Source organism: Doryrhamphus excisus, linkage group LG8 (genome assembly GCF_037039965.1).
Source record: "Doryrhamphus excisus strain RoL-2023G ecotype Guam linkage group LG8, RoL_Dexc_Guam_v1.1, whole genome shotgun sequence".
In the NCBI taxonomy this organism is placed as follows: Eukaryota; Metazoa; Chordata; class Actinopteri; order Syngnathiformes; family Syngnathidae; genus Doryrhamphus; species Doryrhamphus excisus.
The window spans coordinates 7,480,843-7,688,427 of record NC_136364.1 but is presented as its reverse complement, the minus strand read 5'-3'; the positions used below and the strand labels follow the sequence as shown (position 1 = coordinate 7,688,427).

Below are 207,585 nucleotides of genomic sequence, written 5' to 3'. Positions count from 1 at the left end.
CATCTGCCTCGGGGAAGTCCAGACGGAGATCAGCATCTCAAGACATTTGCTTGATCAAGGGAAATTAGCCATCAATGACTCCACTGAAAACAAGACGGCTCATAGCCAATAATGATCCTCGCATGCAAAGAAAAATTCATCTAACACAATATTAAGTCAGCCAAGCTAACTTAGTTCTTGTTGGGGGGGAGACAAAGTTGAGAGGGTGCCGACCATGCGCTAACATGCGGAACCTCACTCCATGCACTCTGTGTTGGACCTAACTCACTTTGTTTATGTCAGAACACCTTCCTCTGATCTCTACTGTGGCCCCAAAACAAGAAAAAAGTCAGAAATGACCAAAAAAAAAAATCTTTTACAGGAAATAGGCCCAAAAAAGTTTCATTCATTCATTTTCTGCCGCTTTTTCCTCACGAGGGTCGCGGGGGGTGCTGGAGCCTATTCCAGCTGTCTTCGGGCGAGAGGCGGGGTACACCCTGGACTGGTGGCCAGCCAATCACAGGGCACATATAGACAAACAACCATTCACACTCACATTCATACCTATGGACAATTTGAAGTCGCCAATTAACCTAGCATGTTTTTGAAATGTGGGAGGAAACCGGAGTACCCGGAGAAAACCCACGCATGCACGGGGAGAACATGCAAACTCCACAGAGATGGCCGAGGGTGAAGGGTGGAATTGAACCCTGGTCTCCTAGCTGTGAGGTCTGCGCGCTAACCAATCAACCGCCGTGCAGCCCTGTGAAATATTATATCTTGTAAAATATCTTTTACAAGAACAAAGTCAGAATTTTAAAAAAAAGTCTGAGAAACTTATCAAGGTATGAGAAAAACTTTGCTTCTTCCAAAATACTGCAGTTTCACAGGAAAAAGGTCAACAGTCATTTTACAAGGATAAAAAAAGTTAATAAAGAAAATTAATTGTACCATAATAAAGTTGTCATTTCACATGAAAAACTAATTGCAAGAAAAGAATGCACTATTACAAGAAGAATATGAATATGAATATGAAAAAAGCATACAATTTGAAGACAAAAACATCTTAAACTCCAGGAGAAAAACACATTAGCCCTTAATGATTATGAGAAAATACTGCAGCTTCACAAAAAAAGTGAGAAATGACCAAAAAAATTTACAAAAGATTATTATTTTACATTACATCGAAATTTTGAAAAATAAAATTTGTATGAAAATAAAGTTGTCATCATGAGAAAAAAAGTTACAGGACAAAAGTAAAATTTGCCAAGTAAATAGTATAGAACAAAGAATGGGGAAAGTTAGAAATTTGCACATTTTATAATTTATGAGAAAATAAAGAGAAAAAAAGTCGAAAATTACAAAAGAAATTTAACATTGTACAAGTCATAATATTACAGGGGGAAAAGTTGTCATTTTAGGTGAATAAAGTGCATGGTAAGTTGGTAAGCATGGTAAGCTGTTTTTTTTTAAATACAAACGAAGATATGAAGACAAGTAGAAATTTTTTACAATTTCTTGAAGAATTTTCTGCAGTTTTTGTTTCTTTTCATTCACAAAAATCAAAGCAGTTTGCTCTCTTGCATTATATTTCCTTACTGTACCCAAAATGAAGCCTTCAATGCTTGGTGCACGCACAACACCGTGGTGAAAATTTATTACCTGGTTTATTGCACGTTTATTGGATGGTTATTGCACGGTTCATTGCATTTTATTGCACAGTTCATTGTATGGTTAGTGCATGTTTCTTACATGGTTTATTGCATGTTTATTGCATGTTATTGCACAGTTTATTACATGTTATTGCATGGTTATTTCATTTTTATTGCATTTTATTGCACGGTTTATTGCATGGTGATGGCGCCTCCAGCGTCCACGGCACTGCGTACCTTTTTATGGCTTTATGACAATGACGCATATGAGCGCTGTTTCTCCCTGCACGGGGAAAGCATGGGTCTTTGGAGGTGAGTGCGCCTTTGGAGCTAATGGCTAATTCACCTGCGGGGTCTTTCAGCACAGAGCTCTCACGCTGTGAAGCTAATTTTAGACCAAGCAGTCCATTCCTCGTGCAGGTAACAGGGTGAAGCACAAAGACCTGCATCAAAATAGTATGCATAAAACACACACACACACACACACACACACACTGAAGCCTTGTTGAAACACGTTTTCCAATTTGTATTTTTGATCCAGCCAAGGGAAAAAAAAGCTGCCACTGCTGATTATTTCCCCGGAGTTTAACATATTTAACAGTGCAAGACAAACCATTAGTTCTCCTTTGACTTTCACGCCGTTCCGACATTTCTCATTTTGGACTTGTGATTGATTCCACCCTTTGATCAAACCTATTTCCCCACGTAGCATTTTGCAGAAATTGGGAAGGTACTGTATGTCCGCTGTGTGTTTTTGAGGAATAGGTTGATTATTCTGATGTACCGCTGCTGCTTGTGCGGGTGAACCTGAAACACGACCAGATGACAACTCGGGTTTCTAGCTCATCGGCCAGCACGGCTCAACAGTCCAAAAATGTGTAGACCAGTTTTAATTAGCAATGCCGGCTCCTTCCTCAGCACTCCGTTGCATCTACCTTTACGTAGTCCTCGACCAGCTACTTCGCCGTGAGCCTCTCTTTGTTTACCTCCTGTTCCTGTTTCCTTATTCTGCTCATGCTGCAGAACAATCTACAAGAATAGTAATACAGTCGTCACTTGTTGAGATAATTGGTTCCAGATCCAACCGCGATAAGTCCATTTCCGCAAAGTAGGAGTCAATATTAATAAAAGGAATATTTTTATATGGTTAGAGCATATAGAAAACTTTCTAAATATGGGTTTTAATATTATGAGAGCCCTGTAGACATGAAAGAACTGTTATGGTTAGCTAATAAAATACCTGAGTCAATCAGCAATCATTCATTCATTTTCTACCGCTTATCCTCACGAGGGTTGTAGGGGGTGCTGGAGCCTATCCCAGCTGTCTTTGTGCGAAAGGTGGGGTACACCCTGGACTGGTGGCCAGCCAATCACAGGGCACATATAGACAAACAACCATTCACACTCACATTCATACCTATGGACAATTTGGAGTCGCCAATTAACCTAGCATGTTTTTGGAATGTGGGAGGAAACCGGAGTACCCGGAGAAAACCCACGCATGCACGGGGAGAACATGGAAACTCCACACAGAGATGGCTGAGGGTGGGATTGAACTTGGGTCTCCTAGCTGTGAGGCCTGTGTGCTAACCACTCATCAACCATGCATTCATTCATTCATTTTCTACCGCTTAAGAGTCGCGGGGGTGCTGGAGCCTATCCCAGCTGTCTTTGGGCAAGAGGCGGGGTACACCCTGGACTGGTGGCCAGCCAATCACAGGGCACATATAGACAAACAACCATTCACACTCACATTCATACCTATGGACAATTTGGAGACAATTTGCGTGCTAACCACTCGTCCGCCGTGCAGCACCAATCATTTATTCACTAATAATTTTTTATTGTAGTATCCACACAAGCAGATACAGCAGCTACAAATAGTCAGGAACAAAGAAACCAGGCAGGCCAGCAAGATGCTGCTGAAAAGTTGCACTAACTAGGAAGTATGGGAGCTCTGAGTTAGTCATGAATACAGAGGAAGCAGCACTGAACCGAGAACTCAGGGGGAACCATGACGTCCTCCAACGTTCTAAGTCATCCAGGTCATTGTATTATCACCTTATTGATGTTGGATGTTGTGCAAAACAGCGTTTGGGCAGAATCACCATAATTTGCATTCCATTCAGTTGAGGGACAAATGGCATTCAGTGTTTTGTCATTCAGGGACAAAACATAGAATAAACATGCACACTCATAGTGATGGAAAAGGAAACAATATGCAAAATGACACATCATTGCCTGCATAGTTGCTTGTATGAACGTTTTAAAAAATCCCGCAGTTGCCAGGTGTCCTGCACTGTCCTGCACACAAACAAGAGCAGGGTGCTATTTTGACAAAATATTGGCTACACGGACATTTTATTGATAGCATCTGTGGCTTACATGGCCGTTGAAGCGCTCAGCTCCTCACACGGTCATCAATTAAATCTGTGTGGTCTATTCCTCCGCACACGTTTGTGCTTGTTTGCAATAATTACATCCAGCCACCCACGCAGGTGTGATGAACACCTCCCGATTTAGTCGTGTTTGTTTGCATCCGAGGACGCTGGCAAACAGACATATCATCAGCATCAAAGCCACCTGTGGCGACGAGCACGTGAAATCGCCATTGTTGCCACAAAACATCTGGCAACACTGAAGCTAGAGTACGTTTGAGCACAAGAGAAAGTCAAAGAGAAAGTGAAACTTTTAAGATGGATGTAAACATGCAATATGTTTATTTTTTTTAAAGGCAGAACACATGTTGAAATGCGGCACGGCGGTATAGTGGTTAGCGCACAGACCTCACAGCTAAGAGACCAGGGTTCAGTTCCACCCTCGGGCGTCTCTGTGTGGAGTTTGCATGTTCTCCCCATGCATGCGTGGGTTTTCTCCGAGTACTCCGGTTTCCTCCCACATTCCAAAAACATGCTAGGTTAATTGGCGACTCCAAATTGTCCATAGGTATGAATGTGAGTGTGAATGGTTGTTTGTCTATATGTGCCCTGTGATTGGCTGGCGACCAGTCCAGGGTGTACCCCGCCTCTCGCCCGAAGACAGCTGGGATAGGCTCCAGCACCCCTGCGACCCGTGTGAGGATAAATGGTAGTGAATGAATTAATGAACCAGGTGCGCCCCCAGGTGCTCATGGAGTGACAGTAGGGACGGCCAATCACACGCTAGCATATAAACCAACTGATGAGCTGGGTGAGGTCCGAAGAGAAACAAATTTCAGCTTGAGGGGCTGTTTTCTACTTGGTCCTAGTGCCTGATCATGGAGTGACAGCACAGGCTGCCAATCACACGCTAGCAAAAAATCGGTTTAGCCAACCAAAGAGCTTGTGAGCGGTCTCAAGCATAAAGCACAGCTCATTGTTTTCCGCATGGTCCTAATGCTTGATGTGGCTGGCGAACGGTCCGGGGTGTACACGGCCTCTTGCCCAAAGTCGGCTGGGATAGGCTCCAGCATACTCCGGTGACCCTGGTGAGAATAAGCGAAATAGAAAATGGATAGATGGATGACACTTTTTGGGCTATTAAACATATAGGGGGTCAAAACTGCCTTTTGAAAAAGTGCGGGGTACATGAAAAAAGTAACAACATGTGGAACAGGCTGCACGGCAGCACTGGAGTTAGAAGCTGAAGACTAAGAGCATAAAATAGGACTAAAAAGATAAAAACAAAACACTGGAGTTAGAAGCTGAAGACGAAGAGCAAAAAATAGGACTAAAAAGATAAAAACATAAGAAAAGTTTAAAAATATTAGTTAAAAGCCTGATTAAAAAGGTGTGTCTTTAATCTTTTTTTAAAAGGGCGTAACCCGCCTCTTGCCCGAAGACAGCTGGGATAGGCTCCAGCACCCCCGCGACCTTCGTGAGGAAAAGCGGTTGGAAATGAATAAATGAATGAACATGTGGAACATACAGTGGAACTGTACCACACAGACTAAATAAACGCTTACATGCAAATATATATGCAAAACAATACGATTCTAACTTCTTTATAGGCCACAAAGCATGCTGGCAAGTTGCCCAGCATACCTTGAGGGTTGTGTTGTGTTTGGTTGCACTGTGAGTGAGGAAGGTGTTTGGTTCAGTGGCCTCTTGTTGGTTTGTAGACATTTTTAATGAAGGGCATCCCATTATTCGGCATTGGCAGGTGGTCCTGGAACGCCGACGCAGGTGGCTGTGGATGAAGAGGTGTGATCCATGCGCTCATGTTGCCGGGGCTCGATCGTCCCTGGCAGGGTGGCCTGGAGGAAGAAGGTCTGATAATGACATCGCTGATACTGTGCATCCTCTGAATGTATCGCGTATCGTGCACGTCGGACACACTGCACGTCTGGCACGCTACTTCTGGTACAAGCCGTGGTGAAAAGGGCAGCTGTGACTTATCACCTCCAACATCTCATCTTCATGTCGGCGCAGTCAGCACACATGCCCTGCGTTCACACACTCCGCTTTCGCTTCCCATCCCCGCCGCCTCCCGCCTGCCTCTAATGTCTCTCATTTACGAGCCGCTGTCTGTCTCGCCTTCTTTTTGGAGATCCCAACTCCTCCATCCTTGAAATTGAAGACTGGAGTGAACTTATCACCTCTCATTAGCATCATCCGGCTTCTCCACGAATCCCTGGTGAATGGCGCTAACCTTTTCACTTAGTGGCGTTCGCGCGGAGGTGGCGGCCCTCTTTCACATGAATTAGGAGTTGTAATATTTCAGCACACTGATCCCTGACACCCAATCTGATCCCCCGAAGACGGAAGCTGTCTGCCTTGTGGCCCAACCCGACCGCCAGACATCATTTAATTAGCATACATTGGCATCAGACGGGAAGATAAGATGATTTTTCCAGGGAGTTGCAAAGCTGGCTGATAGATTATCCGTAGAACTTGTTGGGATTCAATGCCTCACTCTGATAGTTTACTTATGTACAGTAATGCCGCTCAAAATTAATAACCCTCTTACTTTCCAGTTATGGCAAATCTTGTGAATTACTATAACATTAAACCGCCATTCCGTTGTGTATTATGTGCTGATATCTATAATATTCACTACGTCTGTAATCCCTCGTCTATGCCGGTTAATCGGTTCCAGACCCAACTGCAATCAGTGAATATCCACAAAGTAGGATTCCTTATTTAGAAATGGAATCATTTAAACCTTTACCACATTCTAAATACAGTTTTTAACACTATTAGAGTCCTCTAAACATGCAATACAAAATTATTGCCCAAAATAGAAGACATTATAAGAAAAAATGTGACATATTTGACATGGAAAACCTGTTTACCACTTTCTAAATAAGTTTTATTTAACATTATTGGAGATCTCTAGACATGAAATAACACTCCTTTACACTCCTATAACCCAATCTAGTAGACATACTAATAACAAAAATTTGAAAAAAAAGATTAGGAAACCTGTTTACCACTGTCACAGTCGGTCTCGAGAGCTTTAAGGTTCGACCCCAGGATGCAGAGAGCAGGACCAATTGCAGTTAAATCATATTTATTGCGTGCAATAATTGCAGCAGCAGGAAAAAGCAACTCAGAGAGCAGACGTACAAACGATAATGATCCCACCTCGGGAGAAGCACACACCTGAACTAAATACCAACACAAATTACAGACAGGTGTGGATGATAGGCAACGAAGGAGGACAGGGCAAAACAGGAAGTTAAATACAAAATAAGAGTGTCCAGCACGGAAACCAAAGCCCAAGAAGATAACACAAACAAACTGTCACACGGGAACCCACACAGGGCGTGACAACCACCTTCTAAATACACATTTGAACATTATTAGAGCCCTCTAGACATGAAATAACACCCCTACAGTCACCTTTACACTCATATAACCCATTAAAGTAGACATAATCAAACAAAGTAAGAAATTGTAAATATACTGTTTAACATTATTAGAGCCCTCTACACATTAAATAACACCCCTACAGTCACCTTAATAAGAAAAAAAAAGACATAACTATGACTCATGCTTTTGTGTCACAGTATATGTTCTGGATATGTGCAGGACAGGAAGTGGCGTTGGGGGTCCAGAGTTTAGCTTGTGGTGGGGTTATGGCCGCAAAAGTAGCATGTGTTATTAGGATTATAATAACAATATAATAATTGTTATAATAGGATAATAGGATTTGCTAATGTTTTTATTATTGTGCCTGTGCCTGAGATAACTTAAAGCTGCAATAAAAGCCTGATGGTCCGGCGATCAAGTCTGGTGCTTGTCTCACCGAATAATTACTGACACCTAGTGGCCAAAGTAAAATTCCACATTCACAATTTGAATACTTCTGAATGCCTTGTATTTGTATTTTACTTCATTTAGCTGTTTTTACACTTGAAAATACGTACAATTTGCATATTTTTTACTAATAATAGACCATATTCGACCACAAAACTGTGTCATTTATTTATTCATACATTTTTGAAAAAACATAATACAGCAGCAAAATTGGAACCGCGACGTGGCGAAGGATGGCTGACTGTACTACCCAGGAGGCTAAACAGCTCGCAACGAGCGTTGTGACTGCTGACGCTCTGGAAAACACTGCCCCCTAGTGACTAGTGATTGCTTTTTTTTAGCCAACACTGCTTATGTGGAGTCGGATTTTTACCTCTCCACCCCCCTGTTATTCTTTCCTTTGCAACTATTTCATATGCACCTCCAGCTGTCAAATTGTCTTTGGCAAAGATATTTTCAAAAGCAATCACTCTTCAATTCATATGTAAATGTCTCATTTGTCTGTGAATCACAAACTTTCTCACAACAGGGTAAGCAATACTTGCTCTTCAAAAAAAAAAAAGCAAACATAAAAGAAAAAGTACTGCGCCTATCACACGTGAACTGTAAAACTAGCTACGCTAACTTTCATCACACATAAATGCGATCTTTATGGCTCCTATCTGCTAATAAGTATTGCTTTTTGCTTTTGCTAAATAGTGCTCACATTTCAGAGGATCAACTCAGGATATTTACACCCATCCATCCATACATCCATTTTCCTCCGCTTATCCGGGTCCGGGTCGCGGGGGCAGCAGTCTTAGTAGGGAAGCCCAGACTTCCTGATCCCCGGCCACCTCCTCCAGCTCCACCGGGAGGACACCAAGGCGTTCCCAGGCCAGCTGTGAGACATAATCCTCTCCGTGAATCACCACCTTATCGTGGTGGAGGGGTTTGAGTGCCCGAGTGATCCGAGGAGCTATGTTGTCTGGGGCTATATCCCCCTGGTAGGGTCTCCCGAGGCAAACAGGTCCGAGGTGACGGGACAGACCAAGAGTGATTCAGAAGACCCATATGAATAATAACAGGAGGAGGAACCGTACCTCGCCCGGATGTGGGATACCGGGGCCTCACCCTGGAGCCAGGCCCGGAGGAGGGGCTCGCAGGCGAGCGCCTGGTGGTCGGGTCTTCACCCGTGGAGCCCGGCCGGGCCCAGCCCAAAGAAGCCACACGGGATCCTCCCCTCGTAGACCCACCACCTACAGGGGCAAGCATAAGGGCCCGGTGCATTGTGTGTTGGGTGGCGGTCACGATATTTACACATTTATATAAAAAAAAACGTGACCAAAATAGTTGTCAATTAACTGGGTGATGGGTTAACCTTCGATTAATTTGCTGAATTGTTGCAGCTCTACATGTGATATATGGAAATAAGCGTCTTAACCGCTGCTCTTTTCACACGTGTAAGCTTTAGTATTCAGCGACTGGCTCGCTTAATCCGCTATCGCTTAACATCCATCACTTTTGCCTGGGAGGTGTTTTGTGAAGCTTGAACACACCAGGAAGCAAATCTCAGGCTGGATGCACTGAAGTGCTTTGATGAATAATTACAGGTATTGAACCAGTAATTGCGTTTTTTCATTAGGCGTGCCACGTGTGCGCGCCATGCTTGCATGCCCACATCAATTAAGAGTAAATGAGACGCGAGTTTGCCTCGACTTCTTTTAAAGTCGCGTGGTGACATTTCCATGGCGACGCCTATCTCATTTTGTGTTTTTCCCAAACAAAACAGGATTGTTGTTGTGTCGGGATGTGAAGTTTCCAAGCGACTTGGAATGTTTTCAGCTGAGGCTTCAGACGAGATGGAACTTCCTCAGAATGAATACATTATTGTAGCTGCGACGTCTACGGGGAATGGAAACACATTTTTCTCGGGGTGAAATGTGGGTGAACACGCAAGTAGGAGGGGAGAGGGTTTGATTCCAATGTTGTCATGCCAGCACGTCTGCTTTGAAGAGCCTTTTAGGAGGCATTATGCAACATCGCTTGGATTGGATTTGGATTCTACTCCAGCACGCCCTTCAAATTGGTCAACGTCTCATTCAGGCCACACAAAAAACAACAGAAAACGCCTTTGGGATCACATCATTAAGAATTTGAGCAATATTCATTGGGAAAAACACTGCTTGGAAATCCACTGATTTGGATGCCGTGTAAATATACCAAGTTTACTTCTGGCGTGTGTTTTTCCTTCATGCCCTTGTTCAGGTTTGTTCTTTCGCAGCGCACAACAGACTATTGACATAACCTTCACGGCTGGACGTTACCCGCGTCTCATCTATTCCAAACAGATGGTAACTTCCAATGACGTTCACTTTGTGACCTGCGTTGGTCAAACCTTCATTTAGTGACAAGGACGACACGTTTAAGAGACGCACCGATTCTTCATTCCATTTAATCAACTCCATTGCAAGGTTATGTTTTTGTCTTTTTTTCCCCCCTCCAGTCCATTAAGTTGGCTCTGTCTCTGATGTGAGGTAGTCTGGGGTAAAGCCTATCAAATTAGGGTGCAAAAACATCCACGGTGCAGGGGAAGAATGAAGAAAGAAATGTCTTTGTTTGCAGAAAAGTAAAGAAAAGAGTTGTGAGCATGCTGTTGCAACCTCACACATTTTAAAGATTTAGATAACAATTAAAGGTAAAGATGTGTACAAGGAAATTACCCAAAAGCAAAAGCAACACTACACATACTCCGTACAACAAATGCGATGGGAAAATGCGACAAATTCATGCAAGATGCAAGATCAAACACAAATAGAAAAGAAAAATACTGCAAATGCCAAAAAGACACATTTTTAATTTACATTACTTGTGGTGTTTGTAGTTTGGGATATTTTCTGCCTGGAGTATTTAATAATACAATTAATAATTGACCTGACCCGGTTCCTCTGTACTCAGGCAAACAAACATCATATGTGTGTGCGTGTGTATATCTTGTTTTTTTTTTTTATGTAAAGCACTTTGTGCCACATTTTATGTACAAAAAGTGCTGTACAAATAAAGTTTGATTGATTGATAATATTTCAAATTCATCAGTCATTCATTTTATTACTGGTAGTACTTCTTATAATAATGATTAGTGGATGTAAACTATCATTATAGTCGTCGTCCTCTGACCTCAGGCGTCACAGTCGCACTCGGCTATATTCGATTACGATCGGCTCGGCTCGGCCCACACAGTAAACACAGCCGCCTGATGAAATGGGGCGGACTTTGCACAAAAGTCACGTCCGATAAGAATCGTTCCACTCGGGACACTCCTGCTCTTTGTCCACGGCGGCGTGAGTCCTTAAAGGGAAGGAACGGCGCTCGGTGCTCGATTGCTTTCGTCTCGGGAAGGAAAACCATGGCGGACCAGGAGTATAATGTTACCATTCCTCATTTCAACACTCTCCTTCAAATGGACCCATACCTCAAGCCTTACGAGAAAGACTTCCAGAGGAGGTAAATGCTTCCCAGATTGAGATTTAAAGCAAAATTCATCGCCGAATGTTGTGCACGAAGGTGAACTTTGCTCTGACGTTCCGTTCCGTGATAGCAAACTGCACAACCACTTGACAAAAACAAAGTTAGCAGCACTCAAAAACTTCTCTGTGTTTACGTGTGACGTTTTGTTTGACATCATTGCTCCTTGGTCTCCACCTACCGCTTGCTTAAGCGATGAAGGTTTGTCCTTGTGTGATTAAACGGGAGAGAACGACCCCGAAATACACTCGCCAACGTGCTGTTTGACAGTTGGAGACAACGCTCATTTGTCAGAAGACGCAGTGACGTCAGTGCTACGTCATTTGACGTGCATACATGGTACGTGACACTCCACGTCAGTTTTATTCATCTAAATAGTTAAATAGTCCGTAACCTGTGTAATGTCAGTGCAATCACCTGACATACATTCACAGTTTTACCTCACCAAATGGCAACACAAGCAATATTTACACTAATCAAAGATCCTCTATTGACAGGAGCGTGCTACTGTTTTTCAAGGTCATATTCCTCATTGGCTCTAAATTACGCCTTTTCACCCAATAACATATATGTATATGTTACTGATAGATTGTACAACAAATATATGTATTCTTCACAATTATTGACTAAACTGAATGACATTTGTCGTTCTGCCTAATAACCATGACAGACAGCACCTTCACTGGGTCGGTAGCCAACCACAGGGCACATGTAGACAAACAACCATTCACACTCACATTCATACCTATGGACAATTTGGAGTCGCCAATTAACCTAGCATGTTTTTGGAATGTGGGAGGAAACCGGAGTACCAGGAGGGTAGTAGGGTAGTTTCCGAACACCTGTAAGTAAAAAGGACTGGAACAAATTGGGATTTGACCAAGTGTACCTATTGATTGGTCCTGATCAAATATAATGATATTACTACGACCACATCATTACCATCAGGAGAAACAGAGTACAGAGCAGAGGGAGCCACCCGCTGAGGACCAGCAAGGTGCACTGTATATGGGCACATACGCCGAGCAGCCCGTGTGCCGCCATGGAGGCACTTTTCAAATGCTGCAGCGATGCAGTTGGCTGATAAGGTTTTTTGTGTGCTCCATGTTTTGTTTTTGGTTTTTTTACCACTAATTGCGGAGCATTTGTTACAAGTGAGTTCAGCGGAAGTGACGGGCAGGAGGCAAAGGGGCGCTTGATTTGCCCACCCACACAGCACAGTAGTTTCACTTCATTGGAGCGTTTCTTTTTCATGATCAGTTATCAAAGCTATTTCTAATGTTCATTCATTCATTCATTTTCCTTATCCTCACGAGGGTGGTGGGGGGTGTTGGAGCCTATCCCAGCTGTCTTTGGGAGAGAGGCGGGATACACCCTAGACTGTCGCCAGCCAATCACAAGGCACATATAGACAAACAACCATTCACACTCACATTCATACCTATGGACAATTTGGAGTCGGCAATTACCCTAGCATGTGGGAGAACATGCAAACTCCACAGAGATGGCCGAGGGTGGAATTGAACTCAGGTCTCCTAGCTGTGAGGCCTGTGTGCTAACCACTCCTCCGCTGTGTAGCCCTATTTATAATGTTCATTCATTCATTCATTCATTCATTCATTTTCTACCGCTTTTCCTCACGAGAGTCGCGGGGGTGCTGGAGCCTATCCCAGCTGTCTTCGGGCGAGAGGCGGGGTACACCCTGGACTGGTGGCCAGCCAATCACAGGGCACATATAGACAAACAACCATTCACACTCACATTCATACCTATGGACAATTTGGAGTCACCAATTAACCTAGCATGTGGGAGAACATGCAAACTCCACAGAGATGGCCGAGGGTGGAATTGAACTCGGGTCTCCTAGCTGTGAGGCCTGCGTGCTAACCACTCCCCCGCCGTGTAGCCCTATTTATAATGTTATTGGATTTATTTGTATGGTGTCATAAGTCCCGGATATTGTCCAGATAACGATCTAGTTGTAATCACATCCACTGCTGTTAGAATAATGCTGGATGTCTTATCAGATGCACGTGGATGACATTAGATCACCCACAGACCGGAATAACCGTGACTATTTAAAGCAAATGACAGTCAACGTGTTGTTTCCAGCGCTACAGGATGACCTTTTAACTGCAAGGTACTCGCAGTGTTGCCAGATGTCCTCTCGTTTTCCCGTTTTTACGCGATGCCATCATATGACCACAAGAGAAGGAAGCTGCAGTGAAAAGTTATGGTGTCGTATTCTGTGCGTACTGTATTTTGATTACTAGCTGAGGTGAAAACAAAGCTGAACAGAGGAACGTTCAATGCCATAATTAGTCGGTGTTGATCACATTGTGCCCGTATAGCAGGTTTAATGGTGGAAAAGTTGCATTTCTTCCTACTAGTGCCTTGATGATCATTTGTTTTAAGAACTTTTTTTAGGGGTTACGGAGTTTGGAAATGGAATACATTGTGCTTTCAGTCTATGTTGTGTGAGCGTAGTGGTTTAAATAGGAGGAAGTGTCTTTTACGCAAGAAGGTAGAAGACTGTTGCCATAGTAAGTCTATGGGGCGTCACAGGGGTGTCCTAACTTTTTCCACTCAGGGCCGCATATTTGAAAAAACGTGTGATGTTGGGGGCCACTTTGACTTCTTTTAAATCACACATAAAAACACATTTTTTTTTAATATTTCAAGAAAAAAAACAGCCTGCATGTCAATGTTGTTAGCACTGACAGAGTGTATTATTAGCATATTTTATTTTTCTCCTTACATTGCATTTTTTGCTTTTTTTTTTTAAAAAAGAGCTTGTGCTATTATTTTTCTGACAAAAACATTACATTATTATTATACCCCAACGTTTAAGTCTGATTGCCTCAGTGAGCTCTGCACTTTGGAGTGTTTAGACCAGGGGTCTCAAACCCCATTTACTTGGGGGCCACTGGAGCTCGGGTCTGGGTGAGACTGGGCCGCATCAGGTTTTCCAAAAAAAAAAAACCAAAAAACGCATTTATTAAAAACAAAAACATTTAAAAACTTTGCTTTGGTTCCAATTTTCTACAATAAAAGCTCTGATAAAACATTCCACTGTTCTCAAATATCTTACTTTTTATTTTTCTACACAAAATAAGATGAAAAATAAATAAACAAATCAAGAATAAAGAAAATCAATCAATCAGTAATAAATAAATATAATAATAATAATAATAATAATAATAAAACAGCAAATAATAAAAATTTAAGAAACCACATATAGTTGGTGGGTAGACAAATGATTTTTTTCAGATTAAAATGAACAAAGCATTATTAGAGCCCTGTAGACATGACAAAACACGACTATAGTCACATTTATACTCTTTTTATTTACAACATATTGCGCAACTGCAGGGTCTTGAGACACATGCTAACTCGCAAACTAGAGAGCTAGCGACCTAAACGGTAGCCTTCAAGTTATTTCCTTTCAACTTAAATAGCCAAAAACGTACCACTTCCACACGGATAGGGAGGATAACTATTAACAGTTATTTAACCTTTAACATGAACATTAATCAAACGTAATAATTTTTTCTGGGTACATGATACCATACAGCATCCATATCAAACTTGTGCAGGCCGCACTAACATTAAACTTTCATATCAAGGCGGGGGCCTCAAACTAGTGTCCTGCGGGCCACATTTGGCCCGCGGGCCGTGCGTTTGAGACCCCTGGTTTAGACCAATCGCCACCAAATTTGGCACACACTTTTAGGGGACTGACAAGCACATGCATGTAAAAGTTGAGCGAGATTGGTTGAAAAACGTAGCCGCCATCATGTTGAGACACGGGGGAGGAATCGATAACTGGTCTGATGGTCATAAAACTTTAAGGATATCTCTATGCTAGCATGTCTTCCAAAACACTTTGACTGCAACCCATAGTGGGCGCCACTGATGTCATTTGCAGTCATGTAACATTTTGGTTTTAGTGGTTTGTTAGTTGCTGAGATGCAAAGACTATCTGTAGGACATGTACAACTGCTCCTTCCTGCTGTGTGTTAATTAAAAAACGAGTAATTACTGAGATGTCTGCGTAGTAATAACAAAACAACGCAGTCATGTCTGCTCAGTCTCAGGAACAAGACCTCAAATTAAAGGCCACATGCTTTTCATTAGTCTGTCATCTGTGAAAATGGCAGGTAAGCGACCGCCCGCTCGGCGTTTGCAGCATGGGTGCCAGGCTCCAGCCTTGCATTGAGATAAGAAGTGTCAGTTCCATCACAGACCCAGCTTGGGATTGCCAGGCTTCACCGAGCTCGAGACGTGCCTCAAACGCGTTTCCCCCCGCTGATGAAACTCAAATAATTGTATCCCACTGGGGCACGTTGAATTGATAGCCGTTTGCCCGCCGCCGCGGCAGTGATTTCTGTGTGCTGAACACAGGTCGCCATTTCACTTGGAGTGAGTTTACATTTGTAACAATTAGTGATGCTCCAATGAGGGCTTTATGCCCCCGCTTCCAATTATTTATTTACAAAGAAATCAGTTTACAGTTTACATTGTTTGGCCACCCCTGACAATCATTTTCATGAATAAATCAGTGGATATTTGGAGAATTATTTCATTTTGATTGTTGCCCCTCCACCACCTGGAGGGGTTGTATGACTTGAAAATCCTGTGGTACAGAAAAAGGAAGACAATCCACGATGACTTGACGTATATTCACCCATTATTCTTATTTATTCTTCCTCTCAAAAATAACAACATTTCAGATATCATAAGATGATTACATCAACAATTACAAATTTGTTTCCAGACACATTTCACATTTTTCAATTAGCTTGCTTCATGCTATTAACTGTACATTAAAGCTGGCTAGCATTAGCCATTTCGCTTATGTTCAAATGCTCTACAACACATCTTGTAACAAACATTTAGCAGACAGCTGTTTACTTTAGCAACTTTCTAAACTCTTTACAGCTGTTAAAATATAAATTATCTATACTTTGTACTAACCTGTGGTACAGAATAAGGAAGACAATCCACGATGACTTGACGTATATTCACCCTCTGGATTTATTCTTCCTCTGTCGTTTTGTCACCTACTCTATACCACCATCGCTGCTAGCACCCCCTAGTGGACGTTGCGGTATTACACCCAAACGCCAACAATGGAGATTTGGTTATTTTAGAAACAAACATATTAAAAAAATAGTAGGGTGTCTTTTTTTCTTTTACAACTGAATTTTATATGTATGATATGAACTATTACTACTCTTAAATGCTCTAACCATATTTATGCATTTTAAACAGTTTTTTTTAAACCATGTTCCCTTATCTTTTATGTACCTTACATGATCACTGATGGACACAGTGGTATTTCACAAGCAAAATGAGGCTTATTGGATGAAGACAAGATGTGCAATATGCATCACCTCAGCATTTTATTCCAAAATGAAGCTTGCTTGTCCAAATGTTCTTTTGCTTACTTGAGCCGACGGGCTCCAAGTTGATGTTGTAGTTCTTTGGTAGTAGTCTGTGGGTTGTCTTGGACAGTTTTAACCATCCTTTCGCCCTTGCCTCTGATATTTTTCTGGCCTTAGGAATAACTGTGTTTGTGCTCTTCCATTACCTCATTATGTTCCAGACAGTGGAAAATGACAGTTTTTTGTAGCCTTTGTGTAAACCGTGATGCTCATTTGACCCCATGTTGCCCGTCGTCACAAGAGTTTCACAGAGAGAACCAAGTTGCGATTGGCCACCTTAGATACCTTTGATGAGATGACTGAATGTGTCTGTCACTGAAAGGCCAGGCTTAATGAGCTCACAAAACCCACGCTGCGGTCCAGTTAACCAGCACAAGGGAGATAGAGGTGTTCAAATCAAGAAAACAACAGGGGTGGCCAAATTTCTGCACCTGTCCAATTTTGCTCTGATGCCTATTGCATGTCTTGTTTTAATTAATAAACCCCATGTCACCTTTGAAATACTGTGTCCATCAGTTATGTCAGGGGTCTCAAACTCAATTTACACTGGAGCTAGGGTCTGGGCAAGGCTGGGCCACATCAGGTTTTCCAAAAAAAAAAAAAAAAAAAACAGAAAAATATACAAACTTTTTCAGTGCTTTGGTTCCGAATTTCTACAATAAAAGCTTTGATAAAACATTCCACTGTTGTCAAATATCTTAATTTTTATTTTTCTGCACAAAATAACATGAAAAATAAATAAACAAATCAAGAATAAAGAAAATCAATCAATCAGTAATAAATAAATATTATAATAATAATCATAAAACAGCAAATAATAAAAACTAAAAAAAACACATATAGTTGGTGGGTAGACAAATTATTTTCTTCAGATTAAAATGAACAAAGCATTATTAGAGCCCTGTAGACATGACAAAACACGACTATAGTCACATTTATACTCTTTTTATTTACAACATATTGCGCAACTGCAGGGTCTTGAGACACATGCTAACTCGCAAACTAGAGAGCTAGCGACCTAAACGGTAGCCTTCAAGTTATTTCCTTTAAACTTAAATAGCCAAAAACTTACCACTTCCACACGGATAGGGAGGATAACTATTAACAGTTATTTAACCTTTAACATGAGCATTAATCAAATGTAATAATTTTTTCTGGGTACATGATACCATACAGCATCCATATCAAACTTGCGCGGGCCGCACTAACATTAAACTTTCATATCAAGGCGGGGGCCTCAAACTAGTGTCCGCATGTTTGAGACCACTGAGTTATGTGATATATCAAAATCAAATAATAGATCCAAATATCGGTTGATTTAGTCATGAAAATGATGGAAATTGTCAGGGGTGCCCAAACCTTTGGCATACGACCATGTTCCTGTTTCATGGTGTTGTATGGTTTAATGAGTTGTTCTATGAGTAGTTACTAGTCTGCATTGTGTGGCACTCTGCAGTGTTCTGCAGCCTGAGCTCCAGACACTCTTACATAGGATGTGTTATCTCAGGCTGTGGCGTCACGCCGAGTATTCTCGCCCGGCGGCAGCGTGCCAAGAATCGAGCTGGTTTATCAGAAAACGACCTATGACCGCACAGACGGACTCTTCAGATCTCAGCTCCGTGTCACGGCTGAGGGCTACGCACGTCTGTTGAACTTTGGCCCCCTCACCAGCTCAAGCCGGCTGGCGCTAGCCTTCCCCCGGGGGGGCAGGGGGCGCATTTCACCAGACTGCGAGCATCGCATCGATTGTGAGAAGCGGTGCGAATGCTGCACGCAGGTTACAGCCCCGCCGTGCCCTGCTCTGTTGACACGCTTCATTATTTAGCCGTCTGCTGGTGTAAGGCTACAGAGAGTCTTGCAGCTCGCGGCGCCATGAAGCTCCCAAATTGCGCCCCAATGAAAGGCAGCACGGGGATGTTTTGGATGCTGCTTATTACAGCAGCGAGCTCTGTGCAGACCTTTTGAGGCGGTTATGAAATGATGTCGGTTATTCAGAGCAAAACTGACATTGATACAGTGACTCCCGATTGCTGAAATACTGGAAGTTAAAGGGTCCCTGACATGATTAATCGTCTTTGCTTAAATATGATAAATATTGTTTGTAATTATGTTCTACATTGTTCTATTTTTGAAAGCAAATGGAAAAATACAAAAATTACATTTATAGTCACCCATGACTAGTTAGCTCTTGCAGTTCTCCAGGTAGATGGTCCACTTGGTTTAGTATATTTTCATCCATATAGTACTCATGCCAAAATGTTGAGTTGCTGCTGGATGTTCATAATATCCCAGTCATATTGTAAGTTGATTTTTTTCCAAAAGAGGAAGGTTTAAGACGAAAATGGATGAAGCAAGTGCAGAGAAGGAGAGGCAGATGGACGCCCACCTTGACTTCTGTTCTTTCACTGATGACTGATAACCTTTACAAGAAGCATTTGGCTTAAAAGTACGCTATGAACTCAAAGATTGCTATTCCTCTGTTACACAGGAAAAAAAAAAGTTGCCAGAGAACAGAGTAGGTCATGTCTTGTTTACATAATGTCTTCTAAACACTATTCCATGATAGCGACAAGGCCGTGAAGCAATATACAGCTTATAGAAATATGCTTTCACAGCAATTTCTTGCTGTATGTGATGTTTTTACTGTGGGGGACAAAGGTGGCTGCAACGGTAGCAAATTATAAATAAATCAGCCTTCAAGACTCCTTCGCGCTCATTAAAATTAAGATATTGAAAACAATATTGAAGAATAAACAACTCCAGAGTCATTTACACTTACTATTCTGTGTTTTGAAGGCCTCTAATCTTTATCTACATGTCTTGAGGCTTAAGTCCATGTTGTAAAAGTTCTCTGTTTCATCTCCAATTGTTTCTTCCTCCTCAAAGTATTGACACCGAGCTGAAATCTTGGCTATAATGCCTGTCAACATCCTCCATCCCATGGAATCACTTCTGGAAATTAGACTGAACTGCGAAAGCTGGCACCATCAACTATAAATGTAATTTTTGCTAATTTACCATTTGCTTTCAGAAATCAAACATGAGGAACATAATTACCAACAACATATAACATATTTATGTCAAGTTGATCAATCATGTCAGGGACCCTTTAAGATTTAATATCATTAGCTGGAGGCTGCGGTTGGATTTTTGCTTTCATCAGTCAAGCTTTCTGCTGTTGTCCGGCTCTCCATTTAGCCTCATTAACGCAGTTAGCCATGAAACGACATTAACCATCACCTTGCCGCCGGCCTAGTGGAGGGCCTTCAGCTCGTCTGGGATGACGAGGCACCGCCGGTGTTTTCTCCGGACTGCTTGCAGGTATTATGTCCAGTCCGCTGAGCGTCAGCTGTCAACATCAGTCATGCGAAACACAACACACCTGAACACCATCTAAATTTGGATCTGTCCGCACGTGAACGGGTGCCTCATTACAGCAGCCCTGCTGGGGAAATTTAAAGACCGTTGCGTTACCTTGAGTCGGCGATAATTGGAGAGAGGCTGTTACTTCCAAAATGTGAAAACTCATCTGATAGTACATGGTAATGGTAATGGTAATGGTTTAATTTCATTTGAACATCAGATTACAATTAAGTGCATCACATAATCAGTTCACAGTTCCACATGTCGAAAAGGAGTAGGAAGAAGCAAAGCTTATTAAATCCTACCCCTCTATCTGGTACTTTTACAATCAGTAACCATTGCATTTGTTCACTTCCTGCTTTCCGTAATACAGTTGAAGGTACAGTTTAAGTGCTTTTTTTGTTTTTATTTTGTAATGTTTTGTCCTGTACCAAAGTACAAGGTGATATGACCATACAATGACATTATGAGTACCATAGTAAGTGTCAATATAGTGATATGTATAGCACATCATGACTGGTTCAAGACTCTTCATCCTTGTATTTAGCAAACATCAACTGCTTGTATTGTTTCTTGAATTGGCTCATCGTTGTGCATTGTTTGAGGGTCTTACTCAATCCATTCCATAGTTTGATTCCACATACTGAAATGCTATGTCTTTTTAACGTAGTCCTAGCATATAAGTGTTTCAAATGTACTTCTTCCCTGAGATCATATTTCTCCTTCTCTTTTAGAGAAGTATTGGATGACATTTTTAGCTAATTTGTTATTGTTAGCCTTATGCATTATTTTAGCTGTTTGAAGATGAACTATATCAGCAAGTTGAAGTATTTGTGATTTTAGAAATAAGGAGTTAATATGTTCTCTGTAGGCGGCATTATGAATTATCCTTACTGACCTTTTTTGCAGTACATTTAGCGAGTGAAGATTGCTTTTATAGTTATTACCCCATATTTCCACACAATAAGTACGATATGGTAGAACCAGACAGCAATAAAGAGTGTGGAGTGATTTCTGATTGGGAACACATTTCGTACATGAGTAGAACAAGCGTAACACGACTTTAACTCGGCATGACTTTTTAAAGCGCATGTCGAGCTAGATGAAGCGACTTTGAACCACTGCCACTGAAAGAAGTCCGGGTCAGAAATGTTAGTATACAAAATATGTGTAAAAAAATATTACTAAAAAGACTAAATACAGCAAATAAGAATTGGATGTGCATTATTACGTGCACATAAAATGATGTGGCAGGCCGAATGTGGCTCTTGGCCATGAGTTTCACACTAATGTCTTGTCTGAACAGCTGTGATAAGGTCCAAAAGGGTGTTTGATGATAGGTTATTATAGTTAGATATCTCCACATCTAATTCCTACACGTTCATTTCACAAGTTACCATGAAACGGGATGCTTTTAGGTCAAGAGAAAAGAGCAGAAGTAATTAACTTTTAAATTCTCACACTGACTCCCTTGCATTAGGAATTCACCACCGGTACTGGGGGGGGTGCGAGAGAGACAAGGGTGGAAAAAACCCCCAGCACTGCTATATTTGATTAAACAGTAATGCTCTATTCTTTGCATCTCGATGAGGAAATGCTTCAGTGTGGCCTTGTAACTACAGAATACTGAAATAAATGCAGGATTCATAATGCAGAAGAAGAAACGCATTGTTTGAATAGTAGTATTAGGAGAGATTAGTGGCCATTAGTACACCACTAAGGGCGCCATACTTGATGTCAGTGGGTTTTTTTTTTTGCCAGTAGTTTTGTGCTTTTCAGTCTTAAAAGGCATTTATTTTTTTATTTTCTTTGCGAGCAGCTGCTGAGAAATGGCATCTCCTTCAGCCCATCATCCGTAGCCCAGGGGCATTGGTGGGGGCCAGTGGAAAGCTTGGCATGGACGCTGCAGGGAAGAGAGTGCTGCACTTAACTCAGCTGGCTGGCGAGAGGAGGCTTTCTGTACCGGGAGGGGGGCAGCGGGGGTGGTGTATGGGGGCTGCTATGGACACCAGCTGGCTGCAGGAACCTAAGTGAGATAAATGGCGAAGTCGTCGGCCCTTCTTTCCCAGCTGAAAGGTGAAAAGACAGAGGGTCGTTTCTTTTGGATGCGATTGCACATTCAGGACGGAAGCAGACGAGGTTGCATCAAAGAGACGCTAAGGAGCTAACGGTGTCTCATTTTGCTGCTAAATTAAGGTGCTTGAAGGTGATATTGTGCAAGTAACATCTTCTCAGTAATGGAACGTCCCGAAAAAGGAACACACAGAGCTCCTTGAAAGGCTCCCTGACATGATTGATCAACTTGGCTTCTTCCATTTTTGAATACGAACAGTAAATTAGCAAAAATGACATTAATAGTTGATGGCACCAGCCATGATGAGCTAGCTCTGGCTGATCAGTCTCATTTCCGGAGGTGACGCCATGGGAGTACTATGACTCAGGTAAACAAACATTGCGCTGTACGAGACACGGGATGTTTACAGTTATTATAGCCAAGATGTCAGCCATGTGTCAATAGCTTTGGAGGAGGATGGAATAGAGAACTTTTAGAACATGGACTTAAGCCTTGAGACATGGGATGAAGGTTAGTGGCCTTCAAAACGCGGAATGGTAAGAGTAAAGGACTCCGTTGTTGATTATTCTTTCAGTATTGTTTTAAATTATTGACTTTATAAGCATAAAGGTGTCTTTATAGCTGGATTTATTTCATATTTTGTTGCTGTTGCAGTCCCCTTTCCCCACTTACTCTGTTCTGTGGCAACGTTGACGTCCTTCTGGTCTTTTTTTCCTTTTAATAGCATCCTTTTTCAAAATGCATTTATAGCATACTTTTAAGCTGAATGCTTCTTGTAAAGGTTATCACTGAAATGATCACTGCAAAGAACAGAACTGGAGGTGGGCGTCCATCTGTCTCTCTGTCTCTGCACTTGCTTCCTCCATTAAAAAAAAATCAACTTACAGTATGACTGGGATACTGTGAACATCCAGCAGCAACTCAACATTTTGGCATGACTACTGTTTGGATGAAAAATCTACTGAAGCAAGTCCACCATCTATCTGGAGAACACTTTGTTTCCTTAGTTTTTGTTTTCTTCAGGTTTTCTTTACTTACATACAGGGTCGGCTAACGTTTAAGCCGTTCCAAAACTCCCAGTTTGGTTATCATATGTTAACCATACCGAAGCCTCATTATTGATAGACCTATGATGCCTTTTCTTTCTGTCCTGTGATGGTGGTGCAGGTATGAGCTGTTCCAGAAGCAGCTTTTCCAGCTGGAAGAGGCAGAGGGAGGTTTTGACCAGTTCACGCGGAGCTACAGGACCTTTGGCGTGCAGCGGCGGCCCGACAACAGCCTGTTCTTTCAGGAGTGGGCTCCAGCTGCAGAGGCCCTCTTCCTCACCGGTGATTACAGTAAGTGGACTCCAAACGGAGGGGGGAGGCGGGACAACACGCAGATCTTCCATCACAAGTTCCACACACCTGGCAGGACACCTGCTCACACAAAGCAGGAGACTTGGTTTTTATTTTCTAGCAGGTTACATTCACTTGGATGTACTGTAGGTTACGTTTAAGTCCTCATTTTTCACTGTTTACATTCTTGCTGCCGGAAGAAGTTTGCACACCCCCGCTTTAAAGCAGCAACATGAAATGAGACTGAAGTTAAGAAGTTAGTTGTGCTGCTCGGCGCTGAGATTTCACTGCAAACACAAAGGTTGCATCTTGGCCGCCGTTCCCTAAGATATTTGACATTTCTGCATGGGCGAACACAAAGGGAGCAGAAACGAAGCTCAGGCGTAGCCGGCGGTGCAACGAGGCTATCGGCCCTTTTGATCGGCCGACCCGGGAGTCGGAAACACGGAAAATATTGATCACACTATACGCGCTGGAATACTAAAAGAGGGGTGGCGGGTAAGCGGGGGGGCACGGTCTGCTTTAGAGTGTGGGAGTGTGTGTTTAATATTTCAGTAGCCGCTTATTTCATCATCATCATCATCATCATCATGGTGGTCGGCAAAGTTGATGAGAGAGTGAGAAAAACCTTGGCGTGCACTCTCCAATCTCCTTCCTCTCCCGCTGCTCCAACTTTGAAAGTCAGAGCAAGTTAATGGTTTCTCTTCCACTCAAGATCATTTGTTTTCATCATCATTAGCCACGTTACGCCAAACTCACGCCTCCCGGCTGTCAAACAGATAAACAAGGTGAGGCCCCAGGCCTTGTTTTGCTTTTTATTTAGTTCTTTATATGAGACTTTTATTTTTTCTAAGCTACGGATGCATGCACTGACCCTCATTTTATCACAAACCTGAATTTGAATATCTGCTGATACCGATACTCTCCTGATACCAAAGCGTTACACGTCTGCCCCTTCCATTGAAAAAGAATGGCAAATTTCAATGTCGCCCTCTATTGGTGGCAATTAATTTTACACGTAACACGTTATACTGTATGTTCCGTTGTGCTTGTGTGGTCGTTTCCCAACTTGATGGTTGCTGGTGCGATCCTCAGTCAGTGAATGGATTTCAACGCATCTCTGGGATATTTCAACATTTATTGGACATTCATTCATTCATTCATTCATTTTTTACCGCTTATCCTCACAAGGGTCGCGGGGGTGCTGGAGCCTATCCCAGCTGTCTTCACGCGAGAGGGGGGTACACCCTGGACTGGTGGCCAGCCAATCACAGGGCACATATAGACAAACAACCATTCACACTCACATTCATACCTATGGACAATTTGGAGTCGCCAATTAACCTAGCATGTTTTTGGAATGTGGGAGGAAACACAGGGAGAACATGCAAACTCCACACAGAGATGGCCGAGGGTGGAATTGAACCCTGGTCTCATTCATTGGACACTTTAACTGAAATCCAACTTAAGCCGCGACCCGAATAACATCATGCCAGTATGCCCAAAATTAGTCAAGGAAGCCAAGTTCAAAGGTCAAAGTGCCGGGAGACGTAGAGGCAAAGCAGCCTGAGAAAAATAAAGAAAACCGTCTTTTTCAAACTCGCTAACCTTACAACATTCATTCATTCATTCATTCATTTTCTACCGCTTTTTCCTCACGAGGGTCACGGGGGTGCTGGAGCCTATCCCAGCTGTCTTTGGGCGAGAGGCCGGGTACACCCTGGACTGGTCGCCAGCCAATCACAGGGAACATATAGACAAACAACCATTCACACTCACATTCATACCTATGGACAATTTGGAGTCGCCAATTAACCTAGCATGTTTTTGGAATGTGGGAGGAAACCGGAGTACCCGGAGAAAACCCACGCATGCACAGGGAAGAACATGCAAACTCGACACAGAGATGGCCGAGGGTGGAATTGAACCCTGGTCTCATTCATTGGACACTTTAACTGAAATCCAACTTAAGCCGCGACCCGAATAACATCATGCCAGTATGCCCAAAATTAGTCAAGGAAGCCAAGTTCAAAGGTCAAAGTGCCGGGAAACGCAGAGGCAAAGCAGCCTGAGAAAAATAAAGAAAACCATCTTTTTCAAACCCGCTAACCTTACAACATATTGAAGGTAACGTGCATCAACACCGCACTTCCCACAAGATTGCTGGGAAATATTCCATACTCTGTGGTCTGAGTTCTAGCTTGCGAAAAACTTGTGTTTGTTGGTCAATCAATAAAGCTAATCTTTTTCTTTCTGTATTCCGTGCCAACCATCTCCCGACAGGACTGTCCTCTCTTGTGAGAGATTACGCTGTGACGCGGCGGCGTCATTCTATTTGATTCCTTTTTCTTTCATCATGGGTGCTTGTGCTGTAGCAGCAGCACTCGTGCACCTAGGTGATAAATCACACACGACTTCAAGTGTGTGGGGTCACTTTACATCCTGCTGTTGTTTTCAGCTCATCAAGGACAAGTAGTTATGAGTTATAGAGCGAGAGAATGAGAGAGGGTAGAAAAGGCATCCTAGGCTGAAATGCCGCCTCTGATGAATGTTGAGCGTCCTAAAATATTCCCTTCAGCCATTCAGCTCCCGCTAATGTGCTATCAGCAGGATCCTTGATTCACTGAGTGTTGAAGTGGCCATTTTGTGTGTTTATGAAGTAAGCACATTACGTAAGGCGCTGGAGGACCAATGGAAATAAAGAGGACCTGCGTGGGGAGACCCTTTGGCCAATCGCAAATTGGCAGGAAGTAACTCTTCATGATTTCATTAGCAATCCAAAATAATGAATACCCCCGTGGCTGAGGTACTAGCAATGTGGGGTCAGGAGCGGTGGAAGAGACAAAACCCTTGCTGACATTTTTCATTGTTAGGATGATGGAAAAGCATCATCACTGTCATACAAAGTGGACAGAATATGACAGGAAACTGTGGAGCTACGTCATCTTCTGGGAAGACATTCCACGCATTTCAAAGTGTGTTTGTGGCTTTTTCTGTCAATTTGTGATTGATTGGGAGCAAAGGGTTCAGCCCAGCCCCTGATTGATTAGGAATTGATTAGATGTGTCCCAAAGCTTGTATCCCACACCTTTCCCACAGGACTGCAATCTATTTTCTGGATTCGGGGGTGGCCGTGCGGCTCAATTACATTATCGTCAAATTTGCATTATTAATCTAATTGCATAATTGGCCATTTTTATGAGCGCCGTGGGAGACAAAGAGTCAGTAAAAAAAAATGTCAGAGTATATTTAGAAATACAACAGAACCTTCTTCTGTCGCGAAAAATTGAATCTCGAGTGGCCTGAATAGCTGGCGCTGTCTTCTTATCAGGTGCTATGACGTGTGTCCAGAAGCAACGGATGCTACTGTACGAGTTAGAACGACAGGCTACATTCATTCATTATATAGGGATATCCAAAGTGCGGCCCGGGGGCCATTGACATCTAACAGCTGTTTATTAATTGGCCTGCAGCACATTTGAAATATAGAATTTAAAAAAATTTAAAAATAAATAAAATAAATAAAATAAATATGGAATTTAACAAGAACATCTTGGCAAAAATCTAAATAGCAGTAGTTTAACAAGAATAAAGTCTAAATATTAAGAGGAAGAAGTTGTCATTTTAGTAGAGTAACATTGTATTATCAGGAAAAATAACATTTTAGTAGCATGGAGTTGAAATATGAATATATATAAGTCATAATCGGGAAGACCTGGGTTGGAATCTCCACTTGGGCATCTCTGTGTGGAGTTTGCATGTTCTGCCCATGCGTGTGTGGGTGGGTTTTCTCCAGGTACTCCGGTTTGTCCAAATTGTCCATGGTTATGAATGTGAGTGTGAATGGTTGTTTGTTGTGCCCTGCCATTGGCTAGCCACCAGTCACAAGGGTCGCGGCAGTGCTGGAGCCTATACCAGCTGACTTCAGGCGAGAGGCGGGGTTGGATGGATTATGTGAAATAAAAATAAGTTGTCGTTTTTTAGGGAAAGGTTGCATTTCCAAAAATTATTTAAAAATAAAGTTTAAATATTTTTAAAAATTCTAATAAAAAAAAAGCATCAAAAATGGGAAAAAGGGCAAAGACGAAGGTTGATACCAATAATAGGCTTTTCACAAAGCTGGGATGTCATTCTTTCTTTTGCTTTACAAAATATCAAAGTGGCAAAGTAGCATCCTTTCATTTCCCACAATGAGGTCCTCGCTGGAAAATATTTGGACACCCTTTCATTGTGCAATTATCCCTCCTTCATTGCGTTCATTGTGCCCCGCTCCGCTTTTAATAATTATTATTATTATAAAGAATGCCTAATATCAACTCACACAGGCTAGCATTGAGAGCTCCTTGTTCCTTTTTTTTATTACAGTTTCTGTTCTTCCTGCAGTGGCAATTGTCTCTTCATTACTTCATTGTAACATTACTGACACCTAGTGACCAGTGTAGATTACCACTACAACATCTTTGAATACATCCTCTGAATGCCTTATATTTGTATTTTACTTCATCCAGCCATTTTTATGCATGAAGATGCTTAAATTAGGCAAACAATACTTAAAACGTGCTTAAATATGCATATTTTTGGACTAATAAAAGGCCATATTTATGATTTATTAATGAATATATATTTTTTGAGTTATAATTGAGTGGGGCGGCACGGCGGTCAAGTGGTTAGCGCACAGACCTCGGCCATCTCTGTGTGGAGTTTGCATGTTCTCCTCGTGCATGCGTGGGTTTTGTCCGGGTATTCCGGTTTCCTCCCACATTCCAAAAACATGCTAGGTTAATTGGCGACTCCAAATTGTCCATAGGTATGAATGTGAGTGTGAATGGTTGTTTGTCTATATGTGCCCTGTGATTGGCTTGCCACCAGTTCGGGGTGGACCCCGCCTCTCGCCCGAAGACAGCTGGGATAGGCTCCAGCACCCCCGCGACCCTCATGAGGAAAAAGCGGTAGAAAATGAATGAATGAATGAATGAATGAATGATTGAGTGGAGCTGCAAAGTAGAGAGGAAGTACTGTAATGTGTTTCTGGGCGCGGGCAAATAGGTAGGGCCTGTTTGTGGGCCTTCAGCAATGGATGGTAATCCATGGAGGTGGTTCACCCCGTTCAAGCAGAATTTGTGTTTTCTGTGCTCGACTTGATCCACAGACGCTCACATTCGTGTTTAAATCTCCTTCTAGATGCCTGGGACAAATTCTCCCACCCGTACACCAAGAGAGATTACGGCAAGTGGGATCTGATTCTCCCGCCCAAGCGTGACGGCTCTCCCGCTGTGGATCACAACACCAAGCTCAAGGTAAGGAACTGCAGCATCTTCACGCCGACTTTCACGCCCTCAGCGGGGCGTCGTGTTACCGCCGTAGCGCCACGTGGGCTGGCAGCTGTGCTGCGAGTGCGTGTCTCCACCCCCCACCCGCCGAGTCCCGTAAGCCGGGCGAAAGGCTGGCACGGCGCCACGAGCGGCGAGCAGAAGGGAGATTACGGCATGTGCGGCCGCCGAGGCTTGTTTTCATTTCAGCTCCCGCAGGATGTCTGTTTGTTCTGCGCACAACACGACCCACCGTGGCTGGAGATGATTGGTTTTTAGCTCTTGTGAAAAATTCATCAAGGTTAAATGCAAAACACACACCTCCTGCTTTGCATTGTGAGGCGCGAGGATGACAAATAATCCTCAAAAGAGATGCCAGCCATGGTCGGAAGGCATCGTGGGGCCGCCCTTCTTGGGACCGGGTCACCGCCGCTTGCACCTCCCGGACTTTGCTCCCATTGTCAGCGGAGGTCAGTCTCAGGACGATAAGAGGCAGATGGAAGCGTTGGCGCGCGCTCCCACCCCGTCAGGACCCCCTGCTGCCCATCAATGGCCGCCTCGCCGCCAACTCTGCTTTAAAACAAATTCCCCTGCGCTCCCTCGTCAAAGCCTCGCGCCAATCTCTCTAATGTGGAGCCGCTCACCCTCCGTCCCCTTTGTTCCCCGGCCCAATTTGTCTCCATAAACAAGCATTGTGGTTGCAGCACTTGCTCTCGATGATGCCCGCCAAAGTATTATTGAAGTGATTAAACACCCACACCAAGAAAGTCGCACACCGCCTGCCTACGACTTTTTTTTATCCGACTCATGCCAGCCCCTCAGCGCCGTGATTTGTCTTTAATGTGCCTCTTGCCGGCCAATTTGAGTGAAGGTCTACCCGAAAGCCACTCCATTTACACAACTATCACTCCCTAATCCTGTATGTTTTGAACGACATCTAGCAGGGGGGGGCTTCCCCCAGGAGGCCTGGCGGTAATGAAAACAAGGCCAGAGGGGGGTCTGGCCCGCAGTTCTCAAGCAGGTGGCGCTGGTCATTACTGCACTGAAGTCGCCAGAATTAGCCCCGGTTCTGTGGGGGGGGGGAGTAAAACACATGCTGCGTGTAACACAATCGATTGCTTGCTTTTTACAGTTCCCATTTTCTCCTATTCCAAAAAAATATGTTAAATACAAGATTTTCGGTCATTCGGTCATCAAAAATAGGTATTTTTTTCTGGAGAACTCACATCTCATTCACCAAAAGTGGCTAATAATGGATAAATACGGGATGATACAGGTAAAATGTACAGCATACATGTACCGCTGTTAAAATTTGTTAAAATATTTATGTTTTTATGTTTCACTGATCATGCTTGTAAACAGCTAGCATGCTAACAACCTGTGTGGATACAATGTGATATGATTCCAACCTCTCGCTTGTGTAGGTGGTTGCTTAAGCTCAAAATGTCAATGTGATACGCAAAATGCTAAAGCTAGCACCTAGCAAAATATTGCTAAGCACCAAAAATGCATTTCTTTCATGATTTTGCATCATGTCATGTTAAGGTATGCAATTTTGTATGCAAATATATTGGCTCAAGCACTAAACTTGCTAACAGTTAGGATGTTAGCACTTAGCAGCACTAAGCACCAAATGCACTAAGGAAATTTTATATTGTGCCAACATCATGCCATCTATAAGTTAGCATTTTGACATGAATAAAATAGGTAAAGTGCTATCATGCTAACAGTTAGCATGTTAGCACTTAGCAGCACTAAGCACCGAATGCACTAAGGCATTTTTATATTGTGCTGACATCATGCCATCTACAACTTATCATTTTGACATCAATAAAATAGGTAAAGTCCTATCATGCTAACAGTCGCGAAAGTGACAAGGCAGTTTTATTTTACAGTGTGCGTACATCAGGCTATGCATGTATTTGCATTTAGACTAAAAAGCTCTCATGCTATAGTACGCATGCTAATTCGCAAAAGTGCCAAGGCCGTTCTATTGTCCGTACATTATACCATGCAAGTTTTTGCGTTTCAACATAAACTAGCTGAAATGTTAACATGCAAACAGTTAGCATGCTGTTTTGGGGTAAAAAACAAACTTTTGAGTGGGTACAAGATACCTCAATCGGATATTCCATCCCTGTGAATGCGATTATATGTTCATGCGGATTGGCACTTTTCTTTTGGAATGAGGTGTATACAAAGGTTAAATTATTTTCCGTTCGAGCAAATAAACCAAATGCAATTGTATACTGGCTAGTTAGCATGCAAGCACCTAGCAAGGAAGCACTAAGTACTTACTGTAAAGTGGAGCAGATCATTTCACACGTTGAAAGATGTCATCTTTATCCTCATGATGGTTGCAGCGTTTGACGGATGTTGATTTTGCCACTTTCTGTCTTTCTGAGCATTTTAGCTTGTCCGATTTCTTTTTCAACAGCGTACAACTTCAAGCGGTCTTGTCTCAGAGTAGCCCACGATGTGTCTTCTCCTTTTTCCCAGGTGGTGGTTCACACCAAGGCAGGAGAGCGTCTCTATAGGATTTCGCCGTGGGCAAAGTATGTGGCCAGGAAGGAAAAATGTGTCATCTACGACTGGATTCACTGGGACCCCCCGCACCCGTACATTGTAAGGTTTTGGGTTCTTACTGAGAACCAATCAAAATGTTCACTCTTTCGTGGTGGAAAGTTGTCTATGGTGCGGAACAATATATATAGACAAGGTTGCATATTTTGGAAGTAAGGGTGTAAGGGTAATCTGAGTTTTTCGGTTTGGAAACTCTGGTGCGGTGCAGTATTTCCAACACGGTACGCATTACATGCAGTGTATTCCAGCCTTTGTCAGAGCTCGAAAAGCCGCTTTTGTTTGGGAACACTTCACCTTCCTGGTGAAATAGGTAAAAGTTTCATAGTTTGGTAGAGATGGGGAACGGGACTACAAGCTGGAATTACTCATGAAAGTTTTTTTTTTAAATTAGCCCCTGTACCACCACTTTCACGGATTACCAACAAATTTGGTGGTGGCTATTTTGGGCCAAAACTACACACATTTTTTTGCCTTATGGTCCCTTACTGTAGTGAAGTGTGCCGTGAGAAATCGTCAGGTGTGCCTTGAGGAATTATTCAATATTACTTTTTTAATTAACATGTATTAATAAACTTCTGCAAATATTATGTCATTGTCGCGTGTCATTGGTGTAAAGACTGGCAGAGCAATGTAATATTCGTCCGTGTGGCAACACGTAGCTGATTGCCTCGTTCCTCTAATAGACTTATGAGAGGTAGTGGTGACATTTTGTAACATTGTTGGTTAAATTAGTATGCGGATCAAAAGGATCTCCTGTGGCGAGTCCGTAATCAGGAAAAAGCTGAAAGAAGCAAATAACGTTGGTTATTGGTGTGCCGCAAAATGTTTCCAACGTAACAAACGTGCCGTGGCTCAAAAAAGGTTGAAAAACACTGCCTGACTGTACCCAAAATGAACCCAACCGAGACCTCAAAAACATGGCATGTGCTGAACTGCCATTATGGCGTGCTGTTCAACATTTCTAAATTGCCTTGTTAAAAGACAAAGGTCATCAATGAGATTACAATAAATGTAAATGTATGTATAATCTCTGGAGATTATCTCTAATCTCTTGGAGCTAAGAGGGTAAATACAGTACATGTTTTTCGGGGGGGTCATAAGTGCATCATGTTGTTACAGAGCTGCTTGATACCATCCTACACAACATGGCATTTGTGTTCATGCCTCACATAAGGATGGATGGATGATGGGGAAAATTCCCAAAAAGATGCACTTTTTCTCCAAGTATTTAATAATCATAACAATAGTATAGAGATCTTTGAGTGGTTTGTGTGGTCAGTTGGAGTCACGTACCTCAAAAGGTGTCCAGTGGCCAGCCATGCTTGCGTTAGCCCCAAACAAATGTGTTGCACAACGACAGACAATGAGATTCACACACCAGCAGACTTTGTGGTTCCGCGAGGATGCTTTTGCTCACTTTTGGTCTCCTCTTCAGCAAATCCACCCGCGGCCTCTGAAACCTAAGCACCTGAGGATCTACGAGGCCCACGTGGGTATCGCTTCGCCGGAGAGGGAGATCGCATCATACGTCAACTTCACAAACAACGTGCTGCCGCGTATAAAAGACCTGGGTAAGATGAGCCTGGCACTTTCACGCTTCCATCACCGGCATGACTGCTTATTAATACCTTGGTACAATTTGTCTCTGTGGACTTTATTAAAAGTCTATAACGCGTTGCGTCATTCAATAAACAGAGGAACGCTTGCATTGATGGCAGCCTCCAGGACTAGCTGACAACCAGTTCAGAGTTTTGTATTCAAGTCTCGCTTCTGGTGAAAAGTTGCCCACAGTGACATCTGAACTAAAAAACTTATTCATCAGCAGTTTCCTCTCATGGCCGTCTGGAAGGACTCCATATTGTCACTCGCAGCTTTAATTAAACTACTAAAGAAAATGTGTTTTATTTGTCTGACTAAATGATAGGCTTGATTGTTTTCCACAACAATCTTTTTTTTTTTTTTTTTTTTAGCTATCATGCATTTGAATGCAATTTCATCCTTATGGAGCAGATTGAAAATTCAGCTCCTTGCAAATGATAACAGACGTGCTTTTATTTTGCCGCCCGCTGCAGAGACATTATTCGAATGCACAGATAGCACCAGGAGCCATCTGATAAATGCTTTCCCCCCCCGTTTCCGTCAGGCTGCTGTCAAACAATCTACAGTACCTGCTGCAGCCCCGGGAATTCCCAATCGGATGTGGCTAGAGGCTGAAAAAAACGACAAAAATAATAAAAAAAACACCGTCTGCCTTTGCTTGCCATTTTCATGTCCTCCCCAAAACGTGTATGTGTGTGTAAAATAAGCCCCTCACCCCGGTGCTGTCACACACTACCTCGAGAAAAACCTTGTTTTTGTTTTCTCTCACCAACATGAGACAAAGCTAAGCTGGGCGCCACATGACAATGGAAAATAACCGCAGGGCTTCCCTCTGGAGCGCTCAGTGGTGGCGGCTTAAAAGCCTCTTGTTGTCTTACTCGTGGCGGCGTTCTCCTAGGGCCGTGTCGAGATGTCATACGTGACCCCCTGACTCTCGTAGCTGTTGTCTCCCGTAGACACGCCTCGTCTTTAGCATGTGCGTGTCACAACAAGAGGAGCCAGAACCAGCGTGTCCAAATGCACGTCCAAATAGCTGCGGCGTGCTTCCAGATGATGTTGTCATTATGCGTGTGTCCCGTGAGCTCTGCTGACATCCTACAAATCACCAGGAAGAACAAGCCCTGCAGCTACTGTAGGAAATGAGGAGCAGTGGAACCTCGGTTTTGGTCATTCATTTCCCCTTGCTATACCGCCGTTCAACTATCGTTCATTACATGACCTTTCACACGGCATGGAGACTGGCCGCTGAACCAGCAGAGCCCAGCCAACATGCCATGGCTGAGGTCCCTTGGGGATGACAGCACTTCCGGAAATGTGGCCGAGCTACGAGAGCTACCTCATCATGGTTTGCGCCATCAACTATAGATGTCATTTTTGCAAATGTACCATTTTCTTTCAAAAATTGACCAGTGTAGAACATAATTACAAACAATATATAACATATTTACGCAAAGTTGATGAATCATACAGGGACCCTTTCAATTTGGAATAACTAATAACTAAATTGGCAAACTACTGTATAGACTAAGAACAAAAGCAGTATAAAGTGACTATAGGGTGTTATTTCATGTGTACGGGGCTCTAATAATGCCAAAACCTGTATTTTCAACGCTCTAACTGTGAAAATTTGCATTTCTGTTTATTAATATTGAATCCTACTTTGCAGAAATTCACTTATTGTGGTTGGGTTGGGAACTAATTAATTGCGAAAATAAGAGTAATAATTTGTTCCAAAATGTCAGACAAACCCCAAACTATGGTGGTTAATTGGTTTTCGACAAGTGAATTTTCATGATGTAGGATTTTTTATTTATAAGTCACATATTTTTGTTGGCTGCACGGCGTTCGAGTGGTAAGCACGCAGGCCACACAGCTGGGAGACTAGATTTCAATTCCACCCTCGGCCATCTCTGTGAGGAGTTTGCATGTTCTCCCCGTGCATCTCCGGGTACTCCGGTTTCCTCCCACATTCCAAAAACATGCTAGGTTAATTGGCGACTCCAAATTGTCCATAGGTATGAATGTGAGTGTGAATGGTTGTTTGTCTATATGTGCCCTGTGATTGGCTGGCCACCAGTCCAGGGTGTACCCCGCCTCTCGTCGAAGACAGCTGGGATAGGCTCCAGCACCCCTTGCGACCCTTGTGAGGAAAAGCGGTAGAAAATGAATGAATGAATATTTAACATTACGACCACCTAGTGGCCAGAATACTACATATTTAAATACTACATACATATACATATATTGCATTTCAATATGTTTTATAAATGATTAATAAAAGAACATAGTCTACCACAAAACAGCCATCGTTAATGTCACCACAATACAGTGAGGGAAGGATACACGAGTTATTGCTTGGGACAATTGTATTTACTGTAAACCATGATAGAGAAAAGCTGCAAAATTTGAAGCTGAAAGTGATGAGGGATTACTGCGTACAAAAACTGAAGCCAATTTTAAGTGAAAACCAAATCATACCAAAACCGAGGTGTAAAAAGCAAGGTTTTTGGTGAGAGCAAGTTAGCGCTATGGAACAGTGAAGATAACATAACTGGATAATGAATTAAGTTTAAACTGTGTGCTGTGTCCAGGATACAACTGCATTCAACTGATGGCCATCATGGAGCACGCCTATTATGCAAGCTTTGGCTATCAGGTTACCAGCTTCTTTGCAGCTTCCAGGTACGTGTTTGTGATTGGTTGAAAGATAGCATTGCTCTTTTAACAAGAATGGCTTCATGTTTGATTGTTTGCTTTACACCGGGGTTGTCCAAACGTCCAAATTTAAGGATGTGACCCCCCACAGAGCAGTTATGCGTCCATGAAACGCACAAGTGCGTCCTGTCCCTTTAAGAAAGTACTCTGAATCTCAATTCTCTCAATTCATAACACTGTCTTCCACTCAGACATCTCCACCACCATGGTGAAGACCACAGAGCTGACCTCTGCGACTAGATTTCATACCTGTACAAGGCTGGAATAGACTTACAATAAGCTAGAAATAACAAAAAATCCAAGATAATGGTCAGTCACCCTCGATGGTGGTGCAAGGGTCCTTGGGGGATCAAAGCAAGAAATTCATGGGGCCCCCACCCCATCCGTGGACACCAAAAAAATATTTTTTTTGGCACACAATTTCTGGTATATCTCCTCTTCATCGTGTCTCTCTCAAGTGGGGAACTCGATGGCCGATAAACAAACAAACCTTGCAGCTCACGCTGATTGATGCAGACAGCACTGAAGGCAAATAGGGCCGTGCGGGGGGGCCCCCCAAGGGAGTTTACTACGTCGTTGTTTCATAATTGCATCGTAAATGCCCGTTGTTGTCGTTTCTGTGCAGTACATGTAGTAGCACTTGGGGGCACCTGATATCTCAGTCTCTGCTGCTCGTGGGGGCCACCGAAGAAGCCAGGGCCCGAGTCAAATGCCTGGTTTGCTGTAGCACGCCCCGCCTCTAGTCACGCTCACTCTGGAGCGGTAAGGGAGCAGCTCACAACCACTGTTGGAGGTTTGACAATCATTCATTCATTTTCTACCGCTTTTTCCTCACGAGGGTCGCGGGGGGTGCTGGAGCCTATCCCAGCTGTCTTCGGGCGAGAGGTGGGGTAAACCCTGGACTGGTGGCCAGCCAATCACAGGGCACATATAGACATATAGACCCCCGCGACCCTCGTTAGGAAAAAGCGGTAGAAAATGAATGAATGAATAATTAACCTAACATGTTTTTGGAATGTGGGAGGAAACCGGAGTACCCGGAGAAAACCCACGCATGCACGGGGAGAACATGCAAACTCCACACAGAGATTGACGAGGGTGGAATTGAACCCTGGTCTCCTAGCTGTGAGGTCTGCACGCTAACCACTCGACCGCCGTGCCGGGTTTGACAATCAGCACAATAACAATAACTCACACAAGGTATGGGAGAATGTGACGTGGTCACATGACACCAAAATGGAGGTCTTTGGCATCAAGTAAATGATAAATGGACTTACTCTTGCATAGCGCTTGTCTAACTTCAGCGTTGTAACACAATGGTGACACAGCACCAGGAACAACTTACCAAATACTTCAATGTGGTCTTGGACAGGTTGGGAGACTACCACTCCATCACCTGAGCCATGCCTCCTGTGTGTGGAGGTTGTCTTAAATGGTGGTGGAAACCTTCTGCTTTGGGGATGTTTCTCGAAGGGGGGGCTTATAAACAGGCACATGTACCCTAGAATCTTGGATGAGAACCTAGTGCCCTCAGCCAGAAGACCAAAGAACAGTAACTCCTGTGAGTTTCAAGGTTGGATGAAAGTGGAGAATGAGTGGAGAGGTGGTTATGAACCTGTAATCATTTGATGGTGACCTCAGATACTGCGGACATCTTGATATAATAAAAAACCTAGTAGGCTCTCATACAGAGTGATATTCCATGAAGGCTCGGTGATCCTTGACAGGTGGAGAGATGACAATGGAGTCCTCCATCCGAGCCATGAATCGGCCAATCAAACATCATTTTCACACAACTGACTGATTTTTTTTTTCATTTGAGTCTCGGAGGGCGGGGTGACGACCATGAAGACACAACCCAGCCAGCAATTTCCTAGCGGCGTCCGATCAAGGTTAGCGCTTCTGACCCCGCCGGTAATCTCTCTGTAAACACATTTCCAGTTAATCCAGAGAGTGGCGGGACTCTCCGATAAAGGTGGACTAGTCGGAGTGTTTATCTTCTGTCAGAGATCCACCCCGCCCCCACCTCCTTCCCCTCAGAGTGCAGCCTAAGCCCCCGAGTGTAAGGTATATAGCGTAATTTCACCCATGATTGATCGCTCAGTGTCATTTAAAACCTCAACGCTTGAATACCGGGAAGCGGCTAATGCTGGTGTGCCGCTCGTGATGCTATGCGATGAGGCTGATGCGGCGATAGCGCGGGAGGACGGAAAATATGAGGAGTATGTTGAAAGATATGGAAGAATACATGCATGCATACATACATACAGTACTTTTCTCAGCAGTGAAGTATTTCTCATGCAAGCTCTGCTTCTTCCTTACATCCTTAACCAATCCAGTCCAGCAATTAATTTTGGTAAGTCTTTCTCCTCTCTAGGGAGCTTTTTATAAAGTTCATTTTCACTTCCATGGTGATGTTTTACGCTTGCGAGACATAACAGAGTGCAATAAGTAGACTAATAAGCGATGCTATCTTTACTCTGGGTAGCAGCCCTGAGGTGCACGCCGTATTTATTCGCAGTACCTGCTGGAAGTACCCAGATCTTCCAGATCTCCTGACTGTGTGGCCAACATCCTAACCACTCTTCCACCGTGCATCTCTCTGTTTTGAACAAGCTCAAATTCATTCATTTATTCATTTTCTACCGCTTTTCCTCACGAGGGTCGCGGGGGGTGCTGGAGCCTATCCCAGCTGTCTTCGGGCGAGAGGCGGGGTACACCCTGGACTGGTCGCCATATTTCGACAATCTCTAACAAATGGACGTTGGGCCACAGTTTCAACACCCCTGCCTTTATAGCTCTTTGTCAGGATTGAACATGTGACATAATATATAGAGCATAGAATGACCTTCCAAATACTCAATACATTATTAGAGATCCCTAGAAATGAAATAACACCCCTACAGTCACATTTTCACTCCTTTTCCACAACATTATATACATTCATTCATTCATTAATTTTCTACCGCTTTTTCCTCACGAGGGTCGCGGGGGTGCTGGAGCCTATCCCAGCTGTCTTCGGGCGAGAGGCGGGGTACACCCTGGACTGGTGGCCAGCCAATCACAGGGCACATATAGACAAACAACCATTCACACTCACATTCATACCTATGGACAATTTGGAGTCGCCAATTAACCTAGCATGTTTTTGGAATGTGGGAGGAAACCGGAGTACCCGGAGAAAACCCACGCATGCACGGGGAGAACATGCAAACTCCACACAGAGATGGCCGAGGGTGGAATTGAACCCTGGTCTCCTAGCTGTGAGGTCTGCGCGCTACAAGCTCAAATATGTTGCATTATTTAAAATATTCCATCGTCACAGATTCAACCTAAATTGTTGATCCGGTCTCCTGTCAATCCCCAAACCATAACCTTCCACTTTGAGTAGTTTCCTGTGAATTTCTCCTATTTAGTGCCGAGCATGTTAGACAGGAGATCAAGGGTTAAATTTTCTGTTTTGGGCATCTTGTGTGGAGCTGCCATGTTCTTCCCGTGCAGGCTTCCTCCCACATTCCAGAAACAAACATGCTAGGTTCAGTGGAGACCCATCTGCCCTATGATTGGTTGGTGTAGCCCGCCTATCACACCAATTCAGCTGGGATAAAATCCAGCTTACCCGTGACACTAAAGAAGATAGAATATGATAGATGACCTCACAGCTAGGAGACCAGGGTTCAATTCCACCCTCAGCCATCTCTGTGTGGAGTTTGCATGTTCTCCCCGTGCATGCGTGGGTTTTCTCCGGGTACTCCGGTTTCCTCCCACATTCCAAAAACATGCTAGGTTAATTGGCGACTCCAAATTGTCCATAGGTATGAATGTGAGTGTGAATGGTTGTTTGTCTATATGTGCCCTGTGATTGGCTGGCCACCAGTCCAGGGTGTACCCTGCCTCTCGTTGAAGACAGCTGAGATAGGCTCCAGCACCCCTGCGACCCGCGTGAGGATAAGCGGTAGAAAATGAATGAATGAATATTTTTGTAGTTAGAACATAGAAAACCTTCTAATTACTATTATTGGATATTAGAGCCACCTAGACATGAACTAACACCCCTATAGTCATCTTTACACTCCTATTATTCTTCATTTACACAGGAATGGTGAGCTAACCGTTTGCCTCAAAATTATTTCTTCTAAAATTAAAGGGAAAAAGACAGCTGGCATAGGCTCCAGCACCCCCGCGACTCTCATGAGGAAAAAGCGGTAGAAAATGAATGAATTAATGAATATGATAGATAGAAAATGGATGAATGACGCCAAATTTATGGCCAGTGGCGCTCCATCCAGACTAAACCATCAAAGACGATGAAAGCATTTCTCTCCATTTGTGTTCCCAGCCGCTACGGCACCCCGGACGAGTTAAAGCAACTGATCGATGTGGCGCATTCGTTGGGCATCGTGGTGCTGCTGGATGTCGTCCACAGCCACGCGTCCAAAAACACAGAGGACGGCCTCAACAGCTTTGACGGGTCCGACTCCTGCTACTTCCACTCGCCTCCGCGGGGGGAGCACAGCCTGTGGGACAGCCGCCTCTTCAATTACTCCAGGTACTTCCTTTCTGTTTTGGACTTCATCTCAATTTTAACATTTGCTTCTTATTCACCAATTGTGACGTCCAACAAGCTACTTCGTATTATTTCTTTTACTTCAATAATGATTTGGAGTGCATGAGAATGTGGAAAGAAAAACTTATCTTTGACCACATGGTTGGTTGTTTGTAAACAAATATACAAGCAACAGAACCAAGGGTCAAACTTGTATGGATCGAAGTGCTGAGTCAGCATTAATAATGCTGATGAACAGCCACTCAGGAAACGCCTTCTCATAGCATTCATAAAACTATATCACAGGGTTGCTTACAGCCACAGCTTGCTGTTTATTGTACTTCTGGTTCGATGCCAAACTGCATTTCATGTACTGTGTAATTGGCACGGTGAATGACAATAATGTTAAGGTTAATTGGAGACTCCAAATTGTCCATAGGTATGAATGTGAGTGTGAATGGTTGTTTGTCTATATGTGCCCTGTGATTGGCTGGCCACCAGTCCAGGGTGTATCCTGCCTCTTGCCCGAAGACAGCTGGGATAGGCTCCAGCACCCCCTCATGAGGATAAGTGGTAGAAAATGAATGAATGAATGAATCTTCATACTTACTGACATTGAAGAAATTTAAATGACTGCTGAACGACAACGTCCAAAAATTGAAAAGATGCACAGTGATATTTGTATTTATATATTTTTCCTTAAAAACCACAAATAATGTTTAATATACTGTGTGTGTGTATGTACAGTGGTATGAAAAAGTTTGGGCACCCTGATAATTTAAAAATGTTCCTTTTATAAATGTTGTTGGGATCAGTCATTCATTCATTTTCTACCGCTTTTTCCTCGCGAGGGCGCTGGAGTCTATCCCAGCTGTCTTCGGGCGAGACGCAGGGTACACCCTGGCCTGGTCGCCAGCCAATCACAGGGCACATATAGACAAACAACCATTCACACCTATGGACAATTTGGAGTGGCCAATTAACCTAGCATGTTTTTGGAATGTGGGAGGAAACCGGAGTACCCGGAGAAAACCCACGCATGCACGGGGAGAACATGCAAACTCCACACAGAGATGGCCGAGGGTGGAATTGAACCCTGGTCTCCTAGCTGTGAGGTCTGCACGCTAACCACTAGACCACCATGCCGCCTGTTGGGATCAGTCATTTCAGTTCAATATATCATATAGCAGACCAACACATTGATTGCCGACTCAAAACATTTGCTGTCTTTCTCCCATCAAAGTTCTACTTAGAACCCTGTTAAGAGTGCAACAGTGCAAAATGTAGGTCCATGCCATTTTCAACTGGTCTGTTTGCAGGTCTGCGTATGCTGTGTTTGCTTTTTTTTTTATTTGAATGAATTTGCTATCAACTGCAGCGACAACATGAGTGAAGGCAAAGCAAGTGAGAGTAAAGCAATAAAGAGAACACACTGTGTCATCATCAATACAACATAAGTTTTGTTGAACAAACTGATAAATGCGAACTGGAGTGGAGCTCACATTCCTGCATTTTTATTTGATCCTCTTTCATCTGATAGGCGGCGATGCGTTCAAGGTCACACGTGAGACAACTAGCTTGCTTTCTTTGCCATTTTCCATATTTTGCAGAGATGCAATGCATGATGATTTGGTGTTCCGGTCGTAATGCTGATATTTTCACCTGCTTGCCAGAGTTCTTTCTGTTAATAAGCGTCCTAAAGGAGTCCAAAAAGCCTTTTCCATGTCAGTGGCAGCAGTTTTCAATACATTCTGAAGTGCTTAGTGTCCGGCTTGGGGGCAATAAGAAGAGGGCAAGGTTGCACTTTCATCAGTTACAGGGATGTCCAATCAGCGGCGCTCATTAGACACAGTGGAGACATATGGCTCCACCGGGGGAGGGAGGAGGCACGCAAGGAGTCGTTTGTGAAAGCCCAGCGGAGCTTCACAGCGAGCTGGTTTGTCTGTTCGGACATCTTTGTTTGAGGAAATTCCACCTGGCGGGGTAGCGTCAAAGCTAGCGTGAAAGTGAAACGCAGGCTGTTTTTAATCGAGCACCGTCGCTATCAGCCATCACGGCACCACCGCCATCGTCTTATTAGTTTGACAGACGCCGGCTGATAGCGGCTATCCAACCCGGGATCTGCTTCACTTCCCCGCCGCATGGTCTTTGTCGCTTCTGTTGGCTTTTATCGTGCAACGCTTTTTGTTGCTTTGTCGTCTTTGGCCGCACGAGTTTCACTGGAGACCTCCGTGTTTGGATAGATCTCATTTGTTAAGTCCACGCAGCTCCGAGGCAAACACGACATCTGCTATCAGTATTCCAAGGGCCTGGCTTTGCAAACATCACTTCCAGGCTGGGAGTCTTTTCACAGCTGCTGAATAACAATTTGATGGGTTTTTTGGGTTTTTTTTTTTTTGACTGTGCGGTAAATAAAACATTTGTGGATGCATACCGCAGTGAAAAACTTAACAAATTCAGGTTGTGGAAGTTTCCCAACTCTGAAGGCTACCCGGTAGGGGTGAAACGCCCTCGCTGCTTTGCACCTCCAACGTCACGGCTTCATTTTATCACGGTTTTTCAGAAATACATTGGGTGGAATCGAACTTGGGTCTCCTAGCTGTGTGGCTTGCTCGCGAACAACTCGTCTATCGTGCAGCCGCGTTTGCAAGCATAAAAAGCTAAGCTAAGTAGTAGTAAAATACCAACATAAGACATTCAGAAGATGCATTCCATCATTGATGTAGTATTCTATAGTGGTCACTAGGTGTCAGTAATATTTCAGCTATAGCTGTGGCTATTGGTCAGACAATAGCCACAGCAGGAAGTGCAAGGATGGTGACATTTGAGCATATATTATGGCTTATTTTCTCCTATTACGTTTACTATAATGAGTAATGGAGTGCAACAGTGACTGTAGGAGTGTTATTTCATGTCTAGATGCCTCTAATAATGTAAAAAAAAGACATACACTCAAAAAATAAATGTTTAGTCTCAACAAAAAAAAATCAACGCAACAGTTTCCATTCGTCTTTCTTAGTTATGACAACTTAATTTGAAATTGCTTTGAACCAACAAACAATATTGCATTGCACGAATTAGCTTTTCCTCTTTACTCAAAGCTTATTTTAAGTAATGCTTACTGAATAATTGTTGTCATGGGGACAAGTTTTTAAGTTTGCAACTCAAAAAAATATGTTAAGTCAACTGACTTAATCATTTTATTCAAAGTAGTTTAATTTGTTGTCTACTTAATTATAATAGCAATGCACATAGCTTTTTAAGTAGCAGTAACTTATATATATATATAGGAGATGGAACTTATTATGTTACCAAGCTAATTTTATTAAGTCATGGCAACTTGAAATTGGTTTTAAGCTTACCAACAATAAAATTTGAGTGTATATGACAAAATTAAGTTCATGTAATAGCCAACATTATTATTTGAACATTCATTCATTTTCTACCGCTTTTTCCTCACGAGGGTCGCGGGGGTGCTGGAGCCTATCCCAGCTGTCTTTGGACTGGTGGCCAGCCAATCACAGGGCACATATAGACAAACAACCATTCACACTCACATTCATACCTATGGACAATTTGGAGTCTCCAATTAACCTAGCATGTTTTTGGAATGTGGGAGGTGGGGTAAACCCTGGACTGGTGGCCAGCCAATCACAGGGCACATATAGACATATAGACCCCCGCGTCCCTCGTTAGGAAAAAGCGGTAGAAAATGAATGAATGAATAATTAACCTAACATGTTTTTGGAATGTGGGAGGAAACCGGAGTACCCGGAGAAAACCCACGCATGCACGGGGAGAACATGCAAACTCCGCACAGAGATGGCCGAGGCTGGAATTGAACCCTGGTTTCCTAGCTGTGAGGTCTGCGCGCTAACCACTAGACCGCCATGCCGCCCCTTATTTGAACATAACTTAAAAAATAAAGTGAGCAACTTAGAAAGTTTATCGAAATCAATTAAATTTTTTACATTGCATTTATGTATTAATCAAGTGGTGTCAGCAGATACTCTGAATTACTTTTTAGAGTGTATTTGGAAGGTCATAAACAGCTTTTCTATGCTCCAACTACAAAATTAGGAGTCCTGCTTCTGGGAATTTCACCAAGGGTGCTTAGGTCTGGAACCAATTAACCACGTTTAGCATAGCTTTGTGTACTTGCTAAATATAGCTACTAAGTTGCCGTGTTGGCAACACTGATCCCTCCTGCTACGTGGTCTTCTTCTCTGGCAGGCCTAGTGTGTATGAGGTGTGTGAAGCCACGATGTTGGAACAAAAGGCTAGGTTAACAGTCCCGTTAAAATGCCTGACGGCTGACAGGTGGTTAGAAATGTATTGAATTGAAAAAAAAAAATCCCAAACAAAGGAATGTATGGGAACGGTACACCGTGCGGGAACTCTGTACATCATCAGATGTTCCATACGGAAAAATCTGATTGTGAATACATGTACAGCTGCTTGACTTTGTGAGGTTTTACTATCTCGCCCCAAAAAAAGCTTGGGCCGCCGCCTTCTAATAAATTGAACAAGATTAATTATTCATTTCAATTTTCCGGAGCATTTGCGTGGCGCTCAAACACCCTTGAAAATATTGAAGGACAATATGTTTTCCTAGCAGATAAATCCTTTTCCCAAACTCCTAAAGCCATCCGAATGTGCAACGTACGCGCTTGTACGAGTGCGTGCTGACAACATGGGGGGGATGTCAGCCTAATTCATTGGCCGCTGTTTCTTTCGAAGATGCCAAAGTCACCTTGAGACGCCGGCCAAGTCAGTGGAGGCGGTGGTCTGGCACGTCCGCGAGCTGGCAGCCCAAGAAACCAAACCTTCCATTGGGTCAGGGCGCTCCAGATGAGAGAGTTTCTAAGGAACTTGTAATCCGACCACCTCCCCGGAATGGTTTGACTTCAATCTACCGGTGGATTGGCGAGATACGGGAAGAAGGCCCACCGCCAGGCTTTTGAAATGTAAGCTTTTAACTCCTCACCGCGTTCCCATGCTGCGCCGCAGAACAAAGGAATAATTATTGTGCTGTACGTGTTTTTTTTTTTTTTTTACGCCTCTCAGACTTCTTAATGATCTGTACACGGGGTGATCGTCTTCTGCTGCTGTTACATGAAGCAACTGGCGTAATGGGTGTAACTCAAACACTTGCGCCGTAAACATCAGCTTGAAGCAGATGCTTTGATTACTCCAAAGGACTTTTTCCAAACTCCTTATTAGGAGTGTACACGGACACCCGGCGGATTTCTTAGTGCTTCCCATACGGTGTGCATTGAATGACGGGCCGGAAGTGTTTATGGCATCGCTCGTCTACTCGGTTAACATATCGAGTTTAGCCTTTGGTGAGCGATCGTGACAAGGAGAAGACAGAGCTTGAAAAGCCTCTTCCGTGGTTTGGGAACACTTACTTGGCCTTCCCACTGGAATAAGACAGGTGCATACGACGAAAGCAATGTGCAATTAATTTAGAAATATGGCATTTATTGGAGATTTACCTGTCTGTATGGCTGACATGCTAACCATGAGATCCCCTTGCATCCTGTTGGAGAATTACGTGGTAGCATTTAAATCATTAACGCTGTAGCAACAACTAAGCAGTTTTATGCTTTGCAGTTTGATCCTTACTGGACCTAAAATGGGCCCAAGCACCTTAATATTTACATTTTCTATATTCCAATCTGGGCGACACGGCGGTCAAGTGGTTAGCGCGCAGACCTCACAGCTAGGAGACCAGGGTTCAATTCCGTGCAATTCTCCCCGTGCATGTGTGGGTTTTCCGGGTTTCCTCCCACATTCCAAAAACATGCTAGGTTAATTGGCGACTCCAAATTGTCCATAGGTATGAATGTGAGTGTGAATGGTTGTTTGTCTATATGTGCCCTGTGATTGGCTGGCCACCAGTCCAGGGTGTACCCCGCCTCTCGCCCGATGACAGCTGGGATAGGCTCCAGCACCCCCGCGACCCTCGTGAGGAAAAAGCGGTAGAAAATCAATGAATATTCCAATCTTTAGATCTGCTACAGATCTCCAACAGAACCTTTAGCTATCCTGCCAAATAACGGAGTTAGATGGAGGAAAATGTTTTCCTAAAGTCAAACCTGAATGGAAAACAAAAACTGAACCCAGGGAAGAGTTCCGAACGTAAGTGTTCGTTTCTTCAGATGTTGGGTTAAAGCGAAGTGGATCTACATTATGTATTTCTAAGTGTTGGCTGCATGAACCTGAAAGGCTGCCACGTGCTCCCCGTAGGCGCTAGCAAAAGGGAAACCATCCTATCACATTTTGTCTCTTAAGCGACAAAAGATATTTTTCCCGGGATGCTTAGCGAGAGCCAGGCAGAACCAAATAGCAGCACCAAAGCCCACCAAGACAGGAGGGGATGGGGGGCTCCCAGCAGACTGCCTGCCTGTCTGTTTGACAATGTGGTGCAACATATGACCACGTAATTCTGTCAGCGGCCAGCAAACACAACTTTTTTTCTCTGCTTCAGTCGCACCACACTTTTTTTTTTAGCTATTGAGAAGGATTGATATGTTTTTTTTAAAAAAAAACAGCACAGAACATTGGAGAACTTTGCAAACAATTCTATTTGGATCAACGTCAGATTGTAACTTCATTCAGTATTCAGCCAGCCCTTTAAGTATGCACTAATCCCGCATTTATCACTGTTAATTCATTGGTTCCAGACCCCACAGCTGTTCAGATTCCTCATTTATAAATAGAATATGTTCATAGTTAGAGCTTGGAAACCCCATTTACAACCTTCTACATACAAGGTTTAACATTATTAGAGCCCTCTAGACACCAAATAAGACCCCTATAATCATCTTTGCACCCCTGTCACCCATTATAGTAGACATAATAAGAGAAAATAAGACATATTATTGCTTATAAAGCCTGTTTAAGACCTTCAAAATATGTTTTTAATATTATTAGAGCCCTCTAGACATAAAATAACACCCCTATGGTCATCTTTACACTCCGGTCACCTGATATAGTAGACATAATAAGAGAAAATAAGACATACCTTTGCATATAAAGCCTGTTGAGGACCTTCTAAATATGTTTTTAACATTATTAGAGCCCTCTCGACATGAAATGACACCCCTATAGTCACCTTTACACTCCTGTCACCCAGTATAGTAGACATAATAAGAGAAAATAAGACATATTATTGCTTATAAAGCCTGTTTAAGACCTTCGAAATATGTTTTTAATATTATTAGAGCCCTCTAGACATAAAATAACACCCCTATGGTCATCTTTACACTCCGGTCACCTGATATAGTAGACATAATAAGAGAAAATAAGACATAGCTTTGCATATAAAGCCTGTTGAGGACCTTCTAAATATGTTTTTAACATTATTAGAGCCCTCTAGACATGAAATAACACCCCTATGTTCATCTTTACACTCCTGTCACCCATTATAGTAGACATAATAAGAGAAAATAAGACATATTATTGCTTATAAAGCCTGTTTAGGACCTTTTAAATATGTTTTTAGCATTATTGAGACCTGTAGACATGAAATAACAGCCAGACAGTACCTGCTGTGGTCTGTTCGCCCTGCTTAGCAATAATGATGAAGGTAACAGCACATATCACCTTAAACAGTGAATAGGTTGATCCTTAAAATGCATGAAAAGACATCACTATTTGTCCTTTGCATCATTCATCATCATGCGCTCATCTGACCTGCAGCTTTCTCACAACCTTCCCTCTGCCTTGGTGACAGCTTGACCCCGTGGTGTAAAATCTTCCCCACCTCCTCCGTCCGCCCGCGACCTCGGGCACAGCGCATTAAACGGGGGTCGCAGTCATGTTTGTCTGCAGGGCGGAAATAAAACCTGATAAGGCGCAACCGAGCATGAAGATGAGCTGAAGGGAAGCGTGTTATTCCACTGGCGACTCCGCTTGCTAGCTCATAAATATGCCGTCTCCACAGTGGAAACCAAAATGAGCCCAAAAATCCACCTCCAAAGCTGCCTTAAGCTGTCTCTTCTAAACTAGGACAACTCAAGCGTCTAAGTGCTTTTTCTTTGGCTTTCTGTGTTTGTTTGTTTTTTTGTTACGCTACCACAGAAGGGGTAGGAAGTACTCAGGACAATACGGCTGGAATGCACATCATAACAGACTTCCTGTCCTTTCAAGTGACGAGGCTCACTGCCCGACTTGCAATCTCACACTTCATGACTCCTCAAGTGAAGCATAAAAACATCTACACGTACCCATTTGAACACCGGTGCACCCACAGCTACATGCTCTCCATTTCTCCTGCATTGTCACATCTGTAGAATTAGCACCCACTTGATGCTGAATCAGATGGCTTTCTACGGCAAAAGAGCCTATTCTCGGAGATAAATAAATTGGGGGGGTAGAAATATGCAAGTATGCAAATCTGTTCTAAATATGCGGGAATCTACAGTCATAAAGTGTTTGACAGCAAATGGCTTGACAGGAAAAACAAAACAATTCAATTAATTCAAAACTTCTTTTAAAGGAACTTAAAAAAATTGACCAAAAAGGGAAAAGAAAAATAATTTAAAAATAATAATAAACTATTATAAAGAAAAATTTTACAATTTACAAAGGGAAGCATTTTTTTTAATTGTTGGCTTCAGAGGTAAAAAAAAAAGACATTAAAAAAGAAATTTTTTTTTTAAAGGAAAAAAAGTTGTAAATCTTTTTTTAAACCAAAGATATGCTAATGTGGAGCCTATATAAATACGTACTCAATGCCATTCATAGCATGGCTTTAGAGAAAATGTACAAAAATATTTATTAAATGCATTTTTAATGAATTTTTTAAAGGAAAAAACTTTGGAATCATTATTTTTTGGACCAAAAATCTGCAAACTTGCAGGGTCATTCATTCATTCATTCATTCATTTTCTACCGCTTATCCTCCTAAGGGTCGCGGGGGTGCTGGAGCCTATCCCAGCTGTCTTCAGGCGAGAGGCGGGGCACACCCTGGACTGGTGGCCAGCCAATCACAGGGCACATATAGACAAACAACCATTCACACTCACATTCATACCTATGGACAATTTGGAGTGGCCAATTAACCTAGCATGTTTTTGGAATGTGGGAGGAAACCGGAGTACCCGGAGAAAACCCACGCATGCACAGGGAGGGGTCATTAATTCTGAAAGGTAAATGTGCGTCATACTATGGCTTTAGACAAAAATGTAGAAAAAAAAGAAAATGATTTTGAAAATAATTTCCTTCAGGAAAAAAAAAACAAGTAAATGATTTTTGGTTTTTTTTGTTGTTTTTTTTTACCCAAATTTTCCGACTCACAAATGTGTGAGCATCCACTTCTAATTTCTACTATTGGAGTGTGAAATGCCAATGCTGGAGGAGAAACAGCAGGATGAGTGACGCATATAGACAGACAAAGCGGTACATGAATGCTGCCATTTGACCTGACCGATCACATACTGACAAGTTATTGGTGACTCCCCGTGAAGGAATTCCAAGGAGCACATTTGTTGTAAGCACGCATTTTTCAAGTGGAATAAAGTCCCTGTTTCCTGTAGATTACAGTTTGATGTTGGGGGAGTAAAAGTGTATATCAAGGCCGCAGCGGGGCGAGTCAGCGCTGCTTTGTGCTGCTACGAATGTTCGAAAAGTAGCTTTGCTTACTTTCTCACTTGACCCTCCTCAACCTCTATTTAGGCGCAGATTTACTTTCCCGGGCCGTGACGCTGCAGCGGCGGCGAGGAAGCAGTTTGACATTTTGTATTCGATTAGGGCCTATTTCATCATGTCAAAAAAGCTGTTGCAGCAGCAGCAGCCAAGAGGCCCGGCATCAGACTCGGGCAGAACTCCAATAACGTCTCAAACTGCCACATCCATCCCCACACTTAACAGCTCTTGCTTTTAATAATCCCTCGCTCGCTCCTCAAATATACGACTGAGGGCAGGTTTTAACCAGTCCTGCTGCTTTTTTTTTATTTTTTTATGTGCAGCCTCATCCTCAGAGATGTCCAACCCCAGCGTGAGTTGACAGGTGTGAAGCCAAATGTTGCATCAGCGCTTCCTCCTTCCCTGGAGGAGGAGCACGAGGGGACTCGGCGTGATCCGACAGTGGCGGCGAGGCCGGGTGGTCGCATAGACCTTGTGATAAATAGATTACGTCCTCCACTCCGCTGCGCACGGCCAACAAAGACTCCGACATTGCATCCTCTGGGATGGAGATAATAGTCAGGCAGAGCTAGCAGGCCCCGCCATGGAAGCGTCCTGCCACATTAGGAGCCACGACGCCATTCATCATCAAGCCCAATTACAGGCTGCATAGTCGGATGTGGCGGTCCCGCAGCAGATACGCGCTCAATGAAGTCATCGCTCAGTCTGCGCTGTTTTAATGCACAAGCAAATTGTAAACAACACTGGCCTCTATTGCTAAAGCAGGCAGCGGTGACGGAAAAACATGCTTTTGGGGGGGGGGCACTTAATATCGCTGCTGGAAGTGCGTCCATTGTAAATACTGGCTTTCCATCCATTTCTTCACACTTGCACGCTGGATTCATTCTGCAACACCCACAAACGTTGTGGTCCAAAAATAGGCGGGATTCAACATTCACAATGTTTGGCTTCTAAAATTTTTTTTCCAAAAATTTTCCAAGATTTTTCCAAAATAGTGAAATATTTGGGAATTTTTTAAAGGCTGTAATTTAACAAGAATATTCTAAAAAAAATGTTGTAACTTAGCGTTAAGAAGTAAAATTTTTAAGTGTAAAAATAAAGTTGGAGGCGGCACGGCGGTTGAGTGGTTAGCGCCAGACCTCACAGCTAGGAGGACCAGGGTTCAATTCCACCCTTGGCCATTTCTGTGTGGAGTTTGCATGTTGTCCCCGTGGTTTTCCCCGGGTACTCCGGTTTCCTCCCACATTCCAAAAACATGCTAGGTTAATTGGCGACTCCAAATTGTCCATAGGTATGAATGTGAGTGTGAATGGTTGTTTGTCTATATGTGCCCTGTGATTGGCTGGCCACCAGTCCAGGGTGTACCCCGCCTCTTGCCCAAAAACAGCTAGGATAGGCTCCATCACCCCCGCGACACTCGTGAGGAAAAAGCGGTAGAAAATGAATGAATGAATGAATAAAGTTGGATTTTTTTTTTAATTTAGGTTGAAAAATCGATATGACAATCTTCAGCATATCTGCATCTGGTTGGGAGTGGGGGCAGCTTGTGTATCCCCCCCCACCAATCCACACGACTCTTGCTCAGGCAGCGCTCCTCCATTTGTGGTAGCGTGTCGGCGCTTCTTGTTGGCTCGTCAGGCGTTTAAGAACACGCGGCAAAGTAAATAGAATCCCCCCCTCCCCCCGCCTTCACCACCCCACACATGGTGTTTGTTTACCCGAGTGGGGCGCCCAATCCTCTCTGTTCGGCACCGTGCTCGACGCTGACCGGCGGTCACGCCGTCGCTCTGATGGACAAGCAAGGAAAAGCTGAACGTCGGTTGATGAAAACGCCATCCGCCGCCTCCCGCCTCCACGCTGCGTACGATATCAACACACTTTGGTCATCAATACCTGAATGTCCTGCAGCGCTGCAAATTCATTTCTACTGTTCAAAGTGCAATGATGAGCCGTGTGAATAATTCAGAGCTCCTGCTGCTGCTTCTGACCTTGGCTGTGTGTGTGTTCCTGTTAGCTGGGAAGTGATGCGCTTCCTGCTATCCAACCTGCGCTGGTGGATGGAGGAGTACAAGTTTGACGGCTTCCGATTCGACGGCGTCACGTCCATGCTGTACCATCATCACGGAATAGGTAGGATTCAAAACAGCTACCACTCGGGGGGGTTCAAAGTGTGGCCCACGGCCTATTTGGGGCCCGTGGCTGTTTATTTATTGGCCTGTGGCACATTCTAATAATATAATCAAATATAATCCAAAATGCAACAATGAGCTAGAATTTTACCAAAAAAAAGGCAAAATATTCAGGGTGAAAAAGGAGAATAACATCATAATATTATGAGTGAGAAAAAATAAAGTTTTAGTTGCATAAACTTGAAATTTATATACCTTTAGATATATAGATAGATGCCTTTATACCTTTATTCCTCCCTTAGTGGGGACATTTAATATGAGGAGAAACAAACAATACCACAAATTAAGTCAAATTAAATTTTTGGAAAATGAGGTTGGGTGAAAAGTTATGAGAATAAACTCATAAACATGGGAATAAAGATCAAAATTTACAAAAGTTGTAATACTTGAAAGTAATAAAAAGAAAGCCAACAGCAGAAATGTAAAAAAAAACTGTAATTTTGTCAGAATAAAGTAAGAATTTTAACAAGAAAAATTTTGCTATTTTCTGAGAATAAATTTGTAAAATTATGTGAGAAATCATTTTAGTAACATATAGTTGAAATGTTAAAGAAAAAATAGTTTATTGTTTTTAAGTCGTAATATTAGGAGAAACCTAGAAAATTAGGTTGGGGAAAAAGTTATAACATTATGGCAATAAAGTCAAAATATTACAAGAAAAACGTTGAAATAGCTGAAAAATATTTTCTTTCACAAATGACGGCAGAAATGGGGAAAATAACAGCTTCTGTTTCTTATGAATAAAGTCAAAATATCAAAAGTCATATTCCAATGAGATTAGAATAAACTCATACAATTAAATAAAAAAAACAAATGCCATTTTAATACCATAGAATTAAAATATTACAGAAAAAATATTTTTAAAAGTTGTAATTTTTGGAAAATTAGGTTGAGTAAAATTTATAACATTTTGGCCATAAAGTCAAAATATTACAAGAAAAACATTGAAATAGCTGAAAAATATTTTCTTTCACAAATGACGGCAGAAATGGGGAAAATACCAGCTGCTGTTTCTTATGAATGAAGTCAAAATATCAAAAGTCATATTCCAATGAGAATAGAATAAACTCATACAATTAAGTAAAAAAACAAATGCCATTTTAATACTATAGAATAAAAATATTACAGAAAAAATATTTTAAAAAGTTGTAATTTTTGGAAAATTAGGTTGAGTAAAATTTATAACATTTTGGCAATAAAGTAAAAATATTACAAGGATAAAGTTGAAATAGCTGAAAATATTTTCTTTCAAAAAACAGAAGAAATGAGAATAATCTCATAATATTAAGATTTTTAAAAAATCATTTTGGTACTGTAGAGTGCATAGTAGAATGTTCTCACATCCGCTGCTGATGAACGTTAGGGTTAGGCCCAGTTTGGGACCTTTTTTACTGGCTAAAAATGTTTTTTTCCTGGGAAGGAACCGGCTTCTCCGGGGACTACAGCGAGTACTTTGGCCTCCACGTGGATGAAGACTCTCTGGTGTACCTGATGTTGGCCAATCACATCCTGCACACCCTCTACCCCGACTGCATCACCATTGCGGAGGTAAAAGTCCTCCTTTGCAATGACACCGCCCGCAGCTGCTATTAGCCAAGGACGCTTCATCATTAGGCTTCATTGCTTCCTTAAGTATTCATCGGTGTCGTTAACACATCACGCTGTAGTCCATGGCATGTCATGCTTGTTAAGCACAGTCACATTACACACTAAGGCGGGAGTGTCCAATGTGTGGCCGGCTTTTATATTTTAAAAATAGTGGAACAAAAAAACAGCAGAAATTGTTTTTTTAACTTTTGAACCTTATGCTACTAAAATATTTCTGACTCAAAAAGATGACTCTGTACGCTTGATATTTTTTACTTTATTTCTGTAAAATTACTGCTTTTTACTGTTTTGTATTTAGTTGTAGTTTTCTTGTGAGCTGATATTTTTACAATGTGCCATAAAAAAAAGAAAACAGTGGGCCGCATTTTGAACAGCCCTGGCTTAGAAGAACAAAAAGAAAGAATACATCCACGTCAAAGGAAAAAGGTGATGTGCGTGATTGACACACGTTATTCCAAGGCTTCGGCAGGCCCCATAAAATTATGTGACGGGCCACATCTGGCCCCCGGGCCTTGGCTTTGACACCTGTGGGCTAGCATGTGACTGGATCTTGGTCGGAACGTAACCGCTGAACAAAGCGGGGATTTGCTGTATGACGTAACCACGTAATGACATATAAGAGTCTTCATGACTTTTTCCAAGCGGAAAAAGAAGTTAACCACAGTTTTCCACAGGACGTGTCAGGGATGCCCGCCCTCTGCAGGGGAGTGGAGGAGGGAGGGCTTGGCTTTGATTACCGCCTCGCCATGGCCATTCCTGACAAATGGATTCAGGTACGCTGATGCACTTCCTCCTGTAATTGCTCGTTTGGTTGTAGCCATTTTTGTCCTTCATGTCCATCATTATTCTTATCAAGCCTGCCTTTTGCAGATGCAAGCATGAATGTCTGAAACGTGAATGTTTTTTTTGTCAAATATTGTAGTACACATAACATAGTATGCTGCACAGTGGTATGTGTAGGTACACCGTGTCTTTTTCAATATTGCTCCTCCAGTCAACAATCCAACTCCAAATTCACCGTCTTTCAGCTTTTACCCCAGCATGATCTAATCTGAACTGTCTGTGTTTTGTATTGTTACATCCGCTATGCCGCTTTTGCTCTTTTTCCACTAATGATGAGGTGACGATCAAAGCGCTCACATGAGATTTGGTTAACACACAAAGACAAAAATATGCAAGAAATCAAAGGAGGATGCATTTTCCACAGCCTTTCTCAAAAATGATGTGCCTCATAAAAGGAACAGGGTGAGCAATGGTGATACAATGCAAAAGAACACCGGTAAGGAAGACATTTGCAATAAAGTAAGCCCTCGTTTATCACGGTTCATTGCTCCCAGACCCACCATGATAAGTCTTCGGTTAACTAGGATTTCTAATCTAGAAATTGAATTTTTTTCACAATTAGAACAAAGAAAAGCTCTTTAATACACTTAATACACTTTTGAGCACTATTGGAGGTCTCTGGACATGAAATAACACCCCTACAGTCACCTTTACACGCCTATTACCCAATATAATAGACATAATAGAAGTAAGACATATCAGAGCACAGAGAAAAGATGTTTACAACCTTCTAAATACGCTTTTGAACATGATTAGAGCCCTCTAGACATGAAATAACACCCCTATAGTCACCTTTACACTCCTATTACCCAAGATAGTAGACATAATAAAAGTAAGACATATCAGAGCACAGAGAAAAGATGTTTACAACCTTCTAAATATGCTTTTGAACATGATTAGAGCCCTCTAGACATGAAATAACACCCCTATAGTCACCTTTACACTCCTATTATCCAATATGGTAGACATAATAGGAGTAAATAACGCATATTAGAGACGATAAAACTGTTTACAACTATCTAAATAAGCTTATGAACATTATTAGAGACATGAAATAATACCCCTATAGTCACCTTTACACTCCTATTAGCCAATATAGTAGACATAATAGGTGTAAATAACGCATATTAGAGCAGATAAAAACTGTTTACAACCTTCTGATTAATGATTACTGTATATCAGGGGTGTCAAGGTGCCCGAGGGCCTTTTGTGACCCGCAACTTATTTTTTTATTGGCCTGTGACACAGTGAAGAAACAAAATTAAACCAAAAATCCATCAGAAACTGGAAAAATTGAGTAAAAACTCAAAATGTAAAGGAAAGACGCTCCAACTAATAATATAACAAAGCTTTGTCTTTCAATATAATGTTTGTTTTATTCAGCCTTTTTACAAAAAACATCCATAAAAATGTTAAATGATGATGATTTCCAGTGTGGACTTCCTTGGTAGAAAAGGTTTGTACACCTCTGCTGTACGTCTAAATGGCCACAGCACAGTGAAAATATGACTTAACTTAACTTCCGCCTCCATAGCAACCTGGAAATGTCCCTTCAGGAGCAATTTTTACCTTCAAGTATGTCATTGAAAAAGGGCTGTTGCTTTGTTTTAATTGAAGACGTGCACAGTTCCACGACAAAGACGATACAGTATGTCCATTCTGCCCACAGAGAGGGTCACACGGGTCACACATGTTCTTGTTTTCCTGCCTTGTTGTCGTACGAATGGATGAAAGTTGGAGCTGGCAACACGCTTTCATCCAAATCAACAAACCCTTTTGTTCTTTTTGTTCATATGAAGCCAGCACTCATTCTTTCCTTTTCCCCCCATCCTTAACCCGTCCTCTCGACAGAACAAGAAGGTCATTATTTATCCCCTCCAACAAAGACATATGAATAAATGGGGCGTTGTTATTGTGAAAATAAAAGCAACTGACCCGCTCATTCATGGTGACCTTTCTCTTCAATGGCTAATTGATGCTACTTCCTGTGTGGTGGACCAATGAATACATCTTTCAGAATACGTGCTGGGACCACAACGGTCTTAGGACATTTCGTAGAGCCAGGCCAGGCTTTCTTTGGCTGAACACTTGAATAGCCACTAACCCATTTAGTCCATTGTAGATGTATAATAATAATATCAGTCATAGAAAAATGAATAGTAATTTTAGAACGGTGGTACGTGTATCAACAAAGAAGTCCTGGTATGTTTGGTGAAAATCTGGACAAAGGTGCAGATACAGGAATTTATTTTGAGGCACCTTTTCAAAGAGAGCTTAGCACTTTTGAAGGACCTACTACTAAAGTACTAGTCAAAGATCCTCTACAAGTGACAGGAGGAATCTGCTGCTTTTAATGACCAAAACTGTAAAAAGCAAGACAAAGATCCTCTATAAGACAGGACGGTTCTGCTCCTTTCAAGGACATACTGCAACAATGGTAGCCAAAGATTCTCTATATGACAGGAACACTCTGCTATCTTTAAGGACCCACTACAAACATTTTTGTCAAAGATCCTTTACAAGTATGTCACAGGAGGAATCTGCTGGTTTCAAGGACCAAAACTTTAAAATGCAAGACAAAGACAGGAGGGCGTTGCTGTTTCAAGGACGGACTGCAAAAATACAAGTCAAAGATCCTCTAGTAAAGTATATGGCAAGAGGATTTTTACAGGATACAGTACAAAGATCCTCGAAAGGCAGGTGTACTCTGCTGGTTTTTACTGCAAAATGTGGTTTTAAGGCCCTATACTGCAAGAACGTGTCTAGAATCTGCTCGGTCCCCAAAAAATCAACAAGTGATATTATCCCTTCCAGTAGTGAAATGTAAAATTAATATTTACAGTGGTATGAAAAAGTTTGGGCACCCCTGATAATTTTCCTGATTTGTCTTTGTAAATTGGTTGGTTGGTTGTTGGGATCAGCCATTTCAGTTAAATATATCTTATAGCAGACTAATACAGTGATAGATGAGAAATGGAATGACGTTTATAGGATTTATAGAAAGTACAATAATTATTTAAACAAACGTAGGTCGGTGCCTAAATTGGAGCACCCTTGTTCTTTTATTGATTAGAACACCTTTAGCACTAATTATTGGAACACAACATTTGTTTGGTAAGCTCACTGACCCTTGGCCAATCATGAGAAAGTGTATTTAAGGTGGCCAATTGCAAGTTGTTGCATACTTTGCATCTTCTCAGAAGAGTAGCACCATGGTAGCCTCAAAACAATTGTCAAATGACCTAAAAGCAGAGATTGTTAGCTAGGTCAGAGATTTCAGCTGTCAGGTTCCACTCTGAGGAGCATAGTGGGGAAATGGAAGACCACAAGCACAGTCCTAGTTAAGGCCCGGAGTAGCAGGCCAAGAAAAATCTCATGCAAGCAGAGGCGAAGGATGGTGAGAACAGTCCAACTCAACCTACAGACCAGCTCCAAAGACCTACAACATGATCTTGGTGCAGATGGTGTCACTGTGCATCGTTCAACTATTCCGCTATTCTGGGAGAGTCATTCAGGAGACGCCTTTTCTGCACACATGCCAAAAACAGAGTGGCTTGAGGAATGCTAAAGCACATTTGGACAAGCCAGCTTCATTTTGGAATAAGGTGCTGTGGACTGATGAAACCAAAATGTTATTTGGACATAACAAGGGACAGTATGCACTGCGGATGACGAACACAGCATTCCAAAACAAACACTTGCTACCCAAAGTAACATTTGGTGGTGGTGCCATCATTCTGTGGTGCTGTGTGACCAGTGCAGGTACTGGTGATCTTCAAGTTCAAGTTGAAGGTGGCATGGATTTCAGTTAGTATCAGCAGATTCTTGCCAACAGTGTTCAAGAATCAGTGACAGTTGAAGTTGTGCCGGGGCTGGATAATTCCAACAAGACAATGACCCTAAACACTGCTCTAATTCTACTAGGATTCGAGAGGAACAAGTACAACATTCCGGAATGGCCATCTCCGTCCTCAGACCTAAATATTACTGAAAATCTGATTTAAAGCAGGCTGTCCATGTTTGGAAACCATCAAACCTGACTCAAGTGGAGATGTTTTGGAAAGAAGAATGGTCACAAATACCTTCAACCAGAATCTAGACCCTCATTGAAAGCTATAGGAAGCATTTATTCCTGCAAAAGGAGGATCTACAAATTTTTTTGTTGGGGTGCCCAAATTTAGGCACCTGTCTACTTTTGTTGAAATAATTATTTCTTTCTGTAGATCCTATAATCTATCATTGTCTTGGTCTGCTATATGATATATTTAACTGAAATGGCTGATCCCAACAACCAGTCATTTATAAAGTTGTCAAATAAAATTGTCAGGGGTGCCCATTCACCATCACAGAGCGCTCGTTCACCCTGGATGGCAAATTCTCGGCACCAAAACAACTTCAACAACAAGCATTGAAGCACCCTTTAGCTCACCTCTTCAGCCCTCAAGTGCTTAATGGCCCACCATGAAGGGAAAAACATTAGCAGATGATGAAGATGGTCACATGGCTTTTTTAGTTTGCTCCCAATGGTTTTTGACAAGATAGCGCTTCAGACCTTCTTCCTCTTTGTGTTCCTGCGACCAATCATAGAGGAGAGCGATGTCATATTGTGATGCGTTTTAGTTTGCTTTGATCAAAAATAGATCTGGTGTAGATCCGCCAGAGAAGATGTTTCCGACTTAGCCACGGTCGAGCAATCAGACCCCCCACTGTACTCTGCTTTTCAAGAAGAATGGGTTCAAACTTCACTAAAGTCAAAAAAAATAAGCCACATGTGACCTTGATAGCGCATGCTGCGGTTGATTGTGCTTCTCGGGTAGGGCACGGTTGTGCAAGTGTACGCATCGTTCATCAAGACGGTCGCTCACAGCGGTGGCTGTTACTCGGCATGCTGAAGATGGAGAGCGAGAGAGTCACATGCAGGCCTGACCTTCCTCGCTCCTTCTTTTACCGGTGCTCAAGAAACACCCGCGGGGTTAAACTTGGGAGTTCCCCGGGATCGTATGACTTGGAGAAATAATGCGGCTCTAGTGCACAACATTAAAATGCATCTTTTTTGTAAATATGACTTACATTTTTAATAGTTTAAAATGCAATTATGTGTATCTATTGTTTACATGCGCCTTTCTGAAAGGTCACCATGCAATGACAAAACTAAAGATGAGAGATGGGCGCAATGTTGTTTTGCAACCCCGCAGGCACGGCGGAGGTTAAGTGTACGTACTGTATGTATTACGTCCTGTTCTCTGATTGGCTTATCGCTGCCGGCGTACATATTACATCCCTGTGTCAGCAGGAAATCGTCCAATGGTCTTACCAAATTAGCACGACAACATTTTACAGGGAACACAATACACACATCAGGCGTACCGTTGATTCATTCATTTATTCATTCATTCATTTTCTACCGCTTATCCTCACGAGGGTCGCAAGGGTTGCTGGAGCCTATCCCAGCTGTCTTCGGACAAGAGGCGGGGTACACCCTTGACTGGTCGCCAGCCAATCACAGGGCACATATAGGCGTACCATAGATTTTTGGTAATGGTAATGGTTTAATTTCATTTGAACATGCATCAGATTACAATTGAATGCATCACATAATCAGTTCACAGTTTCACATGTCCAAAAGGAGTAGGAAGAAGCAAAGCTTATTAAATCCTACCCCTCTATCTGGTACTTTTACAATCAGTAACTGTTACATTTGTTTACTTCCTGCTTTCCATAATACAGTTTAAGGTTGTTGTTTTTTTAATAATGCACCTCGTACCGGGTGATATGAGCATCCAATGACATAATGGGTACCATAGTAAGTGTCAATATAGTGATATGTATAGCACATCATGACTGGTTCAAGACTCTTCATCCTTGTATTTAGCAAACATCAACTGCTTGTATTGTTTCTTGAATTGGCTCATCGTTGTGCATTGTTTGATGGTCTTACTCAATCCATTCCATAGTTTGATTCCACATACTGAAATGCTATGGCTTTTTAACGTAGTCCTAGCATAGAAGTGTTGCAAATTTAGTTCTTCCCTGAGATCATATTTCTCCTCTCTTGTAGAGAAGTATTGGATGACATTTTTAGCTAATTGGTTATTTTTAGCCTTATGCATTATTTTAGCTGTTTGACGATGAACTATATCAGCAAGTTGAAGTATTTGTGATTTTAGAAGTATGTTCTCTTAGTATGTTCTCTGTAGGCGGCATTATGAATTATCCTTACTGACCTTTTTTGCAGTACATTTAGCCAGTGAAGATTGCTTTCATAGTTATTAGCCCATATTTCCACACAATAAGTAAGATATGGTAGAACCAGAGAGCAATAAAGAGTGTGGAGTGATTTCTGATTGAGAACAGAAATTCAAATTAAAGCTTTTAAGTGAACCTTATAATGCGGAAAATACGGTAAATATAATATTTTTTTAAACTCAACCCAGGGACAATTTTTTCACAGATTTCAAAGCTCAGCTATCAGGCAAGACAGGTTGGATGAGAAGAAAAAAAAAGCCATGAAGAGCGGTTTATTTCTAGACACCACGTTGGGTGAATCTCTGCTTCCGCGAGCGCGGCCGCACGCTGCGTTCCGTCCTCGGCGTGACTCATTTGATGTGAGTCATTTAGCGGCTGTGTGAGGCCCAACAGGCTGTGGAAAATGAAGATATCCTCATAATAGGAGCTGATAAGACGCTTGCTTTTTTTGAGGGTGCGGGGGGGCGATCCAACGTGATTATGAGCGTAAGATGCTGTCGCTCCTAATGGCGACTGGAACGAGCGCCTTTCCCTGCAGCGACAGTGGATGGAGATGTACTCTTTACAATTACAGCCGCTTGCAGCTGGAATTAGAAACGGGAGCTCTGACCTCCGAGTCAATCGTCCCCGTTCTTCTTCTTTTCTTTCACCCCATTTATTATAATTGAATGAAAATATCAGTGGACACAGCTCTGTCTCTTTCTGCTGCATACTCTTTGCTGTGTCCATCACAGTGGAACGGCCTTTCAATTAGACGGACTCATCAGAATTCAGGCTGCGAGCGGCGAGGATGTGCTGCGTCTTGTTTATGCGGCGCCATGCTTTCTTTTGACCTCCTCTGCTGCTTCACCACCCTGGATTTATATGGGATAATGACCCTCCTGGGCCTCCGTCGTTTCATGCAGGAAGATGTCCATCCACTTTATACAATTGTTAAAAGTAAAACAAAACAGGAGGACTGGGGACCGATGAAAGAGGATGTTGCTATGGAAACCGAAGCAAAAAGAATTGCTTTGATGTTGTTTTGTTGGTTTGTTTGCTGGATTGCACAAATACCAAATGGAGGAATCCATTAGATTTTGGTGTAAATCAGAATACAAACACTCGCCAAATGTTTCATTTTCAGGAACAACGTGTTCTGTACTGGACAAAATTGTTAAAAAAAAATATAAAAATTTTGGTGGTTGTCTTAGCGTTCACACGAGCATGAACCAAAGGTTGTACAGTAAAGAACATGAAGATAAAGAGAGGACTTGATTGGAAAATTTTGGTGACATATAACACCACTTATTATATTATATGATTTAATTCAACTGCCATTAGCCCAAAGTCAGCTGGGATAGGCTCCAGCATATCCCCGTCAGGATAAGCGGCATAGAAAATGGACGGATGGATGAATATAACTCAAATATGGTAAACCATATTTGCTGGATTTGAATATGTTGTTTATTTTCCTATTCTGACATCTTCGATTTATAAAAAAAAAGACTTCTAAAGTATACTTTTAAAGACTTTTCATTAAATATTACATGAAGTAACTCAAATATCAAACCAAAATGTAATCTGCTGAATATGTGTTGTATAGAGTCAATATAGGGAAGTATAGAACACATATGTACTGTATGCTAGTTTTGTATTCTGACATATTTACCAGCTCAGATTTCAGCAAAAGCTTGTAAAGCATACTCTTAAAGAGCTTTGGTGTCATATTCTATGACCGCACTCCAATGATCTTAACCACAATGCCATCTGTCAGGTTGTGTATGTAGGTTTCTGATATTTTTGCCATCTTACATTTGACAAAAAGCTTTTAAAATATACTTTGAAAGAGCAAATTATATCAAATTATATAGATTCCAAACCAAAATGTTGCCATCCATTGGCCAATCAATGGTCAGATGGGAATAATGTTTTATTTAGTTAAAATAGCTAAATTTATGTTTTAAACTTCTGTTGGTACTGTATTCTTAGCTACATTTTGGGAGTTCAGTTGCTGTGTGATGATTATAGCTTTCTATCTAAGATGTGTAGGTTAATACTGTTTTATCAACTCTTCACATAATCAGCTGACTGATATGAAAAGTACTGGCCGTTAGGAGGTAAAAAATAGGTCAAATCTGAAAACATTGTTGCCAGGTGACCACAAAAGCACCCCTAAGATCAGCGGTGCAAGTGACTCTCACACAAACTCACAGTGGAATGTTGCAAACTATGATAGCTCACACCCCGCCCATCTGGGAGATACCACCATAAAGCTGTGAGCTCCAGACGCAAAATCCCTCTTTTTCTCGTCGGGAGGTTGCGGGAGGACATTAGAAGAGACATTTTTGCCCAGAATTCGGAGTTTGTGACTCTATTCTGTCTGACATGTTTACAATACATTTTATTCACCTTCTTCTGGTGTGTGAGTCTTATAGTCTCTAATAATTAGAGATGAACAAACACGTAATGGGAGGTGAAATTTATTGAACAGAGGGGTTCTTGAGGCCTTTATGAGGTAGCGGAGAATTTCCTGTCCAACAGATGACACTGTCAGTCAGACTGTTATATTGACTAATGACCTCCTGTGTCGTGAGTTCCTTATATAGCTCATGATTGGCTCCTGCCAAAGGAGGAGTTACCATTTTTTCCTCACAGACTCGCAAGTAGCACAGTATTTAAACGATTAGTAGAAGCTCTGAAGTAGTAGCAAGCTAGTAGTCCTGTTGTTACCTTGTTTCCTGTGTACTGTGTTGGCAGTGGGTATACCTTTGTACTGAACATACACATCTAATTCTGAGGATTGTCACCGTGTGTTGTTAAAAATATGTCTTTGTTACTAAAAATTCACTAAACCAGAAGCCTAATTCTGTTGGGCACGCCAAACAAATGAGACGCTGTGAGAAATAAAACACCAAACAACTAATTCCCGACCCTTGTTTGATGTTTATTAGCAAATGCATGTGAGGTTTGCGTTATTTCCCCCCACAGCTGCCATCAAACGAGTCCTCCTCCGCACCTGCTGATGGTCGCCCCCACTGAAGGTCGCTGTAATGACCCTTGAAGCTGCACTTGATTTCGCTCTCTTTTTTTTTTACATTTTATTTCCGGCTCTGCCTAATTAATCGGAGCGCTCTGGCTGGCTGGCTGCTGACAGCGGGCTTGTAAAGTAAGATTTGTTGCGCTGCTCATTACCGTTGATGAAGTGGAGTGTCGGCGGCGCCAGGAGGCTCGGGCCGGTCGAGGCCCGACGTGGTCGAGCCTGCGGTCGTCAGGCGGGTCGCTCTTGTCTGCGCTTGGACGGCGCCGCTCGCGGATTAATTGCTCCCACAGCATCAGTGCGGTTGCAGTGAGCGGGAATGATTTGGATGTAAAGAGTGAGAGTGGAAGCTTGTAAGAAGACAATAGAAACATCTTTACCTTGATTTTGTCACACTTCAAGTCATGCTGAATTGATCATGAATCCATATTTACCTTTTTCCGTTGTTGAAAAACTACATTTGACAAGGATTATCTGGTAACAGCCATATTTTCCTACTTTTCAGCACAGCAGGTGCCACAATAGCATCGCAACAGCGTTCATAACAATAATAATAACAATGTGCTTCACATGCAGCTCACAATATTATTTTTATATCTTTAGACCACACAGAAACGGTGAAAAGATTCATTCATTCTTTCATTTTCTACCGCTTTTTCCTCATGAGGGTCACGGGGGTGCTGGAGCCTATCCCAGCTGTCTTTGGGCGAGAGGCGGGGTACACCCTGGACTGGTCGCCAGCCAACCACAGGGCACATATAGGCGTACCATCGATTTTTGGTAATGGTTTAATTTCATTTGAACATGCATCAGATTACAATTGAGTGCATAATCAGTTCCCAGTTCCACATGTCCAAAAGGAGTAGGAAGAAGCAAAGCTTATGAAATCCTACCCCTCCATCTGGTACTTTTACAATCAGTAACTGTTACATTTGTTCACTTCCTGCTTTCCATAATACAGTTTAAGGTTTTTTTTGTTTGTTTTTTTAATAATTCATTCATTTTCTACCAATTATCCTCACAAGGGTTGCGGGGGTGCTGGAGCCTATCCCAGCTGTCTTCAGGGCGAGAGGCGGGGTACACCCTGGACTGGTGGCCAGCCAATCACAGGGCACATATAGACAAACAACCATTCACACTCACATTCATACCTATGGACAATTTGGAGTCACCAATTAACCTAGCATGTTTTTGGAATGTGGGAGGAAACCGGAGTACCCGGAGAAAACCCACGCATGCACGGGGAGAACATGCAAACTCCACACAGAGATGGCCTGGTCTCCTTGCTGTGAGGTCTGCGCACTAACTAGACCGTCGTGCCGCCGGTGAAAAGATGATGGGAACAATTCCAAAAGAGTCCACTTTTGGTTAAATTAAAGAGTTTTTCCGGGCCCAAGGCTACGGAAAGTCCATGCAGGTCGGAAGCTGGTCCGTATGTTGAGTACACAGGAAGTGTCTACAGAAGACAAAGTGTTCTGCTGAGGTGTCCTGCACGGGGTAATATGTGCCCAGAAGGCTGAGGTGAAGAAGTGTTATCTGTATTAACGGCAGAAGAGCCACTATTTAGTTGGAGCAGTCAGTTCATCGCCGACGTATCGATCGGCGCAATTTACTCCCTTTTGCTCCGAGGATTTACTTCTCTGTCTGTCGAGTAATATAAAGGTTTCCTCGCCTGCCACTCAGCTGTCACGGCCAATTCCACCCGGCACGCTTCTTCAGCCTTCGCCCACTGGCCCGTCCTGCCGTGTCCATCACCGAGGGTTCAGACCAGAAAGTGGCTTAAAGCGCACTCCTGTTCGCTGGTTGCTAACCGTGAAGGGTTATTAGCCGTGATGATCGCGGGGGCGGCATCGTGTGGGACCGGTGACCCCTGGGAAAATGACTCCCTGGCAGGAGCCTTATTGATTCCTCGCTGGGATTTATTGTCAGATCCCTCCGTTTGGATGAAAGGCATGTGACCTTGCCCATGTCTGCTGGGGAGATGCCGCCTGCCTCCCCACCCACCCGTGGGCTGCAGGGGAGTTATTAAAAAGTCCATTAAAGCCATTCATTGGGTGGACATAAGTCACAGGGCAGATATAGAGATGTCAAAACACAGATTGATCCAAGAAGGAAGTGTAACCCAGAGACAACAGCAGAAAGGTAGAAATACCGCCTGCAACCGAAATCGCCGGCTTTGGACATCAGTCAGAGCCCCCAAATGGACCTCTCAGGCTCATCTATCATTATGGGGGTTTTTTTTTTCCTTTCTTTTCCAATAAGCCATCTTTGTTGTGGTGCAGATCCTGAAGGAGCTGAAAGACGAAGACTGGAACATTGGCAACATCGTCCACACGCTGACCAACAGGCGTTATGGAGAGAAGAGCATCGCCTACGCTGAAAGTCACGACCAGGTTGGCATTATTTTTCCGCAGTGCATCAACTGAAGCTTTTCCAGTAAGGTATTTCATAAAGACAAAAAAAGCCAAATGAGAAGGGAAGTTGTGATTTGAAGGACACTTCAGGTGGCTGATGCCGATGCTTTCTCAGTTCTACAGCGTGTTCTTGTTGCTTGTTTGGCTGCATGCTTTTAACAGTATGTGCTCGGGAGTACCATTATATTCAAAAGTCAAAATCCTCATTGAACAAGAGGATATACAGTACAGTCAATGTTCTAACTTGGGGGGCGCCCAAACATTTTTCCACAACCTTACACAAAGCCTGGTTCGGGCAAAATCCTCAGAAACTCATTCATTCATTTTCTACCGCTTTTTACTCACGAGGGTTGCGGGGGGTGCTGGAGCCTATCCCGAATTGTTCATACAAGACAAGACAGACAATTTGGAGTCGCCAATTAACCTAGCATGTTTTTGGAATGTGGGAGGAAACCAAAGTACCCGGAGAAAACCCACGCATGCACAGGGAGAACATGCAAACTCCACACAGAGATGGCCGAGGGTGGAATTGAACCCTGGTCTCCTAGCTGTGAGGTCTGCGTGCTAACCACTAGACACCGTGCCACCCAAAGCACAAAATAACAATGATAATTTGTGACCAGTGCTATTTTTAGAAGATGCCTCGTGGGCGCCTTCAGTGGTCCACGTGGGCGCATGGGTGTTGGTGACCCCTGGTATACACCATGTCTATTTAGCCCATGAACACAATATTCCGTGTCAAAACAAACAAAAATGGCCGTTACTGAATGAGTTAATGTGGATATTCTTAGCATATCTATTAAAAAATATTTAAGTGTCAAAGTATCATTTATCACTGCGGCCCGTGCTGGACAACGTGTGGTGTAGGGGTTGGGTGGTCTCTCCAATGTAGAGGTTATTACACTACTGACTACTACTGAGAGGCGGGGTACACCCTGGACTGGTGGCCAGCCAATCACAGGACACATATAGACAAACAACCATTCACACTCACATTCATACCGATGGACAATTTGGAGTTGCCAATTAACCTAGCATGTTTTTGGAATGTGGGAGGAAACCGGAGTACCCAGAGAAAACCCACGCATACACGGGGAGAACATGCAAACTCCACACAGAGATGGCCGAGGGTGGAATTGAACCCTAGTCTCCTAGCTGTGAGGTCTGCGTGCTAACCACTAGACGGCCGTGCCTCAGAAACTAACATTGGCAATGTTGATTATGCAGGGCAGTGTAGTCAGTAGTGTAATAACCTCTACATTGGAGAGACCACCCAACCCCTACACCACACGTTGTCCAGCACGGGCCGCATAGTGATAAATGATACTTTGACACTTAAATATTTTGTAATAGATATGGTAAGAACATCACATTAACTCATTCAATCTCAGCCCTCTCGGTAACGGCCATTTTTTATTATTTTGATCTCTGTCTTGCCATCTTTGTGTGGAGTTTGCATGTTCTCTCCGTGCATGCGTGGGTTTTCTCCGGGTACTCCGGTTTCCTCCAACATTCCAAAACCATGCTAGGTTAATTGGTGACTCCAAATTGTCCATAGGTATGAATATGAGTGTGAATGGTTGTTTGTCTATATGTGCCCTGTGATTGGCTGGCCACCAGTCCAGGGTGTACCCCGCCTCTCGCCCAAAGACAGCTGGGATAGGCTCCAGCACCCCCACGACCCTCGTGAGGAAAAGCGGTAGAAAATTAATCAATGAACATTTTGCCTTTTTTCTTATAAAATGAAGACTTTTTTGTTATATTCAATCTTTGGTTTAATTATATTTTCATAATATTACATACACATATGTAATACTTAAAAATTTACTCTTGCTAATATTATACTATTGCAATATTAATTTTTGGTGTACCCCGCCTCTTACCCGAAGACAGCTGGGATAGGCTCCAGCACCCCCGCGACCCTCGTGAGGAAAAAGCGGTGGAAAATGAATGAATGAATAGTAATCAGCAGTAGAACAGTTTCAGCAAATATGAGACCAATATGAGCATTGGTCTTTTGATAATAAAACCTTGAGGATGTCAGTATTATATATATATATATATATATATGCTGGCATGTTTTCCAAAGCATTTTCAACACAAATGTAATGTATGTGTGCAAATAATACACATGGATTGAATTGGAATGGAATGACAGCTTTTTTCCAGTTACGTTTGCAGCTTTCTGTTTAGTGAAATACGATGTATTTTGATGATACCACTGCAACTAGATTCCCCCATCTTCATATTCATTTTCCATTTTCCAGGCTCTGGTTGGGGACAAAACGCTGGCGTTCTGGCTGATGGACAAGGAGATGTACACCAACATGAGCTCGCTGGCTCCCATGACGGCTGTCATCGATCGGGGCATGCAGCTGCACAAGATGATCCGCCTCCTCACTCACGGTCTGGGTGGGGAAGGATACCTCAACTTCATGGGTGAGTAGCTCACACCGTCTTTGCTTTATGTGCAAATGATGATGGCTTTTCTACCGTACATGAATTCTATACTTAACCTTTTTATCTCCTTGCTAGAAATATAGACTGGAAGTGCTTATGAACATATGTATTACTATGAAGCTATGAATGGGTACCATTGACAGTTACTATGGTACCCATTGTGTCATTGTATGGTCATATCAACATATACTTCGGTACGAGGTACATTATTTAAAAAAAAAAAACAACCTTAAACTGTATTATGGAAAGCAGGAAGTGAACAAATGTAACAATTACTGATTGTAAAAGTACCAGATGGAGGGGTAGGATTTAATAAGCTTTGCTTCTTCCTACTCCTTTTGGACATGTGGAACTGGGAACTGATTATGGGATGCACTCAATTGAAATCTGATGCATGTTCAAATGAAATAAAACCATTACCATTAACATTACCATTACCATGAAGCCACGGGAACATCATGATGATGTTCTGCAGCATTGTGATGATATAGGATGTTCTTGTAGTCCGAATGCTTTGGAAAGCATGCTAGCACGCATGTAAAACATTCATTCATTCATTCATTTTCTACCGCTTTTCCTCACGAGTGTCGCCGGGGTTGCTGGAGCCTATCCCAGCTGTCTTCGGGCGAGAGGCGGGGTACACCCTGGACTGGTGGCCAGCCAATCACAGGGTCTATCACATATAGACAAACAACCATTCACACTCACATTCATACCTATGGACAATTCGGAGTCGCCAATTAACCTAGCATGTTTTTGGAATGTGGGAGGAAACCGGAGTACCCGGAGAAAACCCACGCATGCACGGGGAGAACATGCAAACTCCACACAGAGATGGCCGAGGGTGGAATTGAACCCTGGTCTCCTAGCTGTGAGGTTTGCATGCTAACCACTGGGCCGCCGTGCCGCCCGCATGTAAAACAGATATGACTTATTTTCTCGCTGGCGGCCGTGTTTTTCAACCAGTCTCACTCAAATGTTGCACACGTGTGCTTGTCAGTCCCCTAAAGCAGCGTACCAAATTTGGTGATGATTCAGCAAAACACCCTAAGGCTACAGTGGGTGTGAGGATTTCATAGAACAGCGCCACCATGTGGTGAATATGTTTGAAAAGTAATAGCACAGGCAACTGGGTCTGGGTGCATGTTTTCACACATTTTCAGCCTTTTTTGTGCAGCGCTTCAGGAGTAGAGGCGTTACAGCTTGGGGTGTATAGTTAAATGTCACGGTAAATGGCATTAGTGGCGCCCCCTCTGGGTTGGGGTTTAAATGAATTTAAAAAAAGATAGCATACCTGTGATACAGGTATCCTCAAAGTGTTATTTGCATAAGACAAATGATCAATGACTTTTTGCCAGGTAAATAAGACATTTTTCTTGATGGAGGCCATGTTTTTCAACCATTTTTCAAACGGCGGTCGATTGTTTAGCGCGCAGACCTCACAGCTAGGAGATTTGAGTTCAATCCCACCCTCGGCTATCTCTGTGTGGAGTTTGCATGTTCTCCCCGTGCATGCGTGGGTTTTCTCCGGGTACTCCGGTTTCCTCCCACATTCCAAAAACATGCTAGGTTAATTGGCGACTCCAAATTGCCCATAGGTATGAATGTGAGTGTGAATGGTTGTTTGTCTATATGTGCCCTGTGATTGACTGGCGACCAGTCTAGGGTGTACCCCGCCTCTCGCCCAAAGGCAGCTGGGATAGGCTCCAGCACCCCCGCGACCCTTGTGAGGATAATTGTTAGAAAATGAACGAATTAATGAATATTAAAATATTTCTTAAAATAATTGGCTGGCCACCAGTCCAGGGTGTACCCCGCCTCTTGACCGAAGACAGCTGGGATAGGCTCCAGCATTCTCACGACCCTTGTGAGGATAAGCAGTAGAAAATGAATGAATGAATGAATGTGTGCCCCCTGTGGGTAGTGGTTAAAATGCTTTGTAATACATTCTAGCATACATTTAATACAGATATTCTGAAGGTTTTGTCATTATTAGCCCAATTATCAATGACTTATGAACAATTCATTTCCCAGTCCTGCCCTTGTCCCTGCAAAGTGTTTTTCCATGTTTTTCAACTAACCATGCTCAAATTTAACACACTTGTGCTTTTCAATACCTTAAAGGTGTATACCAAATATTGTGGCAAGTGAGGGAAACACCTTAATGTTACAGGGCGTGTTTTGTGTAGTTATGTGAGAAATTTCAAGTCAGACTGGGTGTAATAACAGCGCCACCATGAGGTGTGTTTGTCTTAAAAACAATAGCACAGGCAACACAGTAGGGGAACATGTTTTGACACATTTGCATCCCTTTGTGTGCATCGCTTCAGGAGTAGAAGAGTCACCACATGGGGTGTCATGTCTCGTTTTTTTTTTTACATGACTGTACATGACAATTGTGGATAGCGGTGAAAATGCTTTGTAACTCATGCTAGCATACATGAAATACATGCTTTCCCATTGTTAGATAAATTCTCATTGGCTTATGGACAAGTTTTGCATGACCGCGGCCATGTTTTTCCACCATTCATTCATTCAATCATTTTCTACCGCTTTTTCCTCACGAGGGTCGCGGGGGTGCTGGAGCCTATGCCAGCTGTCTTCGGGCGAGAGGCGGGGTACACCCTGGACTGGTGGCCAGCCAATCACAGGGCACATATAGACAAACAACCATTCACACTCACATTCATACCTATGGACAATTAACCTAGCATGTTTTTGGAATGTGGGAGGAAACCGGAGTACCCGGAGAAAACCCACGCATGCACAGGGAGAACATGCAAACTCCACACAGAGATAGCCGAGGGTGGAATTGAACCCTGGTCTCCTAGCTGTGAGGTCTGCGCGCTAACCACTAGACCACCGTGCCGCCCTGTTTTTCCACCAATCTTGTTTAAATTTGACACTAGTCAGTCCCTGAATGGTGTGTACCAACATTTTATGTTGTGGCTAAATTCCCTAAAGTTGGGTGTTTTGTAGACCTGGGTGGGAAATTTCAAGTCAGCGTGTGACTTCTGGCGTGTAATAACAGCGCCACCATGTGGTACATTCATCATAGAAATACAGCATATGTTGCACAGGGTGCATGTTTTGACACATTTTCAGCCTTTTGTGTGCGTCTCAGGAGTAGAAGTGTCCTCATTCTGAAGTTATATGACAACATAAGCCAGCGGAAGCTTGAATGTGCTTTATTTTGTCTTCGTATTGGACGTACGTTCACTTTCTTAATTTCAGAATAGAAGTAACTCAACGTGCAAGTCGTCAGTTCACAGACTGAGTCCTCTCAGATCCCTGCGATATCCACTAAGCCCTTGTTTTTCATCCATTCAGGTAGACACTTGCCATTATAAGGACACACTACTGAGATTTATCCCCCCCTCTCCATGCTAAAGCTCTGCAGACAGCAGGAGGCAACAGGCTGCAGTCTAAATATTTAATGGATCAGGGTGTCCCTACTGTGTTCTATCAGGAGGGATTTTAACGTCTTTATGATTCTTTTCTTCTGTGTCCCTTCAGGGCAAGAGCCAAACTTTAATCTCTGACAAATCCTCATTTATTATATAATATTGTGTGTGTGTGTTTAATTCTGTCAGGGTGGAAAGTGCATTGGCTTTCTTGGCTACGTCTCTGCACTAAGTCACTGGCAGTGAGTCATAGATAAGATCAGCTATGTAAGTAGCTATGGGAGGCTTTGTTAGCCATTTTTACAGCAATGCTCCAAGATTCCTGCCCGCTTTTACCCGAAAAACTGCACTTCCGTTCCTGCAAAAATAAAAACAATAAGCAGATTGATTAAAGATGTCAGTGGCTGACCTTGGTTGACTGCGGGCCCTCTAAGGCTGGCCCTCTAAGGCGGGCCCTCTAAGGCTGGCCCTCTAAGGCTGGCCCTTTAAGCTGGCCCTCTAAGGCTGGCCCTTTAAGGCTGGCCCTTTAAGCTGGCCCTCTAAGGCTGGCCCGTTAAGGCTGGCCCTCTAAGGCTGGCCCTTTAAGCTGTCCCTCTAAGGCTGGCCCTCTAAGGCTGGCCCTCTAAGGCTGGCCCTTTAAGGCTGGCCCTTTAAGGCTGGCCCTTTAAGGCTTGCCCTCTAAGGCTGGCCCTCTAAGGCTGGCCCTCTAAGGCTGGCCCTCTAATCATATCAGATATCATATCTGTTATCATATCAGATAACAGACTGCTTGCTGTTTTTTTGTCGTATTTTATAGCATGAAGTAAATAAAATTAATCTTCTTGTTCCCTGGGGGACCTAAGTCAGGCGGACAGGAAGTGACGTTACAGGTTCCGAGTTGAGTTTACCTTGTTATTTAGCTAGTTATGGCAACATCGCAAGGACAAGCGGGACGAAGTGGCTGAGAAAAGGGGAAGTCTCCTCTGCGACCTGACCTCGGATAAGAGGTCAAAGATGGATGGAAAGGTTATGGCCCATGTTATTATCATTATTATGTTATTATTATCGTGTGAGATCATTGAAACCTACAATCTCGGTGCCTGTGATGAAAGGAAAAAAGACTTTGTAACGTAGCGTTGTTGCCAAAGGTGGATGTGCTTCACACGCGTTGTTTATTGTAAATAATTATGCAACACATGGATGACTGCAACCTTTTCAGGGTCTTACATTCGGCCCGGTGCAATAATAAGTAGATATCAGCGGTAATGACTCCACTGGAGAGACACTCTTTCTATTCAGACCTGCTTCTCATTCTGTCAGAGAGCGTTTAAAGCGCAGATATGCAAAGGAATGGGAATTAAAGGACATCGTTCTCTTCACAGAGATGCTGTCAGGTCTATTCAAAGGAGAGTGATATCATCTTTTGATGGATGCAGGTTCAGACTTTTTGTGTGTGGAATTAGAAACTTATCATCAAACTCAACGACTAGATTTGGAAGAACCTTACAAAAATAATATATATTTATCAATATATTACTTTAAATATATTGTATTATAATATATTATTTTTCCAATATTTTCCAATATATTATATATTATAAATACATGGAACATGTGCATTTATTCATTCATACATTCATTTTCTACCGCTTTTTCCTCACGAGGGTCGCGGGGGTGCTGGAGCCTATCCCAGCTGTCTTTGGGCGAGAGGCGGGGTACACCCTGGACTGGTGGCCAGCCAATCACAGGGCACATATAGACAAACAACCATTCACACTCACATTCATACCTATGGACAATTTGGTGTCGCCAATTAACCTAGCATGTTTTTGGAATGTGGGAGGAAACCGACGCATGGGAATTGAACCCTGGTCTCCTAGCTGTGAGGTCTGCGCGCTAATCACTAGATCGCCGTGCCGCCTATTTTTGTACATATATTATACAATATATTATATATTCATGTAATATATGGCAATATATTGCAGAATATACATATGATTGCCGCCTTCAATATATTGAAATATATTAAATCCAAATATATAATATATGAGTATATATCCCAAATTATATGCAATTTTATATATGTAAAAATATAGTCCTTTTTTGGTCTTGATCGCAAGATATTTTGTATATGTATCAATATATACACATATATATGATCTATGCATATATTGCAATATATTGGAAAATATAAACATAAGATCCCATATATGGAAATATATTTCCTAATACATTGCATTATATTTGCCAATATACTGCAATATATATTTTTTTCCATAAGGGGAATGACATATACATATATCTGTATGCTACGTACAGCAAGCAGCTACAACATGAAAGCAGAAATATGTGTGCCCATCCAACAGTCTACTTCAGTCTTTCAGTCACTTATCATCATTGAATATTATTTTAGTCCAGCGCTTTCCACTTTTTGGAGCCCACAAACCGACTTTCTTCCGGTTTCGGATTACCATGTGACCATCACTTCAGAGTCTGGGGTTTCTTTTCTAAAGAGAAGATGATAATAGACATGGTTTGTGGGTTACTTTGTGGGGATTAGACATTCCTATTACCCCTTTAGCTGTGACTTTAGTCCGTTAGCTCAGTTCAGCTTCTCATAGAAGGCTTTATTTTCTTTATTAATAGAAGAAATTAGTATTTTCCTTTCTTGTAATATGATTTTAGTCTCATAATATTTAGCATATTTTCTGCTACATTTGTTTTCTGGTAATATTAAGCCTGTGGCCTCATAATATTTAGCCTTTTCTCTATTAAAACTATGAATTTATTCTTATAGTATTCAGACCTTTTTTCTAGCTTGTATTTTCTAAAGTAACCCGCCATGGGGCGTAAAGAATGTTGCAAGTGGCTGTAATTTGATCAAAGAAGGTGAGAAACATGATTGAATTGTATCTGACCGGGATGTACGGGAAGTCTGTATCATCAATAAGTTCCATTCATTCCTCTTTTTTTTTTTTTTTTTTTTTTTTTGCTAAATTATGACCTTCTCTTTGAAATTTTATAAAATATCATTCCTTTATTTTTGTGTCCATTTTTTATTTGTTTCTCTGTTGAATATTAGGTATTTAGCCTCATCATATTTGGCCTTTTCTCTGGTCAAGATATGCATATTTTCTGGTATTTTTATGATTTAAATGTCATAATATTTAGCCTTTTTTCTTTTTGAATATATATTTTTTCTTATTATATAAAAACTGTAGCCTTCTAATATTTTGCCTTTTTTCTTCTATTTTTTTTTATGACCCGTCATGGGGCCAAAGACAGTTGCAAGTGGCTGTTATTTGATAAAAGAAGGTGATAAAGACAATTGAATTGCATTTGGCCAGGATGTACAGAAAGTCTGCATCATCAATAAGTTCCAATGATTGCTTTTTTTCTGTAAATTTTTTCCTGTAAATTTCCGGTTTGTATAATATTGTTCCTTTATTCTTAAAGTCTGGTATTTTTCTGTAATATTAGGACTTCCTTCTTAAGTAATTTCACCTTTATACTTATAAAAGTATGCATTTCTTTGTTTGTAATATCATATAATATATAAATAGCCTTTTTTATTTTAAATATAAATATTGTCTTCCAGCCTGTAGCCTCATATTTAGCCTTTTCTCTGATGCAATTCTGACTTTTTTTCTTGTAATATTCAGACTTTAGCCTCATAATAAGCCTTTTTTCTTGTATTTTTGTCAATTGCAGTCAAGTGCAGCTGCTAAATAACCCGCCATGGGGCCACAGAAGGTTGCTTGTGGAAATGATTTCATAAAGCGGTTGAGAAATACGATGGAATTCCATCTGGTCAGGCTATACAGGAAGTAAGAATAAGCTCCATCCCTTCCTCATTTAGAATGGTTTTGCATTGTTCTCAGCATGGAAAACTATGCTGTATAAAATAGATTTTTCTTGCGATTTTTGGATGTCTGGACCAAATGAAATGGATTGACAAGAAATATTGTACGTTTCCTTAGAATAATGAATTAGGAAAGTACCATGGTGTATGAATAGAAATGCTGCTTCTTCCTGATCCTTTGTTGAGTTATGGAAGTATAAAGACGCAAGCTTCTGTGACGTCACTTCGTGAAGAACACGTAGACATGAAGCATGGGAGCCGTGAGGGAAGTTGCAGCCTGCCCGCCTGATGACGGAATTAGAGTGAATAGAAGCAAGCGGTAGGAAAGAAAGTTGGCTAAACAGGCGATGACGGGCGGCGGATCAATGATGGCAGAGTCACTTAGCCACTGCTGAGCTTCAGCAAATTATTTCAGCAAGCCAATCAATTGGAAATGTCGAGTCTGGAAGCCGCCGTTTATTTACTCGTGACCGACAGCCGCGAGACGGATACTGTAGCGTCCACGTGGCATTAAAGCTCCCGGCGGCCGCCTGGATGGTTTTATCACGACATCAGCGCGCTTTCAGCGGCGGCTGACTTTCACAGCTCGTCCAGCCTGACCAAAGATAACCTTGCGGATTCACGCTCGCAATTATCGACTGCGTCTCTCAGCCTGTTTGGAAGGAACCACACCGTGGAAAAGCTCACTTCTGGACTTCCTATGCTTCTTCTTTGCTTTTTGCTTTTTTTAACATTTGAAAAAAGGAGCAAAAACACTTCTGGTTAGTGGTGTTTTTGTCATGTGACCAAAAGCTGTACAGTAAAAGACAGAAAGGTATAAAGTAAGCAGCTCAGCGTTCAAAAATAGTTTTTCCATGCTATATCATAACTTTAGTCTCATCACAGTTAGCATTTATTCTTGTAAAATTATGATTTTTTTTGTCCTTGTGATAGTATGACTTTAGTCTCATAATAGCTAGGATAATTTTTTTTCTTTGTAATAATAGGTGTTTCTTAATCTCATAATATTTAGCCTTTTGTCTTTGAATTTTTTTGTAATATTCAGAATTTAGCCTTTTATATTTGCCTCTTTTCTTGTAAAACTATGACTTTCTTTTTGTAATATTAACATATAGTCTTATAATATTTTGCCTTTATTATTGTAAAATTCTGGCTTTTTTTACATTACAACTTTAGCCTCATCATTTTTGCCATTTTTCCTCGTAAAAGTATGAATTTATTTTATTGTAATGTATTTTTTATTCAAAATTTTAATAACATTATTGTTTTTCTTGTAATATAAAAACATCAGCCTTGTAATGTTTAGCCTTTTATCTCCTTTTTTAATATTCAGCCTTCTAATATTGGGCTGTTTTTCTGATACAACTAAGATTTTGTCTTTCAATATTTTGCCTTTATTTTTCTTTAGTTTCTTTACTTTATTCTTCTAAATTCTATCATTTTCTGTAATGTGAAGATCTTAACCTTGTAATATTTGGCCTTTTTTTTCTTATAAAATTCTGAGATTTCAGTCTCATAATATTTAGACTTAGTTATTCTAAAATTGTTTTTTATTAATATTTTGAATTTTGGTTTTTAATTGAGTAGCTTCAAAATATTTGGTCTTTTTTCATGTAAAATTCTGACATTCTTGTAATATGAGTATACTCATAATATTTTTGCCTTTTTTTCTTATAAAATTAAGACTTTTTTGTTATATTCAATCTTTGGTTCAATGATATTTTCATAATATTACATACACATATGTAATACAAAAAAATGTAGTCTTGATAATATTGTATATATATATAATATTGCAATATTCATTTTCTACTTTTGTTGTGGTATCTTTTGTAAAATGCTGACTCGGCACAACAGTTTTGGAATAATGGCGTTCACACTTGACCACCAAGCAGAGCAAACGCAGCAGAGTTCCTCCTGTTCATCGCAGCCTTGATGTGAGTTCTGGCCGGGGGGTTGGGGGGCAGCTCACATTAATCTCACAAAGTGCAACTTTTGTTACTTGTTGTTTTTGCTCCACATCTAAAATCTGCTCTCGCCTTGGCCGATCCCCTTCATTGATCTCCCTTTTCCAGAAATCCCTCCTCTGGTAAACACATTGATCGCGGCTGCTCCTCGGGCCGCTAATTACTGAGGGGACGGTGTCACTGTCAGGCCCTTCTTATCTGATGCACGTCTGTGTTGGCGGCTAATGAGATGTGCCACCTCGAAAGGCTGCCTGACGTAACCTCGTGTAAACACGGCCGCCTCACGTTCATCCAGACAACAAGGCCGGTATGAAAGTATCTGTCCTAGACGCAGTCTGTTGATTTTGACTGAAATATGACACACAATGTCAAACGTCTTATCAACACATGTGCCTTGTCAGCTCTCGACCAATCACAATTCAGCTGATTGTAGTCTCACTTTGAATAGCCGCAGTGTCTCCATTAGCGTGCGTGGTCTACATATAGCCACTACGATAAGTATAACTACTAACATATGTGGCTGTAGGCAAACTCCTGATATCAGTAGCTGCGTATGAAGTCTCATGAGTGGTCAGCACCCAAAACTTAATGCAGCTCTTTGATTTGACAAGTACAGTGGTTCATCGGTGAACGTCATTAATTCATTCCTGGAGGTCCGACTCAAACCAAAACCGACTCTAACCAAAGCAGATTTTCCCATCGACTGACAAGGCATGTGAGTCTGCCCTTCGCTGTCTCTGTCGCTCACAGGAGAAGAGATCGACCCTCCCCTCAAAATACTCCTTCACTTTATGAAAAGACATGCATCCATTTGTCAAATCTGCTGTGTTTTGGATGCAAGGAAGGGGATCATGGCTGTGATTAATGGAGGTGTTCGGGGGGGGGCTTCAATGATTACGTGGCAAATGTGTGTCCAATCATTTTCTCTAAAGCGAGGATTTAGAAGCTTCATGGGCCGATCAACCCAATCCGTCGGCTCCGCTAGCCTCCCACAAACAGTTGAAGCACATATGGAAGGAAGCAATACGGAACAAAGACGTGTGTGCAGAGTCATACTGCCGCCTAGTGGCTTTCTATAGGAATTACTCACATGAAGAAAAGTGAATGACATTAATCAATAAAGTAGGATTAGGATGATATCAGAAAGAATAGACACAGAGTTACATCATAAAGATGATGAATGGATTCCCTGGCAGGAATCTGTCCTTAATACTTTCCAAAAGGTCAAATTTTACTTTCTTAATCCGTCAGGTGTTGAGTGCAAATGTTAGCATAGTAGCCTTTTAGCCGCTTTAGAACTCATAGAAACATTAGTGTGATCATGCTGTTAGCATGCTGCAGGGTAACATTTTAGCTATATCCAGCTATATCTATAAGTCGTAACTTACAGAAACACTCAGTGCTATCGTGTTAGGTATTAGCATATTGTAGCATAGTAGCATTTTTTATTTTTTTATTTATATTTATTTATCTTTATTATAAGTATTAACATCCGTAGTTGCTTAGATGTTGCATGCTAATGATAGCATGCTAACATGAGCACAATAACATTGTTTTTACATTTTTCCAGTATTGAAATGTACAGACACTGATGTTGCATGTTAATGTTAGCATGCTAACATTAGCACAATAGGATTTTTTTATTTTTTATTTATTTTGTTAGGCATACGCAGACACTTAGAGCTACCATGCTAGAGGTTGCATGCTAAAAGCATTAGCATTAGCTAATGTTGGCATGTGAGTATGCTAGCATTAGTTTAGTAGCATTTGAGTCATGATTGCAGTATTCAGACTGACCTCAGATACAGGTCACATATGAGCAAAAAAAATTCAAATTCCGTGTGAATGTAGCTTTTGTTAGAAATTGTTTTTTACGGAAAACATAGGAAAAGCGATGTTCCGCTCCTGTATTTGATGTTAGCTTTGAGGGAAGTCCCTCCTGCATGCATCGGCCTTTGATTTCTTTGCTTTTATTCTCCGCCGCTGTAGTGAAGTGTTGACATGCATGCCTTATTGTTTGCTGCTTCTTTAACTGCCACATAATGAATTTCATTAGCGTCAGCTGTCAATCTGCTGTCTGTCCTGCTCCGTCCTATTACCTTGACCATTATTTCTCTTGGAGGTGGGGGGGAGGGGGGTATGGAGCAGATAAACAACTAGTCTTTATTCTCCTGTCATGCGACCGCATCCCGCACGTGCCTTTCCACCTCTGCCGGGAATTCAATTATAGTCGGCTGCTGTTTTATGATGTCGCCGTGACATCCGCTGATGGATTCATTAAGTCATCTCCCGCCGTGACGGGAGAGCGGCGTGCCGGCTGTTTTTGCGTCTCTCACACAGGGGGAGAAGTACCAATCTATACCTTGAAAACCTTTGCTCTCAAACTCTTGAAAAAAAGCCAAAAGTTATGTTCTAAATATACGATGTGCTTGTGGTGATTACACGATAGCACCAATTTGGATCGTCTGTTGGGTTTGTTGACTTTTTTTGTATTACAGTAATCCCTCTTTTATCATGATTAATTGGTTCCAGGCCAAAGTTGGATTCCTTTTTATATCTAAATGGAATCATTTTGTATTTGTTTACAACCTGCTAAATGTGCTTTTTTTTAATACTATTAGAGCCCTCTAGACATGAAATAACACCCCTATAGTCATCTTTACACTCCGATTACCCAATATAGTAGACATATGATAAAAAAGACTTATTAGAGCATGGAAAACCTGCTTACAATCTTTATAAATATGTTTTTTAATGTTATTAGAGCCCTCGATACATGAAATAACACCCCTATAGTCATCTTTACACTCCGATTACCCAATATAGTAGACATAAGAAAAAAAAGACTTATTAGAGCATGGAAAACCTGCTTACAATCTTTAGAAATATGTTTTTTTACGTTATTAGAGCCCTCCAGACATGAAATAACACCCCTATAGTCATCTTTACACTCTGATTACCCAATATAGTAGACATAAGAAAAAAAAGACTTATTGGAGCATGGAAAAACCTGCTTACAATCTTTATAAATATGTTTTTTAACGTTATTAGAGCCCTCCAGACATGAAATAACTCCCCTATAGTCATATTTACACTCCGATTACCCAATATAGTAGACATAAGAGAAAAAAGACTTATTAGAGCATGGAAAACCTGCTTACAATTTTTATAAGTATGTCTTTTAACGTTATTAGAGCCCTCCAGACATGAAATAACACCCCTATAGTCATCTTTACACTCCGATTACCCAATATAGTAGACATAAGAGAAAAAAGACTTATTAGAGCATGGAAAATCTGCTTACAATCTTTATAAATATGTTTTTTAACGTTATTAGAGCCCTCCAGACATGAAATAACACCCCTATAGTCATCTTTACACTCCGATTACCCAATATAGTAGACATAAGAAAAAAAAGACTTATTGGAGCATGGAAAAACCTGCTTACAATCTTTATAAATATGTTTTTTAACGTTATTAGAGCCCTCCAGACATGAAATAACACCCCTATAGTCATATTTACACTCCGATTACCCAATATAGTAGACATAAGAGAAAAAAGACTTATTAGAGCATGGAAAACCTGCTTACAATTTTTATAAATATGTTTTTTAACGTTATTAGAGCCCCCCAGACATGAAATAACACCCCTATAGTCATCTTGACACTCCTGCCAACCAATATAGTAGACATAATAAGAGAAAATAAAACATTAGCGCATAGAAAACCTGCTTACAATCTTTGAAATATGTTTGTAACACTATTAGAGCCCTCAAGACATGAGATAACACCCCTATAGTCACCTGTAGACTCCTATTACCCAATATAGTAGACATAATAAGAGAAAATAAGACATACCTTTGTATATAAAGCCAGTTGAGGACCTTCTAAATCTGTTATTTAAGATTATTAGAGCCCTCTATACATGAAATAACACCTCTATAATAGTCTTTACACTCCTATTACCCACAAAAGTAGACATAATAAGAGAAAATATAGAAAATATTTCTCCTGTCGAAGAAACAGGAAGCAGTCTGGGGCTGAAATAGAAGTTTTACGTCTCTGATTAAAATAAAAAAGGTTGTGGGCTCAGCTCAAGTAGCCATAGTATATGCTCGTCATTCCCGTTTTCTTTGTTGATGTGCCACAGGGAATGAGTTTGGTCACCCCGAGTGGTTGGACTTCCCGCGGGAAGGCAACAATGAGAGCTACCACTACGCCCGCCGGCAGTTCAACCTGGTGGACATGCCGCACCTGCGCTACCGGCAGCTCTACGCCTTTGACCGCGACATGAACCGCACCGAGGACAAGTACGGCTGGCTGGCCGCCCCGCCGGTAAGCACGCTCGCTTTAGCTAAAGCAGAACTGTTTTTTTTACACTGAAATATTCTTATCTCATGAGATGGTGTAACATTTCTCAGAACAAATTGATTGAGGTTGAGGCTGATGGAGATAAACGCTCCGTCCTTCATTCTGTTTCTGACAAGTTCACCTTGGAGAGGTTTGACTCGCTTATTGAACTCTCCTCCAACAGCCGCAATTATGACTGGCGCTTGGAAAAATGTCTCCTGCTGCCAGCAATAAGCAATAATAATGTCAATGAAGAGTCAATTGATTGGGATTAAGCGTCATTGTTTGGATTGATTCAAACGTTGCGTCACAGTGAAGCGGTCATCAGATTAGGAGACACTGTTTGCCTCCCTGACTGCCCTCCTCCAGGGCTGTCCAAACTGTGTTTTTATTGGCCCTACTACTACTGCTACTGCTTATCCTCACAAGGGTCACGGGGGTGCTGGAGCCTATCCCAGCTGTCTTCAGGCGAGAGGCGGGGTACACCCTGGACTGGTCGCTAGCCAATTATTTTAAGAAATATTTTAATATTCATTCATTCATTCGCTACCGCTTATCTTCACAAGGGTCATGGGGGGGCTGGAGGCTATCCCAGCTGTCTTCAGGCGAGAGGCGGGGTAGACCCTGGACTGGTCACTAGCCAATTATTTTAAGAAATATTTTAATATTCATTCATTCATTCATTTTCTACCGCTTATTTTCACAAGGGTCGTGGGGGGGCTGGAGCCTATCCCAGCTGTCTTTGGGCGAGAGGCGGGGTACACCCTGGACTGGTCGCCAGCCAATCACAGGGCACATTCATTCATTCATTCATTCATTTTCTACCGCTTTTTCCTCACAAAGGTCGCGGGGGTGCTGGAGCCTATCCCAGCTGTCTTCGGGCGAGAGGCGGGGTACACCCTGGACTGGTCGCCAGCCAATCACAGGGCACATATAGACAAAAAAATATTCACACTCACATTCATACCTATGGACAATTTGGAGTGGCCAATTAACCTAGCATGTTTTTGGAATGTGGGAGGAAACCGGAGTACCCGGAGAAAACCCACGCATGCACGGGGAGAACATGCAAACTCCACACAGAGATTGCCGAGAGTAGGATATTTTAATATAAATATTTATTTATTTTCATGTAAAATTATTTGTAAAATTATTTGTTTTGAATGTGGAGTGGACCAAAAAAAAACAAACCTGTGGGCTACAAATGGCCCCCAGGCCGCACTTTGGACACCATTGTACTATGTGGTACCTTCGGTTTAGTCCAGTCATGAACACTTCTTTTATTTCCATGGACAAAAGTTGCAATCACATTTTTTTTTTAAAAAAGTGTTTTGTCCACAGGCTTTGTTGGGCTACTGGCTGCCGTAGCAGACACATTCTCTCACTAAGAAAGTCAGGCAATGAATTCAAGTAATCGAGGTGTAAAAAAAAAAAGGCCGCATGAGGCGAGTTGAATCAGCCGGTAAATCAGTTTCAAGTGTTTCAGTGAGTCTGCGGCAGAAAGCAGCAAGACGACTCGGGCGATATCACCTTAAGACTCTGCAGAACATCCCTCAGCTTGTGTAATAAGCAGAATCCTGCGTGCAGCTTATCAGTGACAAGGTAATCACGCTCTCTGAGGCTTTTTTTCCTGAATATTTCACCCGGGTGGAAGGATCCAAGGGCGTTTTGTCGCTTATATGTTAATCAGTCCGAGGCCCCCGGGCCGCTGTCAACTTTGTAGCAAGTGACAGTGAAGTGAGTGGGAGTGGAAACTTTCCGCCGTCTGAAAAGGTCAACGTTTGAACGGGATGTTGTGGACTCGTTTCATTAAAAAAATACACAAGTCACGCTGCACTTTTGTCCAAGTCGAACATCAAGCTGACACGGATATGAATTTAAGATGAATGTCTCGCAATGTTTATAAGCAACAACAAAAGAACTCTGCATATTTCCAGAATCAATCTGCCAGCTGAGAACATTTATAGACAAGCAAGTCATGAATGGCTGCCTTACAACATTAACATTGTTTGCTCCACCGATTCCTGTGTGATCTTTTGGGAGAGATGATGCTTGCATGCCTCCATGATCTTCCATCTACCATCCGAACACCATGTCCATATTTTCTTCAAATGGAACACTTTCAGACCCTCTAGAGGCCGCACACTGCTCCCCGTGCTTCCATTTATATTCATTTATAAATCACAGCTCTTTTGTGGTTGAGTAAATAATAATAAAGGTGCGTATTTAAGCACCTATGTCATTTTGCCAAAATCAAGTCTTTTCAACTAAGATATAAATACGGTAATCCCTCGTTTATGGCGGCTAATTAGTTCCAAAACTGACTGTGATAAGTGAATTTCCACCAGGTAGGATTCCTTATTTCTAATGCATGTTGGTAGATAGAGCATAGAAAACCTGTTTATCACCTTCTGAAGTCCTCTAGACATGAAATAACACCCCTATAGTCACCTTTACGCACCTATTACCCAATATAATAGACATAATAAGACATATTAGACAAAAAACCTGTTTACCACTTTCTGAATATGATTTTTAACATTATTAGAGTGTCTACACCCCAACTAACACCCCTATAGTCGCCATTACACTCCTATTACCCAATATAGTAGATATAATAAAACAAAATAAGACATATAAGATATAAATAAAACATAATATGAGCTCCTTGTTGTTGCTCCCTGTGGTGGTTATTGTCTCAAAGATGGACCTGCCCAGCTCCCTGAGTACCGGAAACACATTTACAGCAATACACACAAGTCTGATTTATGTCTTATTTTTTCTTATTATGTATATAATGTGGGCGGCACGGTGGTCTAGTGGTTAGCGCGCAGACCTCACAGCTATTAGACCAGGGTTCAATTCCACCCTCGGCTATCTCTGTGTGGAGTTTGCATGTTCTCCTCGTGCATGCGTGGGTTTTCTCCGGGTACTCCGGTTTCCTCCCACATTCCAAAAACATGCTAGGTTAATTGGTGACTCCAAATTGTCCATAGGTATGAATGTGAGTGTGAATGGTTGTTTGTCTATATGTGCCCTGTGATTGGCTGGCGACCAGTCCAGGGTGTACCCCGCCTCTCGCCCGAAGACAGCTGGGATAGGCTCCAACACCCCCGCGACCCTCGTGAGGAAAAAGCCGTAGAAAATGAATGAATGAATGTATATAATGTTGTGGAAAAGGAGTGAAAATGTGACTGTAGGGGTGTTATTTCATTTCTAGGGATCTCTAATAATATTAAGGAGTATTTAGAAGGTCGTTCTATGCTCTATATATTATGTCACATGTTCAATCCTGACAAAGAGCTATAAAGGCAGGGGTGTTGAAACTGTGGCCCAGGGTCCATTTGTTAGAGATTGTCGAAATATTACCATCTATAATAGTAACAAGAATGTAAAGCATTGTCTGAAATTTGATGACATATATATTCGCCATATGCTCTCTGACTGGTTTGTCATGGACCCTCACCGATTTAGCCGTATTCCACCAGCATCTGGCTGACATTGATAATGTCTGCTAATGACGCGTCAGCATCAACCCAGTCGGCGGGAACGCGCCGAATCGCCTGCCGACCGCCACCTGGAAAGCCGCCGTGCGGGGGCAAGCGTGCGGTGCGCTGATATCACGTGGCTCATTGTAATCCTATGAATCCACGTGGAGGGCAGGTTCATGACTATTCATTGTGTGTCCCCGCAGGCCTTTGTGAGCGCCAAGCATGAGGAGGACAAGGTCATTGTGTTTGACAGGGCCAACGTGCTCTTCATCTTCAACTTCCACCCTAGCAAGAGCTTCCAGGACTACAAGGTGGCAGTGGAAGCGCCAGGAAAGTATCCTTTTTTTGCTCACGCCTGCCCTTCTCTTTCAGTTGACCCAAATACACTAGCTTACAAAAGACAGTGCTCACATCCCAGCAAGCATTTTCTCAAGAGACGAGACTATAGAAAGTCAAATTGGATTATTTTAGAGTAGTCACTGTGCAACTTACATAGCAGTATACGTTTACTATCTACTAGAAATGAGTCAACACATCATTAACGCAAGTGTCTCGCAAGATCTTGTGGCCTTCCTCCAGTCAAGCATTGCAGTGGTAGCATGTGGGGCTGCACGAGTGCTGCCGACACTGTTGAGCTGCGGTTCATTGAGTGAAATAGCTGGCACCACAAGTGCGCAGGGACATAATTGTGTCTTGCCTACAGTAACGAATGGTGGAGTTATCTGGGGCAAGCACGGCCGTTGTAGGCTGCACGAGTGCTGCTGGCACAGACAAGCTGCGGTTCATTGAAGGTGTCATGTCTTTGGGTCGAAGACATTAATAATTCATAAGTTTCATAAGTTAGTTAAAATGAAAGTAATAAATAGCTAAAAATTCTAATAAATATTGTTAAAAACGCTAAGGTTAAAAAGTTCACAGAGTGAGACATCTTCTCTAGAAAGTATAGTTTTGGGCCACTAGAGAGAGAGTGCCCTCGCATATAGACAAGCTTTGTCGTTTTCTCTCGGTGAAAAGCAGGTTGCCCTCACGGCAGAAACGAAACGGGAAAACCTCATAAACACGCTGAAAGTTGCTCTAAACGCTTGTTTCTTGGGAAATTATCGTCTTTGTAAGTATATTGGTGTATAAAGCACTTACATTGATGCATTTTATATTTCAAAAGTTGTACTAGTTTTGTCAAGTTTGCTAACTTCATGCTACTGCTAGCTTGCATTTGCAGTTGGTGTACACTACTTTAATGGCAGCACGGCGGCCGATTGGTTAGCACGCAGACCGTACAGGCTACCCATATTATACTACTATAAAACAGTCTGACTCTTAAAACGAACATTAAAGTCATCACACAGCAACTTAACATTCAAATGTTATACCAGAGGAATATACACAAATATTCTATCACAGGTTTAAAATGAAAATAGTTTTTTCCATTACAAAGTTTTCCCATTGGAGGACTAGCAGCGTAGAAAATGAATGGCTGGTGCTGCAATGGGAGGCTGACGTTATTGCAGCGCCCTAATGAATGTGTTGCTCAGATGCCATGCATGATGGGAAAACTTTAAATTTTTAAATTTGGAATAAAATTTAATGGCGGCACAGCAGTCGAGTGGTTAGCGCGCGCAGACCTGACAGCTAGGAGACCAGGGTTCAATTCCACCCTCAGCCATCTCTGTGTGGAGTTTGCCCCTTATAAATACAGTATGCATTAGTATGCACAGTATGCTAATGTGTGTTTAGCCTGCAACATGAGCAGTAGTGGAATTTAATTTTATTCTTTCTGTATGATTCAGTTACCACTTATTTTTACAAGAAAGCTTCATGAAGCAAGAAAAGCAAGCCTAGCATCACTGTCTGGGGCTGCATGAGCGCTGTCGGCATTGGTGAGCTGCGGTTCATTAAGGAAAAAGATGAGATTGTGAAGCAGAGAATGAACCTACTCACTTAGATGTGACTGTTTGTAGCTAGCTAGCTATGTAGCTTTACTGCTTGAGGTGCAGTGTGAGCGGGTTTTAGGGTAACGTCCAGATTTACCAGGTATAGTCTTTAAATTCATGTCAAACTGTGATATTTGCTGTGAGGGGAATTTTAAATTCAGAAATTCAGTTTTTTGCTAGACAGAGAGTCGCAGCGTATGAATCGACATCAGCTTCAAGATAGTGTAAAGCATTTTTCAGGTGCACATTATCGTAAATCCCAGCTTTTATCCCATAAATTGTTTGTCACTTATTAGAGGGATTGATGTTTCAGATCCATATTTAGTCTTGAGTGTTGTAAAAGCTTATTGTGGGAGATTAAAGGCGTGCCAAAGATAGAAATAAGGCAGGCAGTGTCGGCGTTTTAATTGACGATTCAAAGAACAGCAGCAGCTGCTAATCTCTTCAAATCGCGCGTTAAGTATGCGCTTGTTTTTGACGCGCGCGTGCTAATTACGCCCCTCGCCGCCTTGACGGGGTGAAGCCGTGGCACGCCGCTTTAATAGCCTCCCTGCGCGGTGTGTGTAACGCCATTTCTGGGGTTTATTTCCACTTTGGAACAGGCCGCGGCGTCTTTCCTCCCATCGCCGGCTCTTGTGATGTTTTAAGGAGAGGCCTCCGACGCGGGCTGGCATGAGAGGAAATGCAAATAAACGTGAGGGCAAAGCTCCGGCTGTCATTATACAGCCGAGCAGTAAACACATAAAGGAGCGTGTGTGTATGTGAAGGTAAAGGCGCCGCGCCAGGAGATGCAGATGCTCCGATGGGAGCGTGTGCAGAGCATCCAATTAGGGGAGAAGACAGATGAAAGTGCCACTCAAAGGCAGAGGAGGTAAACAAGACAAGCTCAAAGAGTCCAAAAGTGCTTTTTCATTACACTCAGCTGTCATACACTTAAACTTTCTTCTCCTGGCGCGAGGGTCAGGGGGGGTCGCGGCGTGCACGTGCGCGAGCTGAAAATAATAACCTGATGAGACTGACCGAGCTGCTAACCGTTGTTGTTTATGGGCTGATATCAGAGGATGTCCCTTTCCTCTGCATCTTTGTAGAGGGGGGGGGGGGGTCTTCTAAATTGTTAGAGCCTTCTAGACATGAAATAACACCCCTACAGTCACCCTTGCACCGCTATTACTCAATATAGTCGACATAATAAGGGAAAAGAAGACATATCACACATTAATAAATGTGTTTACAACCATCCAAATGCATTTCTAAACATTATAGACATAACATAACACCCCATAGTCATTTTTACACTCATGTTCCCTAATATAGTAGACGTCACAAGGGTAAATAAGACATATTAGACATGTTTTACCAGAACATGCCTACCACGTTCTAAATATTTTTAAAGAATATTAGAGTCCTCTCGACATGAAATAACACCCCTATAGTCACCTTTACTCATATTACCCAATATACTGGACATACCAAGAGAAAATAAGACATATTTAACATAGAAAGCCTGTTTACCACCATTTATAAATCCTTTTTTTTACATTGTTAGAGACCTCCAGACATGAAATAACACCCCTATAGTCACCTTTACTCATATTACCCAATACACTGGACATACCAAGAGAAAATAAGACATATTAAACATAGAAAGCCTGTTTACCACCTTTTTATAAATACTTTTTTTTACATTGTTAGAGACCTTTAGACATGAAATGGCACCCCTATAGTCACCTTTACACTCCTATTACCCAATATAGTAGACATACTATAGAAGACATAGCATACATAGCGAAAGACATAGCATACATAAAAAAATGTGTTTATGACCTTATAAATACATTTTTAACATTATGGACATGAAATAACCTTTACATTCCTATTGCACAATATAGTGGACATAACAGGAGAAAATAAAACATATTAGACATAGAAAACCTGTTTACCACCTTCTAAATATATATTTGTTAACATTTTAGAGCCCTCCAGACATGAAATAACACCCCTATAGTCAACTTTACACTCCTATTACCCAATATAGTAGACATAATTAGGGAAAAGAAGACATAGCATACATAAAAAAATTGTTTATGACCTTGTAAATACATTTTTAACATTATGGACATGAAATAACACCCCATAGTCACCTTTACATTCCTATTGCCCAATATAGTGGACATAACAAGAGAAAATAAAACATATTAGACATAGAAAACCTGTTTACCACTTTCTAAATAATTTGTTAACATTTATATTTATATAAATGTATATATATTTATTTGTTAACAACAACCCCTATAGTCACCTTTACATGCCTTTTACCTAACATAGTAGACATAATAAGAGACAATTAGACCTAGAAAACCTGAGTACCACCTTCTGAATATGTTTATTTTAAATATTGTGATTTTCTTCCCTTAATATGTAGATTTTGCTTGCTATATTATAACTTTTCCTCCAACCTAATTTTTCTAAAATTGCATGACATTTTTTGGTTTGTCCCATATTACAACTTTTACAACAACATTTTTTTCATTTACTGTTTCATGTCTATGCTACTAAAATGACATTATTTTAGTCATAATATTGCCATGTTTTTTATTGTGATTTCTTTTCTCATCTTCTCTCATCTCTCACTTTTTTCTCTCAAGATTTTGACTTTAATTTTGTAAAATTGGGGAAATATTATGGCCATAAAACCATAATGTTACAAGGTGAGAATTTATAAAGACAAAAGTTGTAATATTTGGAAAAATATGTTTATGAAAAAGTTATAATATTGTAAATAAAGTCAAAATATGATAATATTTATATTTATATTTAAATAATAATAATCAGAAAATTGCAAATATATATTTTTTAAGCTTTGGATATTTTTTTTCGGTGTTACTGAGCTCATGCAACCAAACGTAGGGGGGCGTTTAGTTCCTCCCAAAAAAAAAAAAAAAAGCCAAAAAGGAGGTTTTGGGAAAAACGTTGCACTGATGATGAAGCAATAGAATCCCGTTCTGCAATCACACTCTCAAGATTGTTTTCAAGTCATCAGGAGCTCCAATCACGCCGCCTTCCTCTGCTCTGCTCCCTTCCGCTTATTGGGCACAAATCGATGAGCGTTCCTCCATCTCGGCTTTTTTATTCACACTTTTATTGATTAGAATACTTGTGACCCCCCGCCCCTCTCTGTAGCCGCTAACAGAGACGTAATCCCTCAAAGCCCAACGAGTAATTTGGGCTGCCTTTTCATGGCCGACGTGGAGCTTATGGAATTATTGCAACACAGCCTCCGGCTCGCAGCGGCAGTTTTTGGGGCAGACTGAAAACGTCCGGGAAGTTGGCAGTTGGATGTTGGATGTGCATGGATGCATTGAGACGGGGTGTCCGAAGTGTAGGTCCGAGGGCCATTTGTGGCACACAGCTGTTTTTTTTTATTGGCCTGCCGCACATTCGAAAAATAGAAATGAACAAGATAACTGAAAGAAAACAACAAAAAATTTAAAAAATAATTTTACAATAAAAGTCAAAATATTAAGAGAAAAAGTTATCTAATGATAAAAATGATGTAATGTCATGTAATATGAGGAAAAATTATGTCATTTCCGTAGCATCAAGTTGAAGAAAATTTAGAATTTATGTTGTCATTTTGGGGGTAAATTTGCTTGGGTAAAAAGTTTTAATACTACAAGAATAAAGTCAAGATATTATGGGAATATTATGCAAAAGTTGAAATATTTACAGTAGAGATAGAAAAAAGAATAAAGTAAAAAAATGACAAGAAAAAGTTGCAATTTTACAAGACAAATTTGATCATATCAGAAGAAAGAATAATGTGTTAAAATATGTTTTTTTTAAGTCATAGCATGATGAGAAAGAGTAATACATTTTGGAAAGTTAAAGTGGGAAAAGGTTATAATTTTACCAGAATAAAGTCAAAATATTCCTTGAATAAAGTCGTAATATTACTGGGTGAAAATCTATAATAAAAAAATTAAAATAAAAAATAAGTAAATATAAATATGAGAATAAATTCACAATGTAAAAAGGAAAAAAAGTTGCAATCTAATGTGATTTTTTTTTTTTTTTTACATATTTCTTTTGGCTTGGCGTCACTTGATGGTTTTGATGCTAGTGGTCTGTATTTCAGGTTCAAGTCTCATTTTCTATACCGCTTATATGCACTGGGGTTGCGGGTGTATGCCGGAGCCTATTCAGGTACAAGGTGTTGGGGTGATTTGTATTTAAAGTACACACACACGTACTTGCTACAAGGTTGAGTCAAGAGCACTAGGCCGCGCTGGAGAGTCGCAGGCGTTGAAACCTGTGAAGAGCGCTTCTTATCCTCTCCATCTAACATGGTGAGTTGGTCCTCCACGCCGCCATATGTCAATAATAAAAAAAAAAGAGTCATTTTCAATGACATCCAGCCGAGTGAATGGCTTTTCAACAGCGTGCCTGTTTGAAGAGGCTGATAAGTGCCTGCTGGAAAACATCTCCATTCCTCTTTCCAAAGCAGCTGTCATCTTTATCCAACACGTGCGTCCTCGGGAGCGTGCCGTGTCCTTCACGTGGAGATAGACTCTCCGGTTCAACCGCCGGCCTTGATTGGTGGAGGTGTTTTTGCACCACACCACAAAAGGGCCAGCTTGTGTCCTCCCCAGGCCGGATGTGTGACGGGCTGAAGACCCTCACAGAGATTGTTCAGAGGCTCCAAGGTGCAAAGCGGCAGCTCAAGCCCCGGGGGGTGTCCAAAGCTTTCATTCCAGCAAGGACCACCTCAGGAAAAACAGACATGAACGATATGACATGAGACGCAGCAGAGATGACGATGCTGAGGTTCTCATTGGGAGTGACCAGGATGGATAGGATCAGGAATGAATCCATCAGAGACATTACATGTTAGAGGCCTTGGAGATAAAGTCAGAGAGGCCAGAGTGACATGGTTGGGACATGTCCAGAGGAGAGATAATGAATATATTGGTAGAAGGACACTCCGTTAATTATTCAACTTTTGATTATATTCCGCAACCTCCTTTTCCTCAAATGTGTTTGTTTTGTTTCTCATAATAATATGAGTAACATACTTTTTCTTTCATATTTTTTAACTTTATGGTCCTAAAATGATGCTATTTTATTTTACATTGGCACTTTTTGCCACGTTAGATTGTGACTTTTTTCTCAAAATATTTTCATTTTATTTTTGTAAAAAAAATGACAACTGTTTTATTTTCTTTTATTTTCCAACTCCTGGAACTTTCCTCTGATTAATTTTGTTCCCGTAATTTTGACTTAATTCTCATAATTTTATAACTTTTTCTCCCAACCTAATTTTCCGTAAATTACAACATATTTTTATTTTATTTTATTATTTTATTTATTTATCTCATGATATGGCTTTTTTATCACATAGTTTTTCTTTAAGATTCCATTTCTATGAAACTAAAATTATGTTAACCTTCCTCATACCAGTTCATTCTCATAAAATTGCAACTTTTTTCTAATTTTCTTCTCATAATTTGGCCTTTATTTGACTTTGATTTTGTTAATATTGTAAAAATTTTCCCAAAACAAACTATCCAAAAAATAGAACTTCATTTTCTCTTGCTTGTTTATCATATTACGACATTTAAAAAAAAAACATGTATTTTCTTTAATAGTTCAATATTACGGGTTTATTCCAGACTTAATAGAGTCAGCCTTTTTTTCCTTAATATTTTGACTTTATTAAAAAAAAAAAAAAAACTATTTTTTGTTGTAAACTATTCTAAGATTGTCCTTGTCAATTTTCTTTGAGTAATTAGGACTTTGATGGTGGACCGCACATTGGAGAGTGGTTAGCATGTATGCCACACAGTCAGGAGATCGGGAAGACCTGGGTTCGATTCTCCGCTTGGCATCTCTGTGTCGTGGGTTTCCTCCCACATTCCAAAAACATGCTAGGTTAATTAGTGACTCCAAATTGTCCATAGGTATGAATGTGAGTGTGAATGGTTGTTTGTCTATACATTGGCCGCCAGTCCGGGGTGTACCCTCCCTCTCACGCGAAGTCGGTTGGGATAGGCTCCAGTAGTAAACTACCTGAACAAAACATCAGTCAGTCAGTGTTGTGTCCACTAATACTGTATGTGATCAGTAATGGATGTTTTACAGTATAAACTGAGGGCCAGCTATGGGCTGCAAATGGCCCCCAAGGCCTTGGGCCCCCAGCTTCAGACGCTTGCTTCGCTGCCGTCACAAGAGATAATCTGGGCTTTGAAGTCGTGTCAGAAGAGGAAATGGATGAACGCAGACAAACTGCAAGAATAAGAAAGCCGTTTGGATCACTTCAGGCTCCTCGTTTACACAGTAAATGAGATCACTCAGTCACTTTTTGTCTCCATGTTCATTCCCGATGTTGTCTTTGTATCATGATCTGGCCTCGGCGCCATCACTTAGCGAGCATGAATGCCGACGGATGCGCAGGTTTGGCTTTGCAAGGAGCAGAAGCGCTTATTGAGCGCGGCTCTTGTTTCACACGCTATTCCATCGCTTTCACTGCGCCTTGACTCCCCCGCCTCTCAGATACAAAATCAAGCTGGACTCAGACGAGGTCCTGTACGGAGGCCACGGACGGCTGGACCACAACACAGAGTTCTTCACCGAGCCGCAACCCTTCAACGGCCGCGCCAATTCCATACAGGTACGCACTCCTTGAACTAAACATTCCACTCACTAATATCCCACGCTATGATGATGAGGTTCCTTCATGCTGCATTCATTCATTCATTTTCTACCGCTTTTTCCTCACGAGGGTCGCGGTGGGTGCTGGAGCCTATCCCAGCTGTCTTTGGGCGAGAGGCGGGGTACACCCTGGACTGGTCGCCAGCCAATCACAAGGCACATATAGACAAACAACCATTCACACTCACATTCATACCTATGGACAATTTGGAGTCGCCAATTTTTGGAATGTGGGAGGAAACCGGAGTACCCGGAGAAAACCCACGCATGCACGGGGAGAACATGCAAACTCCACACAGAGATGCCCGAGGGTGCAATTGAACCCTGGTCTCCTAGCTGTGAGGTCTGCGTGCTAACTACTAGACCGCCGTGCCGCCCCTTCATGCTGCAGCAATGAGGAAATGTAGCAGCCGACCCACAATGCAATGCACTATAGCCATGCTTTTCATAAAATCTCCAGCAGAAGGAAATCGTGGCCAAAACGCAATACTGTCACTCAATTAGCAACTGTACACACGTTGGCTATCTACCGAAAATTGCAAAACGCTACCGTGATATTTAATATCCGTTTTCACCCACATCACAAAGCTGTTAGAGGATATGAAACTGGCAAATTTGACCCTTTCGTTGTCAGCGTGTGGCCCCTGGACGGCCCTTATTTAGTAGCAGTGATGTCCAGCTATAGAAGGCATCATACCAAGGCTGCTCCTCATATCGCCAAGCTGCCATGTTGCCAAACAAGGGAACCAACGGCGCTGGGAAGCTAGTCTGTGACGCTCCTTTAGCCGTCCATTAGCCAACACGACCTCGTCTCTCTCTCCCTTTCCTCCTCTTCCTCCTCTTTCTCCTCCTCGCACCGTCTTTTTCGTTTGTTGTGACAGGCATAATCGTGAACGCCGCCCACGCCGTTCTGTCGAACAGCTGCTGCTTTCTAACTTGTCCTCCACGGCGCCACGTGTGCGTTTGAGAAGAAAGATCTCATTTTCATCTTCTTCATTTTCCTCCCGGTGACACACGGAAGCGAAGCGGTGCAGAGCGGCAAATCCGTACGCATCGCATCGGTGACCCTCGTGGATCTTTTAGCAGCGTCCCTTCAAGTGGTCGCACGCCACTCACGCCATTTTCTTCTTCCTGTTCCTCCTCTTTCTTCTTTTTGCATCGTCTTGCCTTTCCTTCTGCTTCCTCTTGTCTTTTTCTTTCTTCGTCTTCTTTTTTCCTTCTTATTCTTATCTTCCTTTTTCTTTTCTTCTTATTTCTTTCTCCTCTTCCCTGTCTTCCCTTTTACCTTCTCTGTCTTCTTATTGCCCTTTTTTATTCTCCTTTTCTTCCTCCTTCTTTTTGTCCCCCACACATCTTCTTCTTCTTCTTCTGCTTGTCCTCCTCCCAGTTTTCCCTTCTTGTTCTCTTACTTCTTTTTCCTTTTTGTTCTTGTTTTCTTTTTTCTTGCTCTTTCCTTCATGTTCTTCCCTTTCCCTTTCCCCTCTTTCTTCTCTTCATTTTCTCTTTCTCCTTCTTGATTCTTACTTTCCTTCTTCTTCTCCTTCTCTTCCTTCTTGTCCGCCACACGTCTCGTCTCGTTCCCATGGTGATTGTAACGCCTCCTGTCACATCCGTAGAAACATCCGAGCTCTAAGAAGTCCTGATTGTTTCCAATGGGAAAATTGTATTTTACGAAAACTGAAAAGTACCTGACCAAGAGGTTAGCGCGCAGGCCACACAACCAAGACACCCGAGTTCGATTCCACCCTCAGCCATCTCTGTGTAGAGTTTGTTGTTGTTTTCTCCTGGTACTCCTTTTTCCTCCCACCTTCCAAAAACATGCTAGGTTAATTGGTGACTCCAAATTGTCCATAGGTATGAATGTGAGTGTGAATGGTTGTTTGTCTGTATGTGCCCTGTGATTGGCTGGCGACCAGTCCAGGGTGTACCCCGCCTCTCGCCCGAAGACAGCTGGGATAGGCCCCAGCACCTCCACGACCCTCGTGAGGATAAGCGGTAGAAAATGAATGAATGAAAAGTACCTCTGAGAAATTGTATCCAAATTAAACTCAAACTTGTCATTTTTATGCAGGGTTGTAATGTCAAGTCAATTTGATCCAGATTAGGCGTGAGGCTGCAGAGTAAACCCAAAATTGATTTTAAAAATCCACCGTGTCAACCAATCAGATTAGGATTCCTGTTTATATCTGTTTACATGTTCTTAGACCAAAGTTCTGTGTAGATTTGGAGTCTTATTGAGCCTCGGCATGAGGCTGCTGTTTTTCTCATTGCTCTGTTATTTCGTCTTCATTTTCTACACGTTTGGGCCACCGGGGGCGCCACTGAGGCACATCCACCCCCAGAGGCCCAGTGGTGGCCCTAAAGAGCAGTGTGCGTGCAGATTGAATAGTTTGCGGGCTGGCATTGGTTGTTTCTTCGGAGGCGTCTCTGTGGGGAAATCTAACAGCGTTTTATGTCTGCTCGGCTGGCGAGAATGCGAGATGACTAATGGTGCTCGGTGTCCCTCGCCCACAAAGCATGCGGGGAATATCAAACAGATTGATCAAAGAGCTGATTAGCTGCACCGAGACGTCCTTGTTCTAAATATAAATACTGTAGATGCAAACGTATGCTACATGCATACTGTACAGTACACCTGACATTTACACTTCTTCTCGTCTGTCACCTCAGCAGTTTTTATTTGGTGCAGCAGATTCTGCCAGAAGCTCCACTGCATCTTATTCTAAGTTTTAAATCCATGCTTCTATATTCCTTCTGAAATGCTGAACGTACTCAGTCATGTCATCTACACCGATCCCTCGTTTATGGCAGTTAAAAGTGAATTTCCATGAAGTAGGATGACTTACTTAGAAATATTAATATTTTTATTATTTATTTATTATTATATTATAATATTTTTGTAGTTAGAGCCTAGAATACCTTCTATATCCAATTTTTAACATTATTAGAGCCCTCTAGACATGAAATAACACCCCTATAATCATCTTTACGCTACTATTACCCAACATGGTAGACATCATAAGAGAAAATAAAACATATTAGATATAGAAAACCTCTTTACCACCTTCTAAATACACATTTTGACATTATTAGAGCCCTCTAGACATGAAATAACATCCCTATAGTCACTTTTACACTCCTACTACCCAGCATAGTAGACATCATTAGAAAAATAAGACATATTAGATATCAAAAACCTGTTTACCACCTTCTAAATACACATTTTAACATTATTAGAGCCCTGTAGACATGAAATAACACCCCAACAGTCATCTTTACACTCCTATTAATCAACATAGTAGACATCATAAGAGAAAATAAGACATATTAGAGATAGAAAACCTGTTTACCACCTTCTAAATACACATTTTAACATTATTAGAGCCCTCTAGAGATTAAATAACATCCTTATAGTCACTTTTACACTACTATTATCCAGCATAGTAGACATCATTAGAAAAATAAGACATATTAGATATCAAAAACCTGTTTACCACCTTCTAAATACACATTTTAACATTATTAAAGCGCTCTAGAGATGAAATAACAACCCTATAGTCACTCTATTACCCAATATAGTGGTCTTGTTAAGAGAAAATCTCACAGCTCACAGCTAGGAGACCAGGGTTCAATTCCACCCTCGGCCATCTCTGTGTGGAGTTTGCATGTTCTCCCCGTGCATGCGTGGGTTTTCTCCGGGTACTCCGGTTTCCTCCCACATTCCAAAAACATGCTAGGTTAATTGGCGACTCCAAATTGTCCATAGGTATGAATGTGAGTGTGAATGGTTGTTTGTCTATATGTGCCCTGTGATTGGCTGGCGACCAGTCCAGGGTGTACCCCGCCTCTCGCCCGAAGACAACTGGGATAGGCTCCAACACCCCCCGCGACCCTCGTGAGGAAAAAGCGGTAGAAAATGAATGAATGAATGAATGAATGAATGAATGAATGAATAGACTCACACAAGTGAGCATTGGGAGTGTTTCTCCTTGTCGTTTTTTTCCCTTCCTGTTTCTGCATAGTACTTCCTGTACTTCCACATTACTGACAGCTAGTGACCAGTGTATACTGTATCATCACAATTCTTTGAATGCATCTTCTCATTTATTCCTCTTTTATCTATTTTTATGCTTGAAAATGCTTAATACGTATATATGCTGAAGTTTGCTCAAGTATGGATATTTTTTATACCATATTCAACAGCGATGATTGATGAATGCATGTAAAAGCAAAACTCAATGGCAAGGGAGTACTGTACTACAAGTCCTGTAGTGCTGCGATTGGCTGGCCACCAGTCCAGGGTGTACTACGACTCTCGCCCAAAGACACCTGAGTGAGGAATCAGACCCGAGTGAGGATAAGCGGCATAGAAAAAGGATGGCTGGAGTCCTGTAGTGCCCCCTAGCTGTCATCAAACAGCAACTATTTCACCTTGATGCTCTTTTCCAGGAAAGCCTGTCAGAGCATGTGTGTCCTCCACTGAGACGCAATAATCTCCTCCATTGTGTTTCCCCGCTGCCCATCTCTTATTTATCCTTCTCCAGTCCTCGTCCCCTCGTGGCGGCAGCCACAGAGCACGCTCACACGCTCCCGACAATCCCCACAATCAAGACGTTGGGTTTTAACGCCGCCATCTGACTTTTCTCTCCCCACGTTTCCTCTGTCTGCTCTCCTCTCGCTCTTTATCCCTCTGTCTCAGGTGTACATCCCCTGCAGGACCGCCATCGTTCTGGCCAATGAGGAGATGGATTACTGTTATTAGAGGACCATTGTCTCCGCGCACACGCGTCATCACAAATGGATTCCACCCTCAGACTGAGTGTTAACAATCACCTTTGTCTTTTAAAGTGTCAACCTCACCAAACTCACTTTGTTTCTGGATGGACCCCACACACACACACACACACACACACACACACACTGAGCTATTGTGCTTTCAGACACCATCAATGCAGCCTAGCTTGATTGGTCCATTTGGACCATACAGCAGCCTCCAAACGCTGCTTGAGCCCATTTCGCTCCAGCCTGCAGCCGTTTATTAGCGCCGTTAAATGTGCTTTGTCGTGTGAAACACAAGCGTGGTGCAGGGAAGCAACACACAACCACAATGTTTGCACTTTGGCATGATATGGTAGCGTAAGGAGGGTCTGCCATGCCCCGTTCACAGAAGCGTACCCTTAGTATGTTGTTTCTATCCTTTCTAGAAAAGGTTTATATGTGGTTAATGACATCTCTTGTGGCTTATAAATGCGTCTTTACTACAAATTGGATGTTCAGGACTTCATAAACTGGCGTCATCAGACTCTACAGTAGGGGTGTCCAAACTTTTTCCAGGGCCGCTATTTTACATTTTGGATACCAAGCCATGTATTTAAAGAAATAATTGTCAATTACGTGACAAAGCGTCTGATTAAAATTAATTTGTTCTCCTTACATAACTATTTTTTTGCATTGAATTACTATTTTTTCTTTACAAATATTACATCTGGCGGCACAGCTGTCGAGTGGTTAGCACGCAGACCTCATAGCTAGGAGGACCAGGGTTCGATTCCACCCTCGTCCACATCTCTGTGTGGAGTTTGCATGTTCTCCCCGTGCATGCGTGGGTTATCTCCGGGTACTCCGGTTTCCTCCCACATTCCAAAAACATGCTAGGTTAATTGGCGACTCCAAATTGTCCATAGGTATGAATGTGAGTGTGAATGGTTGTTTGTCTATATGTGCCCTGTGATTGGCTGGCCACCAGTCCAGGGTGTACCCCGCCCGAAGACAGCTGGGATAGGCTCCAGCACCCCCGCGACCCTCGTGAGGAAAAAAGCGGTAGAAAATGAATGAATGAATATTACATCTATATTGTGAATATTTTTGTTTGACTTTATCCCAAAATATTTTGATTTCATTCTTGTAATATAACTTTTTCCAACCTATTTTTATTTGTTTTGCTTCTTATATTATGACTTTTTTAATCATCTTTTTTTTTCTTTAATATTTCAACTTTATGCTTCTAAAATATCCCCCCCCCACTAATATTCTGGCATTGTTGTAAAGTAATCCCTTTTCACTTTTTTCATCCAAATGAAGTGTCTTTGGTTTTATTGTGTTTTATGTGGGTACCCGCTGCTCGTTGAGAAGAGCGCCACGTGCTTCCATGTTAGTCTCCAAAGGCGTCCGTTTTGAAAAACAGAATCCACTGTGTTCTACTTGTGGTAACTTGCCACAAATAAATAAAACACTGCAGCACAGGTCATTATAGACTGATGGTTCTGCCAAATAGTGATCCCACTACCAAACACTGTGAAGACTCAATGATACATGTCTTATTTTTCACCCTGCAAATGGCAGGTGTGTTTTACCATCAAAGAAAATGGAGGATATATGACGGTTGCTTGCCAAATAGTGAGAATAGTTATAATAGCAACATAGTGGTTGTTTTAAGGGTACCTTCATGTAGCGTGGTGCACTGTCAGTATTACCAGCACTTAACCAAAGGATTAGTGGGACATTGCTATGATCAAGATAAAAGCTGTCATTTGCACGGTAACTTGTAGCAACTACAAAAGGTTGGGATGTTTTCTTTTCTTGTGTTTGTCATGTGAGTCCAGCGATGACTTACAACTTCAGAGCCAGTAATTTCATGCCAATGAAGGTGAAGGTTTTTGTGCACTGTACCATCTCAAATAAAAATGTCTACTGGAGAGGGTGGATGGTTTTTACACGCTTGCAGCAGACGTGTCAAAGCAGTCAAATGGGTAGGATACACAAAATTAACCACTACTCATTAGTTCCTTATTGGTTCCTTCATAACTAACTCATTCTTCAGTAACTACTCTAAATGTATGTGCCTTAGTTCCCTAATTAACTACTCATTGGTTCCTCAGCAACGAGTCTAAATGATGTACCGTGGTTCTTCAGTGACTACTCTACTCATTAGTTCCCCAGTAACTACTCTAAATGTATGTGCCTTAATTCCTCAGTGAATACTCAAAATCTATGTACCTTAGTTACTCAGCAACTACTCATTAGTTCAATCAGTAACTGCTCAAAATTTGTGTGCCTTAGTTCCTCAGTAACTACTCATTTGTTCCTCAGTAACTACTCTAAATGTATGTGCTTAGTTCCTCAGTAACTACTCAGTAGTTCCTCACCAACTGCTCCAAATCTATATGCCTTAGTTCCTCAATAACTACTCATCGGTTCCTCCTCACTATTTTAAATGTATGTGCCTTAGTTCCACAGTAACTACTCAATAGATCCAACAGTAACAACTCTAAATGTGTGTACCTTGGTTCCTCAATAACTACTCTAAATGTATGTGCCTTAGCTCATCGGTAACTAATCAATGGTTTCCCAATAACTGCTCCAAATCTATATGCCATAGTTCCTCAATAACGACTCATTGGTTCATCAGTAACTACTCTAAATACATGTGCCTCAGTTTCTCAATAACTACTCTCCTCATTAGTTCCTCATTAACTACTCCAAATGTATGTGCCTTAGTTCCCCAGTGACTACGCTACTTTCCTCAGTAACTACTCTTAATGTATGTGCCTTAGTTCCTCTGTAACCACTCTACTCATTAGTTTCTTAGTAACTACTCTAAATGTATGTGCCTTAGTTCCTCAGTGACTACTCATTAGTTCCTCAGTAACTACTCTAAATGTATGTGCTTTAGTTCCTCAGTGACTACTCATTACTTCCTCAGTAACTACTCTAAATGTATGTTCCTTAGTTCCTCAGAGATTACTCTACTCATTAGTTCCTCAGTAACTACTCTAAAGGCATGTGCCTTAGTTCCTCAGTGACTACTACACTCGTTAGTTCCTCAGTAACTACTCTAAATGTATGTGCCCTAGTTCCTCTGTAACTACTCCACTCATTAGTTCCTCAGTAACTACTCTAAATGTATGTACCTTAGTTCCTTAGTGACTACTCTGCTAATTAGCACAGATGGCACAAAATGCAAATTAGCAGGGCAGAGGATGCTGAATGGTGACGGGGATACATCGTAAATTATTTTCCATGGATTATGTTTCCCACAAAACATGGAATTCACTCCAAAGAAAACAACAAAGCAGATCGTCTCCTTGTGTCTTTGCATCAAAGCTGGCTCACATGAAGAACTGATCTGGAGCCACCTTCATGCTCAGCATGTGTGATATACATCTACCGCAATATTATTATTACTTTTATTATTATTGTCACACCTGTCTCACGTATCAGTGCACGCGCTCCACTGCCAACGTATGGCAGCTTGTGGTGCAGAGGAATAAAGCACATTTACATGCACGGCCCATCCTCCAGCACTCAGCTGTGCTGGAAGAATCACAGCGATTTCTAGACTTTTTTTCTCTTTTTTGGCTGACAAGCATGAAAAATAAACTTTTTTTGAGGATCACTTTGAATACATTTCAGCCTCTCAAGTGTAGTGCTTAACCATCTGACCCAACATCATAATGGCTTCAACATACCGGGAGACTGATGTTTTTCTCAAACACGATAATGAATCTTTATTTGGAGGACAAATGAGTATAAACTGCTACTATCCGAATATTCCTCAACATCAGACAGCGGTAATAGGCTCACTTCATATAGTGGATTGAGATTGAGGTATTATTTTAAAAGTGTATTGTTGTGGTTGTGCACTGCATGCTAATGACTTGTTTCTAATGTTGGTTCATGCATCACTAACGAATCTTACACGTTACACACTAATGTTAATATTTATTGTATACTGTGGAAGTAAAAGATATCATGCAGGTCCACTGGTGCACCAATAGCAGGCAGCACGTGTTGTGCATGTGCATGTTTTTGGTTTGGTTCTTTCAGCTTTTTCTGTTTGTCATGCATAATAATTGATGGATTTAAAAAAATGTCCTTGTCTCCAAATAGCGGAAAATCGGGTGGAAATGCATGATTTAATTTAAACGTCCGCATTCCTTACTGCACAACTGTAGAGGTGTAAAGTGAATTTAGTGATGGATATTCTGCTCTACAAATATAATGCTAACATCCGGTCCTAGCTAGTGTTGCCGCATCTCTTTTTGAGTACTAGTGCTCGAAAGGAAATGCATTGATTAGCCATACATCGGGTTCTTACACTTCTGTGCCCAGCTTGTTCTCTAAGTAAAAAGTTCTCCCAGAAACTCAACCAATGTGTTGCTCTTAATTTGAAGTTTCATCGCAAACATCCGCTCTGAACAAGGAAGTAGCGGAAGTACAATGCTTTTAATGTAAACAGTTTTGTGAGGTCTCACAAAAGTTTTACGAGCTTTTTTGTCCATGTCTCCAATTAAATACTTCAGCGTGAGGCGCTTGGAGTTATTATTAGTTTGCAAAGAGTGCCATCTAGCGGTAGAAGGTGGCAATTGACGCCCCCTGGGTGCTAAAATACAATAGTCAAATTAAAATAAGCCTTCCTCAGTTTGTTTATTTGTGTATATTGTATGACGTTTATTACATCCGAACGTAGAATGTATCGGTTAGTTTTTTTCATCACTATGACGAAAGCTGCACCATGTAACACAGCTTCACCATTCCACAACGACGAATCTGCAGATACGGAACAACAGGTGGTTTTTACCTTAACGTCAACGTGACGGCTTACGCTAGCATGGGAAGTCGCTGTGAAACGACTCTTTAGCAATAAAACTTAAAGTAGGCAACGCCACAGCGACGTTGCACTGCCGGTTAAGGACTGAAATAAGATGAGGAAACAAATGCAAAGCTACATTTCCGGTCTTATACTGGTAGTATTCGCAGCTACACCGGAAGTAGCCTAAGTTACCCCCAAGGTGGGCTCCTGAAGGTGGCGACAAAGCACAAAAGAAACTCATTTTAAATAGTGAGGTAAGTTGCCAAACAGTCGTTCTTTTCAATTCCTCATACTTTGCTGCTAGAACATGAATTATTTAAGTATTAGGTTGGGGGGAACTTTATTATTATGGGAATAGAGGCCAAATATGACGGTAACAAAGTGATAGTATGATGCAAATGACATAGCAATGGAAGGATGCATTCAATATATTCAATGTATTTTATATACATACAATATTAAAAGAAGAAATTTGAAATAGTTGGAACATTTTTTAAAAAACAGCAGAAATTTCCTGTAATTTCACTAGAATAAAGGCAAAATATTAACAGAAACAATTCATATTCTAATGAGGAAAATGCAATTTTGGGAGAACAAACTCGTTATATTATGAGGAAAATTAGTAGTAAGTATTGGTAAATTAGATATAGCATAGAGTTGAAATATTAAAGAAAAATGCATTATTTAAAAAAAGTCGTAATGTGATATATTAGGTTGGGGACAATGTTATGTTAATATGGGAATAAAGTCAAAATATTATGGAAATAAAATATTACGAGGAAAATTTGCAAGGATTATGCAATTATAACGTTGAAAAGCAGCAAAAAAGAGGAGGGAAAATGTGGAAATAATGGACTTTTTGTAGTATTTTCTTGAAATACATACAACTTATTAGCATAGCGGCATGTTTTGTTTTACAAAACATCAAAGTGGTAAAGTTGCAACCAAACAACGTGAACTAGACTAGCAAAGCTTGGAATGCTTGCGGTGAGGAAATGCCATGGAAAACTGTAGTGACAGCTTAAAGCCACCAGGTGGCGCACAGCTTATTTACGTGTGTAAAGTCACATAGAACTGTTTTCACCTGTGACACAAACAATGTACAGTAGTGCCAATTTGAACAAATTACGTCATCTGTAAAATGCATTCTTAGATAGCGTCGCCGTACCCCCTTTCGTTTGTGTTTTTGTTTTCTTCACAATCTTCAACTTGTGTCGTTTCGCCAACAGGTTCGTCCCGGTGTCCGAGCCACGATGTTTCCACACACCCTGAAGCGCATTGGCAGGCAGCTGGTGCGTGTCAAGGTGGTGGACTGCTCCTGCGACAACACCCGCCTGTCGCGATGCCTCGACACCTACGACCTGGTGGCGCTCGGCGTGGGCAGCACGATGGGCGCCGGCGTCTACGTGGTGACCGGCGCGGTGACCAAAAACATTTCCGGTCCCGCCGTCGTGATCTCCTTCCTGATAGCTGCGATAGCGGCCGTCATGGCGGGGATGTGCTACGCCGAGTTTGGCGCCCGCGTCCCTAAAACGGGCTCGGCGTACCTCTATAGTTACGTCACGGCCGGAGAGCTGCTGGCCTTCATCACCGGGTGGAACCTCCTCGTCTCTTATGCCATCGGTGAGACATTTTGACTAAATACACCTAAATATTATTCATTCAAAGTGATTAGAGCGAGTACAGGGGTGTCCAAAGTGCGGCACGTGGCTGTTAGTTCTTATACAATTAATAAAGGCACATACATACAGAGTAGTTACTGAGGAACTAAAGCACATATCCAGAACTTTGTAAATAACATCAAAAATGAATGAAAAAAAATCTATAGTAATTTTACAAGACTAATGTGAAAACTTTAAGATACTCACATTTTTAAAGAAGCTAGGAAAAGTCATCATTTTATTATTTAATTTTTAACATCAGAGTAATAGGAGTAAAAACAACAGCATTTAAATAGCATTAAGTTCCAAATATTAAGACAATTCTTCAAAGTTATAATATTATGAGAAACAGTAACAATAAAAAAAGAAATGAGGTTGTAGAAAAAATGGTCTGAAAATGTTTACATACTTGGAAAATGTAGGGGGGAAAAAGAAATATAAAAATCAATAGTAATTTTAAAAGAATAAAGAAATAAATGTAATCTCATGGAGAAGGTAATTTAATTTTATTTACTTATTGCCTCTCCTCACACTGGCCAACTTCTAGCGGGTCAATGTTGTGCTCCCTAGTCCTGCCCTGCCTTGCGCCATTTTACTGAAGTCATAATGTTATGGAAAACTATAAAACAAGTAAAAGATATTAGGTAGCGGAAAAAGTTTTAATGTTATGAGAATAATGTCCAAATATTAAGAGAACAAAAGTTCTTGTTAGAATACAAACTACTTTATGAAGTTTATGGGTATAAACATTATAATATTATAAATACAAATATCACTTTAGTATCATAGAGTTGAAATCTAAGAAAAATAAAAGAGTGCTGAAATGTGAGCTATTGTTTGTCGGCAGGAACCTCCAGCGTGGCCAAAACGTGGGCTTCCACCTTTGACGCCCTCATCGGGAACAGCATCGAGGCCTGGAGCAAGAAACACATGCCCATGAACGCACCCAACGTCCTGGCAGAGTACCCTGACTTATTTGCAGTCTTCATCATCATGATTCTCACAGGTCAGGGCATCATCCATCCATCCATCCATCCTTTATTCCATCCATCCTTATTCCATCTGTCCATGCATCCATCCTTCATTCATCCATCCATCCATCTTTCATTCCATCATCCTTTATTCCATCTGTTCATGCATCCATCCTTCATTCCATCCATCCATCCATTCTTTATTCCATCTGTACATCCATCCATCCTGCATTTATTCATCCTTTATTCCATCTGTCCATACATCCATTTTTCATTCCATCCATCCATCCAGCCGCTCATCCATCTATACAGCCTTCATTCCATCTGTCCATCCTTCATTCCGTCCGTCCGTCCATCCATCCATACCTCCTTCAATCCATGCATTCCTCCTTCATTCAGTCCATCCTTCATTCCATCCATCTATCGACACATCCATCATTCATTCCATCCATCTGTCTGTCCATCTATCTGTCCATACCTCCTTCATTCCATCCATCCACACAGCCGTCCATCCTTCATTCCATCCATCCGTCTGTCTATCCATCCATCCATACTGCCTTCATTCCATTCTTCCATCTGGCCAACCATCCATACATCCTTCATTCCATCCGTTCATCAATCTATCCATCCACACATGGATCCATCCTTCATTTCATCCATCTGTCCATCCATCCACCATCCATCCATACCTCCGTCCAACCATTCACATCCATCATTCTATCTGTCCATCCATCCATCATTCTATCCGTCCATCCACCATCCATCCCTTCATCCATCCATCCATGCCTCCTTCATTCCATCCATCCATCCTTCATTCGATCCGTCCATCCAACCGCCATCCATCCGTCCATCCTTCATTTCATCCGTTTGTCCATCCATACGTCAGTCCATCCATCCATTGACCATCCGTCTGTCCCGCCATCCATCCACCATCCATCCATCCAGAGCCTATCTCAGCTGGCTGGGGGAGGAGTCATCCCACGTCGTGTTTTTGCCTCTTCCAGGTGTGCTGGGCTTCGGCGTGAAGGAGTCGGCCCTGGTGACCAAGTTGTTCACCAGCATCAACATCATGGTGTTGGTGTTCGTCATGATCGCAGGCTGCATCAAGGGAGACAGGAAGAACTGGAGCCTGAACACCGAAGACATCATCAGTAACGCTACCGAGTGCGTCAGAATGAGACAGTTTGCCCCCCCCTGGCCCCCCAAAAGTCTTTCATGGTGACCAATAAAGGTTTTGTGTTTTCTTGCTTGCAGGGGAACAAACAAAACGGCTTTAAAGGAAAGTCTGGGGGCGGGAGGCTTCATGCCGTTCGGCTGGGAGGGGATCGTCTCGGGTGCCGCTACGTGTTTCTACGCCTTCATCGGCTTTGAATGCATCACCACTGCAGGTACGTTGCACCAGCATGTCTGCTCAAGCTGGCATAGCAACAGGAAGACACAGTAGAAACGCTCTCTGCACCTTCTTTGTCAAATTGAAAATTGCAACATTTTTAAATGACGGTGACGCAGTAGTTGTCAGAATGTCTGCCAATCAAAGCAAAGCCAGGAAGTTGATGTTGACATGTCTCCCGATAGGTGAGGAGGTGAAGAACCCCCAGAAGGCCATCCCCGTCAGCATCATCACGTCGCTGCTCATCTGCTTCTCCATCTATGTCGGCGTGTCGGCCTCCCTCACCTCCATGATTCCGTACTACCAATTGGATGAATCCAACCCCCTGCCCAAGGCCTTTTCTGACCTGGGGTGGGTGGGCGCCACCTACACCGTGGCCACCGGCTCGCTGTGCGCCTTGTCCACCAGGTAAGGTGCCTGCAAACGTACTTGATTGTAGCGTAGCATAGGGCCGCACTAACTGCCTCCTTGCGTTCATGAGCAGTCTCCTTGGAGCCATGTTCCCCATGCCACGAGTCATGTGGGCCATGGCGGAAGATGGCCTCCTCTTCCGATGCTTCACCACCATCAACCACCGCACCAAAACGCCTCTTATAGCGACCGTGACGTCTGGCGTTCTAGCAGGTGAGCTCATGGCGGTCCACACTGTCTTGGGATCAGTTCATGCTGAAAGACTAGAAAGGACTGCTGCTGTCCTATCAAGCCTACCGAAAATGTAGACTTCAATAAAACACTAACACAGCGTTTATTCTAATACTTAGCCATGTTCAAATATTATTATAAATACACATCAATGATTATAAACACATTTTTATATCTAGAATAAAATAGATTTAAAAAAATGAACAAAAGATTAAAATAATGAATGATTACATAAAATGATAAGAATTCTAATAAAAATATTCCAACGGGCGGCACGGCGGTCTAGTTTACCATGCAGACCTCACAGCTAGGAGACCGGGGTTCAATTCCACCCTCGGGCATCTCTGTGTGGTGTTTGCATGTTCTCCCCGCGCATGCGTGGGTTTTCTCCGGGTACTCCGGTTTCCTCCCACATTCCAAAAACATGCTAGGTTAATTGGCGACTCCAAATTGTCCATAGGTATGAATGTGAGTGTGAATGGTTGTTTGTCTATATGTGCCCTGTGATTGGCTGGCGACCAGTCCAGGGTGTACCCCGCCTCTCGCCTGAAGACAGCTGGGATAGGCTCCAGCACCCCCGCGACCCTCGTGAGGATAAGCAGTAGAAAATGAATGGATGAATGAATATTCCATAAAACTTGAATTATGATAATTTTTATGATAGCTACGTATATAATATAAATTTTTCTAAGGATAAAGATTTCAGTAGAATACATATCATAAGAAGGTTTAGTGGAATGAAGTTAACGTTGAAAGTGCGTATGAATAATAAAATCCCCTTCTTGCAGGTCTGATGGCCATGCTGTTTGACCTGAAGGACCTGGTTGACCTCATGTCCATCGGGACCCTGCTGGCTTACACGCTGGTGGCGGCCTGCGTGCTGGTGCTCAGGTACGTCCACGCTCGCCCGCCACAAGAGTAGCTACACCTCACCAGCGTGCGTGCTCGTGTGAAGGTACCAGCCCGAGCGCAGGCCGACCGGCGAGGAGGAAGACGAAGACCGGGACGACCGGGACGACCGGAATCGCCCGCCTCAGCAACCCCTCACCTGTGGGAAATTGATCCTCTGCGCCGGGACAGAACCCACCCGCTTGTCCGGCACCGTGGTGGCGGTTTGTACCGCCATGCTCGGTGAGAGGCGCCGCCGAAACTGAAGCGAAGCATGCCTGGAGCGGACTTCATTCTAGTCTGATTCTCCCCGCAGGTCTTTTGGCGTTGATCTTCAGCATAGTTGGCCTCATGTGTGGGAAAACGCTGTGGTCGCTGGCCGTGCAGGTCTTCACCATGTCGGCGTGGTTGGCCGTGGCCTTGGTGGTGTGCGTGCAGCCGCAGAACAAGACCAAGCTTTCCTTCAAGGTGCGTCACGCAAGGACAGCCATTTCCTTCACATAATGACCTTAATATTTGACTTTATTGTCATAACACAACCTAATTTCCCCCCAAAATATGACCACTAAACATTCTGCTTATAGAAAAACATTGGAATCTTAAGACTTTGTTCCCATTTTTCTCAGTTTTAAAAAATAGCTTATATTATCTGTAATATTTCAACTCTTGGCTACTTAAGTGACAGGAATTGTTCTCATAATATTACACTTTTACACTATTACACTTTTATATTGAAAATGTCAGCTTTTTTCTCATGTCTGTTTTTTTAGATTAGATTTTAAATTAGATTTTATCCCCATGATATTTTGACTTTTCTCATAACGTGTATAAATTGTTGCTACTGAACTGTCAGCTTAAATAATCATAAGTTGGACTATTTCCACAATATTTGGACTTCAGCCCCACTTTTTTTCCCTCATAATATTATGTTATTTGTCCTCATATTACACATTTATTTGAGTAAAATTAAAAAAAATATATTGTTACAGTACAACTTTTTCTCTTCATATTTTGGCTTTATTCTTGAGAATTACTCAATCACCACAACCCAATTTCATATAAATTATGACTACAAAACTTTCATCTTAAATAATGTCACTATTTTTAGAATATTTTGACTATTTGTATAATGTAACTTTTTTACAAAAATGAAAAATAAACTTTGTTGTTATTAATAATACTATAACAACTAAACTTTTAGCTTAAAAATATCATAATATTGTGACAATTTCCATAATATTTGGACTTTATTCTCACAATATGATAACCTTTTTGTCATAAAAGTAGAACTTTTGAAAAATAGGATCTATTTGCTTGAATATTTTTCCTGCTAATATTTAGCAGTTTAAAGTAGTAAAAACTTTTTCTGGTTAGATTATCACTTCTTTGTCTTTTTTTTCTTCTGAACATTTGGACTTTGTTCTGAAAATTATAGAAGTTTTTATTTTATTTGTATTTTTTTATATATTTCTGTTGTGTTTTTTTTCCAATTATTTCAACTTTTTCTGCAACTTTGTTTTGGGGAAATTACAAAACTTTCCACGTAAATAGTCTGTGTTAAAAAAATAATAATATAGGAGTATTTATAGGAGTATTTCTATCATATTTTAACTTTATTCTTACAATATTACAACTTTTCCCCAATCTAGTTTTCCCAAAAAGAAAAAAATATTGCTGTCTTATAATATTATGCCTTTTTTCCTCATAATATTTTGTTATTCTTTTAAAACTATGGCATTTTTTGTTAGATGCCAACTTTTATCTCTTAATATTAACAATAATAATAATAAAATTCTCCCAGTCCAGGGTGTACCCTGCCTCTCAGCTGGGATAGGCTCCAGCATGCCCGCCACCCTAGTGAGGATAAGCGGTACAGAAAATGGCTGGATTTAAGTTTTCTTATAAAATGATATTTTTCAAATGTGCTGCAGTCAAATAAAAAAACAGTTTTGGACAAAATTTGAGCAACATAAAAAACATACAACATTTTCAATTTAATTTCCAAGCTAATGTCGTACTGATTGACAAACACGAGGTCACCATTGTAACTTTCTCACTTTGAAGTAAAGCTGCTGCTGTGGTTGGAAAAACATGACAGCCGCATTCTCTCTGACGTCCAGCAGGGTGGGGACATCACCACACTGTGCTCGCCCCTCACAGGTGCCGTTGGTGCCGTTACTCCCCATGGTTAGCATGCTGGTCAACACCTTCCTGATGATCCAGCTCATGAAAGGACCGTGGGCGCACTACACCTGCTGTATGGCTTTAGGTACTTTGTTCTTTACCTTCTCTTCATCGTTGAACTTCTCGTTGAAGTTGGGGTTACCAAAAGTCCAGAATTGAAGACAGAATTGATCCGCTTGTGTTTTTGAATCTGACATGTGCTAAATTCAAAGTACAGTGCCATCTGCTGGATCTAGTGGGGCACTGCCCACTTTGCCCTCAGATTTATTTTGTTTTTTTTTAACTCAAAATGGCCGTCCAATGTGAAGTGTCCTGTCTTTCTCTTAGGTTTGCTTATGTATCTTGGCTACGGCTTCCGAAACAGCACAGGGGCAGAGGAACGGAGGGCCGATTTGTACGAACTGGCCAAATTTCACACCGAGTCGGACGCCACCCAGCAGGACATCTGAGGACATCCACCAGGATTCACAACTATGTGTGTGGGTGTGTGGGTCAGACACAGGTAGTTTGTTTGCTGGAGCTTTTGTATGGTAGATCCCCGCTTTGTGTTGGCGTCCCCCCTGAAAAAAAAAAATGGTGGGCCTTCTCTACGGTGGTACATTTGGACTGTATGATCACGTATTGATAAATGATTACCCACCTACGGTGAACAAGTTATGTTTTCTGTATTGATCATTTATTAGGGGGGAAAAATCCTAAAAATGAAATACAAATTTTTTTGAGCAGAGCCGTGAATGCTGAGTTGCAAATGTTATACTCACGGAAGTAGATTAATTATATTTACATTATAATGTTGCGCAATTGCTAATTAAAGTGATTTCTGATGTAAATAATTTCCGCGGTAAATTGCTATTTTCAAATCAGAAGTCATTAACGTGACTCTTGAAATTCTGAAACAACTTATTTAGTTTTTTTTTTTGTTTTTTTTTGCTTCATTTCTTACAGCAAGGTTGTTTTTTCCAGCTGGAGTCGCAAGCGGTCCCTTGTTGCCGGGCGGATGAGCTTTGTTGACACGCCCAGCAGCGGAAGGATGGGGAAAGTCGGTGGAAGCGAGGCACCGTTGATGTGTTTTTAATTTGTGTTTTTTATGTTAGTTTTTTTATGTCACTTATCTTTCCTATGTGTGTGTGTGTGTTCAGAAATGTGTACCTGTAAGACCTGCGAGTTTTTCTATTTTTTTAGCACAATGCCTGAAATGCACTTTTGTAGTACTTGGATTTGTAGCAATGATGAACAATGAAGGAGTTTGCAATAAATGTTTTGAAATGTTTACAATTTGTGAAGCAACATACAGCAAATTATGTTTTTCTTTAGTCACATTTTTTTCTCTGAAGCTTTGGTGAGCATAATAAAGCGTCTTGTGCAGTTCCAGGTTTCTCCGACAGAGGGCGCCGTGAGCCAGTGGGCGTTGAATCTTGGATTTTCCAGCGACGCTGCAGACTGCGCTGCGTGTCTTCCCGGTTTTCATCAACATTGACCGTTTCTTCTCTTCCTGAACGAGATGCACGGTAAGAACTTTAATGTCTTACAAATATCTGGCCTGCCTGATGCATGGAAGGTGACGGTACAGGTGAGATGGTGCTGATGCTGAGGAGGGGGAGGATGGTGGTGGCGGTGATGGAGTGGATGCTGCTTCTGTAAAGGTAGCGCACCTCGATGGCTCTGCACCTTTACTCGTGATGCGGTGCAAATATTCCAAAGGTTGTATTCGTAGCTTGATATGAATGATTGTGCCTGGTGTGAACAAACGGGAGAAGGCGGGGCTGGCGGCAGGGGAAAGTGATGCCTCCATTTTCATCCTCAATATTTCATGAGGCGCTTTAATGTGCCGGAGAGCAGAATGAGGTGTTTTTCCGGAGGCAGGCAGGACGACCTGCCTGACAATTGACGAGGGGGAGGGGATGGTGCTCAGGGAGGCGTGTTGATGGAGAACATCCTCTCATCCCAGCAGGGAACTTATTGCTGCGGCAGCACAGCAACCGTTACTGCAAAGATTGTGTGTGAGAGACGTTTAAGTCCGTACCTGAACACACGCAGGATATCAGCATCAGAATGGCTGCCTTTTAAATTGATTTTAATGCTCACGCCTTCCAGTGTTGCCATGGTTACCAACCCAGGAACTACAATAACATGCTCTCTGAAGCTGAAGAGTTATTTATTTTACATAACCCACTTTTCACCTGGAGGGAGATTTGGTCATCCTCTGTGTTTCATATTATTGAATATTATTAGTAATATTAATATTAGTATTAGTAGCCAACAGTGTTCATACTATTTTGGGGGGAAAATGAAGCATAAAAAATGTCAAATGAAGGAAAATACAACTCAGCATTCAGAAGATGCATTCAAAGACGTTCTGACATGTCGTGGAGATGCACAGTGTCTTTTTTCAAGACCGATATGGTGCTGCTATCAGATGATTTAAATTTAGGCCTGATTCCACGTTTAACTGTAGATTCCGTTTTCATTGGCCAATTCCACAATTCTGTTAAAAGAGTAAAACTGAGGAAATGTGGAAGTTTTGGGTTCTGTTCCGGTTCTGGGTTCCAGTCTGGTTCTTCCTTGCCTTTTTCGCCAAAGTGTTTACTCCACATGTGGTCCAGTTGCTTTGCTTTCAAGCAAGAGTAGTTGAAGACCAGGGGTCCTCCGAGTGGTACCAGAGGACTTGGGGGATTGTGCAGGATCACTAAGCACGCTGGTCTGGCCCAACCTGGACCAATTTTGGCGCCCGAGGCAAGATTTTAGGTGGCGCCCCCCTTGCGTTGCAGTAAATTTGGGCTCAACATTAGCATTAGTGGTTAGCATGTTGGCCACATAGTCAGGAGACCTGGGTTCGATTCTCCATTTGGGCATCTCTGTGTGGAGTTTGCATGTTCATGTTCTCCCCATACGTGTGTCTCTTTCCTCCCACATTCCAAAAACATGCTAGGTTAATTGGCGACTTCAAATTGTCCATAGGTATGAATGAGTGTGAATGGTTGTTTGTCTATATGTGCCCTGTGACTGGCTGGCCACCAGGGTGTACCCCTGAAGTCAGCTGGGATAGGCTCCAGCATACCCCGCCACCCTAATGAGGATATGCTGCATAGAAAATGGAAGGATGGATGTAAAAAGGTGATCTTACAGAGACCTCTAGTGGTAGTTTTTGGTACTGCCCGGGCTGGAACTTCCAACAACAACGCCACCACCTCCAACATCTCACATAACCTGCCACTGCTCTACTCTCCTGGTCTTTCTTGCAGCACAGCCATCTCCAACATCTTGAGACCAGACTTGGTTTATGCTTATGATGCCAGGTCCACTGAGACCCTCTTGCATTGGATCACTTTCAGTTTCAGTTTAGTCTGGAGAGTGGCAGAGATTCTAAAAGCAACCCACATGTTGGGGTACAGTTCTACCAGCTTTGTCTCATGCAGTAAGGTAACATTCCATATTGGTCATATTCTTGGATGGCAGTATTGGCAATGTCTCTATTTTTTATGCAAGGTCTGTGCCATCAATATCCGGCTGGCTGTTCCGGGTCACAGCAGTACTGAGACTTGTGTCACAGCTTAGTTTGAGGAGCACACCTGAGATGTTATTCACCTCTCAATATTCTGAAGTCTCTCCTCAAGTGAAGAGATGGCAGTATTAAAAAATGTGGTTTTCATTTGTTGTCGTCTATATTCTATGGACTCATGGGGGACAAAGTTCCTTTTTGTGGTTCTCCTCTGTTGGAGCTCAAGGGCTGCACAGCGGTCGAGTGGTTAGCGCGCAGACCTCACAGCTAGGACACCCGAGTTCAATCCCACCCTTCGCCATCTCTGTGTACTCTGGTTTCCTCCCACATTCCAAAAACATGCTAGGTTAATTGGCGACTCCAAATTGTCCATAGGTATGAATGTGAGTGTGAATGGTTGTTTGTCTATATGTGCCCTGTGATTGGCTGGCCACCAGTCCAGGGTGTACCCCGCTTCTCGCCCGAAGACAGCTTGGATAGGCTCCAGCACCCCCTGCGACCCTCGTGAGGATAAGCAGTAGAAAATGAATGAATGAATGTTGGAGCTCAGCCTCCACGTCGCAGTCGTCTGCATCAGGAAATTGGGGAGGGAATCTAGTTTTCTTCAACAGGCACTAAGAGTCCAATAAACACTTGCTTTTAAAAATAAAATAAAAGATAAACAAAAAACCAAAGCAATGCACGTCTATAGTAGATTACTGTACCCTATAGCAGGCTTACAACTATAATATATAAAGGAGAGGAAAATTCATAGCATTTTAAGTAACTATTGCAAACATGAGCCAATCAGGCGTCGGAATGTAAACAAATGCTGAATAAATCTAATATTTACACACTTGAGGAAAGGCTTGCAGGTAGGAAGTAGTTGCATTGCTATTTTCCATAACACTTGGGCCCTTCCAATAGCCATGGCTAGATATCCATTAGCTAATGGTTACTGACACTATCAAACATTGTTCTGCAACAGAAGAATACTATCATGACATCATCTTTACTGTAACATTACCAGGGTTTGGGACAGTTTGGGACATGTTTATGTAACTTGGACAACACCGTCCGTGGATGGTTGGGGATACGTACCCAGTGTCGCAATCGTCGCAACATCTTGATTTATCACACATGTGTCAACAGAGGGCCGAAGCACTGCAGGTTTTCTTTCCAACCAGTTTCTTCAGCAGGTGATTTAATTGACGAGCTCCTTCCCTCAAACCAAAGGAGGATTAATCATTAAAATCACCTGCTTTAGTGACCCGGCCCTCCATGGCATAAGTTAGACACCCCTGATTTATCAGATGCTATTATTATCACTACTATAGGCTTGGCTGTACGCTTAATTTAAGACATAATCATCTCAACCATCTATCACGTTCCGGCATGGTAGTGTAGTGTAGCGACCCCAGGATGCAGAGATGAGGACCCAATTGCAGGTGAAAATGTATTTATTGCAGCACCACTCACTAGCATGTCCAACATAAGACAATGACCCAACCACTAAAGGAACCTGAACTAAATAGGCATGACAGAAAATGGGAAACAGGAAGTGAATACAAAATAATGGCATGAACCAGGAAGTAAGGCAGGAAAGGAAACTAAAAGAGCTGTCACAAGGGGGTAACGCCCACATCGTGACACCATCCATCCATTGTCTATGCTGCTCATCTTCAACAGTTAAATTAGACAAGGTGGATGGCATCTGTCTATAGTGTTGATGCCATGGGCCGGTCTTGGATGTACGAGACTTTCCGTTCATATGGTTATCTTTTTCCAGGTTCCGACCTGGAACTGGATTTTTGACTACGTGATTTTGTCCTTCCTGAGGGCCTTCCTAGAGCTGATTCAGAAATGTGCGATAGAGAGGAGCCGTTACGGAATAACAACCTGCAGGAGGGCACGCCGGCTGATGGGAACGCCAACGATATCAGAACAGATGACGGCCGAAGAACAGGCGGCAGCACGGCTCTGTCCGGTCAGGACAAGGTGGTCATCTGGGGGACGGATTCCCAGTGTGACGACCCCGAGCTGGCAGAGTTTGAGATGCTGGAGTGTCAGGAACTGGAGGCGTACCTGGTGGAGGATGGAGATGATTTTGTCGGGCTGAAGGATCGCAACAACGATCCGCCGCCTTCAAGCAGCAGAACCACAGAAGAACCGGCGACTGAGCAGTCTCATGGTTCTGCTTCAGCTGCTATGAACAACAAGGAAAGAACTTCCCAGACTGAAAATACGCCAAAACATCTCGAGTCTTGTGTGGATTTGAATTGGAATTCCACTCTTCACTCAAAGGATCTTCAAGCACAAGTCAAACACACGGAAGAGGAGCACAACAGGAACAACAATCACTTCAATAAAGCTTTCAAGGGGACCGCTGAACGCAAGGCCTCGCCCGTCAAAAATGCTAAAAGCAAGAAAAGCACACAAGCAGACGAGCTTTCAGACGGGAACGCAAGCCCTCGGAAAATCAAAGCCTCTCCGCCCAAAGTTATCAAGAAACAAGCATCGTTTGATAACTCTCTGAAAAAGCAGAACTCCTTTGAGAGGAGCTTCAAAAAGCAGCCCTCGTTCGAGTACACCTTCAAGAAGCAGCTCTCCTTTGATAACTCCACAAAGAAGCCACAGAGCTCCTTCGACAACGTCTCCCGCTCTTCCAGTCTGGAGAGGAGGAAGCCGTGGGTGAGCTCCAGGCACCCGGCGGCCCCGTCATCACCCAGGAGACAAACTCCTGCATCTCCGGCCAAGGGGCCGAGCGCCCAAGCAGCGTGTTCCAGCTCTCCTCAAAGAATTTTAACTACAAAACCACCGAAGACAAATCTAGGCAGCGGGATTCCTAAACCTGTAACTCCTGTGGACAACAAGAGGTCCTCGCCTCCTGCTAAGCCCAAAAATGCCCGTCCAAAAATCATCACATGTGTGCGCAAGAATCCTCAAGGATCTGACGTCTCTCATACCAGTCCACCGACTCATGTAGATCCAAGGGTTGGACCTGCTCATAAGGGCTCCTACTTTGACAAGTACAGGCAGGAGTTGTCTGGACCTGCTAGCCACCATGAGGACACACATGGGAAATGTCCCCAGGAGGTAAGACTGTTTTCTTCAGATGGTGGTGTTTATTTGGGCAACCCTAAGACACGACATGTCTCCATGTCTCTCTGCAGAACAACCCTGAAGATGGAGGCTACCGCTCCCCCAGAGCGGCAAAGCCTCAGCTGGGCTTGGGCGCCGTCACCAGACAACCTGCAGCCAAAACACGACCCCTGCCAGCAGGTCTTAGAGAGTCCCCAGGTGAGATCTCTGCAACGTATTAGCGGTTCTTTTTACTGAGTCACTACCATCCATCTGTCTTTAGGGGACCACAGAAGGTCTGGTCCAGAAACCTCCCCCAGGAACCTCCTGACCAAACCGGGACAAACTGGTCTCCGTCCTCCTGGCTTCTCCACACTTCCAGGTGCACGAAACACCACCATAGGCGTCGGTAGAAGTGCGTCTTCGATGTCCGGCAGCCAGATCAATGACGACAACCCCTGCCGAACTTCTCAGCGTGAGTTGTTGCCAAAGTTACATCACTCACACGACCGTCAATATTGGAACTAGGAGTCTGCCGTGTTAATGTTTTATGGGAGTTATAAAAACTCTTTATTTGTATAGTCATATTAGATAGTGACATAATGTCATCCACTTTGGGTCTGAGGTGTTTGTATTAGCTAAAGTTAGCATTCATACAGAACAGTATGTGCTTTCACCATGTTAGAAAACTCCCCAACAATGTCAGAAAAGTCACTTGATTTGTCGGTACTGGCTTTCGAGAAAATATGTCATCAAGGGGGTTTGGACTGTTGCCAGATCTAGTGACAAAATCGCCAAGTTGGCAACACGCCCTGCTCAGATAAGACAACCTAAGACAACCTGAACAGTCCAGTAGCGATCGATTGAGTAGCCTGAGAATACCTGAATGAACGACAATATTCACAGGCAGCATAGAAAACCTGCTTACCACCTTCTGAATATGCTTTTAACCCCATTAGAGCCCTCTCAACATGAAATAACACCCCTATAGTCACATCCACGCTCCTGTATACTGTCCAATATAGTAGACATAGTAATTATGGATGTCCGATATTGTCTTTTTTGCTGAAAAGTAATATGCTGATATTTTCCAATCTCAATATCTGATACCTGGGCGGTACGGCGGTCGAGTGGTTAGTGCGCAGACCTCACAGCTAGGAGACCAGGGTTCAATTCCACCCTCGGCCATCTCTGTGTGGAGTTTGCATGTTCTCCCTGTGCATGCGTGGGTTTTCTCCGGGTACTCCGGTTTCCTCCCACATTCCAAAAACATGCTAGGTTAATTGGCGACTCCAAATTGTCCATAGGTATGAATGTGAGTGTGAATGGTTGTTTGTCTATATGTGCCCTGTGATTGGCTGGCGACCAGTCCAGGGTGTACCCCGCCTCCCGCCCAAAGACAGCTGGGATAGGCTCCAGCCCTCGTGAGGAAAAAGCGGTGGAAAATGAATGAATGAATATCTGATACCGATATCAGTCGATACCGATATGTCCTGTGGTGGAATGAAGACGTATGTGTTGTATACAGCATTTTTTAAATATCGGTTTTCATGATTGGGGGAAAAAAATCTGATACAGATGTCAACCGATATCATATTTTTATGCTGATATTGGGCAGATAATTATCAGGCACCCCTAATAATAAGAGAAAATAACAAAAATAAATACTTCATTTGGCTTTTGTCTCATCAATGTAACATTACTGACACCTAGTGACCAGTGGAGAATCCTACATATCATCACAATGTCTGTGAATGTGTCTTCTGAATGCCTTATATTTCTATTTGGCTTCATTTAGCCATTTTTATGCTGGAAAATATTTTAATGGTGACAAAAAAAACGCATACAATTTGCTTCAATAAGCGTATTTTTGACTAATAGGTCATAGTCAAACATGAAATAGTGATGATTTATTTAAAAAACCGTGACAGGTTGAAGCTGCAAAGTGGTGAGAATGGAGCTGATGGAAAGAATGGTTCATAAATCCAATGCATGGGATATTTTACCATAATCGAATGCTTTCGTAGTACCTGAAGTCACCGCAGTAGAGCATCGTCAATTAGGACAAAGAGGGATGATTATTCACTTGTTTTGATTCGTCCTGCTGGCGTCTCGCTGTTAGTACGCTTTCCAATAAAATCCAAAATAAAAACCTCCCTGGTGGATTCTTGCAGGGACAGCCTCAGGCTTTCTTGTTGTTAATAATTCAACGTTTCGCTTCCCACTGAGCCTGATCAGGAATGTACGATAATACTCCACAAAAGGCTGTTTGGATCTTTTTTTTGTCATCAATACTGATGTATTTCAACATTGCTTCAATTGCACGCATCGTTTCCAACAACCTCCATACAGAGCAGCAGTCGGGTTCCTGTCTTTGGGACGTCAATTCATCAGTTACAATTACAGCATTGGCGATGCAACAACAGCTTTTGTATGAATACTTGAATACTCGTGTTTTGGTCTCCGTTTCCTCACCACTTGGTGCTTCAGATTTCAAATGTTACATATTTTGTGGATAAATCAAGTATTTTCCTGTAAAATACAAATATATTCATTCATTCATTGTGATGATGTGTAGTGTTCTTCACTGGTCGCTAGCTGTCAGCAACAACAGGCCGGAACAACAGGCTTTTATCGCAGCTTTGAAGGATTTCACAACATTAACACGGGTCACCAAGCAAAAACTGAAACCTTGACGTCACTTCCTGTGCGCTCCCCCGCTCAACTACCCTTGGCAACACACACAAGCATGAGTCTTATTAATGTCTTATTTCTTCTTATTATGTCATGTAGTAGTGGTAAGAATTCTGGATCGGATTCCCTGGGTTCAAATCTCCAATCCTAATCATCATCGGTATTCTTCAGGAAGGGCATCCGGAATATGAAGGGCTCAAGCCAAGTCACTTTGCGGATCAAAAAAGATCCTCTGTGGCCACTCCGTAATCAGGAAAAAACTGAAAGAAACAAACATTTCCTCTTATTATGTCTACTATATTGGATAATAAAAGTGTAAAGGTGAATATAGGGGTGTTAGGGGTGTTCAGGCCCAGAGGGCTCTAATGTTCAAAAGCGTATTTAGAAGGTTTTCCAAGCTCTAACTATGAAAATCCTACTTATTCAGGTTTGGAACCATTTCATCACCATTAACGAGGAATGACTGTACTTCAGGTCCGGTGATGTCATGTCGAGTACAAAGTACCTTTTTTTTGAAACGTAGCTTTTTTCTGAATATTTTTTAAGATACAACTTTATTTTTGTAACATTACAACCTTTTTCCTGAGAGTGCTGTAACTTTTCATAAAATTAAAAGTAAAAAAAATAAAAGTTTCATAAAATTACACCTTTTTGTCTTAGTATTATAACTTTTTTCTTTACTTTCTTTACTTTATTCACATACAGTTTTACTTTTTCTTATATTGAGATTGTATTCTTTATAACAGCACGACTTTCATATTATAGTTTGACTTTTCTTCGCAGCACCATGACACTTGAGTTCTGACTTCTATAATATTACGTTTTAGGCAGAACATCTTTCTCCGCTTACTTGCACCACTCAGTGGCCAGAGACCGTATTACAGTACAATGCGTTTCAGCAGAATTCGCAAGACAATATGACTCTCTGGCAACTGTGTATTTATTAAAATATTTTCATTCACAGCTCCTAAAAAGGAAGCCAAGGATGTGGAAAAGTCTCCTGGTGAGTTCTTGCATATCACATTGCACTTAGTGTGTGTGTGTGTGTGTGTGTGTCTGCGTGTGTGTGAGATCATCTATCTTGAGTCTGCCCTTCATTGTGAGGCCCTCCCCACTGTTGCCATAGCAACCAGCTCCAGTCGCTGACACGAAATTGCTTGGCCGGCATCCTGTTGCTTGTCAGCATAGATTAGATTAGTTTAGATTAGATTAGATTAGAGTTGGTTGGTTTGAATTGTATTTTATTTTTTTGCAATTCTTTTACTGGTTGAGGTGATGGTGGAGGTGAAGTTTATTTCTAAACAGCCGCTAATGCCCCAAGGTGCTGTACCTGAGTAAATAACAAACAGTGTGAAGTAGAATATGTTAGAAATTAAGACAAAATGATAAATATGTATTATGGATGGATAGATAGATTGATGGCTAGATAGACAGATGTAATATATACATTATATAACACTATAATTGTAATTGTATGTAATAACATTGTAATAATTGAGAATAATATAGTAAATATATGATTTGAAAATTTTTTATTTCTTTGTTCAAGATGATACTAGATTAAATAACCTGAAATTGTGTTGAGTTGTATTAAATTTAATTCAATTTTTGTCTACTTTTTAAAAATCCTTCTTCTGTCCTTTGGCCGTCCCGCCGTGCAGCCCGTGGGCGGTCGACGGTCCAAGCGTCTGGGGCCCAGCGGGCGCAGGAGCTGGACCGGGCCCTGATCAAGCTGCTGAGGGAGCGCTGCGAGCAGCAGGCCAGGCAGCTTCAGAGTCTTCAGGCCCAGTTGAAGAAGGCGTCGCTGTGCATGAACGTCTTCGCCATCACCACGCAGCACTTCTGTCGCAAGGTGGCACACCTGGAAAGCTTTTATTAAACACGACTGTCTTATTATTTGAATGCTGTTTGCCCTCTGGACCCATTGGCTCCCAACTGACTCCCAGTGGACCCGCAGTACATGTTTCATGTGCTGTAATAAAAAAAAGGCTTCGCTACGCATCTTAAAATGCAGCCTGGAGCTTATCCGCCAACTGTCAGGTTTTTTTGTTTTTGTTTAGCAGCTTGGCTGACCTAGCATGCTGGTAGAATGTAACTTTAGCACTGTAGCGCTCATACAGTAGCTATGCTAGTGTTGCTAACATTTGCTTTCAAGCTTGATTTGTTATGATGACATTTATGAAAAATGAATTTCAAATTAGACGACTTTAGCTATTTTTAACGGCCAACGACCCAAGTGTGTTTGTTTACACGCTAGCAATGTTTTGTATCTTGGAAGCTTTAGCAAAGCTGAGCTGTGTGGGACGTTTTATTCGTGACCGTGGTTTGTAAGTCCACAGGCTAATTTAGCAACAATGCCTACAATGGTGTCAAACGGGCTTTGCTACACATCTTAAAATGTGCCCTAGCTCTACAAAGTACAGGTGTGGGGGCAGTACGTTTTGTGTAGTTTTTGTCCTTTGAATATGCTAACCTAGCCGTTAAAATGTAATGTTAGCACTTTAGCACACATAGGTATTACAAGCTAGCAGCATTTTGTACCTTGGAAGCTCGTTGAGCTTTGCGGGGGACGTCTTGTCCGTGACCATGGTTTGAAATTGGTACTTTTGTGCAACTTTATGGGTTTGATGTAAGAAGAAGGCAAACCAGGCTTTGCTGCACATCTTAAAATGCAGACTGGAGCTCTACAAAGTAAGGTGTGGGGGCAGTACGTTTTGTGTAGTTTCTGTCCTTTGAATATGCTAACCTATCCATTAAAATGTAATGTTAGCACTTTAGCACAAGCTATTACAAGCTAGCAGCATTTTGCATCTTGGAAGCCCGTTGAGCTTTGCGTGGGATGTCTTGCCGTGACCACGGTTTGAAGTTGGTACTTTTGTACAACTTTATGGGTTTGATGTAAGATGAAGGCAAACCAGGCTTTGCTACACATCTTAAAATGCGGACTGGAGCTTTTCCAAAGTATCTTAGTCAGCTACAGGTTTGGGGGCTGTATGTTTTGTGTACGTTTTGTTCCTTGAATATGCTAACCTAGCATGATGTTGCCGTTAAAATATAAAGTTGTCACTGTAGCAACCATAACTTTTACAAGCTAGCAGCATTTTGTATCTTGGAAGCTCGCCGAGCTTCACAGGGGACGTCTTGCTCGTGCAACTTTAAGTATAAGGCAAACCATGTAAATCAGGCTTTGCTACGCATCTTAAAATGCCGCCTGGAGCTCCCCCTACTAGCCATCAGTCAGTAAGTTTGATCTTGTTCTCAGAGAATATGCTAACCGAGCATGATGTTGCTGTTCCAATGCCAGTGCAATGTTAGCATTTTAGCGTGGTATCCTGTAGCATTGTTGTCCTCCTGTCCCACTCCTTCATGGTCCTTTAGAATGTTGTATCATTTAAACATGGCATCCACTAAAAGTGCAGACTTATGGCATTGCTTTTCAATATGTACAGTACAATCAGTATATATATATAATCAGTACAATCAATACGAGTATCTGGGGCTGTTAAGCAGCCATGTTTGGAGTCCCCATAAGACAACAATTCGTGGATTTGTGGATGGCTTTTCCTCTTCCACCATCTCCTTGCTTTTTCCTTTTAGTATGTTGTTGTGTCTGCGGGGGAGGTGAAGGGGTTAAGGCCTGGGCGTGCACTGCTGGGCCGGGCTTACGTTGTCTTTGTTCCAGGCGCTAGGGAAGGAGGTGAGGCTTCTCCCTCTCTCTCCCCTCCTCCCTCTTCCTCCTGCATCCAGCAGAAGGGATGCTGCTGCCTGCCGCTTTACGGGCCAACGCTGCTCCAGGCGTCCTTGCCTCATCCCCACGGTAAAGCCGGCTTGGTGTCTCTGCGCGAGGCAGGAAGCATTGCGGGGTTTTTGCGTCTTGACAAATGTGCTGAGTCAAAGCCGGCCGGTGTTTCTCGACGGTCCGGTTGTGGTGGATTGCTGCCGCGGTTTACGGTGCTGATTGGTGATGCTAATTGCATTGAGACTGCGGCGTCTTCTGATCTTGGATTAGATCTTTAGTTCATACGTCTTCTATGCTTGTGCAATTCTTGCCTCATCTGGGCTCAGCGACCATCCCGCCGCACTGGTCACATGGGTGGGTTTTTATAGGCCAGTGAAGGCGACAAATGAGCTCACCGTTTCAATCATCTTTATTATTTCGGGAGACATTTGGAAGGCGTGCTCCTTTCTTTGGGGGGGGGGGGGGGCGGTGTCGGCAGGAGGGCGGAGGCTGGTAGATGACAAGGAACATTCCCAGAGGTCACGCTGTGGCTTTAAACCGGCTTGATGAACATGAAAGCGGCGCATGTGAAAGTTTTCCTTTGCTGTAAGCGTGCGCCGTGTGTTCCAGGGCGAGAGCGCTGCCGTGAGGGAAGGGGAGCTGTCCCGCGAGCTCGCCAGGATCAGGGATGAAGTGGGTGAGTGAGATGGATTCCATTTGATGAGTCCTAAAAGTCACCTTCATCTTCCTCTGCTGATGGAAGGTTTACTCAATACTTAATGCTACTAAAATAGTATTTTATAACAATTTTTAATCATAATTCCTGATTAGTATCCAAACTATGTTCATCATTTCATGCATAATATGGTACATGCAAATATTCATTGTAGTAGTAGCCGTGGTAGTGTTACACTAAACATGCATGTTTTTTATTATTTTGTTAGTATTAGGAACTTTTCATTGTTATTGTTGTTCATTTTCTATCAGTAGAAATTTAAATTGTAATTCTAGATTCATAATGAAATGAAATATGTGTCAGTATGATTAACATTTTGTTATTATTCATTGTATTAGTAGTAGTACTACACTCATTGTAATCATTCATACTATTTATTTTATTGGTATATATAGTTGTATATAATGTACTAAGTAATTTGATAATATTTATAATAATTATTAATAGTAACGGTTGTTTGGAATCATATATTAATATTTAATTAATTTATGACCCTAAACACTGAACACAGGTACATAATATGGTCTATGTTCACTATTGAGTATGCTGTTACTTACGACGTCATCAGTTATGTTGCTGTGAGCCACTAGGGGGCGTGATGATGATGATTATATGATAAAAATGTATTGCAGCTTTCAGTGTGTCCCACTGGGAGCAGCTGCAACGGGAGAAGCAGGAACTGGAGCTGCATTTTGAGGCGGAACTTCAGGGCCTGCGGGCTCAGCAGCTGAGCGAGCTGGGAGCCCTGGAGGAGCGGCTGAGGTTGCAGCACTCGGCCGAGACCAGGAGCCTGAGGGACCTCCAACGCGCCCAGCTGGACCACCTGAGGGGGCAGCAGCAGGAAGAGGTGATACTCTCTTGGAGCTTCGGTATGGATGACCTTTTTGAAGGTGATGTTCATGTTCTGGAGCAGATGGAGGAGCTGGATGAAAACCACCAGGCGTCCCTGGCGGAGATGGAGGCCGCTCACAACGACACGCTGGCCACCCTGCAGGAGGAGCACGCCAGGACCGTGAAAAGTAGGAAGCATCATCAGAAACAAGTTCCTCACGCCGTGGTTAGATAACAAGCGCATCTTTGTGGTTGGCAGACCTGAAGATGGCCCACGAGCAACAGAGGAAGTCTCTGGAGGAAGGCTTTGAGAAGATCAGACTTTCCTTACAGGTGACACCTTCTCCCTTCCTCTTCTTCTTCTTCAGCAGTCAGATCACTGACGTGCCTTTGTTCCACCAGGATCAAGTGGACATGCTGACCTTCCAGAACAGAAGCCTGAGGGATCGAGCCAAGCGTTTTGAGGAAGCTCTCCGCAAAAGCACAGACGAACAGATTGTGGTGAGACATGTGTGATGTCACATGGTCACCATCACTGTAAACATCTTCTAACTGTTCCTCACCAAACTTTTCACTGGCACCAGACTTTTCCAGACACCCTATCATGCTAACGGATGAGAAACCATACTTTTCAGACACTTTATCATGCTAATGGATGAGACACCATACTTTTTTAGACACTTTCTCATGCTAATGGTTGACAAATCATGCTTTTGCATAGACTTTATCATGCTAATTGGAGAGAAACCATACTTTTCCAAACAATTTCTCATGCTAATGGGTGAGCAATCAGGCTTTTTCATACACTTTATCATGCTAATGGTTGGGAAACCAGGCTTTTTCAGACACTTTATCATGCTAACAGATGAGAAACCATACTCTTCCAGACACTTTATCATGCTAACGGATGAGAAACCATACTTTTCCAGACACTTTATCATGCTAACAGCTGAGAAACCATACTTTTTAGATACTTTATCATGCTAATGGTTGAGAAACCAGGCTTTTTCAGACACTTTATCATGCTAACAGATGAGAAACCATACTTTTCCAGACACTATATCATGCTAACAGCTGAGAAACCATACTTTTTAGATACTTTATCATGCTAATGGTTGAGAAACCAGGCTTTTTCAGACACTTTATCATGCAAACGGGTGAGAAACCATACTTTTCCAGACACTTTCTCATGCTAATGCTTGAAAAAACAGACTTTTTCATACAATTTATCATGCCAATGGTTGCCAATCATACTTTTCAGACACAATTGATCATGCTAATGAATGACAAACCAGGCTTTTTCAAAGGCTATCATGCTATCGGATGTGAAAATGTCTCCAGTATAAAGAGATACTTTGTCATTCAATAGCATGAGAAAGTGTCTCCAAACTTTTGACTGAAGATGCTTTCTCATGAAGATACTTTTCGCATGAAAAAGTCTCCAGATGTTTGACTCATACCAGTCCAATACCGTTTGGAGACACTTCCTCATCCAATTGCATAAGAAAGTGTCTCCAGTCAAAAGTTTGGAGACACTCTGTCATTGAATAGCATGAGAAAGTGTCTCGTGCTTTTGAGACACTTGTGTTGGCAGTTTTTTGGTGAGATGGTGATTAGAGAAGGATGTGGCAGGTAGAGATGGTTTAGTTAGTGAAGAAGGTATCTGGGTATGTAGAGCGTAGTTGGGGGGGGGGTAGATTAGTTGGTTATCTGGTGGTAGTTAGTGGTGATGGGTCAACACTACAGAAAGCCACTCTGCTCCTTCATGAGAAATATGAATTTCATTTTCTGCGTTTTTAAGGACGCCTTAGCGCCGTATAAACACATCGAGGAGGACCTCAAAAGTCTGAAGGAAGTCCTGGAGATGAAGAACCAACAAATCCATCAGCAGGAGCTGAAGATCACAGAGCTGGAGAAAATAGTAAGCTTACATGATCCTGATATGGTGGCTCAGGCGGGCCGCGTAAGAAGACATGGCTGAGGAGCGCAGCGTCAGTTAGCGCTCGAAGAATTGAAATTGAAATCGTGTGTCGTCCTCTCGTGTCTTTGAGCAGGCTGAAAAGAACGCTCACCTGGAGGAGCGGGTGCAGCTTCTACAGCAGCAGAACGAGGACCTGAAGGAACGCATCGACAAGAACCTCGCCGTGTCCAGGTTGGTGCATGCTAACATCATGATTGTTATTTTTCCTGGTTGCACCCCTGCTATTGGCTGTATTATGTGAAAAAGGGAAGCATCAAATTCTGCTGTTTTTTTTTTAGTTTTCTTGCTAAAAAATATATTCGTAATCTGCCGCCAGCTAAAAAAATAACAGCCACGTCCACAAGTGGCCCCGACGCCGCACTTTGGACACCAACCTAAAACATTTACTTTTTGTTGTTTTGTTACTTCCTTATAATATCATGACTTCAAAAACAATTTCAAGCAATATTTCCTAAAATTGTTTTGATATTGTTACGTTAACTTTTTTCTCTGCATATTATGACTTTATTCTTCATATTTCTGCTTATTTTTTCCATTTTGGGTGTTTTCTTTTTAGTGTTTTTGCTAAATTATATTTTCAAACGTGTTAAAACAGCCGCGGTCTGCCAGTGGCCTTTGGTCACCCCAGTGTTAGCATTGGTGCTAACGCTCTGGCGTCCTCCTGTTGCCAGGCAACTATCGGAGGAGAACGCCAACCTGCAGGTGAACGTGGAGAAGGAGAGCACGGAGAAGAAGCGTCTGAGTCGTACCAACGAGGAGCTGCTGTGGCGCCTCCAGACGGGCGAGCTCAGCCCCCGCGTGTCGCCCAGCTGCTCCCCTGTCCGCCGGCCGCCCTCGGTACCCGGCTCGCCTGCCCGGCCGCACTCCTACCACCAATGACCTTCAGGCGCTTCCGGCTGGCTGCCCGTCGGTGGTCACTTGACTCTTTTTTTTAAAGAAGCCCCCCAGTGGTGCGTTTGTATGACTACTTTGGGCGCGTTGTCGCTCATTTTAAGTCATCCAACACTCAGGATGATGTAAATACAGCATGCTGGCTCTCTGCCGTCCATTTTCTTCCACCAGCGACCTCCACCAAGGCCCAAAGCGTCACGTTTGTCAACCTTTTCATCACCACACGTGACCTCTTTTACTGTCTTAGCAAGCAAAGGAGAGGACACGGGTGCCTTGCTCAGGGGCGCCGCAGGAATCGAACCTCTGGGATCCTTCAGTGATGTTCCATGTTTTATTCCCATGTTCACACAAACACGGGTATTTGACCTCTTTGTCTTCTTCTTCAGTGTGGCCACGTGATCAAATCAACACTTGATGATGATTAGAAGCCAAATCTGAGGTGTGGACATTTTCATTGTTGCCGTGTTTCAGCGTGTGAATGTCCGAGGAACAAAACAATAGCTTTTGGATGAAATGAAATTCTGCAGGTCGATAATGAATGGTCTTTGACATAAATAATATGGCAGGAAAGCTTTTGTATCAAGTGCGTGAATATTTGTATTTCCTATAATGATATATCAACCATGCAGACTTTTTAACATTCCGTTTTTCATCATAGTTTATTGTAGAAGCAGTGAGCTCTGAAGAACTATTGAGAAGATTGCCATAAAAAAATAATTGAAAAAATATGTGGAATATTATAAAGGAGAGGAACATCCGTTTTGCGAGAATAAAATTGTCACAAGGAAAATAAACATTTTTTGAGAAGAAAGTGGTAATTTCACAAGACAAAGTCTAATTATACAAGGATAAAGCTGGAATATTTTAACAAAAATGAGCCAAATCAATAATTGCTGTTTATTTAAAAATTAATAACATTACAGGATAACATGTATGTAGTGCTTTCATATTTTAAACACTATGACAAAGAAAACAGATCTGGGAAATTATCGGCCTTGTAGATTTTTTTAAAATGTCTATTTATTTCTAAGCATATGAATGTAGCAGCAATGAGTTATTGGGGCCACAATGTAAAACTGAATGAAGAAATGCACAAGAACCTATGTACTATTCATAGAATACAGTTGTCATGAGAACATCCTTATTATAAAAAAGTTCAAGTTGTACAAAGTTGTCCCTAATGTATTGACAATAGAATGATTGAAAAGCACCCCATTTGACTATAAATTGTGCCCGCTTTTGACGAAACGATGTACTTCGTTATCAGGTTAAACAAACCTATGTTACAAGCTGCTCTGCCGATTGACAGAGCCGGCGCGCAAATGATTGCGTCATCAAGGGGCGTCGTCAAGCGTATAAATAAGCCTTGGTGGCTAAGGTAAACAAGCTAGCTCTCGCTGTGCCTGACTAACCTTGTCTGGTTTATTTCCAAGCGTCTCCTTGGTTGGTATATGAAACATGCTTAAAGTATCACATTTTACTACCACCTAGTGGTTCAAATGTGAATTACACCAAAATTGTAATGACTTTTCAGTGAGGGGAGATGGAGCGTTGGAGCTAACACAGCAGCTGTGATGCAAATTTCATAATTGTCATGAAATATAAAATAGCCATTTGGTACATGTAGTTATTGTTTTGACACACAATGAGCACCCAAACTGGTTCAAAATGCAAATTCTAAACAATCCCGATACTGTGTCACGTTTCTTGTGCTACCCGAGGCATCTTTTCCACTACCTGTCATGGCGGCAATCAACAATAACTTTATTCAAAGCAACAATAGCAATATTCTAAGAAGAAGCGCACCGTAGCTATATGCTCGGAGCCTGTGACACACGAGTCCCCGAGCCGGTCGTCAGTTTTAGGGAGAAAAGGCCAAACTGGCAACATTGGGCTGCATATGGGGTGGGAAGCGATTCACAGATGGGGAATACATGAACGAATCCATCATAAGAATCCCTTCTATTGTGCCATTTAAAAAACGAATAGGAAATTAAAGCATGCCTCTCTTTGCAAGTACTGGACCAATAGAATGTTTATTGTTATCAATAACCAAACACTATTGATATGCAGCTATGGGAACTCTCATGGGCTTTTTTGTCTTAAAGTTGGCTACATTTTGTTGTCATTATACACAAATATGGGAAGCACTCAGTAAGACGTGTATAGGCCAGTATTTCACATGTACTGTTTGTTGAATGTTGTGCTTGTAACAGGTAGCATTTATAAAAGATGATTATTTCTAAAAGTTTATAAGCAGTGTCGTGTTTTGCAGCTCCTGACTGTTTCTGATTGAGTTAGACCAGCCCAGCCGCCATTGTCCATCACAGCTGAACCAGCTTCCACATGGGGTGCCAGTGTGGAATATCGGCTGGGGAGGGAACATTGTTTTCAACACAACTGGGCAGGCGTGCCGTTACGGTTCCGATGCTACGTCCAAATGTGGAAAATTACTGCTTGAAGGAAACATCATGTGAACTGAAGGCGTCACTTCCTCTGCATGAAGCTGTGTATCATGTCGATGGGGAGCGGGAAGACAATGGTGGAGTTCTTCTCTGCTGCGATGCTGTTGAGTGTCTGCAGGTATCGCAGCTGCAGGGCGGACGGCGACTCGGCGATGACCAGCGAGGCTTCCTTCAGAGCCCTGGAGGCCTTCATCTCACCTTCGGCGGAGATGATCTGACACATGAAAGACACGTTGGTGTTTCTGTTTTGTCATGTGGAATTCATGTTTTTAAAAAAAAACAACAAAAAGAAAGTTCCGGTCCCCAACCTTGGCTCTCGCCTCCCGGCTGGCCTCCGCCTCGGCCGCCATGGCTCTCTGCAGCTGCTGAGGTAACTTCACATCTTTAATCTCCACACGCTCCACCTTGATGCCCCACACGTTGGTGGCCTCGTCCAGGGATTCCTGCACATGCAGTCACAATACTAGCTATTGACGAGAAAAACAAACAACATATTTCATATTTATATGTTCTTTTTCTGAAATGCGGTGTTCCTTTTACATCAAAAGTAATGGGACACACACCTTCCAAAAGGTTCCATTTTTGAGCCATCGTTGTATGGCTAAATGGAGACGGGCCTTAATGTTCTTTTTGTTCAGCAGTGGTTTTGGTCTTGGAACTCTGCCATGCAGGCCCGCCAACCGTTCCATGTTTTGGCGGATAATGGCTCTCACTGTGGTTGGCTGGAGTCCCAAAGCTTTAGAAATTGCATTGCAACCCTTTCCACAATTCATTCATTCATTCATTTTCTACTGCTTATCCTCACAAGGGTCACGGGGGGTGCTGGAGCCTATCCCAGCTGTCTTCAGGCAAGAGGCGGGGTACACCCTGGACTGGTGGCCAGCCAATCACAGGGCACATATAGACAAACAACCATTCACACTCACATTCATACCTATGGACAATTTGGAGTCGCCAATTAACCTAGCATGTTTTTGGAATGTGGGAGGAAACCGGAGTACCCGGAGAAAACCCACGCATGCACGCGAGAGAATGCAAACTCCACACACATGGCCGAGGGTGGAATTGAACCTTTTCCACAATGATAGATCTCATTTCATCTCAGTTGTTATCTTTTGACGGGTCAACATTTAAGTGTAACAAATAAGAAATCAGGGAATTCACACCACTATATATTATACATATATATGTATATATTTTGGATTTATTTAGTTTTTTTCTCATCATTATTTAGAAATAATTTGTTAATTTTTACTACAAAAACTATATAGTGTACATGCATTTGATGGGACATTGATATTACTTCCAAATATTCCTTATCTGCTTTTTTGTCTTTTCGTTTATGACCTGCATGCTGAGTGAGATGCCTTCTCGGTCGGAGAGCAGCTCCGACAGGTTCTTGGTGCCCAGGACGTTCCTCAGCGTGGTTTGGGCCAGCAGACGAGTGGAGGAGTGAGCGTTGGACACGTTGGCCACGGACGAGATGGGGCACTGGATGCGGAAGTAGACCACACCGTCCACGCACACCGTCACCGAGTCCTTGGTCAGGATCTGCCGGGATATCAAGACAGCATCTTTCACGGTTATTACCTTCGGACCCTATGAAATATGTTTTCGTGTTTTCCCAAATTCCTTACATGAGTCGTAAAAGCAATGTGGTAAAAAAATGTACCCATTGAGCCCAAGTGAAACACACAAAACCACATGAGCATGCTAAACTAAGCTAACCCCAGCTAGCTTCCATTCACACTCTGCCAGAGGCAAATCAGCCAAGTTTGGCCTTCATTCATCGTTATTTCAACCCGTTTAGGCGGGAGGAGAATATTTAGCGTTTGTATCCGCCATCCGCCGGGGAAATACGTTCCTTCCCCCTACAAATTCTGTGAGATTCTGCGTTAACAGTGAATTCTGTTTCTATTGATTCTATTGTCTATTGTCCACAATTACGTGAACACGGAAATCATACGGCCCTATTATCTTGGCCAAAATCAATATTCATTCATTTTCTACCGTTTCATTTTCTATGAGGGTCGCGGGGGATGCTGGAGCCTATCCCAGCTGTCTTCGGGCGAGAGGCGGGATACACCCTGAACTGGTGGCCAGCCAATCACAGGGCAAAAATCACTGTATCACCAATATTACATGTTTACCTCCTGCGGGGGGATATCAAAGGATACAGTCCTCAGGTCGACCTTAACAAAGTTATCCGTGCACGGAAGAACGAAGAAAAGACCTGCAAGGACACAAAAGAACATCAGCGTGATTCCAGCTTGGAGGAAAGTTCCGTAACTCCGGAGACGATGCCTCCGAGGGCCGTTGCGAGTCATACCCGGTCCTTTGGGTTTCCTGTCTGTGATGCGGCCCAGCCTGAAGATGACGGCTCGTTCGTACTCCTGCACGATCTTCATGTCGGAGGGAAAGTCAGTGTGGTGCACAAGCATCTTTGAAACCACTCATCCACCGTCCTACCTTGACGCACATAAATAGCGTGACAGGGAAGGTTGCCGCGATGAAGAGGAGCGATATGACCACTAAAATCCAGCCGAAGCATCCCAATCGGCCTGAGGTTTTGTCTGCAGAGGAACAAGAGGAACCTGAGGGGCTTCTAGTCAAACAAGAAGGCTGATGTTTACCCAGCTAAGCGTGACATCATACAAACATGAAGCGTTCTCATCATCTTTACCTTCAACGACCTCCATGGAGGTGATCTGCAGTTTACCCTGAGTCACCATCTCCGCTGTGCTGGTCGTTGTGGAGATCATGAGACGGCAAATGATGACTGACAGGACGACCAAGGCTTGTGTTTACTGTGGAGGGGCGTGGCCTCGAGGCGGCGAGGGACCCTTCCCCGTGGGTGCCAACAGGGTGAGGACGGATACCGAGGGCGAGCTCCCACACCGTGACACCTGCCGAGCACGGGTCATGAATAAAGGATGCAACGTCAGCCGAGCCGTGCAACCTGACACCTGGAGACGGCGCCCGTCGGCCTGCGTAACCTGAGAGTTCAGGTGAGGATTATGTAACCCGCTCATGTTGTCATGTCACTCTTGCTACAACGCCAAGTGGAGGAGACATGTGAGCTTCCTGTCACAGTTGAATATGAGGGTGGAGCTTATAATGCTAGCCACTCCTATATTTACTTTGACAGAGCCCCGCCCACTTGATATCCTTTTGTCTCGGAGCATGTTGTACAATGCAGTGAGGTTTGCATGTTTTTATTTTAGTATTTATTATGTTTTTTATTTCATTCTTTTGAAAATCCTCAAACACATCAAATGTGCAGTTACTACTTTATTTGCTCTTATTGCATTTTAACTATAGATTTAACTATATTTTGTGAATTTTTACAAAATGTATTACTACATTTTTGAATGATTACATTTTCACCATTTAATAATCACAAATGATGTATTTTAAATTGAATAATTACCTAGTTTATTTGCTGTTTTAGTTTTTAACGACTCATTAACAACTCACTATTTGAAAAAAAAGATTCTAATCATAATTACTGTTATTATATTTTAATTACATATTTCATTGTTTCACTATGAAATATTACATTTTCATTACTTCATACTCACATAGGACTTGAATAAATCCTCAAAGATGAATGTGTAAAATGTATAATTACTACTTTGTTTGCTGTTATGTTATTATATTTTATCTATATGATTACATTTTGTTAAATGATAATTTTTTACAATTATTACATTTTCATTGCTTAATATATTTGTTTTTTTAATCCTCAAACATGCACGACATGAAATTACTTGCTTAATTATCTGCTATTAACTTACTATATCTTGACTACATACTCATACTACTAAATTTTTTTATCATTTAAGATATTTTTTTAAATGACATTTTCATTATTTTGATTGAATAATCCTTGATCAAAGTCAAAGGACTTCATAATGAAATAACATAATGAAACAATTTGATAGAATAATTTGTTTATTGACATTTTAGCTTCTGATTGCATTACTTTATCATTTATAACGGACATGTTTCAAAGGGACTTTTTAAAATATGCTGATTAAAAAGTAATAACAGATTAAAAAAAAAAAAACATAGACCTTAATCAATTTCAATGAGGCCAGCACTGTTAATAAAGGGGAACTGCACTTTTTGGCGGAATTTTGCCCATCATTCCCAATCCTTTTGTGAAACATGAAGGCATATTTATTTCTCTTTTCTGTGCATTAGAACAAGAGAAAATGAGCTCGTATGAGCTAGCTAACAATGCTGTCATTGGGGTACACTTATTTTAGACACCTATCTATTAAATCCGTATACACATATATGCCATTAGGTGTCGGCTGCGTCCATTAAAATCTTTCTAGTGAATTCATAGGCCAGGAAGAGGGCGCCATTGGCCGGGAAGGTGCGTATCATGGTGGGCGTGAGGCCTGAGTAGAGAGCACTGAACCCTGAGGGATAGAAATAAGACATAAGGACACGTTGACAGCTACCCACCGTCCAATGAGGGCGTGAAATCCTACCCTCCTTGTGTACGATGCCCATAAAGGTCTTCAGGAAGCCCTCCTGCCTCCCGGCTAAAGAGTAGACCTGGATCCTGGACTTGACGCAGTCGATAGGATAGATCAGGAGCCAAAGACAAGCTCCCCCAAAGCCGCCGCTGAACATGAGCGGAAGAATGCCTACAAAGATGATAAGGGAGTGGAAGCAGATACCAAAAAGAAGCAGATGCTGTCCAATGCATACCGATGCCGTCCTTGTCTGTGCCCATGTAATGTGCAAACGTGGACCGGCTGACTTCATAGCCGCCAAAGAAGCAGAAGTAACCCGGGAACTCCCTCACCACGGTGGACGTCAGGCCCTGGTAGAAACCCAGTGGACCGTTTTTCTCCATTACTTTCTTCACCACCGTCCACACTCTGAAGAAGAGTCACAATAACGGAACACTTGGAGCTCATTTGTTTATATCTCTCACTTCCACTGCGCTAACCTTCGTTGTCCTTGGGAGATCTTGCCGGATGCTTCCATCTCGTACATGGCCTGCAGGCGACATTTGACCAGCTCGGTAGGACAAAGCACCATGGAGGAGAAGATGGATGCCAGCGACCCAGAGAAGGCTTTCTGAATATCACTGATCAGTTGGAGGAAGAAATGACAAGGATTTCGCTGGAATCAAACACCTTTCAGACAGTAACTTAAATACATAATAAATAACTGAAGATTAAACCAAATTCCTAACTAACACTAACCAACCCACAAATCCTGATACTGTATGCGCCAAACAACCGACCCCGTTAAGCGGTTTATTGAAGCAGCCAATCTTCCAATCTCTTCACCTACCAATCCACCCACCTTGCTGCCTACCAATCAACCGGAGATGTGCCGATGTAGCAGATGATCGACCAAAGAACCAAACTCACTGACTAAACTACTGTAACTGTCAAGCTACCTTCCTAATTAAACCATCAACCTTAATGCCCACCAATCTTACTCTGCCCTACCAACCCATGGACCAATCCTGCGATCGACCAACAGTCATTGTTTCCAACTTACTTGACTAACTTACACCGTGATCTGCTTACCTACCAACCAACCAATAAACTGACCCATTCCATTCTCTTCCGCTTATCCGGATTCTCAGTAGGGAAGCCCAGACTTCCCGGTCCCCGGCCACCTCCTCCAGCTCCACCGGAAGGAAACCAAGGCGTTCCCAGGCCAGCTGTGACACATAATCCCTCCAGCGTGTTCTAGGTTTGCCCTTGGCTTTCTCCCATCTGGGCATGCCCGGGACACATCACCAGGTAGGTGTCTGGGTGGCATCCGGACGCGATGCCCGAGCCACCTTAACTGGCTCTTCTCGATGTGAAGGGGAAGCGACTCTATCTGAGCCCCTCCTGGGTGACTGCGCTCTTCACACTATGGAGGAAACTCATTTCTGCCGCTTATATCTGTGATCTCGTTCTTTCGGTCCCAATCAAAAAGCGCATGACCGTAAGTGAGGGTGGGATCATGGATCAACCGGTAATTGAGAGCTTTGCCTTCCGGCTCAGCACTCTTTTCACGATGGTCTGGTACAGCAACAACATGACTGTAGACCAGGGGTTTCAGACACGCGGCCCGCTGGCCAAATGTGGCTCGCAGGACACTAGTTTGAGGCCCCCGCCTTGATATGAAAGTTTAATGTTAGTGCGGCCACGCAAGTTTGATATGGATGCTGTATGGTATCATGTACCCAGAAAAAATTATTACGTTTGATTAATGTTCATGTTAAAGGTTAAATAACTGTTAATAGTTATCCTCCCTATCCGTGTGGAAGTGGTAAATTTTTGGCTTTTTTAAGTTTAAAGGAAATAACTTGGAGGCTACCGTTTAGGTCGCTAGCTCTCTAGTTTGCGAGTTAGCATGTGTCTCAAGACCCTGCAGTTGCGCAATATGTTGTAAATAAAAATATAAATGTGACTATAGTCGTGTTTTGTCATGTCTACAGGGCTCTAATAATGCTTTAATTTTAATCTGAAAAAAATAATTGTCTACCCACCAACTATATGTGGTTTCTTAAGTTTTTATTATTTGCCGTTTTATTATTATTATTATATTTATTTATTACTGATTGATTGATTTTCTTTATTCTTGATTTGTTTATTTTTCAACTTATTTTGTGCAGAAAAATTAAGATATTTGAGAACAGTGGAATGTTTTATCAGCGCTTTTATTGTAGAAAATTGGAACTAAAGCACTGAAAAAGTTTGTATATTTTTCCGTTTTTAATAAATTTATTATTTTTTAATAAATATTTTTTTTTTGGAAAACTTGATGTGGCCCAGTCTCACCCAGACCCTAGCTCCAGTGGCCCCCAAGTAAATTGAGTTTGAGACCCCTGCTGTAGACGCTGCATCGACGCGTCTGTCACCCCGATATCCTTGAACTCCTCCACCTGGGGCAGGATCTCATTCCCAACCCAGAGGGAACACGCCACCTTTTTCCGACTTACCCACCAACCCAAAGATTTACCCTCAACAACGTGCAGCAACCATCCAGCGTATGTACCCACCTACATATATTTCACTAAATCTGGCCATGGGGAATGTACACAAAATGAAATGTAACACATTTAACACATCGCAAGACACATGTGACTCCAAAGAACGATTGTTTCATGCATAACCGGTTTCAGTGTTGTTATGTCAACAACACTGCAGCCTTTAGCTAGTCATTGGAGCCACAAACACACAAAGGAATCTAAAATGTCACACCTGAGTTCATGGTCAGCCTCCGCGCTGACCAAAGACCGGACCACGTCCTGGCAGAACCCGTAGCTCAGAAAGAGTACAGAGTTCTCGCTGATGTTGGCTATCAGTGCCGGGGTGGTGCCCTTGTAGAGGCCCCGGACCCCCACTTGTCTGAAGGTGGACATGAAGCAGTGGATGAAGCCGCGGTACATGTTGGGGAAGGTCTGCATCTTCACCTTGGTGGTGTCCAGAGGCTGGCCGCTTAGAACACAAGCTGTACCACCTAGGAGCAAACGGGATACATTAGAGCAGGGGTCTCAAACTCAATTTACCTGGGGGCCACTGGAGCTAGGGTCTGGGCGAGGCTGGGCCGCATCAGGTTTTCCAAAAAAAAAAAAAAACACATTTATTAAAAACAGAAAAATTAATAAACTTTGCTTTGGTTCCGATTTTCTACAAGAAAAGCTCTGATAAAACATTCCACTGTTCTCAAATATCTTAATTTTTATTTTTCCACACAAAATAAGATCAAAAATAAAGAAAATCAATCAATCAGTAATAAATAAATATGATAATAATAAAACGGCAAATAACAAAAACTTAAGAAACCACATATAGTTGGTGGGTAGACAAATTATTGTTTTCAGATTAAAATGAACAAAGCATTATTAGAGCCCTGTAGACATGACAAAACACGACTATAGTCACATTTATGCTCTTTTTATTTACAACATATTGCGCAACTGCAGGGTCTTGAGACACATGCTAACTCGCAAACTAGAGAGCTAGCGACCTAAACTGTAGCCTTCAAGTTATTTCCTTTAAACTAAATAGCCAAAAACTTACCAGCCTTCAAGTTATTTCCTTTAAACTAAATAGCCAAAAACTTACCACTTCCACACGGATAGGGAGGATAACTATTAACAGTTATTTAACCATTAACATGAACATTAATCAAACGTAATAATTTTTTCTGGGTACATGATACCATACAGCATCCATATCAAACTTGCGCAGGCCGCACTAACATTAAACTTTCATATCAAGGCGGGGGCCTCAAACTAGTGTCCTGTGGGCCACATTTGGCCCTCGGGCCGCGTGTTTGAGACCCATGCATTAGAGCTTTTGCAGTCATTGCATTACATAATGATTATTATGTCATTATCTTAAAGATGCCTCAGCATAATGAGTAATAACAGTTGTTATTAGTTCTATTCAATGGCAGCCCATCAGCCCATGGAACAACCCATCAGTACTGTCAATCTACAATTACTTATTCAAAATTGACCTGATTAGAATTTTTTTTTTGCGTTTGTTTCAGTGCTGAATAATTTCAAAACTTGCCTGCTGCTCCAGCTGTGAAGTCGATGATGGCCTGGATAATGGGATGTGGAGCCATGATGGATCAACATGTGCTGGAAACCTGCAAAAGGAGCCGTCACGAGTCCAGAGACCGCCTGGAATGTCTATCTAACTATCCATCTATTTAATCTCTGGCTCATCTCTACAAGCATCCGATGTCAACACAGACACTCAGAAAAGCTAAAGAAACGACAACTGTGCAGGAAAGTCGTTACACAGTCGGAGAAAAGTTGTTCTTTTTCTTAAAAAAAAAAGAATCCGGTCTTGCCAGATGAGTCAACCCTAGAGCCCCGAGGGAATTTCTTCTTAAAGAGAAACCAAAAAGGTACCACCAGACGACAAGTCAAAGCTGACGTTAAAGTTTATACACGTATAATTAAAAATGATAGTAAAGATAGATAATAAAAAGCTCAATAATAATTACTTGGAAATGCAAGTGAACACTTTAAACTAGGTAAATATCTGAACGCGGAAGAAACGCTGGAGAGGGCGTGTCTATTACGTACTACCCAATAACCACTAGATGCCAGTATAGTCTTTAGTTGGACTTATTTAATTGCCAACCGGTCTACTGATGGATCCACATATGTACGATATGCTGTATTTTATATATCAGCATTTTAAACGAATGATAAGAAAATTCAACTTCATTTATCTGAATGCTACTGCTTCTTTTGAGGCAAATACAATCATAAAAATAATCTAAATCTAATTGCATATGTAACACACTGAAACTAATATTAAAAGCAAAATCACATGATGTACTAAATAATTTTACATATTTAAATAACACTACATATACTGACCACATTTTGCACTTTTAAAGCTCGTCGCGTGGACGTGGAAGCTAAAAATCCCGAGCTTCCGATGGAACTCGAACGCCTCCTGAACTGCTTGGGAACCCCTATTCACTGCAACTTTCAAGATGGAGACTCTAAGTACGAGCGTCAGATGCGTCAAATCCTTTTCACCGTACTGTACAGTCTCGATCTGCTGACATGTTTGTGCCAGAATACGTGTAAAAGTTCTTATCTTGTGTTTTTGGATCATCACATCTTCGAATCGACATAAGCTAGCGAGCTAGCTGACAAGAGAACATCAACAACCAATTAAATTTGTTTGTGGGAGTAGGCCTCAAACTTTTTCCGGTTGTAGTCGCACAATTGTGACGTAATTTGTGGGGTACTCTTCAATTGTATAATAGTAAAGCCAGTTCTTATTGCTTCCAATGTCATTGCATTTTAACCTTATACTCAATTGTAGCTTAATTGTACAATATCTACAAGTATTAGTGGATATTACTGGACTCTCAAAGAGGTTCACCAGCACTAAGATCCAACCAGGTATTTATTTAACACTTTGCTTATTATTGTAGTGGTAGTTTGAATTGTTGTGGACCTGCACAGTCTGTATCACACTGAAAAATGTGTCCAATATTTTGACCCGGTTACACAGCTAAATGAGCTAAATATTAGAAACCCTGTCAGTATGACAAAGTGTGGCTCGACACTACTCCATAATAATTAAACATATTGTTAAAATAATGGCCACGCTCACCATTGGAAGTTGGCATGTTCTGTTCTTTTCTACAGATTTTCCTCCCACGCCACATAAACATGCATGTCAGGCTAATTGGAGAATACATTGTCAATACATTTTTGTTTGTAATTTACAGTGTGTTTTCTGCCATTGGCTGGCGACCAGTTTAGGGTGTCCCCTGCTTCACCTGTGACCTGAATGACGACAAGTGCAATAGATGGGTGGATTTGAAATGAATATCTTTTAGAATACAATTACAAATACAGTTTTATTTTCTATTGTATTGGAGCTTGGTGTACCTAACGGTTGCAATTGACCCACATTAAATTGGTGAATATATTATTATTCTTCGGAATATATATTTAGACTTTTGGGTAACTTGTGTTTACCAGCCCTAAAAATTATAACCACGCCTCTTCTTTTTAGGTCAGCCCACAAATGCCATTCATTGGTTCCCTGCCGCTGTCAGTCGCCGGTGGGCGGGGCCTGCCGCCAAACAACAGTTCCAGTAAAAGTCCATGCTGACAACACTCAGAGTCAACAGGCTGCACGCAACATCTCCGTGCACTGACACGAGCTTTTTTCTTCTGCGCTTCTTTTTTCTCGCATTTTTTTGTCACTGTCGGCTGAAATTTGTGAAGCAGTTTGGGATGTGACTTCCAGAGCATACTTTTTTTCACCCCAGGCGGAGCTCCGCGTTTCCCGGACGTTTGTTTACTGCTTTTTCGCCACCCAGCAAAGTTGCCAGCGCGGTGAGCTCACACGTTTTTTACATGACATTGTAACACTCGGCTCCATCATCTCTCAACCATGGCGGAAGCGGCCCAGCAGCCACACCTGGTGGAGATAGACCCGGATTTCGAGCCCCTACCCAGACCCCGATCATGCACTTGGCCCTTGCCCCGGCCGGAGTTCATCAACCCGGGAGACTCCAACACCTCCTCGCCGGTGCCGTCTGTCAAGCAGGAGCCTTCCGGCAACGTCGAGTTCATTAACAACCTCAGCCTCCTGGAGGAGAGCGAGGACTTCTCCGAGCAGAAGCCGGTGCTCCTGTGCACCGACTTCCAGTGTCAGGAGACGTGCCTCCACCAGCATCCCCCCACCCAGCAGCAGCAGCATCAGCATCACCCCAACCATCAGCTCCAGCAGCAGCAGCAGCAACAGCAGCAGGTGCCACTGCTCTCCTCCCCGGTCACCTCGTCGTCCTCGGCCGCCGCGGCAGCAGCAGCAGCCGCTGCCCAGAGGAAGAGCAGCTCCTCCCGGCGGAACGCATGGGGGAATATGTCGTATGCAGACCTCATCACCAAAGCTATCGAGAGTTCCCCCGAGAACCGACTAACTCTGTCTCAGATCTATGACTGGATGGTGAAGAGTGTGCCTTATTTCAAGGATAAAGGGGACAGCAACAGCTCTGCAGGATGGAAGGTAGGTTGGGTGCTTTTTTTGTAGTGTTTTGGTTAGTGTGTGTGATGTAGTGTTAGATTATTACACACTACCCCCACCCCTCCCACGTGGAAAGTTTTCCAGTGGGGATTTTTTTGAAGGAGTAGCTCTGCTGTGTTAGCCCTGTTCCAGTGTTTGGCTGTCACCCTTGATAAACAATTTATTAATGTTTTTCATGGCTAATTTATTATAATTACAGTTGTCAGCCTGTCTTAACCCCTTTGTACTGATCAGCCAGGACTGTATACCACCAATGCTGACTCAGTTTAAGATTCATTAATGCCACATGATGTCATTACGCCCGCATGTTTGGATGCCACTTTAGATTGCGTAAAAGCTCTCAGTGGAACAAAACAGCTGAGTCGTTTGTCATCGGCTTCCTTCGTGGTCTCCCCCAAACTGTGTCCTTCCTCCTCCGCCTCGCTAAAAGCGTCAAGTCGCTACCCATACCATGACAGTCATCTGACTTCTCCCGAGCTGGATGTGATTTGTGGAGTCCGCTGACTCAACAGGGCTCCAGTTCTGGCCCGCCAAGATGGAAACACATGATTTAAGCTAATTCATGCAAGGTCAATGAAGGCAGATGAAAAGGAACCCGTGAGCTAAGACTTCACGGGTTCCCAACGGCGGTCCAGAACATGACACAAAAGGGGTGTGACGTGGCGTGACAGGCCTGTCCCATCGCCCCAGCCTTCAGAGACGCATAACTTCAATGGTGTCTGGCAATAAATTGATGGTAATCCTTTCACGTGGCGAGAAATGTGCCATTCATCACAGTTTCCGCCCCCCCTGGCGGAAGTTGTCCCCCATCCACGACACACGGCGGAGAGTCATTAATGAGGTGGAGCTCAGCGGCAAGAAGAACTTCTATAAAGGTTCACATGCTGTTCGGCTATTCATCTGTTTGACCTGGGTGTTTACAGAAGCTCAACGCTAATGTCGAGCCGTCGCACCGAGTCCCGTCAATCAGATTAAGGGAGTGAAAAAAAACACGCTAGCTTGTGGTGAAATCCTGAGATTTCCAGCCTGTTTTCAGGTGGAGGAAAAGTCCTGAAACACCTGATGGGAACGAACCAACCTGGGTGTGATAGTTGAGTCTGAACACCCTGTTGTTGTGGAGAGGAATATTGCTATGATATGTTGTGATTGTGGACCTTGATACTGTTATTGTGAGTAGAGTATTTTGTTATGCTGTGATTCCCACCATGTTGCCTGACACACAGTACGAGTGTGGATGAGTCACAAATCTGACTGGTGCAAGCAGCGTGCATCCATGTGAACCCTCACCTCGCCTGCTCCAACATCTTGGGACGGGTTTGCTGGTGGAAAAAAAATGAACTGAGTTATTTGTCCGACGGAAAAGTAGTCACTGAATGTTTGTGGAGGGCTGGTTACATATTGTAAATACCTCCTTGCTGGGACGTGGCAGCACTAATTTGAACTTTGATCTCAGCAAACGTGGCTGTTTTGTGTCTTATGCCCTTTAAAAACCAAAAGGGTTCTTGTTTAGTCTTCCAGACCTTGTATAATACTACGTACATTTTATCAGTTACGGTAGGGTAATGGAAGTGTGTTCATCTGGATGCTGGAACTTCGCAGCTGAAGCGATCTCTGGAGCTTACTGACAGATTGTTGAAAGAGTGCCTGGCTGCATTTTAAGATGTGTAGTGAAGCCATTATATACATGTTTGCTAAATAAGACTCTAAAGTCGCACAAAACGGCTGATTTCAAACAAGAGCCACAAACAAGACCTCACACAAAACCTCAATGGGCGTCACAAGTCTTCATGAAATTTGAAATTTTGCTAGATTGTAAATAAACATACCCTTGCATGATCATACAATTCGGAAATCAGACCATCACCATTTTGTAGTTTGAATATCGTTCTCTTGCGTTAATTCCAAAATGAACTAATTAATAAATGATGTCTGCTTTGTGGTTCACTAAGGTTTGTTAGCAGTGAAAACATGTTGAAAAACAAGTCATGTGTAGTATTGTACACTGGTCACTACTGTTACATTGAAGAGACATTACCTTACATTACTTTACCTTACCTTACCATACCTAGTAAGAGTAGCACAATGTGTTGTAAACAAAGATGTGCAGCAGTGTCCATTATTTTATAGTAAGGCTGGATGATAGACTCACGCCTAATGCCAATGTGGGAGTTATGTCTTATTATCGCTTATCATGTCTATCATATTGGGTAGTAGAAGTGTAGAGGTGACTATAGGGGTGTTATTTCATGTCTTCAGGGCTCTAATAATGGTAAAAAAAAAAGAATTAGGTCATTAACAGGTTTTCTATGATCTAAATATAAAAATATTGAAATCCTACTCCTAAATTCAGTTTTTGCGGTGGTCTGGAAACAATTAACCAACACTAACGACACTAACCCCTGATCACGTGAGTAATGATCGCTGATGTTTGTGTCACGCTGCAGGCTTGTCAACATTTGATGTGTTCATGAAAAAAAAATCACCTCCTCGTCACTTGCGGCGCGTTTTGGAGGTTAGCGCAGTGCAGAGCATCACTTTTGAGACTTCAGTCTAATTAGTGACACAAGTAGATTGGATTCACTCAACTGTTGTTGTGGAGCTAGCGGCTTGGCGAGGGGGCGCTCGGCCTCCGCCAGGCTTCGCCGCTCGCTTGCCGCGCCACATTGGGGAGGAGGTGGGAGTATGGAGGGGGGGGGGGGTTGCTGGTAGACAGAGTGAAAGTGTGGGAAAGCGGCGTGCCATTCACAGCGGCAAGGGGAGGAGGGGGCGGCTCTCTCCACTCCACACGGGGGCTATCACACATTGTCTGCTCAGTTTACTCACAGAGGCGTTGGAGCGATCACGTCTGGGTTGGAAAGTGACACATTGATGGAAGATTTTTATTTATTGTCCATCATCGGGATGTCTTTTCCTGTTTTGACATGTTTACACTGAAGCCTTTTTACGTTTAAATGAAGTGTCACTTTTTACGCCTTTGGTCCCAAATGGGTCATAAAAATGTTGCATCCAATCTTTTCAACGACTTTAGATTTTTTTGGTTGTTTTTTATGCTACTTTTGTCATCAGGAACCTATGTTTTTTTTCAATGGGAAAATCTAAATTTGTAAAAGTGGATGTAGGAAAAAGCAACACATGTCAATATGCTAGGAAGTTATATCTACTGTATTTCATCACCTCAGCTTTCTCATATCGGTGGAAGTTTTTCTTTTGTTGTTTTTAATGATACTATGACTTTAAAAATATTTTACATTAGTTAGAATTTTCTGCTACTTTCAGCAAATTTTTCAGAATTTTTAAAACATTTTTACTTAATTCTTTCAAAATCTTACAGACTCCATTTTTCAGGCGAATTTAAAAAAACTAACCCCAAATGGTCCCCCAGGCTGCACCTTGGACGCCCCCGCTCTACTTGGCCAATAATTGATAGCAACACTGATTTTGATGCATTCTTGTTTTTTGGACTGAATGAACTTTTTACCTTTTAGGTCCTAAAACAACCCCTCTCATGCAGGCCTACTGGAAATGTAATAATGCAATATTTGTTTTCACTTTCACCACATGAAAAATATGATCAAGATCAATGACTTGACTTACGTTCCTTGGCCCAAAAAAAGTGGGACTCATTAAGAAAACCATAAAAATATTTGTATCTATTTTTGTCTGTCTGATCAAACCTGGGCTACCCTACAGAACACCATTTGCTTCAAGAAGTGCAGTGATCGAACATCATACACTGTCTCTCACAACAAAACACACCACAGCTGCATAATAACAACATTTTGTACTCATTTCTATCCCACAAGTCATGCTGGGTAACTGTCTGTTGGGTAAGCCTTCACATGTTTACGGATTGTAAATGAATGAAAAATAGTATTGTTATGCATGTATATTAGCGTGGACATATTTATTTCGATCATCTGCAGTACAGTTACATTGACTAAAAGCACAAAGGTGATGAAAAATATATGCTTTGATCAATTATTAATTATTAATTATTATTAACTATTAGATATCCTTTGTAGACGGTAGATATGATTTATCAATGCAGTCAGGTCTGTATCGCTATGTGCGCTGGTATTATTGTGAAATCCGCGTTGCGAATCAGCATCACCATTTCCACCCACTCTCCCGACGCCATCCCGCCAAAACTCCTCTGGCGGCGCCGCTTTTGGCGCGCTGGCCCGTCTCGAAACGACGCAAGCTCGCCAGCTGAGTCACGGCGACGGGCTGCGTGACTGTCATGGCCGCCTGCCACGGTGTGAATTCTCTTGGGCGGTTGCACCAGGTGGGAGCGGCTTACAGGAGCTCTCTGAGCGGGGTCTGGGCTGGCGGACACCGTCCAACAGGAAGGAGAGCATATTGCGCCAAAAATAAGAAGAACTCTGTGCTGCACTGTTTTCTTTCTGACGTGCTGTGTTGTTTTTGAATAATCATCTTGGCCGAGCCACGATTGCGGCACTCGCACACTCGCTCGTCTGTACTTTCTCGTGTTTCTGCACGCCATGTGTCACTGCGCAAATATTTACTGGACCGCGCTTTGATGTCAGCACGCCGATCAATATGGCCGTGGGTTCCCTCTGTACACGCCGCTCTCCTGACCCGACATTCCTCAGCCTACTCCGGTAAACACTCTCCCACGCCTCAAAACAAACTGCAGCGGACAAACACACCGGTCCGAGCGGGCTCTGGCCAAACGGCCACCCGGCCGGTCGTTAGCATGCGCACGCCCCCGCTAGCGCCGCTCACGCTTTTGCTGTCAACACATCAGATACGTTTGGAGTCTGAAAAAGCGGCTGCTGGTTTCATTGAGTTGAGCTTAGTGTCTCATTTGTTTGACCTTTGAAAAATCCAATAGGGCACAGGTGTCAAACTCTGGCTCGGGGGCCAAATCCAGCCCATGCTGCAATTTCATCCGGCCCGAGGAAGTATTTGGAGAATATCAAGCAAAAGTGCTTACAATATTACTCCGGTATAAACGCCTCCTCTGCCATTTTGAAAAAAACATGGTACATGGCATGAAATTCACAGCCATTCTTCATCAGGGTGCCAGATTGACACCAAAATTCAAAATAATCTAACTTACCTTAAAAAAGCATAAAACAGTCAAAAGTGATTTTAACTTTTCATTTTGAAAAGAGGAAAACCCACGCATGCACGGGGAGAACATGCAAACTCCACACAGAGATGGCCAAGGGTGGAATCGAACCCTGGTCCTCCTAGCTGTTAGGTCTGCGCGCTAACCACTCAACCGCCGTGCCGCCAACTGTGGTTTATTTGGTTTCAAAATATGTTCCCGACAGAAGGACACACACATTAGCAACACTAGCATAGTTATAGTATGTGATGCCAATATTTGATGCCTCATATTTCAAAAGCAACTTCATGTTAGCTTAGCCCTTTTCCTGACGAAAAACTCAGTTCTGACCAGCTCCTACATCTGCAGCTGACTGAGCTCCATGCTGCATTTTAAGATGTGTAGCAAAGCCTTTTTCTTTTGTCATGTCCTTCCTGAAAGGGTGGGCTCTACGGACACATTTTCACTGTTAGAATCTCATGAGAAGGCCACTTTTTATGACAGTATCATTCATAGGTCAATTATTGATAACGAATGGATCATAACGGGTGGTGGTAATTGGGGACAAGATCTGTAAACAAGTTCCAAATCTAATTCGCATATCTCAATGCTTTTTTTTTCCCCCACAAATGCCAGCCTTAAGCTAAGAATGAAGGCATTCTAGTCCCAGCGATCGCAAAGCTGATTTGGTCATCGCGCTTCCGAAACAAGCTCAGCGTCTGAATGTGTATTAGTGGGACGAGGGTGGGAGGGTGGCGGAGGTAGGGGTGTGTGAGGGATTGGATAAGAACAGCAGTACTCCTGTTTCTCCCGTTTCACACACACACACACACACACACACACACGTACGTCACCCCCTGGAAGCTGTGGAGGAGTCCAGGCTTGGCATAGCCCCAAGACAGAAGGGGCAGCTGTGTTTCTCAGGCAAAGAGCTGGACGCCCATTTCCTGCCCCCGGCCGCCCGCCCGCCTGCCTTTTCCATTCCTCTCTCTTTATGCTTACCAAGACCACACCGCACTTTGTGTTATGAGAGGTTGCTGCAAACACCACCATACACAGCTACCACTGCCACCTTTGTCCCACCGTAAGAAAATGAAGAGCATAGAAAGGAAAGCAGTTCAGACTGTTTGCCACTTGTTAGCAGTTGCATAAGAAGACATTTACTGGAATCAGGGAGCCGCAGGCCAAAGTCTGGTGCCACTGGTTAGTCAGCGGAACTGTGAGGCACTGTGTTAGAGGTGGTGTGTGTTCATGTGTGAGTGCGTGTCTGCGTGTGTGTGTGTGTGTGTGTGAGTGCGGATAACCTGGGCCTCATAATTAAAGCCCTGCTGCTGGCAGATGCACAGACACCATGGCAGACAGACACCCGCGCCGACACAGGGAACATTCCAACACATCTTTCTCTCCTCTTTTTTTTTTCATTCCGGCCTAGTTATTCCTTCTTTTGCCCCCTGTGGGTTGTGGCGTGCCTTTTAAGACATGTCAACGTACATGTAATATAGATATCCTCAAAGTTTTATCATCATCACAGCAATTATCAATAACTTGAGGACAATTAGTTTCTACGTCTCACGTACGTCTCATGTCCCTGCAAAGATGTTTTGTTTGCAGTCACGTTTCTCAACCAATCTTGTTAAAATTTTACACACATGTGCTTGTTAGTCTCCTAAATCTGGGCACCAAATTTTGTCGTGATTCGGTGAAGCACGCCTAAGCTACAGCGGGTGTTTTTTGTAGAGCACATTGACCTGTGTGAGAAGGTCAATCAGAGTTGAATAACAGCGCCACCATGTGGTGTATTTGTCAAAAAAGGAATAGCACAAGCAACACAGTAATGGTGCATGGTTTGACAATTTTTCACCTGCTTGTGTGCAACAGTTCAGAATCAGAAGAGTGGGCTTACACAAATTCAAATGAGGGAACCACGTGGGTTCCCTTATTCTTTGATATGCCTGGAAATGATGACTTTGGCGCCCCCTATGTGTTGCGGTAAAATTGCTCTGGAAAACCTGTCAGCATACATGTAATACAGATATCCTCAAAGTTTTATCATCAGTAGACAAATCAAAAGTTTATGGACAGTTAGTTGGTAAGTCCCACTTGTGTCCCTGTGAATAGATTTTCCTCAATTTCCATATTTTTAAACCAATCTTGCTCAAATATTACACACATATGCTTGTTTGTCCCCTGAAGGTGTGTACCAGATTTTGGAAAACACCCTTAAAGGGGACCTATTATGCAATTTTTTTTAGCCTTTGTTGTGGACTCCTATAGAGCAGCTACACACAATAACCTGCACAGAAAACTTTGAGATTCTCCAGAATCTGCACCTATTCCAGCTGTATTTCCTTGGATTTATGCTTCCCACCAAAACCGTCTTTTAAAATGTATTTCACCCACGGCCCACCTCTGTGCACACTCACTTCGCTGTAATTGGTCACATGCCCAAAGTGCTTCCTAACTATGAACAAACCCCACTTTCTAATTTAGTGGGTATGGGAGTTGATGATAAATGAATAAAGTCTTTGGCGCGCTATTTGAAAAGTGTTTAGGAGCTACTGGCAGCTGGAGACCTCTGACTTACGTATGAACTTATGTATGAAGTGGTAACATGGAGCTCAAGAGAAGCCGGACGTGTGGCAACTTTGCCTGCCCGAGGAAGAGTGCTCATTGTCCCACACACTTTGTCAGAGGCGTTGTTGGTGCGATGGAGCTCAGAAGCCGGACGTGAGGGCTCAGCGTAGACGCACAGCATGTCCGAAATTAATGCACGTTTCCCGGCGAGAGCGCGCTGATTGACAGATGCAAATATTTTTCACTTCCTCGGAATCACCAAATGTTATAACTTCTGCCTTGTTTCATACTAAACAGAGGAGCAGAGCTTGGGAGCAGGTTTTAACTGGCTTTCAGCCACACCCATATAAGGAAGTCCGCCCCTCTGTGACATCACAAAGGGGCAGTTTTGCCACGCCTTTTGAAACCGAGCGTTTCAAACTTCTTTCAGGGCTCACTTCCAAATGCGCAAACTTTATTAACTTAAACTCTGACATCGTTTGACACCAGCATACAACATTCTAACTCCATTTATAAGTCAGTAGGAAGTGGGAAAAGCATAATAGGTCCCCTTTAAGTTACAGTGGACATTTTGTAGAGCACATTGAATTTCAAGTTGCTCCAACTTCTGGAGGCAGGGGCGCCACACAGCGGGTAAAAGTTAGGACTGTTCCAATTGCAATGTGATTTCCATGTTTGCTTTGAGGTGTAATAACAGCGCCACCAACCTCTGTATTTGTCTGAAAAATAATAGCACAGCCAAACACAGTAAGAGTGCATGTTTTGATAAAGTTGTAACCTTTGTGTGTAACGTTCAGGAGTAGAAGAGTATGTTTTCATTTTGCTAAGAATGACTTTAGGATGACTTTTATTACTCTGGTCTTGACAGAAGTAGGGGTACGGTTGGGGTCCCAAGGTTGGCTCTACACTAATATAAGCTTCATTAGTGGACTCTGATGTAAGTGTTTCTACCTTTTCCATGCCCAACATTGTGCACACATTTTCCAAAGATATAAAAATGAACTTTAAGGTGTAATATTGAGTGAAGTTTAATCCATTTGAATGTAAGACAAACATTCATACAATTACTTAAGCAGCCAAAAATGTCTTATTCTAAGTTGACAATTCAAGGTCACTCAATTTCTGGAAGTGCTGGTTGGACCAGAAAGTCATTGGAAGATGGTGGCAGCCCAGGAGTCCATTGTCCTCCTAATGTGTGTGTAATACGATGCATCTGACTGTCAAACGTCATCGGCGCATTCGCTGTGATGTCACAACATCGTCGGTCCGGCCTTTGTTGGATTGAGCAACAAGCTTGAGAAGCACCGCCAACAATTTCACAACCGCTTTGTGCTTTTTTTTTTTTTTTTCCTTTCTCTTTTGTCCTCCTGCTCTGCGAGCCGGCACTCCTTCAGCAAACGCTCCCGCTGTGAGGAGGAAAATTCAGAGAAGCAGAGGAGGCAGGAAATTAGATTGGAGGTACACAAGTTGTGTTTTTGTCTGTTTACTTAGGAAAATAACATCCAATCAAATGTCCTGGTTAGCCAGCAGTTTAAGTTCCTCTGACCCATTAAAGGGGACTTATAACGGTTTGCCATACCCCACTTTCTAATTTTGTGGGTACAGGAGTATAATAATAAATGATAGTAAGTATTAGTGATAATAAAGCCTTTGGAGAGCGACCTGAAAAGTGGTTAGGAGCTACTGCTACAAGCCTACAGCTTGTACCATATATGTAAGTACCGCCCATATAAGGAAGAGAGTTCAAACTTCTTTCAGGTATCAATTCCAAATGCGCACACCTCATTATCTGAAACTTTGTCATGGTTTAACACAAGAATACAACATTCTAACGACAGTTATAGCTCATTATAGTGGAAAAGGCATCATAGGTCAAATTTAAAGCAGTAGTAGCATAAAGTGGTTGGAAAGCATCAGATGTTTTTTGTACATATTTCCAGCCAACAAGTTGGCTATGGATTATTTTGGTGATGAATATTATTGTTGTTCTGGCGCCTAGGAGAAGCCAGCGCTTGAAAAGCCTCTTTTCATGGTTAAAATCTCCTGTTTGAGAATACTTGGCCTTCAAGTAAAGACAGGCAGTGTGCCACCATTGTTCAGTTGGGATGGGGAACGGGGCTCCAAGATGGGAGTGCTAATGGAGTACTTCAGAGCTTTTCATCTATTTATTTGAATATTTATTTTAGAGGGGCTGTACTAGTGATTAAAAAAAAAAAGAAAACTATCATTATTTTACAAACCCAGAAGTATTGTATCTGTAAATGTGTGTGTGTTGTGTCCCTTTTTTCAGGAGCATGTGTAAACAACAAATTGATAAAACAGCTACCATCAAAAGGTTGGCTCAAGCTAGTGGCATCATTAGGCCTATTTTAGAGGGGCTTCAGCCCTAAATAATTTGATATTTTTGTTTATTTTTTATGTCTTTTTTTTAACTTTTTTTTTTTTACAAAAAAAAAGTCCAATCTCAAATTTCACATTATCGGGCAAAAGCAGGCTAATTAGCAATCCATTAAGCAGGCTAATACTAGAAGAAGAATAATGATGATAGTAATAATTCATTCATTCATTTTCTACCGCTTTTCCTCACGAGGGTCGCGGGGGTGCTGGAGCCTATCCCAGCTGTCTTCAGGCGAGAGGCGGGGTACACCCTGGACTGGAGGCCAGCCAATCACAGGGCACATTTAGACAAACAACCATTCACACTCACATTCATACCTATGGACAATTTGGAGTCGCCAATTAACCTAGCATGTTTTTGGAATGTGGGAGGAAACCAGAGTACCCGGCGAAAACTCACACAGAGATGGCCGAGGGTGGAATTGAACTCTGGTCTCCTAGCTGTGAGGTCTGCGCGCTAACCACTCGACCGTTGTGCAACCGGATAGTAATAATAATTGGTTAATTAATAATATAATAATTATCATTATATAATTGATCACTGTCCATTGGACAGAATGGTTGCAGAGCTTGAGCAGCAGTTTTGCAGTGTAGATTGTGTGTACTTTTTGTACTTTTTGTGTGTAAATTTAATGGTGGCCTAAAACAATTGAGTATCTCTACTAAATCTGTCCAAAAGTGGGAAAGTTATATCCCGGTTCTTGTTCGTTATTTGTTTTTGGGATTTTGTGTATTTTAATAATTTCTACTCCATTCATTCATATCATGTGCATCTCCAGGGGGCTAGGCCCCTCCCCCTCGCCCCCGTCCTCAGAACCTATTGACGGCCCTGGCTCAAGCCATGATGCCAGGTTGTATATTAAGTTTAAATTCAGTACCTTGGACAGAACGGGCAGGCCGTATTCAAACACTTGGCGGTCCGGATGACGCCCCCGGGCCGTAGTTTGCCCACCACTGTACTGATTCCTTGTTTATTGTTTCAACTGGTTCCAGACACAAATAAAAATGAAATGAAAAATGTGTTGCTTTCCAGAATATCAGTAGTAGCAGTAATAGCTACATGGCCCCCACTGGAAAAGCATTTGGACACCCCTGGACCTCTACAAATGTAGAAGGTAGTAAAATTGGTGGTACTTGCAAAGTAAAATATTTCATAGGTAGAAAAAACAAATGTTGGCCCTCCATGTTGATTCATCAACAAGCGTGCGATGGCCACTTTGTTGCATTTCGAGAGTTTTATGGTCAGAAAGTGAGTCCAGCGCTTGTTAAAGCTGTTTACAAATGGTAGCCACTGGCTTTGTGTGCGTGAAACGTTTATTCATCAGGAACGAGTCCAGGAAACTTCCCTGCAAAGCGGCCCGACGGCGTTTCCACCCGGCTCGGCCTCACACAAGCGGCGCCAAAGGTGAGATTATTGAGATGGCAAGGCGCCGCTACTGCATTCAGTCAGCACGCCGCCCAGTAGGAATAGCGCCGTGGTCAGGTAAACATCTATTTGGGGTGAGTCACATTGTTTTCTTGACTGAGACCGCTGGTAGCGGTGCACGTGACCCGTTGTTTTGGCGCTGGCGTGGCACATCGGCCCAGAAACATGGACCAGAGATCAGCTGACCTGTGCTGTGTAAAAGGAAGAGCTCAGTGTATAATTTCAGTGCAAAGGTCATGTGTTGCTCACACTCCCAAGAGCACCATCTCGTATTGTTGTGTGTGTGTGTGTGTGTAGTTGGGGACACACACTGAGCAGAGTAACACTTTTACGGGACCGCTGACTGCCGAGGGCCCCAAACCACAGGCATTACCCAGACCCACATTGTTCAACTCCCGCCCTGAAGCGATTATGCGTGGAGTCTGTCAGACGGGGCCGGCATGTAGCACACAATGATACGTGCTTACAAGTGCGTACGCGAGCTTGAGCAGATATTTTTGGTTCATCTTGCCTTACCTGGTTTGCGTGTTTATGGGATGGCCTTTCCTGAATAGCATGACATTGTGGCAGCGGCCCATCAACTCAATAACGACCAAAAACTGAGGACAAAAATGGAGGACGTCCAGCGTTTGGTCTTCTTTCTTCTTTCCGTGCGGCTCCTTATATAGGAGAAGAAGATGGGCTTTGTTTGAGAGAAGATGCCTTTTGTTCCATTGGCATTGTCACACAGATTTGTCCACAAATCAGACGGCAACACGTCTCAGCTCTCGTGGTCTGGATTATAGATCTGATTTGGGTTTTTTGATATGTGCCCTGCTCGGTGAAAAAAAATACAATGCAGCCCAGCCTTTTGCTAGTGATAGTGCCAAGGAGAACCTTGATCTAGGTGTACTACTTCCAGTATCTGGCCGTATCTTAATGATTTAAAACATTGCCCAAACATCTTGATTCGGCCCAGGAGCTTACGCTACTTTGTCAACAACATCATCATAAAAACATGGACGGCACTTTCTACGTTCGCTAACATCGGGATGGCTGTGTCTTCCAGCACAAGACGTGTGCTCAAAAACAGGCTGACAACAAACCAGCGTCTTGTTTGGTTTTGGAGAGCTAGGTGTCCACTCTTCCGTCTGTCATTTTTGGTGTTAGCTGCTACAGTACCAATATGGCTGTAGATTGGTTAATATTCAGGTCACTTTTTTTTTCTTCTTTAGAGTAAAAATAGGCAACTCCCACGACGTCCAATGTTAGTGAGCTCAAACCAAATCTTTGTCTCTTGGTAAAACAAGTATGAAACAGTTGTGTGTCTACCCGAAAAAGGAAACATGCTGCCATTTTATGAGGAAAAAAAGCCACAATGGGAGTAAAAGTTGGAATTTTACAAGAATAAACAGGAAAATATGAGAAAATATGTAATTTTACTCTGAAAAACAGTTGAAATTTTCTGTTAAAAACTTCTGAAGCAGGCGGCACGGCGGGCGAGTGGTTAGCACACAGACCTCACAGCTAGGAGACCAGGGTTCAATCCCACCCTCGGCCATCTCTGTGTGGAGTTTGCATGTTCTCCCAGTGCATGCGTGGGTTTTCTCCGGGTACTCCGGTTTCCTCCCACATTCCAAAAACATGCTAGGTTAATTGGCGACTCCAAATTGTCCATAGGTATGAATGTGAGTGTGAATGGTTGTTTGTCTATATGTGCCCTGTGATTGGCTGGCGACCAGTCCAGGGTGTACCCCGCCTCTCGCCCGAAAACAGCTGGGATAGGCTCCAGCACCTCCGCGACCCTCATGAGGAAAAAGCGGTAGAAAATAAATGAATGAATGAACTTCTGAAGCTGTGTATATAAAACGCATAACACGTGCTGAACGCTGATGGCGCCGTTCTGTTACATCACTATTAGTGTACAATGTGATCAGGAAGCGTGCCGCTGAGTGCAAATTGGTGTCAAGGTCAAAGGAGGCGCCTCAGGCATGCGCACGGCGTGTTGCAGCATTGCATGCTTAGTTAAGTGGCGTTTACGGCTGACAAGGCGAGCGGCAGTCTGATTCTTCCTCGTCACATCTCAGCCCCTTTCCCGTACTGCAGTTTGCATACAGGAAGTGGGCGCACACAGTGTGTTTTGCCTCGCCACGGCTGTGATGTCGCCACAAGCAGCAAGCAACGCTTGAAGCGTGACACGAGATTCTTCTTCCTCTTCCTTCGTGTTCTTCCTCTTTGCGGGCGTTGTCCCATTAGGAGACCGTTGCACATTTATATACCCTAATTATTGTACTGCAATGTGAGTAGGTGTACTTATTCACACTCCACTTTCATCACTACTTCATGCAGTAAGATGGTCATTTCGAACTTCTCACAAACATCCAGAGGTTGCCAGAGAATCCCATTGGTTGTCCGTCATGACATGGGAGCATCCTGGGCCCAGATAATGGTCAATACTGGTGCCGAGTGTGGTGCCATAACCATCAGAATTGGAAGTAGTAGGAAAATCAAACATGGGACATTGAAAGGTGGAAGAAAGTTTTCTTCTCCCTTGACGGTCCTGAGAGATTCCTTGAGATCCCACCTGAGATGTTTTCCACCATCTTCTTTTTTCTTTCTTTTCTTAATTTATTTCAGACATGCATACTATTATTCTTTCTCACATATACACTTACAATACAATATACTTACAATATCTATATATACAGTGAAGAAAATAAGTATTTGAACACCCTGCTATTTTGCTATTTCTCCCACTTAGAAATCATGGAGGGGTCTGAAATTTTCATCGTAGGTGCATGTCCACTGTGAGAGAGATAAACTAAAAAGAAAAATCCAGAAATCACAATGCATGATTTTTTAACAATTTATTTGTGTGATACAGCTGCAAATAAGTATTTGAACACCTGTGTATCATCTAGAATTCTGACCCTGAAAGACCTGTTAGTCTGCCCATTAGAAGTCCACCTGCACTCCATGTATCATCCTGAATCAGATGCACCTGTTTGAGGTCGTTAGCTGCATAAAGACACCTGTCCACCCCATACAATCAGTAAGACTTTAACTTGTAACATGGCGAAGACCAAAGAGCTGTCCAAAGACACCAGAGACAAAATTGTACACCTCCACAAGGCTGGAAAGGGCTACGGAGCAATTACCAAGCAGCTTGGTGAAAAAAGGTCCACTGTTGGAGCTATCATTAGAAAATGGAAGAAGCTAAACATGACGGTCAATCTCAATCGGAGTGGAGCCCCATGCAAGATATCACCTCGTGGGGTCTCAATGATTCTAAGAAAGGTGAGGAATCAGCCCAGAACTACACGACAGGACTTGGTCAATGACCTGAAAAGAGCTGGGACCACCGTTTCCAAGGTTACTGTAGGTAATACACTAAGACGTCATGATGTGAAATCATGCATGGCACGAAAGGTTCCCCTGCTTAAACCAGCACATGTCAAGGCCCGTCTTAAGTTTGCATATGACCATTTGGATGATACAGAGGAGTCATGGGAGAAAGTTTTATGGTCAGATGAGACCAAAATAGAACTTTTTGGTCATAATTCCAATAAGCGTGTTTGGAGGAAGAAGAATGAAGAGTACAATCCGAAGAACACCATCCCTACTGTGAAGCATGGGGGTGGTAGCATCATGCTTTGGGGGTGTTTTTCTGCACATGGGACAGGACGAGTGCACTGCATTAAAGAGAGGATGACTGGGGCCGTGTATTGTGAGATTTTGGGGAACAACCTCCTTCCCTCTGTCAGAGCATTGAAGATGGGTCGTGGCTGGGTCTTCCAACACGACAACGACCCGAAGCACACAGCCAGGAAAACCAAGGAGTGGCTCCGTAAGAAGCATATCAAGGTTCTAGCATGGCCCAGCCAGTCTCCAGACCTGAACCCAATCGAAAATCTTTGGAGGGAGCTCAAACTCCGTGTTTCTCAGCGACAGCCCAGAAACCTGACTGATCTAGAGAAGATCTGTGTGGAGGAGTGGGCCAAGATCCCTCCTGCAGTGTGTGCAAACCTGGTGAAAAACTACAGGAAACGTTTGACCTCTGTAATAGCAAACAAAGGCTACTGTACCAAATATTAACATTCATTTTCTCAGGTGTTCAAATACTTATTAGCAGCTGTATCACACAAATAAATTGTTAAAAAATCATGCATTGTGATTTCTGGATTTTTCTTTTTAGTTTATCTCTCTCACAGTGGACATGCACCTACGATGAAAATTTCAGACCCCTCCATGATTTCTAAGTGGGAGAAATAGCAAAATAGCAGGGTGTTCAAATACTTATTTTCTTCACTGTATACGTATATATATATATATACATACATACACACATATATACATACACACATATCTACATATATATATATATATATATACACATACATACACACACAGCACCTCATTACTACACATGTCTGAAAAGGAGCAGGAAGAAGCAAAGCTTATTAAATCCTACCCCTTCTCCACACCATAGCAGTTACCAATTCAATATGTGATTTTTTTCCCACACATATAATCACAGAATCTTACATAAGACAAAATGGAACATTGGAGATTTAGGTCGCGCAGGGGCGTCAAACGGCAGCCAACTACGTGGATTTGTTGCAGGGGTCACCGTCATGACTGAAGGCCACGATCTGTGTGGTCTTCACAAAGACAAATTATGTCACTTTTTTTGGAACATCCCGCATCTTCGCCTCATCCAAATCCCATGGAGAACATTTGGGGATGGATTTAGAAAAATGGACATGAGTTCCGGACTGTGAAGCCATCTTCAGCACCGAGGGCCACATTCCCACTAGTCACATATGCCATATATTGATATTTTTTAACTGGTCCTTAAAATTTTGTTCAACTTCTTAGCATATCCTTTGCTTGATAACGCCTGGACGATATCGTGATTGTGATTATGAGGGCGAGCAGATAGCAGGAAATGTACATCAAATACTACTGAATACAGGAACACTGATATGTTCAGTGTCTGTGACAAGATATTATACACTCAAATCCACACCACGTTGTGGAGAGTGTCCTTTTGGCAGCTTTCCTGCATTTTGCTGATTTTTCTATTCCTCTGAATGAAGTCCTCCCACGCCGGCTTTATTTGTTTTCTGATGCATCACCGTCATTTCCATGTCATAATGATGCTCGGTTCTGTGCTGTAAAGAGAAGAGCAGTAATGGCTTCACTAGAGTGATAATTTTAGAGCCGAGGAGCCGGTAAGTGCTTTGCTTTTAACGGTGGGCGCATCCTGCCATGCGCACACGCCGCAGCACGAATATGATATCTGTGAAATCTGCATGTTTTATTCCCGTACTTCAAACCACTTTTGGGTGCTTCAGTGGAATTACTGCTGTGTTTAATAGAAAACAGCCTGCGGACACACAAAGTGGGCGGCCATTTTTGCGTTTGATTTTCTGTTGCGTCATCCTCTCCCTCCTTCCCCTGTCCCCCCCAAAAGACAACCTCTGCTGCTGTTGTTGATCAAAGGTTAGTCGCATGCGTGTTGAGGCGTTTGTTTGCCTTGAGAAATCCTCCACGGTCCCATTTGGATTTATTAGAGGAGGAATCAGGCAGTAAAAAGCAGCTCAGGGATATCCCCACTTTTGCAGAGGAGAACTGGGATAACCACCATGTAAATGCAACCCCTCCGCCCTCTCTGGCTACCCGGGGTGGATGCAGGCCGCCACACACTGCATCTTTATCCATTCCGGCCAAAGTTGCTCTCGGGCCATTTGAGGCGAAAAATAACCCGGCTCACAGACGGCGCTCTGTGCATTTTACAGACTGGCATTGTGTCGCATGTAGCGGCACATGCACATATTTTAGCATGGCGAGCTTAGCCGGCACAACGTGGTCCCTGTCTCTGGCGCACATGAGCTGCACGCCGTTTGGGCCTGAGTCAGGAAATCGCTGAGCGCTCACAACATGAAAACAGCACCTTGGGATGGCTGCCACTGTCTGATAGGGAGAGCATCATGGTCATCAGAGAATCATGCTGCGGTGCTTTACCAACACCAACACTCACTAGCAAGCTTGCACGGGGGGACGTGAATAAAAATGAAAAACAATTAGCCTAACACTCAAAATAATGAGCGCCTGAACGCCTCACAGTGCGAGAAGACCGCAGCAGGAAGGAGACAGAGCGCAAGTTGTTCCATGCTCTGTGTGCATCATATCAACAAATATATGTCTCAATGATTACTTTGTGCATTAAGAGTGCTTCATCTTGAAGATGTGATTTATATTGGCGTTCCAATATGAAACCTGTCACTGTGAGTGGAGGTTTCTTTAGAGCAGGGGTCTCAAACTCAATTTACCTGGGGGCCACTGGAGCTAGGGTCTGGGTGAGGCTGGGCCGCATCAGGTAAAAAATAAATAAATAAATAAATATATATATTGAGACCCCTGCTTTAGAGGAATTCATATTCAAAATAGCTGTATGCCAATGACAGCATTGTGAGCTAGCTCAAATGAACTTATATAAATAAATACAAATATAATGTAAATATTAATTATATTAAATATTAATAAACATATATATATAATATAATAGTCTTCAATGCTTCTGCTATACCCTCCACTTTTTCAGTGCTTTGCTTCTATGCAAAAGCTCTGATAAAACATTAAATTATAATAAATTATTATAAATTAATTTTTATTTATTATTAAATTATTAAATAAAGGTTTAATGTTAATTTTTATTTTTTGACACAAAATAAGATGGAAAAATAAATAAGCAAATCAAAAAACAAGTGAAACAAATGAACAAATTAATTTTTATTTATTATTAAATAATTAAATAAATGTTTAATGTTAATTTTTATTTTTTGACACAAAATAAGATTGAAAAATAAATAAGCAAATCAAAAAACAAATGAAACAAGTGAAACAAATGAACAAATTAATTTTTATTTATTATTAAATAATTAAATAAATGTTTAATGTTAATTTTTATTTTTTGACACAAAATAAGATGGAAAAATAAATAAGCAAATCAAAAACAAATGAGCAATTTTTTTTTATTTATTATTAAATTATTAAATAAATGTTTAATGTTCATTTTTATTTTTCAACACAAAATGGGAAAGATGGGAAAATAAATAAGCAAATCAAAAAACAAATTAAACAAATTAAACTTTTATATCAAGGCGGGGGCCTCAAACTAGCGGCCCGCAGGCCGTGAGTTTGAGACCCCTGCTTTAGAGGAATTCATATTCAAAATAGCTGTATGTAAATTGATTAGTAGGAGCAATTTTGGTTAGAATCGGACCTTCTGGAACGGATTCATGACAAGAAAACTCATAAGGTAACTAAAAAAATAGCAAAAATTAAAAAATCAGCTGATTTTATTATAAGATTAAAGAGTGTCCCATTAGTACGAGGAAAAACAATGAAACAAAGAAAAAACATGCTGGTATGAATGTGAATGTGAATGGTGGTTTGTCTATATGTGCCCTGTGATTGGCTGGTGACCAGTCCAGGGTGTACCCTGCCTCTCGCCCGAAGACAGCTGGGATAGGCTCCAGCACCCCCCGCGACCCTCGTGAGGAAAAGCGGTAGAAAATGAATGAATGTCTCTATGGGCCCTGCCATTGGCTAGCCACCAGACCAGGGTGTCCCCCTGGATCATGCTGGTTGCCCATGATGGAAAGGAGCCTCCCTGGTGTCCTTTGTCCTGCCATCTGAAGAATGGGGGATGATGGTCAACATGAAGAAAGACGTGTCTCAGTGAGCTAGTCTGATGTAGCTTCTCTCAGCAACATGGTATGAGTGTGCGAGGCGGAGCTTAGCGGCTTTTGTGCTTGACGATCCGGCCTTCGCCAGAGTGGTCAATCAGAAGTTGATCAAATAAATATAAGACGGTTCTGTTCCATAAACATGCGTATCAAACTGTAACAATACAGACACACGTATTGTTGAACCCCTGAAATAAGAATAATCTGCTCATTTCATTCAGCCAACACAGGGCACATATAGACAAACAACCATTCACACTCACATTCATACCTATGGACAATTTGGAGTCACCAATTAACCTAGCATGGTTTTGGAATGTGGGAGGAAACCGGAGTACCCGGAGAAAACCCACGCATGCACGGGGAGAACATGCAAACTCCACACAAAAAAGGCAGAGGGTGGAATTGAACTTGTGTCCCCTAGCTGTGTGGCCTGTGCGCTAACCACTCGGCCATGTACTTTAATATTTAAATTAAAAATAAAGCCAATAAACACATAATTTTAGAGGAATTTATGAAGGCATTTTGTCAAGAAAATGAGGAAGAACATAACTGCATGCATACAAATAAAGCATCCATAATGCATACCATTCAAACTCACTCATGTCATTGTTCTATGGAATAAAGGCACCAAGGTGCCAGACACGCATGCACATGGAACATATTGATTGATTTCTTATCATCCCAGACATAGTGCATCATGTGATGTCCTTTTTTTCTGAATGAGTTCTTGTGACACCACTAGTTGCTACGTCCAATATTTCTGCTGCAGTAGCCAATGTTGACTCGTGTTCTTTCAGAACATCCTTTGCCATCCTTACTAGTAAGTTGTCCCCTTCAGATTGAATCAGCAATTGGAATCAGTCTCTCTCTCTCGCTCTCTATCCGAACGCCTCAGAGAATAAATGAAGCGGCGAACAAAAAGCTCTTTGGGGCCGGTGACAGACATAATGGTCACTCAATCACACAGCGGCCGTGCTTTCCATTTGCCCCCATGTCCGTGCTGCACAAATGGGAGGAAATAGCAGGAGATGAGTCATTCTCCCAACCTCGTTGGACCGTGATTGAGGACAAGGAGGGAACGGTTTCTTCAAATGTGCGCTATGAGCTTTAGCCACCTCTTTAACGCTTTCCTATTTCTTCTTGTTTGGCTGGTCCAAGCGCAGGCTTCGGGATTAGGAAGTCGCAGCTTGAACCCGCTTTTCTCCCTGCCGCTGCACATGAGTGTTTTGAATAGAAACCTGCGTTTCAGTGGGATCGGTATCAGGACCGGCCAGCTCTTCCTGTGCGGATACAATGCGGCAGGAAGTTCACTAATAGCCCCTCCAAGCCGTCACTAGTCTGGCCTCATCACACGGCCATGAAAGATACCCGGGTGTCTGCTCTCATCAGGTCATCACAGGCCCGTCTACGGGTAACGCAGGGATGGCCACAGTGCCGCTATGGGGGGCCTCTGCAGCCCACGGCTGTTTTTCTCTTTGCCTGCGGCATATTCGGAAATTATAATGCCACAAAAAGCTTCAAAACAAACACGACAGCAGTAAAAATGGAAAAATCTGCAGTAATTTTATAAGAATAAAGTCAAAATATTAGAGGAAAAAGGCATCATTTATGTGAATAAAGTGGAAACCACCATTTTAGTGGCGTAATGTTAAAAGAATAAACAATAACATGCTATTGTTTTAAAGAGGAAAAAGTCATAATTACATCAAATAATTACATTTTAGTAGCATGAAGTTGGAATATTATAAGAAACAAATGAGTAAAATTATTAATTTAACTTTTGGAAAATTGGGTTGTCTTATGCAAATACATTGAAAATATTATGGGAAAATTTTGAAAAAAAATAATACTATCAGAAATGGAAAAAATGGCTGTAAAAAATAGGAAGTCATTTTCTAATGAGAATAAAATATGACTTGTAATATATGAGGAAAAATAATGTAATTTTAGTAGCAAAGAGGTTTTGTTTTAAGTTGTAATATTATGAGAAACAAAGTTGTACATTATGGAAAATTAGGTTGGGGAAAAGTTGTAATATTACAGCAATAAAGTAAAAATATTTCAGGGAAAAGTCATAATTTTGCCAGAATAAAGTTGTAATATTATTTGTCAAATTCTGAGGAAAACTTTTACTCATTTTGGTAACAAAGAGTTAAAAGATGAACGAAAACATTATTTGCTTATGGAACATTAGGTTGCAATATTATGAGAATAAAATCATCATATTACATTAATGAAGATTATTTAAAAAGAAAGTTTAAATGTTTGGAAAATTAAAAATAACAAAAGCAAAACTGAGGGAAAAAAAGAGATAAAAAATATTTTCACAAAGCTTTCTCTGAAGTATGACTTTTTTTGCATATTTTGACAAAGTGGCATCCTTTCATTCCACACTATGTGTCCCTGGCTGGAGGAAGTCAGGGCGCCAAGTGTCAAGTCAAGTGGCTCGGCTGACTCTATCCCCGGGGACGGGACAGGGTGGGATGGGCGCGCTGTGCTTTTGGAGTTTGTGGCGAGTTAGTATGTCCTTGGGTGTTTCTTTTTTTTTCCCTCGTAGTGCTATTTTTAACAAAGGCAGACATTTGTGGTTTCTTCTGTCTTTTAACAGCGACACGCTTGTGTGCTCCCAGCCGTCCGACCTGAGGCCATGTGCTGCTGGTTGCTACACAACATCAACAACAAGAGTGTTTTTTTTTCCTCCAGTTTTAATGAAAGAAATAATCATGAGTGAAAAATCCAGTGAATATGGCCACTCACTTTGTATTGGCGCTGATAACTGCTGATGCTTCATCACTTTGCTTTTTTGGGGGGGGGGTTAACATTTTGAAATGATTTGGGACAGCAACTAAAATTGAAGTTTTGATGATGATTTTGGTGTATTCCAGAATCGTGTTTTAAAAGATATTCCATATACTGTAGGCCTGCCACCATCATCCATAAATCTATTAACCACATGATGAATGCTTTCCTTCTTTCTCGCTAACAAACACGCCAGATGATGAGAGCGTTCACTCTGTGCATGGGCGTGTTGGTTCTATAGCTGAATGAACCGACTGAGTGAACCCCCCTAGCAGTCATTTGGTCTCTTTGTCCCGGTGGGGAGAGGCGGGGCTGCTACTTACGAAGTACAGTAAACCTCGGATATATCGGATTCAATTGTTCCCACTGGTTTTGTCCGATATAAGCGAAATCCGTTATATGCGTATACCGGAAAATCTCCGTTTTACGCATATATCGGATTTATATCCGGTATATGCGTAAATTGGATTTTATCCGTTATAAAAAGGCACTTCCTTGACTATGTTTCCAATGTACCTGGACGCGCAGGCAACGCTGGAAACGCTGCAAATGACGTCGTATAGCGGCCTGTCACGATTCGGCGAATCGGAGCGCCACGATGCGGCCATCCGATATATGAGAGGGAAATTTAATGGAAATGCATTGGAACGGGACTGGAGATTTTGTCCGGAATAGGCGAAATCCATTATAAAAAATCCGATATATGCAATGAATTCTTATTGGAAATACATTACAGAAAAATTGGTTCTTTTTATCTGTCCGCTGTGAGCGAATTTCCGATATATCCGAGTCCGATATATCTGAGGTTTACTGTAGTTGAATCCAGGATCCTAAGTGCGTCTGTTTGGGAAGGGCACCATCCCCCGTATAATCCCAGCCATCACTCGTCTCCCTGACGTCTTAGGAGAAGTGCGTACTCAGCTCCATTGCGCCATTTAGCGGGCGGACCTTCTATAATAACAGATTTTTTGCATTTATAGTCGTAACCGCACTGCTCTGACTCAGCATATTCCCTCCTGACTTCAGCTTGAAGGCTTCGTGTCTAGGCGGTCAGAGATGACAGCATGGCGTCAGAGCACACGACACAGGAAAGAAATTGAATGCAAATGAGTGCAGGGGAGAAAGAACAAACCGGGGGAAACTTTACTCGTCTTCCAACGTCATGAGAAACCGCTCAGAGGTCTTCTTGCTGCCATGTTCACACCTGACGTTCATTTTCAGCCCGTCGCTGCAAAACCGCCACGGCTGCACGGCCGAGGTTTGGCCTGTGGTTTTTCTTACGAGCCGGGCCCTCGCGTAGGCGGCGTTACGCCCTCTCACGGGGATTTCTTTCGCCTAGCGAGCTGACATTTGAGGTGCATATGCGAGGAGCTCGGTCAAGGCAGAAGATGCATGAACATCCTCCTGCAAACTGGTGAAAGCAGGAACCTGGTTGCTAATGTCACACGCGGGATTGTTCATTTTGAAAGTCAGAAAGGCTGGGGGAGGACCGCCGTCTAGACCAAACACGTTCATTGAGGGCCACTTTTAACTGTCAGTCTATATGAATATAAATATGAATAGAACCTCATCATATTTTCAAAAGACTACCCCTTCAGTGTCGATTTGCACTGATCTTTCAAGGCACACAGATGACATTTTCTAGTTCAATATAAACACGTTTCTACCTTTTTCCGTTCTTTAGTAATCAGCAGTAGAACATAAGTATGTTTCAGGTAAATATCAGTTCCCAACTAAAAATGGGAGAAAAAAAAAGCTTTATGTTAAAAGATACATTTCAAGCATAACCTTTGCTTTGAAATAATTGTTTTGCTTTTGTGGCAACTCAAATATCTAAACGACTATATCAACATAAACAACACAAACAAGAGCTAGTAAACATTAATAAACATTAATTTCCAAATATAGCACCACAAGCTGTTTGGAACTGAACTTTGCATGTGATCCCTCTGCACGCTACACTCCTCCACGTTCTGCCACTTCCTCCTTGTTGCTATGCATGTTTTTCATTGCAAATGCACATGCCGAGCTCCCATTAAATGTACTTCTACCGCCCCCCTGTGGCCATTTTTATGGCTTAAAAATGATCTGAAAGGGACATCCATTACTGTATCATCAGCACGCTTTGCCTCCCACCCACAAAACTTAAAAATTTGTCTTTGGGATTGGGCTTTCAGGATTATTAACATTTATAAATATATCTTTGCTATTGAAATAGTTATTATTTACAATTGTCCATCTCCAACATTGTTGTTTCTTAATTTATTTCAAACATGCATACAATGTTACATTAATCTACATCGCATATACAATATATACAATATAGACTTCATTGCTACACATGTCTGAAAAGGAGCAGGAAGAAGCAAATGAGCTGCTATTGCAACCGTAACCCTGAAACACCAACATCAGAACATATTTACAGCACCACACATGCGCACATGTCTTATTTATGTCTTATTTTCCGTTACTATGTCTACTATACTGGGTAATAGGAGTGTAAAGTTGACTATAGGGGTGTTACTTCATGTTTATAGGCCTCTAATTAAACATAATTAGGTGTATTTAGAAGGTGGTAAACATGTTTTTTTGTCTATTTTCTGTCTATTATTGTCTACTATGTTGGGTATAAAGGTAATATAGGGGTGTTATTTCATGTCAAGAGGGCTCTAATAATGTACAGGTTGTCTATGTCTAACTTAAATATATTGACATTATTTTAACATTATAATGACATAATAGCACAGCATTTACAGAGCGTGAACTTCGTTAGCAAGACACTAATCACTGCAACAACATTCTTTGTTTGATGGACAGCTCGGTCTATGGATGGAAACGCATTAAATTTCATTCAAATTTGAAGCAAAGTGGAGTTTACGGTCCAAAGTGGACTCCCTAGTATTTGTGAGAGGGCAAAGAATCTCCGAGAATGGGCCAAGGAAAGACAAGGAAATGTCCGTCTGAACACTGCCGCCTTTCAGTCGGACCAGCACAGCGTGTTCTTTGCTGATTCTTGCCCACTTCTCCGCACACTGCCCCTCTTTCTCCCGCCTAAATAGCGCACATTCACACCAGCTGCAACCTCTCGCTTGAGTCACATGACACGGTCCGTTTATTACAAAGGAGCGCGACATTGAGGGGTTAATGCTTGCAGCCAGGATGAGGGCGGTGGGGGGGTTGATGGATGAGGAGGAGGGCTAAAAGCTAAATTGGCGGCGTTCACTTGGCTCACGCAAACTCGCATTCCTTTGCCCTTTTTTTCCCCCCGCTCTGCCTCGCGACCACGGCGCTTCCTGTGAGGCAGGAAGTTGACTCTGTTTCCTGTCACGGTCCTCTTTCATGTGGTCACTTCCTCGTGTTTTGCCAGCGCCGCTCTCTCTTTCTCTCTCTGTGTGTACTCAGAGTGCAGTGCTCCTGGCGGTGGACTGGCGCAGAACCCGCAGTTTTATTATCCCAGAGTCCAGTTTGCGTAACGTTTATTATCACCGAAGTACCGAAGTGTTTGCAGCTTTCTTGACACTCTGCTTCTCTCTGTGGATGGACTGCTGTGAAACCTTGAGTTTTGTAACCATGCTTAGGAATGTTGATTGTGATGACTGGCTGGCTGGGAATCCTGTCTCTACTGTTTCCTAAGAGATAGTAACACGTTGGCTGTGATTACAATTGAACTTTGCACACGCTGATTAGCTGGAATGCCGAGATTCCTTCTGCGCTGCGGCAGAAGATAAGTCCCGTGGCGGAACTTGCAGGACTCTTGACTTTGTGACTCTTGATGTGACCTGTATTGTTTTTCCAGACCGCACCGTGGGACATGAGGCTTTTTTCCACTGGTCCAAGCCGGGTATCCCTGACATATCCCACATAACCCACTTGAAAAATGGCGGGAATGTACATTTTGAACTGTTGGATCTTGAGTCTCTAACTGGAGTTACAAAGTGAGACCAAAAAAAAAAACTCAGTCAGCAGTTTATTGCAAAGAATCATTAACATGAAATATGATGCTCATCAGATGATTAAAAGAAACCATAGATGAAAAAATAGAACCCAAAATTATAAAAAAAAAAGGAGTGATGAGTTGTTGTGCCATTCTTCTTCAGGAGGTGAAAAACGACTCTGGGCATACGTGATGCCAGGGTTTCCAGGAAGCTAGTGGGAATGTTGATCCAGATGCTGAAGATGGCTTCACTCATGTCCATTTTTCTAAAACCATCCCCAAATGTTCTCCATGGGATTTGGATGAGGGGAAGATGCAGGATAGTCCAAAGGAGTCTGTGTATTCCTACGTAAGAGGTCCTTGATGAAACAGTCATGACCAGGGCCTTCAGTCGTGAGGGATGCTCTCTGTAACATCTCCACATAGCTGGTTGCCGTTTGACGCCCCTGCGCAACCTTAAGCTCTGTTGTTCCATTGAAGTATTGCAATTGAAATGATTGTCTTACTGCATCCAATCCCACCTTGTTGAAAGAGAGAAAGCTTTGTTGCCTTTGCCATCAATGATGACCTGACACTAAATTATATACCAATCATATCATAAAAACTCCCTTTATGTCTCACTCCTATTTCTTCTTTTTGCATTTTCAAGCTCTACTTAGAACCTCCTTAAGGTCCAACAGTTCAACATGTGCATTCTTGACATGTTTTAGTTGGTCTTTTTACAATTTTGATCAGGAGTGACTCTTGTCGTTGCCCTGACGGAGTCAGAAAAGGTGCAGGCTTGTCCGTCCTGTCCATCCTGTGACAGTGATGATGTAAGGACTACGACAGGACACCCCGGCGCCTGCACTGTCGTTGCAGTCAAGCGGGACAGGGGAGTCATCGCTCACGGCACAGCTGAAAATGAGCAGAGCTCAGGGAGTCACGGGAACCAGTGGCTCATGACCAGACGTCATTGTGTCATAGCCATCCCTGCACAGGCGTTTAGTGGGACACTCCGGGAGCGGGTTGCATCATCCGATTGGCAGCTGAATGCAGAGGCCCATCAGATAGCATCACTTTGGGTTGCCAGGTGTGCAATCATATTCAATTGCGTTCCAACATTGGGTGACATTAAAATTTATAATATACAACTAATGTGTATTTTACATGTAAAACTGAGCAATATTTTAGTCATCTTCCTGTATGGTATATACAGTATTCATTTTACACTTATAAGAGAAACATGATTTTTTGTGCTCTTTTTTAATGCAATTTTGATGTTTTTTTGAGAGCATTAATATGCATTATGCATGCTTTATTTGTATGCATGCAGTTATGTTCTTCCTCATTTTCTTGACAAAATGCCTTTATAAATTTCTCTAAAATGCACTTTGGACACATAATTATGTGTTTATTAGCTTGATTTTTAATTCAAATATTAAAGTACATGGCCGAGTGGTTGGCGCACAGGCCACACAACTAGGAGACCCAAGTTCAATTCCACCCTCGGTCATCTCTGTGTGGAGTTTGCATGTTTTCCCTGTGCATGTGTGGGTTTTCTCCGGGTACTCCGGTTTCCTCCCACATTCCAAAAACATGCTAGGTTAATTGGCGACTCCAAATTGTCCATAGGTATGAATGTGAGTGTGAATGGTTGTTTGTCTATATGTGCCCTGTGATTGGCTGGCCACCAGTCCAGGGTGTACCCCGCCTCTCGCCCGAAGACAGCTGCTGGGATAGGCTCCAGCAACCCACGACCCTCGTGAGGATAAGCGGTAGAAAATGAATGAATGAATAAAGTGACACTTGTTTGACACCAATATTGGACAGTGGTGCAGGTGATGCTAATGAGAAGGCAAGTGGGCCGCAATTGCGAGTGGGGGGCGGGGGGGCAGATCTGGAAGCAGATGCGCCACACGCTGAAGACGTCAGCCACAGTTTTATGTGTGTGCCTTGTTCAGGCTCATAACACAAAACACGGGTCCTTAAATAACAGTTCTGGCTCATTTGAAGTCTCCCAACCCCAAGCCGGCTGTAAAGTAGGACATCAGCGGTGCTTTGCTCAGCAGACCTTTGCCCAATAGTCCCGTTCATTTGTTTGCGGTGGTTTAGTCACGCTTCACTTGCTCCAGGCACAAAAATACTTGTCGCCAAGCAACGGCAGTGCACACTATTAAACTGGGAAGGGGAAAAAAAGCTGATTTTGTGTGCTGTGGACAGGCGGAATATCTTCTTTTTAGGTTTTTGTCCATGCTGACGGATCATCACGTCAACTTATTGACATCTATTTTGTGGAGGCCATGTTCCTGAATGACAAGGCACTTTCTTTTTGCTCCCTCAGATGATCTGTCAAGCTCTTTTGAAAAGAAGAGCAGCTGTAAAAAGGATTTGCACTTGAGTGCAAAGGCAAATGTGTTAGTGGAAAAGGGCACATCTCCCACAGCGATCACACCCACATCATCCTCTCCTCCACAGAACTCCATCAGACACAACCTGTCGCTGCACAGCCGCTTTGTCCGCGTGCAGAATGAGGGCACGGGGAAGAGCTCCTGGTGGATGCTGAACCCCGAGGGAGGGAAGAGCGGCAAGTCCCCCAGACGCAGGGCGGCCTCCATGGACAACAACAGCAAATTCACCAAAAGCAGAGGACGGGCCGCCAAGAAGAAGGTACATGATACTGATGAGCTATTTTTAGGCTCACTTCCATGTTTTTCTTGATGTTCTGTAATCACATGACTTAAGTCTCACAAAGAGTCTCACTGTCTGTCCGCAGCTGTCCATGCAGGGCGGCCCAGACGGCGGCGCCGACAGCCCGGGCTCCTACAACAAGTGGCCCGGCAGCCCCAACTCCCACAGCAACGACGATTTTGACGCCTGGAACAGCTTCAGGCCTCGGACCAGCTCCAACGCCAGCACCGTCAGCGGCCGCCTGTCGCCCTTCATGCCCGAGGACGACCTGAGTGAGGCGGACGTGCACATGGGCTACCCGGGCGCCCCCGGGCCCAAGATGACTGCCACGCTGCCCAGCCTCACAGAGATGACCGGATCCTTGGGACACAGCTCGGAAAACGTCATGGAGAACCTTCTGGACAATCTGAACTTGCTCTCACCTAATAACTCTCAGGTCGGAGGAGGGGCGACGACCCCCGGATCCTCCCAGTCCTCCCCTTCCCCTATGATGCAACCCAGCCCCGGGTACCCGTCATACAGCTCCCCTAGCATGGTGTCGCAGCCCCCGCAGGAGTACCGTAAGTGCGTGTACGGTCAAGCGGGGCTGAACACCTTGCCGCCCATGAGCATGCAGACCCTGCCGGAGAGCAAGACCGCCTTCGGGCCTGCCATGAGTCCATACAGCTGCTCTGCCGGACTTTTGAAGGAGCTTCTGACGTCAGACACAGACCAGCATGGAGACCTCCTTCCGTCAGTGGACACGGTGGTAACTCAGTCCAGCGGGGGCCGCATGCTGCCACCATACAGCGGCGGCCAGCATGCGGCCAAACTTATGGCGGGGGGGAACGGCCACCATCACGGTCTGTCCCATCCTCGCCCGCACAACGTGCGCAGCCAAGCCCCACCCACTTCAGCAGCCATGAACGGCCGCTTGCTCATGTCTCTCAACCACAGTGGCGGCACGGCGCGCCCGCCTTCCACCAAAAGCCCCATGCAGATGCCTTACGGCCTCTCAAGCCACCTCAGCGGCGGCGGCGTACCCGGCGCCTTCTGCCCCATCAACACCAACGGATACGGACGCCTGGGCCTGGCGCCGCCCTCCCACTTGGAGAAGCTGCCCAGCGACCTGGATGACATGTCCATAGAGAAATTTGAGTTTGACATGGAGACCGTTCTCCACGAAACCCTCATGGACGGGGACTCGCTGGACTTCAACTTTGAGCCGATGGTGACCCAGCAAGGCTTCCCCCACGGGGTGAAGACCACCACGCACAGCTGGGTGTCCGGCTAGGAGGACTGAAAAGGTGAAGAAATGGAATCGGTTGGACTGATCTTTGGGTGGTAAGACACAAGCTTTCAAGATGAAACCAAGACCAAGTTCCTGTACCTTGGACATTCCTGCTTAAAAACTTTTCACGTCACTTTACTACAAAGTGCCAGCTTTTAATCTACTGGAAATATCAATCCATACTAACTTAAGTGCCAAACAATTTGCCTTAACAATGGAGCCAACGCACGTCATCCATGAAGGTCGAACAAAGGCCCCTGGAGTTTGTGGTTCCCTTGCGTGGCACCAAGACTGCAGGGTCCTGCGTTTTTTTCTTCGAGATGATCCAGTGGCCTTTAAGTTCCACCTTCATAGATGACTGACAAGCCAAACATCATCTCCATCATCAGCATCAAGGAAAGCCACGCAGCAGCAGCACGTGGCTCCTTGGCCAGCGTCTGAATGTAAATACCACGCCCTGGACGCCGTCGGGATCAGGTCGTGTGATTACGTTTACAGAGCAGAAGCCACAAACCAAGCGAAAACTGGACCATTTATGATGATTCTAATGATTATTTTTTATAGTTTTTGAGCCGCTTTTCTCGCTCTCTTTCTCTTCTTCTGATCGTGTATATACCTTTAAGAGTGTATATTAACATGATAGAGTACCTGTTGACTAGATTGTAGTATATATTTGAGAGGTAAATTATTGTCTTTAATATAGATTATTATTGTGGTGCGCCGCCTGCACTCGGAACCTTAATACCACAGGGGCCTATTTAAGTAGTTCTTGAAGGGTTTTTTTATTGTATAAATATATACATATACAGTAGATCCACCACATATTTGCCACCCCGCAAAATCAATAAATCTTTGTTTTTTTGTGCTTATAATCTCAATAAGTAGTGGTTTTATTGGTGGAATACCATATTGGAACAATGGAAATGTACCACACGCACTACACACCGATACACATAGACTGTTTCATGCTCCTTTGCAACCTGCAAGGCAGGGGGGGGGGGGGCACCATGGAATCAATGATACTTAGCTTAGGAACGCTAGGAATAGGGTTCTCTCCAGGCATAGCTTTCAGCACATTGCCGGCTTTATTCCATAGAACAACGGCAAGAACAGAGTGAGCCGTGTTCTCGGTCACACAGTGTCTGGGTGGGTGGAGGCGGGGCCGCTAGCATATACACACACACACTGAGTTGAAGATCCTAGAAATGAAAGTAGATTTCAATATACTGTCAATATTTTTTCATGGTACTTTTCCTAAAAGTAAAGTGAATATCTGTGTTGACACCCGTGTCTGTTTGGGCGTGGCTGTGCTGCAGCTTTTGGTGGCACCGTGAGTGAGTGAGTGAGGGAGGGGTTGGGTTCGATGACCTCCTGCTGCTTTGCGTTAGCGTATCAAGATGGACATTTCATTACCATGGCCGACTCAAGTAGTCGCTTTTGTGGGTGCCGAGACCGTAAGCCCTGCCAATGTGGTGGTGGTGGTGGTGGTGGTGGGGGGGGGGGGGTCGACTGTATAGTTCCATAAAAATACAGTGTCTTTGGAAAGTCTGTTTATTTCAATAATTTATTGAATTTATAAGAATGAACCGCAAAACCCTCCTGAGCCTTTAAAGTGGTCTCTCAGTCCCCGTTGAAGTCCAGGAAATGTGAGCAGGATCTTCTCATTTCTTGACATGCAGAAGATCCACGGTCCTTCAGACCAGGGAACCTTCTCTTTGCGTTCCTGCCCACGACATAGCTCCTTCGTAGTCATAGGTCGGTTTAGTCCAAAAGGGGCGGGCCTAGTACGGTTTTATCAAACCGGCTTTGAAGCTTCGCTTCTCCTTTGCAGGGGGGGGCATTTCCTCATCAGGAGCCTCATCGGTCCTCCATGCTGCGTTTGCATCTTAGCCCCTCCCACCATCAGCTAGCCCAGCAGGATGCGCCTTGAGGGTCCATTTTGAATTATTTTGAAAATACAAACTTCAGCAGGCATCTTTAGCATTTGCAAACTTTACTTTTATGAACATCGCAGGATAGGCCGGGAGAAAAATGTTTTTCTTCATTTTTTTAAGCTGCTGCACTATAAAAAATGGGTTTGTTTTTTTTATCCTATTTATTTTTTTAACCCTGCAGAAACATAGTCCAGAAAACATTTGACTTTGCAAACTTTCAGCCAATCAACAGACTGCAACGTGTATCTGGCTCCGCCCTTTCAGCGTGGTGTGGCCGCACGGGTGATGCAGTGGCCCCCGCTGCCTCGGTGGTTTATTGTTCTTATTTCCGTCTGTGTTATGCTATATAGGCCGTACATATGACCTAGCCAAGATACAAAGTGCCTGCTAACTTTCATCCATCCATTTTCTATGCCGCTTATCCTCACTAGGGTGGCGGGAAACTGGAGACTATCCCAGCTGTCATTGGGGCGAGGCGGGGTACACCCTGGACTGGTCGCCAGCCAATGGCAGGACACATATAGACAAACAACCATTCACACTCACATTCATACCTATGGACAATTTACAGTCGCCAATGAATGGTGCGTCACCCCGTGTTGACTACAAGTGGATCTTATCAGACGTGTACATTGGCATCGTTATCGTCAGTGACCCCACCCCACCCCCCACCCCCACCAACAGGCCGAGCTTTAGCAGCCACGTGTTGTTTTTATTCCACCAACAACCACATCCGTCGCCTTGAGCTGGGAGTTCTTTTGGTTTTTGAAATGAAATGACGGCAGAGGATGATTTCACATTTTTACTTTTCTTGACGTTTCAAAGCCTTGAAAACTGCCAAATTTCTACCTATTGATATGTTGACAATGATGATTATTGATTATGAAATCTATTTGTGCCGGTCACTCAAGTCAGCATGAATTCTCGAAGTCGAAGTTTTTTTTATCGGAAGAAGAGCTGTAAATGATATCTAAATCTATGCATTGTATTTCTTCATGTGGCTTACTCTACACAGAGATTTTATTGTAACGTAGCGCTGTGACATTCTGGTGTCGTCGTCTCCGCGTTCTACGTCATCGTGTGGGGGCAGGCGGGACGGTCGGGGGGGGTGAATTTATTTAGAGAGTAGACGATGCAGTGATTTATATGCTAAGCTTTTGTAAACTGACAATGTTGTATTTCTTGTATTTAGCGCAAATAAAGCTCATTATTATTCTATGATATGACATTTCTATATTCCGCCTTCACAATGCAGAACCCGTGGACCAATTATTTTGTAGATATTGAAAAATATATAAAGAAAAAAAGAGAACATGCACTTGTACGTACATTTTATAGCAAAAAGTGCATCATCCCACAGAGAAGCATCTGTTACATTAACTTATATGGCGGAGATGCATTGAAAGTGTGCCGTGTCATTTGCAATCAGTACAAATATGTTACTTATGTTCTATATACATGTATTCAAGCCTGAATAAATGTACTTACGTGTTCAACCTCTGATCTTTCTTTGCTCTTTCTTTTACCGTGTGACTTACTGGGAAACAAATACTTTTAAAAAAATAATTGACTTCATAGAAGAATGAAAAACAACACAAGTAAACACAAGTAAACAATTGACTTAAATAATGGTTTGATTTTTCTTAATCAAAGAATCAAATATTTGAATACTGCTGAATGCTTTAAATCAGGGGTCTCAAACTCAATTTACTTGGGGGCTACTGGAGCTCGGGGCTGGGTGAGACTGGGCCGCATCAGGTTTTCCAAAAAGTTAAAACAAAAACATTTTAAAAACATCGCTTTGGTTCCAATTTTCTACAAGAAGATATGCCTTTATTCGTCCCTCAGTGGGGAAATTTGTCATCAGAAAAGCTCTGATTAAACATTCCACTGTTCTCAAATATCTTACTTTTTATTTTTCTACACAAAATAAGATGAAAAATAAATAAACAAATCAAGAATAAGAAAATCAATCAGTAATAAATAAATAAATATAATAATAATAATAAAACGGCAAATAATAAAAACTTAAGAAACCACATATAGTTGGTGGGTAGACAAATTATTTTTTTCAGATTAAAATGAACAAAGCATTATTAGAGCCCTGTAGACATGACAAAACACGACTATAGTCACATTTATACTCTTTTTATTTACAACATATTGCGCAACTGCAGGGTCTTGAGACACATGCTAACTCGCAAACTAGAGCGCTAGCAACCTAAACGGTATCCTTCAAGTTATTTCCTTTAAACTTAAATAGCCAAAAACTTACCACTTCCACACGGATAAGGAGGATAACTATTAACAGTTATTTAACCTTTAACATGAACATTAATCAAACGTAATAATTTTTTCTGGGTACATGATACCATACAGCATCCATATCAAACTTGCGCGGGCCACACTAACATTAAACTTTCATATCAAGGCGGGGGTCTTAAACTAGTGTCCTGCGGGCCACATTTGGCCCGCGGGCCGCATGTTTGAGACCCCTGCTTTAAATCATAAAAAAATAATTTTTATTATTATTTAAATTATTAAAAAAACATGACAAATAAAAAAAATAAATTTTAAATACATATTAAATAAATAATAAATATTAATAATAAATTACTATAAATTACATTTAAAAAAATAATTTAATTCAAATAAAATTATAAAAATACACAAATGGAAAAACAAATTTTGTATAAAATTTTAAAGACAAATACATGTAATATCAATTAAAATAAAATAAAATACGCATAAAACATAAAAAACTCAAATCTATTGTAATAATTTCCAATTGAAAAAATAAGCTGTAATTTGAAAGAATTCAACTCAGAATTTGCTGGAATAAATCCCAAAAATGGAGTCAAATAAATGTGAAAGCCTTGTGTCAGTAACTCTGGTAAAGAATAACGTTTAAAAAAAAAGAAAATATCTGTTTTTAAATCATTAGTGTGTTGGTGAAGTCGGACCAGCTTGAGGTCGGACTTTTATCTTCCACTAACGAGCTTGCTGACAATCCCCGGTCAAAGCGACGCGTGTGGAGGAGGGAGTCACGGTGTCACAAGACCTCCCAGCGTGTGTGCGTGTGCTCCATGCTAAATGTGCAAGTCCATACGTGTTTGTCTTCCATCTTTTGTCCAAGCAAAGAACCACAGAAGGCGTGGAACTTGCTCATATCCTGTAAAGAGCCTACAAGTTGGACGTTCCGCTGTCAATGTCTTTCCTACTTACTCCCAATACCAGCCACATTCTGCAGCACTCGTGCACCCCCTACCTCTGAACCCGATCACCCCGGACCACAAGGCTGTCGGGCCCCGCTGGCTTTGACTTGGACTCCTGAGTAAAAGATAAGCTTGAAGTAGACGAGCCAGACTAGATCTGTCATCTGGAGGGTCTCCATCATCTCAAAGGTCAAGAGGAGCTTCTAAAATCAAAACAAAACAAGAACTAGTACACCATGTCTTTATAGAATGTTTGCATTTCTTAAGTCCTTACAGAAATGTGGGCCAAGGTTTTGGTCTGAGGTTGAAGGCAAGGCGTGTGTGTGTGTGTGTGTGTGTGTGTGTGTGTGTGTGTGTGTGAGCACATAAGAGAGGAATGTGGGTGTGGCCGCCTGCCAGGGTCATATATGGGATCCTTATGTTCCCTCTGAGTGCCAGCCGGGCCGAGTCAGGACACCGTGTGAGAATGTTGGTGTCACTGAGTTCATGAGCGCTTTCATTTCAAAGGGAACAAGTTCTTTCTTGGGATTATTCCATCCAATTATGATTATTATCATAATTAATTCTGTTTCTTGTAGTCATTCAGCCAATATTTGCGGAGGTGCAAAGGAAGTCATGATGTTGATTTGAAACAGGGAATGTAGATTTGCTACATTTGATGTCTTCATGTCAAGTTGAAAGAACATTAATAGTCATGAAAATGTGAACCTGGAGAAAAGAGACATGGTGGGTTTAGGTTTTGGGTTTGGGGATAGGGTTTAGGGTTAGGGTTACATTGTGTTTATGGTTGGGCTTTTGGATTAGGGTTATGGCTATGGGGGTGGGCTAGGAAACCCCACTAGGAATGAAAAACAAACCCTCCTAGGGTTAGTGTTAGGGATTTTGTCGGGGTTGGAGATTTGGTTATGTTTGAGGTTTACATTTTTGTTAAGGTTAAAGTTTTGGTTGGGGTTGGCGTTTCGGTTATAGTTGGGGTTAGATTTGGGATTAGGAATCGTCCGGGGTTGGAGTTTTGGTTATGTTTCAGGTTTGGGTTTTGGTTAAGGTTAGAGTTTTGGTTATAGTTGGGTTTATCTTTGGGATTAGGAATCCCCCGGAGTTGGAGTTTTGGTTATGTTTCAAGTTTGAGTTTTGGTTAAGGTTAGAGTTTTGGTTGGGGTTGGCGTTTCGGTTATAGTTGGGGTTAGACTTGGGATTAGGAATCCCGCTAGGGTTGGAGATTTGGTTATGTTGGTTATGTTTCAGGTTTGAGTTTTGGTTAAGGTTAGAGTTTTGGTTATAGTTGGGTTTAGCTTTGGGATTAGGAATCCCCCGGAGTTGGAGTTTTGGTTATGTTTCAAGTTTGAGTTTTGGTTAAGGTTAGAGTTTTGGTTGGGGTTGGCGTTTCGGTTATAGTTGGGGTTAGACTTGGGATTAGGAATCCCGCTGGGGTTGGAGATTTGGTTATGTTGGTTATGTTTCAGGTTTGAGTTTTGGTTAAGGTTAGAGTTTTGGTTATAGTTGGGTTTAGCTTTGGGATTAGGAATCCCCCAGGGTTGGAGTTTTGGTTATGTTTCAGGTTTGAGTTTTGGTTAATGTTAGAGTTTCATTGACATTTCTGACATTTCAAGTCAGATTTGGGATTAGGAATCCTCCCGGTTTGGAGTTTTGGTTATGTTTTGGGTTTGAGTGTGAGTTTTTGGTTATAGTTGGGGTTAGGGTTGGGATTAGGAATCCCCCAGGTTGGAGTTTTGGTTATGTTTCAGGTTACAGTTTTGGTTTTAGGGTTTAGTTTGGGGTTTGGGTTGAGGTTAGGAATTGGGTAAAGATGAGATTTTTCTTATGTTCGGTGTTTTGGTTAGGGTTATGGTTCTATTTCAGTTTTCAACTAGGGTTAGGGTTAGGCCTCTTCCTTGGGCTGGGTTTGGCATTTTGTTGAGGTTTTGAATTAACGTTAGGGTTTGGTATTTTTGGAGGGTTGGGGTTTTAAATTAGGGATATGTTTCTATTTAGAGGTAGGGTAAGAAATCCACTGTAAGTCTTGGGTTAGGAATTTTGTTGGGTTTTGGTTATGTTTCAGGTTTGGGTTTTGGTTGGGGTTGGTGTCAAGGTTTTGTTTGTGGTCAAGGTTGGTTTGATTTTAGGGTTCTATGTAGAAGCGCTTGTGAAGTTCACTTGAAGGCTGCTGACACATTTCAAGTCAGATTGGCAGGCTCTCCTTACACCCCAAGTGGATAGGATGTCCATATATATATATATGTACGTCTGTACAATATCAACTGTATGTATGATGGTGTATGATGGTATATGATGGTATATGATGGTATATGATGGTATATGATGGTATATGATGGTATATGATGGTATATGATGATGTCTGATGGTGTATGATGTCTGATGGTGGACTGTGTCAGCGAGAGAGAAAATGTGTCAGGACAAAAGCTGCCTGCAGCAAAAGACTAATGTGGAATGTAACCAACCTGGAAGCTAATGTCTTCTGGGCCAAATGGCTTCCAGGGAAGCATCAATCACCACGAGAGGAAGTGGCGAGATGGTCAGAACCAAGTGTGTGTGTGTGTGTGTGTGTGTGTGTGTGTGCGTGTTACATGAGAGGTCATGTCAGGACACCAATCAAACCCCCGGCTGGCCCGTCTCCTCTGAACTTACACAACAGCGAAGCTCCATCTGGTTCTTTTTAGCGCTCTCGCTGGAAGTGATGACGGCGGTCCCCCAGTTTGGACGAGGCGTTGGTGCGACCCGCCGCCTGCTGTGAGCTCGGCCTTCAATTCAAGTGTAAAAATACGTCTTGAGCCTATTTAGAGCTTTTATGTCATGGCTGGAGCAGCTCCTTGGGTGACCAAATGGGACTTTCAATCCCGGCAGGCTCTCATTGAAGAATTTGAAGCACTTGGTAAAAATCCAGCAAGACTCTTGAGTTGAATGGGACCACCAGGGGACTTACTGGCTTTACTGGTGGTCCTGAAGATGGATCCAAAATTGACTTTGCTGGAGTCAATGCTAGTTTTTTGTACGTCTTAATGTGGTAAAAGCTGAGAGCAATATCTTCTTCCCAAGGCTTAATAAACATTTCCTCCTCCAGGGGAAATCCATCATAATATCACCAGACCAGTATCTAAACCAACAAAGACTAACAATTACAATAATATTATTTATTTCATGTGAGGAGGAAACTTTACTGGCAACCACAATCATCACCTGGTTGAATCGTGTGGGCCAAAAAGCGCAAACCCGACCCTGATCCCTAACCCCAACCAAAGCCCTAACCCAAGATCATCGACCATAGCCCTAACCCAAGACCATGGACAGTAACCCCAACCAAAGTCCTAACCCAAGACCATGGACCCTAACCCCAACCAAAGCCCTAACCCAACATCATGGACCCTAACCCCAACCAAAGCCCTAATCCAAGATCATGGACCCTAACCCCAACCAAAGCCTTAACCCAAGACTATGGACCCTAACCCAAACCAAAGCCCTAACCCAAGACCATGGACCCTAAGCCCAACCAAAGATCTAACCAAAGGCTATGAACCCTAACCCCAACCAAAGCCCTAACCCAAGACCATGATCCCTAACCCCAACCAAAGCCCTAACCAAAAGCTATGAACCCTAACACCAACAAAAGCGCCAACCAAATACCATGGACCCTAACTGCAATCAAAACCCTAACCAAAGGCTATGAACCCTAACCCCAACCAAAGCCCTAACCCAAGACCATGATCCCTAACCCTAACCAAAGCCCTAACCAAAGGCTATGAACCCTAACACCAACTAAAGCCCTAACTGAGACCATTATCCCTAACCCCAACCAAAGCCCTAACCAAAGGCTATGAACCGTAACACCAACAAAAGCGCCAACCAAATACCATGGGCCCTAACTGCAACCAAAACCCTAACCAAACACCATCGACCCTAACCTCAAACAAAACCCCAACCAAAGATCATGGACCCTAACACCAACCAAAACTCTAACCAAAGACCATGGACCTTAACCCCAAACAAACCCTAACCAAAGACCATGGACCCTAATCCCATTCCTTTTAATTTATTGTGTGATTAATGAATTTATTATCATCCCAGGTCGAGTGCCCACAAGAAAAGGAGAAATGGAGAAATCTTGTCTTGTGAGATCTTGTGAGGCCCCTAGTGGTCAACCTTGCATTAGAAGTGTTAAAACGTGACTTAAAACATCAAAAAGTGCAAGTCAGCCAATGTGGCCTGGGTTTGGGGGTTCAACCATGCACACTTTGTGGTTCCTGTTCGGTTTTTGCTTATTGGATCATATTTTTCCTAAAGTTCCGCCAGCTGTTCCAGTCCCAAGGGTCCATGCACTTGACAACCTGCTCCCATCTCATGACTGATGAAGGAAACAATAGCAGGCCTTCCAGCGCCGAACCCACAGGCCGTGTTGACTACAGTCCTGCCTTTGTGTCGTCGCCACGCTCTTATTACACGCAAGCTCTATTTACGGCAGCTGGCAGCGGCTCGCCCTCGGCCGTATTCTGCACTAATTTATACGAAAAATGCTCCTCTCCGCCCAGCTTGGCTTTGCGGTGAGCGGCAGCTGGCACACGACTGCTGGTATTTCCTCCTGCGTGATGGTGAGCGGCAAGGAGAAGAAGCGGCGGCACACTGGAGGACAAACAGGGCGCTCCTGCAAGATGGACGTTTGGAAGGCTGCACACAACAAAGACTTGTTGGTGGTGGGCGTCATCACAAGGTTCAGTGTTTCACCGCTGCTAGCTTAAAACAACACGATTGACGTGAGGACGTTTCCACGTTACAAAACAGGAAAGATATTATTTGTGTTTTTGTGGGCAGATTTGTAAACATTTTCAATCCAGCCTCTGTTTTTCATACTAGCACTAGCATAGCAGCATATCGTGCAGCTTAATTGTTTCTGGTACAACATCACCTTGGGTAATGGACATTCATCACACAGATGTTAGCATCGCTTTTCATTGGCAAATTGGAAGACATTTTTCCAACAGCATACCATGCAGTGTGGGGAACAAAAGAAGCATTTTGTGTAACGTTTCGTCTTATAACGTTCATGTGATGACGTTTCATGTTACGTCATGCTACAACATTTTGTGTTCCATTTCAGCGTTTCATGTTGCGACATTTTGTGTTCATACATTTTTGAGATACATCACAAAGTTTCATGTTATGACGTTTTGTGTTACGTTTTGTGTAACAGCATTTTGTTACGACATTTCACATTACGACGTTTCATGTTATGACATTTCATTGTGAAGTTTTTTCCCCTGTGTATTCTGTTTTGGGATGCTTCATGTTACATTTCATGTTACAAAGTCCAGTTACAAAGTGTTACACCACTTTGTGTTACAAAGGTTCATGTTAGATTTCACATTGTGAAGTTATTTCATGTCCCAGTTTAAGTAATGATGTTTCATGTTACAACGTTTCACGTTACACCGTTACCTGTTACAAGTTTTCATGTTACATTTCACATCATGAAATTACATCTTAGAATGTCTCATGTTAGGACAATTTGATGTTACAATGTTTCATGTCCAAAGCTTTCATGCAACATTTGTGTTAAAGTGTTTCATGTTACAACATGTTGTGTAAATGTAAATTACATATAATGACATTTTGTGTTACATTGTGTAGAACACCGTTTCCTATTCACAGGGTTCCTGACTTTTGTACTATGGCATTTCATGTTACATCATTGTAATGTAAATGTTTTTCATTTGTATTACATGTTATGAAGCTTCTTGTTGCAACATTTTGTGTTACAAAATCTGGTGTTACCATGTTTTGTGTAACATTTTGTGTTGTGTTTCGTCTTAAGACATTTCATGTTTTGACATTTTGTGTTACACCATTTCATGTTACCTAAGTCTGTGTCTGTTTCATGTTAAGATGTTTCGCGTTACACTGTTTCCTGTTACAAAGTTCCATACTACATTTCACTTTATGAATTTACATGTTAGAACATCTCGTGTGTTCATACATTTTTGAGGTACATAACAAAGTTTCATGTTATGACGTTTTGCGTTACGTTTTGGGTAACAGCATTTTGTTACGACATTTCACATTACGACGTTTCATGTTATGACATTTCATTATGAAGTTTTTTTTCCCTGTGTATCCTGTTTTGGGACGCTTCGTGTTACATTTCATGTTACAAAGTCCAGTTACAAAGTGTTACACCACTTTGTGTTACAAAGCTTCATGTTAAATTTCATGTTACACCGTTTCCTGTTACAAGTTTTCATGTTACATTTCACATCATGAAATTACATCTTAGAACGTCTCGTGTTAGGATGATTTGATGTTACAATGTTTCATGTCCAAAGGTTTCAAGTAACATTTGTGTTAAAGTGTTTCATGTTACAACATGTTGTGTAAATGCGTTTTGAGTGACGTGTCATTTAACATTTTGTGTTACATTTTGAAGAACACCGTTTCCTGTTCACAGGGTTCCTGACTTTTGTACTATGGCATTTCATGTTACATCATTTGTGTTTCGCTATGGAATGTTTTTCATTTGTATTACATGTTATGAAGTGTCATGTTACAACATTTTGTGTTACAAAAACTGGTGTTACCATGTTTTGTGTAACAAAGACATTTCATGCTTTGACATTTTGTGTTACACCATTTCATGTTACCTAATTCTGTGTCTCAGTTTCATCGTATGATGTTTTGCGTTACACTGTTTCCTGTTACTAAGTTCCATGCTACATTTCACTTTATGAATTTACATGTTAGAACATCTCGTGTTAGGCCACTTGATCTTACAATATTTCAAGTTACATTTCATGTTCAAGCGTTTCATGTTGTTTTGTGTCACAAAGGTTCATGTTATGGTTCATTTTGTGTTACAAAGTTTGGTGTTACCATGTTTCGTGTTATGACATTTCAAGTTACACCATTTTACACCATTTTATAATGTTTCATGTTACAATGTTTTGTGTTACACCATTTCTTGTTACAGCGTTTCATGTTACAACAATTCATGTTACAAAGTTTCATGTACTACGTTTGATGTTACAATCTTTCGTGTCACAAAGTTTGATGTTATGTTTTGATGTTACATTTTACGTTCACGTTTTTTTCCTGTAAGTTAACTTCATGTTGTTGCCTTGTGTGGAAGCAGCTGACATAAAAATAGTGTCAACAGGTCTTTTTTTGCCCATGAGAAGCAGCTGTTTCTAATATTGTGGCGAGCGTATGCAGCGAGGCGTGGTTGCGTATTCATGAGGGCTTGCTGTTGCAACGAGTCATGAGTTCCAAAGTGCGGCACAGTGAAGTCCCCCCCCAACCCCCCCACCACCCCCTCCGCCGCTGCCGTGTGCGGGTCAGTGCTCATCAATGCATTCAAAAGGTGAGCGACGTGTCACAACACACTTGTTTACGTTGTTTTGTTTTTTTGTAGCAGGATGGGAACATACAGTATGCGTTACCTGAGCCCCGCTTTGGTCATCTGCATCCGGCGTACGCAAAAGGGGGCGGCAAACGCGTGTCAGCAGAACATTTGAAAACAACACCGACCACAACAACAAGCCTGGCTGACAAACATCAACACGGTCATCCAACATTTCATCAAACAAAAAAAACAAAACATCACCTTTGCTTTGTTTTCTGGGAATCCCCACATCGTATTTAACCCCGTAAACGCTGGGCCTTGCAGACATAGCCTAAGTCCATGATATACTCTACAGCAGGGGTGCTCATTAAGTCAATCGCGATCTACCGGTCGATCGCGGAGGTGGTACTGGTCGATCGCGGCGTGACATTAAAAAAATATCATCCTAGCATCAATGCCGTCACTTGATTGATATACAGGGCAGCCATTCAGATGACAACTGAATGTTGCCCTTCGGTGGTACTGGAGGTGGAGGTGGTACTGGTCGATCGCGGCGTGACATTAAAAAAATATCATCCGAGCATCAATGGCGTCACTTGATTGATATACAGGGCAGCCATTCAGATGACAACTGAATGTTGCCCTTTGGGTGACCAATCAAATCAAACAACGTCTCTAAGTGCAGCAGAACTTACGATGTCAGCCTATCATCCATCCCCGTTACTTGATTGACATACAGGACAACCAGTCAGATGACAACTGAATTTTGACCTTTAGGTCACCGCTCATGCGTAAACAACGATGCAAAGTGCTAAGCTAGTCGGCGAATAGCGTCAGATTTTAAGCCCTCGCTAAAGTTTATGGTCACTATAATGAGTGAAGTAGCTGGACCAAGTAAAAAGGCAAAAACATATCACTTCCATACGGAATGGGAGGTGGACTTTTTTTTTCACAATGTCTTTTTCGAAGTGCGTTTGCCTGGCTAACCTGGCTAACCTGGCTAACCTGGCTAACCTGGCTAACCTGGCTAACATGGCTATCAGCAGCTACTGTCCGGACTATGCATCCCTGGCTGATTCAATTCAGTACAAGTCATCAAAGTAAACTCAGGTAATTACAAAAAATGTTAATAGTTAATTATGTGTGTTTTGCAATATTGGCTCATTTGGTTATGTAAGGTACATCAACATACATTGTACGTACAAATAATCCTCAATACATTTGAAAATAAATAGATGTTTTGCATTTTTGTAGTGGGTAGATCATTTTGACTCGGTCATTTTAAAAGTAGCTCGCATGCTGAAAAAGTGTGAGCACCCCTGCTCTACAGCATCATGGTAGCGTGCATGTACAAGCTCTACACCAGAGGTCTCAAATACGTGGGCCGCAGGCCAAATGTGGACCGCAGGACACTAGTTTGAGGCCCCCGCCTTGATATGAAAGTTTAATGTTAGTGCGGCCCGCGCAAGTTTGATATGGATGCTGTATGGTATCATGTACCCAGAAAAAAATATTACGTTTGATTAATGTTCATGTTAAAGGTTAAATAACTGTTAATAGTTATCCTCCCTATCCGTGTGGAAGTGGTAAGTTTTTGGCTAATTAAGTTTAAAGGAAATAACTTGAAGGCTACCGTTTAGGTCGCTAGCTATCTACTTTGCGAGTTAGCATGTGTCTCAAGACCCTGCAGTTGCGCAATATGTTGTAAATAAAAAAAGTATAAATATGACTATAGTCGTGTTTTGTCATGTCTACAGGGCTCTAATAATGCTTTGTTCATTTTAATATGAAAAAATCATTTGGCTACCCACCAACTATATGTGGTTTCTTAAGTTTTTATTATTTGCCGTTTTATTATTATTATATTTATTTATTTATTACTGATTGATTGATTTTCTTTATTCTTGATTTGTTTATTTATTTTTCATCTTATTTTGTGTAGAAAAATAAAAAATAAGATATTTGAGAACAGTGGAATGTTTTATCAGAGCTTTTATTGTAGAAAATCGGAACCAAAGCACTGAAAAAGTTTGTATATTTTTCTGTTTTTAATAAACGCGTTTTTGTTTTTTTTTTGGAAAACCTGATGCGGCCCAGTCTCACCCAGACCCTAGCTCCAGTGGCCCCCAAGTAAATTGAGTTTGAGACCCCTGCTCTACACAGATCATGTTGCTATGGAGGTCAAGTCCTGTACAGATACATACTATTACTGGATATCAATATTATCATGATCAAATGTTACTACATGATATTAATATTATGCTAATTTTGTTACCTTTGTGTTTTGTTTTGTGAAATCACAGTCAGTCTCTGGGTTACAGCGTTTTGTGTTACATCATAACAGCAGTTTGAGTCACCAAGTTTCATTTTTGACTTTTTGCCTGACACCGTTATGATGTTCCGTGCCACAAAGTTGCACGTTACGTTGTTTTAACTTTTTTGTGTTATGACATTTCCTGTTGCAACATTTTATGTTACAACATTTCGTGTTATGAAGTTTCATATTATAAAATTTCATTTTACAACTTTTTGCATTACACCGTTTGTTGTTATTGTGACATCCCGTGCCACAAAGTTTCATCTTACATTGTTTCGTGTTGTGAAGTTTCATGTCATGCCATTTTGAGTTATGACATTTCCTGTTGCAACATAAAACATTTCGTGTTATGAAGTTTTGTATTACAAAATTTCATTTTACAACTTTTTGCAATTTGTTGTTATTTTTATGACGTTCCGTGCCACAAAGTTTCATCTTACGTTTTGTGTTATGAATATTCATGTCATGACATTTCCTGTTGCAACATTTATGTTTTTCATATCAGGAAGTTTCATATTATAAAATTTCAATGTACAACTTTTCGCATTACACTGTTTGGCATTATGACCTTTCATGCTACAACATATCTTGTCACACCCTACATTTTATGTTATGGCATTTTGTGTTAAAGCATTTCATTTTACAACATTCCGTGTCTCAGTTACAACATTTCTTGTTACACCGTTTCTTGTTACAAAGTTTCATGTTACAACATTTGATGTTATGAAGTTACATGTTAGAATATCACAAAGTTTCATGTTACATTTTGTGTTGCAGCATTTCATGTCACAATATTTCATGTTATGACATTTCATGTTAGGATGTGCCCTGTTAACGCATTAAGTTAAGTTTTGTGTCACAAAGATTCATGTTACAGTCTTTTGTCCATGGGTATGAGTGTGAATGGTTGTTTGTCTATATGTGCCCTGTGATTGGCTGGCGACCAGTGCATGGTGTACCCCGCCTCTCGCCCGAAGACCATTGGGATAGGCTCCAGTATAGCCGCCACCCTAGTGAGGTTAAGCGGCATAGAAAATAGATGGATGGAATGAGGTCCTTTCATCACTTGGACGTCATCACTTTTTTTCATGACAGATTCTGGCTCTTCTTCCTCCTGCTTTTAGCAGCATATCATGCATCTTTTAAAAAACAAATCTCTTTGATGACAGTAGGCCATCAAAGTCTGATTAATCACACACCGAGGGATCCGGTGGTCTTGTTTTTGACGTGGTAGACATGAAACAACCAAAGCAAGAATTAGTATCATTTCCCAAATTTGCCAAACCACCAGATTTTACGCAACCACATCATAAAAGTTCATTTTTTCTTAAGATACAAAAATGAAATGTGCCAGAAGAACGTTCTCCATCTTCTACAGCATTCGGCCACAATATTAGGAACAGCTGCCAGAGATTTCCCAACAATTTTACGCTTTCAAGATGATAATGTTTGGTTTTTGAGGTGTTGATTCAACAGTATGTTTCTTATTGATTATGGCTGAAGCCCGCATCATTCCATTAGTCCCAATTGGATGATTCAGCAACATGAAAAGCTGCACCGTGCAGGTGAACGCCATGTTTTTGCACTTTACAAAAAAACAGGTCCATCCATCACTGTGATTGGCTGTCATCATACAAGTGTGTCCACCCACGTGATTGGCTGTCATCATGCAGGTGTGTCCACCCACGTGATCGGCTGTCATCATGCAGGTGTGTCCACCCACGCTACGCCATCACTTCCTTTTGCATGATTTCAACCTGACTCATCGGATTTGACCAAAGTAACCTTCTTGCCATCAAAACAGGCCACTACTACTACTACTACTACTATAAATAATAACAATACTGAGATATCATCATTGCAAAAGACAAGGGATGTTGCAATGGATCTAACAACAATACATTTAGCAAGAAAGATTCAATATTTTTGTTTTTTAAGTAATGTATTTTAATATGTCATTTATTATTTCATTCATTCATTTTCTACCGCTTATCCTCACGAGGGTCGCGGGGAGTGCTGGAGCCTATCCCAGCTGTCTTCGGGCGAGAGGCGGGGTACACCCTGGACTGGTGGCCAGCCAATCACAGGGCACATATAGACAAACAACCATTCACACTCACATTCATACCTATGGACAATTTGGAGTCGCCAATTAACCTAGCATGTTTTTGGAATGTGGGAGGAAACCGGAGTACCCGGAGAAAACCCCCGCATGCACGGGGAGAACATGCAAACTCCACGGCCGAGGGCGGGATTGAACTCAGGTCTGCTAGCAGTGAGGTCTGCGCGCTAACCACTAGAACACCGTGCAGCCCTCATTTATTATTTGATTTATTAAATTACTACATCTATTAATGTAAATAAAAAAATGAATATTTTAAATTTTTAAAATATTTAGAACACACAAAATAATATAAATGTATTACTAATAAGAAAAAATAAATATGAAAAATATTTTGACAATAAAAATTTTTACAAAAAAATTAAATTATGAAAAGCTAGGATAGGCTCCAGCATGCCTTTGCCACCCTAGTAAGGATAAGCACCATAGAAAATGGATTGGTGGAATAATAAAAAAATATATACCTATAACAGAAACAATAATCAAATTGAAATATTTATATGAATATTTCTGACCGGCCCCAATCTGGCCCCCGGGTCTTGACTTTTGCACGGTGCATGAAAGCTTTATGTTCGGAGTCTATCCTGAGAGCGAGTCAAGCAGCGTGGGTGAAATGTAACCCTCATTAGTACCCTCCATGCCTGTAATTGAATGGCAAGGTGCTCTTGTGTGTTTTAGGCTATTGACTGACGGCGCGGCGGGAGGGGCGGGCGTCAATATAGCGTCCGCCCACCCGCTGGCAACGCCGCGGCAAGAGGTCCGCTGGTAATTGGAGGGACGGGCCGGGGCGCGGTGCCAGGGAATTAGAGAGGCCGACGGCAGGAGAGCTTTTAATGTGCGCTGCCATGTGCACAGGCATGCGCCCTCCGGCCCGCCTCGCTTCCTCTCATTAGGCCGCCCGCCTGTTCTTTCTCAGAAGAGAGGAGGCCAAACACGCAGGCCCGGCAAAGCAGGCTGCTGATATCGATAGCTGGACGTCTTCACGGGATGACGTGGCTGATGTGCAATCGAGACAACAACAATACGTCCCATCTTGTTTGTACTTTTCTCTTGTCTCTTCACCAGGATAGCAGAGTATTAGCGTATTAGCGTATTAGCGCCACGCTGAAAAAACACAAATAAGCTCACATGAAAGTATTAATGTGTGAAAATAAAGTGTTAATGTGAGGTGTGGCGCCTAATTGCTTGATTAATTGCTCCTTTTATTGATAACGTGGCAGCAAAACACAGCACTTAGTATTTCGGGGGAAAGATGACTACTTTTCCAGGACGTATTTGATTTCTTTTATCAAATTGTATACATAAAATTGCTATATTGGCATCAAAATAGGAATATCATATTTTAGAAATATTACTTGACATATGTATATTTTTTAATTTTATAAAGTAAAAAATGCAGTATAATAAATACATAAAATAATATTTATAAAACTAAATTCTATAAATTATTAAACAAATAAAAAATTGGTGCAAATACAACATATTTATATATTAAAATGTTAATTATATTAGTGTACATATTATTTGGCAAGTACATATTTTGGGACTCATTTCTGTTTTTTTTCATTCATGTTATTTTTTGTGGAGTCAAAATAATCCAGTTTATTATTTATTTTACATTTGGAAAATGATTTTTGATATTTGGATATGCTGTATTTTGGATGGCAGGGTGGTCGAGTGGTTAGCGCGCAGACCTCACAGCAAGGAGACCAGGGTTCAATTCCACCCTCAGCCATCTCTGTGTGGAGTTTGCATGTTCTCCCCGTGCATGCGTGGGTTTTCTCCGGGTACTCCGGTTTCCTCCCACATTCCAAAAACATGCTAGGTTAATTGGCGACTCCAAATTGTCCATATGTTTGTATTATGGTTGTTTGTCTATAGTATGTGCCCTGTGATTGGCTGGCGACCAGTCCAGGGTGTACCCCGCCTCACAGCCGAAGACAGCCGGGATAGGCCCCAGCACCCCCCGTGACCCTCGTGAGGAAAAAGCGGGAGAAAATGAATGAATGAATGAATGAATATTTGACATATGTATATTTTACAATTTCATAAGGTAAAAAAATGCAGTATAATAAATACATATTTATAAAACAAAATTCTTTTTAAATTCTATAAAATATTAAAAAAATGGGTGCAAATACAACATATTTATATATTAAATTCTAATTATATTAGTGTACATGTTGTTTGGCAACTTATGGCTTTATTCAATACATATTTTGGGAATCATTTCTGTTTTTTTTCATTCATGTTATTTTTTGTGGAGTCAAAATCATCCAGTTTATAATTTATTTTACAAATGTTATATTTGGATATGCTGTATTTTGGATATATTTGAAGATATTTTATATTGTGTTGTTTATATATTGTGATGTCTATTTTTTACCTTCTTTAAGTCATGTTATATTAAAATACTCATCATAACATCATAATAACGTTTGGCAACTTGAAGCGCAAGGATGCTAGCGATGCTGCTGTGTGTGGGTAAGCGTCAAGAGGTCATGAGGTCATTTATCGTGTCATTGTGGCGTCGGTGCCGGTGAGCATCTCCTCAAGCATCACACTCAAAGGTTGCCAGGACGGACGGCGGGGACGTACCGCTCGTCTCTGAGGAGATACCGTGGGGATAGAGCGCCCTCACGTCTCCATGGCGACAGATTCCCAGGTGAGGGACGACAGGGACGTGAAGAGATGACGACGTTCCTCCTCGGGGTTTATCTCTGAGGAAACACTTCACTTCTCAGGTACAGGCTTTCAAAGAAACATTGGAAGCTACATAGGATACAAATATTGTATGGACGCTTCTTCATCAACTTCTTCATTAATATTCATTAATACATGCAAATTCCATTCTAGTTTGATTTGGCATCCTGGTTGGCATCTTTTACACCTCATGACTATCCATCCATCTAGTCATCCATCCATCTGTCTATCCGTCCATGCATCTACCATCCATCCATCTAGTCAAGCATTCATCCATCCGTCCATCCATAATGCATCTACCATCCATCCATCCATCTATGCATCGACCATCGATCCATCTGTCTATCCATCCATGCATCTACCATCCACGCATCCATTTCTGCATCTACCATCATCCCTCCATCTAGTCAAGCATTCATCTATCCATCCGTGCATCTACCATCCATCCATCCATCCATCTATCTATCATGCATCTACCATCCATCCATCTATCTATCATGCATCTACCATCCATCCATCTATTCATGCATCCATCCATCCATCCATCCAGCCGTCTGTCCATCCATCCATCTGTCCGTTTGTCTATCCATCCATGCATCTACCATCCATCTATTCATGCATCCATCTATCCATCCCTCTGTCCATCCATCTGTCCATTGTCTATCCATCCATGCATCTACCATGCATCCATATATAATCCATCCATCCATCTGTCCATCCATCTATCATCCATCTATCCATCCATCCTTCTATCTATCCATCTATGCATCCATCCATCTGTTCATTTGTTGTCTTTCTATCCATCCATGCATTTACCATCCATCCATCTATTCGTGCATCCATCTATCAGCCACCCATCCATCTGTCCATCCATCTATCTATCCATGCATCCATGTATCATCCACCCATCCCTCTCTCTATCTATCTACGCATCCAGCCGTCGGTCCATCCATCCATCCATCCATCTGTACAGCCATGCATACATCTATCAGCCATCCATCCATCTATCCATCCATTAGCTCACAAGCCACACAACTAGGAAACCTGAATTCGATTCCACCCTCGGCCATCTCTGTGTGGAGTTTGCATGTTCTCCGGGTTGGTTTTCTCCGGGTACTCCGGTTTCCTCCCACATTCCAAAAACATGCTAGGTTAATTGGCGACTCTAAATTGTCCATAGGTATGAATGTGAGTGTGAATGGTTGTTTTAGCACCTACATAATTACTACTAATAATCATGATATGTCTCAATAAATGTGAATGTATTGTGTTTCTTGAAGTGTGGTTATAGTGATGGATATGGAGCACATGGACTGGTGAGCTAGGAGACGTTGTGATACAGCAATATGTGTAGTGTACAGGTCATTAGCATGCTAATTAGCATGCTAATTAGCATGGAGTAGACCCAATGGACCACATCAGCCACTCAAAAGGGACTTCACTAAAAAAAAACTAAAAACAGCAACAACAAAAATTTAAACATCAGCAGTCATTTAAAATAAAGTCTAATCATTAAAAGAATCTTATGAGAAAAAACAAGTCACGATGTTATGACAAAAATCACCTGAAATTACTAGCATTTTCAGTACATTTCTGTTGATGAAAAATATATATTATGACAAATAAACAATATAAAATGAAGTTGTAATTTTTTGTTACCATATCATTATATTAGCATAGAGTTCAAGTATTGTTTTTAAAAATAGCATGAACAATCAGCAGCAAGAATAAATTAAAAATATGAAAAAGTCATAATTTTATGGGAATAATGTTGTAATATTATGAGGAAAAATAATATAATTTTAGTGATATAAAGTTGAAATATGAAAAACATCTATATTAAAGCTGTAATGCGAGAAACAAACAATTTTTGGGGGGGTGAAAAAATTATAATGTTATGTGAATACAATTCAAATATCATGGGGATCAATTATAATTGTAAGAAGAGAAGGGGCTGTAATTTTACAAGAATAAAGTCAAAATATGAAAAGAAAAAAGTTGTATTGTAACAAAAAAGTCAAAATTTTATGAGAAGTGATATTATCAGGAACAGTATTTTAGTGGCATAGAGTGAAAATATTAAAAAAAATTGTACGTTGAAATATTATGAGAAACAACAGCTTGGTAAAAATATAATATATGATATAATATTACAAAATACAGAGAAAATAGTGATGTTTTTATTTAATTCTTAAAATATACTTTTTCTCCTCTATGACAAAGTTGAGAGGAAATATACATTTATTTATCCCCACTCCGGGATCCGCTCCAGCACCCATTCGTCATCCTGACACAACACAGCCTGTCGGCACGGCGGGAGGCCCGTCCACACCTGCGACCTTTTTAGCGCGCCTCACGTGATCAGAGACGAAGCTTTCAGAGTTCAAACGGTAAAAGGCGGCAAGATGTTTTCCTTCCCACGGCCGCGCATCACCCGCTCGTGACACGAGGTCCGCGCCAAAGCACAGCGTGTCGTGTGAACGGACGCCAAGCCGGCGTATCGACCTGACTCCCACTTTGGCAGCTTGTGGCGCTCGGAGACCGCCATTTTTTTTCCAATGTACCATTGAAGGTATATAGGTGTATTTATCATTAATTTATAATAATTTATAAAAAATGAAAGAAACATCAATTACATTAATTAATTACAAAAATAATAGCACCAGAAAGTTACTAAAGTAGGAGTTCATATCTTTTGAAAACATGAATAATAATCATTTTTCTTTTAAATAAAGAATGAAAAACTTGACTCTGAATCAGGGCCGTCTATCTATAGCAGAACGACACGCTTGCTCACGGTGCAACCAAACAGAACAACAGCACATCCACAGTAAGTGAACACATCACTTCCGTCAACAACAAAGCACTAAACGCAACACGTCACTTCTAACTGATATTTCTAAACGCCCGCAAGGCATGCTGGGTAGTCAAGCTGTAACACCAGGATGTAAGGAGTATGTGAACAATGTGACAATGGCCTCAACATATTTTGCAATCTAGTACAAGCCACCCAGCATGCCTTGCGGCAGGAATATATGACTGTTTTTTTTTTTGCATGTTCTTCCCGTGCATGCGTGCGTTTTCTCCGGGTACTCCGGTTTCCTCCCACATTCCAAAAACATGCTAGGTTAATTGGCAACTCCAAATTGTCCATAGGTATGAATGTGAGTGTGAATGGTTGTTTGTCTATATGTGCCCTGTGATTGGCTGGCCACCAGTCCTGGGTGCAGCCCACCTATCGCCCAAAGACAGCTGGGATAGGCTCCAGTATATCCTCACCAACCTAGTGAGGATAAGCGGCATAGAAAACGGATGGATGGATGGATGAATACATTTTTACTTGAAGCCTTTATAGGGTACATTCTGAAATACTACTGAATACCTACTGAAAAACTGCATTTCCTGAAACGCTGCACACACAAAGTACACAAAGTACACACATGTAAGTCATGAAAAACAAATCATTATGACAATAAGCATTTCTAGATTTGATCAAATATTTCCTATGGTGTACTTATATACATCACAGGAATACTTCACATACACCTTTGGAAAAATAAATACAAATTACCGTATTTGATTTTTGACAAAAAATACGGTAATAATATTTATTCATAGTCAATGACTTTTATATTTGATTTTTAAATATTTGATATGCAGGGCTCTGTCCTGGGGCCCCTACTTTTCATTAATGACCTCCTCCCCCTTGGCAATATCTTCAGGAAGGTTCAGTATCCACTTTCACTGCTTTGCTAATGACACCCAGCCCAACCTCTCCACTAAAGCAAACTCCATACTCTCTCCCTCCCTCCCTCCCTCCCTCCCTCACCTCCTATCTGTCCCAAATCCCATCCTGCTTCACCACAAACTTAACAGACAAAACTGAATTTCTTTTAGTAGGAACAAAAGTCAACAGTGTCACCTTCACCATCAACAGCTCATTCGTGTCCTCCACCCCTCAGGTTAAGAGTCTGGGTGTCATCCTGGATAGCAAACTTTCATATAAAACCCACATCAATAACATCAATATGTCAGTGGTCTCCGCCCTTCCCTCGCTATCCATGCTGCCTCCATCCTGGTCCAGCCAGGTCACATCACGCATCGATTATTCCAATTCACTCCTTTCCAATCCACTTCCTCCCACATTCCAAAAACATGCTAGGTTAATTGGCGACTCCAAATTGTCCATAGGTATGAATGTGAGTGTGAATGTTTATATGTTTGTCTAAATGACTAGGCAAATCATTATAAGCAGCTGGTGGCAAACCTCCTACAAAGCGCTTGGCTGCAATGTGTTGCTGAAGATGCATTCCCATCTCGATTTCCTCTCACGGAAGTGTGGAGAAGTAAGTGATTAGCAGGGGGAAGGATCCCACATTCCAAACAATATCATTAAATAACTGACTTATTAACATTACATATAGCTAAAATGCATTATTCTTTTTTTGTAGCCCCTCCCACATGCACACAGACCTGTGCACACACACACAGAGGGCGGCTCAGGTGTTACAGTTAATATGGTCCTCCTGCTGTCAAGTGGTCCCATGTGAGGCTGCAGGCTAGCGGCAGAAAAAAACAGGCCTGACCTGTACAGTGGGACTGCAGCTCGACAAGTCCGGACAAAGTCCTCCCGTTGTATCCACGCCTCCTGGGGAGATCCAGACCCGTGAGTCCTGCGGGCGCCGCAGCCTGGGAGCAGCTGGGAGGCTTGGAGATCTCCGCTGCGACTCCCACAGCTCATCAGCAGCTCCGTAGGACCGCGTCTCGCTCCACTTTGTTTCTTCACGCGTCACCGACATCACTTACTGTTTCTTCAAGGGATCTGACCCAGGAACGACGTTAGACCTGCCGCAACTCTACAATCAATATTCCCAAAAACAGCAGAGTGCTCCCGTTGCGTATAGAGGATCTTTGATTTGTCTTGTTGCACTAGAGTCCTGAAAAACAAGATCTTTGCAACCAAGTAGATTCCTAAAAACAGCAGAGCGGATCTTTCTTAGCGTTTTTACAATCCAGTCCTAAAAACAGCAGTGACATATACAATCTCTGTCAGTTATATAGAGGATCTTTGTTTTTGCAGTTGATTCCTAAAAACTGCAGTGTGCTGCTTTTATGTGGAGGATCTTTGGCACAGTCCTTAAAACAGCAGACTTCTCCTGTCACATACATAGATAATATTTTTTAAGTCAAGTCCTAAAAACAGCAGTGTTGCTGTCATATAGAGGATCTTTGACTGGCGTTCATGTAATAGAGTCCGTAAAAAAAAAAAAGATCTTCATTCATTCATTTTCTACCGCTTTTCCTCACAAGGGTCGCGAGGGGTGCTGGAGCCTATCCCAGCTGTCTTCAGGCGAGAGGCGGGGTACATCCTGGACTGGTGGCCAGCCAATCACAGGGCACATATAGACAAACAACCATTCACACTCACATTCATACCTATGGACAATTTGGAGTCGCCAATTAACCTAGCATGTTTTTGGAAGGTGCACGGGGGAGAACATGCAAACTCCACACAGAGATGGCCGAGGGTGGAATTGAACCCTGGTCTCCTAGCTGTGAGGTCTGTGCGCTAACCACTCGACCGCCGTGCCACCCCAAAAAAGGGATCTTTTCTAACATTAAAAAACAGCAGTGCTCTGACACATAGAGGATCTTTGGTAAGATTTCGGAGATAACAGCAGAGTGCTCTTTGCTCCTGTTATATAGAGGATCTTTGCTGCTGTTTTTGGAGCACATTCTTAAAAATAGCAGATCGCTGTTATGTAGAAGATTTCTGACTAGTGTTTTTGCAGTCAGGCCTTAAAACCAGCAGAAAATGGCTGTCATGTAGGCAACCTTAAAAAGCGTTATTGTCATATAGATGATCTTTGGCTACTATTTTTGCAGTAGATTCTTAAAAACAGCAGTATTACTGTCATGTAGAGACCCCTTGGGTCCTTAAAACCATCAGAGTTCTCCTGTAATTCAGGAAGTTAGACAAGTCTTCTTGTATGTAGCAGATGTCTAAAAAAGCTCACTCCCGTCGTATAGAGGATCTTTGACTCATGTGAGGACAGTGCTTGTGTCATGTTATTATTACTAGGTGGGGTAGTGTGGGACTCCCCAGGATGTGAAGGTGTTGCTAAAGGAAATAATCATAAATCCTAATTGTGCTGTTGAAAGCTGTCCTACCGGCCATGTTATTATGAGTAAATAACAAAGATGGTGCTGAAAGGCTACTACTAACACGGATACTGCACATCATCCATATCATGACACGGCGTATTTGACTTTCTGCTGATGCGTGACTGATGAAAGAATCGTGCCACAACATACGGACGCTCTCCAGGGAAAAGAAATCATAAATGTATCTTTTGGTGACAACAGATGCAATCAGCCTGTTACTGCGGAGTCATGTTTTTTTTGATGGTGGGGGGGGTGCTTGTTGCCAGGACAACCGTCATGTATCCCCGCCAAACAAACAGCACCGTTCTGTCCGTAAATTCTCTCCCCTTTTTATCTTACTTCCTGCTTGGCTTTCCTAAGTCTTAATCAACATGGGGGTGCGGGGGCAGGGGGTTAGGGGGGCAAGATGTCATTGAAAAGAAAGTGTCGACCTTTTGGATGTAAGAATGGCAGGAAGCGTCTGCTGGGTTCTTGCGGCCGTGCCAACACAATCTCCTACGCGATGACCTCTCTTTCCTCGATTCGGTTTTGAAATGGACCTTCTAAAGACCCCCTGGTAAAAAACCCCACAGAGCCCCCACCCCCACCCCCACCCCTTCGCCGGCGTCCCTGCAGCTTGTTGGGACAGCTGCTCAGATCATCTTCTCTGCAGGTTCCGTGATTCATTTTCTGAGTCAACATGGCAAACTCCAGCAACAAAGCAGGCGTGACTCACCGACACATTTGGACGTTTGAATGATTACCAAACCACACATGCACACGCACACACACACACACACACACACACACACAATGGAACTAATTGTTTTTATTGATCCTTTTCGAAGTTTTCAACCTGCTGATTGTTTTTACTGCAGAGAATGAGTGTCGTGTGGACTTGTCTCTTAGCAAGAAACCTTCGCCGCCTTCTTGTTGTTTTCTCGTTTCTGCTAATTAGCTTCAAAGACTAACTCTTGGAAGAGAGCTCACCCACTCCAGGAATCAAACCCGCCACCACACATCCCCACCGAGTGACAGTTAAGTAAAGCAGTCAAAGCCAGTCCACCCGCTGTCCAGCACAGCTCTTAAGGTGCCAGGGAGTCACGTTTACACACAGACACATCAGCTGGCATCCATGGTAAATTAATCTACTTTTGTCGACATAGCATAGCGCTAGCCAGTGAACCAAAAGCCCCAGGCTGTCAACACACTCGCCAGAGCAGCTCTTCAGGTGTCGGGGAGTGAGGTTTACCCAACATACTATCACGCAGCCACACTAGCTGGCATCCGCAACACTAATTCTATCAATTATTTGGCAAATGCATGTACTTTATAACATAGCGCTAGCCAGTGAGCTAAAAGCTCCAGCCTGTCAACCCAATGTCCAGCGCAGCTCTTAGGGCTTCGAGAAGGGGTTTAGACACATACTATCACACACCTCAGACTCACAAATGAGTGCATATGACGCTCACTGGCTCAGCTGGTGAGATTTTGGTGGTGACTGACCTTCACCTAAGGTCAAAGTTCAGGGAAAGTGAAATTGTAACAAACCAAATCATGTGATATCTCAAATGAAAGGCCAAGACCAGGGCTTCCCGGGCCTGTTATCCGTTTCGTCCATGTGCTTTCATATGATGACATAACAGACAAAAAAAACATATTTGGCATGAAGTTTCTTTCGCTTCAGAGATTTTGCTCACACTTGACTGACAGTTGCCTAAGCTTGTACAGCTGATAAAGGTTTTACGATAATGGCAACAGACCCACTATGAGCTTCCACTTCTTCCCTCATGAAAAAAGCTGTTACGCTTGTCCCCGGACGACATTGGCAGCTCCAAAGATGATCAACTTTTAGGAGGACATGACACAACGATGGCGGTTGAATGACACATGTGAGCGCCTTGAAATAATCTACCGTGGGCGTCGCCACATGACAGCGGCATTGCGCAACAAGCCGAGAAGAACTTTGGCGTGACTCACATCTCATTGGACACGCACGAGTGACCTTCACATCCACAACAGTCCCGTCCCGCTGAGAGAGTTTTGCTTTTTGTTTTGATGCTGTCCCAAAGCAGGAAATGATGCTGCAGATATCAATGAGAGCGACAACCACAAGCGGCTCAGAAATAGTCCGTTTACAAGTAGAAAAGAATGTCAATGACAGGGAGCCACGCAGCCAAGCCGTGCCAGGCAACTCACTACTAAACACGCTGGAGGGTCACACCCGCCACCGAGGACACAACCTTCAGCGAGTCCGTCACTTCAGCAGGACGTCACGGCCGCTCCCAGGCCGCACGTAAAAATGCTAATCGTACCTACGACGTCGCATATCAGCGCTAGCGGTGACTCACGCGCTCTATTGACTTGCCAGCCGGGACACTAAGGCGGGCGGGGCTTTCTGCTGACTCAGTGCTCCGTCAAAACATCATCACAATTCTCTTGTTCCAAATGCTGCAATGTTTTGTCTTTCACACCCTCAGGAGTAATCAACAACAAAAATGATCGGAATAAAGATCGGAATGAGCAAACGGGAGAAAAAAAACAAGACACATTGTGGCGTCTAACATGTTGGGCAAAAAGGACAGAAATGGCGAAGCAAGCGTCGAGTCATTGTGTGACAAAAAAACCTTTCTATCTTTCACATGATGCTCCTCTGCTATCGGGGGAAATTCCGCTAAATGTTCTCGCATTGCTGTTGTTGTAGAGTGTGTGTGTGTGTGTGTGTGTGGAGTCAGCATGCAGGCCCGCTTCACGTGGTTCGCAAAGGTGAAGGGCCATTAGGGCAAAGGCGACTACAAGACTCAGAGTTACTCAGTAACTGGAACGCTCTTCTTGCTGTCGCTGTGCCGTTTCTGTGCAACCGTACACCACTCCAAACACACACACACACACACACACACATGCGTGCACACTGCAGTGCAGCTGAAGAAGCAGTAGTTCAACTCATTAACTCACATTAATTTCTTTCATAGAAAGACTCCAAATTGGCAAAAGTGTGAATGAACTCTTCCTTCAGTCAACATAATCGGTACAGCCTGACGCTATTACACAATATGAACCAGCAGGGGGCAGCAAAGGAAGATAGCATTCAGTCAGAAATTGCACACCAAGGCTGCATGATAACATAAAAAACAAAAAGAGGCTCCTATAGTTTACAAAAGCAAATCATTAACTACCATTGCTATTAACTGACTGTAGGCAACGTCAAGGCATAGGTTTATTTGTATGATGTGAAATTACACTTGCAGCTATCTCACAACATTCATTCATTCATTTTCTACCACTTTTTCACCGCCAATCACAGGGGACATATAGACAAACCACCATTCACACTCACCTATGGACAATTTGGAGTCTGCAATTAACCTAGCATGTTTTTGGAATGTGGGAGGAAACCGGAGTACCCGGAGAAAACCCACGCATGCACAGGGAGAACATGCAAACGGCCGAGGGTGGAATTGAACCCTGGTCTCCTAGCTGTGAGGTCTGCGCGCTAACCACTAGACCTCCATGCCACCCCATCTCACAACATAACATTATCAAATAAATGAATACAGTTTTTAAAATCATTTGGAATGAATGAATAACACAAACCCAAAGTAACGTTGTAACATTTTTACTACAGATACGTATCTATTCTCAAAATCGATACCAATGACTTTTTAATGTTTTAGTTAGTGTAGTTAGTGCACAGTTGGAGGAAGAAATGAGGATGGGTTGATGAGTCCTCATGAAATATCATGACATGATTACTAGTACATGACAACTACCATGACTAAGAGAAGCAGAGCATATAGGGGGAGGAGCCACGTGCTGTGGCCCAGCAAGGTGCACTGTATTCAGGCACACGCTCAGAGCAAGCTCATGAGATAAAGGAAGGTAAGTCTATTTGGTCACAGCTGCAGGTAGAGAATGTGCAGAGAACAGGGGGGAGGCAATAAGGGAGAAAAAAAGACATGACTAGTTTGGGAGAGGGACTGCTGACTAGCAGACATGGCTCTGGGTATTATGAAGCGTTCACCAAGAAGATCCAAGAGGCTACAGAAAAGTTATGCTTTGATCCGCACCGTCCATATTGTTAGCACGTTGATTGTGTAAGGTACATAAAAGATAAGGTAACATGGTTTTAAAATAACAGTTTAAAATGTATAAATATGGTTAGAGCATGTAAGAGTAGTAATAGTTCATGTCATACATATAAAATTCAGTTGTAAACAAAAAAAGACACCCTACTATTTTTTATATGTTTGTGTCTAAAATCAGATGGTCATCTCCATTGTTGGCGTTTGGGTGTAATACCGCAAGGTCCACTAGGGGGTGCTAGCAGCGATGGTGGTATAGAGTAGGTGACAAAACCACAGAGGAAGAATAAATCCAGAGGGTGAATATACGTCAAGTCATCGTGGATTGTCTTACTTATTCTGTACCACAGGTTAGTATAAAGTAGAAATAATTTATGTAAACGACTGTAAAGAGTGTAGAAAGTTGCTAAAGTAAACAGCTGACTGCAAAGTGGTTTGTTATAAATGTTTTGTAGAGCATTTGAGCACATGTGAAATGGCTAACGGCTAATGCTAACAGTCCTTAATGTATGGTGAATAGCATTAAGCAGACTAACTGCAATATGTGAAATGTGTTACTGATAGTATTGTACTAAAGATATGTGAAATGTATACATTGGCTGTGGAAATTGTCACTAGATTGACATGTAAAGACAATGTCTTAACATCACAAATGTTTAGCTGTTCAAATGTTTAACCAATAATGCTGGAAACAAATGGCCAACTGTTGGTGTAGTCATCTTATGAGATTGGAAGTGTTGTTATTGTTCTGAGAGGAAGAATAAATCCTGAGGGTGAATATACGTCAAGTCATCGTGGATTGTCTTCCTCATTCTGTACCACAGGATTTTCAAGGCATACAACCCCTCTAGGTGGTGGAGGGGCAACAATTGCATTCACAACTACTTCACAGAAATTATGCCATCTATGAATTTTGAACATTTCAGAATTTTTCAGTCCCGTAGAGTCTACATATACTTCACGCCTGTTTACCACCAATTTACTCTTTACTTGGCACGCAACATTGCGTACCGCTACAGGGACAAAGTGCATCAAAGTATAAACGAGGCTCTAGTCTCTCCAATGTGTCATAGGGGGTTACATATAACCATAAAGTATACACAATTACAGTTGTTCAAACAAACATGCCAGACCATCATTGGTTCCTCAGTGACTACTCAACTCATTACTTCCTCAGTAACTACTCCACCCATTACTTCCTCAGTAACCAGTCTTCTCATTAGTTTATCTTTAATTCCTCAGTAATGACTACTGATTTGTTCCTCAGTAACTACTCATTACCTCCTCACATCATTGGTTCCTCAGTAACTACTCAACTCATTACTCCCTCAGTAACTACTCTTCTCATCAGTTCTTTAATTCCTCAGAAACTTCTCCACTCATTAGGTCCTCAGTAACTACTCCACCCATTAATTCCTCAGTAACTAGTCTTCTCATTAGTTTATCTTTAATCCCTCAGTAACGACTCTTCTCATTAGTTCCTCAGTAACTACTCATTACCTCCTCAGTAACTAGTCTTCTCGTTAGTTTATCTTGAATTCCTCAGTAGTCTTCTGATTTGGTACTCAGTAACTACTCATTACTTTCTCTGTAACCACTCTACTCATTAGTTCTCCATTAGTTCCTCAGTAACTACTCCACTCATTAGTTCCCCAGTAACTACTCCACCCATTACTTCCTCAGTAACTAGTCTTCTCATTAGTTTATCTTTAATTAATCAGTAATGACTCTTATTAGTTCCTCAGTAACTACTCTTCTGATTTGTTTCTCAGTAACTACTCATTACCTCCTCAGTAACTAGTCTTCTCGTTAGTTTATCTTGAATTCCTCAGTAGTCTTCTGATCTGGTATTCCGTAACTGCTCATTACTTCCTCTGTAACCACTCTACTCACTAGTTCTCCATTAGTTCCTCAGTAACTACTCCACTCATAACTTCCTCAGTAACTAGTCTTCTCATTAGTTTATCTTTAATCCCTCAGTAATGACTCTTCTCATTAGTTCCTCAGTAACTACTCTTCTAATTTGTTCCTTAGTAACTACTCATTACCTCCTCAGTAACTAGTTTTCTCATTAGTTTATCTTTAATTCCTCAGTAACTAGTCTTCTGATTTGGTATTCAGTAATTAATCATTACTTCCGCTGTAACCACTCTACTCATTAGTTCTCCATTATTTCTGCAGTAACTACTCTACGCATTAGTTCCTCAGTAACTATGCTGTATTCTTGTGTACCTCATTGTAAAGTGCAGTGCAGAGCGTCCTGTGTCTTCCCAAGGCCACCTTCCGTTCAGACGTTTTTTGAATACCTCCCCAGGGAGGCGTCCAGGAGGCATCCTGACCAGATGCCTGAGCCACTACATCCAGCTCCTCTCAATGCGGAGGAGCGGCCTTTTCTGCATGTCAAAGTATAATTGTAAAAGTCTCAAAATGTGTTTTGTGTTAAAATGTCTGGCTTTCTGGAACAGATGAATTGGCTTGGAGTTCTTCCATGGGAGTATGTTTTGGTGAAAGTTGAAGTTGAATGGATTGGCTCCACTGTGCTATGAAGCACGGCAGTGCAGATGTTTGCACCGGTAAAGGCCCGCTGGCGTCCCTCGGCGTGGTCCGGCTTGTTTGCTGTCCCTGAGCAGGAGCACATGAAAGTGGGGTGACCGGGTCATTGGCCATGACCTTGGTGACAAGGAACAAGCCCGCCCGGGTACGCGACTCGCCGCTGTTCTTTTGGCCAGTGGACAGGCGTCACGGGACGGCGCTTTGAAGTGGTGAGTAATGATTGACAGCAGTGCTGGATTACTCATATGTTAGTCACGGTGAAATTGTGACATGTTCTTGTTCCAAACTCCATTAAAGCTCCTTGTGTGAATATTCAAATGTGTTCAAAATGAGTCCACTCCTCCTGCTGCTTTGCTCTAATCAGTCTTGCTGGGGGGGGGGGTGTTTACGGGTCAGTTGGATGCAACAAGAGGAGCATTTTGGTCATTAGCGTCCACTTTTCAGCGCCCACATGCTTGTGTGTGTTGTACAAAGTGTTCACAGCGTTTCTTCTGGGAGGAGAAGCGAGCACAATGATGCACACATGCAAGCATTGTGGGCCACCGTCAAGAGAAGGGGAGGAGGGGGGGTGTCCAGAAGGGCGACGGCCGGCGCTCCATCATTGGCTAATCTTTGGCTGCAGGGAGCCAGTCATGTGTGCGCTCCGCTGTCAACCCACCACTAAGCAAACGCCAACGTTCCCTGATAGGCTTTGTTTATCCAGCCACCTGGACACGCATCTGGTCAGGCCGGGGCCCGGTCCTCGGCGGCGCCAGATGGAGCCGCATTAATAACGCCATCGTATGTGTCAAAATCACCAGCGCAGACGACTCTGGAGGCAGCTTTCTGAGGTGGCGGCGGCTCCGTGCTGTACGCTTGCCAATGGATAGGGCCGATGGGAACGCGGTAGAATCAGAAAAGACAATTCATTAGTGTGCAATGGCGTTTCAGGTCACTACTTCACAGTGTCCCTCTTCCTGCGCTAATAGCGCCATTACATAACGGGCCTCCACTGACAGGGCAGCTCTGACACGAGGTAACCTTTCCCCAAAAACCAAAGTGGAGAAATAATTAGGCAGCGGTGGAGGGGGTATGTGAGCGTCCTAAGAAGTAAGGTCAGGTAAAAACAGTCAGAGATCACGTAAGGATATGTCAGATGACACATTAACAGCACGCAGCTTTACAGTCTTCCTGTCGGCACAAAGTCCAAAGCTTGTTTTTACATCCTGCTCAAAATCACAAACCAAAATCCTTTTTGCTTTCAATGGAACCCCGCAAATGTCTGCGGCTGCTCACACTTCATTGACCTCATATGGTACAAAGGTCATAAGGTCACAGTGACAAACCAAAGAATGCCACTTGGATATTTGGCATACAGTAGTATGAAAAGGTTTGTGCACCGCTGATCATTTTCTAGATTGTCCTTTATAAATGTTGGCTGTTGGGATCAGCCATTTCAATTAAATATATCATATAGCAGACCAACACAGTGATAGATGAGAAATTATGTTTATAGGATTTAAAGAAAGTGTGCAATAATTATTTAAACAAACGTAGGCAGGTGCCTAAATTGGAGCACCCTTAGATTAGAACACCTTTAGCACTAATTATTGGAACACAACATTTGTTTGGTAAGCTCACTGACCCTTGGCCAATCATGAGAAAGGGTATTTAAGGTGGCCAATTGCAAGTTGTTCTCCTCTTTGCATCTTCTCAGAAGAGTAGCACCATGGTAGCCTCAAAAGCTAGGTCAGAGATTTCAGCTGTCAGGTTCCACTCTGAGGAGCATAGTGGGGAAATGGAAGACCACAAGCACAGTCCTAGTTAAGGCCCGGAGTAGCAGGCCAAGAAAAATCTCATGTAAGCAGAGGCGAAGGATGGTGAGAACAGTCCAACTCAACCTACAGACCAGCTCCAAAGACCTACAACATGATCTTGGTGCAGATGGTGTCACTGTGCATCGTTCAACTATTCCGCTATTCTGGGAGAGTCATTCAGAAGACGCCTTTTCTGCACACATGCCAAAAACAGAGTGGCTTGAGGAATGCTAAAGCACATTTGGACAAGCCAGCTTCATTTTGGAATAA

General features: G+C 42.4%; 6 protein-coding genes across 12 annotated transcripts; 4 read left to right on the top strand and 2 right to left on the bottom strand.

Moving 5' to 3' along the window:
• Positions 1 to 11,134: 11,134 nt before the first annotated feature.
• Positions 11,135 to 101,167, top strand: gbe1b (glucan (1,4-alpha-), branching enzyme 1b). Its single transcript, XM_058079408.2, has 16 exons — positions 11,135 to 11,353; positions 23,426 to 23,595; positions 28,777 to 28,892; positions 31,404 to 31,529; positions 32,923 to 33,058; positions 35,678 to 35,768; positions 40,141 to 40,350; positions 52,016 to 52,131; positions 53,611 to 53,738; positions 54,473 to 54,571; positions 66,189 to 66,299; positions 68,588 to 68,759; positions 82,143 to 82,327; positions 86,037 to 86,167; positions 94,314 to 94,431; positions 99,172 to 101,167. Exons 1-16 carry the CDS (start codon positions 11,256 to 11,258, stop codon positions 99,232 to 99,234), a joined length of 2,070 nt encoding a protein of 689 aa, XP_057935391.2. The 5' UTR covers positions 11,135 to 11,255; the 3' UTR covers positions 99,235 to 101,167.
• Positions 101,168 to 103,756: 2,589 nt separating this feature from the next.
• Positions 103,757 to 113,058, top strand: LOC131134295 (high affinity cationic amino acid transporter 1-like). 5 transcript variants are annotated; one of them, XR_009131377.2, is made up of 13 exons: positions 103,757 to 104,318; positions 105,294 to 105,687; positions 106,573 to 106,731; positions 107,701 to 107,860; positions 107,951 to 108,084; positions 108,272 to 108,494; positions 108,571 to 108,710; positions 109,517 to 109,619; positions 109,684 to 109,859; positions 109,933 to 110,084; positions 111,777 to 111,885; positions 112,128 to 112,302; positions 112,746 to 113,057. XR_009131377.2 is itself a non-coding variant. In XM_058079411.2 (12 exons), the coding sequence occupies exons 1-11, from the start codon at positions 105,318 to 105,320 to the stop codon at positions 112,247 to 112,249; spliced, it is 1,848 nt and encodes a 615-aa protein (XP_057935394.2). In that variant the 5' UTR covers positions 105,224 to 105,317; the 3' UTR covers positions 112,250 to 112,275; positions 112,746 to 113,058. The 5 variants fall into 5 exon arrangements, 1 of the variants encoding a protein (XP_057935394.2); XR_009131378.2 differs by lacking the exon at positions 103,757 to 104,318 and adding an exon at positions 105,141 to 105,200; XR_013627947.1 differs by lacking the exon at positions 103,757 to 104,318 and having other exon boundaries at positions 105,224 to 105,687; positions 112,746 to 113,056.
• Positions 113,059 to 113,165: 107 nt separating this feature from the next.
• Positions 113,166 to 131,597, top strand: mtus2b (microtubule associated tumor suppressor candidate 2b). Of its 3 annotated transcripts, none has more exons than XM_058079407.2 (14): positions 113,166 to 113,308; positions 117,068 to 118,374; positions 118,452 to 118,578; positions 118,643 to 118,834; positions 122,018 to 122,056; positions 122,715 to 122,905; positions 125,402 to 125,468; positions 126,140 to 126,354; positions 126,421 to 126,526; positions 126,598 to 126,671; positions 126,741 to 126,839; positions 128,140 to 128,259; positions 128,390 to 128,490; positions 128,991 to 131,597. In XM_058079407.2, exons 2-14 carry the CDS (start codon positions 117,142 to 117,144, stop codon positions 129,196 to 129,198), a joined length of 2,772 nt encoding a protein of 923 aa, XP_057935390.2. In that variant the 5' UTR covers positions 113,166 to 113,308; positions 117,068 to 117,141; the 3' UTR covers positions 129,199 to 131,597. The 3 variants fall into 3 exon arrangements, with proteins under 3 accessions (XP_057935390.2, XP_057935388.2, XP_057935389.2); XM_058079405.2 differs by having other exon boundaries at positions 118,449 to 118,578; XM_058079406.2 differs by having other exon boundaries at positions 113,167 to 113,308; positions 118,449 to 118,578; positions 128,393 to 128,490.
• Positions 130,962 to 134,858, bottom strand: stoml3a (stomatin (EPB72)-like 3a). The gene is made up of 7 exons (XM_058079418.2): positions 134,359 to 134,858; positions 134,145 to 134,248; positions 134,005 to 134,077; positions 133,826 to 133,908; positions 133,023 to 133,226; positions 131,984 to 132,118; positions 130,962 to 131,889 (listed from the first exon to the last, which is right to left on the bottom strand). The coding sequence occupies exons 1-7, from the start codon at positions 134,435 to 134,437 to the stop codon at positions 131,698 to 131,700; spliced, it is 870 nt and encodes a 289-aa protein (XP_057935401.2). The 5' UTR covers positions 134,438 to 134,858; the 3' UTR covers positions 130,962 to 131,697.
• A 766-nt stretch (positions 134,859 to 135,624) lies between these two features.
• On the bottom strand, positions 135,625 to 140,752 carry slc25a15a (solute carrier family 25 member 15a). The gene is made up of 6 exons (XM_058079417.2): positions 140,228 to 140,752; positions 138,908 to 139,166; positions 136,645 to 136,785; positions 136,401 to 136,573; positions 136,178 to 136,336; positions 135,625 to 136,105 (listed from the first exon to the last, which is right to left on the bottom strand). Exons 1-6 carry the CDS (start codon positions 140,280 to 140,282, stop codon positions 135,984 to 135,986), a joined length of 909 nt encoding a protein of 302 aa, XP_057935400.2. The 5' UTR covers positions 140,283 to 140,752; the 3' UTR covers positions 135,625 to 135,983.
• Positions 140,753 to 142,220: 1,468 nt separating this feature from the next.
• Positions 142,221 to 174,602, top strand: foxo1a (forkhead box O1 a). Its single transcript, XM_078792703.1, has 3 exons — positions 142,221 to 143,209; positions 171,625 to 171,816; positions 171,923 to 174,602. Exons 1-3 carry the CDS (start codon positions 142,595 to 142,597, stop codon positions 173,108 to 173,110), a joined length of 1,995 nt encoding a protein of 664 aa, XP_078648829.1. The 5' UTR covers positions 142,221 to 142,594; the 3' UTR covers positions 173,111 to 174,602.
• Positions 174,603 to 207,585: the final 32,983 nt, after the last annotated feature.

Bases quoted from the DNA above. Each gene is read 5' to 3' on its own strand.
- gbe1b (XM_058079408.2), top strand. From the start codon at position 11,256: ATGGCGGACCAGGAGTATAATGTTACCATTCCTCATTTCAACACTCTC. The intron at 11,354-23,425 runs GTAAATGCTTCC...ATGGTGGTGCAG, and splicing joins GAGAAAGACTTCCAGAGGAG to GTATGAGCTGTTCCAGAAGC. The intron at 53,739-54,472 runs GTAAAAGTCCTC...AGTTTTCCACAG, and splicing joins ACTGCATCACCATTGCGGAG to GACGTGTCAGGGATGCCCGC.
- LOC131134295 (XM_058079411.2), top strand. From the start codon at position 105,318: ATGTTTCCACACACCCTGAAGCGCATTGGCAGGCAGCTGGTGCGTGTC. The intron at 105,688-106,572 runs GTGAGACATTTT...GTTTGTCGGCAG, and splicing joins CCTCGTCTCTTATGCCATCG to GAACCTCCAGCGTGGCCAAA. The intron at 111,886-112,127 runs GTACTTTGTTCT...TCTTTCTCTTAG, and splicing joins CACCTGCTGTATGGCTTTAG to GTTTGCTTATGTATCTTGGC.
- mtus2b (XM_058079405.2), top strand. From the start codon at position 117,142: ATGTGCGATAGAGAGGAGCCGTTACGGAATAACAACCTGCAGGAGGGC. The intron at 118,375-118,448 runs GTAAGACTGTTT...CATGTCTCTCTG, and splicing joins ATGGGAAATGTCCCCAGGAG to CAGAACAACCCTGAAGATGG. The intron at 126,527-126,597 runs GTAGGAAGCATC...TGTGGTTGGCAG, and splicing joins GCACGCCAGGACCGTGAAAA to ACCTGAAGATGGCCCACGAG.
- stoml3a (XM_058079418.2), bottom strand. From the start codon at position 134,437: ATGATCTCCACAACGACCAGCACAGCGGAGATGGTGACTCAGGGTAAA. The intron at 133,909-134,004 runs GTATGACTCGCA...GTGTCCTTGCAG, and splicing joins CAGGAAACCCAAAGGACCGG to GTCTTTTCTTCGTTCTTCCG. The intron at 131,890-131,983 runs GTTGGGGACCGG...TTCATGTGTCAG, and splicing joins GCCGGGAGGCGAGAGCCAAG to ATCATCTCCGCCGAAGGTGA.
- slc25a15a (XM_058079417.2), bottom strand. From the start codon at position 140,282: ATGGCTCCACATCCCATTATCCAGGCCATCATCGACTTCACAGCTGGA. The intron at 139,167-140,227 runs GCAAGTTTTGAA...GTTTGCTCCTAG, and splicing joins CTTCACAGCTGGAGCAGCAG to GTGGTACAGCTTGTGTTCTA. The intron at 136,106-136,177 runs GTAGGATTTCAC...TCTATCCCTCAG, and splicing joins GGGCATCGTACACAAGGAGG to GGTTCAGTGCTCTCTACTCA.
- foxo1a (XM_078792703.1), top strand. From the start codon at position 142,595: ATGGCGGAAGCGGCCCAGCAGCCACACCTGGTGGAGATAGACCCGGAT. The intron at 143,210-171,624 runs GTAGGTTGGGTG...TCTCCTCCACAG, and splicing joins ACAGCTCTGCAGGATGGAAG to AACTCCATCAGACACAACCT. The intron at 171,817-171,922 runs GTACATGATACT...GTCTGTCCGCAG, and splicing joins GACGGGCCGCCAAGAAGAAG to CTGTCCATGCAGGGCGGCCC.